The sequence below is a fragment of the Pseudopipra pipra genome, chromosome 19 (genome assembly GCF_036250125.1).
Source record: "Pseudopipra pipra isolate bDixPip1 chromosome 19, bDixPip1.hap1, whole genome shotgun sequence".
Classification (NCBI taxonomy): domain Eukaryota; kingdom Metazoa; phylum Chordata; class Aves; order Passeriformes; family Pipridae; genus Pseudopipra; species Pseudopipra pipra.
Genome location: NC_087567.1, coordinates 5,310,528 through 5,588,362, shown reverse-complemented (window position 1 = coordinate 5,588,362; position 277,835 = coordinate 5,310,528). Strand labels below are relative to the sequence as shown.

The 277,835-nt window shown below is 51.4% G+C and overlaps 14 protein-coding genes across 46 annotated transcripts in view; 5 read left to right on the top strand and 9 right to left on the bottom strand.

The window, feature by feature from the left end:
• The window catches only part of ACOX1 (acyl-CoA oxidase 1), a 20,251-nt gene extending 5,917 nt beyond the window's left edge, over positions 1–14,334 (bottom strand). Inside the window, exons 1-8 of one of the 2 annotated variants that reach the window (XM_064675817.1) lie at positions 14,220–14,334; positions 12,915–13,074; positions 7,564–7,724; positions 2,720–2,827; positions 2,087–2,206; positions 869–984; positions 513–682; positions 49–211 (exon numbers count right to left, since the gene is read on the bottom strand). In XM_064675817.1, coding sequence (XP_064531887.1) covers positions 49–211; positions 513–682; positions 869–984; positions 2,087–2,206; positions 2,720–2,827; positions 7,564–7,724; positions 12,915–13,074; positions 14,220–14,334 — 1,113 coding nt within the window. Of the gene's footprint in view, positions 1–48; positions 212–512; positions 683–868; positions 985–2,086; positions 2,207–2,719; positions 2,828–4,566; positions 4,728–7,563; positions 7,725–12,914; positions 13,075–14,219 lie in introns of both variants that reach the window. The other variant, XM_064675816.1, reaches the window with a different exon arrangement.
• Positions 14,335–14,415: 81 nt separating this feature from the next.
• TEN1 (TEN1 subunit of CST complex) lies at positions 14,416–18,208 on the top strand. Of its 2 annotated transcripts, none has more exons than XM_064675826.1 (4): positions 14,416–14,498; positions 15,816–15,919; positions 16,055–16,212; positions 17,400–18,208. In XM_064675826.1, exons 2-4 carry the CDS (start codon positions 15,834–15,836, stop codon positions 17,537–17,539), a joined length of 384 nt encoding a protein of 127 aa, XP_064531896.1. In that variant the 5' UTR covers positions 14,416–14,498; positions 15,816–15,833; the 3' UTR covers positions 17,540–18,208. The 2 variants fall into 2 exon arrangements, with proteins under 2 accessions (XP_064531896.1, XP_064531895.1); XM_064675825.1 differs by lacking the exon at positions 14,416–14,498 and adding an exon at positions 14,814–14,989.
• Positions 18,209–19,247: 1,039 nt separating this feature from the next.
• CDK3 (cyclin dependent kinase 3) lies at positions 19,248–24,644 on the top strand. Its single transcript, XM_064675821.1, has 7 exons — positions 19,248–20,152; positions 20,899–20,976; positions 21,318–21,438; positions 21,921–22,091; positions 22,347–22,448; positions 23,143–23,346; positions 23,725–24,644. The coding sequence occupies exons 1-7, from the start codon at positions 20,025–20,027 to the stop codon at positions 23,848–23,850; spliced, it is 930 nt and encodes a 309-aa protein (XP_064531891.1). The 5' UTR covers positions 19,248–20,024; the 3' UTR covers positions 23,851–24,644.
• Positions 24,645–26,895: 2,251 nt separating this feature from the next.
• On the bottom strand, positions 26,896–50,983 carry EVPL (envoplakin). The gene is made up of 22 exons (XM_064675815.1): positions 50,797–50,983; positions 44,755–44,854; positions 44,125–44,279; positions 43,316–43,439; positions 42,594–42,719; positions 42,264–42,302; positions 41,361–41,522; positions 40,658–40,765; positions 39,935–40,030; positions 39,584–39,709; positions 38,533–38,679; positions 38,233–38,387; positions 36,788–36,885; positions 36,016–36,197; positions 35,117–35,295; positions 34,552–34,690; positions 33,792–33,985; positions 32,908–33,058; positions 32,350–32,433; positions 32,154–32,264; positions 31,453–31,545; positions 26,896–30,686 (listed from the first exon to the last, which is right to left on the bottom strand). Exons 1-22 carry the CDS (start codon positions 50,868–50,870, stop codon positions 27,237–27,239), a joined length of 6,093 nt encoding a protein of 2,030 aa, XP_064531885.1. The 5' UTR covers positions 50,871–50,983; the 3' UTR covers positions 26,896–27,236.
• A 9,960-nt stretch (positions 50,984–60,943) lies between these two features.
• Positions 60,944–75,082, bottom strand: SRP68 (signal recognition particle 68). Its single transcript, XM_064675812.1, has 16 exons — positions 74,908–75,082; positions 72,862–72,928; positions 72,219–72,332; positions 71,428–71,623; positions 70,597–70,679; positions 70,259–70,368; positions 69,808–69,890; positions 69,425–69,565; positions 66,064–66,162; positions 65,685–65,749; positions 65,218–65,377; positions 64,476–64,570; positions 64,104–64,233; positions 63,611–63,686; positions 62,700–62,752; positions 60,944–62,274 (listed from the first exon to the last, which is right to left on the bottom strand). The coding sequence occupies exons 1-16, from the start codon at positions 75,053–75,055 to the stop codon at positions 62,047–62,049; spliced, it is 1,848 nt and encodes a 615-aa protein (XP_064531882.1). The 5' UTR covers positions 75,056–75,082; the 3' UTR covers positions 60,944–62,046.
• Positions 75,083–78,757: 3,675 nt separating this feature from the next.
• On the top strand, positions 78,758–81,405 carry GALR2 (galanin receptor 2). Its single transcript, XM_064675814.1, has 2 exons — positions 78,758–79,182; positions 80,516–81,405. Exons 1-2 carry the CDS (start codon positions 78,842–78,844, stop codon positions 81,294–81,296), a joined length of 1,122 nt encoding a protein of 373 aa, XP_064531884.1. The 5' UTR covers positions 78,758–78,841; the 3' UTR covers positions 81,297–81,405.
• A 5,194-nt stretch (positions 81,406–86,599) lies between these two features.
• On the bottom strand, positions 86,600–107,183 carry EXOC7 (exocyst complex component 7). Of its 13 annotated transcripts, XM_064675798.1 has the most exons (22): positions 107,015–107,183; positions 106,061–106,126; positions 104,808–104,992; positions 104,043–104,148; positions 103,285–103,507; positions 102,208–102,375; positions 101,181–101,192; positions 96,438–96,530; positions 95,411–95,479; positions 93,988–94,133; positions 93,594–93,746; positions 92,860–92,958; positions 92,190–92,252; positions 91,801–91,867; positions 90,486–90,524; positions 89,374–89,439; positions 88,979–89,099; positions 88,482–88,577; positions 88,127–88,190; positions 87,553–87,594; positions 87,265–87,398; positions 86,600–86,854 (listed from the first exon to the last, which is right to left on the bottom strand). In XM_064675798.1, the coding sequence occupies exons 1-22, from the start codon at positions 107,177–107,179 to the stop codon at positions 86,752–86,754; spliced, it is 2,280 nt and encodes a 759-aa protein (XP_064531868.1). In that variant the 5' UTR covers positions 107,180–107,183; the 3' UTR covers positions 86,600–86,751. The 13 variants fall into 13 exon arrangements, with proteins under 13 accessions (XP_064531868.1, XP_064531870.1, XP_064531872.1 ...); XM_064675800.1 differs by lacking the exon at positions 90,486–90,524; XM_064675802.1 differs by lacking the exon at positions 95,411–95,479.
• A 9,275-nt stretch (positions 107,184–116,458) lies between these two features.
• FOXJ1 (forkhead box J1) lies at positions 116,459–123,279 on the bottom strand. The gene is made up of 3 exons (XM_064675796.1): positions 123,043–123,279; positions 121,660–122,206; positions 116,459–118,893 (listed from the first exon to the last, which is right to left on the bottom strand). Exons 2-3 carry the CDS (start codon positions 122,155–122,157, stop codon positions 118,093–118,095), a joined length of 1,299 nt encoding a protein of 432 aa, XP_064531866.1. The 5' UTR covers positions 122,158–122,206; positions 123,043–123,279; the 3' UTR covers positions 116,459–118,092.
• Positions 123,280–124,723: 1,444 nt separating this feature from the next.
• Positions 124,724–149,310, bottom strand: RNF157 (ring finger protein 157). Of its 10 annotated transcripts, XM_064675789.1 has the most exons (21): positions 149,083–149,310; positions 143,758–143,876; positions 139,681–139,769; positions 139,057–139,203; positions 138,418–138,535; positions 138,235–138,301; positions 138,048–138,091; positions 137,619–137,666; positions 137,327–137,398; positions 136,620–136,779; positions 136,233–136,345; positions 135,714–135,952; positions 135,516–135,624; positions 135,215–135,332; positions 134,592–134,800; positions 134,384–134,449; positions 134,014–134,062; positions 132,437–132,547; positions 131,758–131,853; positions 127,775–127,815; positions 127,201–127,302 (listed from the first exon to the last, which is right to left on the bottom strand). In XM_064675789.1, exons 1-20 carry the CDS (start codon positions 149,168–149,170, stop codon positions 127,775–127,777), a joined length of 2,103 nt encoding a protein of 700 aa, XP_064531859.1. In that variant the 5' UTR covers positions 149,171–149,310; the 3' UTR covers positions 127,201–127,302. The 10 variants fall into 10 exon arrangements, with proteins under 10 accessions (XP_064531861.1, XP_064531862.1, XP_064531859.1 ...); XM_064675787.1 differs by lacking the exon at positions 131,758–131,853 and having other exon boundaries at positions 127,775–127,933; XM_064675793.1 differs by lacking the exon at positions 131,758–131,853.
• A 4,296-nt stretch (positions 149,311–153,606) lies between these two features.
• Positions 153,607–158,815, top strand: UBALD2 (UBA like domain containing 2). The gene is made up of 3 exons (XM_064675784.1): positions 153,607–153,808; positions 154,423–154,485; positions 157,591–158,815. Exons 1-3 carry the CDS (start codon positions 153,689–153,691, stop codon positions 157,909–157,911), a joined length of 504 nt encoding a protein of 167 aa, XP_064531854.1. The 5' UTR covers positions 153,607–153,688; the 3' UTR covers positions 157,912–158,815.
• A 2,028-nt stretch (positions 158,816–160,843) lies between these two features.
• LOC135424499 (uncharacterized) lies at positions 160,844–166,316 on the bottom strand. 3 transcript variants are annotated; one of them, XM_064675773.1, is made up of 12 exons: positions 165,915–166,316; positions 165,540–165,801; positions 165,205–165,309; positions 164,671–164,739; positions 164,153–164,312; positions 163,265–164,001; positions 162,921–163,069; positions 162,703–162,771; positions 162,076–162,147; positions 161,786–161,947; positions 161,151–161,259; positions 160,844–160,975 (listed from the first exon to the last, which is right to left on the bottom strand). In XM_064675773.1, the coding sequence occupies exons 2-12, from the start codon at positions 165,789–165,791 to the stop codon at positions 160,862–160,864; spliced, it is 1,998 nt and encodes a 665-aa protein (XP_064531843.1). In that variant the 5' UTR covers positions 165,792–165,801; positions 165,915–166,316; the 3' UTR covers positions 160,844–160,861. The 3 variants fall into 3 exon arrangements, with proteins under 3 accessions (XP_064531843.1, XP_064531842.1, XP_064531841.1); XM_064675772.1 differs by having other exon boundaries at positions 165,920–166,316; XM_064675771.1 differs by having other exon boundaries at positions 165,924–166,315.
• Positions 166,317–168,918: 2,602 nt separating this feature from the next.
• Positions 168,919–194,648, bottom strand: PRPSAP1 (phosphoribosyl pyrophosphate synthetase associated protein 1). 8 transcript variants are annotated; one of them, XM_064675781.1, is made up of 11 exons: positions 194,480–194,648; positions 193,715–193,826; positions 185,577–185,629; positions 183,975–184,041; positions 179,389–179,561; positions 178,892–179,007; positions 178,149–178,204; positions 177,584–177,729; positions 171,502–171,572; positions 170,632–170,778; positions 168,919–170,006 (listed from the first exon to the last, which is right to left on the bottom strand). In XM_064675781.1, exons 2-11 carry the CDS (start codon positions 193,795–193,797, stop codon positions 169,848–169,850), a joined length of 1,071 nt encoding a protein of 356 aa, XP_064531851.1. In that variant the 5' UTR covers positions 193,798–193,826; positions 194,480–194,648; the 3' UTR covers positions 168,919–169,847. The 8 variants fall into 8 exon arrangements, with proteins under 8 accessions (XP_064531851.1, XP_064531848.1, XP_064531847.1 ...); XM_064675778.1 differs by having other exon boundaries at positions 194,504–194,521; XM_064675777.1 differs by lacking the exon at positions 194,480–194,648 and adding an exon at positions 194,344–194,454.
• Positions 194,649–201,831: 7,183 nt separating this feature from the next.
• SPHK1 (sphingosine kinase 1) lies at positions 201,832–208,898 on the top strand. Its single transcript, XM_064675774.1, has 5 exons — positions 201,832–202,366; positions 206,293–206,442; positions 206,736–206,830; positions 207,078–207,193; positions 207,717–208,898. Exons 1-5 carry the CDS (start codon positions 201,847–201,849, stop codon positions 208,474–208,476), a joined length of 1,641 nt encoding a protein of 546 aa, XP_064531844.1. The 5' UTR covers positions 201,832–201,846; the 3' UTR covers positions 208,477–208,898.
• Positions 208,899–210,386: 1,488 nt separating this feature from the next.
• UBE2O (ubiquitin conjugating enzyme E2 O) lies at positions 210,387–272,386 on the bottom strand. Its single transcript, XM_064675770.1, has 18 exons — positions 271,994–272,386; positions 239,672–239,731; positions 234,524–234,634; positions 233,751–233,848; positions 232,222–232,285; positions 230,361–230,504; positions 229,620–229,729; positions 228,729–228,879; positions 227,442–227,944; positions 224,602–224,756; positions 223,564–223,676; positions 222,352–222,477; positions 221,182–221,271; positions 218,222–218,879; positions 217,202–217,338; positions 216,511–216,714; positions 215,754–215,811; positions 210,387–214,261 (listed from the first exon to the last, which is right to left on the bottom strand). Exons 1-18 carry the CDS (start codon positions 272,369–272,371, stop codon positions 213,501–213,503), a joined length of 3,921 nt encoding a protein of 1,306 aa, XP_064531840.1. The 5' UTR covers positions 272,372–272,386; the 3' UTR covers positions 210,387–213,500.
• Between the last annotated feature and the right edge of the window lie 5,449 nt (positions 272,387–277,835).

Here is a 277,835-nt window from a genome sequence, read left to right as displayed (position 1 = left end):
TCACATGAATTCAACAAATACCCCTCTGGTTCCCAGAGGACACAGTACCTCTGGCAGCTCACTCAGGTCCCCTTCATTGATGTCCCCACTAATACGATGGTAGGTGTCTTTTATGTAGGCTCCCACAAAATGGAAAGCATATGCTGTTGCCAGGAGAGGAAAGAGTTTGTATTGTTGGGTCTGATAATCCAGGATCTGGGGTTCTGGTTCCCTAGAGCAAAACACAGATGAATCAGCATGCCAGTGGCCAGCAATCTGCTGCTGCAGAAATCCCATTCATAGCACAAGCTACACCCATATCAAGCTCGAGTATCTAAGAGTACCTAAGACCAGTAAGAGCCCCTGGCAGGGGAGGACATTTTGGCAGTCAAGAATGAAAGATTTTTTGAAGTTTGAGTGTTTTGAAACAGTATCAAGTGCCAAAACAAATATGAACCACAGTCCCTCTTCCCTCCAGTAATTGAGAATTTCCCCTCAGCACTAAGGCTGCTCCTGGGTGTCCCTGCACTCACCCTGGCTTCAGCTCAGACTGGTGTCTCACGGCGCTGTAGCGGATGGCGATGGTGCAGGCGCGGGACAGCGAGCGAGCGGAGTCACCCACGATGAGGGAGCGGATGAACACCATGGTCCCATAGGTCAGCTTGTCACTGACAGGCTTCACATAGGTACCATCTGGTTCAACCTACCAAAAAAACCCCAAAAACCAGCTTGTTGAAGTTTCCTCCCTTTTACATATCGACACGTCAAGCTCAAAACTCATCAAGCAGCACTTAAGCAACCCACAATCCTTTTGGTGCACTTATTCAGCCACACAAGAGCATTCAGTGTGTCCATGTCTAACAGCAGGTGCTGAAATCCACTGCTTTACCTGAGCATATTTCATCAGCATGTTCTCCCGAGGAATTCGGAAGTTGTCCATTTTCAGGTAGCCGTTATCCATTTCATCATAGCCAAATTTCGGGCCAATGTCACCCACTGTAATACCTGCCACAGACAAAGCCACTTGCATTAAGAAACAGGAACTAAACACCACCTGAGAGGTTCAAGCTTTCTCCAGTAAGATTACTTAGTTTTCTAGCAAGTCCCAGCAGTGTTATGAGTAACAGATTTGATGGAAAAGTGGTGTCCTGGTTTTGGCTGGGATTGAGTTAATTTTCTTCCCAGTAGCTGGTACAGTGCTGTGCCTTGGATTCAGGATGAGAAGTGTTGATTACACACTGATGGTTCAGTTGTTGCTGAGCAGTGCTTGCACCAAATCAAGGACTTTTCAGTTTCCACACTGTGATGCCAGTGAGGAGGCTGGGAGGCACAACAGGCTGAGAGGGGACACAGCCAGGCCAGCTGACCCCAGGCGGCCACAGGGATATTCCACTTCATATGGCATCATGCTGAACAATAAAACTGGGGAATTGGGTGGTGTGGCAGCCCACTGCTCAGGGACTGTCTGGGCATCAGTCAATGGGTGGTGAGCAATCACATTTTGCATCACTTGTTTTGCATATTCTCTTACCATTATTATTATTATTAATTTCCCTTCCTTTTCTGTCCTATTAAATTGTCTTTATCTCAGCCCGTAAGTTTTACCTTTTTCCAATTCTCTTCCCTATTCCACTGTGGGAGGGGAATGGCTGTGTGTTTAGCTGCCTGATGGGTTAAACCACAAGTGGACATCAAAACATGGGAAACTTCCTAACTTCCATACAGTCCTACTATCCACTCACTGCAGGAGCTGCCTCTGAAGTTCACCCAGCTCACTTGCAGCTAAACAATGATGAAAGCTCTTCTTTCCCTTTCAGAAAGCAGGACATGCTGCACTAAGAATGCATAGGAGACACTGGGGAGACACTGGGAGACAGTGGGACAGAATAAAATCCCAAACTGCACTTCACATTGAAGGCATGATAAAGGTGATTTGGTGGTAGTTCAGTCACAAGAAAGCCTCATTTAAGCCCTGTGATCTAATCACTGCAAGCAGCTAGTGAAGTAAGCCATGGACATCAACAAGAGAGCAGCTGTGTACAGTCAGAGAGAAACAGATCTAACTGATTCCATGACATGGATTTTAACCCTTAACATGGATTTTTACCTGGTAGAGGTTCATGGGTGCCCAGCTGCCTGATGGGAACAATGAAGGCGTGCAGCCCTTTGCACTGGCCCTGGGTATAGAGCTGGGCCAGAACGATGGCGTGGTTTGACGTCTTCCCAACTGCAACAGGAGTGGGAGTCAGAAGGAAAAACACAGTCAAACATACTTACACACACAGAGTCTTTCCTTAAAGCAGGATCTGAGATTACCTGAACCACATCATGCAGTAGAAAACCAGATTTACAACACTGGTTATCACCCCAACTGTACAGCTCTAGACAAACAGTGTTGCTCAAGTCAGTGGAAGTTGCACAACACAATTCTCTCGACTACACAACACCAAGTCCTTGGCAAACCTACCAGTGAAGCTGAAAGAAATATAAACTTTGATACAACCAAACATTACACTAAATTTATACAGTGTGACTGGTTGTGAATAACAGTCCAGAACACACAGATGATGTTTTAGCAGGCTCTGGTAAGTCTGTTTCTTGGTGTTCAAGAGTAACTGCTTTTCAGCCAACTTTTTGGGTCAGCTTTCAACCATCACTCTGTAAATGCAACACACATGACATCACCTCCCCAAGTTATTCCATACACCTTCCAGCTTTAGACACACAGTGATGCACTTACGTCCACCTGGCCACCACTTAATGGAGGTGACAGTGGGGCTGTTGAGGATGAACTCCTGCGTGGCAGGGTCGTAAGTGGCTGTAGTCTCTAGACCCCGAAGGTGAGTCCCTGGAAACAAGCAAACACATTGTTTTGGCAGAAAGTCAATCAGAAAAAGAGACAAGGATAGAACTGGACAACGTAAAGTGGAACTCCAGTAGTAATGTTTAAATTTTAACTTTGCTTTTAGGCTACATAAAGAACTGAATTTCAATCAATTAAGGAAGAACAAGTGATAGCCGGACCACAGACTGAGACCTGAAGCCAATTCTCAGAAAACATGTCAATTTTTTTCCCCCAGTGGTCTAAGACTAGTTTTCCAAGCACCTCCAATCTGACACCTTTTTGTTATCACACACCAGAAGCCCTTTCTCAGTTAAGGCATTCCACAAAACCACGCTCACCTCAATTTCACTAAAATGCAATCTGATTAAATTGAAAAATAAAATCATACCCTTCTCAGCCACAAGATGAAATAAGCAGTGCTCACTATCTCTTTATTCCCTCTCAGGCCTACATTCTCCTCACTTGGTGGAGCTGATCTCCCAAATGAGACCATCCATAGCTCCAAGACAGCAAGTAATGGCACGTGAATGCCAGGGGACTGATGCAGGCAGATGAAGAGACTGAAAAAAGATGGAGGTAATTCCAGGAACAGCCTTTGTCTTCTGCCCCCAACTCTTCACACACACCTATCTTAGAGCAGTAGCATTGTCCCTGCATGCCTTAAAAAAATCAAAAATCACCAGGCCTACTTGCTTAAACTAGTCAAGCTGTGAACACTCCTGAGAGTCTGGACTGAGAGAGCAGAACAAGAGCTCCAACATGAAAAAGGGAATCACCTCGATGCAACCACGTTCCCAAAACATGGAGGTAATGGCAGACTTCCACAGGCAGCTCAACACAGACTTACTTTGCTGGTAAAGGATCTTCAAACCTCACTAGTTGCAAGAGATTCTCCTCAGACTTGCAGTTACTTTATGCTTCATACAGTCTCTACATTTCACTTCAGCACAAGCGTGAATCCTGCTCATTCTTAGAAAATAATTCTCATCTGCAACTCTCAGATGTCAAAATTAAAGTTTCCCACGGCACAGTATCCTCCCTTTGAAACTTGGATTAAAAGTGTTGCAATCACAATACTGCTGGAGTTATCAAAATCCATTTCAAAGCTTGAAAGCAAAGGAACAGCAACAAAAACCGAAGTCTAGTTGAGACAGAAAATTAAAGACACACCAAAACATTTCATAGTCCAATTAAAAAGAACACATGGGAGTTAACAAAGGGGGAATAAAACTCCACACAAAACATGAGTATTGGAACAAAGTCATCCACATGTTCTCTGACCCAGGGTGACAAGCAAGTCTTTAAAGTTTTTGGCATCTCTTTCAGTACCTTAAAAGTTCTGTCCTTTTGTCTTCACACTGGACATTAATTACAGCAAAGCAGAAATCAAACTGGAAAGAATGATGAACAGATGCCACCAAACTGACAGCACCAGTCAGAGGCACTAATGACACTGGTTTGAATGGCACAAGGAGCACTCAGGGTGCTCACAAATAGAGCTACAGACACCAAACCCTCCTGTAGGGGGGAAAAGGAGGAAGCAGCACATGGCAATAATGCCCTGTTAAACACCACATGGCAATAATGCCCTGTTAAACACTTCAGAGGCTGCCCACTTCTCCCTGCAGCCACAGCTGCACGTGTGAAGTCTCTGGGATACACATACACCATTCCTCCCAGGCAGGGGAATGCTCTGTACACAAAGCCATTCTTAGAAATAGCATTTAGTGAATGTACTGTACCATGGCCCATTTCAGTCTGGGCATAAGTGCCAATGATCTCCAGGTTCCAGGCAGGCATGAAGAAGCGATCCTGCTGCTCTGGGGTTGCCTGGGTGAGAAGGGTGGGGAGGAACATGCCCAGATGAAGGTCCAGAGGCTCAGGCCGTCCACGGTGAACAAAGCTGTGAAGAATTGTCATGGGATGGGAGCGTGAAGGGAATGTTATGGGAGGGAAGCAAGCATGAGGATTCATGGTGGAGATTCAGGAAGAGACAAAAAGAAAAAAAAATGATTCATGTGTAAATCCGAGTTCATCCAGTGTATTTCAGAAAAGACAGAGCACTGTCCTTTTCTCAGGCCTGAATAATAAGAAATTACACTCACTTTGAAATAAACGTGCTGCAATGCATTTCTTTCTTATCATACATAAAATGCATCTGCAACATTCACCTATTTTTGATACACCATGATTGATTAAAAAAAAAGGGATTAATCCAAAGCAAAGACAGACCAGACCTTCACTCTGGTTCTCAAACCAGAGCATCCCTACGTTAAATGGGCTGAGGCAGAATGTCAGTTTGATGAAGATGTGATCTGGCTGGATGCAGGGAGCCCTTACCCAGACATAGGAAGTCCACTTTTTTATCCTCTTCATTTTTTGAAGGCAGAACCTGGTAGAAATTCTTGTTTATCCAGCTGAACAAGCTAAATTTTAACTAAATTTTGGGTTTTTTAAAGCAAATCATAACTGTCTGCATTACTTACTTAATATTTTTTTTAAATTAAAGATCAGACACTACTAGTGTACATGGCATTCCAAAACAACTCCCTTCAACTTCTGCTATGTTTAAAAAAAAAGGACAGTGCTCTGCATGTGTAAGTCAACGTTGTGAACACGAACAACTCGGCAAGAAAGCCAACATTTTTCAATCTGCAAATCACCAGCACAAATTATCTCCAATTAAACATGTTTCATTAGAATGACTCTTCCTCCAAGTTCTGTCAAGCACCACTGTGAAGTAGTTAAGTGGTCTATTAAGTTGTTCAATATGAAGAATTAAATGCTTATTAAATCTTTAAATATTGACAGATTTGAGTATTAAAATAGTGGGGATAAATTGAGGATCAGTACCTGCACCTGGCCCATTTATGTATGAAATAATGTCTTTAACAGAAATATATATATATATATATTTAAGTTATATGCATTATGGAAAGAGCACTGGTCTGAGCTTGGCTCCAACTCATTTGACATTCTTATCAAAGTGGGAACAATGCACCCTTGTGTTCTCTAAACACACATTAGTATGAACTAGCTCTATCCCTGGGGCTTCCCAAAAACTGCAGTTCTGTTCTTTGATATTCTCAGGCACCTATAAATAAATTCAACCATCTAACAAACCCAGCACAAATATTTTCAAAGCTTTTTGACTGCACAGTGACCGAGCCCAAGAGGGGACTAATGGGTTACCAAGAATACCAGATTATAAGTGAGTTCAGTACTGTGAGAAGTACCCAGCTAACAGTCAGTGAGGGAAAGGAAACCCTTATTTACCAGCAATAGTTATAAACCAGACAGAAACAGCACAGTATTTTCACTGCTCCCTCTCATTTCCTTTTCAGTCCTATTAAGTGCTATTTGTGCTTTTTCTTTCTCTGATTTTTTTTGAGAGACTTCTTCACTATGGAACAGGTTGAAATCAACACAGGCTATCACACAGGTAGTCACTAAGATAAAACTGAGCAACTACCCATCCAGGCTGGAGTTCAACTCAATAATCAATGGTCTATTTCCCCATCACCAGTTTCTAAACATTAGGATTAAATTAAGCAAAGTTCAGTGACAATTACTGCAGCAGCCTTATAGGTGGAGTAGTCAGATGCTCGACATTCACAAAAGATTGCATTTTAATTATTCAGCAGAGAATATAATAGTTCTATTTAGTGTCAAATTACCATCAAACAGCATGAGAACTATCAGCAAACCAGACCATCACCAGGCAAGAAAGTAAAATCATGTAATGTGAAATTGCAAGTAAAAACCAATCACTTCAGTGTGGGTGTGACTGATTGAAAGCAGCTGTTGTAGGAAAGCAAACAAGGACAGCAGGCATTGATTGTTGCCATCCAGTTATCCCTCAGTTTCCGGTGTGGAGCTGGGTTTGCCAACTCCATCTCTCCCAGGCAGGGCAGAGGACAGGATTTCTTTCACTGAATCTTCTACAAACGTTTCAGCAGCTGTAAATGAACAATCAGGCAACCGGCATTGCCATCCAGCTTCTGCAGTGTCCAGACTTGTACACCTCATGCTCTCCCAGTTCAGATGCCAGCACAAGCACTGGAGTCTTTGGTTTGTTAACCATTCTTGCTGGTATTTAACAGCCATAATTCCAGGTTCTGGCCTAAAAGATTGTTTTCTGATGCATAAAATGTTTTTTCCTTTGAAGCAGTGGAAGTTTTCAACAATAGCAGGGGTAAGATGTTTTTTTTCCTTATAACCAAGACCTTTCCATGAAGTTGTACAGCTGCAGTGAAGAAGCATCTGGAAGAAAAGTGCCTGGGGCAAAGCATACCTGACTTTCAAACCAAACTGCAATCTCACCGTGCTCCACTGCACCTAAAGGAATGCTCCTGACCTGTTTCTGCAGGCCAACCTTGCACTGAGAACTCTGAGAGACACGTGCCCCAAATGCAGGCAAAAATAAAACCCACAAGACTGTTGGCTGACACTTTCCAACCAGTTCAAGTGAAATTCAGACTCTGAGGGCTTAGAGTCTCACCGTAAACAACTACAGAGGCAGTGATCAGCTAAGAGGTGCATTCTGGAAAAGACCAAAAAGAACTCTGGGATTGTCAGGATGTAAAAACAGGTGGCTGTCTGGCTACAGGGCAAGAAACATCAACCATTAACCAAGGTATTTTACCTTTCCCCTTTTAGAGTTACCCAGGGAACATCATAAACTTACACACTGGAGTTACAGAAGAGAGGTTACCCATTGATGCCTGAAGGGAACTAACCATGTCCCAACTCGGTTTGGGCGTAGGTGCCAATTATCTTGACTCCACGGGCCAGGGGCAGCCACTTCTCCTTCTGAGCAGCAGTCGTTTGGGTCTCTATGGTTTTTTGAAACATGCTGAAGTGGAGACCCATAGGTTCAGGCACATTGCCAATGCATGTTCTACAGGAGAGAAATAGAGGGATCTGGATCTCAGTCTTACTGTGATTGTGAACCTGAAAGGCTTTTCTCCAACTAAGAAAAATAATCTCTTGGCCTATTTCAACCTTTTTTTTTTTGTCACACAACCAACCTTCAAATATGGAGGCATTAGAAGCAATGCTAATGGGGAAATAAATGTTTCTTCCAGACATTTTCATCTCCCCATGAATCCTGCTGTTGCTATGTAACTGTATAATAAAATATTATTCTACAAAGATCTAGGGGGAACTTAAAACTAAGGACATGAAAACTAAATCAACTCTTTTCTCCCCCATCTCTCAGGCTTGGTGGGAATCAATCCCACTGCTGCTGGTAGCCTACAACTAGGCCTTTATTAGCTACAAGCAGTATGGACTGAAAAAGAAAAGGCTTCTTAGGTGATCGAGTGCTTTTCAGAAGGGCTTTGTATTACCTGTAGCTGCTCCTATCAGTTGTGAGATCAGGAACTCACCTTTAATTAAAATTACCATTACAGTCTAGTGCTGGAGGGAATGGAAGGAAAAATCAGACATTTTAGGTGTCCTTTATCTAAGCAGAAGATATTTCATGAGAGAAAATTCTAATTATTTAGTAGCCATGATGGCAGGCAAAGTGCATTCCCAAGTACAACAAGCTCTGTAACACAAACATGCTAAAGTGTCACTGTGGAGTACATGACTCCACATCATCTTCCCTTCTGATTTTTCCAGGACCAAAACTATTGCAATCAAGTAATCTGATGCTGGTGATTAATGCATGAACTGTGCTTTAAGCTGGTGTGAGTGCAGCTACAGTGGCTCAAGTTCTTGGAATAGAGGCAGATGGTTCTCTTACCAGAAAACACTCGACTACAGCAGCACACGTTTACTAAGCTGATGCTTTCAGGGTGACCAAGGGCCTAAAAATGCTGCAAGGACAGCAAGACAGAATACCTTCAGCATTCTTGTGGTTTCCTAAGTGGGTTATTCTCTTAGCCCAGGACCCATATAGCAACAGCAGCACCCTTTATTTCCTCACTGCCTGCAGCACAGTTATTGTGCATCTGCTCCTCGGGCCCAAAAGGACAAATCTACAGGGAGAAACCGAGTGCTGACTTTGAAATGCACAATTTCTGGGCAGCTTGGGAAGAGCTTGAATGGTTCTTTGGGTATTTTCAGAGGCTACTGAAGGAATTTGTGAAAAAGTTGCAGCACGTGCTTTGCTGTCAGAAAAATCACGTCAGACACTGCTTCTCTGAAGGTAATGCTTCAGAAAAAACAAGAACATTAAAGGCCACAGCTGCAACTTTCACTGCCTACGAGTAAGTTTAATCACAAGTGCCAGGTATCTTGTGCTTAATTAGCACCTTCTCTGACAGGAGTAAGAAAACAGACATTTTGCAAGTGGATGCTTTAACACCCCTGTGTCAGGAGGTCATGGTGTTTCACTAACTAAACATGCAGCATTTTAACAGCTTCTCGCATTAACGAACCTGAAACCTAAATTACAGCAGAAACTGTTCATCTCTGCATACTCCACACTGAATATTTAGGATTTCCTTAACATGCCTTTTAACAACCTGAACCACAAGAAGGCAGAAACCTGTTTTCCTCCAGAAGAGGAGGAACAGCTGTGAAGGGAGGAACAAAAGGCTTTCTTCTCTTCCTTTCTGTGAACTCTTACTGCTTCCCATCAGAATTTCTACATGCCCACTGCCTTTGCTCCCCAGAAGCTGCAGTGTGTGCAGTCATCAAGACTGACTGTGGCACTGGCCATTTGTTCAACGACCAACGATCACCTTGGTGGCCTGAGGTCAGATTTGCTGCGACAACCAGTGTCATGAGGAGGCTGCAGCTCCAAATCCACTGATGGGAGACGGATGTGTAGTAACCCATGCTTTGGCAATACAGATCTTTCCACATTTCACAGCAACCAGTGCCACCCACACAGCAGAAGGCACCTGTATGACAGGTAAGTCATTGTCTCTCAGTGCACAGAGCATGACAGAAGCAGAGTCTGCCTCTTCAGAGGCTCCAAAGCTACATGAACAACTGCAAAGCCACTCTCAGGCTGCAGAGCTGGGTCACAGAACAGGGTTAAAGCAAAGTCTGCATGCAAACTTTTCTGCTTTCTGCAGGAGTCCTTGAAGTAACTCTCTCAAGGAAGAGCACAAAGGGTCATCCCAGTGGAGGAGGAGCAGGAGCTATGTCTGCACTGTGCTTACTGGGCCCTAGAGCTGATAAATCCTATGGGAATAAACTCCTATTCCAGCTGTATCAAAAAAAGCAAGTCAGACTCATCCACTTCAAATTAATTTAGCAGTGGCCAGTAGGGCCTTTAGTACAGTTTTTCTGATTTGATTCCTCAAAGCTACACCAGATTCTAATTTAGTGTCAAAAGGAGACGTAAGGACAAATTCCCACAGGGAAAGTGCACGTTCACACAATGCCCATGAACACAGGGACCGCTTGGTGACCAGCAGCTCTTGGATCTTCTCCTCTTCAGTGACCCATTTTCTCCCAACTGTTTTTCACTTCTTCATTTAATCCCATTTTCCTCACTGAAGGTTAATTAAACTTGAAGGTGGATTAAAACTGGCCAGATTGCTCTCTTCCAAGAGCTCTGTAGCATCACACACCAGAACCACTTCCCACTTCTCATGCTGACTTACATTTTGCTGTAGTTAGGGCTGTCAAAGAAATCTGAAATATTGGCACTGGCCTTCAAAGCTGTATCACAGCAGCAACTGCAGTGTGGACATAGAAGAACTGACTATATGAGAAGCAACTAAAATGGATTCTAGATATATTTAATAGATCCTCTTACGGTTTGGAGTCCAACAAAGCTCTTTGGAAACAGAGGAGGAGCATTCATTCACTTGGGCATGTCACAGCAGCAACAACTGTTTATGTGTATCTTCAGGGCAGCTGAAGGAAGCAGCATTTCTCCTCACCTATTCATAAATCAAGCTATAAAGTCAGTGAGTCATGTGCCAAGCTCCTTAGTGCTGTTCAGGGAATATAGGAAAGCTACAGGAAAACTACTGGCTCAAAATTCTCCAAAAATTGCATATGTAAATCTGTCCCTGCTGTTTGGGGATGATTGAAAGAATTTCTTAGGCTTCCATATGTAAAACTCTGATGGTCCATCACAATAAATACAACTTGACATCTGAATCAAGGACTTCAATCTCTTTCATAAACTTCATTCAAGGCATGTTGCAACACCATATCCACTCAATTTTCCAATTTGGAAAAATGCATGAACACAAATACAGTTCCTCCAGGTCAGCTTTTGCACTCATGGAGTTTCTTCTAGTTAGCACCAATTAGCATGTTTGGATACGTGATAGAAATAAACTTCATTTTGCCAGCTGGGTGGAGTTCACTGAGTTTAAAAAATATTTGACACTCAGCAGGTGAGAAAGTGGAGATAGATGTTAAAATGCAAATGAAATCAAAGGATGAAAAAAATAATCCTTTCATTTCTTCCATTTATTAAGCAGCAGTAAGCCCACATCCTCCCTTGTCAACATCAGACACTACAGTAAAGAAGTCAAATCAGGAATAGTAAGTGTATAGTTCTCAGAGCAAGCACACTGCACTTGTAGGCAAGGAGTTCATGTACTGCTCTTCATTCTGTTACATGTCATTGTATGTTATTCTACATGTTTATGTAGAATAAAAATGGTTAAAAAATGGTAAAAGCAGTCAGTCTAAAGTAATTGCATTTATATTTTAAAATCCTGAATGCCTGCAATAAGAATTGACTCTGAAAAGTCTTCCTCATTGTTTCAGTCGATTTTGGATCATGAATTCTGACTCATTACACCTGACTATTCCTATCACATAAAATACAGAGGTATTATTTGGTGTCTATATGAAATGTTACACTTTCATCCATTTAAAGTTAAGAATTGCTGACTCCCACACAAGTTTATGGAAATACAAAACTAGAATCTCTCACTTGGCTACTTCTGAAAAGTCTGTTTTCATATGATATTGTCAGTAATGCTACCAAAGACAGCATTTACATTGCAAACTCCATTGAAATTTGCCAGCTGGTAGATTGGATAGAGTTCTCTGAATTTTCTCCATACAAATAAATGAAGAAACTTCCCTGTCACTTCCAATAATCCTTGTGGAGGAAAAAAAATTAATCATTAACTTTTACTATGCAGCACTGGAATAATCCAATACTGTCACTGAACTTGTTCTTTTTAAAGTTGGCACTGGTGGACAGTGAGAGCAAAAACATTTACTTTACTTCCACGAGAACTTTCATGACACAGGTCAGTGTGGACCAATTTCTTGGAAATTAAAACCACAGGGATTTCAACTACCTGCTCCCAATATTCATGCCCTAAGGCCCATGCCAGATTTGCTACAAAACCAGTCAGAGGGGGCTTGTGATTCATTAAATACTGTGCCAGAGGATATATCCACGGTGTTACCATAGATTTCTAGGTCTGTGTAATCTGTTAACAGTCTCTGTTTGATTAAATCAGAATGAGTTTAACAGAACTAAGGGGAAAAATACATCAAAATCAGGAACTAAGTTCTGATTCCTCCTGGAAGGGATGAGAACTCAGATGTAAAGACAGTCTTATTTTTATTAACTTAATCCAAGGGTCGTATCAAATAAACCAAAGGTCAGATAGAACAAAAAGCCTCTGGGTCAAAGGGAACCACTGCAGCACCAGGAGCGTGGAGGTGGGAGATAGGACAGGCAGTGATAAACAAGAACTTCTAAGCCATCTTGGAACATTTTCAAGTATGCCTGCAATGTTACTTTATTAGGTCTAAGTGCAAAGTGAAGTAATTGGATTTAAGATATTTCATTAGAAGCTGCAAACTCATCAGATCTATTCAGGCTGAAAATATTTTAGTGTGTTTTTTTACTTCTTTTGTGGAAAAAAACAAATCAAGCTACAAGTCCCATTTTTTACTTTCCACACCACATATAAGAAGCAGGGTGTAATTGTTAATGGTGCATCTCTAGTCAATAATCTAAGAAAACATAATATTCATGAAATCAAGGTCTCATCTGAAATTCACTAAAGCCAAGACTTCAGTGGTCTTTTGCACAGGTTTTGAGCTTCCCCTGGACAGCAAACATAGGGAAAAAGCACAACTCTAATGTCCTTGGTGATGATCACAGTACATACAAAAAGCAAATGCTGGATGTAGGTACCTTTTAAACCAGAAGATCTCTTCAGGATCTGCAATTCCATATTCCCTTAACTTCATCACCATCAAGGAGCTCTTCCTGATGGCTTGCTCATAGCGTTGGCTACGGGACAGGAAGTTCAAATCCTCATGCTGGAAGTCAGGGTCATTAAGAACTAAGGCCTCTGGGGACAGAACAGAAGAGGAAAACAAGCTCAGTTTCCACAAACCTCAACAAACAGTGGGTGAGAAATGACCCAGCTTTTTACCTGCTGTACCTCAAGGCACAGGTACCAGAAAATTAAAAATAAAATTGGAAGTTAATGAAATCAGAAAAAAAGTCAAAGCCCTTTTAGAGAGCAACTCCTGGCACTCTCATTTTACACATAAACCCCATGCTTAGTTCAGAGCACTCTGGACTTGGCAGGAGGGCAACTCACTGACGTAAGACCTGCAGGTCCCCCAGCAACAGCCTCAGAGGCTCAGGCTGCTGTCCCTCAGCCTCTTGAACTCTGATCCCTTCCTAACTCCCTCCCTGCAGAAGGGCACAGCAGCTATTCCCACTGTGCAAACCGGAAAACAAGGTACCCTAAGGCCACAGACCCCCTGTGGCCCCCTCTTTGGCACAGAAGTTACACAACAGCAGCCCCTGACAGTCCCACTCCAGGGAAGAAAATGGAAGCAGTTCATTAATCTCTCATACCACAGTGGTGGCAGGTGACAAACAGGTGACATTTGTACTGTTGGGCAAGTGCGTGGCAGGAAGGAAACAGGAGAGGAGAGGGCCCGAGTGAAATAACCGTGAGAAGCTGCCTCTTACTCTCCAGAGGAAGGAGAAACAAGTAAAAGGACATTGCTCTATCAGGGTCAGCCCAGAGCCTTCCTGGAAAGGGGACGAGAGGGAGACCAGGGACGTAACGCAGCTCCTGTTCCTGTCTAACCCATCAGAGAGCTCCTCTCCTGTCTAGCCCTAAACTTCCTTTAGGCTGTGACCATCTGTCTGCAAATCTTCTCTTTACAGCTCTGCCCTCTCCTTGGAGTTCCCCCTCTCCCCAAAAGCTCCTCCACACATCCTTCCCCCCATGTGTCCCCTCCTCACAACCTCGTCCCTCCTCACCTCCCCCGAGGGTCCCCACCCCGTTTCCCCGTCCCCATATCCCGGTCTCCCTCGCCCTGGGGGTCCCCTCTTGGGTGTCCCTCACTCCACAGCCTCTCCCCTCCCCACTGCCGCGCCTCCTTCTCCTAAAACCTCCTTCCCCAAGCCCTCACCAGGGCTGTCTCTGCCCCTCCTCGCCCTCCCCAGCCCGGTCCCCGCCGGGCCCTCCCTCACCGATCTCCTTGCGGCGGCGGGTGCGCTCGGGGCCGCCGTCCAGGATGTGTGTGAGCAGCAGGGGCTGGAAGGTGGCGGCGGCGCGTTCCCTCCGCAGGTCCGCGTTCATCGTCATCGCGGCGGCTGTTCCGCTGTGTCCCGGTCCCAGTCCCGATCCCAAACCCGGCCCCGATTCCGGCCCCGCTCCGCCGGCGACGCCCCCGCGCGACGTCACTCCCGCGACGACACGTGGGTCCCGACCACGTGGGCGCCGTTCCCACGGGATGCGGTGCTGGAGCGGTGAGCGGCGCGTTAGACCGAGCTTGGAGCGGCGCCTTAGCGCTAAAACGGGCCGCAGCCGGGGCTGGGATGCGGCGTGGTGCGCGTGGGGAACGCGCACATCGCCTGCTGCATCGGCACTGGATAGTTAATTAAATAAACGGCTCGTTAAATGCCTTTGGCGGGGCGCGTTCGGCCACGCGTTAAACGCGGGGTTGGCAGTGCTCTGGATGTGCATGTAAAGTGCTGCGATAAATGTGCCTGCAGCGTGCTGCGGTGGAGGTGGCGCGGGCATTAAATAGCGCATTGGGCGGGCACAGGGGGTGTGGCGGTCGGGGTACGGCTTCTGCAACATAAACGATTCTGTACCCGAAAAACGCACACCGAGCACCTTGCACACCTGGCTAATCCCACCCGCCCGCGCAGCGCCATTCGAGAGCAAAACCTACGCCGTGCAGACCAGCCTTTGCCCTTCTGGAGGTGCAGAATTGGCCCTGCTTGTTCAATTTTAGGTGAGGCGGGGGTGGAGGGAGCTGCGGAGTGCAGGGAGGTGGGTCTGCACCTCCGTGGCCAGGTTGAGACCGTGCCTGGGGGATTTTGCCGCCCGCCGTGTGTGTGCCCAGCCTTGCACGGGGCAGCCAGACAGCGTGAGGCATGTGCAGAGACGGGGTGAGCCAGGACTGCCCTGGTTTCAGCAGCCTCCCACGGAGTCCTCTGTGGGGCATTTTGCAAGCCCCGTGAGCAATGCTTTAGAATGAATCCTTTTCACTCATCGCTGTCTCCTAAACCCTACTAGACTGCTGATGAAACCAGGCTGGCTTGTGTCCAAGTAATTGTTCTCCAGCTACAGGATCAGACACTGCCAGAATTTCTTATCCTGCAGTAAGAGAACAAGTTCAGGATAATTCCTTAAATCTTGCTGCATAGTAACCCATCACCCCAGCAGCTGAGGCTACTCCTGCATCTCAGACCCTCCCACTCTCTGAATTTCTCAATCACCATTTTTCCCACTTCTTAACCTTTCTTAACCCATCCATATTCTGGGCCAGACCTGGAGGATCTGGTGGGCTGCCTGTTGTTCATGCTGGAGTTGGAGTAGACATGCTACTATGTTGGAGTAGCATGTTGGAGTAGACATGCTACTATGTTGGAATAGACAGTGCCTGTTTATGCTGGAATGCCCCGGGCTTGACACTGAGCTGCAAACAGGACTCATCAGGGAAGCTATGAAGCTCCTGCAGCCCCCTGGATGGTGGTACCTGGGGAAAGAAGGGGTTTTGGGGCAGTGTCACTTATAGCTTGGAACAACATGGACTCAGATGTTTTGCTTTCCTGCAGGCCCAGCAGTTGTGTGAGATGCTGCCAAGTGCTGGTGTCTATTACTTCCCATGGGAGATCAACAACTCAGTCCCTGAGGGGGAGGCCCTGAGGACGTTTGGCAGGTGAGAAGGGTACCCTGCTCTCCTTGTGGGCCAGGGGATGCCATAGATGTGCCTTTCCTTCACTGGTTCACTCCCCTCACTTGGTTTGTAATTGTATTTCTGCACCACTGAGCTTCCCAAATCTGTCATTCCCAGGTTGTGCTGCTATGACCTGGCCCGATCCGAAGCCGTTCTCACTGCTCAGCACAGCTCAGCTCAGTACCAGGTCTGTGTCGACACCAAGTTTGTGGAGCCATTCCAAGCCCAGCTGGGATCTTTCTACATCGTCCTGGGAGAGGCTGAATACAGGGAAGGTAAATGCTCCAGGAACCAGTGCCTTTTGCTGCTCGTGGGTCACTGAGGGCAGTGTGGGCCAAGGCAGCTCGTGTCGTGCAGCTGCCTCCGGCTGATCCAAGGAGCAGCCTGTCTGTCCCTGCTGACCATGAGAAGAGCCACCCTTATCTTGGTGAAAATCTGATGCTCTGGCACAGATTTTGTTAGAGACAAGAAGCACCACTGCTGGGCTTGTGAGACCTGTGCTAAAGCCTTCTGGCATCACCAGCAGCCACCACACCGACCGTCTTCGTTCCAAATGTGGCTGATTGCAGCAATACCTCATTGCAAGCTCGCTGGGTTGGTCTTTGCCATCCTTGAAAGGCTCTAATTATCATCCCTGCCCTCAGACATGTGAGGAATTCAGGCAGGCTCTGTCATGCAGTGCACCCTGTTGTCCTTTCCTGGGGTGCCCTGTGCTCCAGCTGCTTTGCGTAGGGAGTTGATCTGAGCTGGGCTGAGACGGTGAAGCAAATCCTTTGTTGTCTTGGCCACACCTGGTAACAAGCATTCACGTTTGTGCCACTGAAATCCTCAGAATCTGGAAAGCCACACTGCACATGGCCTCTAGAGAGCGACCTGCTACACCACTGCCACGAAATTCCTCTAGAAAGATGTTATTTTGGTCATCACAGGCTGGGAGCGAGTTGGGCCCCTTTTGCAGGGATGGAAGGGGAGCAGGCTGAGATGGTGGCTGTGTCACCAAGATTTGGTCCCTCTGTGCAGCTCCATGTTACCATTTGAATGCTACCAATGAACTGTTGGTTATAGTCAGCTTTGAGCCTCTTCTAAGCCCAGCTTTGTTCTGTCCTGTTGTCTGCACAGGAGCATTCAGAAATGAGATTAGACCTGTCCCTGCTGCTTTTTAGACAGGAAAAACCAAACTCCATGCAGCCATGAAGTAGACAGATGCTGCATGGCAGGCACTGGAACCGTTCCCCAGTGCAAGGAGACCGCAGTGTCAGTCACCTGCATTTTGTAGCCATCAGGGCAGAGGGGAAGCATGTCACTGAGTTAACCTGCTCCCAGGCCTGCTGCTCCCTTCAGTGGCCAGTGGCCAATCCAGTCTCCTGGCACTTAGGCTGTGGTTACTTGTCTAGCTGGAGCCATATGCTGCCTCAAGGAACTCTCTGTCTCCAAGCTGCTTTGTCTGTTTTTCTTTCTACAGCAACTTCCAGTCCCGTGGTAAAAGCACGAATCTTGACCTGCGTGGAAGGGATGAACGTGCCCTTGCTGGAACAAGCCATACAGGAGCAGAGGAAGTACTTCAAGGAGAGGCAGGAGCAGAGGGAAAGCAGCACATCCTGACAGCTCCGAGACCAGACATATGCTGGTCCTTGCACTGCCATTTGCAACAAATATGTTAAAAGTAAATTAGGATGTGGGTTTGCTACATGGGTTTTGCTGTGGCAAACAGCAAAGTCACTGAGCAGGGAAGCACTTGAAGGCTGTGAGTCAGTCTGTGACTGGGTTATCCATTCATGCCATGTGTCATCACTGAAAATAGCTCAGGGAAGGTTTGTTGTTTGTTTTTTGAAAGGGTGACTAAGGAAAGGGTTATACTGGTCCTTTTGTAATACAGGGCCTGGAGAAGTCAGGAAAAGGAGAAGTCTCTGAATCTGGAGTTAAGCAGCTCATTGTTGGCAGATTGGAGGAAAGAGGAAAGGGTGCCCTGACTCAGTTGCCACACAGGAACATTCCTGGCAAAACACTCACTTACCTGGATTGACCAACAAAGAAACAAGAAGAACAAAGAGTCCCTATTTTCAGTAGCAGCTGCCTCTTCAGGCTTTCAGTAGCTGGTGTCCAAGGGGAGGATTGATTTTACCTCCAAGATAAATATTCGAAGTGCCCTGATAACCATCACTTGACTTTCTTCCTTGACAATTAAGTTTAAGAGATCTTAAATCCCTTTTGAGAGATTTTTTTTTGATTGATATTTTCCTAAATAAAGATGAAAAGAGAAGGCAGCCTGTCTTTTATTGATTAAAACCCTCTTTCTTGCCAAGTCAAATGCATTAGACCCTGCACAAACCCTGTGGATGATGTAAGAAAATTCAGTGATACACATATTTCCTCCTTCTAAGTACTGGGTGTGTAAGGAATTGGTTTGTTTTGAAAAAGTTGCAAGAAAAGAAGATGAAGTTTACATCAGAGCCACTCTGGTTTAAGAACATGGTGCCAGGTCCACCCAGCAGAATTAAAGCACTGACAAAGGGACAGAAAATCACTAATGTCAAGTGAGAATAAAATGGTTTTTCTGTTGAAATGTGCAGAAAATAAGGACTGAAGCTGTCCAGTGCACAGCAGCAGATAAAATACAACAGGTATTGGCACGATCCCGTTGCAGGCAGGCTTGATTCAAGGGCCTGAGATGGCAATTACAGTACTTGCATTAATCTTTAATCATAATTTAGTCTTATGTTTTTCTTCACCCAGTTACAGAAATAGAAAAGCTGTGACTGAGCACTCTGTTGAGCCCAAATCCAAAACCATGATTTCAAGAGGCAAGATTATAACCTGGTTTTGTGTAAGGCAACAGCGAGTCTGTCATGATGCATTTATGTTTACACCTCATCTCCTATCTGTTCTACCTTCCTCCTCGTGCTTAAATTTTATCCAAATGGCCAAGTTTGCCAGAGTTTGGATTATCCAAGATGCCAGGACTGAGAACATCCAAAATACCAGGTTTCTACAAGTGTTATGATAAAAAATCAACCCACAAATCCTACCAGTAAAGAACAGAGTAAATTTGGCAATGACTTCAGACAGAGATTTCAGTGCAAACTCAACCTTCATAAGCCACCAGAGAAACCACACAAGAGTTTGCCATGGCCGTGTGGATCCCACTTCTGCCACAGAGCAACTAATGCTTTGTTTTTTTCAAATTAGCAAAATCAGGATTAAAAAAAAAAAAGAAAAGAAATTGAGCTGCTGGGTCAGCAATGGGCTAAATCAGCCCTAAAAGTTGGAGTCTTCCCTGTGGATTCACACAGCTGCCATGTCCATGACCACCTAGAGATGTGAAGCCCCCAAGCCCTCCAGACAACATTCCCTTTGGCTTTGCCTTTCTTGGTGCCACAATACCTAAGATTCTTCTAATCATGTCTTCCGTCAGCTGTCAAGTCAATGATTAATCCCTCTTCAAGGGCATCTTCCAAAAGGCTGACCAAGCGGCACAGCCCACGGTGGGGAGGTTAAAGGGACAATTGTGCAAGACACGCATAAAAAAAGGAAATATAAAAAGGAAAAAAAAAACAATAAAAAAGACATCCTGCTGGGTCTTTGACCTCAGCGTGTCCCAGGGAACATTAATCACGAGCCTGATTATCCCCTTGATGCCAAAAACTCTACAAATGGAGTGGGAGAGCTTCCCCTGGCCCTGTGCAGTTCTTGCTGCCTTTCCCCAGGCCCCAAAGCACCTCTGTACATCCATTTTCCTCAATTTTTGGCTTTAGCCAGCACACTGCACAACCCGGGTGGAACAACTAGCCGTGGTAAACCAGGGTGTGATTCTTTGGGTCTGCCAGAAGCCCCTCAGACACCCCCAGACCCCAGAGTGCCCAGGCAGCCCTGTCCACCCACAGCCGCCCCAGGCAGGTCCCTGAGGGGGTCCCTCAAGGCTGAGGGAGCAGCAAGCAGGGACTCAGATACAGCGGCACCTCAGGGGACACCCAGGGAGACCAAACCCCTTCCCCACATTCACCTTTTTGTTTCCCGCCTTGTTTTTTCCCCTCAGAGCACAGCGCCGGCCGGCCACCCCACAGTGCCATCGCCAAGCGGAGGCAGCCCCATGGAGGCCATCCAGGAGTCATTCCAGAAGGTGGAGAAGATCGGGGAGGGCACTTACGGTGTGGTGTACAAGGCTCGCAACAAGCGCACGGGGCAGCTGGTGGCCCTCAAGAAGATCCGCTTGGACGCGTGAGTGGGGCAAAGCCACGGGGCAAAGCCCTGGGCCCACCATGGCGCCAGGCTGGCGTCCAAAATGGTGCAAGGGGTTCAAAAAAGCCTGACATGAGGGGAAAAAGTGTCTCTATCAGCTCGTGGGAGTGGTTAGGGCCTTACCCAGTGACACCAGGCCCTGGGCTCAAGGCACGGGGCAGGGGGAAGCAGCTGCCATTTTGGGAGGTGGTCTCTCCCTCAGGGCTGTGGTGTGGGGGTTTGTTGAGGTTCAGCCTCCCAGCAGGGTCAGCCTCAGCCCCTTCAAGGTGGGACTGAGCAGGTAAAAGCTCATTGCTCTTCCCCTGGATGAGCCCTGGGCTGTCTGCACAGTGAGGGGTGTCTGTGGGCTGGGGGGCAATTGTGGTGGGACTGCAACCCCATGGTGGCCCCTCAGGATTGGGGAGGTGGCTGCCTGAGGGACATAGAGTTTTCATCTCCCACCACCTCCAAAAATCAAGACTTGGGCATTTAAACTGTTATTGCCTCTCTAAATGCACTCTCAGGTGCTTCCAAACAACCTCTGCCCTGGGACTTGAACTGTCTGGGTCACTTCTTCCATCTCCTTGCCCACAACTCCATTGCCCCCTGCCTCACCCCCAGCACTGCTCCATCGCAAACTCAAACGCTCCCCTGGGCAGGTGATGGGGTACAGTGGAAGAGGGAAAGGACACAGGACCCCAAAGGGCTGTGGGATCCCCCTGGGTTACAGGGTGTCTCTGCCACAGGGAGTCAGAGGGTGTCCCCAGCACTGCGATCCGAGAAATCTCACTGCTGAAGGAGCTGAAGCACCCCAACATAGTCAGGTAAGATGAACCCTCCCCACCAGCTCATCGATGAGTTCCTGCTACAGGAGCTCTGGGTACAAGCAGCAAGAGGAATTTTCTGTCCTTTCCCAACTGCACAGACAGGAGAAAAATAAACAGAAAAATGCAGGAATCACTTGCACTTCCCTGACTCTCAGCAATACCTCACTCCAGCAACACATGCTGGTCTAAGCTGTTGCTGCTCCATACTAGCTGCACCTCTGCCTCCCTCTGCTCCAAAGGGCTCACAGAGCAGAGGCATCTGTGGGATGAGGGATGTTTGGATATTCGTAAAGTTCTAGGAGAAGGTACTGAAGGGAGAATCTGCACTTCTTCTGCAGGCTCCTAGATGTGATACACAGCCAGAAGAAGCTCTATATAGTGTTTGAGTATCTGAGTCAGGACCTGAAGAAATACATGGACTCGTGCCAATCCGGAGCTCTCCCTTTAAGCTTGGTCAAGGTACAGTGTGGAAGGAGTGCCAACAGGCAGGGCAGAGAGCATGTATCCCTGCTGCCTTCTGCTGGGCAGACTGCACCTAGAAGAGATTCCTCAGCCTCAGATCTCAAACATTTCAGCTGGGAAACCCTCGTGGCACTATTGCTCAGTACATTTATTTCCCAGCTGTTTCCAGGCTCTCCAGCCCATCTCTGCTGGAGAACAAACTGAGGGATCTATTGCTCCTTGCCTTTGTAGAGAGTAATGGATGAGTGGAAGGGACTGATGTTAGATCCATTGCCTGGATTAGAGTCCTTCTGACCCCATGCAGGGTGGGAGCAGGTTGTGTGTGTCTCTGAGTAGTAGCCCACCAGCCTGATGTTGCATTGTAGCAAGGTCTTTTTTCCCATTCAGATCTATAAGTAATCCAAAGTTTGTTGGTTTGCACAATCCAGCATTCAAAGTGTTTTCATCATAGCCTTATCTGAAATCTTTTCTCTCCTTAGAACTACCTTTTCCAGCTGCTGCAGGGTGTGAGCTTCTGCCACTCTCACAGGGTCATCCACAGGGACTTGAAGCCACAGAACTTGCTCATTAACGAAGCAGGAGCAATCAAGTTGGCTGATTTTGGACTGGCAAGAGCTTTTGGAGTCCCCCTGCGCACATACACTCATGAGGTAGTGTTGTGGCTCCCATAGTGGGGTACACAATCCACGGTGGGTGAACAGTAGCAGCATCACCACAAGTTATTCATCCGTAACAGAGGCACAGCCATAGCCAGGAACACGCTCTTATCCTAACCTGCACCTAAAAAGTTACCTCATGTCCCCACGAAGTCTTCTGTCTCTAGCCTGGCTGCAAGCTGGGTTCCCACCTTCTCTGTACAGGGTATATTTATTTGTTCCAGAGATTGTTTGTTGGTTCCTTTCCAGGTGGTGACTCTGTGGTACCGAGCCCCCGAGATACTGCTGGGATGCAGGTACTACTCAACCCCTGTGGATATCTGGAGCATCGGCTGCATCTTTGCAGAAATGGTAGGATGGGTTTAAATAGTGTCTTTAACGGGCAGGGAGGAGGCAGCTGCAGTGGGAAGATGGGATGAGATGCAGAACATCTGTGATACTGTGTTCCCACCCTGAGGGTTAGGTGATCCTTATCTCAGAGGGAAATCTGCCACCCTCAGGGGCCTGGCAGAAGGCTGCAGTTCCAGATACATGGTGACATGGTGCCTCTCCTCACAGAAGGGGTAAATTCTGTCTTGCTGTTGCAGCATTTTGATCCTGGGAGGAGATGACTCTATGTCTCCACAGTGGGCTCCAGAGAACTAGCACTGTTGTAGCATGGCAGAGTGGATCTCCTAGGGGCCTGTACTCCCCTTGGAAGAGCTCTGTTTATCCCTGTGTAGTAGCACTATCCCTCATTCCCAAAGTCCCTGAGCTGCAGAGTAGGCAAGAGGGAGTGAACCAGGAGTGGGTCTTAGAAACTGGAGACAAAGAGCGATAAGGGACTGGCTGAAAGAGGGACAGCCCCAGGATAGCATGGATCAATAGAGAGGAGCTGGAGACAAGCAGTCAGACACTTGTGACTTTCCCAACCACTGCCTGGCATTGCAAGTGCCCTGTTCTGTGCAGTTGTTTGCACCTGCTGGGACAAAGGGCTGCCTGCAGCAGGAAATAGGGCACACAGCTGATGGAAAGGTGGGAACTGCCGCCTTCTCTTCTCCACCAGATGACCAGGAAGGCCCTGTTTCCAGGGGACTCTGAGATCGACCAGCTCTTCCAGATCTTTCGCACCCTGGGCACTCCCACCGAGGTGACCTGGCCTGGCGTGACCCAGCTGCCTGACTACAAGGGGAGCTTTCCCCGGTGGCCAAAGAAGGAGATGAAGGACATTGTTCCCAACTTGGATCGAGATGGGAGAGACTTACTGACGGTGAGTGAGGGCTCAGAATAAGACCTGGGGACAGACAGGACCTTTTCAAACTGGGCAAAGAATAGGGATATTTGAGACTGATTTACCTGGAAGTGTAAATCTGATCTGGGCCTAAAGCTCACCTCTGCCACTACAGAAGCATCAAATCACGGAATAGGGCTCAGTCCTGCTCTGAAGCAGGACAGTCTCACAGGTTCCTCTAGTAACCACTGCACTGGGAGTCAAGGAACTCTTCTAACATAATCCCCACAGTAATTTGAGTTGTGGGTGACCCCTGAAGCCCAGGACCAACACCTGCAAGTGGGCACAGCTATGTGTGGGTGCAAGTGATCATTTAATTTTTAAAATCCTAACTCTGCTGGGTTTTTCTCCTGGCAGCAATTGCTCCTGTATGATCCCAGCAAGCGCATCTCAGCCAAGGCAGCCCTCAACCACCAGTACTTCCTCAGCAGGAGCTCCGGGACCCCTGAACAGCGACACACACTGCGGAGAGAATGCAGATGAGAGGACACAGCTCTCCCCAAGCTCCTGCACCTCCAGGTAGCACTGCAGGTCTGGTTTGGGGCCCAGCTGGGACTCAGGATCTTGCTTCTCCCGAGGAGCCTGGAAGAGGACATTCTTGGCATTTAGAGACTCTCAGCCTGTTGCTGGGGGAAAGTTTGTGTTGCAGCCAGAGAGTGGTTTGAAGAGGTCATGTGCAAAAGGGTGGGGGTCATTTATCAGCATAAAACACTGAAATGTAGAGAAGAGAGCATCTCTCTGAGGTTTGTCCTTGCATTAGTGAGCTAAAGTGACTCACAGTGAGTTCTGTTTCCAGCACTGGAGCATCCCTAGCTCTGTCAGTGGCAGTTGCTGGCACCAGGGCGTGCTGGAGCTCCACTTTGGGAAAAGGAGCTCAGCCCTTTACTGCTGTTACCACACCAGGCTTGTCAGCACGTTGTTTAGTCTGAGCTGTTTAACAGAGCTCACATCCTGCTCTTCCACAAGCTGAAGAGCACTATCAGGAGTCTTAATTTGTGCGTTAGGTGGGACCAAGAAGCCAAAAGACCCAGTTATCATAAAGCAGATCCAGTTAGGATAAAGCACTTGCTGGATATGACTGGAAACAGGAACAGCTAAACCACTGACTTTCCATCATCTTTCCAGATGTAATGCTGTTTCCTCTGCTTTATTGTATTGGAAATGTTTTTGCAGTTCAAATGTTTGGAGAATTGTCACTGACTCTTGGTGTGGTTTTGTAATTTTCATTTTTTTCTTTCAGTATAGAATAAAATATATACTTGTAGTTTGTTCAGAAACCTTGGTGTTTATTATTTGGAACAGCCCATCGGGCTGCTGACGCAGGACAACCTGGCCGGTCCTTTTTTCCACAGAGCTGCTTTTCCTTCCTCATCTCCTACACTCTTTCTTTTATCCTTTCCAGCCCAAATCCTTGGCAGGTGAAGAGATGTGCTCTCAATTCTGTTGTGGAGCGAGTGGCTGATGGTTCTGCAGCCCAGTGTCTCAGTGGGGTAAGCTGGGCTTGTTTTCCATCACCACAAACTAGATCATAGTTATGTTCTGCTTATTTAAATACTCAAAACACAGATTTAACTCATGGAAGTCAAACTTCTGCACTCCTGTTTTTCATGCACGTGCACACATGTGCCCTCCTAATAACTGTGATCCCAAAAACTGGTTTCAGCACAACCTGACATCTGTGCTCCTGCAGCATCTTGTGGCCTCTGTTTGGTGACAGCCAACAGGGGCACGTTTGTGGATGAATCCATGGAGACATGGATTAATTCTGCTATGGGAATCATTTCCCTGCCTTTGCATACACCTTGTAAAGTCAATTCATTTCATACAATGTTCCACTGTTCACTCTATGCAAACAATGCTCACCTGACAAACCGTTTGCAGGAGAGTTTCATTTTTATCCTGTTTTTAAAAGATCTGCATTAAGAAATAAATACCAAGGACATTCATCCAGACCAGAAGCATAAATAAAAACACTACAGCACATCTAGCCCAACAAAATGAAGCAACAGGCTGAATTTTAAATGTTTGGGACCCAACTCCACTGTCAGCAAAGGGAATCAACAACAGCTGTGTTGAAATAACTGCTCTGGGAGACCATGGTTCATCACCCTGTGCTTGGGAAGAGAGGAGAAGTCCTACCTGGCTTTTCCTGAGCAACTGACAACCCTGCCAGACAGCCAGGCCCTGGGGAAAGCCCCCTGGCTGGCTGGTGCTTCCTACGGACACATTGGGACATGACACGAGCTGCTTTCTGCAGATGAGGGGCTCTTGGTAGCAAAGAAAAGGATTTTTAGTGAGTTTTTTTCAGACTAGACTGCTCAGCCACCTAATCATCTCTTAACACCTTCACCCAGCCCCAGGTAAACAACTCCCACTACACAGTTAGGGAACAGTTTGTCCAAAATGATTAACTGACCGCCTAATTACCAGAACTCCAAAGTCCCTGTAGTTACAGAGCATTCCCCCAAATCATTTCATCACCCCACAGAGCCAAGTGAGGGGAAGCCTGGCAGCAAACTCACCTGTTGGGCAGAGCTGAGCTGCAGGAAAGGCAACAGCCCCATTGCCAATGGATCTTCCCTGCTTTCAGGCAGCTGAGGGGAGCAAAGCCAAGGCACTGCAAGGCTGTTCCCAGCAGCTTTGAAGAGCTGGGACCCGGGGGCTGCTGGGAACTGCACTGGTCCAAGGCTCCTGGGTTGTGCTGGGACATGATCCTTACCTGGCCATGCTCCTGTGCTCTGAGGGCTGATGGACTTGCCCTGGCAGGCCAGAGTTTCTCTCCTGATCCATCACAGCCCAGCTCCAGCCCTTGCTGCTGGTCCAGAGCAGCAGTGCCAGCGGTTCTCTATTGAGAGGAAGGAGGCTGGGAATGGATGCTTCAAATTCCAGTAAGACTATATGGAAATAGAGGCTATGCTGCTGCTCTGGTGAGGAAAGGAGGGGGCAGAAACCTCTGTCCTTATGGATTATTTGGTTTTGTTGGAGTTACCGAACAGCATCATGTAAAAGAGCCCTTGGGAGAGGGAGAAGAGCAGCTGACATCAGTAGAAAGTAATTTTTCTCATCCAACAAAGCCAGGGGGTGCTCCACAATGGGGTAGATAATAAGGGAGAACATTTGGGATATGAGATTTGCTTGTTTCAGCAAGGACTGAGCGATGGAGGTTACACAGAGGAGTAACATCCTTTTAGTTCACCTAAAGAAATAGCAAGTACAGATTTCCCAGTACTGCTGGTGGAACTGCACTCTTTGGCGAACTAGTCCCTCTTTCAGAGGTGTCCAAATGACCAGGGAGCAAAGTCCCACTGGTTTTCAGTTTTAAAGACAAATACAACAAAATCTTTAAAAATATGGACTCACATGCAGAAAGACATTTAGGGGGTTCAGTGCTGTGAGATCACGGGGAGCAAGAGCCTACAAACCCCCTGTAGATTGGGCTGCAGGGCCTGGGATTGCATGGAGGGAAGAGTAGCTGTGCCTTCAGCCACTTGGCAGCCGCAGCCTGCAGAGACAACACAGCCACAGAGACACACTTGCTATGTTTATTGCATGCAGAATGACCCAGCTAGAAAACACTCTGGCTCTCCCCCTTTTCTGAGCATAACCACATTTAACCTACAGTGGAGTTCTCACAATCAACCCCTCTTTGGCGTCACAGCAGCCCCCGGGGGACTGCGGGGACCCTCCGTGTCAGGTTCATGGTCATGCCTTCTGCCGTGCACGGCCGAGCTGTGTGGGGAAGCAGGTAGCTAAGAGAGAAGAGAGTGCAGCCCTAAATGCTCGATGGTCCATTCCTGTGATCGCTGCTGCCTCCGTGGGGAGAGCTGTTTTGAAGGGATGAACTCCTGAAGGAACCAGCCCCAGTACATTCAGTGCCTGAACCGTGAGAGCCTGGGGGAGCGGCTCGCCTGGTGGTACCGCTGATACCCCTCAGATGCGGCCGGGAGCAGCAGGAGGTGGCTCAGTGAATCCTTCTGGCAGAGGGCCATGGCCTCCTTGTAATTTATCTTCTCCTTAGTGACAGGGTCAATGAGATCTTTCTCATAGTTGGACTCATCCTGGAGCCTGTTGGCCAGGTTGCTTGTTATCATCCCAGTCTGGACAGCTTCCAGCACAGGGATGCGACCGGTTTTCTTGGGATCAATGAGCCCTCCAGTTAGATGCTGGACTTGCAGGTAGGGGAAAGCACTGTCCTTGGTCATCCAACCCTTCTGAACTGCTTCCCCCACAGACAGCCTTCGCTTGGTCACCGGGTCCTCAATCCCCGTGAAAGCTTTCTGGGCATTGAGCAGTCTCTGCATGTAGGTCCTGTCAATCAGTCCCCTCTCAATCGCCTTATGGACTGAGAACCGGTCCCGAGAAATGAGGTCTATGATGCCCCCCGTGGCAGCCTGGGCTTCCAGCAGCTTCTGAGCTGTCATGGGATCGAGCAGCTTCTTCGCAAGAGCGGTTTTGACACTGTACTTGGTGTCAGTGGTGGTGTCATACACCCCGGCGATGGGGGATGTGTCATCACCTATGCCCTTCTGTGAGGCTGGGGGGAAGAAGGTTTGGGTTTGGTGGGTGGTGGGTGATGTGAGTGGGGATTTGGAGATGATGGAGCCAATCGAGAGGGACGAGGGAGGCTTGGTTTCCCCAGCCACCAGCAAGGCGAATTCAGAGATGGGAATCTTGCCATCCCGGTACAGCTGGTACTCCTCCTTTGTGATCCTCCTCAGCCTTAGTGCATCATCAATGGAATACTGCTTCCCACTTTTCTTGTCAAGGAGAAGTGAGATTTCCCCATTTGGGCCCAGGGTAGTGACTTCCTCCCAGTCACACTCCAGCTCTTGCAGCTGGATGTACTGACCTCTGTCTATGATACCTCGCTTATAGGCCTCATAAGGGGACATGTCCTTCCCTGTCTCGGGGTCCAAGATAGAGATCTTGGTAGAGAGGTTTGTCTCTCTCATCTGGGTCTCGTGATTGATTTCTTCCCGGTTGACCTTTGACTGGAGATCCCGAATGAACCTCTCCTTGTTGTAGATCTGGTCCTTCTCCCTAAGGATGTCTGCCTCCAGCAGGGAAAACTCATGTTCCCGCTGCTTCTTCTTCTGCCTGTCATTCTCAGTCCGCTGGTTGAGCAGTTTGGACTCCTCCCGAAGGAAAAGGACTTTCTGCTGCTTCTGCCTCTCCAGGTCCCGCAGTTCACTCTCCAAGGTGGCTCTCTCCTGGATGGCCAGGTTCCTGGCTTTCTGCAGCTCCGTCTCTTCGCGAGCCCATGTCCTCTTCATGCCTTCAGCTCTCTCGATCTTATCCCTGAGCCGCCGTACCTCCTCTTCTGCCTTTTGCTTGGCTCCTCTCTCCCTGCTCAGCAGCTCCCAGATTCGTGCACGTTCGCTCTCCAGCGCTCTGTCCTTTTCCACTCGAATCACCTCCTTGTAGATGGTCTTCTCCTGGGATTTTGTTTTCTGCAGGACATCGACTTGCACCTGCAGGTTCTTGCATTCTCTCTGCAAGCTCAGCACCTCCATCTTCTCCCGGTCCAGCTCCAAGCGCAGGTTGCTGGCAGACTGTTCCAGGACTGGATCCTTCTCCAGCTTCACCACTTCTTCCATAATGATCTTCTCTTGCACCGGGGCCGGGCTCTCCTCCAGCTCCTTTATTCTCAGTGTAATTTGTCTCATCTCCTTCTCCAGTGCAAGCCTCTTGCTTCGATCCTCCTGAAAGTTGAGTAACTTCTCTTGCTCCTTCACCAGCGCACGAACCTGCTGCACGTCGCGTTCCAGGCGGCGCCTGTTGCTCACCTCCTCATCCAGACTCCGGCTCAGCCTGGTGTGCTCATCTCGGAGCTTTGGGTCCTTTTGAGTCAGTATCACCTCTTGAACAACTACCTTCTCCTCTGGTTTCCTCCTCTCCAGGAGCATGTATTTGTTCTGCAAGTCATAGATTGCATCCTCTGCAGCTCTCCTCTTCTGAGACATGTTACGCACCTCTTGACGGAGGCGATCGGCTTCCTTTTCCAAGAGTGGATCGTTCTCATATCGGATGACTTCCTTGTTGACCAGCTTGGTTTCCACCTTGGATCTCTCCCTCCTCCATTCATCCCTTTCACCCTGCAGCCTAATGAGCTGCTCTTGGGTCCTGCCATTGGTGTTCACCAGCTCATTGAGCTGCTCTTTCAGCCTGTCAATCTCTCTAAGAATCTCTGGACTCTTTTCATGTTTCACCACCTCCTCTATGACCTCCTTAAACTCCACCACTGGTTTCTGTGACCTGAGGACATTGAGCTCTGCTAAGGCCTCTTCCACTTCACTGTCAATCTTTGTCCTTTTCAGAGTGACTTCCTGCAGCTCCCTTTTCAGGTGTGCAATCTGCCGCTCCGTTTCAGGATCCACAAGGAAAATCTCATTGACCCTCTCTTTCACCTCTATCCTTGGTTTTTGCTTCTCTGCGATGCTGTACTGGCTCTGCAGCTCTCCCAGCTCACCCGTAAGCATCAAGTTTTTGCTCCTCTCTTCTTCAATCAGAGTTTTAAGCTTGGAAGTCTCTTTCAGTAACTCTGGGTCCTGCTCTACCTGCTTCACCTCCTTAACAATAATTTTGGGTTCTGCCATTTCAATTAGTCTTTCTACCTCCTCAATCTTGTTCTTCACTTTCTCTATCGCCTCTTCCACCGACTTCCTCTTGAAGGATTCCTCATCAATTTGTAGCTGCAGGGTCCTAACAGACTTCAGCATTTCTGGGTTTTTCTCCAGTTTGATCAGCTCCTTCACCACCACTTTCTCTCGGACGTTGGGCTGCTTTCGCTCCAGCATGTGCAGCTCCCTTTTGTGCTGCTCAAGTTCGGAAGCAGCAGCCAAGCTTTCCTCCTGGAGACGTTTGATCTCCTGACGAAGACTGGCTGCTTCACCATCCAGGCTTGGATCCTTCTCAATTTTTGTGATCTCTTTGGTGAGGAGCTGGGCAGGAGCAACCTTCTTCTCGCTCTCCACCTGGGCAAGTTTACGGCTCATCACTTCGATGTTTTCTTGAAGGCTCTGCCTTTTTTTGCCTTCCTCTTCAATTTGCTTTACCAACTTAGAGAGGTTACTCTCCACCTGTGGGTCTCTGTAATATTCTATCACCTCCTTTTCTTCCACTCTTTCAACGGGCTTCTGAGTCTTCAACATCAGCAGCTTGTTTCTGTGTTCCTCCAGGTCCTCTTCAATCCTGGAAACTTTCCTCCTTTCCTCCTCCAGCTGTGATTTCAACCCCTCAGATTCCCTGCTTGTTGCAGCTTTGTTTTCAGATTTCTGCATTTGCTCATGTACAGCTTCAATGTCCTCATGCACTTCCTTCTGCGAGGGAGAAACCAAAAAGAATTTAAAAAAAAAAAAGGGCAGGGAAACGGAGTCATTCTTCTTTTTTAGGGTGGCACAGAGACCTTTTAAATGCCATGGCATGGTGGGAGATAGAGCTGGCACACAATCCCCAGGGAGTCTCCAAATATGGCTGTTTGTAAATGGAAAATGAGGACACGCTCCCATCAGTTCAAGCAACTGACTTGGTGTGTTTTCCCCTTGTTTTGGAGGTGCAGCAGCTCACAAAGGTGCTTTGTGCTGCCTTGTACCTGCAGCTGAGGGAGAGTAACACGACCAGGCCCCAGTTTAATCTCTTGTCCTTCCTGAGCACACTGAAAGTCATCCAGACCAGAGGCCTTTCCTACAGATGGTTCAAACCCTAGGAAGGTCTAAAAATCCTATTGCTTTGAAATGTTTTCAGACGGCTGTGAGCACTGAATTCCAGCCACATCCACAAACAAATCTGAAATTCTCAGCCTGTGAATGTTGATTAGATATAGCTGAGGACAGGCCTTAAGAGCCCTAGTCTTTTTTCCTAGCATACACTACAGCTTCAGTAAAGAGCTGAAGGTCCACACAAGTGAGAGAGTCACAGCCCAAGATAAGTGTCAGTAAACTGTGATTACTTGTGGTCTTTTTCTCAGAGGGTTTTCATTCCTTCCTTCCTCACACTTGGATGTGAAGACTCAGGAAGGGGGAACCCCAGGCTGAGCAGATTTGAACCCCCAACCTAGAGTACCCCAATCTTGCTGTGAGCTGGTACCTTCTCAACAATCTTCTTGGCAAACTCCAGCCGGCTGAGCTGCTGTTTATTTTCTGCTGCCAGCTCCATGTAGAGCTTGGTTACATCACTTTCCTAAAAAAGAAACAGCGGTGAGAGCCTTGTCCCCTCACCCTGACACAGCTCTGTTGGGTGGGACACTCTGCCACCCCTCCTTTCACCTGGATGCACTTTGTGTACTGAACAATTTCAGGGATTAGTGTCTTCACGTCTGACTCCATAGAGACACACAGAGTCTAGGGACTCGTGCAGAAGATCCTGTCCCCATTATTTGAGTGCGTGTTAGATGCCTGCAGGTCTACACAAAGTCCAGACTTCCAAATTCACCTTGGGCCACACATGGATGGCAGTCGGTGAACAACCCGAGGTGATGCAGGAGAACTGGGGTGCAACTGGGAGCAGCACAGAGGAGCTCTGGCTCCTTCCTGCCCTCACACAACTACCCTGTAAGTCTTATCTTCACATACAACATGGTAAAGAGGCAGCATCAGCAATCACAAGGCACCAGGCACAACCCTAATTCTGGACCTCATGTGCTGCTTTCCACCATAGACAAAGAGATCCCTGGGGATTTGACTATGATCATCTGTGGCTGTAAGAGCGGATTAAGGCCTTGCAGAGGACATTGGGGCACAGGTAAGGAGATAGACAATGGTTTCTATGCCTTCATCTGAACATTTTACCTGGGCCTGGATGCTTTCCTGCAGGGGGGTCACACGCAGCCTCTTTGCAGCAGAGTCGGTCAGGGAAGGGTCCAGAGAAGAGCTGTATTTGCCTGCTTCAAGTTCATAGTCCTGTCCAGAGCAGAAACAGGAGAATCAGGTGGGATCTCTCATGTGAGACACTAAGGGAGTGATAAATGGGAAAACCCAGCCATACATTGAGCGTGGACTGCACATTCCGGGACAGTCTGACCACAGCGTTCTTCTCGGGCTCCTTGCTTTCAATCTCCTCCACCAGCCTCTGCAGGAGACACATGTGGTGTTAAGGACAGGTTGAAATACAGCAACGCAGTGACACTCTTGCAGCCTAGAGAATTAGCTCAGCTGAGGGAATGATGGGAACAGGAAGATATTTAGGAAGAGTCTCCAAGGCTTTAGAGGATCTCAGCAGCACTATCACTTGCCCAGGACCTGGTACACTGATTTAGCACATATGAGATAAATAGCAGCCAACACAGAGACCTCCACAACTCATCATCTGAACTACTGAGCTTAGGATCTGCTAAAGGAGAGAAAGATGCAGGACCCAGTGCAACATCTCAGCCCAAGGTACAATTTTTCAGGATTGTAGATACACCATCTGTGGGCTGCAATCACAGTTATTCACTGTGACAGTGGGAGCACTCATCCAGGAGCTGATGGTACAATTTTTTATGCAAGCCAATTCCCACATCCCTGTAACGTTACAGGTTATGATGCTTGCCCTGGAACACACCTTCTGTGCCTGCAGCTTGTAGTTGATCTGGCTTGGCCCATCAGTGGTCTTCACTTGGTGCTTGGGTAGGTTGTTCATCCAGAACATCAGGTTCTCATTGGAGTTTTGGAACTGCTGGTAGGTGAGGCTGATGTTTCTGAGGGTCTTCTCTCTGCACAGAACAGAGGTGAACAGGAACATTAAGGGGAAGGGCAAAGATTTATCTGCAAGTTCCTAAAAAGACGCTCTGATGACAATGTCACAACACACACCAAGATAACAAAAAACAAGGGAGTGACAATTGATCCCTGAGTGGGGAGCCTAACTGCGCACATCAGGTTTGCTACTGCAGCATGAACATTACCTGGGAGATGAGAGAAGGAAAAAGGCAGACAACCAGCAGCAATCCCTGGGAGAAGTGTCTAAAAGGGTCTCTATGTGTAAGGTCCCTGTGTCAGGCAGAGGCCAGTAGTCAAAAACTGCCTTATCTCAGGTATCTGGAAGCTCAAAGCCTGTGCTGTGCATAGGAAGGTGGCAACTACAGAGCAGGACAGACCCAGTCCTCAGTATTACAGGATAGTGGTCAGGATCAGGGTCCTGCAGTCAGGGGAGGTTTAGGTTGGGTATCAGAAAAAGGTTCTTCACCCTGAGGGTGGTTGGGCACTGAAAGAGGCTCCCCAGGGCAGTGGTCACAGCACCAAGGCTGACAGAGCTCAAGAAGCATTTGGATGACACTCTCAAGCACACGGTGTGACTCTTGGGGATGGTCCTGTGCAGGGCCAGGAGTTGGACTCGATGATCCTTATGGGTGCCTTCCAACTGGTCATATTCTGTGATTCTGTGCCCCTGACTAACACTGGTCCACGTCAGCCAAGAGGAGCAGAGATGATCCCACAGCCCCTCACCGCTGATCCAGCTGGTCGGCAACGGCGTGGTAGCGATCATTGAGGAGCTGCACCTCCCGCTTCTGCCGCGGCAGGTCGGGACAGAACTCCTGGAAGTTGTTCTGCACAGCACTGCAGCTGTGCTCGGCGTCCTTCAGCCCCCGGTTCAGCTTCAGCACACAGTCCTCTTGGGCCACCAGGTCCCGCCTCATCTTCTGCAGGGGGAGAGAAAAGACACCTCCAGGTTTGTAGCAGTCAGTGCACCAACCAAACACCCTCCTTAGCCTGTCACCACTAACTGTGCAGTACCTGGGGGCTGGTCAGGCTCTCCAAGGGATGTGCAAGGTGGAAGAGGTGGAGCAGTGAGACTTACTCGGTAAGCAATGTGGGAAGCAAGGTGGGCTGGACAGTGGATGGAGCAGCATGCAGAAGTTTGGGAGAAGGTAAAAAAGGGTCCCTGTGAGTGTTAAGGATGGAGCAGGGAGATTGGGAGCAGGAAAGATTAGGGATGCGTGTGAGGCAGAGCAACAGAGATTAGATGCTAAGGTGGTCATCATTTTAAGGACTCAAAGGTAGCCTGAGAGGGACAGAGCTTTTTGCTGGCCAGTGAAGGCGGGTCAGCCTGCAATACCAACATGAAACCTTAAAGGAACAAGTCCTTAAAAAGGCTTCATTGCTGGCACCTCAAGGTGCTCAAATTAGCAAAGTCCAGCTCCTCCCACCATTGCTACCTGAGCTCAGAGATGTCCCTTCCTTAAGGAAGAGCCTGATGTTCCCCTACCTGCAGGTCATTGGCCCGATCCTGCAGGGCATTGGGGGATGCAGGAATGATGCTGTCCTGAGCCAGCTTGGCCTCAAATGTGCTGACAATCTTGTCTGTGTTCTCAATTTGAGTCTCCAGGTTGAGGGCAGCCTTGGCCCTGGGAAAGGGAAAAATGACAGGATGAGGTTAGCTACAGGAGACCCCATTCTTCTCCTCTGCTCTCTGATTTTGCGTGTTTAAGCTTATTTAACATCGGAGTTTCTCCAACATGACAGGGAACAAGCACTGTGCACTCACGACCCTGTAGTGCTGCCCAGAAGTCAGACACATTGCATTTCACAACAACAGAGCTAGGACACACACCCATTGTGGTGGATTTTCCACAGTGGGGGGATCTGAGCACAGAATACACACAGAAGCTCTTTCAGAGGTCGCTCTGGTGATGGATAGGTTTCCAACCTGTGCAGGACCTCAACAAACACCGACATAGACTAAAAGCATTTTCTGTCATGCTTCTGTGTTGACACCTCTGTGCAAGGACTTCCTTCCCTCATCCCCATCAGCCCTTGCCACCATCACTCACTTCTCGTTGTACAGGCTGGAGAGCATATTGACATCATTGTACTTGCTCCTGAGGGCGTTCAGCGTGACAGGGAGCTGGGAAGCCGAGGTGCTGGTGGGTTTCTTGGAAAGGTAGGTCTCACACTCCTTCTGCAAGGCATCCTTGGCTGCCCCCAGGTTCTCCAGCTTCTTTGTTGTTTCCTGGCACATCAGATGGGAGCAGAGTCACCCAACACAGTCATAACAGTGCTGCAGTGGAAACTTGTCTCCCCCAGGGGCGGATTTGGCTGTGGGGCTCAGGGTGTGGTACCCCTCTCATAAGGAGCTGCCCCTTGGGGCACAGCCCCATCCAGACTGTGGCTGTCTGGCAATGGCAGGGTGTGGGAAAGAGATGGAAAAAACCTGCCTGAGCCCATCCTTCTGCCAGGGCTGGATAAATAACCACAGATGAAGACGTAACAAGCTGAGCTGCTACAGGCCCAGACCTTATCCCAGAGGAAAGAGGAGGGCTCCAGGGCACTGCCTCTTTTCCTGTGCCACTGACAGTGTACCAGTCTGTACTTCCCATCAGGTGAGCCAAAGCCAGTCCTTGGATTAATTCCCTCTATCCCTTCATTTTTTTTGCTACAGACTTGAGAGTGCAGGGTGACAGAGTCCCCACGACCAAGCTGAGGACTGAATTCCCAAGACCTGGACCACAGCTCTGAAACAAATGTACAGATTGGTACAGAGCCAAGGGAAGGACCTGCATTTCCTGAGGGTTTGGCTTAGCCTGTCCCATTTTAAGGATTCAAGCCAGCCTGAAACCCTTGCAACTACAGCTTCTTTGAAGCACCAGCTGCCATCTCTCATGTAATTTCTATGTCAACCTGCTTTGGGGCAAGGACACAGAGCTACCAAACTCCTCCTGCTCCAACTCACCTGCTGCTGTTTGATCCTCCTGGCAAGGTCATCCGTGGGGTCATTGTAGTTCACAGGAGACCTCACTCGGTTCAAGACCTCCTTCTCTACCTGAACCAGGTCCTTGCCAACACGATCCAGGCTACTGAGGAGCCGGTCAGCTTGGGGATCATCCTGGACTGCTGGAGGGCTCCTGGGCAGAGCTGCAGCAAGACACAGCTTAGGTTAATCCCCAGCTTTTAGCTCTTCCTTGGCCAGCCAGAGCTCAAGTCCAAAGGAGGGACAAAGACAGCCAAGTCTTTGCAGACACAGCCCTGCTCAGCTTTGCTGGGAGCCTTTGAATTATAGCTGTGGGAATAACACGGCTAGGCAGGGGTTGGGATTTAGCCCTGGCTGCCTGCTTATTCCACAGCCCCCAGGTAGGGAAGAGAACTGCAAGGCACCCAGATTACAAAGCAGGGTTAATTACGGTTTCTGGATAGGCACATCCCTCTGCAACCCTAAATACCCTGCAGCTGTTGATGGAGCTGAAGGTCAATCACAGAGTTTTGAGAAGGGCAACAGATTTTAAGTGAATTGATATCACATAGTGAGTCCTTGGCAGCACCAGGAGTCAGATTATCCAGTGGCTGTTCTTTTCCACAGAGCAGAAAGCAACCTCCCACAGAGACCTGTGTGTGTATTGCAGGTACCTCTCCCCACCCTGGGTGGGTGCTTTGCTTCCAGTCTGCTTTGGGAGCTCTGGGAGGAAGGTGCTGGCTTTGGAGAGGGCTGGACTATCCAGCTGACATACCTTGCTGGCTGGGCTGGACCTGTTCCTTTTGGCTGCGTCTCAGGGTGCTCTGAACTGCCGCTCGCTTCTGCTTCACCGTGTTCAGTTCCCCTTCCAGCCTGTGAGCAGAGAGAAGCATCCTCAGCCAGCAGGATGGGACACAGCCCTGAGCGTGGCCTGACAGAGCCCTGCATGGCAGCAGCTCTGTGGCTCCTGCTGGGAAGGTGTCCCCGAAGGCAGGGGAAGGTGTCCCCAAAGGCAGGGGCAGTCTGGGAGCCTGCAGCCTGTTGTAACTCGGAGACATCCCTCAGGAAAGGGAAGAGCAGCAAAAGCAGCTGGTCGGCTTGAGCAGCTGACTTCTGCCAATGGAGCCAGCGTTTCCAACCCTCAGCAGAAGCTGTCAAAGCTGGAAGTTGATTTCATATGGTGGCAGCGCTTTGCAGCTTCACAGGAAGGGAGTACAAGGAGCTGCTGCTGTGGCTGCTGCAATAGAAATGCCAAGTCTCAATCGAAAGGATGGTTCCTGTCTAATGAAACTAGAGCTGGGATCTGTAAAACTGGAAGGACCAAAATGTATCTCTGGGAGAAAAAAGCCTAATGAAACTAGGAGGAAGGGAACCAGAAAAGACCAGGCCAGTTGTGATCCCTGCTATGGACTGCTCCAACTAAACACTGTGTGCTAAAACCTGCAATTCTCAGCTTGCCTGGCTGCTGTCAGACAAGGGCTGTCTGGGGGGTCCAGGGCACAGCTCCATGCAGAGGAACTAAACTTCTGTTTTAAAGCACACATGAAACCCATAAATCCAAAGGACTCAGTAATCTGGGATGTGTGAAGAGGGGTGGGCACTGAGGAAGAGCAACACAATGCAGCAATCTTGCCTGTTGTGCCTGGGGACCCAAGCTCCCACCACAGACATGCCCACGTAGCTCTGAGTCAGGGCTGTGGCCTTTCCATGGCACTTGAGCTGCACTGATTTATCCAAAGACCCGGGGACATGATTAAAAAGGTAATGCCAACCTCCCTGCACCACCGCCCCGTCCTGTGGGAACGGCAGGAGCTGACGGAGCAGGCAGGCAGCAGAACTACACGGTGGTTCAAGGAGCATTTCTCAGTCTCCAGCTGGGGCTGGCTGAGAGGAGATACCACAGATAACTCTGTCCTGTTTGGCAAGTCCCAAACTCCAGACTGATTCTGCAATGAATTTAGTCAGACCTGTGCGAGTCACATGTTTGGGTGAAGAAATCGAGCCTGACTGCCAGAAAACTCTCTGACAGTGAGGTCCGTGCAGTGTGCAGGGCTGTTGAGGAATGGAAGGAACCGGGATAAGGTACCTCTCCAGGAGAGAGATTTCGTACTAGGGATAGTCGTGAGTCCTGTCCCCAGCTGCAGGTGAGGTGATCAGGCTGGTTATGACCTGAGTGAGTCTAAATGTCTCTCTGGGTCAGGCTCTGTGCTGCAGACTCACCTATTGACCTTGTCTATGGACTCAGGGTCAGGTGGAGGGATGGAGAAGCAAGCAGAAGGTGCCTCCTGGACCACACCAGCGCTGCTCTGCACCACCCACATCTCAGGGTTGCTGTTGTCCTTCAGGGTGTACTTGTCCCCTCTGGTCAGCTGCACCTGGGACAGAGACACAAAACCCGGTGAAAGGCTTGGCTTTCTGGCACTAGGATGGTTCCTCCCACCACAGAGCCAAGATCTGGAGGAACCAAAGAAGAATTCAGCTCCCTGCTTCTTCTGAAGGTGCTGCCAGTCAAGCCCTCACCTCCCCAGCATCCCAGTCACAGAGGGTGTCCAAGGTGAGGGGCTGAGAGGGACGTGTCCTGCGCAGTTTCAGGGGGCTGATCTCTTTGCTCCTTCTCTTCAGGTCAGCGATGTTCTTCTCTGCCTGCTTCAACACCTTCTCCTCGTTCTAGACAAAACAGGGAAGACAGTGGTTGTGACCAGGCTTGCATGAGAAGGAAGGGGAGGGTCACACTACAGTGAGTATGCTGGGACCAGTTGTCCACTCTTGTGGAGCAGAGTCAAGAGGTTCTCCATTCTTGATCCCTCCATGTCCCTTCTTCCCCTTTTCATTATCAACACTCTCCTCGGTTTCCTTTGCTCACAGCAGGTCTTCCTTTGAAGGCACAGCCTGAGTTAACCTTAGGTGAACCCACACTGTTGTATTAAAATCTCCTGAAGAAGTTTTCTTTTTCAGGAATGGGACAGAGGCCTGCCAAGAGGTGGCTGCATTCCAGTGTCAGAAAGTACCAAGATTCAAGCACCTCTTGAGAGTGAAATGTGTTGCATGCTTGGGAAGACACCATGTTGAACGTGTCCCTTCCCTCTCTCCCGGGCAAATGTTCCTTTCTTATCTGCATCTCACCCCTCAGGTCAGATTTCTTTATTCCCTCCCTTGCCTTTGGCTCATGGGAGTTCTGAGGAGATGGGAGGACCTTTCCCTTCTGCTTGAGTGCCAGTGGCTCACACTCTGTGGGCCCTCTAATCCAAGTGTCTCCTATTAAGGACAACACAAGGCTCCTCCCTGCACTTCTCCTTCACTCTGATGGTGACCTGGGGCCTGGCTGTGTGTCACTGATGGGGACAGTGCTGTCCCAGGGGTCACTGCCCTGCAGTCTGGGATGCAGGGACTCAGCACTCAGAGCACAGTATTGCCAGGGGCTTCCCTCTCCCGAGCACAGAGCTGTGGTGAGCTGCCCCCATAGGGTTATTTACCCACCTCTTCCTCTTCCCCACTGTTATTTATTGTGGAGGTTACAACTTTGGATTTGCCCCTTAGGTCTGGCTGGTTCCAGCAGCCCTGAAGATCTCACCTCCAGCTGAAGCAGCAGATCTGACACCACCCCGGGGCTGTCTTTGTTGAACTTGCTGTATTTGGTGTCCAGGTCAGAGCTCATCTTCTTCAGGGAGCGGCTCACAGCCTCAGCATCATCCTGGAACTGGAGGTGTGGGTAGGAAAACAGTCAGGCACGGGGGGACCTTACTACCTCCAAGTCCAGTGGGGTCTCTCAGTTCCCAGCCTCTCTAAAAGATTAGGTTTTGAGGGGTGTTTCCCCTAGGTACCAGCAGAGGATCTCCCATCCTCATTCCTCTACTTTCTCTCTTCCCAGCTTGCCCACTCTGGCCTGACCTGTAGACCCATGGCCCATGAATTTGCTTTTTACCTTCTTGTAGCTCTCCACACTGTTCAGTTGGCTCTCTTGGCAAATGCAGAGATTCAGGAAATTTTGCCACTCGTTCTTCAAGGCTTCCTGGTGAGCCTGTGGTGGGACAGAGCACAGCTCAGTGGGCTCCAGCTGGTCCTACCTCCCCCAGCACTGGTCTCCTTTCCCCAGAAGTCCCAGAGATCAGAGGAAGAGCAGAGACAAAGCTGTGCCCAGGCACTGCCTGACACTGAACCTGGGCGAGGACACTCCTTGAGAAGGACCTGGCTCATAATACAGAGCAGCCACCATTCCCCAAGGGGTCTCAGCTCTGGTGGTGCTGGGGGCTGAGAGCCCACTTCAGCCTGACACTGCATCTGCAGGCTTGGAAATACAACCTGGGCAGCTGGGAACTGGTTTCACTTGGGAGAAATCACACCATGTCATAGCTCCCTGCAGCACCAACATATCTGAGCAGCTGGGCAGGAGCTGGTCCCAGCACACAGATGGTTCCCACCATCTCCTGGAGATTTTGAAAGGGGTGAAGACCCTGCACTGCCCTCAGCTTCCCCATAAGGTTGGAATAGGCAGAAAGGTGCTGCAGTACAGCCAGTGCAGTGTGAGAAGAAAGAGTAACAACTGCAGAAGATGTGAAGGGGTCTCCTCCAACCCTCCCCCTGGTTCTTGATGCACAGGCACTCTGGTTCTCCTACAGTGTTTGGGAAGAGACCCCCCTCTCCCTACCTGGATAGGCTTGATGGCTGGGTGCTTCAGTTCAATCATCCTGTCCCCATCGTCCTGAAGGTGGTTCACAAACTCCTCTTGGCTGAGCAGCTCATTGGACTTGAAATCCTGGAGGGGAAGAGAAACTTCATGACCTTGGGAGCATGCAAGGAGCACAGAGAGCACCAAACCCCAACAAAACAGAGACAAGGCTCCCAAAGCATAGACATCCTTGTTTGTTTGTTTTTTAAAAACAGAAAAGACTAGGCAAAGCTAAAACAAATTAGACACACTTGGGCCTCAGAAGGCATCAGGGCATTCATTCAAAGAGCATTTTCCTAAGCAATTATCCATCTATTCTTCCTGGTCCCAGCACATAGCAGTCACTGGGTTCTGTATGTTGGCCACTGAGGCTGATGTGATACTGAGTCCTTCCCTTCTCTCCTCTCTGCCTCACTGACAGCTCTCTAACATATGATCCCACATTCCAGCTCAGGGGACTGGCAGGGACACACAGAGTGGCTCATCCCTAGTTCCTCAATGGATCCAGAGGATCTCTTCCACCTCTGTTTCAGTGCCCAGCACTATTGGGCTGCCCTGGGAAAGCCCCAGGCTCAGGGCTGGTGGAGGATGTCCAGCAGGCTGGGATCCATCCTGCAAATCTCACATGCCAGGCTTGGCCAGCCTCCCAAGCCAGGACCCGCTGCCACCCCCCAAAGCTCACCTCGTACTCCCGACGCACACTCTGCACATCCATCATTTGGTCACTCCAGTCCTGCTTCAGGATCTTGGTCTGCTGCTCTGTCAGGTAGCCCAGCTCCTTGGTGCAGCCCTGGAGGTGGTGGTAGAGGCTGCCCAGGCTCTGCCCTCGCCAGATGGAGGCTTTCTGCCCACACACACGGGAGAGAGATGGTGTTGGTGCTCAGCCTGGGGAGTCCCTTTCCCCTCCTCCCCAGGACCCTGCTCCTGTTGCACATCCACCAGGAGATTCCCAGAGACCTCAGTGAGAAATCTGCCACCACTGGCTCTTATCTGACGGGGCTGCCATTCCCCTTCCCTCCCCACAGACAGGATATGTTTGTCTAACCAGAATCCCAGGTGTGGGCTGGTGCCTCGGGCACTCTCAGAGCTGGCCCAGCTCTGCTGTGTTTCTTATAAATCCCATTTTCAACATTAAACCTTCATGGGCCCAGCTGGCTAAAACCAGGACCTTCTTCCCAGCCACCTCCTTTGCTCCTGCTGCTCATTTCCTCTCTGGAGCCCTTGATAGGGATCAGGTTGAGCCTCAGCATTTGCAGTCCTGATTAGGAACAGCGTGTGGGCTGGGATGGGTTTCTTGCTGCCTCTGTATCCCTGTGCTCATGGACACACATGGGCAGCTCCAGATCCATGACCCATGAAGAGGAGAGACATGGATCTCACCCACGGCATTGCCCTGAGGGCAGCAAGAGTGCTCTCAATTTACACCCATCCCAAGCTGGGAAGGAAATGAGGAAAGAAGAAGAGGGACAGCACTGAGCAAGCCCAGAGGTAGCTCCTGCTTTGAGCTGGGCATTCCCAGTCCATCAGGGATGGCGTTACTCCGCTGTATGACCCCATCTGCACAGAAAACCACCGAGAAGCTTACCAGCAAGTCCTTGTACTGGCTTTTTAAATCTGCCACATCCTGGGTTACAACACAGCCCAGACCAAGGGGGGCGGGGGGGAAGAAAAAAAGAGAGAAAAAAAAAAGCTGTTATCAAAACATGTGGTAGATACTGATGAGCTGATTTATGGAATGCGCTTTAGAAACCATCCAAGAATCACCTCCCCGGCCCCTGAATGGCTCCATCTGTCCCAGCTCAGGCCCCCCATGCCCTCTGCAAAACAAGGGTGAACGTTCACCGTGCAGAGGAGCAGATGGGACATGGGCCTGAGTGAAGCAACAAGAACAAGGAGGGGACAGAGGATGCCCTACCCCGGAATGGAGGTTCTTGATCTGGAGCCCGTAGGCTTCGATCTCCTTCTGCAGGATGTTGTGCTCAGCTATTTGCTTCTCCAGCTCTGACATGCCAGGCCCGTACTGCCCTGCGTTGACTTGTTTCTGTGCAAAAGGAATTAGGCAGAGATTAAAGCAAAAGGCTTTATTTCAAGGAGAAACCCCAGTGAGTGCTGGCAGGGCATGAAAAGATCTGGAATCTGATAGCGGGCTGGGAGCAAGGGAAGGGATCTTGTTTATTCCTGTGACTGCTGCTGATTGCCTTTTCCCCAGCCATACACAGGGAAAAAGATAACCAGGGCATATAACCCTGATGTAGAAACCTAAGCTGCACCAGCTCCCTGCCTATGGTGACATGCTTTGGATGCACTTAGTTACCATCCAGCTTTCAAGGGAATCCAAACTGACTCCAATCTGGCCACTCCAAATACCCAGACCTCACAGTGAGAAACTCTCAAAGGAAGGGCTGTCAAGTTCTAGGAGACATCACCTTCTGCATCCTTTCATCCCACAGCAGAGCTCTCCACCTGACCCCTTCTGGTAGCTCTTAATCTGAAAGGGTCAATCCAGAGCATTTTAAGAGGTGGGAGGAGAGTCTTTCTTCCACCCAGAGCAACTGAATTATTTCCACCACCCTGCAACATCCCTGCATGATGCTGAGCACACAGTTTGGAGATGCATCCAAACCCAGCTGCTGTTACCATCTTTTGGTCCAGAATCCTGGCCCAGTCCACCCTGGGCCCCACGTCGGGGACGTTCAGCTGCTCGTAGAGGGCCCGGTACTCGGCACACAGCTGGGTCACACGGTCATGGAGCTGCTGGATGCTGCCAAGGGGAAAGGGCACATGTCTCTGTGTCAGCTGGGAAGAGGGACAGCCAAAGTGGGGTTTGTGGAGCCCAGATTTCACTTGCAAGACTCGGGCTACTTTGCTGTCCCTCTGTGGCACTGGCCTCCTTCAGCAGTGGAGGCACTTGTCCTGCTGTTCTCTATCTCCAGGGATGTCTCAGAAATTACAGCCCAGGATGACACTGCAGGGAGATCAAGGCTGTGCCTTCCCAGCTAGAAAACTACCATTCCTTCTTGATTTCCACCTAGTAGTGCTGGAAGTGAAGGGGAACAAAGCACCAGAAGCCAACCGAAGCTCTTCTCCCATTCCAACACCCATGTCTGACTCTGTGCTTGCCTGAACCAAAGGCATTCATTTTAGGAAATGCAGAGGAAAAGGGGATTTGCCCTGAGAGTGGGGCCACATTTTATCTCTGCGTTTTTCTGGTACATTTTACAGGAGCTCCCAAAAGAATGGGGCCTCTTGGGCACTCACCCTGGCAGCCACTCTGTACACTCCTATCTCTATAATATATTGGCAGAAAATCTGATTTTAAGGCTAAACTCTGTGGGAAGAAGAGTTGACACTACCTCTCATGGCAATGACTGGAACTCAGTCTAGATCATAGAGGGGTTCCCAATTGCTCAGTGCCCCCATCACATCAGTCCCCCCACTGCACTCACTCTTTCTCTATCTCAGAAGCCTGTGGGTGTTTCAGCCGCTTGGCACGATCCACATCCAGGAAGAGATCCTTCAGCAGGGTCTCTGCTTCCTTCAGGTTCCTGGCATTCTCTGTCTGGAACTCAAAAGCCTTGTTCTTCTGCTGATTGCTGGAATCCTGAAGACCAAGGGAGACAGAAGAAAACAGCCTGGTTGGACCACCTTGGCCAATGCAGAGGCTCTGGGTCCTCAACATGTCAACCACAGAGGATCCTTGGTAAAAGGGTTGAGCTGGGGAGCCCAGTCCAGCCCAGCTGCTGTTCCAGTGTCCCTCCCACCCAGGGACTGGTGTGGGTCAGACTGGCTGCCTCTGAGCTTGCTGGGAGGCACAGGGCTGTGCTGCCGTAGGTGAGACAGTCTTGGCTGCGGGAAGCATGAGGCACTGAGCAGAAAAGCACAAGGCTGGAATTTGGGAGGCCCTGTGATGCAGCCTCAGGGGCTGGGAGGCTTTGTGGGGTGTCTGTTCCTCCCCAGCCTCCAGTCAGCCCCCAAACCTGCACCAGCACGCAGAGCAGACACCTGACCTGTCATCCCAGACACTGCATTTGGAGGCAAAGACTTTCACCTTCCCACCACCCTCTGCCACAGCTCACCTGCTTGAGCCTTGACTGTGTCTCCAGGATGTCCTTCTCCACCTGGTCGGCGTTTGTCTGCATGCGGGAGATGAGCACGGCCAGCTCATTTGTGGAGGACCTGAGGGAGGGAACAGCAGAGCAGAGGGGTGGGTGAAAGCAACTCCCACCCTCTTCATCACTGCCCAGGACCTGTCCCAGGTGTGGTCCTTCAGGCCTTTCCCCATATCCTCCTGGTCTCCAAGGAGAGGGTTATGAGCCATGGCCAAGGGCACAGACACACACACGTGGTTGATGCCTGGCTGTTGCCTTCAGACAAGAGAAGGTAAGAGCTGGTGTGTTTAGGGTGAGCAGATTTTCACATCTGCACAGCTCCCAGCTGCAGATGCCCAAAAGTTCAGGTGGATTCAAAAAGCACTGGAGGAAAAAAAAATAAAAAAAAAAAAAATAAAAGGAAAAAACACCCAACAACAAACAACAAATCACTGTAGGGCTCCCAAAGGCACTGACACCACATCTGGGCTGGGAAGACCTGAAGCCACAGACGGCTGGAGGCCAGGAGAGCACCCTGCAGAGGCAGCACAACATGCTCACCCTGTTTGGAGACACTTCCTTGAGTGCCTGCCCTCAGCTGCTGGCAGAGGTGGCCCTTCAGCCTGACCCAGAGCTGCCATCCTGCTGTCTTGTTCCATGTGAAGTGCTCCACAGTTGGGCCCATTGAGTCACTGGAGAGCCCAGTGCCACCCCAGGGCCGGGCTGCAGAGGACACAGACTTGCACCCCCTGGGTGCTGCACAGGCTGTTGCATTTGTGCTGTTTTCAGAGCTTGGGGAATAGCACAAAGCTGAGTCAGGGGAGGTTTAGGTTGGATATCAGGAAAAGATTTATCACCCAGAAGGTGGTTGAGCACTGGAACAGGCTCTCCAGGGCAGTGGTCAGGGCACCAAGCCTGTCTGCACTGTAGGAAGTGTTTGGACAATGCTCTCAGGCACATGGTGGGGTTGTCAGGGTGTCCTGTGCATGGTCAGGAGATGGACTCGATGATCCTGATGGGTCCCTTCCAACTCAGGGTACTCTGTGATTCTATAATTCTAATTTCCCAAGGCCATTGCACATCTGCCAGCTCTCCTTGCCCCAGTGAGGCTTCACTGAAGGTTCCCAACAGACCATTCCCTATTGCCTGTCACCCCAGGGCCATCACACAGCCGATGGTGCCATCACAGCCCTTACTCCATCACCGGGATTGGGAATGAGCTGCTGAAACAGCTGGATCCAAAGCCTGCAGCAAGGCATGGGATGGCTCCCAAAGCTCCCTGCGGACAGGGAAGCACAAACCTTGGTGCCACCTTCGTCCTCATTGTCCTGTTGTTTCTAGCAGCATCTGCCCTTGAGGACAGTGCCAGCCCTACCCCGCAGGCAGGGAGAGCACGGTGTGGGCAGAGGCAGGAGGGTGTGGAGCAATAACATCATGCAGAGCCCTCGGAATGCTGCAGATGGGACAAAGTTCAGTGAGGTTACGTGTCAACGCTGGGGTCTGAGACCAGGAGGAAGAGTTTGAGCAGCAGCAATGTGACATTGCATGGGGGCCTGGGTGGGGGACACTTCTTCAGGGCAGGTCGGTACCTCTTTGGTGGAAGAAGGTGGGAGAAAGGTGATGTCCTGCAGCAGAGCCACCACATCTGCCCTAGAGCCATGTGCTTTCCTTCCAGGTCCCTGAATCCAGCAAAGGACAGAGGGAAGTGGTTCCCTTAATGGCTCTGTCATTGCTCCAGCTCCTCAGCGTGGCTCCAGCTGTTCCACCGTTCATTCCAAAGGCTGTAGCAGATACTGGGATGTTCATTTATTACAGCCCCAAGTGACTGTAACGTGCCAGTGAGTGTCATGGTCACCCCAAGCCAAGCATTCAGATGCCACAGTTCCTGTTTCAAGTGAGCCCAGCCCACTCTGACTGTAGCCTGTGTAACTCCAGCAGTGGCACAGCCCCAGCACTCCTGCTCTCAGCATCCTCCTGTCCCCTTTCTCCACTTCCTCCCTTGTTTTTGATTTCCCAAGAGGGCAGCAGCAGCTCTCAGCTGCCCTGGGGGATTTTGGATGGCAGCATCTCCCGGCCATGCCTCTGCTTCCCTGCCTGGAATGCAGTGAGCAAAGTAAACGGGGACTGCTGTGCTCCAGCAGGGCCCCCTCTACAGGGTCTAATTCCAGGGATCACGGAGGCGAAGAGCCCAAGCAGAGCGTTCATCATCATCATCATCCCCATCCAAGCATCACTGTCTGCTACAACCTGTCTTTTATATCCCGTTAATCATCCCTCCCACCCAATCTGTGCCCCATGGATGCCTTTCTGAGATAAGCTCAGGGAGATGAATGCTGGCCCCAAGCCCCAGCACAGAGGGGTGGGTGGGAGCAGCACAGAGCCAGGATTTGGTCCCTGTGAGCCTGAGTGTGCAGCGGGACAGAAGCTCTCAGAGGTCTCCCCTCCCCAGGAGGTTACACAATCTCCCACTCATCCCTGACACGCCTGGAATGAGGTGGTGTCCCATGAGCAAATACTCGAGCACCACCCAAATTTCCTGCCCGGGCTCTCTGTGCAGGGAGGAGAGTGTGAGTCACGGGCTGGGCTGGGCCCTGTCCCAGGGGATGGATGCAGCTGTCCCAGGGGACGGACACCTCTCCCACTGGGCAGGGAGAGCATTGTTCCCCCAAGAAGTCTGACCAAATTCAGCTCCCACTTGGGAAGAGTGGGAATGGGGTGTCCAGTTTGAGCCCATCCCAGTTTGTCTTGTGACTGTGAATACCTCTGTGCCATTCCAAGAGGGGAGAAGTGAGGATCCATCCTTCCCAGGAAGGGTAGATCCCCAGCAAAATCCTGCTTATTCCTGCTGGCACCCCTTTCTGGCTGAAGGAAACACCGGGACATCCCATCTCTTGGTTTACAAGGCTGGACACAGGAATCAGCTTTGTTTAGGCTGAGCCACAAGAAAAGTATGGACTGAAAAGATGTGAGAAACCTCCTGGTCATGGGGACTGAGCCCATCCCAGCCTGTGCTGCACGGGGCACCGGACATTAGAGACCAGGATGCTGCTGCAAAAATGCTTCCTGGAGAGCATCACCTCAGGAGCAGAGGGAGTCTGCCCCATGCTGAGTGTGAGCTTCTCCTGTCAGTGCAAACACCCATCCACACAGGCTGCAGTGACGTGGTGCCTCACCATCCTTCCTCGGGGTGTCCTCTTGCCCCATCCCTGCTGCTCCTGGGCAGGAGCCCTCACTCAACCCCGCTGGGCCCCACATCTCAGGATGAAGATACTGACATTTGGGCTGCAGAGAGGCAGCCCGGCATCAGGTGGGATACAAGGAGCCACGAGGTCATGTTGTGCATCCCTCAGCCTCCCAGAGCTCAGGCCCAGCTCCCTGCACAGCTCATGGTACAGCCACAGCCCCAGGACAGCTGAGGGCAAGGCTCAGCACAGCTCCTCCTGCTCCTCCTCCTCCAGAGCCAGGGCAGCCTCCTCCCTAGGGCTATCTCATGCCTGGGAGAGGCAGAGCACTATTATTATCATTATTAATTGGTTCATTTCTCATACCACTTTCTGCCTCCTGGACAGTCCAGCCACACGCAAGGGACAGTATCACTGAGCACTGTCCCCACTCCTGGTCACTCCTTCCAGGGCACATTTGGGCAGGACCACAGCACCCACATGCTGCAGTCCCTGATCCCTCCATCCCTTCCTCACAGGGGACTTTGTTTTATGGCAGACCCCAAAGCTGGGTCTGTTCTCCCTGACATGTCCTTGTACATTTTGATCTGCCAGCAGATCATAGCACAGCACTTCTGACCCCCTGCCAGTGCTGGGTTAATCCCTGAGCCTGTGTCTCCCAGGGTCCACCCTGCTCTAGACTGATCAAGGAGAAGTAGGAGGGGGCAGTGGCAAAAGCAGCAATCCCAGGAGATGATTAAACCAGGAGGTGACTTCCCCTCCACCTCCAAAACCACCCACAGCCTTTGTTAAAAATCACACCCAGGCAGCCAGTCCAGCCAGATCCAATTCAATTCCACCTTCACATGAGTATTCCCTTTCAGCCCTGCAGTGCCTCCTCCAGAGCAGGGCACATCCAGGATGGTCCCTGGGGACAAACCTCCACTTGCTGCTGCCTCCCTGGGATGCATCCACCAAATGGAGGCAGAAAAGGACCCTGAGAGCTGAGATGCTCAGCACCATCATCCCAAGGACCAAGACAAGGTACCTCTGTAGGGGTCCAATCACTAATTGTGAACCCCAGAGACAGGGAACCTCAGCTGCTGCTGAGCTTTTGGCCTTGGGGCCACCAAGAGCAGCCTTGGGCCACCAACATTTTCTCAGGGCCATCTGCAGAGCATGTGCTGGTGGCTGCTCCCAAGACAACTCATCCACCTTCATTTTCTCAGCTACTTTGGGTGCTGACCAAGCCCCAGGCCATGGCCAAGCGAATTAGGCTGTGTCTGATGGTTGGTGCCTCCTAAAACAAGCACAACTAGCTCAGTAATTGCTGCACTCCTGGCTCCAGCCTCCGTCCTGCACAGGGAAGAGGTGTGAGGTCTTGCTGGGATGCAACTCCAGTTATCCCAAGAGGCTCATGGCAGGGGAGAACCTGGCCCAAACCCTCTGCAGCACGGCAGGGGCTGCAGCGAGCTGACATGAGAAATCCCCAGCCTGCTTTGAAAGCCGGCTGAGGAGGTGGATAGATTGCATTAACAAGGCTAAAAAACCCAGAGCCTGACACAGCTCCAGGGCTGCTGGGGAGGTGGCTCACTGCTGCCAGGCCCCAGCAAATGCTTGGTGTTCAGGGAGCCCCCAGACCTGCCTTCAAGATGAGTCTGTGAGTGCTCAGCTCCACTGAAGCTTCCTGTGGCAGGGGTCCAGATCCTGACACCCACTCAGAGCAGCCCCAGCCTTTGTAGGGGCCACCTTCTCCCCAGGTCCTGTTGCCCTGCCCAGCAGCACCTGTCACCCCCCTCCTCAGTGGCTGTTTGGTGACCTGGGGTTTGGACCCCCAAAACAGAGCAGTTGGGGGCCAGCACCATGTTGTGACCCCACAGGTGTCCACGCACGCCCCCCACTCTGGACTGCTGGGGGTGGTCCCAGGAGAGGGGGCCAGCACCCCCCTCCCCCTGCAGGTCCCCTCCTCTTCAGCACAAACCCCCTTGCAATTTCCTCGGCCTCCAACCCTGGCAGGGCACAGGGATCCCCACAGAATCAGTCCACCAACGCCACGAACTGCAAAATTGCTGGGGAAGGTGGAAAATAACCCTGAGTTAACAACAGCAGCTGCAGGGAGGGATGAGCACTCCCTCTGCAAGAGCACCCCCTCCCAGAAGCATCCCAGTCCCATCACATATCTCACTCCCCACAGCTTAGGGAATCTCCTCACAGAGTGGTTTGGGTTGGAAGGGACCTTAAAGACCTCCCAGTTCCAAGCCCCTGCCATGGGAGGGACACTTTCCACCAGACCAGGTTGCTCCAAGCAGCTCCAAAAGAGGCAAACTCAGCAATTTGACCTGCAGAGACCCGGCCTGTCCCCAGGATGGGTTAGAGCAAACCCACTCCCCACCCCTCTCCTCCACCTCAGCAGCACCAGACTGAGCATCCCTCTCCAGGGATCCCAGGGCAGCATCACACCAACCCCAGGGAACCAATGAATCCCGGGATCTCAGACCCAGGCTGGGATCTGCTTCACCACCGAGCAGATCTCGCTCCACCCAAGCACAGGGGCTGTGTTTATCCTGCCTACACCTTCCTGCCCAAAAGGGGCTTTTTGCACCTCCCTGCTCAATGATCGTGCTCTGAGCACATCGTCAGGCACTGGGGCTGCACAGGGACTTCTGGGAGGGAGCACAAAGCCCTCCAAAGACAAGGACAAAGGCTGGGGCAGCAAGTTTTGGCATCAGCTCCCAGCAAGCCCAAACCTTCTGCTGCTCCACAAAGAGGGATAGTTCTTAAGGGAACTTAGTAAACACGGATCACTCATCCCTCATCTTCCCCCAGGGTCACAGGATGGGGAGAGAGAGAGGAGAGGGGTCACACTTACTTGCTGGGCTTGACAGGGGAGCCTCTGTTGGGGGAACTTCTGCTCGGGGAGCCTTTGCCCACCCCCTTGAACATGTTGGCCAAGTCCCAGCGGGTCTCCCGGAGCCTGCAGAGTCCTCGTGGGTGCCGGCTCTTCCCTCCGGTCTGTCGGGGTGGAACAAGACTCAGCGGGGGAAGGTCGGCGGAGCCCTAAAGAGCAGTTTCTGGGAGGCTCCTCCCCGAACGCAGGTGAGCAGCAGCAGCAGCAGCAGCAGGAGGGATGGAGGAGGCACATATGAAAAAAATGACTCGAAAAACCAGTTTAGGGTGGAAAGAGCAGAGCCCCAGAGGGAGAACGGGAGCCCCCGCCCTGGCTCGGAGAGTGCTTTGGCGCACACAGGCACGGCCGTGCAGCAGCTTCACGGCAGAGGGGCAGAGAGCACGGCCTTTGCAGGGAGGAAAAACCTGCAAATGCAACTTGGAAGGGGTGCACTGCAGCTGCTGAAACATACTTTAAACCATCTTCTTGTAGTAGCTGTTCAAAATACTAGAGAACAGCACAACTTCTACAAAGCCAACCAAGAGTTTTCCAAGGTGGCAGCAGCAGTTTGGGAACCACCAATCTGCAGGACTTGATGTTATTTTGCAGTTCAGTAAACTTTTGGCCCAGGTTTAGCACAAGGTGGCCCTGGCTCCCAGGAAAACAAGGAAGGCTAATGGCAGAGGGAAGATCAGCAGCTCCAGTGCAGCATCACAGGAGCCTCAGCCAGGGGGACTGAGGCTCTGGGACAAACTTGGGTACCAAAGCCCCAAAATCTGGGTCTGAGGCTCTGCCTGGACACCTTGTCTAGGCAAGATCTTCGAGCAGGCTTTGCCTCTGGGCAGCTCTTTCCCTTGTGGAGCAAATGTTCAGAGTCCCATCTGGTTCCCAGTACAGCCCAACAACACCCTGGCACCTCTGTGGCTCCTGGGGATGCCCGTCCAGGCAGTGCTGCTGGCGGGGCTGCCCAGCCCCACAGCTCTCCTGAGCCACAGCAAGGACTGGCTATATGTTGGTTTCAGACAAAGCCAAGCTCAAAGCTCCCCACAAACCAGGAACCCTGTGTTTCAGGCTGATCCGGCTCGGATCCCACAGCAACAGGGGATCCTTAACCCGGGAAGGAACAGAGAGAGAGGGCAGAGGATGGAGGAGGAAGAGGACAGGAGCAGATGGAGGTCACAGCCACCATGTGATGCCAGCACAGATTTGTGGCTGTTCTTCCCCATTCAATGTGGCCCAAGGACAACCCAGGACCAGAGACAAAGGCCTGGGGTCCATCATCCCCTCCTGGGTGACTTCTTTGTCCTCTTTAAGTTGACACAAAACAAATCATGCTCACCTCAGGAGAGAGGGAAAGACACAGACAGGATGGAAAGTGGTTGCTGAGTGATCACCCCTTTGCCATTGACATCCCACTGACCAAGGACAGCAGTGATGCTCTTTGACTGGAGCTGCTGGAGGGCCCCAGGAGGAGGAACCAGCCCAGCACATCACCTGTAGCCCACAGGGCCAGATCCTGCTGCACTGGCATTCAAAAACTTTAAGTAAGCTGAAGCTTTGACAGGGATGAGAGTGGAGAGCATTTGAGGCCAAGTAGACCTCCGTTTGTACCCAGATAAAACAGGAGCACGGGACAACCCCTTCTGTGTGGGGCTGCTCTTTGCATGGGCCAGGAAGAAACTAAATTGAACAAGATCCATTGCCTGTAATCTGCCTGTCATACCCTGGAAAACAGTGTGTTCACACGTGGAGGAAGTCCTAAGAATGAACACAAAAAGCAAACCAGGCACGTACCAACACACCACCCTGGACAACCTGCTTCCCAAGCCATCCATCACCTGCAACCTGGAGCTGAGGGCTGGGGCTCCTCACCTGCAAAGCTCTGAGACAGCACCTTCCTCTCCTGTGTTGAACAAGACAGAGCTGTGATCCTTCCCCCAGCCAAGTCCCTGCCTGGCAAGGATCCCTCGGAAAGACAGAGTGTTCCAAAGCCAGCAGTCTGTGATCTCAGCCCTGTGCACACACAGGCACACGCTCTGGCAGGCAGTGCAGCCTCTGTGCCACACACAGACGGGACAGACAAAAACAGGGATAATCTCTGGGCTATTGGGAGGAGAGCAGTGCTTGGCAGGGGAGCACCTGTAAGGGTGCAGATGGTGTGAGACACAAGCCAGAGAGCCAGGCCAGATCCTGCCTGGTCCTGAGCCCTGCTCCAGGATCTGTGCCGAGCATCCAGCCGAGGTGAAGGGACCTGCCTCCCGCTTGCTCAGCCAGACACTGGGAGGAGAAGAAGCAGAATCCATGCAGGGGGGCAGCTCTTTGCTGCCTGCTCACCCTCGGAAGAGCAGGGCTCACCCAGCCCCCAGCAAAGCCCCGAGGGGTCTGTCACCATCCCAGCCTCTGGAAACAAGAATGGCAGGGGGAGCCATGGGAAGAGCCAAGGATGGCTCCAGGATGACGGGTCTTGCCAGCCCAGAAGTTTGTGCTGCAGCCCAACCCCTGTGCACACAAGGAGTGCTCTGTTGCTGCCAGCCCAGGCTCCCCCACACTGCCATGGCCACCACGACCTGCACAGGTGAAGGGGATGTCACTGCAGGAATCCTCAGGGAGACACTTGTGACAGGCACTGCTGGATTCAGCCCAGGTCACTTCCAGATCCTCAGTGGGATTTGTTCAGACCAGCTCGAGCTGTGCCAGGGCAGAGCACAATGGTTAACCCAGACCTTGCAAGAAGCAACAGGCAAGGAGACCAGTTCAACCAGTTCTCCACCACAGCCACCCCCACAGCTGTGCCTGGCACTTGGACCTGAGCCCAGGATCCCAGGCAGGACTGCCCCCAGACCTACCTGCCCCTCTGCAGCTGGAAACCCACTCCCAGGCCTCCGAGAAGACCATCCAAACAGCATTCCCAGGGGTCTCTCAACTCCTGACCACCCCAGACAGGCAGCCCCCACCCCAGCTCTATCTCCAATGGGATCAGTGCTGCAATAGGGACTAAGCTCCCTCCTGCCAGAGCTGCCCTGCCCAGGGGAGATGGGTCGGGGTGGGAAGCCTTCATTTCATCCCAGGTGGATCAGCCTTAAAATGCTGTTGTTGATCCACAGGCAAAGCCAATCCCAGAGCAGGTTGTGTCTTGCCCAGACTCGTCCCCAGCTGGGCTCATTCTGGGGGCTGAGACGTCCCTCCTGGGGGTATAGACCTGGGGCTGGCTGCTCCAGCAGGGCTCCAGACACAACAGGAGATGGATTGGGAAGTCACATCTTAATAATTTCATTCGTTTTCCAGACCAGGATTTATCCCAGTAGCCGGGAGCTGTGCCAGGATGCAGATACCTGGTTTTACAGGGCAGGCACACAACCAGATGCCTCTTGCTGCTCACACAGCTGAGTAGGTCGCCTGCAGGGACAGATAGCAGAGGCACAGCTGTGTGGAGGACCTTGGTGAGCAGGTAACATTTCAGGGAAGGAAGATTTCAGGAACCATCCTGGGCTAATCCTCAATGAGAGACTGGCAGAGGCGGAGGTTGGAGGATGGCGTGCCTTTGTTATCAGGCTGGTCTCTCTGTTAAGCTTTTACAGAGGAGATGGCAGTTAAATATGACCCATAAATGATTTACTATGACCTATGAAGACCATTTGCCCTTCTGGATGACAACATACCCACCTTCTCTGCACCCCTCCCTTCCCGTCCTGAACACCCTCTGCACACCAGTTCTCCAATTGAGTTTTCTTTCCACTTCACCTCCTTGCTTTTGAAATTCTTCGTTCTTGGAATCATCCTCCTGGGAAGAGATGTAACAAAATCAAAGCACTGCACTCCCATGTCACACCACTTAGAGCTGCTCCTGGTCAGACACTGCAGGGAAGACTCCACTATTACGGTCCTAAATGACTCTCCAGAGTGGTGAGTGCCACAGCAGAGCAATGGAAGGACCTTTAAAACAGACTGAATCATTGGGAGGTAGGAAGAGAAACACAGGAACTGTCAGTGAGCACAGGTGCAGAGGTTGGGGTTTGATCTTCAATGCACCTGGAAACAGCCTGGAGTTGTTCATCAAGCACTCATGGAAGAGCACTTCATGCACTTCCTCACCCCTGTGAAGCCTCTGCTTGTGGTGACTACACAAACTAAACCCAGGTGCCCACCTCACCAACTGCCCTGTCCAGCAACACCCACCAGCACATCCCTGAGGAGCCCTCTGCATCCCTGACAGACACTCTGCTGCGTGGAGATGCTGCTTGTTTGGCAGCAGGACCAGCAGGAACAGCCAGCCCAGACCAAGACTAGCAAAGGATACATGGTCTTTGCAACTGGAGACAGAGGCTGTAGAATTGAGCTGACCTCAGAAACAGGGAAACCCTCCTGAGGGTCTCCAAAGCTGTGGAGAACAGTGGAGCATGAACAGCTGCCATGGGAGTCAGGAGCCAGGGGCCTCCACTCACCACCTTGGGAGGTATCAGAACTTTGTCCCACAACTCACACATCAGCCCCCTTTCACCTTGCAGACACCAGGGACAGCATCTTTTCATACAATTCTTATCCCAGCTCTTTTTCCTCCCTGTGGAGCAGTTTTCATACCGTCCAAAGCGAAACTCCAGAGCCTCGGAACGGCCTGTTTGAAAAAACTGCCCTCCCACTGGGAAAATAGGACACCTGATTTTCTTAAGTCTAAAATTACTCAGTCCTCAAACATTGTTTTGCTTTGCCTTATCTTTATCAACTGATAAGCAGAGGGGAAGAACAAAGGCTCCCAGCACTTCTCCCTGCAGGTCTGATTAAGAGCCATTAAAAAGCTTCCCTGGGTCAGAGCTGGGCTCAACGACCCCGACAGGGTCTGCAGAGGTCAGGGGGCTCTGGATGCAGAGCCAGCTCAGCACCAAGGGACCTTTCCCCAGAAACCACAAGTGGCCAAATCCAGCATGGCACAAATGGGAATTGCTTGTCCTGCTCCTTTGTATCTCTCTAAATACAGAGGACGTTCGCACCACGCCATCTCCTTAACAGCTCAGTCCCAGGGCTGTTATGGACTACTCATCCCTAGACCCTTCAGACATCAAAAGGACCTGCCTGCTTCCCACCCCATGGCCTCTCCAGGCTCATTCCAGCATCCTGCAGCTTCTTCTGAGTTCAAGCCCTAGAGCCACGGAGCAGGACATCACGGCAATTCCCCACAGCAGCTAACGCATTAGCCTCATTTTCCTCTCCCCAGAGGATTAGCAAGGCTGTAATAGCATGAAATAAATTCACTAATGGCAGATTCTCAAGACACTTTGTCTGGAAAACTTGTTTATAACTTACAGGATTCAGCCTGCAAATTTGGCTTTATTATCCAGTGACATGGCTGAAGGGAGCTGCTCCCAAACGGGGCGATTGGATCTGAACAAGATGTGTCCCAGATCATTAAACAGGCAATGAGGTAATTAAACACCTGCCTGGAAAGGCAGCCTTCACACACATGGTGCAGCTGAAGAAGCACCCCATGGAATCAGGGTGGGAAATCAGAGCTTTTGGGGTGTTTCTTTCACGTCTCCTAAAAAAAGCTGTTTTGCCCAAATGGAAGTGCCCTGGAGGAGGGACCATCCCCTGGGAACACTGGGATAAAGCACCAGGCAACCAGCCCGTGTTGGGATGATGGAAAGTTAAACATGAGGACAGGTTTGCTCTCCCCTGTGCCTCCACACTCAGGTGCAACACCAAGTAACATGCAAAAATACCTGCAGGATGGTGAAGTGCAGGTGGTGGCCACCTGAAACACCAACCCTGGAACAGCTCCCGAGTGTACCTGCTTGGGGGGAAAACCCCTGGCCTCGACACAAAGAGCTGACTGAAGGAGCAGGCTTTCAGAAAAGAGGGGTCCAGGCTGGAGCACCACATTTGGCAAGACCTGAAGATCCTCAGGGAGGAGGATGCACACATCAACTAGGAAGGATCACCTTTCAAGGATCAGCTTTCAGATACCCTCCAAACCACATGGAGCCTGTGGAAGGGCTCTGCTTGCACAACAGGGCCATCAGGGAGAGGAGACAAACCTTTCCTGGGTGACCAAGGCAGAGGACAGAGTAGTGACAGCCCCTGCAAGCCACCTCCCAGCCTGTCTGGAAGGACAGAGGGCAACCAGCTGGGACAATTTGAGCTGGTGCAGCTCACAGCCCCAGCCACAGCCTCCCAGCAATCACACATGAGCCTCCTGCAAAGCTCAGTCTTTGAGCTGCTATTGCCTGATTCAGCAGCGAGTGCCTCTGTGTCACAGGCAGAGAACAGGGCAGGATGAATCTGTCTGCCACGGCTAATTCTGCACGGCCAGACCTCACCTTCCCCGACTTAATTTGATGCTCTGAGAAAATTAGACGTTCTCTTGCTTCTGTGGAAAAAGGCAAGCACTGAAGGTAATTCAGAGGCTTTGATGCTGCTCTTTAGTCATTCGGGCACCACAGCCCCGGCATCGCTCCCTGGACTGACCACGGGCTGGGATGAGAGTCACTAATCCTCGTTCACAGCGTGTGAGCCTCGGGCAAAGTGCCGTGTCTGTACCGTGCACGGACAGCGCCGTCCCCCAGCCCGGCAGGGCAGGCACAAGACTATTTCCAGAGCAAGAATTTTAACTTTAATAACCCCAACACCTCGGGTGCCCAGCAGCGGAGGAGTTTGCCAAAGATCCCAGTGTGGCAGTGCCTGGAAATGCCAAATACACGCTCGGACTTGGGTCTGGATTTGAATGCACTGGCAGTGGGGAACATGAAAGCTGCGCCCAGGGCCGCCTGCGCACAGCAGACACCTTTGAAAGTGGTTTTAAACCTCCCCCTCTGAGACACTGCTGCTTTTTAGGCCAGAGGTGGGAAGGTTTTCACCCCGGGTTCCTTGCAGGAGCCCGGGGAAGGGCTGGGCACAGACACAGCCGCCTCCCTCCCACACAGAGTTTGCACTTGTGCTCAGCTCTAACCCGAACGCTGTCATGCGGTGCTCAGCGCTGGGCAAAGCGCTCTCGATCCCTCTGCAGTGCACAAAGTAAATCTCCAATGCAAACAAACACAAACAACTGAGGACCCTCGAGGGATTTGGGCTGGATGCTCCGGAGCAAGGACTCCCGTGCTCTGTCCCCACCCAAATCCCACCATGACCCACTTCCCCAAGACACCCGTGGCAGCAGCAGTCACCCGACCGGCACTTCGGGCGGCTCTGCAGCAGGACAGCAGAGCTCTGAGCCTCTCCTCAGACACAAAGCAGCACAGTCAGGCCCAGGAGACCTCACCCAAAGGGAGAGGGTCAGGGAGGGGCTGCATTTCTCAAACCTGCTCACTCTCGGCACGTTTTGGGTGAGCCCGAGACGCCAGAGCCCTGCACAAACCTTGGCTGTAGGCGCGTCCCTCGGAGCCGCTGCGGGACCAGCTCCCGGTGGAGTCACCCCACACCAAACCCTGCCAATGCCAGGGCTGGAGGGGCAGGTCCCAGGAAGAACAGGGACTCGAGCAGCGACCCTGGTTTCGAGCTGGGCTGAACAGGCAGCTGCAGCCCCAGCACTTCCTCAACCCGGAGCAGAGGAGGGAGGGAAGGTAGCGCAGCCGGGAGAGCTGCTGCTGCTCCTGCCCCAGCCCCGGGACAGCTCGGAGCACACAGCCCACCTCTGCTGAGCGGCTGCTGGGATCACTGTCTGCTTTTTCTACTACATCTTTCCTCTTGGAGCTTCCCTTTATGCACTGGGGGCACCCACCACACGTTCCTCCTGCCCAGAGCAGAAAGGGCTTTTCTTTGGCAGGAAAGCCGACCTGCAGCTGTTCTCGTTTGAAAACAGCAACCCCACCTGAAGAAACAAGGGAGCAGCCGTAGCGAGTCAGTATCACATCAAATCACTCCTCAAGTGAGCAAACCCCATTTACACCCCGGCTGAACCCCACAGGGTCCCTGTGCCAACAGGGCTATGTGGGAGCACAGACATCTCTCAGCAGGTGCATCTTCTCCCAAGAACGAGTTCTACTCCCACTGCAGTTGGACAGGAACTTCCCACAACTAAACTTAGGGAGCTGTAGCCCTGCCAGCTGAACCTACAACCTGCTGCTCAACAGACACAACCACAAAAGCCTCAGAGAACTCCTGGCAATGCCCACCTGGGAAGTGGGCTTGGATTAGGCTGCAACAATTCTCTCTACTAACACAATCCTTCAGTTTAAAATATGCCCAACTTCTTGTTTTAAAGGAGGCAGACACTGTTATTGTGGAGCTCCCAGGCCAGACTGTTACAATCCCATGTGCCAGTTCTCCTTAACTGCCCATTTTGCCTGATGCTCATCACTTTTCCTGTGTTCCATCAAGAAATTAAATTAATTTAGTTTTCCATTAAACACTAAACTGTTCTGTGCAAGTCCCTCAAGAACCATCCACTGTCATCAGACCCCTTGGAATGCACAACCAGAAGTGAACACTGTCCAGGACACAGGTCTGTCTCTGAAGGTGGGACCAAGGGCCACAATGTACCTCTCATTTCTATTTTAATAGATGCAGTGGTACCAGGCATGGCTAGCTCAGCCTGTAATTAAAATTCCAGTGCTAATCCCAAAGATACTCTATAGGAAAACTTGATTGAAAGCAATCCTCTTGACCATTCTGCTGGAGCTTCCTGTTTTGAGGGCAATCATGTGGCCTAGTTGCCAATTAATTCATGGAAAGAGAGCAAACACTTTAAACAAACAGTGATCAAAGAGCAGCACAATAAGGAAGCAGGTTTGCCAGGAAGGTTTCCAAGCCCCAAAAGCCAGTGCTCTGCACCTTGCCCTGGCTGTTCCAGGCACAACACACTCGTGGCAGGTCCAAGGAAATCGGTTTGTTCTGCACAGCACATCAGACACTTCACCTGCCTCAGCCTCACCTTCACCATCCCAACTCCACTGCAGGGCTAAAATCCTCAATATTCTTTGAGAGTCTGGCCTGCCTTATACAGGTGACTTAAATAACAATTTTTTTTCCCTTTTTTACATTTTGAGCTTTTTTCCTAGTGCCTCCCACATGATTTAAGCCACATCACTCCTAACAAATCCCATTCTACTCGCTTTCCATTAACACTACACCAAAACAAACAAGCCAAGTTACCTCTGAGTGGTGTTATCTGAGCCTTGGGGGAGAAGATCCTCCTCCAGAGCTAAGTGGCCATTCTCCAGGGGTTCAGTAGCCCCAGGACCGTGATCCTCTGAGTGCTTGGGAGGCAAAGAGTGCTCGGTGTTCTCAACACAAACTCCACGCCTCGGAGGTCAGGAATAAAACTTTATTGTTTTCAAATTTCTTATCTGCCTCCAACTAATCAGTTACTTGTCAAAAGATGTTTGGCATAAAGAGGCCAAATTGCTCTTCGGTTTTTGTAACAGTAACGATCTAGAAAGTGGCTGCAGTACAAGTTTTCCTGGAGTCAATCCAGGCACCACACGGATCCGTGGTAGGAAAGCAGGAGTTTGGTGTGCAAACCAAACGGGAGTTCTCAGTGATCTGATACAAAAGTTGAGAGGGAAAGAGCAGCTTAGGTGGATTTACACAGGAGGAGATACCCTGAAACAGAGCAGGTGATGCCTGTGCTGGTTATTCCCTGGCCTTTCCTTGCCTCAAAGGAAATGGGCTTTGGAGGGACATCTGTCATTCAAGACCATGTTTTCTAGAAATTGCAATCTGATGAAAAAAGTCCTTTATGTTTCTTTCAGCTCTACACTTTCCCTTTCTCCTGTAAAATTCCCCTGGCATCCAGACACAAAGAGAATTAGCTATAATACCAGAAATTCCAATTTTGTTTCCATGTTGCAAACATTAAACACAAACAAGAAGTTCCTCCTCCTCCTCATCTTACCTCTCTCTGAGCACAGAGTCCTTCTGTACTTCGAGAACTCACAAATCAAATCAACTTGGAACAGAAAAGGCAAACATTTGTATTAAAATAATGGGAATTGTTAATTACCCCCATTCATCTCACAAGCTCCTTGCATGGAAAATTTCCATGGAAAAATTCGACCATTTAAAACAGTTCTTCTGTTTCTGACCCTAATGCCTAAAAATGGAGAAACAACACAAAGTCCAGACAACTGAGTGCAGTTCAGGCAGAACAAGCTGCTGCCTCACCTTCCAGCCACAGGCTGAGTGAAAACCCACACAGTGCTGGTGGAAACTTCCAAATACTTTATTTAGGAACAGTTCTGCTCATGTGCTGTGGGGTTTTTTCCTGTTTAAGTCACCACAATTACGAAATTATCTGCATTTTCAAAGTGCCTGTCACCGTGGCACCTGGGTGCTTTATAAAAAAAGCTGTCTGGCACGACAGAGATGATTTATCACTCACAAACCTCCTGGTCTCCTGTTCCTTATCCCTCATTTCAGGTGTAGCTACTGACCAAGGATGAAGAACAAAGCAACAAATGAACTCCAGAAAAAGATCATCTTGTTTTCAGGCAAGGTTTAGATCAGAGACAAAATGAACAATGAGAGACCCAACTTCCCATGAAGAGCAAGTAGCTATTTCCAAAGCCACCCATGAAGCTAGTTTCCCAGGAAAATCCATGAAGGAATAGGTTCTATACTGTATTCAGGTATTTAACAAAAGGTGTGCATGAATAAAGAAGGATGCTATTGGCCCAGAGTACAAATTCACCCACCACAGCTGGGGTAACCATTAACATTTCGTATCTGCCATCCTTATGGATAAGGAAAGAGGCTCTATTTTGTCAGTTCTGTTACATTTTTAAAAAATACAGAGACTTCTGGGATTCAAAAGGGAAGGAGAAGTAGCCCCCTTGGCTACTGTTCCATAGCCATCATGTGGGAGCCTCATCTTGCTGGTTTAGTTGTCCTGTACTTTTACCTCTGTTTCCCCATCACACCCCAATTTCTAGACCAAAATACCAAATTACAGTGTCAAATAATGGGGCAGAGGAAAGAGTCAAATTATACCTATGCCCTGGTCCATGCTAAGTAGATGTGTGCTGGCCTTGAACAGGCCACTGGTCACAGAACTTCTCCAACCAAAATGGGATTTCTCTGTGCTCCAGATTATTTTCAGCTATTTATAGTGTTTGTTTCTGAATAATTGCTTGTCTTTAATACACTGGGAGAGAATGTGAGTGCACAGACATACACACAGGACACAGGAGAGAAGGTGGTAAAACTTCCCTCTGTTGGTTTCAGGTGCAGGTATTGGTGTCCTAGAACCTCTTGGAGCTTTTCCTTCAATACAGAATAAAACCTCTGTTTCTCTGGGGGTCCTGGTTAACTTTTGAATCCAAAAATGCCCTTTATATATCCTGTGAGGCCACTCTTGGCCTTCTGCTCCACCTTGTCCTCCAGAGGTGGGAAAGCAACATGATTAAGGGCCAGGTCAAAGAACAAGGGTTTGCATGGAATGGGCTGGAATCCCGGTGGGAAGTGCACGAGGTTGACTTGCTTGCTGACAAGAGAAGGATCCAGGCAGAAAGTCTCAAACCGTTCTGAGAGTGGCTGAAAGAGAAGGAGGCAGAAACACAAATTAGACACATCATAGCTGATGGGGTCAAACAAGCAAAGAGGACTGAGCAGCAACTGAGACAGAAGAAGCCAAAGTTCCCTTGTGTGGCATCTTGAGCCCTGTCAAAGGATCTCTGGAAAACCTTCCCATGTGCAGAGAGAAAGCTAAATAAAGAAAGAGGCCACCCTAGAAGCTGCAAGCAGCTGCCCAGCTCCTGCCCAAGGAACTCCACTGTGCCGGGGACCTTCTGCACGTGCAGAAGAAAAACAAGCCTAATAAAATCTCCCAAATAAACCAGTCATGACCAAATCCCGACCAGTGTGACACTTCTTGAGTTATGAGAGTCACTCAGGTAACAGGTTAAAAGTGATGTTCTTTAAGAGCACTACTGGAATCTGCCTGAGCTCTCAGCTCTTACCTTGCCATCCTTGACCTGAGATGGAGACTCAGACTCATGAGGATCATTTGCATCTGCAAAATTGAAGAAGAAGTGGTAAGAATAACAGGCTTGACTCCAGCGTAAAGTAGGATTGTCTCAGGAACCAGCTGCCTCTAAGCTCAGCTATGATCCTTGCTCTCTGTAAGACTATTTTCAGTAGAATCAACTTGCTTTCTAGACTAAGAGGAGCACAAACACTCAGCTATGGCCCACATAGCTCTGCAGTGGTGGAGAGCTGCTCCTTCACATTGTCATGGGAATTTCCGAAAAGCAGCAGAGACTTTGAGTTAAGCACAAAGCAGCAGATGATGAGAACAGCCCCGGGGGGGTCTGTTAAAGCAATACTAAGGCAATAAGAGACCAGGCAATCCATTCCTTATCCTGGGTTTCCAGCAGCAGGCACAGCAAAAGCAGTGGCCCAAGAAATCACAGAATTCACTCAGTTCCCAAAAGTTCCACTGACCAGACTGACACTGACAAAGGGCAGAACATCACTGCTCTCCCCAGCAGTTCTCAGTAGTTCTCCCACCCAGGCAAAACTGGGATGTGTAAGGACATATTGTGTGCAGCAAAAAAAAAAAAAAAAATTAAACACTAAACTGTTCTGTGCAGTTTCTAAAAAGGGTGCCCATCCCCATGAAGGGTTTTCACATCCCTGGGCAGGGAGCAAGATGCCAAGTGTGCAGTCACTGCCTGCCTGCATTACACACAGCTAGAGGCAGCTACAACTGGGGGGGAAAATTAGTTTTCCAGAGCCTGCGTGAATCAGAGTGAAGTGGAAAAACATTTGGAACTTCAGAAATGAAATAAAAGGAATGAAATAGCTGCAGGGGCATTATTCAAGATACATTAGAGCAGAGCTGTAGTATAGTCTGTAGTATATTACTCACCTAATATAGCTGCTGCTTGCAAGGAGTATTTCTCTGCATTAACTTGAGTGATCAGATCCTGAACATCAGGCAGCTCCTAGGGTATTAAAGAAAATCATTTAAGAGCCTGAAATGTGCCAGTCTAAGAGTCAGAGCAAAGGGAAAACCTGACAAAAACTAATTCCTACTGCTGATAAGCTTTCCCAGAAGATAAAAAGCTACAGTGTCATGCTTCAGGCACTACAGAAGTCATATAGGAAAAAATGCACAGGTGAGGAAAAGTGGTAAATTGTTGTGGAGTTGTTACAGGAAGTCTGCCTCTCCTCCAAGGCGAGGGCCTGTTGAAGAGTTCCCACATCACTAGAAAGTCTCTGCTATAATGAGTATTACTCCTCTCCCTACTTAAAGATCAGTCTTGAATTGTAATGGCCTGGCACCTAATTAACAATAAATACTGGGACAGAGCTTCTTCATAAACTTCAGCTCCCTTCTACACACAGGATTGGGTTCCTACCTTCAAGCTGTTCCTATGAGCTCCAGCTCCTGACTGAACTTCCCGGGCGTATTTCAGCACCCTCTCATATAACACGAGAGCTTCACTCCACTTCTTTACCAGGACATAGGACTGGGCAATGAAGAAACACCTGCAACAGTAAAGAGTGGATTCCTGACATGTTTGTTATCCACACCTTTTGCCAACTCAAAGGACTGGTAACAGGGGATATCCTTAGGTAGCACTGGCCAGTTTCCCCTCAGCATCCAGTCTCCATTTCACAAAAGGGTAGAGGGAACTGCATCAAAGGCCTGTACAGCACACAGAGCTTTGGAGTGACAACCTTTGAGGATGTCATGTGTGCTAAAGAAAACCTGGCTGTTTCTCAGTCACCTGTAAGCTTTGTACACGAGTGTCTTCAATCCAATCTCTTTTTGGAAGTTCTTGTCCTCCTCTAGGCCAGGAAGTTGCGTCAGTTCCACAAGGTTCTGTGCAAAGGAGAGCCAGAATAACAAATGCAGGCACTGTTTTCCTCTGGAATCTGCTGCAGTAGGAGAAAGCTGCCCCTTCTGACAAGTCAACAGTACACTCCCATGGAAATATTTTCCATCCAGTTTTCTAATTATCAGTTTTCTAACCTTGTGAAGGACTCTCATTGAAACTTGTGCAAGTTGCCCTCAGGACAGATTTCCTGACACAAACAGGAATTAGGACAAAGACTCCTTAGATTTCACATGAACTAATTCTTTCATAAGGCATTTCCCTTTCCCATTCACAACTGCTTCAGCCACAGGCTCCCACAGTTAATAGAAAAATGATGGGAGAAACTGAAAAACTGCTTATGAAGAACAAGTATTTTTAGCTGCTACTTTCCCTGACCAGCAGAAATTAAGGCAGCTCTGAGGGTGCTGCATAAAAGAGTCAGAAAGACTATTTTAAAACTGTGTTAATGTGCCCAACCAAGGACACCCATTCCAGCAGCACGTTCTGCTCACAACTAGAAAGGGTTTTTTGTGTTTCATGTAAACGTTGAACATCTCCAAGGTACCTGCAGGTTCTTCAGACTTCACAGGCAGTTCAACTGCACTGGTGTATATTCCCCATTAGGTTTTTGTGCCAAAGGACAAAGAATTACCTGCAGAATGATGTCGTAGAGGCGGATGAGGTCCTGTGGCCGGGGCGTGCGCTTGCCGTCCTCGTCCGAGCGCTGCTGCTGCAGCAGGGCCTTCTGCAGGGACTTGGCCATGCTCTCGTTGCGCTTGATGGCCGTGGAGAGCTTGATGTAGGTCAGGTAACTACCAAGAAAACAGAGAAAATACCATCAGAGATTTACTCAAACAGTACTCTTTGTTCCGAAAAACGCCTTCCTCCCCCAGTCTGAGCTGGTACTAGTGGGGGAAAAACACAGGGAAGGTCAACTTGAGAGTCTTGAGGGAAATATTTTCGAAGCTGCACAGATCAGATCCTTATCTGTACAGTCATCCTTCGAGATGAGAGAGGCCCAGAACAAAATCCCCATAAAACAAAAATCAAACAGAAGTAAAATCCTGACATAAGAACACGACTGCTTCACGCCAGCACACAGCAACGTTTGCCTATTACCTGTGTAAGTACTGGATGTTGGACACCTTCCCAGAATCATTTTCCAGAGAGTGCTCTCGCTGTTTCTGTGGACATTGGAGACAAAACACTGCATGATTTACTTAAAACTGGCAGACAAGGGAAGAAAAATACAGAAGCAACTCAAGGTTTGGGTAAACCATAGAAGCTGTAACAGATTTTCAGGCAAAAGAGAGAGGGCTTCTACACTGCTATTTCCTCAGTCCAGTTCTGAAGAGAATAAGTTCAAAGGTAACTCTTATGGAGCTCTTTATTAAAGAAACTTCAGCCCTTTTTTACTGTTAAGCAAGCTTAACACTAACAAATCAGCCCCAAAGAAATACTGTGTTGTTGGAAACAGAAGCTGATGTTTGCTGCTTACCTGGTCTGGTTTCAATTCTTCCCGGACTGCCTGAATGGCATCTCTGCACTCACTGAGTAAAGACTCAAACAAACGTTCCTTTGTCTCCTCATTTTCTGCCTAAGAGCAAAGGAGATTCAAGACAGCTTAGAAATCAGAAATTTCTGTATGATGCACCAATTAACTGGGGAGAGTAAACAAAGCTTTTCCCAAAGTATGGCTTTAACGTTCATGGGTATTTAGAACTCCAACCTGTGCCTGTCTGCAACACATTCCTGGGAGCAAACTGCCAGAAACCATGGGGAATGTGGTCAGTGCTGAGGATTCAGGAGCATGAGGGCCTAGCACACACAGCTCATGGCCTCATCCCTGCACCAGCTACCTTCCTTCCCAGCAACTCCCTTCCCTTCCTGGATGGCACCTGCACTGCTCCCAGAGCAGCTGAGGCCGGACTGCACTGTGGGAAAGGCCCAGCAACTGAAGAGCTGAGCAGCACCAAACTGGCAAACTACCAATGCAGACAGCTCTTGTTATGCTGATTTAATTTTTCTCATGTGGTAAGAACATGTAGATGATTATCTTTTCTCCACTCCCACTCTAGCAATGCTCACTGTGGCAACAACTTGCTGGTTTGACGCATTTTTTACAGTAACCCTGTATTTTAGCAGCAGGAGTGACCGAGTGCTTTTCTGCTGTCGCCACAGGTTTTGTCAAAAAAGTGAAGCAGCTTTTGGCCTTCTGCCCCAACAGCAGAACATGAAAACAACTTTAAAAAAACAAGTTGAAGCCTGATCTCTGCCTAATTTACTGGCATATCATGTACCTAATTAAACAAGCTCCCAAACTCGACTTCATTCGGTAACCAGGTGGGGACTGCAAGACTTACTGATACAGTAAAACTGCCCAAAAACAAACCTCAACCTTAGTAACTGAAGAAGATTAAAGAGTACCAGCACTGTGTTATACCACTTCCAAGTAACAGCATAAAATGAGCAACAAATTTGTTGCAACAAATTTGCAATTGTCCAAATGAATAAAAAACTAAAAAACAGGCTCACTTGTTTATCTTCCACAGAGCTCTACAGTCTCTGCCTCTCCACTTCCCACATTTGCAAACCCAATAAGGAATGTTATTTTTACTCCCTCACAAAGCCTCAGGTATCCTGAGATGAAGGCGGTTTTTTTGGGTTTGGTTTTTTTTTGCTTTTAATTTAAGATTTGCTGCAAGAATTTTTTTAAGGTGGGACTGACTCCTGAGAATAACCAGAGACAAGTCTGACTGCATTCTCAACCTCACCCAGAGCAGCACAGCAATTTCACTGTACGCACAAAAATGAAAACACACGGCCAGATCATCAGTCAGGCACAAACAGGGAAAGGGCTGGGCCCTGCCATGAAACAAAGGCTTTCCTTTCGAAGCAAAAACTCCTTGAGCTGATGATTCCATGCATAAATGCACATATGTTCTGATTTGGGAGAGATCAGATCACAAAACTGTGATCTTGAATCACAGCTGGTGATTCAAGTGCCCTGACAGAACAGCACAGGTTCATCTTAAAGGGCATCACAGGAACTGATCCCACTGAACCCACTTCCAGAAGTGCTCAATCCTCCTATTAAATTTGTTCTAAACCACTGTGTAACACCTCTGACAGTTATTTTTTGCTGCAGTCCAAAGATGAGCACAGAATCCTTGAGGCAATGCCAGTTAGGAGCACACTCCTGTCATGCTGCCCTGCACCCTTCTCACTTCTACCTGGTTACAGCCAATGGGCCCTCGAAGTCACACCTTCAAACCCACAAAAGGGCTGCCATAAGCAACTTCAAACTTCAATTTGTATTTCAGTTTGGCTTATTTGTTCTGTTTCTCCCATCACCAATAGGATATTGAAGGCAACGGTGTAATTGTGCTGAGAAAAACTTCATTTTTATACACAACAGATTGGTTTTACTTCTAATTAAACCTTGCAGAGCACTGATGTTATGTCAGGGTTTTAACTCAGTCAAGATGAGCAGAAAGGTGCCAAAGATCCCAGGAACCACAATGCATTCAGCTAAAGATGGACTGCCTGTCACAACTACAGAACTGCTTCCAAGTTTTAGCCCTCTGGAAATATAAACAGTGCTGCTGCATGCTCAGCTCTCACCAGAACTGATTCTGAACCACAAAACTCCCCTGTTTAGTCAGAGCTCCCAAGGAACACAAAGCAAGATGAAAACCAATTCAGCCCACTGTTCTGCCACTGCTTTAGAGGGCAATTACACCGAAAAAGCTGTCAGCCTGGCAGGATGGAAATTAAAGGAAGGAACTCTGAGCTGCACTTCCACCTGCTGGCCATGTGTATGTGCTTCCTAAAAACAAACACAGTCAGCACCCTTCAGTTCATAATATTTTGACAAGAGTGGGTAACACTCATGTTTCCTACCCAGCCACATCCTGTTTATCCTACTCACACTCCTCTTAACACTATCCCCTGTTCCTGCCTTATCCCTTTGTAGGGTTTTCATTTTACCATTTTTATTTATCATCATTATTCTCCTGGTGACAAAAGGTTTTTTTATGCTGCAACAAGCCCATCTTTAGTCGTAATAGTTGTTACTGAAGATCCTTTCACTGCCTTTTCAAACTGCAAGTGGGTATGCAGCCACTGAAAAGCAGGATACACCATCTGGTCACCATTTCCAAGGAAAAAGCCACATGTGAAAAACTTGACTACGATATTAAAGACCTGCATAGTATGTGCCACTACAAGTTCCAGTGAGCTGGACTTCAATGATCCTTGTGGGTCCCTTCTAACTCAGGGTATTCTATGATTCTATGAAGTGTTTCAGAACCACTGTGTGTGAGATTCATTTATATCCTCACATTTATTAATCCTCTTCCTGCTTTTGAGGATTTCCATAAGTCAGTAAGAGAATGGAATAAAACTCACAGCACCTGCTTCACCTGGCAAATTGCTTTCTGTTGCTGAAAATAATGTGGTTAGTATGTATCCTTTTTCTTTCAGCTGCCCTGAAATTGGAGCATTTGAGCAAGATGCTTAAAGAAATTAAAACTAATTCAAATTATCAGTTGCTCTTAAAAATGCTCTTCACTCCCAAGTGACAAACTAATAATGGCCATCATCCTGCTGCTGAAAGGCAGCACAGTGTTTCAAAGAGCAGGAATACTCAGAACAGATCTCCCAGACTACCACTTAGCAGACTGTGAGAGCTATCCCAAATGCCACTTCAGCTTTGGGTTACAGTCAGTATTCCCACTTGTACTTTTAGCCTTCCAACCCCAACCCTGAAAAAAATAGATTATTCCAAAGCTTTTAGTCCAGGTATCAGGCACTGCTCTGAAGGAAAGAGGATGGTCAGAAGGCCAGTGCTGGGTTACCTGAGCGATCGCTGCCTCGTTGTCAGCCAGGCCCAGCAGGAAGATCCTCACTTTGTCTATTTTCACTGGAACAGTTCTCCCTCTCCACTCCACCTCACTCATCGTGGCTGCCTGCTTTGCTCGAGTCTGGGTGATCAGAGCCTGCACAGAACAGACTCACATTATGAGCTTGAACTTAAAGGGATCCAAAACTTCTTAAATTCACATTACATTTAACTATTTTGAAATCAAAGAGTTTTTTGGGAAAGTGTGGCTTCCCATAGAGCCCAGGCTTGCTTGCTCGCTTCTGTTATATTTTGGCTCTTGAATGGTTTGCTGCAGCAATATTCATGCTCAACAGAGTCTCAATGAATGTTTCAAGTTGAAGTGTGCAAATAAGTTACCTCCAGTTTTTCTGCAAGAAGACCTTCAGTGCCACCAGACCTCAGTCTCATCTGCATCAACTCATTCATGGCAGATTGGTCACCTGAGAGAATCCACAAATCCAGATCACATTTCCATTCCACTTCAAAAACTATTTTCATATACAACAGCTAATCAATAGATTTTATACTGGCAGTCTGGGAACAAAGGAGAGAAACTTGCAATTTCATTCCGGCTTCATAGCAAACCACCACAAACTGTCATTTTGTCTTTCTACACAAAACCACAGGTGCTGTTGCAAAATGAGTCTATTTCTCCACTGCTGAACTGTCCCAGAACGTGTTCAGAATTTGCCCAAAATATTACAGCTTTGCTGCAATGTCACTTAGAGCAGTATTTAACTAAATCAACATCCCTTTCATGTGAGCAAGCCTTGCTCTTTGCTGGAGATCAGGCACCCCCTTCCCTTACCAATGTTATAGGCACAGTAGCGGATGTTGGGCGAGATCTCTTCCACACGCTGGTTATACAGCACAGCTTGTTCTTCTGTGAAAGCATTGGCCAGTTTTTCATAAATGGTCCTACAGCAAAGAACAAATATTAATGCTGCAGTATGTGCCCTTCCTGGGTGTTATCCCAAGGGAGGAGTTTGTGTCTCTGCTCCAGAGGATGCTGTTTCTTCATAGCACCTCCTGGTTAAGTGCACAGTTAACTAAACAACTCAGAGTTGCTGTGCATACTGCACATACACTTACCCCACTGGTTCAATGCTATTTACTAAACGAAGCTGGTGAAGTGGTGGAACTCACTTGCATTTGTTGAAAGCCTCCATTGCTGCCTTCCACTCCTGGTGCTCGAAGCGAAGCATCCCGGTGAGGTAAGCCATGTATGCCTGCAGACAGAGCAGGGGCAAGGGAATTCACCCAAGATCCACGGCCTGATTACTACAACCTTTAGTACAAGGCTGCTGCGACACCTGCAGTGAGTGACTGAGCCCTGCCCTTTTTGTTTGGTCTTCCCACAGAAGGCAACTGATCTGGATGACAGGTTACCACCTACCTACCTTTTCTTCTTTAACTGAGACATTTCTAAGTTTCAGTTTTCTAAGTTTTTTTCACTGCTACATTTCTAAGGAATCAAAGAATCATGGAATGGAATCACAGAATTGATTGCTGGAAGAGACCCTTAAGATCATCTAGCTCCAACCCCCCTGCCATGGACAGGGACACCTTCCACTAGACAGGGCTGCTCAGAGATGAAAGCAAAGATGTTTCTTGCTTGTTATGCAATCAACATGGCCCACTGATGTTACAAAACATTTTTTTTCCAGCAATATGCTATAAAATGGAAGTTTAAGTAACTGAGCATGGTACTAAATCCCCTTGTTCAAAGAGACCAGTGTCACAGCACAGTTGCTTTCTAATTTCCAGGAACTGAAGCTCCAGATCTTGTGTGGCTATCTCAGGGCATTTAACAAAGATAACTCAACAGACAAGCATGGTTTCTTGGGCTGTGTTGCATCGCTTTAGTCTCCCTCAACCATTTTTACTTTTCTTGATTATCCATTGCTAGACAGTTCTTATCTCTTCACCCCAAATCCAAAGGATGCTGTAAAACAAGATCAAAGTACCAGTGATTACCTGTGCTTCCAGCTTTGTCTTGGCATCCACCCTGTTGCTCTCACAGAGCCTCTCCAGCTCCTCGGCGTGTTTCACAGCTTTGCGCAGCCGCGACAGCAGGTGGAAGCGTTTGCGGGGCTCCGTGTTGGCCTCCTGCTTCAGCTGCATGGCATAGCTCCAGGCCCTCTCTGCATCCATCAGGATCAACAGCAAATACCTGCAGGGCACAGGGGGATTAATGAGGAAATAATGGCATCCAAATGAGAATTACATCACCATCAGTTCCTCGCCACGGGATCTGCAAAGCTTGGTAACGGAAGTTCAGCTTGATCGTGTTTTGCGCTTGATCAGCTTGAATGTTTCTTAACATTAACAAAGTCATATCATTCCTAACTGCTTTCTGCTGTGTTTCTCACTCAGAAATGCAATTATCCCACTGAGGAAGAGAATTTGCAACTATTCTATAGCACCACAGACATTGAAAAGACAAAGAATTTATCATTTTGGGTCATTCTTCAAATGGGTTCAATATGTTCTTAACAACTCAGGTGAATGCAGCACAATGTGTTCTTTTCCCACAGAAAAAGAGGCGACAGCAGATGTTTCAAGTGTTCCTTTTCGTTCCTGACACAAAAAGATGGGAAATGAGCCCAAAATCCTGGCTTTTATCTTTTATTAATATCAACAACACACACCCCTGAAAAGAAACGTTTCTGAGCATATTGTATAGAATTCTTCCACCACATCCACATGAAAAGAAATTATTGAAGTGAAACTCACTAATAAACTGAGTGTTCAATTCCATGCTGTACCTGTTGTCTGAGAGAATCTCCTCAGTTACTTTCTTCCCAGTGAACTTGTGCCTGTTGCCCATCTTGAAGTTGAGAGTTTTTCGGAGCCTCCGTAGCCTGCGGGAGCAATAACCCCTAAAAAAAAAGACAGCCACAGTCAGTTTGGCCAAAGAACAACTTTCCTTCTGCTTACTGCTTTATCCAAACAGGGAAAAAAGGACTAAAGGCTGTGCCAGGCCATGTTTAACAACTAAGAACTCTGTGTCTGATATATGGTAAGAGGTAGCTTAGACACTGCCTGTAAAACAGCAGTTAATAGAAAATAAGAAAGGTAAGAAGACATATAATAATCCCTGATCTTGAAAAACCAGAATGATGTTCTCATTACAGATTGGTTTATGTGTGTTTATTGAATACTGACATCACACAGGTGTTAACAAACAAGCTCTTCAGGGCAATGGAGAAAAAAGAGCCTGTGTGAACCCTCCTAAATGGCACAGCCACAGAATGTTGCAGCGAACAGAGATCAGCACACATCGACCAGCTCACATGGAACAACCTGCCAGGGGTATTTACGTGGCAGATGGGTTTTGTTGCCTGCTACAAAGGGTTTACTTTTTAAATTAAGAGAAGCCAAGCTACAGGAGGAAATCCCAGTACTAACCTGTACCTCTGGAAGTCCCCATGTCTCAAACCGTGCTGCTGCTGTGACTCCTTCACGATCTGCAGGACTGCGATTCATGTTAAGGCACATGGACAGCACAGTCTGTCACCAGCCCCTTGTTCCACCCCAAAATAACGGAAGGGAACTCTATAGGTCCCGTTAAACAAATGTGCTGTGAACAGAGGGGCACTCCAAAACCTCCTAAAAACACACAGCTGAGGGAACTGATGGTTCTAAAGCACCTCATGACTCCACTGCTCACTTCAGAGCTCATGAACATCAGCAAGGCCAGGACTCAGACAAACCTCAAGCACCTTCTACAGACATCCACGGGAGTGTTGCTTCACTGGAGCTCATTTTGGGATAAGCTGTGCCAACAAACACATCCAGGCTCATACAACTGACTGCCTCAGCCTGGCTACACAGTCTCCCCAGCCACGCTTGTGATATGGTTTTGTTGGCAAAACCGAGGGAGAGAAGCTTTCCTGCCCTTAAACCTTCCATCTTGCAAAAGGAAAAGGACACAAACACCCTGAACAGAATCACTGCTGCCTTCTCCACACAGCTTCCACAAACAAAGAGCTTTCTGAACAAAGAACCTCCTCAAAAGAGCTTTTGGAAAGAACTCAGGGGCTGATTTTCTGCTCAGTTTTTCAACGCACTTCTAGTCTTGCTGCACGACTGTAACTAACATCTGTGACACAATGCACTGCCCTGTGACCTGGGATACCATCACTCCATCATTCCCATCCAGTCTCTGCATTCTTCAGTGCATTTGCCAATTTCTGTGCATCCTGTAGTTCCTTTATTCCCTTACTGATGCTACCAAGTAAATAATAGACCATATTCTGGTAAATCTGCTGATGCTTTTCACACTGTTTACAAGGCAGATTATTTTGTGAAATACAAGCTCCACCACAAACAGGAAATCCCTGTGCTATATATATTTATATCCTAAAATTTCCCTTTTTTAGCTTTATCAAGAAGCCTTTAAAAAACACCCAAAACCAGACTGTACAACAACCCCTTGAAAAGAAACACTAATACTATACCTAAAGAAATCACCAGATATTTAAAGTTTAAAATGTCAATGTCTATCAAAGTGTTTTCTTGTAACTACATCTAAAATTAAGTCTCTCAAGTATTAAGAACCCGCACCAATAGTTACTACAATGAGTTGTTTCATATTTGTGGAACAAACAATTCAAATTGCAACATCTCAACACAGCGCTCCTCGTCCTTGCTGTGTACCCAAGATTTTTTTCAGACTCTCTTTTATCCTGTGCCGTTACTTGCTGAATTCATACCCCCTGTATTATGCACTTTTTCATTGATTTAGATATTCCTAACGTTAGCAGGGCAATTGCCATGTCTGCATCTTACTCCACAGTTACTGACTACACACCACCTGCAATATGCCACGTGGAAAACTGCCACCTCATTTCACCTGAGTTTTCCTCTGACCCAGAAGATAAATAAACCCCAGCTCTCCCACAGCTGTGCAGCTGGACTAGTTTCACATCTGAAGTTTCACGTACAAAAACCTCCACGAGCTTTACAGGCCACATCAGATTTTGGAAGCACTAAACCCACAAGAGGCGGTTTGCCACCTCAGCGCACCTGTTAAGATTTTATTATCCATTACTGCTTTAAGCTTTAATATTACAACCAGCAGCTCAGAGGTGACCTGCTCCTATCTAAAGCACACATCCCAGCACAGAGCTCCGCCGTGGGGGCTGGCTCCAGCTGCCACGCGGTTCGGAAGGAGAAGCCGCACAGGCAGAGCACAAATCCACACCTCAGGAATGCCGGGCTGGGCCGTTTTACACAAACCAACCCCTCACGCCGGGCCGGGCCAACACCGCCCGCTCCTCCGCGGTGTCCCCGCACGGGGCCCGACCCGGGGAGTCCCCGCCGCCCCCGTCCCTGCCCGCGGGGCCGCATCCTCCGGGCCCCGCGATCCCCGCGCTGCCGCCACGTCCCCCCGCCGCCCACGGGGCCGGGCCTGCCACGTTCCCCCCCGCCCTCCGCCGCGGCGCAGGATGCTCTCCAGGCCCAGGCTGTCGCCGAGGCCGCCGGGCTGCGGCGCGGCGGGCCGCTCGTTCTCCTTGTTGTCCTTGCCGTCCCGGCCGTCCCGGTTCTCCTCCGCCCCGGCCCCGCGGCCGCCGCCGCCGCCCTGACGCTCCGCCGCCATCTTGCGCCAGCGCCGCGGTGCATCACGGGCCGGGCAGCGGCGCGAGGGGCCGCGCGGGGGCCGCCGGGAACGGGGAGGACCGGGCGGGGGGATCCCGGGGGGGGATCGGGGGTTCGGGGACACTCCCGGCGCCGGGGCTCACCCTGCGTTTGGTACATCCACCCCCGGCCCTCCTGCCCTCGTCCCGCTCAGTCACACCCAGTCTGAGCCTCCCAGCCCAGTCAAACTCCTCTGCCCCAGGGTCACCCCCAGCAGGGCTGACCCCAAATTAGCTCCCAGGGTCACATCCTTAACCCTGTCCCACTCACACACCCTGGTACTGATTCCCAAATCATCCCCCAGGGTCACATCCTTAACCCTGTCCCATTCACACACCCTGGTACTGATTCCCAAGTCATCCCCCAGGGTCATAACCCTGTCCCACTCACATACCCTGGTACTGACCCCCAAATTAGCTCCCAGGGTCACATCCTTAACCCTGTCCCACTCACACACCCTGGTATTGACCCCCAAATTAGCTCCCAGGGTCAACCCCCCCTCAGCCCTGTCCCACTCACTCCAAAGAAGATCCACATCAGCCCCCAAAATCTCCCCCCTCCCACTGCCTTTGCCCCCCTTGGGCTGTGTACCTGGTTAAAGAGACTCTGTGTTGTTACTTCAAAGCCCCAAACACACCCAAATCCAGCAGCACTTCGGTGGAGCTATTTAAAGGTATCAAAATGGATTTGCGCCCGCTACCTGGGAGAAGCGCTTAAAACCAGGTCCTCTTGCACATGGGTTTTAAATATTTGAACCAAGCTTGGAGATAACTCGTTAGGGACAAACCCCAAACTCTTTTGAGTACCTGGTGATAAACATTTACACAAACATAGTGGTTATAATAGTGAGTGGTACACAATGCTCTCAGAGCTGCTCTCATCAGGCCCAGACCTATCTTTGCCAGCCTGGGCTCTGCCTGCCTGGCTGCTCTTTGCTGCTGCCACAGCAATTTTGGCTCCTCTCCCCTTCCAAGAGCTCAGCTGTGATCTCTTATTCCTGGTTCCAAAGTTCTCCTTTCTTCTCATGGACAGGAAACTCAAAGGGAAAAAATAAAACAAAAAATCAACCGTGTCCTCAAGCTGCAGCAAATCTCTTAAACTGTGTCTGTCTGCTCCAGGTTCCCAACATCTCCCAGGAATCCATTCCCTCTCTAAACCAAACTGTGCTCCAGGATGATGCTGAACTAAGCAGACATGGCAATTAAAGCCTGTTTTATGAACAACTGCTCTTCTCTGTGGTTCAGATGGACTGATAAAGGCAGCACCCACCTTCAGGTGCCCCACATGCATCTCACCCCCCAAGGGACCCACTCCAATGCCAGAACAGCCATCAGGTGTGGCATGGGCACGTCTCTTCCCCATACACTGACACAAAACTTTGCTGCTCCTCTGGAGCCTGTAAATGGAAGGATAAAGCTGCCAACCACTGGCTCGATGTGTAGATTCCTGCTGCAGGGCAGAGGGAGAGGAGGACCACACAAACCTGCAGCACTGCATCGAGCAGAGCCTTGGTGAGAGCCTTGCAGCAGGGCTGAGCTGCCTTTGGTGTCGCAGGGATAAATCCAGTGAGGGTTACCAGCTCCAAACACTCACACCATGCACAGACCCTCCCCATGCTGCCTGCCCCTGCAGTCTGGGAGGGCTGGTAGCCTTATAATGTGACTTTTCCTTTTGGGGGTTTGGAGGCCAGATCCCCATGCTGCTGCACCCCTGCCCAAATAACCCATCTATGTCTCAGGCCAAGAACTTATTTTGCAGGTTTTGGATGAGGGATTCTGTTACTAATCTTTGTGTACAGAGCTGCAGGTTGTGAGTTGTGCTGGTGTTCGGGAAGAAACTGGGTATTTTCCTTGGTTGTTTTTTTTTTTAATAATCTCACCCTGCAGCACGAGGGTGGACCTGGCCTATCTGAGAGCTGACCACAGCTCAAGGGAGACCAAAGACACCACCAGTGTCATCACCCAAATGCCAGTGCCCTGCAGTGGGTATCTGAGGACACAGGGCAGATCCCATGGGGTGAAACCTCCCTGGAACTAGGGCAATTCCCAAGGGTAAAAACTCCCTGGGGCTGGGCTTTCCCCACGAGCTGGCCCTGCAACCTCCATGGTCATGGCTGGGGATGTGGCTCAGCCCTTGTTGAGGCCAGGAGTGATCCCTGAGGGGAATGTGGCCAGCCTGGGATCAGGAGAGGGAGGCAGAGCTACACCCTGTGTCTCAGCACCTCCTTGAACCCTGTGGGATGGCCAGTTTCCTGCTGTGCTGCTCCTAATTGCCTGCAAGATAATGTCAGGATCATCTCATCCTCACACCAAAGAGGTCTATCCACTTTCCCATATACCTTGTCTGAACAGGAGCTGGCTTTGTGGGGCTTCTTGTGGGCTACTGAGGGTGGAAAAGGGCTCTGTACCCTATACTGGCAATGTCACAGGGCTGTGAGTGTCCCCAGAGCTCCCAGCACTGCCAGCAGGCTCAGCTCTGGACGTCCGTGAAGAGAACTGGGAAGCTGTGGAGTGGGTCAGTTACAGGAGTAACTGATGCATTAAATACTTCTCTCTCTTCATAGGAACAAAGCAAAGCAGCCTGGGGGCCGCATGAAGAGTCCTTGGAGAGCTGATTGCACTGGCCAGTCCCAAGACTTCCATCTGTAAAGGCTCTGAGCAATTTTTGCAGGAAAAGAAGACAAGACGTGACAAAAATCTGTTCTCGCTGCAGTGAATCACCCTGACCCCCCAGCCCTGGGGAGAAACACGGTTTCTCCTGCAAACCTGGGCTCACCTCGGGTGCTTTGGTGCAAGGATTTAGCTGCATGCTGGACACATTTGCAGTCGGAGAGGAACCTCCATTCCTAAAAAAACCAGCCCTGCAGCCCCTAGGGTTGAAAAGCCCTCTCCCAGTGACTGCTGCACGGGGAAGCAATAAGGAAAAAACCCCCAGACTTTGGGTGTCCAGCTCCCTTTGGGGCACCCAGCCCCGGCCCGGGGTGTAACATCACTAACAGATATTTACCTCGCACTGGGGCAAAGCGCCCCCGCCCCGAGCCCCTGTGCCCGGGAGGGCTCCCCACGGGCAGCGGGAGGGCCCGGGATCCCCTCCCCGGGTTCGGGGCGCGATGCGCGGGGCCGGGCGGGAGCGGCCGCCCCGGAGCCGCCCCGGGGCCCCCCCGCTCCGGCGGCGCACGGAGAGCGCTGGATCCGCACCGCCGGAGCCGCACCGAGCGGCCGCGGGCTCCCGCCGACCCCGGAGGAGGTGAAGGGCGCCCGGCTCCCCCCTGCATCCCCCCGCGCCGGCTCTCCCTGCACCCCCTTTCCCGGGCATCTCCCGTGCACTCTCCGTGCGCCCCTTTTCCCCTTCACCCCTTCCCTGCGCGTTCTCGGCGCGCTCCTCGCTGACCTCTCCGTCCACCCCCTTCTCCTTTGCATCCCTTCTGTGCTCCCCACCGCATTCTGCCTGCACCCCCTTTCCCCGTGCATCCCTTCTGTGCTCTCCAGCGTGCTCTCCCTGCACCCCCTTTTCCTTTGCATCCCTGCTGCACTCCCTGCTGCACTCCCTGCACCCCCTTTGCCCCTATATCCCTTCTGCACTCCCCAGGTGCTCTCTGTGCACCCCTTCTTCCGTGTAGTCCCCAATCCACCCCTCACTGACCTCTCCGTGCACCCCTTTCCCCTGCACTCCCACACCCTCTGTGCCTGCCCAGTGCCTTCTCCACGCATTCTCCCCCCATCCATCCCCTCTCCGTGGACTCCCGGCCATGAACAGCTCCACAGCAGGCTCCGAGGGGGGCTGGCATCCCGAGTCCGTGATCATTCCCCTGGTGTACCTCGTCATCTTCCTCGTGGGCACGGTGGGCAACAGCCTGGTCCTGGCCGTGCTGCTGCGCAACGGGCAGGTGCAGAACACCACCAACCTCTTCATCCTCAACCTGGGGGTGGCCGACCTCTGCTTCATCCTCTTCTGCGTCCCCTTCCAAGCCACCATCTACACCCTGGAGGGGTGGGTGTTTGGGCCCTTCATGTGCAAGGCTGTCCACTTCTTCATCTACCTCACCATGTATGCCAGCAGCTTCACCCTGGCCACCGTCTCCCTCGACAGGTAGGAAAAAGGGAATGGGGGGGGCTCCCTGCACCTTGAGGGTTCCCTTTCTCTGGATACCTCCTAGGCAGAGAGAGGACAGAATCCCCTGGAGTTAAGCCCTGATTGCTGCCATCTCCCAGGGCTCCTAGAGGAATCCAGGAGCATTTCCCAGTTGATCTGTGCAAGGAAATAAAACCACCAAGGATGGGGTCTACCAGAGGGTTGGGACTGCGACCCCTGTCCTCAGTGCCCAGCTGGAGGAAGCTTTCAGACCCCAAAGCTGTAGGACTGGGCTCTGGCAGTTGAAGTGGAAATGGAAAACCAGAGAAAAACAAAGCTCAGTCCCTGTGCAGTTGTGGCTCTCCCTGGGATGTATGGAGAGAGCCCTGACCCTCCCAATAGCCCCTGGCAAAGCAGGCAAACCTCGAGGAGGAAAAGCCACTGGGATATTTGAGCTGAGACACTGATTTTCCCACCCTCCCCTTTCATTAGCAAAAAGCCCCTTTTTCTCCCAGTGCTGTCCCTTTGCTCCAGTGGTTGTCCCTTTTCCAGGGTAGTTTTTAGCCAGGAAGGCTGTTATTCCTACCTGAGCTTTACCTCATGCTCACTCAGCCCCTGACTCTGCAAGGGCCAGTGAGTTATGAACCTGCAGTGAGTGAGAGGCAGGGAGCTCCTGGTGCTGCTCTGCTCTGTGCCTGAAACCTGCAAGATGGGATGTGGAAAGTCCATGGGAAGAGCCATGGCAGCCCCAGAGCTGGGCTGGATGTGTTCTGCCATCCCAGCAGGTGCTGGGACAGCATCCCCAGGAGCTAAAACATGGCCAGGGGCTGCCTCTCCCCCCATGTCCCACTGAGCTGGGGGAACAGAGGTGCCAAGCTAGGGAAGTAGCACAGGCCCCCAGTTCTGGGTGTAATTAGGGAACCAGCTAATTACAGAACTGAAAAGGGGTGATGTGCTTTCATGTGTGCCAGTGTGAGGAACACTGTCTGGGGATCCTGGGGACTTGCTCCTGCCTTCGTATCCACAGTGCTGGTATCATTTGTGCTCTGCCAGTCAGAGGGATGATCAAGTGAGGATCTGCTGGATTAGGGAGGGGGACAGAAGGGGACCATACCTCTTGTCCCCACAAGTACTGCTGGGAGCAGAAAGGGTGACGGGACAGGGTTGGGTGAGGATCTTCCTCACTCTGCACTGTACAGGGACCCTGAGAAGCACCAGGGAATCAGTTGTGTAACTAATTGCCCTGGAAAACTCAAATCCATCCCTTGTGCCCTTCCTCCAATCGGTCCCAGAGATGCTCTCTGTGTCCTCCCCAGGACTGCAGCTGTGTCCCTCTCCCTTTCCCACGCAGGTATTTGGCCATACGATACCCCCTGCACTCGAGGGAGCTGAGGACGCCCCGGAACGCCCTCATGGCCATCGGCCTCATCTGGGGGCTTTCCTTCATCTTCTCGGGCCCTTACCTCAGCTACTACCAGGAATTCCAGCTGGCCAACCTGACCGTGTGCCACCCCATCTGGGAGATCTCCCAGCGCAAGGTCATGGACATCTGCACCTTCGTCTTCAGCTACATCATCCCGGTGCTGATCCTGAGCCTCACTTACGTGCGGACTATTCGCTACCTGTGGAAGTCCGTGGACCCTCTCCAAGACATGTCCGAGTCCAAGAAGGCCAAACGGAAGGTGACCAGGATGATCATCATTGTGGCCGTGCTGTTCTGCCTCTGTTGGCTGCCCCACCACCTGGTCATCCTCTGCGTCTGGTTCGGGTACTTCCCCCTCAACCACTCCACGTACGTGCTCCGCATCCTGTCGCACGTCATCTCCTACGCCAACTCCTGCGTCAATCCCATCGTCTATGCCCTGGTCTCCAAACACTTCCGCAAGGGCTTCAAGAAGATCTTCAGCTGCCTCCTGCACAAGAAGGCAGCCCACAGGGTGCACGTGGCCCAGGTGACCAACACCGTCAGCACGCTGGAGGCAGAGCTCAGCGAGGTGACCCAGCTCAGCGAGGCCCTGCCCGGCCGCTCCGCCACACGCTGCAGGGTCCCAGCCCAGCCCTGGGGGGAGGTGGAGCTGGTGGGACAGCAGCACAAAGCAGATGGCTCCTTTGTCACCTTCAGTGTCAGCTAGCAGAGCTTCTCCCCACCCCACGGCTTTGCGGGCTCCTGCAGCAATGGCAGGCCTGGGGACAGGCCACGTTTTGGGTTGAAATGTGGCCAGTCGGACTCCTTCCATTCAAGTGCACCCAGATGTCATAACACTGATCATGCTGCTGATACAGACTCAGCCAAGCAGCTGACTGAGGATCCAAGGTCAGGATTTCCTTCCATCAAGCACTTGCTGAGAGTAGAGATCAAACCCCCCAAATCCACTCTGATGTAATCACCTGTTCCTCTGTCACGGACAGACTTATGCCCTGTTGCAACTACACCTGGAGGTTGTTGAAAGCTCTGGTCCCTCCAACCAACACAGCATCTGGCTGGAGTTAGTGGGGTGCTCTTTTAGGGATATTTGGGAAGTCTTGGTTTGTTTGTGACCTGGTACAGGAGCTGCATCCCAGGGCAGCTCAGGTAGGAAAATCCAGGAGAGAAGCATAGAAGGTCACTAAGGACCAGAAGGGAGGGAGGCTGTTTGCTGAGGGAGCACAGCCATGGCCCTGCAGGAGGGGAACCTGAGTGGGACAGGACCACACTGGGGGAGGATTTGAATGCCTTGGACAGCTCAGGCACGGCTCAGCCTCTCATCAAAGCGAGGTGATTGTGGAGAAGAGCAAAGCAAAGCAGCAGCACTGCTTCCCTGGAGCCACGGTGTGGGACTGGACAGCCAGAGCCGTGTGAGAGCTGGGGGTCACCCCCAGCCAGTCAGGAAAGCCTTAATAAAGCCTCTTCATCTCACCTCCTGCGTTCAGCTCCCTTGAGACACCCCACAGCTGCAGGGGAGGAGAGGAGGGTGCTGGAGGGGTGGTGGGACCTGCTGGATGGAGGGAAGCTGAGGGTGGAAGGGATGGAGGATGTGGATTATGTCCAAGCACATCCATGGAGAGGGGTCACTGCGGCACAGGAATGTCACTGCACCCTCTTCATATAGCTGTACCTGCCCATGAGAGGCTGGTGTGACTCACAACCTCCTGCTCATTACACTGCAAAGGCTGTGTGAGAGCAGAGCCCTGTGACCATCAGCAGCCAAGGGCCTTAAATGAAAGCCCTCCTTTCTGTACCACAAGAGCATCACTAGAATAGGATCAATTAACTCTTTTGAAAACCCTGTGGCAAAGCACAGCCAGAGGTGGCAGTGAAAGTGCACAGGATGAGCTGTCTGCACGGATTTCCCTCTTGTGAATCTCTAAGGCAGAACTCTCCAGGACTGGGCTGCATTGCAGGAGGCTATTTCTGTCCAGGACCCTGGTTCTCCCTGGGTGACTGGTCAGGACACAGCCCTCCTCCACCCCTCCCCAGTGCTTGGCCTTTCTTCCTGAGAAGCTTTTGGCTGTAAATAATTTCTTTTCCCCTGCTGAGTGTTATTATAACCAGATCTTCCTGCCTCAATGCAAAGGGCCATAAATCAGCCACTGCCTCATATCAATAACTGTGATATTTAGTCTCGGCTTGCTTGCAGCATAAGTCACAGGGAGCAGCATATAAACAGCTCCATTAATTATATCTGGATTTATCTCCCCGTTCAACCCTTTACAGCCAGGGAAAACATTGGATCAGCTGCACAAACACAGTTAAAGCCTTATCTTCCTCCTGCGCTCATCTACCTCTGCTCAGAGGGCTGCAGGATCTGGCTGTGATGGATCCCACACACACCAAGGGGTTCAATCCCCTCTCCTGGACAGTTATCAGCTCACCTTGGGGATGGAGATATTGACCCATCACCTCTGCACTGCCCAAGGACATGGGTCCCTGTGCTGGCATGGCTGTCCCCCATCTGCTCATGAGAGCAGAGCATCCCAGAGCAGACACTGACCCTGCTCCCCTCCTTCCCACCCCAGCCTTTCCAAGAGCCCTCCAAGCCCACAGCTGAGACCTGCCCTACCCTGCTAACTGTTCTGGAGCTGCTCAGCCACCCATGACCACTTTGAAGGCACATCCCAGGACACCTCTAACTCAGCTCCCAGGGCACCAAAAGGTTTTTCTGCCACACAAAAACATGTTGGGAAGTGACTTTCCCCCACAAATAACAGAGCATATCAGGAAAAGACAAGAGTATCACGACCTGCTGCTACTCAGCACCCTCCTGAGGGAGGCAGGCTCCTGGTCTGTTCCCTTGGGAGGCCTTGTCTTAAGATCAGTGCAAGTCCCCCTGTTCCAGTTAAAATTTAATAAAAGCATATTTAATAGGGAGTGGAAAATAAATAGGCTAAAGTCAGCTCTCAAGTCCAAGAGTGCACAGGGACATGAGGGACACTTAGCTGAAATCTCAGTTAATGTGAACTTTGCAGCACATGGATTTATCCTGGAGTTAAAGAAGCTGTTTTCGTTTGTGGCTTTGTTTTGTTTTCAAACACTTACTCTGCCAAATTTGCTCCCCGGTATTAGGAGGTAGCAGGTAGGAGACACTCAGATCCTGGCACAGCCCCAGCATGGGCCTCTGTGGAGCTACAAAAATAAACAACAGAGAAGTGGGGCTCCAGCCCCAAAACCTTGGAAATCAGAGAGTCTGTGTCAGGCTGAATGGGAGGTGAGGGGAGAGCATTAAACCTTGCAGGAGCCTTGGAGAAAGCAGAGGGGGAGGCAGAGGGGGTTCAGCCCCATCCGTGGCCCCTTCCCACAGTCTCAGCATCACTTGAGGCTCTGCAGTCAGCTCTTAGCAAGGATGTGAAGGGCTAAAGTGGGAGAGGGCCAGGCTGTGCTGGCTGCCATGATCACTCTTAATTAACATGTTGCAAACACATTCCTTACCATAAAAAGCCAAGGAGCACACAGAGCCGTTCCCTGCACTGTGCAGTGTTGGACAAAGCCAGCCTGGAGGGGGCCAGCAGCTCCTCCTGCTCCCACCCCAAGGGAGGGGTGGCTCAGCCTGAAACGTGCTGCTGATCCCAAAGCAGGTCTGGCTGCTGCAGGGGCTGCTCAGCAAGGCTGAGAGCCTGTCCAGCTCCCCATGTTCATTCCCTGCGCAGGGGAGAAGCAGGTGGTGAGAGAATGGTTAGAGCCAAGGGTGAGTGGGAGGCTGGATTTAAGAAACAGGGACTGGATGGCTGTTTTCCTTTTAACTCAGGGAAAATGAGGCTCTTGATTCCCACCTGCTACCTCCTCCGGCACCTCCTCACTGTATAGCCTGCACAGCCACCAGCAAGCTCAGCTCTCAGTCCCCAGCTGCCTCTTACCTCCATTCCTTACTCCAGATGCAGCCAGGGCATCCCTGGGGTAGAAAACAACCCAACCAGCTACTGGTGCTGGTAATGGAGAGCCCAGGAGGGAGCAGGACATTTTGCATCCCATCTCTGACTGCATCTCCCCACCAGCCCTGGTCTGTACAGCTTTCCTGGGGGAACAGGCTGACAGCAAAACCCAGAAATGCCTCTCTTGGCATGGGTCATGCAGAGGCATTCCCAGAATCTCTGGAGAACAGGATGTGGCCTTGTCCCAAACCCTAAAGGATTTCATGCATTTTCCACAGGCTCTGGTTGGCACAAGAGCATCAGCATAGGAAGGATTCCAGCTCCTGCACACTAAAGCTCAGGTGCTCCAGAAATGCTGCAGGCAAAGCTCCCTCTTCCCTCCCTTGGCTTTGCCTGCGACCGTTCCGGGTGAATTGCCTTGCCCTGGGATCAGGGGCAATAAAACATATTTTACAGCTCAGCCTGAATTCCACACACTCTCCTGGAGAAAGAAACTCCTATCAGACTGCTGCAGTGGCAGAAACACATCCAGAAAGATGGAATCCAGGCCCTTCTGGTGAATGTCAGGGTGTGTATCCAGCAAGCTGGACACTGCACACAACACAAGCCAGCAGCACTTTGCTTATGCTTTCCAACACTGTCTGGCGCCTGCTGGCCTTTGGAGGCTCTTGGAGCTGGCAGAGGTGAAAAACAGCAAGTGCTGAGGTCTCAGGTGTCCTCAGACATCTGAGATCTGAAAGCAGGAGGGAAGGTCCCTGCAGGGAGGGCTCTGGGGTTGGCACTGTGAGCCTGCACAGTCAGACACATAGGAACGGCCAGGTGGGGTGGGTGATCAAGGCTTGAACTCACACCGTGGTCCAGCTCTGGGCTGGACAAGCCTGTCCAGTCTGCTGGTTTTCAGGCATTTGTTACACCAGGTAGTGTTTCAGACCAGGCTGAGGAGGAAGAGGAGGTCAGGGGTTTAGAAAAGCCAGGAGCTCCCTGAAAAACATCTGTCTGAGGAGGCAGCAGCCAAGGCAAGAGGCTGGGTCGGCCACAGCAGGACCTGCACTAACATCCAACAGCTCTGGGCTGGGCTAATCAGACACCAGCAAACACTCCAGCAAACACAGCTCAGGTGAATAATGGATTTGCTCCAAATTACAAAGCAGCAGCTATTGTGAGTGCTCCTCACTCTATGGAAACCCTGTATTTCAAGTGTTACAGACAAACAGTGGAGCAGCAGCAGGAGAGAGGGAGGTGGGAGCAGGAGGTGCCTGGCCAGAGACCACAGATACAACAGAGGTGTTCCTCTGAAAGGCTTTGGTGCAAAGCTGTCAGGCCAGTTCCTGTATCAAAGCCTGCCAGGATTGCTCCAAGGCATGTGGGAGAGCACTTGCTTCACACATGCCTATGGGCTGAACAGAGGAAACAGGCTTGGATCCTTGCAGGGAGGAGATGCATCAGATTTAAGACAGGAGACAAAGGAAAAAGAGGGATGGGAGGAAGATGCTGAGCAGAAATCTGTATGTACACTTCTGCACATGCTCTGCCACAGGTCGAGGGGCAGCACTCAGCCAGGCCACCACAGAGCTCCCTCTGGTTTCCCACTGCTCTGTCATGACTCCAGACTGCCTTCACCCCACCTGCCACTGCCTCATGAAGGACTGAGCACTGATACAGGGGCAGCTTGCCAAGTTTTGGGTAAAACACGCTGGTGCATGACTAGCCTGCACCACCACGGCCACACACCACCACACCCCAGAACTGGCATCACAGCCCATCACTGAACTAAATAACAGTCAAGAGTAACAATGTGAAAATCCTTTGGGATCCTACAGAACTGAGATTCCCAAAACCCATCAGGGAAGCACGTGGCACCACTGGAGCTCACAGCTTCCTGCTCCAAACAGAAGGGCTGTATCCATAAGGTTATGGGGGTTTCTGTGTGTGTGTTTTTCTTTCTTTTTTTTTTTTTTAAACACACTCCCCATGTCTGCTGCACATCAAGGCATTAACACAAACCCAGGTGAGAAGATGCCCAAATGTAAGAGCCCACATGGCAGACTTTGCCTTATCCCGTGGATCCGGAGCAAAGACAGCCAGGAAGGAGTGTTTCCACAGGTTTATAAATCTGATAAATACAAGTATAACACCCTGCCCACCACAATGGGGCAGGGGAGAAGGGAAGGGAGTCCCAAGGGTTGCTGAAAGAGCACTGGCTTGTACTTGGCAGCTGGAGAGTTCACGACAGCTGGAAATTTATGCTGATGTGTCAAACAGCTTCTCGATCATCTCCCCCACCTGGTCAACCTGGTATTTGATGTACTTCTCAGGGTTCTTGGTGAAGGGCACGTTGCCATATCTGAAAAGGAAGACAACCCCCAGGTGACAAATGACTGGAACGCAGCAGAGACCCACTGGCCCCTCCTCTGCCACAAATCAGCTCCACTCCAACACATACCACCTGAACCCGACAGGGTATCCTGTACAGAACAAGTGACCTGGTTCCACTGGTCTCACAAGTTTTACCATGAGCAGCCCAGGGGGGCTCAGAGCTTTGTATTCACAAGAACACTTCTGCTCACCCTGACAGAAGAATCGAGGTGACGGCACGTGTCTGCAACTGGCAGAGATCAGCTTGGGCATGTTTGAGTGTGCAAGGTAGAAAAGCTGAGGCAGGACAGCAAGGAAGTGCCTCAGCTCAGGCTACGCTGGGCCTCAAAGACCTCTGTAAATCCACAGAAGAGAGGACAGTGTCGCAGGAGGCCTCACCTGTTCAAGAAGGCACCATAGGTCTCTTTCACAATGGTTTTCTGTGCCCGGCGGATTTTGTCCCGTTGCTCCATGTCTGGAATTGCCCAGGCCTTCTGGATCTTACACAGCTCCTCCAGCCCATCATTAAAACCCTGTTCAAAGTAAAACTTGGTGAGCATCTCATCTCTACACCGAATCTGATGCTCTTTCCCTCTGCTGCTGATCACCCACAGTTCTCCTCCTCAGGCAGATCTGTCTGTCCCAACCAACCAGGGGATGTTTTTATACCATCCAATACCTCCTTACCTTAAAGCGCTCCTTTATCATCTGCCTCTCCTTGTCCTTGAGCTGCAACAAGGAGGGAAAGGATTTTATTTCATCTCCAGGAATAAATATCCAACATCAGTGTTCACCCACAATTCCCCATCCAACCTAAGCAATATGCAACCTACTTGGTTTGGATTCCCTCTCCTAAAGCAGTGAGGAGAGCTGCAGAGCAGCACACTCTACATTCAGCAAGTGGCTTTCAGCTAAAGTAGTTTTAACAAGAGTAATTTTCATCTAGAACAGACATAAAAATAGACTTCTTTATGCTTTCAGCCCTTTCCAAGGGAAGGTCTCAGGGTTTTGCAAATCCAAAATAGAAGCATGTGAAGATATAAGAATGGAGGCAGAGATTAAAAGACTTGGATGAATCTGGGGCAGGGGAGATCAGAAGGCACTGCTGCTCTCCATCTTGTGTCAGCCACAGCTTTCACTCTGCAGAGCGATACTGGCATGAGATATAAAGAAGGTTTCTGAGAATTTTTTAATATGACAAAGGAGAAGATGTTTCTAGCAATTTCTGTCATCTCAAGCCCATTCTTGCCCATCCTCTCACCTTCACTCCTGGTTGAAAGACAGGCAGGTTTCTCTCCAAAATGTAATCTGTTACCTTCAACCAGCTGCACATGAAATGAGATGGGAAAGAGGCAAAGAGGAGTTACTCATACCTCACCAGAGCTTCTGTGTCTTCACCCATGACCCAAAGGCCAACTCAGACAACACACACTCCAAAACTTTCCACAGTGACCCCTTCCCAAATTAGATTAATTGCTTGAGAACTAGAATAAGTGGCTTTGGTTTTAGACAAGTTTCTGGTTTAGGCTAATCTCTCCCACTGCTCCAGCAGCACTGGCTGCCAAGGAGCTCCCAAACCAACCAAACCAAGGTAAAAGCAGAGGATGTCACCTCACCTGCGCTGGTATGTCTGGATCTGCTGCTCGATGAGCTCTCGGTAGGATCTCTCGGCTGTTTTTTGTGTCACAGCCACCAACTGGATCAGCTCAGACCTGGAAGAGCAGAAATCCTGAGGAAACACCTGAGCCAGCTGCCCTCTGGGCTGCTCTCAGCATGGCACCATTTCAGCCCCCACCACCAAGTCCCTTTTTGCTCTTCACAATAAGAGAGTCCTTGAAACATGCAAAAGAAGCGACTCAAAGTCACTTTCCAGTGTCCTCAGTCCTCCAAAGATCAAAGGATTCTCTACAGCATAAGGCATCTCAAATGCTTTCGTCTCCCACTCTCGTGTAATGTGATGTTTACAATACTGCAAAACTTTCAAAAAGGCAGTTTCAAGAATAGAAGATAAAGCAGATCTGAGACAGGCTGGCAAGTGAATGCTCTTAATGCAGAGCTCTGCTCCAAAACCAAGCCTTGGACTTGAGGGAGATTTACCCAGACACACACTTACTTCTCCAGAGATTTCAGAATGTAGTTGTAGTTGTTGTGCAGAAAAATGGCACTCAAAGCTGGGTCTTCATAAACCTTGGATTTACTAAGAAGGTTAAGCTGCAAGTTGCCCAGCACTTTGCCTTTAAGAGGGAAAAACAGAGAAAAAGTTTTGCATGGAACTTCTCATTACTGACAAAACAAACCAAGCTGTGGGCCCACAGCAAAGTGAACAGCACAGCCCCAACTGCCTGCACAAAGGGTACAATCATGTGTACTTAACAACCCTTACACAGATCTTTCTTCAGCAAGTCACCAAAACCTTTCTGCAAACTATTGCCTTCATTGCACCTGGCAAACAAGCCAAGTGAAGGAGAGTCCACGGGGCAGGAGAGGGAAGGTGAGCAGGGTACTCACAGATGTAGGTGCTGAGCAGCCGCCTGCTGAACTCTGAGCTGTAGCTACTGGCTGAGGAGCTGGTCTCTGAAAAGAAAAGAGTTTTAGGCCAGTTAACATGCCCTGAGAAGGGGGGGTATGTGTGGCCACCCTGCCTCTATTCAAACAAGCCTCATCCCTGTTGCTATGGAATTAGTGCAAAACTCCCATCAACAGTGAAATCAGCTCCTGTTTCAGAGCTGACTGTCAACAGCTCATCCACGGTGAGGGTGGGAGAGCTCTGCACCCCTCAGTCCTTGTATCTGCATCAAGTGCAGAGCACCCCACCAGAAATCTCTCCTTTTCTTCTAGTGCTCAGAGGACACTCCACTGATCAGAAATAAAGTCAAGAAACTCATCCACCCCATCATTTCCCCACCACCTGAAAAGGTCTGTAAGCACTAGAAATCGGCAATCAGAGAACAAAAAAGCTGCAGCTGTTAACAACAAGCACACAATAGTAATTGAAACAAGCAGAAGGGCTCTGGAAAGCTTCAGCCATCCCCATGGTTGCTGACAGGGCCTGCCTGGCTCTGAGGGGGACTGTGCCAGCATGGGAGCCTGCCCTTACAAGCAGTGACTCTGGGCTGGCACATGCTCCTCTGTCTGTGCATAAGGGATGGCTTTTTGCCCTCGAGGGCTTGTGGGCATGGGGCCCAGGGGACACGTGGGGTGGCCACCTCCTCCTGCCCCCACCAGAGAGTTTGGCAGTCGGGCCTAACTCGGGTGGTCCGAGTTCACAAGCACCTCATGGGAAAGGCCTCGAGGCTCCTGTTGCTGGGAGCTGGACAATACGGAGCCGAGTGCACATGGGATAAAGCATGATCCCAGCTGGGCCAATGTGCTACCTGTGCCAAAGAGATTCAGTGCCATGAGAGTGTCTTGAGCCTGTTTCAGCTCATGTGGCATCCCTCATTGTCTGCTGCTGACAAAGCCCTCCCTATTCTCTCCGGCCCACTGGCAAGAATTACCTACCCTCCCCTTCTCCCCCTCTTCAATAATGTGTTAATTTATTTACCACTGCTGGAGGATAAAGAATTAACATACATCACCAGAGTCCGAGGCAATACGAACAGGTGGGTAAGTCTGCTTACCTCTGGGATCTAAAGGAATATTGTATGTGTCCCCAAGAACTACAAAGATTAGGCAGAGCAGAGAGAAAAGGGGAGGGAGGAGAGAAAAGAAATGCAAAGTGCAAAAAGACATGTTAGAGACCACCATCCCTTTGAGAACAAAGCAGATATTAACACAGAGCAGCCACAGAGAGGTACACAGGAGAGCAGGCAGGAGTCCTTCCAAGGCCTCAAATGGAGCGGAGATCACAGAGGAAAGGCAGAGTCCATCCTCCTTCCCCTGCTAGAGACATTGTTTGCTTTGTTACTGGTTGTATTTAGCAGGATACCTCATTCCAAATCTGTTCAAACCCTCTTTCAAGGCAAAGCTACCTCAAGCCTATGCTATCTTTTCAATCAGCTCCTAAGACAGATCCCCACTGCACGACAGTATGTCAAGACTTCCAAATAACAGTGCTGAGGACTACATGGGGAAACAGTTGATTTTTCCAAGAAAAAATTAAGACCACTTCTTTGGCCAAGGAGAGAGAGCCAAGGCCCAGGAGGATCTGAGCACACTGAGCTTGCAGGTAGAGAGGGCACAAGGCAGTGGCTAGAGGAGATGTGGCAAGAAACAGAGACATTGAGTTAATTTAGAACTGGCAGAAATTTCCAAGGAGGAATTTGCAAATAACAGTCTGGAGGCAGCTCTAAGCTTCCCTATATCTCTGCTTCAAAGGGGTTCCCTAACCCTCCCCAGTCCTCCTCAGGGCCCTGGGCCCCCTGAATCTCCATTCCTCCACCTCTCCAGCCTGCTCTGTTTCAAGCTACCTGAAAGCAGGAGCTCTGCCAAGGTCGAGAGCTCACTGGAGAGCTGGGAGCTGCTGCTCTGCACAGAACCAAAATCACACTCCAGCTGATACACAGCAGCATCCTGCTACACAAGGCAGCAGCTCTCGGCTTCTGATCTAGGCATTTATTCCTGGAATGAGTCTCTTCAGCATCCTGGAGAGCAGAGCTAAAGCTTGTCTCTCTGATAGGGCACATGGCACACGAACAGCTCAGGAGACCCAGCTTGCCCATGACTGGATGCTAAGGAGATTCTTGCTGCTGCTGTTGTATTCTGAGTTGAGGAGCAAGTGTGGAGGGCCAGCAAGGAAACTCTGCATCCCTTGGAGCTCTCCAGATAACCAACTATGTGGTCATGGCAGATTGGAGGACAAGACAAACCACAGGGTGAAGGACAGGAGGAGAACAAGCTCACAGTGCACGTTGAAGTTTGATTATTTTAAAGAAGACGTCCAGGCAATTTGAGGAAGGAACTGCATGCCCAGCCAAGCCCCATGCATGTATGTACCTTGTGATGCCAGCATGGCACCTGCTGTCTCCTGGAAATCCAATAATTGCTGTAGGAAAAGGATGGCCTGGAAGCAAGGAAGGGAAGTTAGGAGCAACCAACATTGCATCTCCTATGCTCTGCTATGAAGAATCATGAAGGACCACTTGCTCCTCCACACTTAAAACCTCCAAGAAACAAATCACTACACTTCTTTGAGCTGGTGAGTTTTCTAACACAGTCACCCATGGCTGAGCCAGGGTCACCAGCTCATCTTGCCATGGAAGCCAAGTAATTATTTAACTGTTAATACCACGACAGCTTAACTTGAGAAGTTTCCCTACTGCTCTTTTTAAACACTCTTCAGAAGCTGTTTTTCACAAAGGATGGTTCAAATCATCATTACTTACATTGCTGGTGAGTTCATGAACTGTCCCATCTTTTGGCATGTTATATTCCTTGTCCGGATCATTCTAGGAAAGGAAGAGAGACGTATGATGAGCATGTAAAAAAAGTGAAGACACCTACAATAAAACTGCTGCTACAAGTGAGCTGAAGGCTTGTTTATCCAGCCTCTCTCAACACCCTCAGACTTGGCTCTTGCAGTGCCATCTCCTGGTGCTCAGAAACCACAGCTCCCACACACCAGCAGCTCAGAACCACAGGGGTTTGTTCAGCATGTGACCATCACACCTTCAGCTCACCTGCCCGGCAGTGCATTCCTCAAGCCCACCTTACACAGGGACAGCTTAACTTGTGTCCTCCAAAACTTTTCAAGGCAGCAGTTTTCCTTTCTTTTTAAATAGGATTAAATTCTGAGATTGATATTGATACCTGCAGAGGCCTGGAAGCTTATGTCAAACTATTTGTAGTATGCCTGTTAAGAGTCTTAGGCAGAAGCCTCCTGTAGTTGAAACCAGCACCAAGCATTTGGTATTTGAACATCCACAGTGATTCAACAGGTTCCTGCTTTAGTCAGAATCTGCACAGTCTCATGGAAAGACGAAAGCTAAACTAGGGGTTCTGCTCAGAAAACCCCTCTTCCAAGCCTGCCAGAGACAACACTGAGGAGAATCCTACCTTAATGTTGTCTGCAAACTCTTCCAGTGCCTTTGCACCAGTGGTCTCCATGGAAGTGATCAGCCCTGGCAGCTTGTTCTTAGTGCCTGCTGCAGTTCCCTGGAATGGTTCCACAGATCAGTGAAGGAAAACAAACAGTATCTCAACTTCCATCCAGCACCTACCCTCTCTCATCCCCCATCCCAGCATCTCATTCTCATTTTTCCATGTGCCAGAAGAATATTTACAGCACCATCAACAACACATGAAACCCTGCCAGGCAGAAAGGGAAGATGTTGTGACCCTAACAGTAATTAGGACTTGCTACCTCTCATGTTTTGTCTTACACATTATCTGATACAGGAGATTGGTGCATCACAGCTGGAAGCAGATGGAAAGGAGCCTTGCTAAACCTGGGTGCCATGACTGACACCTAGGGAACCTTGCAGCGTGGTCCAAGCAGGCTTTCCTCAGAGCAGCTCAATAGTATCAGAGTTGAAACACCTCAGAGGCCACGAAAACAGGAGAATGATGTAGGTGGTCCATCATGGGGTCAGAACTTGAACTGCTGCTGAGAGATGCTGAGTTGCTGGTTCACCACCACAGAAAGAAGCAAGGTGCATTTGTGTCACTTCCAGTCCATGCTGGAGGACAGAAGCAGCATGGCTTTGCTAAAAGCCACTGGGATAATCCATTTCAAAAAGTTCTCCAGACAACCCAAGCCACAGGAGCTTTTCCAATCTCACCACACTTACCTGCAAAACCTGGTCAAATTCTGGCTTCATCTGTTTAAGATGCTTCAGGATGGGGAAGATTGTGAGCACAGCTGAGTAGTCGTGTCGGATGATGGCTTTCCGGGCAGCTGAGACAATGTTATCCCCCTCCATGATCAAGTTATCTAATGACTCCTGCAACAAAGCCACAGACTCAGGAGGAAGCAGCACGACTTTTGCCCAGGCAGCACAAGGAGCTCGATGCAGGACACATGTTACAGATGCCCATTTGGCTGATGGGTCATTTGTGGTACTAGTGAGGAACTCTGAGCACGTGTTCTCCAGGGTATGTGCTTGACCCCTTTCCCTGAACAGGTCCTGTAGGACAACACCAGCATCCTTTGCAAGAGAAGCAAAACAGAGAGGCTCAACTGACCTGGATGAGAGAATCAAAGGTCTTCTTCTGGTGGTGCTCTGGGACAATTTCTGTCAGGAGCTGGTACTCGCTCTGGGCCAGTTTGACAAAGGCACTGACACAGTGGATGTAGGCGTCGATCTCGATGTCGAACACGTCGTCCCTCCCTGCAAGGGCAAGAGGGATTTCAGAGAGAACAAAATCCACACCGAGCTTCCAGCAGCTCTGCTCACTCCAAGGCTTTGGTTTACACAAGGCTCTTCTGGAAAAGTAGACTCTGGCTTTGCACCCATCGGTGTGTGAGAACAAGAGCCGTCTTCTCACCACACCTGCCCTGGGTTTGTGCATGGGAAGCTCTGCATATCCTGCAGGAAGCAGGAAAAGTCATCTGCAGTTCAGGAAACACGCATCAGGACACCAGCTCTTTCCAGCCTCATGACAGAAGGGAAGTTTGGAGCTCTTCTGGGATACAGACTAAATTTAATCAAAGGCTTGAACACAGAGTACTAAACTCAGGAAGGTCTGAGGTGAATTATTCAACATCTCTGCTTGTATTTTTAGAATTCCTTATCTCCATCCATCATGCAGATGAAGAACTGCCATTTTGCATCAACGTTTCTGGGAAATAAGGGCTGTCCTGGAAGGCAGCCTCTTCCCACAGGCAGAAAAGGAAGATAAAAACCAGGCAGATGAACATTTACATCCTATGAAGCAGGAATATCAGCACAGATAGGTGAGTTATCTGCCACGCAATGCTGCATACAAATGAGTCCTAGACTACAAGTGTCTTGGACAAAGATCCATCAAAGATCCTACATGGATCTTTGTGCCAGTGTGATACAAAGGCTGGCACCAACTCATCCCAACCACTGCTGGATGTGTCTGCAGGACAGACACAGACAGACACTATCCTGCAAGACAGTAAGATGACACAGAGAGGCCTTCTCTAAGCTATGGGCTGCTGCTTCTCTCCTCACAGCAACTTTTGATGGAGAAAGAACCAATTCTTCCCTACGCTGACAGGTCCCTCAGGTTGATATTTTAAAAGTTCTGGTCAGCAGAGGAAGCACAAATGTGGTATGCTTTTACAGACTGCCTACAGTGCTATGGCCCACTATACTGTAATGCTGCACGTGATCCCTTTCCTGTTCACTTTGCTTCACCACCAAACAGGCCAGTAGCCATCAAAGTGCCCCTCAGCATGGCCTCAGTCAGTCTCTGGTTGGACAAAGTTGGGGCTCCCTGTCTGAGGGCTTGGGGGGTGTGTGATTAGTGGGAGTGAACTCTACTGAGAAGAGCCAGAGCTTCTTAGCCAGAGGAGGCCCATGCTTCAGGACTGCCCACGGAGACAAACAGCCACTGGCTACAGAATACCAGTGCAGCATGCTGGGAAGAAGGGATGGATGTTAGCCAGCTCATTATGGAGTGACAACACGGTACTTACCCGCAGCCGGCCCGTGCTTGTCGCTCAGGGTATCGCAAAGGTGTTTAACTCGTAAATCATGCTCATGACCTAGTGAGATGTCAGCCGGCACAAACAGAAGGCGCAATTTATCCAGGGTGGTTACAGCATGGATGCTCACACTGGGCTGGATGCTGCTTCAAGGCTGGTTTATTGGATCTGATGGACACCATTTTCCCTACACAGTCCCAGGAATGCTTCCTGACCAAATCCCTTTGTTGGGCTATATAGCAGCAGCAACCCTTTGAAACCTGATGAGAAGTGCGAGTTAAGTCGTTTGTTGGGCCACAGAGTCCCTTGAACCTCCTGCCTAAGTTCTGAAGGGGATTGCAGGCACCAAGTCCAATTTGTACCCACAACCATCACAAATCCAAACTCAAAACCCTGTTCAGCATGAGAATTTTCCCCCAAATAAGTGATGTTAGTCACCATCTGGGATTTAGGAGACTACAGCATAGGTGCTGAAGAGAACTGCTTTGGATGCTTACATAGCAGGAGGCAGGAATTTCTTATGGATGCTTTGAAGCAAATGACCTCTTCTCCCTTATCTGGCACAACTTCTATGAGCAGAGGAGGTCAGAACATGGAAGATGGCCATTTAGGGAGGTGTACAGGAACAATACACTAGCTGTGGTCCAACACTTCAGCATCAGGTTTGGAAAGGTCACTAGGAAACTGAATGTCTCGAAGTCCAGGCAAAAAGAAAAGAGAACAGGAACACCACAAGCAGATGTCAGCAGAGCAGAGCTTCCATTACCCAGGTGGCTGTGGTGGGTCAATGTTAAGGTAACACTCCTCTCCACCTCTACTCATGTTTACAGACACCTTGAAATTTGGACACTAAATTCAGAAAAACAATTTGGCTCTCCAGCATCTCCTTGTTTCCCCAAGGATAGCTGTACCTAACCAATGCTGTCCACTGAGCGCTGGACTAATGGAAGCCCCACCTGGAAAAGCAAGACTGATACACAGAGAAAGTCAAGGGTGATGTAGCCAGAGCTGTGATTACCTTCCATAGGAATGAGGTTAGAGGCCCCCTTTTTCCCATCTAGACCATGCTGAGAGTACTGTTTCAGAAGGTTCTGAGCCTTACGGATCGTGCCTGTCACCAGAACCAGAGAGAAGAGACAAGAAGACCTAGAAAATGAGTGAAAGAAAACAAACCCAGAACACCAGCCCTCCACCAGCATCACCTGGGCCCAGCAAGAGGACGCTGGGCACCAATGAGCATGCTCAGTACAGGAATGTGAACCCCAAAATCATGTCCAAGTGTGCAGATACAATGGCATTTCCAGACTGTTTCCCTGCTTTCAGGCTGGAGGCATAAATTCCAGCCAGGTTACAGAACCAGGGAGTGCTCAAATCAGTTTGGAGAGGCGGGTGAGGAACACTGTCACAGAAGGGAAGCAGTGAAGCTCCCTTCCCTCTAATGGGTTTATTTAAGTTGGTACTCTGCATCCAAGCATACAAGGTCTGTTGCTTTTCCTCAGCTGTGGAAGCAGGGCTTTGCATATGGACAATTCCTGTCTGGCAACACACTGCCTGCTCCTCGGAGCCACAACCGCAGCCACTTGGTAAGAGGTGCCTTCCCGAGGGGTATTTTCTGAGCATAATCAATAAAGACCCATCAGGAGCCCCACAGCCAAGTCAAGGAATGGCACAGGAAGCAATAAAAGGGTGACAACCTCTGGGCTCTAGGGAGCAATTGCAGCAGCAATTCCCATCCCAGGAATCACAGAATAATGGATGCTGCCCACCCATGTCTAACTCGCATTAAGCCACCCTAATCCCCAAGACACTTCTCTTCTAAAGAACCGCAAATCAATTAAAACCATGGAAAAAAAATAACACTGGGTTAAAAGATTTATACTTAACACACACAAAAACCAGACAGAACAGAACAAAAGGCAATGCTGGATATACAGCTAGAAAGCACAAAACAAAGCATTAATGTGACAACTGAAGACTAGGCAGTGTTTCCACATTAAAAGGTTAGTCGTCATGCAACAAGCTACAATTACCACAAGCACACGGACACCCTCTCACAGCAGAGCTTTGCTGTTGCCTGCACAACAGGGAACTGGAAGTTTTGGGAAGGCAGAAGGAGCTTCCATAGGAGACCCAAATGAAACAGAACCAGGCTGAGTAAATGAAGAAGCCAAAAAATAAAAATGCGGCTGCCAAAATTAAGAATCGTTCTTCCTCTACAAAGTAATAAATACTTCAAACATGCAGAAAATCCCTACTCCCATCAGCCACTGGAAATGAGTGTTGGCTGCCCAAATGCTGAGGGGAAGCACAAGTACACACAGCTGCAGAACAGCATTCTGGGATGCAGGACAGCTTCATCCCATAAAGGGATATATGGCAGGGGAGAGGAAACTTCAGGTTCCCCTGACAGTGCACCTCTAGTGGGGGAGAACAAGAGAGAGCAGCTCCCATTAAATTACTGCCTTAAACTGGTGCACTTACTAAATAACAGAGCATGGTTCCTAAGGCATACATTTTCACTGGCAACATTTTTCTTCTACCAGTTCAGAGTGTTCTCAACCACTTAGTAAAGAAAAAAAAACTCATATCCATAAAACACATTCTTCTAGCATGAAACTTCTCCCCTCCAGACCCACACCTGGGAGGTGGGCAGACTTACACCCTTGCTGGCTGATGCATTTGCTCCTAAGCTTCTGCCATATGATCAAATGAGCAGGCTATGCCTCTTCTTCCAAGCTTCCCAGTGCTCTTCACACCCCACACTTCCACTTCATTCTTAGCTACTTTCAGAAACCTTAAAAACTTGGGCTCAGTAAGTTCCTCTGAGCAAGGAGGGCTGTGGCAAGCTCTGGAGAGATGCACTAAGCTCTTCCTTACTGCTGTTCCCACAGCCCAACTGATGCAGAGCAGCTCAACCTGGGTACTGTTCTTCTACCAGTTCTTTGATCTTTCCCACTTTCAAGCATCCAGGGGGAGGGGAAAAATAAAAAGGAATAAAAAGAGAGGGTAAATTGGTGTGAAAACCAAGCAGACAGTACAACTGCTGCTGCTGTCAGCAGGGTCTCACTGCACAGGTATACAGGGGATGTCTCCACAGCCCACCCCTGATGGTTTCTTTTCCTTTTTTTTTTCCCTCTTTTTCTCAATTTCAGGGGATGAAATTATGCTGCATTTTGTTTGCATAAACACAATTACCTGTGTTTACTGACACACACTGAGTGTTGGGTGTCCATGGGCATCACTTCAGTGCTGCTGGATCCCTCTGACTTAGCATTGTAATTAGGCTTTAATGGATTCTAGTGGAAGCCAAATGCTTTTGTTCCAAGATTGTTTTCCCCTATTAGGCAGCTCCCTAACCAAAGGGGACTCTGTTGCAGGTACTAATGAAAACATCACATTCAATCTAGGCAGTGATCAGTATGGGAAGCAGGAATGGGCTCTTTATTCTGTCACTCAGCCTGCCTTCAGGTAGCACCTCACTACTAAGCCAAATAGGTAACTAGGTAAACTGGAGCATTCAGGAAACTGGAAAAGGGCTCCCCTACAGCTTGTAAAGAGCCATAAAAGTAAAAAAAAAAATATTAAAAAAAAAACCAACAAAACTTTTGCTTCTGTGGCCTAGTTGTTAAATAAAGTGGCTTTTGGGCACACACGAAGCACAGTTTTCCATCAGGCAGTGTTCCATCCAAGCAGCAGGAAACATCCTCTTTACTTAAGCACCAGCTGCAGGAATCTGTATGAAACCACATAAAGCTCTCTCTGGCTTTTGCTTGTAGGCAATGAGGTCAAGTGGCCCCATCCTTCTCAAAAATGCAGAGCTGCTGAGCTACCTGCTGCTCTCAAGCCAACAAGAGAGCACAGGGTCTACAGGCATCACAAGGAATCTGTATTTTATGTGCATACAGCACAGGATGATTTGCAGCAGGATGATTTGGGAATCTGAACACACCTGCCCTCTGAGACAGACTGCTTGACATTTCAAACAGCAAACTAAAACCAGAAAAAGCCCACGAATTGCTTCATCTGTTCAACTTGACTTGACAAGTTGCATTTAAAGGGAGAAAACTCTGCTTTAGAAGCATCTCCAGCAGTCAGATTTTAAACTGCACGTTGTACCAACAGGAGACAGCACAGGGAACACCAACAGATAAAACAGGAACAGAGAGATGAAGACCCTCTGAAACCACACATGGATATGGAGCATGTTCTCTAGAATCCAACACAGTACCTAGGAGGGTCTCTGCCTTGTTACCTAATACCTCACCTTCCCTTCAGCTTTAGCCTCTCTTGTGCTTTGTTTTGTGGGTAAAAAAAGCTATAGCACATCAGATTTAGTTTGTTATTTACCCCTTGCAATAGGTTAAAGTGTGCATTGGGGTGTGCACTGGGATATTCTTATTTAAGGACAAAGGAAATCAACTCACTTGTTGGAACTGTGAGAAAACCCCCTTGTCTGAAACCCAAATTGGCAGAACTTGACTTTACTTACTGAAATAAAGTAATAGAACAGAAAAAAACTGTCTTTGTCCATAACTGAACAAAGGCTAAACCCAGGGGACTCAAACAACACCAGGTAATATTGCTCTGAAGAGAGCCAGTGCCAGTGTGAAGGGGGTCTGAGACCTCTACCTCAAGAGCTGTCCTTGAAAGCTGATGGAACTGCAGAAAAAAAGGTGAATCTCTGGTCAAAGACGACTTTTTTCTCCATTTTTAACTTCACTTAAGTACAATTCAGTAGCCATAAGAGATGGCTGGTGTACGAGGTGTAACCACCACTGTCCTTCAAGAGCTACAGTTTGGTTCTCTGTCCTTGTTCACGGAAGACTGGAGACAAATTAGCCACTATTTTTTTTTGAGATTAACAATAACCCAATGGATCATTTGAAGTGCTCTTTCCTTCACACACCATCACCTCTGTAAGTGCATTCAGGCCATGCTCTGTGCCTTCTACCTGGCCCATCTCAGAAAATCCAATTAAACTGGGAAAAAGACATGAAAATCTTCTGGTAAATTTACAGTGAGTCATTCACCATGACAAGTAACTCTGGATGCCCAAATGCATCCACGTTGGAGAAGTCCTTCTTGTAGGGAACAAACACTTGTGGCCCTCCAACATGTGGGCTCCTTTCTGCACTCTCTGTGTGATCACTCAAGATCTGAGACTCATTAAAAAGATTTCAGTGATTCTTTTTTTTTAATGTGTCCATGAAAAAAAATCAACTAATCCATTCCTGACTCTTTACCTAGAGCACAGGGGGAGATGTTACCATTTGTCAGGCTGCTCAGAAATGTTTGCTGACCATACTGAATGCACTGCAATCAAAACACAGCAATCTTTTCAGAATCAGGGGATAACTGAGAACTGTGGACCAAATCTGAAGCATCTGCAACCTGAGATCCCCATGGCTCAACTACAGATCCCTACTGGCACCTTTGAAGTGGCTCAGTGTCTCTGAACCCCTTATCAGGGGGTTCTCTGCTGACAGGGGAAAATTCCCTGAAATTCACAGTTGGGCTGCAGTTCACAGATCAGCTTTCAGGAACAGCTCCAGGGCACAGCAGCAATGGCACAGATTGATTTTTAAAAGACCAGAGGGGTGATGTCTGGATGCCACAGCCTTCCCCAGGCAGCCCTCCCTCCTCGAATATCACAGGCACACCCTCTGCTTTAGCAAGAAAAGGCCCAGCAAAGCCTCTCCACACACAGAGCTGAAGAGAGTGAGCACCAGGGCCAGCACACACACACATAGACACACATTACCTGGGATGAGGACTGCATTCACAGCAGGATTATAAAAATAAACACAACACAATTAAAATGGGTATTTCTTCTTCCTCCCTTTCCCCATCCCATCCATTCCCACTCCCTACCCACATTTCTTACTGTTTTCCTGAACCCACTAAGAGTATTTGGACAACACAGGAAATAACAGTAGGGAAGGAGAGTATTGGCCAGGTAAACTCACAGAAATGTGGACTTTTCTGACTTGATTACTCTTACAGATGAGACAAGAGGGTGCTGGGACACATAGGGACAATATCCCTGTGCTGCTGTGGGAGATATGTGCTGGCTTTTGCTGGCTCTCCTGGCCATGCTTCCACTAGATGGCACATTCCAGAGACGGGAATTCCAGCTCTGCACTCCTCTACACCAGAGTGACCAACCTCACCAGCTGCAGAAAATGCAGCAAAACTTCATTATGAGGAGAGGAGGAATAACCCATCAGCCACATCCATAGCTCTTCCAAAGACAGGCCAAGGCAAGAGCTTTAAGAGCCCTTCCAAATTCAGACAATGCTGGATCTCACTTTTGCAGGCACCTACCAAGGCCCCATATCAACTCCTGACTCCTTGCTTACCTAGCACAATAATAATTTAATAATAGCTAATGATTAAAGTGATGTATTTTATCAGATATGAGCTTTCTGTGTGCTGTGACACAGACTACATTCCACATTCCAGTGTTCTCAGATCAAATCCTTTTACAGCCCTCTAGGGTCTCTTTTTACTCATCTCCTTTCTTAAGTCCTTTCCTCTCCCTCTACACAGGGCCCCTCTCCTCCCTTTACAGCACCCAGAGAACAAACCTGATGGCTTGACTGACAGACAGAAAGTGCCTGTAATTCCAGTGCTGAATCCAGGGCAGAGAAGAGGTGTTTATCTCCAAAATCTCAGCCCTGCTCCTGTCCCAAGAGCACATTTTTAGACACAGAGGCTTCCCCAGCAGTGAGAGGGCCTGCAGGTGTGTGTTCAGTGCCCACTACAGTGATCCCTCTTCAGGGACTCACCTGGTCTCTTGATTGGCTTTTTGGTGGGGGTGTCCTTCCTTTTGTTCTGGATGGCAGGGGAATAGGGCACCCCAGAGGAAGAGCTGTTCTTACGGAAATGGTCTTTCAGCCCCTTGATGGAGCGGTCGAGCTGGACAGAGCGGATTTGGAAGTAAACAGTCATGAAATCTAAGGAGACAAGGTAGAAACAAGATTATAATTTAATGAGGTGCTCGTCAGTTGAAAGCAGAATACAAAGTGACCAACAAAATATGCTCTGTGTGCTGGAGTTGCCTTTGATCATGGAAAAATTCTTAAGAAGCTTTTAAGGATGTTCATCGTATTTGGTAGGCACAGTAATCCCCACTCAGGAGTAAACCACTGAGGTGGGGGGAGTTCTACGAGCTACATGTTGCAGGAAACCTGTACTTTCACATGCAGTGATTCACTCCCAAAGGAAAAGTCAATAAAGGAGTATAAGGCTCTAGTCAGATCTTGCTGCAGAACAGGAAAGAAGAGACAGATACAGACTGAAGGAAGTCCGTGCTGTTCTCCCCCTGCCCTTGGTCACATCTCATATGAAAAGTTATGCCCATAAATATTTCCCAAATGGGAATAAATGACCAGTGTCTTGCACATTTATAAAACCTGAGCACTGGATAGCTGCAGCTCCAGCAGAAGGCATTACAAATGCAAGTGCAATGGATTTCTGCTTCACGACAGAATATACATTGAGATAATTTGTGCTTTATTTGCACAGTTCATTCTGAAAAATTCAACTGACAAACCATTGCTTCAGTCTCACTACAAATGCTAAAAACAGCAAGATCTTGAGCTGATGGAAAGACTGAATTACTCACCTAAAAGGTGCCACTAAGGCAGTCACTAGTCCTGCCAGTGCTGCCAGGTGCCCACAGCAGTGACTCACGGACTGGTGGCCACAGCAGAGGCTTCATGGCTGAAGGGGTGTGATGTACAAGCCCAGCTGTGCAGGGCTACACACACAACCCTCAACATCCCCCTTTTGGTCTCAACCACACGTGGGAAGTAGTGGTAAGAGACAGAGCTGCAAGGGAGCACCTGTACAGCACCACCAACCTTGATTCCTGCCGTTCTCCACCAGCCAGCCAGAAATGCGGATGATGTCGTGCAGGACACTCTCCGGGAGGTGCTCCAGGGACATCTCCTCCTGTGTCTCCATTTCATCATCCCCGCTGATCAGGTCCAGGATGAGGATGGGTGGCACTGGCTTGGTGTGCCGTGTCATCAAGCTGCGGAACTCGGACTCCAGGGATTCCTTGCCCCTCTCAAAGAGGGATTTCTGGCACAAAACAGCAGGACAGAAGCTCTAATCAATCATTCACTTCTGTAATCAATCACTCGAATATTTCTGCATAAGAACATACTTTCTGCAGCATTTCTAACCACTGCCAAGTGCTTCATGCTTCAAACTCCAACCACGCCTGTATCTGAGAGACACTTAAAGGGAATTAAATTAAAAAAATGCTTGGGAGTCACTCAGCCTTCGAGTGGGATTTAAACAGATCACCCATTCTGCTCAAGCAGCTGAAGGACTGACAAGAGCTACTCAGGAGGAGGTTCAATCAATTCCTCCACAGGTGTAAGATCTGCTTCCAGAACTCCTCCTGGCACAGTGCACAGAGAGCAAAACACCAGGAGCAGAAATGCTGCCGAGGACAGGCTTAAACAGGAGCCAAAGTGATGGTTCCTTCAGCTGTTCCCAGACACCACCTTCACCAGGCAGCAAACCCACAGCTCCTCACAGCAAGAGGATGAGCAGCAGGGCTGTGTCTGTCCCTCTCCCACCCATGCCAGGTTCCAGACCCACGACCTACCACACGGTTCAGCTCCGGGCTGTCCGGATTGTTGTCCTGGAAGTATTCCACTGCCTTCTGGATTTTGTCCATGCAATTCAAGTATTCCTCCAACCTCCCAGTGGGGCTAAAAATAAAACCAAAAGTAAAAAGCAGTGCCCCACAAGGCAAACAAAGAGGATAACAAGTAAGTACCAGACCAAACTTAGGATAAAAATAATAAGGAAAGTTTCAATTCCCTTATCTTCATCTAGGAGGAGATCATGGAATTCCCTTTTGCCTCCACTCAGTGCCTCAGCAGAGTACCCAATCCATGCAGCAAGTGCAGAAGGACTGCTGAGGGACAGCACATAACTCTCAGCCTTGCCCTCCTCTCTCAGACAGGCCTTGATGGGAAGGTAAAGGAAACTGCACATCCCACCCCAGAGAAGAGCCACAGAGCAGGCTCCAGAACAGCTCTGGTTCATCCTGGATGCAATGACAACCTGGTGGGCGGGAAGAACCTTTGGGAAAAGGGCAGAGGAAAACAGACAAGCCACCAGTGCTCATGAGATTCATATGGCAGCATGTCTGCACATCCTGGAAGGGACACCAGTGCACAGTCTAAGCTGTCTTTATCCTGTGGGGATGGAGGAAGGTCAAGTCAGTGTGGACTGAGGGTGGGGAAGGAGTGTGGGAAGGATACCAAGCACATGAGGATGAGTGTGTGAAGTCAGCTCCCCTACCTCTATCCCAAAAATCCAATAGGATGAAACTCCCCAGCAAGATCCAGCTAGCTCAACTCACCCTTCCTTTATGATCTTCTCCGTGTCTTTGGCCACATGGTAGTAACTGATGACGTGATCCAAGCAGGACAGGGTCTTCTCCACATTCTCCTGCAGGCGCTGCAGGTTCTCTGTCTGTTTGTGGACTGGGATAATTGAGTTCTCCAGCTTCATCAAACGACTTTCAAAGGAGGACAGGATAGAAACCTGCACACCAAGAGAGAAACCAATGGCTGAGGACATCCTTCCTACAGATCCATGCAGTGGGGTAAAAGTTAGAGAAGGTCAGGGACCTTCAGGGCCCAGCTTCACTTTTTGGGCTCTGCTAGCAGTTTTCCATGGCTCCTTAGCAGCTGTTTCCACCCCTCTACGTCCTGATTTCTATTAACAGTCACAAAACAGATCACCTGACACACAGAGATGGGCCAGTCCTGAATTAAATGTTTGTAAAGAGCGAAGATAATGTTCCAACATAGTACTAAGGACAAGCAAAATTTTATTTGACAGGGGAAAATAAATCCACAGGAATTGCTTGGAGGTGCCCCATGTAAAAAGAGCAAAAAAAAAAAGCACAAACCAGCAGCCACTTTACTCCACACCACTGAGACCCAAAACTGAGCTGCACAACATGAAGGTTCAGGATCAATATAGTGAGAACCTACTTTTCCATCACAGACATTTGGTTTTAGAAGAGGACTGTGATATTGCTTCTGAAATGTGGAAAGCCATAGTAAGCTCATAAAAGAGTACCTCAGTGTCATCTTTTCTAGGCCAAAATGTAATTCCTAAAAGATTCCCTCCTATGTTATGTTTTTGACACTTCTCTGGTGCTGCCTCTATGACCTTTTTAAAGCCCTGAGCCCAAAACTGGACACAGTATATAAGCTGAGGGCTTATGAGCAATTACAGAACAATAATTACCTTTGCACAGACAACTCCCAAATAAAACTCCAAACAAAACCTGAATTTATGGAGCAACAACACGATGCTGTCGCACAAACTAATCTGAGGTCTATTAATACCTCTTCCCAAGAGAGAGGACTGACTGTGGTAGAGGTGAGGCCAACAGCTCACCTGAGCCCTCCTCAGAGCAGCAGAGAAGCTCAGGATTGAGGCATTGATCAGGTTTCCCCTTTGTCCAGCCACTGGAGCAAATTCAGAGGAAGTGGTTCATTACTCCACATCCCTCGGATGGGCACAATGACAACCTTGAAAACTAACAAACCTAAGAAATTAAGAAAAGTAAATCCAGCCCCAGCATTAGGACCTCCTTACCATGTTCTTGGTGAGCTGGTCACTCTTCTCAAGGCTCTCTTTGATAAAGGACAGAGTTTCTTCTTCCTGTCAATAGGATGAAAAAAACAACCTTCAATCCTGAACACTAAGTTTTTAAGTCACTAAACATTACACGTAGGTTTTTACAAGTCCTGGTAAACACTGCAGCAAACCATGTTTGGTCTGATGCTGAGGACACATTTTAACAAGCCACCTCTTAGCAGAAATCAGAGCAAGTGACCCCAGGTGGGGACACATCACGTAATGAGTGAGGTTTTTATGGATTATTTATTTCCCTTCAATATCACGAGCACAATATAAAATTAACACCTTCCAGACCACACACTTCCCTGCCACAGCACAACATGGGTGTTGCACTGGCACCTTCCAAAAACCCTACACGGGGCAGAGAACTCAAGTGGCCAAAGCAAAGTAGCAAACAAGGGCTGGTTTTAAGTCATTAAAGCCCAAATATATGGAGAGAATAGCAGCCTGCAAGGGCTGTTTTTATGTCACCTAAACCCAGATATAGAGGTGGAACAGAAGCCAGCAAGGCCTGGTTTTAAGTCACCAAAGCCCAGAGATAAGAGGGAGAACAGCAGCCAATAAGGGTTGATTTTAAGTCACCTAAGCCCAGATATAGGGGTGGAAAAGCAGTCTGCAAGGGCGCGTTTTAAGTCACCAAGGGCTGGTCTCCCAGGCTACATCTGAAGAGAGAGCCCGCAGATGCCCCCGGGACCGAAGAGGGGGCCAGAGGTACCCCCTGCACCTGAAAACCAGGCCTCGAAGAACCGGAGCAGGGTGACGAGGCCCTTGGGGGTCCCGCGTCGCCCCCAGGCCCGGTGGGGACCTCCAGGCCCAGCCTCGTCTCCCCGGCAACGCCATGGGGATGCGGGCCTGGGCTCTGACCGCAGCCCCGGCAGAGCCCCCAGCGGGTCCCGAGGTCAGCCCCACCTGTTTGAGCTTGTCCTCGATCTCCCTCCGGCGGGCCGACACCTCCTCGCTCGGAATCATCGCGCCGGGGCCGCTCGGTGCCACCGCGCCCGGCCCGTCACCGCCCCGCCGCCATGATGGGCGCGGCGAGGCACCCTGCGCATGCGCGGGCAGCCCCACCGCCATCTTGAGAGTGGCGCCGCTTGAGGAGGTGCCAGGCGGTGGCAGAAGTGGGTAAGGCGCATGCGCGCTGCTCTGCGAGCGGCCATGTTGAGAGTGGCGGGAGGGCTGCGCCGCCATCTTGGGAGTGGCGAGGTGGGTTAAACAATCACAGACTTAATTGGGTTGGAAATTGATCTGAGAACATCGCGTGAAACCTGTGACCCAACGCCGCCCCGTCATACAGACCATGGCGCTTCGGGCTGTGTCCAGTCTGTCCTTAAACACCTCCAGGCACCCCACCACTGCCCCATTCCAATGTCTAATCAGCCTTTATGTGAAGAAATTCCTCCTCCTGTCCAACCCAAACCTCCCCTGGCGCAGTTTAAGACTATGTCCTCTCGTCCTGAGCGTGGCACTGTTGCGCAAAATTTTCTTAAGAAAGGATGTTCTTTGATGTTTGATCTTTGTGTACTTTCAAGCCTAATCACCAAGAAGGGAGATTTAATCAGCGAGTAGCTCACAAGCTCTAAGTGATGGCCAGGTGTTAGAAAAACAGATTATTTGTTGGTAGAATTGCCTTGTTAGGGTTTAGGGCTTGACATGCTTCAATAATCTCAGACCTACAGGGAGGTTAACAAAACTTGGGAATAAGGATGTACTGGTGATAGTGAACACAAAAAATGCAGAATTTAAGGGCCTCAAGGACATTTGGCAGAATCCCCAAGATAAGGAAGAATCTAATAAAGCCAACTCAGCAGCTGAATCAGCTCCAACTCAATAAAAGTTAATTCTGGCAGAGGGAGATCTTGACCACCAACCCATGGCCACCAACTCAAAACAAGAGAAAGACTGAGCATGTGGGCTAATTAGCATGAGAAGTGAGAGAATCATTAATCAATAGAAGATAGGATGCTAATTAATGAGAGAACTATATAACTTGTAGCTAATGAACACTAATTCCTTTCTTTGCTCATACATATAAATAGTAAAATAAATAGTAAATTGATAGTTGGTGTGTTTAATTTGTGGAATTCCACCGAGCACCCAGACTTGTGCAACTCTGAAATAAATAAACAATGTCTCAGTATGCAATTACTGGCTTGCTGCACACCAGGTAACAAGTCTGATTTTTGTGCACAACAGATGTGGAAGGAGATTGCAGGGGTCTGAGCCCAGGGAAATGATATTATAGAAATCTGAATATGAATTATGGAATCATAGGCATTTTGCAGGAGTGCAGGTTCACCCAGCCCTGTCCTGCATCCAATTTCTAGGGAGATATGTTATCCCACAGGGAACTGCCACCTGCTCCCTCCTGCAGCACAGGTGGGCAATATGGACAGGTGTATCACACACTGCAGGCTCTGCATCCTCCTAAACAACATCCAGCCTGGAGCAGGGAGCTGGTTCTCCCAGTACCTGCAGTCCCAGCCTCCCACCTTCTTGTGCTGCTCCAAGGAAAGGCTCCTGCCGTGCAGAGGGACCGGCGTGTTCCCATCTGTCTTCCCCTTGTCAAACCACGCCAGGCTCTGGAAAGAAGGTGAAACAACCCAAAGGAGCTCTTTTGTTCGACAGCTTCAATGGATTTCATAACCCACCCTGTCCACAGGTGTGCCCAGGCTCTGGCTCTGTGAGGGGAGACGTGTTTTCTGTGTGTGATATTGCCTGGTTATGTTTTGTGGGGACACCTGATAAAGGGGTTCTTGAGAGTATAAGAGAGAAGATCCCTGTCCAGGCTCAGCCCCCCACTGGGCTGGTATGATTGGAAATTGTTTTTTCTCCCTGTACAGCAGAGCCATCTCTTTCCTTACAGCATTCCATGCTCTTTCTGCCAGCACTCACCCCCTCATTCAAAGGGCAGCCAGAGCCAGAAGGAAAACTCCCCTCACTGATTCTGGGGAACAATTGTGCCTGCTCCCCCCCAGTAATGCTGTTTATCTGCTGAAAAGCCAGAAAAAAAAGCTCCCTCACCCCTCATGGAGTGGCACACCCCTCAGAGCAAAGAGGGTGAGTGGTACAGAGGCAACCACCTCATATCCCAGCTGCTGTGTAGGGTGGTAAAGAGTGAATAAATGTACAGAAAATACATCATATAAAAACTGCTGGACTCTGCAAACGTGAGGTGTAACACTGCATCCAACAGGAAGCAGCAGGGAAAAAAAAATGGCTTTTGGTCAAACGTAAAGAGTCAAAGTTACTTCGGTTAAAAATGAAAAAGAAAGGGTAGAAACGCTGCAGTTTGAACGTGTGTTAAAATAAGGTGCAGAAGGGCGCAAAGATCTCTGGGCTGTAAGTCCCCCCAGCTCATATCTGGCTGTTTTCCCAGCAGCGGGTGCAGCTGGCGGAGCAGCAGCTCCAGGACAATCCCGGTCTGCTTCCCGCCGGAGCTGCCCTGGCCGCGCCACTCTTCCCGCCCCGCGGACCGCGGGGTCCCCGCACGCCCGCCAGGATCCATTCCCGGCGCCAAAGCTGCCGCCCGGGATCAAAGACTGATGTGGTGACACAGCAGTGACCGTGGAGGAATGCTGAGTCACCTCTTGCTTCCCACTCCATGAGGCAGAAGAGGGAGAAAAAGCCTCTTTTTCTCCTCTGGAGAAGGGATTTTTCAGTCTCAGCACGGACACAGAAGGTGGAAAACCTAGACAACGTGGATGAATAAGGATTGCATCTCTGCAATGCTCATTTGAGTGTGGGTGTGCTAATAAAAGATCTAACGAGTCCCTTTTACAGCGTTTGCCAAGCAAAACAGATCCAAATGCTCTGAACCCCAAAACAGAGGATCGGATCAGAGCCCAACCTTTGGGGTGTGGAGACCACAGGGTTCAAACAACATCATGGCCCCGTTGTTCAGCAACGGGAGTTTTCACCACCACAGGCATGAGGAAGTGGCACTCCAGGGACGTGACAGTCGCTGCTCTCTGAGGACAAGGTGTTCAGGGCATTGGTCACCCAAAATGCCACTGAAAAGAGAATCAAACCTGATTTGCAGGTGGGGAAACTGAGGCACGGAGAGGTGTTGCTTTTCCTGCTCAGGGCTTGGCAGCAAGTCGCTGAAAAGACCCAGATATCCCCCGAAACCACATTTCTATTGCCTGCCTTCATGGTGGCGAAGGTCGTAGAGAAGCGTAATCTTGACAAGATTTGGACAAATTCAATTAATAGTAGCTATTGAAGCAGGGACTTTCTGTACCCTGGATTGTGGCTCGGTACTGCTCACCCCAGGAACAGTTCCTGCATTAAAAAATAGTCATCTTATTGCAAAAAAAAAAAAAAAAAAAAAAAAAAAAAAAAAAAAAAGAATTATGCCTGTTCACCTCCCTGCTGGTGGGGCTAATCCACTCCTGCACAGAGGGGATAGTGGGGAGGGGACAGGGCAGCAGCATCCCCGAATCACAGGAGCTGCCTGCAAGGATGCAGCGTGTGGCAGTGAGGGCAAAACAAGATTAATACAACCAGGAGCCTCCAAAAGGATTTTGCATTTGATGTGGGAGAGGAGAAAAATCAGAGTACAGAGGACCCAGGATTAACATAAAATTACAAAATTTTCGTTCTGGGCTGCAGGGCTGTCCCAGGCTGTGTAACCCAGCAGTGCCCCAGGCTGTGGGAACACTTGGGAACACCTTTGCCAATGGCACTGCCCTCACCTTCTCCCCAGAGACATCCTGTTCTGTCTCCCCTCAGGTCAGCTGGATAGAAAAAGTGATTAATCCTCGGCCAAATTAATCTTCAGACAGAAAACCCAGGAGCTCTGAGCTTCCTGACAAGAACCTGATTTTCCCTTCCAGGTGGTGTTATGAGTGGGGAGCCCCTGCAAGAGGGAGTGAGTGTGCACAGACAGGGCACGGGATGCGCCCGGGCATGTGCCCTGGCTGCTACGTGTCCATGAACTTGAACGGATGAGACAGGAACCAAATCCACCACAGGACTTTGCCTCCCTGGTAACGCCCCAAGCCCTGCTGACTTTGCTTTGATCCTGACCTGCGTCCAGACCACTGCAATGCACATCCATAGGGATGTGCAGTGCTCCCAGAAAACCAGGTCCGCGTGGAGCAAGAGTTGGTGCTCAGCCTCCTGCAGCTTCCCAGTCCTTTCCACGTGTCCCTGACCAGCCTTGCTGCTCCAGGGAAAGGATGCAGCATAGCAGGAATTGCCCTGAAACAGCACCCAAACAGTCCCCTAAGAGGGAATCCCTCAGCAAACTCCCCTGCTTCTTGCAGGAAGGAGTTCATGGGGATCAGCCCCTCCAAGGCTGGCCCCAAAAGTCCCCCCCCCCCAAGCCTTCATCTACCGCAGACACAAGCTGTGCTCTCCCTCCTTCCAGCTTTATTTGCAGAGGGAATTAAGGTCCTGCTGGGAAAACCTCCCCTACGCTCTGATAACTGCCTGCAGAGCCAGCTCTAAATGCCTTTTTGTAAATGAAAGACCAGGATTAACGAGGTTCCCCTCATCACTGTTTACTTAGTTCTCTGTGGGATTGGGGGGAACAGGGTAGAGACCCCCCCCTTTGCCAGCCCAGCACATCAGGCCACCAAGGAGCTGCCACATACTTGGGACCAGCAAGGTGCCACCCAGCACATGGCTGAGCCCTTCCTCTCCTCCCTGGAACAGGAGTTTCCCAGAGGGTTTTGGAATGGGTGGGATGTGTCTGCGAACACCAGGAGCATCAGTCCAGAGGACAGGGCAACCACAGGACACTGCATTTTGCGAGCTGGGGGCCAGGCGGGGGGATGATGCTCATTTTCTTTCTATGCCACGTTGCTGGGGAAGGAAGGGGGGTGTTTGCCATGCGGGCTGGTGTTGGGCACACGTCCCCCCACGTGACAGGACCGGGGAGGCCACGCAGGGCTGCAGCTGGCCTCATCCCCTCGGCAGGAATTCACTCAGGGATGGCAAGGAGCTGCTCAGCAAGGACATGGGGTCTGCTGAGGGTGGAGGTCCAACAAGCCCACACAGAGGGGACCCTCCTGCACCATACTGTCTGTCTGCAGTGGGGCACAGGGGTCCTGCCTCTGCCTTCTGCGCTCCCAGGGACTGCAGCCACCGCAGCCGCCTTGCACAGCTCCGACCTTTGGATGTTTGCACATTCCTGCCTGTTAATGTGTCTCGTAACCAAAAGCTGCCAGGAAGGAGCATTACTCCGCTCAGCACTTGCAAGGCTGCTCCCCCACCCCGCTCCCCAGCTGAGAATTGGCACCAACCCCACAACCGGGTGGGAGCATGCGCTCCCCAGAGGAGCAAAACCAAATCCCTGGCACGCTCATCCAGCAGTGCCTCTGCTAGAAGCGATAAGCATCCCACCCGTTGACACCAGCGAGCCCACAGTGCTCACAGAGCTCCTGGGGCAGACAGCAATTGCCTCTCCCACCCAGCTACGGGGGAAAAGGAGCGCCGTTTCGGAGCAGAGCCGCGCTTCCCTCGGCTGCCAGGCTGGCACCCTGCCCACGAGCGCTACGCCAGGCCAAATTCTTTGCGATTTCTAGGTCAACGCCCGCCTCTCCTAATGCCCCTCAGCCCTCCCGCTGCCTGTGCCGGCCCCCAGCCCAGTGGTCTCCATGCACAGGAGCATCCCAAGGGATGCATCCATACCAGACATCGCCATGCTGCTCGTCCTGGCTGGTCCCATTCATAAGCCCCCAGTATTCAGGGCTTATGCCCACATTGTTCCCCAAATGCAGCTGCTCGCCCACGGGCTGCCTTTGCTGCCTGGCTCTGCCCTCAGCAGGTGAGCTGTGTCCAGGGGATCCAGAGCCTGCAGCCTGCCCCTGCTTCCACCTTTTTGAGGGGTTTAAGGCCCATCTCCAGCAATTAGACACCAAAGGAACATGCTTTGGATTTTTAAAGCCATTTTCTCACTGTCATGATGGCAGTAGAAAAACAAAAAAAAAACCCAAAACACAATCGCAGGACGTGGGATGGTCCTAACGCTCCAAACCTGAAAATAAACCACTTGAAAAAACAGCCTTTGTAAAGAAATCCTCGTGGCCACGGCGCTTGTTTGCAAACCGGCCAAGTTTCAACCTTGGCATGACGTGGTTTCTCGAGAAGGAGGCGACTCTGGCACTGCTCCTGCAGCTCAGCCCCACACTGTGGGGGGCTGGATGTGTCCCCCCCATGCCCGCAGGGGTCACTTTCATGGCATGAGCTGGGCTGGCGGAGCAGGAGCGCTGTGAGGCTGCAACCCCCTACCTGGGCACGCATCGAGGGGATGGTGGGGATGAGGAGGAGGAGGAAGGGCAGCGTGCCTGCCGAGCGTCTCCTCGTGACGGCACTTACGCAGGGGCTGTTGCATTGTGGAGCAGCCTCCGGCACTCCCCCCACCGCAGGGCAAGCCCTGGCCTGCCGGCACATTGTGCCAGCCAGGAACAGCCACTGGCAACGGCCCACTGACCCGTCCCGGGGCTCCGGGAGGTGCGACACAGAGAGCTCTTTAGCTGGATGTGCTCCCCCAGTGCCAGAGGGTGCAGCCCCCCCCCCCCCCCACATAGCCCAAAAACATGACTGAAAACAGGGTGCAGGCGTGCTCCAAAAGTGCCTCCTAGATCATCAGGTTCTGAGCCACAGCAGCCCACTGCCTTGCCCTGCCTCAGTTTCCCCATCAGGGTGCTGGGAGCCATCCAGGCTGTGCGAATGCCACAGGTCCCGCTGGGCTCTGCTGGCAGTGCAACATCGCTGCTGAAAAACAGTGGTCAGGGGCTCTTTCCCCCCTCTCTGTTGCCAAAGCCACCTCCCCCAGCACCCCTGCAGAGAGGTGTTTGCATCTAGCCTGATCCCTCCAGGCAAAGCCATTGGAGTCCAGCCGTGGGGGCCCAGCACAGCCTGTCTGGGGTTTGCTGTGGCATCTCCAGACCTGCAAATATAAAATCCTCTAAAAAGAATCACAGGGGCAGGGAGTCACTGAGATGTCCCCAAGCCTCACTCTGCATGAGGGCCAGGCTGCCCCAATGCTGTTCCCATCCCAATCCCACCAGGGACCTGCTGTACCAAGCAGATCTTCCTATCTGAGTGTAGTTCCCAAGAGATTTCACGTCCATGTGAACTCCGTGATGCACGTTTTGGAATCTCGTTTTTCCCAAACTTTGGGTGTTCATTCATTGCTATGCAAGGCAAGTCCATTTCCTACCCTCCTCCATCCTGTTTCCCCCTTCTCCCCCCTCATCACTCCAACCATTCCAGCCTGGGATGTTAAAACGGGCTGAATTTTTCACGAAGAGTGGGGGAAAAATTTTTAGAAATCTGGGGATGGAGAGAGAACCCCTGAGCTGTGACCTCCTCCAAACTCAAGCCACCAAATCCATACAAGGAAAACAAAAGGCAGCGAGATTAGCATTTCCAAACAGAGCAGAGATGGCCCCAATCTTTGAGCTGTTTATTCTAGGCGTTGATTTTCAATATTTAGGATGATTAGCAAGTGAAAGCCGACTGTTGCCAGAATGGCTCCATGCCAGCCCCACACTCAATGGCGGGGAAAGAAAGACACGGCAAGAAAGGGAGAGAAAAGAAGGGCTTATGTGTATATTTTTTCCCCCCTCTGTGAACGAGAGATTGGTTTGAGGTGTCAATGTTTGCCCATCAGGGAAGGATGATGGATGAGGAGACGGCTGGGGAAATAGCAGAAATAAATAATAAAGGAATAATTGCCCTGTGCTTAATAACCAGTCAGGGAAGGACCTGGCTGGGGCCGCAAAGCTGAGTTTCCAGAGAGTTTTTTGGAGCTCGGCTCTTCCCAGACCCGCTTTGGTGGGTGCTGGTGGAAGCCCCAGAACGCAGCCAGCTCTGCAGTGCTCTGGGTTTCATTGCACGATGCTTTGCCCGCTTGTAGCAGGTGGGGACACCGCCAGCGTGGGGGTCCCCACCCCGTCACCGCGAGTGTTCCGGGCGAGCCGGGACAGCCCCAGGGCTGGACCAGCCCCAGCCACAGGCTCCAACCTCGCTGCCACCGGCAAGCCCGGGCAGGTCTGGGGCTGCTGGGTCCTGACGTCCCTCCTGGCACGGTTCTTGGCCCCGAGCACACCCGGGCTTTGCGTGGGCAGGACCGCGGTGTCCCGCCTGCCCCCGCGCCCATGGGAAGCGATGCCACCACCCCGAGCACCCCCCACTCCTGCACCTCCTGGCTGCCGCTTAAAAAACACACCCCCTCCCTCCACAAACCGTCTCATTGAAAGAAAAGAAAATTCACGTCCAACTTGGTTCGGTTGCTTTCAGAAGCCGAACAAAACGAGGTTGTTTCAGGCCTCGCCTGGTGCCTCCTTTATATTCACCCTTTCTCACTTTAAACCCCTCGACTGGCTCCGGCAGGCTGGAATAGTTTTTCCTGGCAAGGTTGTTTTTTTCAGTCCCCTGGCAGGGTGGGGATGCTGGAGGCTCCTCTTTTCCAGGGGGTTTAAAAACAGAAACTACATGTTTGTGCCCAGCAAAACAAAATAAAGAAATGGACCAAGGGACAAGGGGGGGTTGCCAGCTTTTTGCAGCCCTGAAGTGCCACCAGTACCAGGGGGAAGCAGGCAGCAGCTCTCCCAGTCCTATCAACGGGGAGCTGAGAGGAGGAGAAGCCAGGACAGGAAACTCCTTATTGTCTTTTGGTCCTTATTGTTCATGGTCCACAAGCTCAAAGGAGAGACGCAGATCTGCCTCTAAAATTTCCCCCAGGCACACCAAAGCTGTTCCCCACAGGGATAACCCTACCTTATCCCAAGGGCAGCATCTTGCCTTCCCAGCACAAAACACATCCAGACCAAGACCAGCCCCTACAGTGAGCTCAGCCCTTATTTTGGGTTGAGATTGGCTGGATTGAGAGCAGCTGTGGCAGCTCTGGCTGCTGCAGTGCCTGGTGCTGAGGGGATCCAGCAGATCACTGGGAAGGTGGTAGGGTGCTCCTCTTGTGCTGTGGAGACAGCAAGGGCTGTGATAAGCCCCAGGCAGGGTCTGGAGGGGGATCTCTGTGCAGCTTTTCTTGCTGCCCAGTGCCCACAAGGGCTCTGAAGTCATTTGGTCTCCCTGGAGCACCTACAGGGCCAGGAGGAGACATGGCACAAACAGAGGGATAGTCCCAGGCATTCAGCCCATGTCACCCCCAGGAGCTCCCTGCAGGGGCAGGGAAGGCTATTCCCAGGGCTGGGAGCAGCTCCCAGGACTCAGGACACAGCCAGCCTTGTGTCACCCATTTGGTGTGTAACCATTGTCCCACAGGGAATTTCCGTGCTGTCACGAAAGTAGGTGACAGCTCCCGTGTCCTGGGGCTGGATGTACAAGCTGGGCTGGGGAGAGGAAACAAGAAGGCAGAATGGGGCTTTTTTTCTTCTCCATTTTTTTTTCTTTATTATTATTTTTTTTTAATTTGTAAATAACTTTGCATGAAAAAAGTTAAATTGCACAAGTAACTCTGCAGTTGTTCAACATCATCCCCAAAGCAGGAAAAATAGAAGAAAAACAACAAAGAAAAGGAAACTTTGTCAATACAAACAGCTACACCGATCTCAAAGCCCCCTCTAAGTGCTTTTGTAACCAAAACAGAATCTATTTATAATCTTCCTTTTTTTTTTTTTTTTTGGCAAGTCTATGACACACCACTAAAATTCCAGCTTCTACTTGCTCCTACCTAATGGCTGCTCTACCTCTCACAGCCCACAGCAAAGGAGAGGCAAAAAAATCTGGTTTTTGAGAGCTTCAAGTCAGGTTTCAGCAGAGTTTGGCTCTGCTCCCAAAATATTTCCAAGCTACCTTGCACAGACCCTGCCACACTCTCACTGCACATCCCAGTGTCTCTCCTGGCTCCTGAGCTGCTCCTGGCTGGATGGGACTTCATTTCCACTGCTGTCCCCAGAGCCTGTTGCACACACAAGTCTTTGGCCTGAGCTCCTGGATGGAGCCTGGATGTGGATTTCTTTCCTGCTCAGTCCCACCTGGGAGCGTTAGATGTGGAGTGATCCCACCACCACCAGCTGAGGGCCAGGCCGTGGGGTTTTCCTTGCACTTGGAGCCTGATGGAAGAGCTGAAGAAGTGAAGAGCAACAGTCTCAGACCAAAAAAGTGGAGAGAGGCTACGTCAGTGGGTGAACGAGAGGGTTTATGGTGGTCCAGATCCTTTGGCAACTGCGGCAAGGATTTTGGGTACAAAAAAATACAAAAGCCAGTTTTGGGAGCACCCTGGTCCCTGCTGCTCCTCTCCTGTCCGGGCCAGTTCCTGGATTCTTCACGAATCCTGTTGCTGTAGGAGTCCTCCTTTGCGTGGTCTTGTTTTACAGAACAGTGAACACAAAACCTTTAAACTGTGAAAATAGAAAACAACTCCCAAACTGCATTTCCAGTCTACCCCTCCCCCCTTAAGAAATTCTAGTGCTAAAAAATATAGATTTCTTTGAATATATAATATATAATAGATTATATAAAAAAATCTAAAGAGGCACACTTGCTGAATTTATAAACCTTTTCTTCTTCCCTAGGCACAAGTCAGCTGGGATGTTGAACTTGGAGAATCCAGAAGGGACCTGTATTTGCTTACCAGCTAATTATCACACTGCATCTACTAACTGCACTGAGACAGAAAAAGGAAAGACAGAGAGAAACAGAGAGACAAAGAGGTGAGGAAATTGCACTTAAGTCTACCAAGTCCTAAGCCACCAGGAATCTCCTACCTTGGATGGGATTTAGCAGGTACTTTTAGCCCTGATGGAAAAAAAACCCCATTATAATTCACATTTCTTTTTTTAAAAGTAAAATGTAAAAAAATAAGTAGTGTTATTTTCCTTCTCTTGAGAAAACTAGAGACTTCTGAGGTGTCCTTTAAAGACACAGCAGGCAGTTCCTGGGGTGGTGGGTTTTTTTCTCCCCTGGTGTTTCTGGGAGTAACCTTACAACAAAGCTGGTAAGAGTCACCCATGGGCATCTCTAGAAAATCTTGTCCCTTGTAAGTCCAAGCTTGGGGAGAGCATCCTAAAGTCTTATAAGAGGCGTGCCAGACTGCTCAGGTTGATCACATCTGCCAGCAAAGAGGCGTCGATGTCTTCAAACACCTGGTCAATGTTGACGCAGTTGGAGAGGTAATCGCTTGTCCCTTCATCCCAGGGATGCTCCAAGTAAGTAGTGGCCATGAGGGTTTCGTTAAAGTCCAGGTTGTACTGGTTGGATTCGGTGAGGACTTGCTCCTGCCCCTGGGGACAGTCCATGTGCTGCCCTTCTCCTGTCCAGTCCAGGTCGCACGTTATGGGGTTGATGGAAGGTGGGAGCTCCATATCCACAAGGGTGGAGAAGTCTCCATTAAGGTTGGTGTTAAAGACAGTTTCCCAGTCAAAGACACCTTTCAGCGATCCCACCTCGGTCTGCTCCTCCTGGGTCATCAAGGCAGAGCTGGAAAGCCGGGATGCCTTGGCTGTTGGCATGGGCGACGGCTGCTTGCGCTTCTGCCCAGCTTTGTTACCCACTGAATTCCAATTCTGGTTGCTGGTGGTTTCCTCAAACTCTTCGAGCAGCTGCTGTGATGCCATGTTGGCCTCCAGGATGCTGTTGGAGCTGCAGGCTGAAGTGGCAGGGCTGACAACATGCTGTGCTTCCTTCTGGGCTCTTCCGGAGAAGGCCGGGTGGATCTGCACTGGGGACATCCGCCGCTTCTTGTAAGTCCCATACTTGAGCCTGTTGGCATAGTAAGGGTCAAGCTTCCAAAATCCACCTTTCCCTGGCTCGTCTTTCTCCCGGGGCACCTTGATGAAGGACTTGTTCAAGGAGAGGTTGTGCCGGATGGAGTTCTAGATCCAAAAGAGAAAGAAACCGAGGCTGAATGCTCGTCTGCTGCCACAGGACCTACCTGTGTGGGGAGGCTGGTGGACAGTATTTTCAGCAAGGACCTTTAGGAAAACAAAGCAAAACTGGCAATGTCAGGACATCCCAGGCTACATGCTCAGCAGAAAGTCCCCCAAACCCCTGAGTCTCCAGCAGAGTTTTCCTGCCCCCTGTCTCATCCAGCCAGAAACTCCAGGAGCTAATGGGTTCGAGCAAGGACTTGCCAACCAAAGGGAAGCTTTTGGGCAACTCTCCTTGGCTGGAAATTGGGGCCTTGGATCATGCAGAGCACTGGGAGAAACCTTGAGTTGCTCTAGGCTTGGAACTAATCTGGAGGAGGTTGGGTCCTCCCCCACATCTGAGGAGGAAGAGGTGGGTCCTTACACCGATGTGGCCACAGCCCCATTACAAGGTGCAACACATGGCAGCACCATGGGGGATGGCATTATAGGGCCCTCCTTGCATCCCCTGGTTCATCTGCTCCTATTGCTAGTGTTGAAGGGAAAATACTTGCCCAAAAATTAGGCACCATGCCTTCCCATGCCAGCCAGGCTGGCACAAATCAGATGGGAGAACACGGAGAGACACGTGGACTGTTCCACCGTGGCCCTGTGTGTCCCCAGAGGTGCCTCCTGGCCCGGGGAAGCTCCGTGTGAGATCACTGCATCTTCATCAGCCACTGCTCAAATAAGCTGAGGGGGAAGAAAAAAAAAAAAAGGGGGAGAAAAAAAAGAAGAGGCGGAGTTTCTGCTCCCGTCGAGCTGTTCTGAAACCCTGAATGTGCCTGGAGTGATGTGAATAATCAGAAAGGAAACTCAGTTATTGGGTAAATAACCCAGCGTTGGACTCCACAAAGCCAGGACTGTACTAAGAGATTGGATATGGTAGAGGTGGGGGTTTTTTTTAATGTTGCCTGGATATCTTTATGCTTATTCATCCATAATCCGTAGTGCCGAATAGGAAAAACAAGGCTCGATTGCTTAGAGCTGTTGAAAAACATGCACACACTCACTCACACACACACACACACAACAAAACCCTCCTCTGGGCTGAAGCTCCATGGGTTTGTTGGCTCCTCTCCAAAGCACTCAGCCCCCACAGGAATATATCCATCTCCCCCCCCCGGACTATGGGTGGCATGACCTTTCCAGGATGTCTTCACGTACGGGAATCGGGATAGGGGATGAGAACACAGAAAGAAAGAAAAGGAAAAAAAAAAAAAAAGAAAAGAGAGGAAGAAAAAAAAATATAAAGTAAATAGAAACAAAAGAGAAAAAAGAAAAGAGAAAAATAAAAAGCAGAAAACTAAATTAAAAAAAAAATAATAAAAGAAAGAAGAAGCAGGAACACAGACATCCCTCCACACAATCCAGGCTGTGGTAACTTCAATTTTACAGTTTAATGAAATTTTACAAGGATCAGAGACTTGAAAGCTGCATTCTCTGCTCCCCATCTGTCCTTCCCATCCCAAACTTCGCTCAGGCCAGGCTGAGTTATTACCCAGCCAGTTAACATATTTATCATTCCTGCCTGCCCCAGTCCAGTGTACCCCCTGGATCTCTGCAGAGAGGGATTGAAAACCTTCTTTCTTTTTTTAATAAACACATTTAATTAAAAATGTTGTGAATACCCAGCCATGAGTATGCAGGAGAAAGTCAACACTCTGGCACCCAGCTCCTCCTTCCAAATCGCTCCCGTAGGTCCCCTGAGCAAGGAGGAGGCTGGGGGACCAAGGTGACCCTGGAGAGGGACTGGGAGGGGTTCCCTTCCCCATGATGGGGTTCAAGAGCTGCTGGAGGCCGACCTGCCTGGAGAGAATGTGGGCAGTGCCTGGGCAGGGCCTTTGCAGTGGGTTTCTCCAGCCCTGCCTGGGTGGGCACTGCCATCAGGGTTAGTGACGTGCTGCGGGTTTGGGCTGGGAATAACAGAAGGATGAGCCACCCAGGTCCTTCTTGCCCTGCCACATCCTAGAAAGCCTCACGTGCCAGAGGTCCCCTCGTGTGACGAAGGAGGGCAGCGAGCCAAGGTGTCTGAGAAAAGCCCCTGGGCTTCAGGCTGTCCCCAAAGCTGGTGAGCCTGGGGGCTGTCCCCAATTCCACAAGGACATGCTTGAGCTTGCTGGGGATGGCAGCCCTATTTGACCTCTCTTGGGCTTCCTTCTGCCGGTCTGAGCAGCTCATCCCAGTGATGGAGACTCCTTGACCTGTCCGAGGGGCCAGGAGCTCAGCCCTCTGCCCTGCTTGGAAAGCAGCAGCATTTCTGCTCAGAACCTCCCCAACAAGTGACTTGTCCAACAAGTGGCATCTCCATCCCTCTCCTGTGCCTGGTCCTCAGCACTCAGGGACACTTGACCTGCTAACTCCATGTGCGCTCAGTCCCAAGGGACTCAGGAACCAATGAGAGCTGCAGAAGGGTAGGGATTGAGAGGCCTTTGCCCTGGAGCCAAGAGGAGCCTCGAGTGCAAGGAGCCCAACAGGTACCTCCCTGCTCCCAAAATGTCCCCGGGCTCTCCTCCAGAATGGCTCCTTCCCTCTGCCACCCCTGGAGCTGTGGCATTTGTGCCCAGCCAAGTTCTTTCCTGTTCCAGCCCTTCCCCACCGGCTGCCAGTGCCACTCTTCTCCCAGTGGGATCCAGCATCCCTGCAGACCTTCGTGCAGGGTGGAGGCTGTGGAAAGCCCTGCCCAGCCCTGCAGGGAGAGGGGCTAAGGCAAGAGGGCTCCAAATCTCCTACCTGCCAGGTGGGATCGGCGTGCCGGAAGTAGCAGAAGTTGTCCGTAATCCACTTGTAGATGGCAGAGAGGGTGATTTTGGGTTTGTTGCTGGCTTCCATCGCCATGCAGATCAGGGTGGCGTAGGAATAGGGTGGCTTGACGTGTGGGTTGGTCTTGTAGTCGATGTCCCCTGCGAGATGGGGGGGCACAGCCATGTCGTGGTGCGTCGTCGAGGAGGTGGAGGAGGAGACGGGCGTGCAGGGGGTGTGACGGGTGCCCTTGCACGCCGGGTCAGCTGCCAGGGGCGAGCAGGGGGACTCGAAGTCGACCAGACTGAACAGACTCTCACTCATGGTGTAACAGTCCTGGGGGTCCGAGCCGGGGTATAACTGGGGCAGGCCTGTCTGGGCAACTGTGAAGTCGCTCAGCCAGCGGAGGTCTGGCAGGCTGTCATCCAGGTCTTCCTCCACACACTTCAGTTTGCCCTTTGCTTTCAGCGCTTGGCTCGACCACGCCATGCCTCAGGGCTGCACGGGGTGCACGGGGAGGGGAGGGATGGGATGGATCCTGCAAGAGCAACAGGGAGAAGGTTGATGTTCTCTGAGGCGCTCTCTGGCAGCCAGGCAGGGCCAGACCTGGGTGCTCCTGGTGCTGCTGAGTGAGCCCCATCCCTGGGGTGCTGTGCAAGGGAGCTGCAACACCTGCCCCAGGGGGGCTTTAGCAGCCCTGAGCCTTGGGGAAATTCCCTCAAAACCCTACACTCCAATGTCACCCAAACCCGTTGGCTGGCGCTACCCAGCAAGTTTTTGGCTGAACAAAGAATTAAAAAAAAAAACCCAAACAACAAAAAAACCACCCCAAGCAACCAAAACCCCTGCCAGCCCACAAAGTGAGGTTGTTTCTTGGGGACACACAGCTCTGGGTACCTGCTGCTGGCAGGACTAACTCTGGGTCCAACACCTTGACAAAATACTTTAAAGTTTCCCCCCCTCGCAGCCAACTTCCCTCCGTTTGAGGCTATTTCTGCTTCTACCTTCCCCTGGTACCCAGAAATAACTCGGGGAGCTTAGGGGGGTTGCCGGAGTCCCACCCCAGGCACATCCACAGATACAACTCGGAGGGCTTGGGGCGGGGTTGTCAGGGTCCCACCCCAAGCACACCCTCAGTCAGAGCGAGCCGGCAGCTTCAGGCTTTGGGGAGCCCCGGGTAGGGGATGCGGCGCCTGGCTCCGGTGCCAGTCTCTAAACCCGAAATCCCGTGGTTTTGGGCCAGGAGAGAGCGCCCAGGAGGGCACATAACAAGAGCCGCTCCCCCCACGCAGACCTACCGCCCCTTCCAGCGGCTTCGCCCGCGCTGCCCGCCCCATCCCACCGCCCTCCCCGGCCCCCACCGCTCCCCCTTACCCCCGTCCCGCTGTCGTCCCCCAACCGCCAAAGTTCACGACAGAGCAAGAAGCTTCTGGAAAAACAGCAGTGGAGGGGGGGAAAAAAAAAAAAAAAAGAAAAAAAAAGTGGGGGGGCGGGGAGAAGAAAGGGGAAAGAGAAGCCCTGAGGCTGCCGGGGTGCCCGTGCCGGCTCCGTGCGGTGTGCCCGGGCCGGGCCGTGCCCGCCGAGCCGCCGTGAGCCGCGGCCGCCCCGGCGCGGGGTTAAGTAGCGGCTCCGAGAGGCTTCGCGCGTTGCCGCGGCGACGGCCCCGCCCCGTAAACATCCTCCGGCCGCGCCATTGGCCCGCGCGTTGCCATGGGGACGGGGCGGGATTTTGGGGGGGGTGGTACCCAGGGATGCTGCGGGACCCCCCAAGGCCCGGGACGAACCCAGCGGCGGCAGCCCCGGGGAGATGAGGAGGCTCCGGGGTGATCTTATTGCGGGTTTTCAGTACCTGGAGGGGAGCGACGAGGACATGGAGGGGGACTTTTTGCGAGGGCGCCTAGTGATAGGACAAGGGGGAATGGCTTCAAACTGAAAGGGAGTAGGTTTAGATTAGATAATAGTAAGAAATTCTCTACTGTGAGGGTGTTGGAACAGGTTGTCCAGAGAAGCTGTGGCTGCCTCATCCCTGGAAGTGTCTAAGGCCAGGTTGGATGGGGCTCGGAGCAACCTGGTCTAGTTGAAGGTGTCCCTGCCCACGGCAGGGGGGAGTTGGAAGGAGATGGTCTTTAATGTCCTTCTAACCCAAACCATTCTGTGATTCTGTGAAAACCTGTGTCCTGTCTCACAGGGGCAACCTCAGCCCTTTTCCTCCTCCCTGTGCTTCCATCCTGCTTCTGGCTCCCAATGCACCCACAGCGATGAGGGCAAAGCTGAAGGAGGCCTGGCAGACCCCAAAAATAAAAGATGGAGTCTGCCTTTATTTAATTCAAAAAATTACAGCCATAGGCTTCTATAAGAAAACCCTGGCCACCCTCCCTGCCATCCCAAGGGCTTTAACAGAGACCAGAGAGAGAGACCCCTTTGCAGGATATGACCATTTGCAACCTGTCCCTGCAGCTTGATTGGTCACAGGTTGGACTCGATGACCTCAGAGGTCTTTTCCAACCAGATTGATTATAATTTTGATTCTGATTCAGATGCAAGGTGCTTCTCCCCACCATCATCAGCCCCCCTATTAAATTCAAATTATAACCCCTCTTACAGCTCTCCTCTTCTTCAAGACTTCAGCTCCCAGCACAAATTTTCTTCCCCTGCACTGGAGGGATTTCTCTTGCATGAGCTCTTCTTAGTGCTCCTCTTCTCCTCCAGAAGTTCCCTCTGGTGTCCTCATCTGTCCCAGCAGTGCCAGCAGCCACCCACACCCCACACCAGGAAGGTGCCTCTACCCCAAGTCAGACTCTTCCTGCAGAGTTTTTTGCATTTGTCCTGTCTCCATACTGGGCTCAGAGGAGGCACAATTTAGGATGGGTTGGGAATGCAAGTTCAAAGGAACCTTGGGAAGTGTTTTAGGACATTTGAAGCAGCTGGGCTGGTATGGGGGAGGTGCCTGGGTGACATGTAGGTGGACACTTCGAGCCAAAAAGGGTTTCCACCCACCAAGCCCCACAAACCCTGACTGCCCTCAGCCTGCAAACCACAAAACGACTCCGGACACTTTGTCGACATAAGATACCCTTTATTAAACATACTCTTAAAACCCAAAACATGCTCAAAGCAAAGTCATAAGCAGCAATCTGGTTTCCTTCCTTAAATCCAGCGACTGGTGGATCGCTGGAACAAGGGGCTGCCCCGTGAGACAAGGGGCTGTTCCCTTTCACCCCACACTGCGCTGGCAGCTCCTGCCTGTCCCTTGTCCCTTCTGGGGTGTCACCCATGCCCAAATCCCGTCTCTCCTGTGCCACCCAGAGGATGGATTCTTTGCTCACAGCCAGGCAGCAGCACTTTACTGGGCCACAGCATCCTCCTGGCTCCTCCCCATCACCACAGGCTCACTGCCAGCCATGGTCGCTCCGAGTGAGGGGCAGTGCCCACCCACAGTGAGGGGCAGTGCCCACCCACAGCCACCCGGGTCTGCAGCCACCCAATGAGCTTGTTTGGCCACTCCTGCAGCCTTGGGGACACACAGCTCGGAGCAGCCAGAAAACCCTCCCAGTCAGTCCCAGGACCTGCTTGCTCTGCCCTGACCTGCTGGCAGCCACAAGCACCATCACAACCCTGTGCCAGGGTGCCAGGCCAGCTCTCCTTGTCCCCTTGGAAACCATGAGGAAGGCTGGGCTTTGGTAGATGAGCCACTCCTGGAGCATCAGCCTGATTTTCCTGCCCCTGCCTGTGCTGGAAGGTTATGGAAGACGTGGCCTCCCTGGTTTTCCCAGCTCAGCATGATGGTGAACCCCCAAAGCTCTCCTTGTGCCCAGAACAATGCTGGTGGCTCCTTGGGGCTGGGACACCCAAACCCAGGTCCCCACAGGGGGATGCAGCCTGTCCCCAAATGGGACACAGGGCTCATCCCCACCACTGGAGGGACGAGCCCTGTGTCCCATTTGTTTGCAGCTCCCGTCCCACATCCCACAGGATGGCATTTTGGAGATGTCACTTCACGTCAAGTGCCCAGCCCTGAGTTCCCAGGGAGGAATCTGGGAGCTGTTGAGCTTCCAGGAGATATGACAGAGTGCCAGCCCGGAGGAGGGAGCAGAAGGATGGCTGACTCCAAACCCACCTCTGACAGGACCCACACCGGGGCCATGGAGTGAGCAGTTCCCTGGCTGTGAGCCAGGCAGAGAAAACACCTCCCAGCCCCCAAAAGGGCTTCTTTCCCCTTTAGGAGCCACAGCCACCAGCACAGCCCATGGTCTGACGTGGGGATTGGCAGTGGGGACCTGCTTCCCACACACTCCCCACAGGGATATTGCTTTCTGTGGATGAGCATCTCTGTCCTAAGGTGGCTCTGAACTGCAGCGTCCTCCTGCAGAGAGGAGGTGGCCTTTGCTATCACACTTGCATGACAAAACCAAGTGAGGACAAGGGAGCTCAGCCTCCTACCCTGGGCTGCCCCAAACAGATCCAGAGCTTGGGAGATTGGGTCTGATGCCCCTCAAAGTGGCTTCTGACTGTCCCTGGTGCTCCCTGGAGCGAAGTCTGGCCTCTGCCAACGGCCCCATCAGGTCCCCGAGGTCTGTGGCTTCATCCCTATCCCTTTGCTGTCCCGGTGTGTCTGTCCCCTGGAGCAAAATCCACTTATGCTGCTGGCCCAACCCTGGCCAGAGGGATGGGGATGGAGGGATGGGGGGGCAGCTCCCGCATCCTCATCCACCCCGTGCTACAAAGTGCGATGGGAAGGGCAGGACGGGTGGGACGGGGGTGACACTTTTGGCACTTGTTCCAGAGAGAGGGCACAGCCCTGAGCCCTGAGCTCACAGCAGGGCGGAAGACAGTGAGGGTAAGTTAGCAATGTCCCAGGGGCTGGTGACCATGCTGGGGGTGGTACCAGGTGCCCTGCCACCCCTGCCACCCTGCTCCATCTCCTGGGGAAAAGAAACCTCAAGGGCCAGGCCCTGAAGCCCACGTGCTGCTCAGGAGGAGGGTGGAGGGAAGGGGAGCTGGGGGGCACCATCACTGTCAGTGCATTAATGGGGACATCCCATGGCATGGGGACAGCCCACGCCGTGGCAGGGGCATGGGCCAGCAAACTTGGGGGGTGGGGGGCAGCCCTCCATGAAGGTCACCAACTCATGCACTGAGGATACCAATGCCACCACTCATCCTGAACCCACACCCCTGAGCACCATCCTCCCATCATCTCCATCCATCCACACCTCAGGACCCCTTTTGTGGGCTGACCCTGTCCCATCTGCTCCACATGCTGGAGGAGAGGAGCCGGGGGGGTGTGAGATGGCCGGGGGCAGGAGGTGACCCACCCCTGTCAGGGCTGGAGAACAGGAAGGTGCTACTGAGGGGCTCCAAAGTGTCATGGCTTTAGCCCCCAAGGAAAAGTCGAGGTTACCGTCTTTTCTTTTGAAAGTCAGTCCTGGTGCAGCCGAGGGGTGGAGGTGGTGACGCCCTTGGCACCCGGACACCAGGGTCCCTCTGGGTGGGCAGGGGGGTCCATGCCCCCGCCCAGGCTGAGCCCTCACACGGGCAGGGCGGTCGCTGCCTGCTCCAGGTCTCGGGTGCCGGGGGGGCGGCGGGGCCGGGGCGTCTGCTGCAGCCGCACGTTGTTGTTGGCGGCCTCTGGGCCTGGGGGGAGAAAACGGGGGGTCAGGGGCTCCCAAAACCCACCGGCGCTCTCAGCTCATCTTTCCACGGGGGATGTGGTTTAGTCTCCCAAGTAACGCCCACCTCCCCAGATCCCCTTAGGCTTTTGGCTGCAGTGAGGGCTGGCGAGTGCCTGCACTTACCTCTCCAGGCTGGGGGGGCCCCTTGAACCCCCGGTTTCTCGGGAATGCCGAGGGCCAAACAGAAATCACAGCGTGACCGTGGCTGGGTTTGAATAACCCAAACGAAGGGGGCTGCCTCTGCCTGCCCTGCCCAGCCAGAGGGCACATGCAGATGCCCTGTGGGGCTTCAGGTTGGGCACGAAGGGATGTCACCGTGGCCTGGACAGTGAGGGGGTTGCCAGCAATGCCGGAACAAGGGGCGCCAACCCAGCGCCAACCCCCCCCCAGGGTGATGGGGCGCGAGGCGGGCGCAGGCTCTGGGGGTCTCATACCTATTCCTCAATGTTAATGGGGCAGGAGTCCGGCACGGCGGCTGCGTGGCAGGAGAGACCAGAAGGCACATGGTGAAGGCGGGAGAGGCGGCGGCGGCGCGGGGACATGCACGCGAGAGAGCAAACGGGGGGACCGGGGGGGACCGGGGGTCTCGCCGCCTGCGAACGAGGCAGGGAGCTGCCACCGGGCACGGCGGGAGGGGTCCCTCATGCGTGGGGCCTCCTGGGGTTTCGTGCCAAGAAGAACTGAGGGGTGGGCATGCTTATGGTGCGGGGCAGCAGGGTCCCTGCATGACTCCTCTCCGGCTGCAGGCTCCCTCCAGTTCAGGCAGCACCCTGCAGTTGGGACAGGGTGAGGGCAGAGGCTTGTGTCCCACCACAAACAATCAGGGGCTTAGGAAGCGGGTGCGCCCCTAAAGCAGGGGGCTGCACCCACCAGCGAGGTTAAACCCTGTGCCCAGAGCAGCTCTGAGCCAGGGGGACCGTGTGAGGGCATGTTAAGGCCAAGGGCTGAGGCTTTCCCAGAGGGGGAGCAACAAAATCCTGCTGCCTGCTGATTTATGGGAGGTGACAGCTACCATTTCGACTGGCTTTTCATGGCGAGCTCAGGCTGGAGAGCGAGGCATGGTAAGTCTGCAGATCCCGGAGGGAATGGATAATTAAACAGGACCACATGTACATGCACACTGAAATCCCATTAAGAGCTTGATATTGCCTAAGTCACTGCAGAGCTTCAGTGCAGAGACCCAGCTCAGCTCAGTGCACCCTTGGGAGGCTGCTGAGGAGCAGGGTTGGGGCAGCAGGACAGGGTCTGGCCCTGAAGCAGGGTATCAGCCCCATGCCCACCTCTTGGGCTGCAGGAGGGGTTTCCCCTGCCATCAGCAGCCAGCAAACCTGTCCTGGGCAGACCAGCTCCTAAATCCCATCACAGTGAAACCCAACCAGCTCCCTTGGCCTGCTGTGGGATCACTCAGAGCATCTGTGGCTTTAAATCAGCAAAAGCCCTCGGGAGATTTCAGGTCTTCTGCAGCAGCTCCCCAGCCCTCCCACCTTGGTGCCAACCTTTTCAGCAGGAGCCTTCCCCCAGTTTCTCTTTCCAAAGCTGTTTTTGCCACCCTGTCCCCCGACTGTGGCCACAGCCAAAGGATGCTCTGAGTCCTGTGGACAGCCTCTGTAACTCCCTACACACCCCACAGCTCTGCAGGATCCACTCAGGACACAGATCTGTATGTTTTAGTTAAACCTTGTGTCCTAAAATCCCTGGGATGTGGCCTTTCGCCTCCTCCCAAAGCCTTTTCCCACCAGATTGAAATCTGCAGAGATTTCACAACACCTTTGAGGAACCACATCTCCATTACAGAGAAGGCAAAAATATAATTATCAGATCTCAACATCATTCCACTGGCTTGGAAGCTCTCCTAGACGTGGCCTCTCAAACACCAAGGATCTCAAGGGCCAGTGTGTAACTGTCTCCAAAGGTCCCCTAAAATCAGTGAATGGGGTTGTCATGCACTGGGTACAAGTCCTTAGAAATTTTATGAACGATACAGCCAAAACAAAACCACAGGATATGGAACACCCCCAGTCTGTCTCACTGTGAACCTAAAGGATTGTAAATTGAAAGATACAAAACTGGTCTTATCTCCTTATGATATAGAATCTGACTGCGTCCTAGAGGGTTTAAGCACACTCTCCATGATTGCCCCCAAAACTACTCCAAAACCCATAAAATTGCCCCAAATGTTTCACTGGTCAGACCATATGAGGTCAAACTGGTTGGACAACAACAAACATTGTTTCTCCTTGTTCCTTAAAGAAAGCAGAAATGTCCATGCAGACCAATGTTTCTACTATCAGACCAAAATGTTCACCTTTTACAGGTGCCTCCTCTACTGGATGGTTTTTCCCACTAAACCAGAGGTCATCACCTTTCACATCTAACCAGTATATTGGGAACTGGAAGAGGGATATTGAACAATATTGATCTGGAAACTCTGGCTAATAAATTGGGTACAACCATTAATAATTTGAGCACTACAGAGCAACCCTTAAGGTCTTCCTAACCCTCTCTCTGAAACACACAGTGTCACATTCAGCTATCTTTTCTGTCTCAGAAAAATACCGAAATGCTAACAACCAACTGACTGATGCTCTGGGAATTGCTCAAAGCAAAGTGCCTTCAGCACTCAGCTGTATGCCAGCTCAGTTATGGCTACACTCTATCAGTGCTGTGATAATCAGAGAAGGGAAAAATGGACTTTTATTTTGAATTTAAGTGAAATTCCAAAGGTAATTTTGGATAATGCCACTGCATTTGAAAGGGAATTTCAATCCTGGTGGTCTTTAATCAGATTTTCTTACCTCCTCATTGCTAATAAGGCCACAGCTTTTGTCTTAGCAATATGCAATGCTTCAGTCTATACCATACACCCCATCGTTGTGCTTGATCCACCAGAACATCAAGCACAGGCTTTTAAAAACAATCATACACACACAGCAAATCATTGATGTAGATGGTTGTGTGGTGAGACAATGACAGGGGTTTATATGTGAAAGTAATACTTTGAAAGCCCAAGGTGCCTGTTTGGACACAGAGCTGTGTCTGTCATTTTGAAATGTCTCCTGACACTGATCCTGAATACATCCTAGTATCCATAGAACAAGGGTGTGTATGTCTAAGAACCCCTTGTGATAATTAAACAGTGGATGACAAAGATACAGCTTTGTAACCACTCGATTCTACATACTTGTAACTTTAGCTATAGAGCAGGCTGTGACTTCAACTATTCTCTACCAAAAACTGTACCAGAGCACACACGACAACATCGTGTTACATGACACTTTCCCTCCAACCACTCCTGGGATGGACATTACTCTGGTTAAAAACTGTTGGAACATCCTGATCTACACAAACTGGTACAACATCTGAAAAAGGAAAGTTGTAAAACATTAATCACTGTCCATCATGATGTGGAAAAAACACATCATGTCCTACAGTGAGTGTAAAGGGGGGGAGAACATCACTGGTGTTCTTCCCACTGGCCCCTCTGCCATCCTCGGGGGACCAGGGGCAGCCCCAAAGCTCCCGCTCTGCACCTCCTCTGCCCCTGGCCCTGGCACGAGTAGCAATTCCCTGCTTTTCCCCGCAAATGCCGAGGCTGGATCGCCCCTCATGCTGGCAGCAGGGCAGCTCCGTGCCGAGGGCTCCAAGCAGCACAGCCGCCGGACACAGGGACTGGCGTGGTGGCCAAAGGATGGAGAGTCCATCCTTGGCTGGGCTCGTCCCAGGGGCCAGATCCTGCACCCCAGCCCAGGCTGGGGACACGGCCAGTGCACTCCTCACAGCAGAGCAAGAATCTGACCCTGTGCTGGAGCCGTTTGGGCTGCAAAGCTCCCTCATCCTCCCCCCAGCACAACCAAGGGGGATGCAGTCAAGGATGGCTTTGGCTGGTGCCACAGCCAAGGGATGCTTTGCCAGGCTCCCCAGCAAGGCAGAGGTGCTGCTGAGATATCCCCCCCAGCTCCCTCCCCAGCCCTCCTGGGCAGGACTCAGGCAGCTGCTTCCAGAGGGTGATGGAGGGGACACAGGACTGTTGTGGCAGGAGCATGTTCCTCCCCAAGAGCCTCAGCTGTGTTTCTCCTGCACAGAAACCACCAGGAACAGGCAAAGCAGCAGGAGAGGAGGCTTTCCCAAAGGAGTAGTGGGGAAAAAAGGATTTCCCTTCCCTCCAGTGGGTTTCACCCACCCTCTCGGCTCTCCAGCACCTGCTGCAGGTCTCGGACCTGCCACAAAGTTAGGCAAAGGGGCAAGGCAAGGGCAGAGTTGCTTTCAGCTTGTCCACAAATGTATTGATGGAAACCCCTCGGAGGGCTTTGTCTTGGTTTTTTGCCCCATTTCTCCACACACAGGCTGAGGAAGGGTCCCCAGCCCACTGCTCCCTTTGGCCTGTGCAGGGACCAGGGGTCACCAATACATTTGTCACCTTTGTGCAACTCTGGGCAGGGAGGGGACACAAGCGTGGGTGGAGAAAACCGTGTTGGCACAGAGCGAACATGAACTTTCACACGGACGGAGGAGCCTGGGGGGAAGGAAGAAGAGAAAAAGAGATGGAGAGAGGGAGGGAGGAAAAAGAACTGGAAGGAGGGTGGGAGAGAAAGCGTGAAGAAATGGGAAAGAGGGATGAATGTGGGGCTCTGTAGAAAGATGACCCAATCTGACATGCCCCATCTCCCTGGCCTTGGAGGAAGAGGAGGAAGAGGCAGGCAGTAAAGCTGGACTGGCTGTGGATCACATCTCAATGCAAATACTGCTGCTCCCACCACGAGCCGGGACCAGGCTACAGTTGTGCCACCTTCCCAGGTGCCCTCTGGGGTGCCAGCAGCTCCCTGGCCAAGGGACAGAGCATCCCATCAAAGCAGGTCTGCAGCCCCCTGGGGACATTCCAGCAGGGACAGGCCACCCTGACCTATGGGTGGTGACGTGCCTGGTGCTCAGCCCTGCAGTGAGGTGGGTGGTGGGGTGCACTGAGGACAACCTGGTGGGGATGGCGGGAATGATGGTGATGGGAGAGGAGGGATGGACGCAAAGGGCTGGAGGGATGCAGGGAAGAGTGGGACTGTCCCCCCCCACCCCAAGTTCATGTTCAGCAGACGGCCACTCACCAGGTAAGCAGGCCTCAGAGCACAGTTTATTGTCCAGCGCTTTCACGTGTGCGATGCCCATGTCATTGTTATTGTCACACCTCAGACCGAGGAAAGCGCCTGTCCTCGGGCCTGGAAGGGAGTTAAGGCAGTTAACGGTGCTGGGGCTCCACACTGCCTTTTAGCACTGGGGGGTGGGGTTTCTGGGGCTTTTCCTCTCTCCTCCCCAGCCTCTTTCAAAAGTAAAAAAATAGATAAAAACAATGCATCCAGGTCGGAGCGGGTGAAGAGTGGACAATAACTCCTGGGCACAGCCCGAGCTGCTCCCTTCCTCACACGGGAGGGCAGCGGGACAGCGAGGATGTGGTGATGGGCACACGCGTGAACTGCCCAGGGTTCAGCCAAACCTTCCCCCCTGCCCAGCTGAGCGGTCCCTGGTCGGTACAGCCAGGCCATGGTGGCATCAATCACCTCCTGCCAGAGCCTCTCCGGCACCATCGGTGCGTGTGAGAGCCGCGTGGGTGCCAGGAGGAGGGAGCAGCTGGATGCGTGGGGCAAAAGAAGCCGTAGCCAAGCTTTTGCAGGGAAATGGAGGCTTTTGGGGCTGAGGGAGGTTAACTCTGCTTCTTAGCATCACCTGTACGAGAGATCAGCCCCCGGTTCCTTGCCTGCATCCATTAGATGCAGGCGACTGGACCTCAGGAGGGATGTTCCCAAATAAGCCCCGCTGAGAATGGGAGCAGGACCGTGTCCTAAAGAGAAAGGCCATCCTGCTCCCAGAGTTGTTGGGATGCCTGTGGACATCCACCACAGCCCCTAGTTGTCCCTACTTGTCATATTTGAGTCTCCCCATCAGCAGGAGCCTCTCTGCAGGGCAGAGGCCACATTTTGGGGATGGGTGTTCCTGCTTTCCAGCTTGGCTCAGTATCCGGGTTGGATAGGGAAAGTTTTGGCATATTTTTGCTAACAAGAAACTTGCAAATATGCAAAGGAGCACACTATGGGCCTCCTTATTGCCCAAAAGCAATCCAGGGCAGTTGGTGGCTGATGGCACCTCTTTCCTTGGCTATTTGAGCTCAAGGGAGGAGGCAAGAGAAGGCCTTAATGTGCATGTGTTGACTTGTGAAATCACACTGAGGACAGGCCAAAAAACGTGAGGAAAGCATCCCAAGGGGAACAGCTTTGCAGCCTCTTTCCTATCGGAATCAGCCCAGACATTAATCCCTATAGGAGAGGCTTTCAGAGATGCAAGGAAAACCTTGTTGAGGGGGAAAACACAGAGAAGCCTCTTTCTCACTTGGCTCGTTGGAAAAACCACTGGATCCTGCACAACAACCATCACCTGCTCCATGTCCTGCACTGAGCTCATTGGGGTCCCCCATAGCCACCTGGCTCCCCCACCCACTGGTGTTCAACCCACCCATGGGTGGCCCTGTTGTGACTGATGTTTCCCGCCTCTGGTGCCTGTGGAGTCACCCAGGGCTGTCCCTGATGGCAGGGAGGGGAGCTGGGGACAACACAGCACCCGCCACCCATGGCTGCCCACTGGTGACAGCGACCTGAATGTGAAGGGACAACAACAAGCCGGGGCCTTTTACCGTCTTCCTGCGTGGGAGAGGCGTCCTCATCCTCCAGCACATCGTTGCCCTGCAGCACAGGCAAGAGGCAGCATTAGCCAGGGGCTGCTCCCAGGTGCCCCTGGGGGAATGTCCCCAGCCCCAGGGGTTCCATGGACCAGGAGGATGATCATGGCCAGGGGACAGTCCCACTGCCCCATCCATCCCCAGGGCAGCCCGCAGGGACATGGATGTGTCAGTAGCTCCTTCCTCATCCCAGCCCCAGGGGAATGTGGTGCGAGCTGCCCAGCTTCCCCCTCAGTGGGCACCCAGAAACAGATGCAGCTGGGATCCCCCCTCCACACTGGGAGTCACCACAGCTCCCAGTCCCTCATGGGGTAGTTACAGTTACCTCAGCATCGAGCTCCTCGGCAGAGATGCTGACAAAGTTCACATCTGGGGATTCCACAGGCGTTGACTGCGGGAAGAAGGGGGGAAAGATGGAAGGAAAAACAAAAAAAAAGTCTGGTGTCAGTGGGTTTGGAGGAGAAGTTACATCCCATGGGAAAGTTCTCCAACCTGGGGATGATGGGCACCATCAACAACCCCTCAGCCCCTACCTCTCCATCAGAGGCTGTGACACTTGCGGCTGCAGGTGAGGGGAGCATGTCCCCCTCCTCCTCCTCCTCCTCCTCCTCTTCCTCCTCTGTGCCAGGAGCAACGTAGGAGCCAGACATGGAGGACACAGTGTCTGTGCTGAGCTGGGAGTGCTGGCTCTGGGAGGAGGCCATGGACATGACGGACTGAGCCAGGCTGCTGCTGACGGGCTCTGGGGGAGAGCAGGGGCTGAGCGGGGCTGCTGGACCCCCCCAGCCCATCAGTGCAAATCACGGCACAGCACCCGCTAATTAAAGAGGGGGCTAACGAGGAGGAAGGACTGGCTGCATGCCATGGAGACGGGATAGGTGCAAAGCTGCCAGCAGTGGGTCCTGAGCCTCACAGCCCCCCATTTCTATGGGATGACAAAGCAGACATGATTGGTGCCTCCATCTGCCCCATCTCCAGGTCTACGAGTGACAAAGCAGAGGTGACACCCTGGGGCTCCATGCAATGCCCGTGGCAGGGTGGGAAGGGCCATGGCAACCCACTCTGCATCCCCCTGCAGTGGGAGGGTCCCAAGACCACGATGCCACTCTCCTGCCTTGCCAGCACCCCCGAGCCCCACTTCTGAGGGAAGGCCCACCTGTACCTTCCGGGGACGAGATGGTGGAGGAGAGGGGTGTCCCAGTGCATGAGGACTGGTCAATGGCTCCTGATGATGACAGGGTGAAGTTTTCACTCTCCGGTGTCGCACCACATTCCTGGAAGAGGAGCCCATGGGAAGAGTGGGATAGAAGATATTCAGCTTGGATTAACTGCCTCACCAAGGCATCCTTACGGACGGAGGAAGAGCCAGGAGGGGCAAACCGCAGCCACACCCTCTGGTTCCGAGCCTCCCCAAACCGGCTGCCCCTCCAGTGCCTCAACTCACCACCAGCACTCACCTCCTCGCACCGGGCCGGGGATCTCCTCCTGGAGACCCTCGGCTCCGACTCGGTGCACGACTTCTCGTCCTCCTCTTCAGGCAGGATGGAGGAGTTCTGCGAGATGGACCTGGCCAGAGAGGGCAAAGCAGAGGGCTTCACCCCTGCCCACAGACCCCCTGAGCCCTCCCAGCCCCCTGTGCCCACCCTGGTACTCACTTGGAGATGCTCTTCTTCAGCTTGAGCCCCGGGGGGCCGCAGTCAGGCAGGCGCTGGAGGGGCGAGAGGGCCCTCAAGGCAGGCAGGGGGCCGTCACTGCCATAGGAGGGGAGGGTCCCCACGCCCGGGGGGTCCCCCAGGGCCCGCAGTGGCAGAGCAGCCGGCGAGGGTGTCAGTGGCCCGTTGAGGGCCTCCAACAGCGACACCACCTCATAGCCAGGGGGAATGTTCTCTGAGGACTGAGGAGAGGGAAGAGACAGGGTGAGGATCCTCCCTGACCCATTTCTCTGCATTCCCTTGCTCCCAGCAGGATGAAGATGTCCCAGGAAGAAGATAAACCCAAAGAACAGACACCCAGCCAAATGCCCATTCTTTATGCAATACCAGCCCTGCATTTTGGTCAATTTGCATTAAACAAGTAAGCCTTTTCCCTGGAAAGCACATGGATCCCCAGACATTCCCACCCTGATCTCAGCAGGGTGGAAGGGGTGGGGGTCCTGCATTCAGCCAGGCACTGACCGAGTGCTCCTCGGAGTCCGAGGTCTGCGAGGCGATGATGGGGTTGAAGCCGGTGGGCGAGAGGGGACCCAGCTTCTTCCTCATGGCTCGGATTTGAAGCAGGGCTCGGAAAGCTGCGGCAGCAGGGGAGAAGGGTGGGGTGAAAACCGGGTGCTGAGAGGAGGCCCCTCAAAAAAATGCCACCCCGTTTCCCAAGAGGGGCATCCCCAGTCTGCACGGCGTCACCACACATGGGGCTGGAGGGACTGCAGAATGAAGGATGGGAGATGCCAGCCCATCCCCAGAGATACCAGCCCGTCCCCAGAGATGCCAGCCCGTCCCCAGAGATGCCAGCCCGTCCCCAGAGATGCCAGCCATCCCACCAAGGCAGCAGCCCCCGGCCCTTACGCAGCCTGCAGATGGGGCAGTTGTTGGCCTGGTAGCGCAGGGTGTCGGCGCAGGTGTTGCAGAGGCAGAGGTGCCGGCAGGGCAGGATGAGGGTGTCGCGCACGTCCGACAGGCAGACGACGCACTCGGCGCTGTTATCGCTCACCTCGTCCTCGGCCACCTGCCCCAAGGGGAGGATGGGAGCTGCTCAGGGCCCTCAGGGTCCCCAGCCCACATGGCACGAGGGTGGGGTGCTCTGAAATACTGCCTGGGTGCTCAGAGTGCTCGCTGTGAGGTCCTGCCTGTGTCCACGGGCTGCCTGCTCTTGAAATACACCCCTGGACCTTATTCCTCCCCTGCTGGAGGCTGGGAGATGGGGCAAAAGGAACCCCATAGGAGGATACAACCTTCACCCCAACTTTTACACATACAGAGCAGAGCGTGAGGCCCATCCCATGCCTTGAGCCCCACACTCCCTGTCTAAGCCAGCAAGCTCCAGCCATCACCTTCCCACACCACAAAGTTTGAGGGGAAAAGCTCAATCCTTGAGCTTTCTGCCTCCAGCAGCTTGGATGCCAACACAAAGCGTCCCCAAACACCAGCAGCTCTGTGCTGTGCTGCCAACTCTTGCCCTGAGCATGTTTTAGAGACTGGACCTGTGCTAAAGGAGGGGAAGAGGGTATGAGGGAAGACCCACAGGATGCAGGCTGGGGGATGCAGGGACATACCTTGGAATCCTGTGTGTTGTACTTGTTCTCAATGCCATAGATCTCCTGCAGGAGGTAGCTCACACCATCCACCTGCAATCCCACGGGGAAGGGTGAGGAGCAGAGACATGCATCGATTCTCTTTGCATTGACACACTCAAAATTGTATCCAAAAACCTCCCCGGGAGGCAGGGGCAGGGTAAGGGCAGGCTGCTGCCCACCTCAGGGTTTAGGGCTCCCCAAAAGCCCCTCAACACCTCCTTGCAGGGTGTGCAGGGCACCTCCGCTGCCTTGGGGACTTCTGGACACTCACCACTTGCTTCTGCTTGAGGGGCTTCACACAGAAGGTGCCATCACTGTGCTGGAAGGAGGAGAGAACACATGGGTGGGCACCCATGGACTGCTGTGCTGGAGCATCCACCCACCCTGCAGCTGCCACTGCTCCCAGCCAGTCCATCTGGCAGGAATTCTGGCTTTTCCTGACACCCCAGAACCAGGTAGCTGTGGGATGTCACGGGCATTGCAAAGCTGGACACTTGTTGGAGGAAGGAAAATGGAGTTGAGCCCAAATGCCTCTATAGTGGGTGCTTAAAATGAGGGAATAGTGCCAGAATTTGAGGAGCAGCCCCAAAACAGCCCCCGCCAAGCAGCACCATCCCGAGCCCCTCAGGGATTCTCCAGGCTCTCACACCTGGTGGGTGAGGGGGGATGAGGGGGAGGATGGCCCCAGCTTGGCACTTACCTTCTCAAAGGTGGCCAGCAGCACGTGGCAGTGCCCGATGTGCTCTGCAAGACAGAAAGGGACAGGCAGGGCTCAGGGGACAGGCAGAGCCACAGTGGTAGCGAGGAAAAGCAGGAGGCTCTGCCCAGGTGGCATCACAATGCCAGCAACTGGGAAAGCCCATCCCAACAAGGAACCCCCTTCTCACCCTCTCCTTCATCCACCACCGCCTGCACCACCATGGGATACACCTCCCGGTCCAGGTCGAAGCCCAGCTGGAGAGAGACGGGAGAAGAGGATCAGTGAGATGGAGGTGGGATGAAGCCTCTGTCACTGCTTGTTCATCACCATAATCAGGCCCACAGTGGATGCTGGGGCTGGGGGAACCCACCTCCTCCTCGCTCCACTCAGAGGGGTCGATGGTGTGGGAGGGCACACAGAACTGCTGGCACACCCCCCGCTTGTAGTGCACTGTCTCCGACTGCAGGCTGTTGTCCCTGGGGATGTAGCTGTCCCATGGAGAGAGGACAGAGTCAGGGCACCACAGCTGTCCCCACACTCCCCCTGGTCCCCCCAGATCATGGAGACATCAGGAAGATGGGAGTGGGGGGGAGGTCACTCCTCCCCTCCCCTCCCAGATGCTTCTTGGGGCTGAGGGGCTAAAATAATCCTCAGGGCTAAAATAAACACAGGGCAGCCAACACAGCACAGGAGGGGATGCAACCTGGAGAGGACTGGGAGGGACAATGATTTCTCCTGGTCTCCGTTCTGACCTGAAGGTAAAAAGAGGGAGCAGGATGGGATGGGGAAGAAGGTGGCAGGAGCTGGCAGGGACCTGGTGGTGGCACCTGGGGGGGAGATAAGGAGCCCCCTCCATCCTTAGCACCACCAGCAGCTGTCTCGTGCCCTGAAGAGGAGAGACGCTCCAGGAGGGAGAGGCTCCAGGTCCAGCAGCCAGGGGCACACACTGGACTTGAGGGGACACAGGCCAGGCTAGAGGGGAACATGGGCCAGGCTGGTGGCTCCTCACCTGGCCACCCCATTGTGAAACTCCTCGGTTGCCTGGTAGTAGATGGTGATGGCCACGCGGGTGTCCGTGTCGAAGGTGAACTCCACGTTGTAGTGCACCTTGGCTTTGCTGACTTCTTCCCCGGGGGTCTTCACCTCCTCCGAGCACCTGGGGAGCACAGAGGGTCCAGGAGATGGGCACCCCTCAGGAACGGCTCGGGGTGCTCCAGGACTGGCCCCCTCAGCGCTGATGGCCCCAAGAAGGGGCTGCTGCCCTCCCTCAGGGGAAACTGAGGCACACCAGGAGGGCCCAGCACGCCCAAGGTCAAGCCTACAGGCTGGGAAGTGCCGCAGACAGATTTCAGCCTAATCCCGAATCTCGCAGCCCTGCGGCAATCCCCAGCCTCCCTCCAGCAAAGCCTTTGGAAGGTGGGGGAGGAAGAAGCAGCAAAGCACTTCAAAGGCAGCACTAAGCTCCTTTAATCCTGCGGCAGTGCCTGTGCTGGCATGCGGGAACCGAGACAGGCTCATCCCTTCTATCTGCCCGTGCTGAAATGAGAGCAGCCCCGTGCACACCATCCCCTGGGAGCACCCAACCAGACCCTTCCCTCCCCGTGGCTCATGGCCGTGGGGTGCCCGGACTCACTTGACGAGGCGCAGGGTGTCCTTGCGGATATTGATTAAGCTCCTGAGGGTCTTCACGGGTTCCTGAGGAGGTGGAGCAGCGTAAGGGAACTAGGATGAGAGAGACACCGGTGAAGGCAGACGCTCATGGGGGGTTAGAGTGGCTGCGGACCCACCAGTGACCCAGCCCCAACACCCTGTGGAGGGAATTGGGGTGGGCAGGGGTGCTCCTGCTGGCGCAGGCAGCACGGTGACAAGGACATCCCTCGGCAAACAGCAAGCCCAAAACCCTCTGCAGGGACAATTTCACTGGGGAGGGGTCACACAGAGAGGGGCTGTTCCTTGTCCCTTCGGATGGAGGGTGAGGAGGATTTAAGGCACAGGCAGGCGGCTGCTGATGGATGGTCAGGCTGCTGGATGAGGCTGGGCAGGGGGAGGCTGAAGCTCCCTCCCTGCCCACCAACCAAGGAACAGGCACAAATGTCTCTGTGTCCTCCCTGGGATGGATCGGATTTGGGTGGTGGGATCCCTTCCAGCCCCATGCCCGGAGCAGAGAGCCAGTGGGGCAGCTGGGCAGGACCAGGCAGGCAGCAGCATCTGTCCTCCAAGGTGACATTATCCTTCCCAGTCTTTCCTGTCCACCTGCACAGGGGCTATAGAGGAGAGGGGACACAGTGGCACCCAGGGGACACCCTCTCCTTGGCACTACAGCCACCCAAAGGAGACCAAGGGCACTGGGGAAGGGATGTAGGACCCACCTCTCCCCTCTCCATCTCCATCTCCCAGGTGGGTTGAGGTCCAGAAGGGATCAGCCCCAATTAAGGCCCAGCTTGTTGCCCAGCTGTCACTGCTTGCCAGGGGACAGCCAGGAGGGTGTCAGGCGCTATCAGGGAGGGCAGATGCTCAAAGAGCCTCAACTGTTGCCTTAGGAGAGGGAATAGTGTCCCATTGTTCCCCCACACCACCCCCAGCCCAGAGAGGAGGGACAGCAAGGCACCCTACTGCACCCCAATACTGAGGGGACAAGACCAAATTGCAGGTGGCACGTGGGGGTGGCCTGCAGCAATCCAGGCGCCCCTTCCCCATGTCCCTGGTGCCCTCATATGGGAAATCCATAGTCACCTAACCTGTCCCCAAAGCTATCATCTCCTTCCCCGACCCCAAAGCCCTGCAGAACGGGATGGATGGGGCTGAGGGACCTGTGCTGGGCTCAGAAGGACAGGATGGGACAGGCAGCTGGCAGAACTCAGCAGGGCAGGCACAGCTCTGCCCCATCCCTCCTCCACCACCCCAGCATTACAACATCCAACCATCCCACAGCTTCGATCCCACTGGCTTTGATCCCACTGGGGCCATCCGAAGGCAGATTAAAGCCCTGGCTGGATGCAGCGTGGCTGATGGCACCAGAGGCTTTGGAAATGAATTTCCAGCACTGTGGAACTGCGTCCCACTCCTCTGGTCCCCTCCAGGAGGGCAAAAGGGCAGCAGAGCCATTAGCCCGGTGTTAACGAACTTTTTAATGAATCACTAAACGTGCACCTGCAGAACTGTGCACCTGCAGAGTCACCCGTGGCAGCTGGAAAGGAGAAAGTGAGAAAAGGCCTCCGGGCTGGAGCTGAGCCATGTCACGACACTTCGTGCCGTGTTGAGATACATCCCCTGCTGTTCAAATTAACCAACTAATTAAATCTTGCTCGTTGGCACCTCTGCCCAGCCGAGCCATACCCAAACCAGCCCTGGCAGGGAAAGCACCCATGGGTGCAAACCCCCTCCTGCTGCAGCACCCCGGGGGTGGGTGGCAGAGGAGGGAGGGGGCAGCTGAATCCCCTGGGTGCCCCCCGCAGGGGCCGTTGGGCTGGGCAGGATGGGGAAGTGACACAGGCAAATTTTGTGCTGCAGAAACTGCTTTGGGCTCTTTCACACCCACGTGTGAGCAGCTCTTTTTGGGGGGTGGCTGGATTTTTGGTTTTTTTTCCCCCCAAGTTAAATTTTGCAAGCTGGATTTGCACATCAGAAAGGGGCCATTCAGAGGACGTTTTGCATCTCCTCACTTTAAATCAAGCTGAAACACAACAGAAAAAAGTGGGTAACGGTTGTGGTGAAGAACATTATCCACGTGTCTGTAGCAACATTTGTTCCAGGCCAGCTTCTGTTGAAGTGAAAAATAACCAGCCTCAAAAATCTTTCTTGGGGTTTTTCTACAAGCAGACCCTGGCAGGTTTGTGTGGGCAGGGAAAACCAGTGTCATGTTTCAACAGTCTCAGGCTTCCCCTGTGCTCTTGGGGTGCCACCAGCAGTTTCTCTGCTCCTCAGCCCCTGCATGGTGGCAGCTACTTAAACCTGCAACGCCCTTCCCAGCCCCTCTGGAACCTGTTCACAGCTGGAAAATCCAGATTATCATGCATCCATGGAAGGGAGAAGCTGCACAGCCTCCAGGTCCTTTGCACACCCCTGTGGCAGCAGTGCTGTTCATAGCTCAAAGTGCTTTGCTCAGAGAAAACCTGGGACACAATTTTTCCAAGACCTTCTGGCCCCTGATCCTCAAGGAACCCAAAATAAATCCCCACCAAAAAAAGCAATGTCCATCTCCAATGTTTACAGCCCAACCACGGCTCTCACAAGAGTCCAGAACATGAAAGCATCACAAGCCAAGAAGCATCAGGACAGGATGCCCAAGCGTTGCCTGGAGATAGGCTTGGACCAGAACCAACATAAATCCTCCCTAACCCCTCCCTGAGCCCCCAAAACTGGCTGACCCGAAAGCCCAGCCCCAAAGCTCTCCCTGCTCCCCAGGAAGAGGGATCCTGGTCCCAGCTCAGCAGCCCAGGGCCATTGGTAATTAAGCCGGAGCAGTGAAATTTAGCTCGTGACGCCGTATTAATTCTCTCTGCTGCTTCCAAGCTGTTCCTTTACCTTCCCTGCTGCTCTGCTGTCGGGGCCACTGACTCAGGAACTGCTCACTGGGCAGTTTAGAGGCTTTTAGCGTAATCAAGAGGATTTCTCAGCAGTCGCTGCTGCAGAGAGACCCCGAGTGCTGACTTCTCATTTTCCAGGAAAGAAGAGAGGACGGAGAAAAAGGCTCTGCCTTCGCCCACCCAGTGCTCACAGGATTTGGGGGTGCTCCTGCCCTTGGCTCTGCCAGGATCCCTGCTCTGGCATAGCCCAGGGCTGGACACTTCCCCACTGAAGGACTGCACAATCCTGCCAAAATGCTGCTGAAGCCAATTCCAAAGAGGAAACAGGAACCTGGCTGGCAGCAGCCTCGCCAGCCCAACATGGAATATGCAGCACTTGAAAGCCGAGCCAAAGCATCAGGCAAGTTTATCTCAACTCAACAGAAAAGCTTTAGAGCCTTTTAATTCCCCACCTCGAATTTTTTTTAATGCTTGACCCCCCCACAAGTGCTACAGCTGATGCTGGTGAGCTGCTCTGCTGAGATGGAGCTGGGGACATCACTGCCACGGCTGAACCCTGCTCTCATTTCCTCCCTTTCCAAAGGCAGCAAGCTCAAAAAACATCTCCAGGAGTGTGGGTTGCAGGTTCCCCCATGTCCTGAGACCAGCTGGAGCTGGCAGCACCCAGCACTGCAAAACCCATCAGTTCTCCCTCACCAAATCCCCCCCTTCTTCCCCCCCCTCTTCTTCCCCTTTTTCTGTTAGAGCTTGGGAAATACTTTCACCTTTTCCTGTCCAAGACACTCTACCCTGCACCATGACAGCACAGCTCCAGCATGCTCCCCACCTGTGCCCTCTGAGCTGGGATATGGCTCCTGGCTGAGATGGGAAAAGCAAAAGGAAAAGCAGATCTCAGAGAGGGAGTCAGAAAGAAGGAGTTGGATTAAATCAGCCCATTCTCCCTCACCATTGGGAGTTAGTCCCCAGTGGAGGACAGGCTGCAGCAAATACCCAACCCTTATATTACACATCAGAGAGTCCACTCAGGCCACCCCAAGTGTACTTGGCTGGCTCTGCCCTTGGAGGGGGACAGTCAGCAGCCTTATACCATGCACCCCATGACACACACAGCTGCTGCCATTTTGGGAAGGGGTGTGCCTGTGCTCCAGATCCCCCCCCAGCCCCACATCCCCTCCGGTACCCACCACCACGGGCCGGTTCCCCAGGAAGTTGAGGTCGCTGTTCTCCCCGAAGAGATACCCCTCGGGGTGTGTGGAGTCGAACTTCTCGCCTCCCATGATGAAGTGGTTGGCAAAGTAGCTCCCTGGAAACGAAAACACAGCGAGTGCCTCAGCAGAGGGGGAGGAGGGGGCTTCAGCCGGGTGATGGAGCGGCACAAAGCCACAGGATCGATGGCTCTGAGGTGACTTTGTCCCCAGGGTCACCTTGCTGGGAGCCTTTCAGGTTGAGCTCACATGCTGACAGCCCCCAGGCAGGCAGAGGTAAAGAAGGAGCTGGCCAAGACTGCCCTGCACCCCCTCTTCTCCCTGCTCACATCAGCAACCACGGCCAAAATCTGGGCAGACAGAGCCAGGACGGGGAGAGGCTGGTGCAGGGGTCTATTCCCATGGCAGCACAGGACCCGGGGGCTCCTCCACCCTGTGGGATTTAACGGGAGCAGATTCACACCCCAGAGCTTTGGCAGCTGCAGCACCTGCTCCCCTTTTTCTTCCCAGGAAATCCCTGTGAGCCCCAGCGTGGTCTGAGCCACCCAAGGTCATCCCGACCTTCAGCCATCCCTGCACCGGCAGGGGTGGCCAGATTCTGGTCTGTGAGGAGAAAGAGGAGACAGCTCTGGGGTGGCAGAGCAGGAGAGCAGCTTCTCGCTAATCCTTGGCATAAACACCAGCTCATGCCCAGAAGAGGCAGGAGAGGCAGCAGCACAGCCTGACCTGCCAGAGAACCCAGAACCCTGCAAGTCCCAGAGGAGCCAGGCCGGCTCTCACATCCCCAGGGATGCTGCCAGGAAGGGGCAGCATGGACCAGGCACACAGCCCTCAAAACAGGCAGGGTTGATCCTGCCCAGAGCCCGGCAATACGGACCTTGTGTGCCACCCAAGGCAGCATGTCCAGACACAGGCACAAATTTGCTGCAGTTGCCACCAGGAAGGTGGGCAAAGCACAACTGAACCGAATTCCATCAGTTCTCAGCTTGCAGCCTTCCCTAGGAAGGGCTCACCGGCAAAAGGGAGGATTTGGGGGGGGCTGCAGACCCTCCAGGAGCTCAGCAATGCCCTTAAAATGTGCTCCACATTGCCCTGATGAACACTGGGCAATGACCAGTGTCCCTTCTTCCCTCGCAGGGTAAACCCGTTCCCGAAGTTGGGAGTAGTCCCCAGGTCAGGCACTTCTCCACTGGAAGAGATTTTCCTCCCAGCCCAGACAGGAGCTGACTGGTACTTGCTCCTTGTCCATGAGATCTGGGCTGCATGGGGAAAGCATGTTGTGGCACAGGATCCAGCTGGGCAAGAGGGTCAGGAATTGAGATGGGAAAAGAAGGGAAAGGGGGAGATGGACAGGGATGGGGCAGCAGTGAGGGGTGAGCACAAGCACCTGGGAGCCAGGAGAGGCAGCGGATGTAGGCTGGACACAGTGTCCTGCATCCCAACAGCCACGGGAACAGGGTCTGGCTTGTAAAAAACCCCAAACCCACCAGCACAGATCCATCCACAGCCCCACTGGGGACACCCCAAAACTAAACCATTGAGGTCCACAGACAAAGGAGCTCAAGCCTGGGCTGCAGCTCTGCTTGTGGGGACTGCAGTCAGAGGCTTCCAGCAGATGCAGGGACTGTCCAGGACTGGATCAGGCTTTAATACTGCATTTAAAAACCAAAGCCAAGCCCAAAGCCCAAGGGGAGGAGGAGCAGGGATCTAACACCGGGGCAGGAGGGGTGAGTGGGGCCACAGAGCTTCGTCCCAAGGCCCCGTGGCACTGGGATGCCCGGATGCAGTGTGCCCGTTAGCAAACGTCGACCATCAATTATTGATGCCTGCTGCTTTCAGGTCCCATTTTCCATGTACATAATTTATAGGCAGCTCGCCTGGAAGGACGCGGCCACGTGGAAAAAAAACAACCCCGAGAGCAAAGTGCCTTCAGAGCCGCCTGAAACGGCACAGCTGGGGGAGAATGGGGCCATCAGGAGCTTTTCCTGGCACTGACTTGGGGCGAGAGCAGGAGATGGTAAAAAAATAATATTTGAACCTGAAGAAAAGCTGCCCCAGCACCAGGAAAAAGCTGGAAAATGGAGCACAGGCTCTGTGTGATGGCCCCAGCCATAGTTTGGTGGGTGCTGGGGGCTCCTGTAGGATGGGCAGACTGGGCAAGGATCATGCTGCCGTCACCCAGTCTCCCTGCCAGGGATCGGAAGCATCCCTGCAGGTTCCCAGCACAGCCCCAAGAGGCTTCAGCTCCCCCTTCACAGCAAACAGCACCAGCCCTACGCTCCCTCCCAGGGAAGGTCCTCCAAAATCCTTGTCATTTAACAAAAGCCTTGAGTTGTGCCAGGCTCTTCCAGGGAAGCACCAGGGAAAGCCCAGGGCATTGGCACAGGAGCGTGTCGGTGATTCCATGGGCACTGGCAGGTGGCAGAGGAGGGAAGCACCTTCCCAGGCACAGCCACCTTATTATCAGCTAATTGTAAATCCTCACCCAACGCCTACTCCTGGGGAAGGAGAGCCTGTCAAGGACGGTCACATCTCAGGAAGGGCTGCTGGAAAGGAGGAATAAACCCAAACTGCCTGAGGTTCCTGGCAAAAAAAGTGTGTCCTGCACATCTGCCAGCACCAGCACACAGGACACATCTGGCACCAGCTGACAAGCCCTTTTCCCCACAAGTGCCAGGGATGCCACCCTGCTCAGGTGCACAGAGAAGGGCGAGAACCCCACAGGCACAGCCCCTGGTGTGTGCTATGGCTGCGCCCGTGGCTCTGGCACACAGTGACACATGTCTTGCACTGTCCCCTGAGCCACCGCTGCCCTGATGGGGTCTTGCTTAGCTCTGGTACTGCAAACTCTGGCTCTCAAATGTTACAGCCCCACTCTCTGAAGCAGCTAAAATAGAACAGCTCGTTCCCAGCCCATCCACACGCTCCCAGGGAGGGAAGCACCGAGTTTGCACAGCCTGCGGTCAGCCCAGCCGGGTGGCCATGGCACGGTGCTGGCACAGGGATACCCTGCGGCAGTGAGTGCCAGCATAGGGTGCTGTGATGGTTAAAAGGCTCTGGGTGCCCCTGGGCAGCCCATTATTTAATTCAGTGCTCTAAAGCAGGCAAACAGGACCAGCAGCAGCTGGAGGTGATGCCAAACCCTGTCTGCAGCACTGCTGCGTCAGCCCTTGTCCGCCCTGGCAGTGCCACCACTGAGTCCCCCAGGACTGGGGGTGTCACTGCCGGGTTAATCCCTGTGCTCCTGTGCCCAGCCAGCGCCCTACTCATGGTCCCACATGCCCCAGGGGAGCTCAGTGCCAACCACAGCCAGTGACAGGGGCTGCAAGTGGGGGACTTGCCCCACAGCCATCCCACTAGCCAGGCAGTGGGCTCCATAAACAGCCTGTGCTGGCTCTCCCTCCTATTGCCTTTGACAGCCACTGAAGTAAACCCGAGCCTTTGTTTCAAAATTCTGGCTTAATTGATCCCATTTACACCTTGCCTGGAGGGGATGGGACCCCCAGGATGGAGAGATGTTTATCTGGGACGAGACACAGCTGCCCTATTCCCACGGGCTGCACTGGCCCTCCCAAACGAGCCTGCAGCCCGACGGACAAAGCCACATCCACAGAGAGAGGGAAATGCCCCAGGGTCCATGAGATCCCACTCCAGGGCCACGGCTTCCAAAGCCAGCGGCTGTTTCCAGCCGGTGAGAAGCGCTGCCGCCACGGAGGAATCGGCTCCGCCACCCGGCACATCCCCCCTCTTCAGGCTGCCGGCAGCGCTGAAGGCAAATCCCACTCGGATTAAAGGCAAACCAGCCATAATCTCCCACTGCCACCAGCCTGCCCTCGTCCCAGTGCAGATGGCCATGTCACCTGAACACCTCCTGCCCCTGTCCCCAGACAGCACCAGGACCATTCCCCGTCTCTGCCCAAGCCCCACCAGTGGGACCAGCCCATCTGAGCACATCCAGGAGCCCCAGTTTCCCCCTGGAAGCCGGAGTTAAGCATCATCCTGGTGATCTCTGCCAGCTGAGATGAGTTTGGAAGTGCTCAGCTGGGTGCACTTGCTCCCTTCGGAACTGGGCACAGGACTTGCAGCCTCCACCCTTTCCTACCCAGACATTTCAAGGGCCCCTAAATAAGACACGGTCACAAGGAAAAAACCCTTAATTAATGGAGCCACAGCCCCTGCAAAGAGCAAACCAATGGATGGGGTGGTCCAGCTTCACCTGGCATCAAGGTGACAGAGGCCTTGAAACCATGTAAAAGGCAGAACTGGAGAAGCCCACCAGGAGGCCAGGCTGCCAAGGACCAGCCATCTCCAGCCAGCTGTGCAACCTATTTTAGGTTAAAATGAAAAAAAAAAAGACAAGCGCAGCTTTCCAGGACAAGCGCAGGGTTTGTGTTGGCTGTAATTCTTCCTAAGGAGGTCTTTAGTTGTAATTAGCGAGCAATTTGTCACAGCGCTAACGATCCAAGCATTTACCTTATCCTATTAACTACCAAAATAGTTGCCTATTAATAATATTCAGTGCCGCAAGGATCCTGTGGCAATCCCCACACACACACACAGGGAGCTCCGGGGCATCGTTCCCTGATGCCGGTATTTTTGCGGCTCTGAAGCGCTGCCGGACCCCATCGCCTCCCCCCGCCGTGCCCCCCACATGCCCCCCCCCGGACACCAGCTCAGCCCGGCCCTTGCAGGGAAAAGTGAGGCATGGAGGGGAGGGACGGATTCTCCAAGGTCACGCACAAGGTTTGAGACAGGGCCAGATTCGGGAGCAGGAGATGCATCATCACCGAGCCTCCAGGCAGGGAGAGGAGCCGGGAAGGCAGAGGCTGGGGTGCTGCTGTGGGGCAGAGCCCTGGGAAGGAGGGATCCCCTCCAATCCCTCCCACCCCAGCCTCCCTCATCCTCCCGGGAATTTAAACCCAGGATTTTCCCGAGCAGCCAGCAACGGATCGGCAGGCTATAAACACAAAAAGCGCCTTCAGAGCCCGGTGCAGCAGAACACGGGTACAGAAACAATTACAATAATAATGTCTTTAAAGTCGCGTCAACTCAGCCAAGTTTGGGAACCGAGCTGGGCTGGCAAAGGGGCGCCCGGAGTGGAGTGACCCCATCCCTGCTCGCACCCAGGGTGTCCCGCACCAGACCCGGATTTTTAGGGTGTCCCCCCGTGTGTCAGGGTCTGCTTTGGGGTGCGCAGGGACACCCCGGCCCGGAGCAAGGTCGTGCCCGGTGCCCGCCCGGCTCGCTCCCCTCTCCCCCTCCCCATCGGCGGCACCGGCACGCGGGGACCCCCGGGGGGCTCACCGGATTTCGGGGGGTATCTGTAGACGGAATTAGCGGGGATATCCACTTCCTCCACCCCTGCGTTCTGCCGGCTGGTCAGAGCCCCCATGGCCGGGCCGGGGCTCAGCGGGCGGGGGGCGGCGGGGTGTCCTCCCGCCCGGGACCGGGACGGGGGCCGGGACCAGGGCTGGCGACGGCCCCCGCCCGCAGCATCCTCCGCTCCGCTCTGCGCCGCGCCCGGCGCCGCCTCCGCGGCACCGCGGGGCTGCGACACACGGGGCGGGGCCGGGAGCGGCGATACGCCCCGACCCGCCCCGGAGCGGTCCGGCTCGGCCGTGGGGACGAGGGGACAGGGCGCTGCCCCTGCCCCCCCGATCACCCGGTGTCCCCCCCACCCGCCCAGCGGGGTCCCCCCCTCGGGTGCCACTTACCTGTCCCCCGCGGTGGTACACGCGTGCCCACCCGCCTGCCACCCCCTGTGTCACACAGATGCCTCCAGTACTGCTCAGTGGTCCCCCTCGCCATTCCCTGCCGCTCCCAGTCACACCACCCAGTGACCCCTGCCCACCCCAGTATCACCCCCCTCCTTGCCCCCATCCCCACCAGTGACACTGAGCAGCGCCCTCAGCCCAGGGACACCCAGGGACAGTCTGGGCCCCTGAGGCTGGTTCAGGGCATAATCCTTCTGTTCCTGTGCCCCCTGCCGCTGGGGTGGCCCCTGGGAGAAGGACAAGTCCCCCCTTTTCCCAGCAGGTCACAGGAGGAAGTCGGTGCAGCTGTTGGCACAGGGGCTGATCCCCTCCAGCAGCACCCCAGGGCTGCACAGTGCTGGGGGATGGAGTGGGGCAGGTTAAAAGCCCCCCTCCAGTGCACACCTCTGTATTCCCCATCCTTCCCAGCTCTGCTCCGCACCAGGAGCAGCTGCATCTGCCAGGCACAGCCTCTGGAGGCAGGAGCTGCCTGTCCGCTCCAGTGCACCCCAACAGTTCCCCCCAGTTCCCCCAGCATTAAGTTACTGGGAAGCACTGGGCACTACCTCATTTTCCCCTTGGAGCTGAAGGGGAAGGATGGACCCTTCAACCGGTTGCTGAAGCCCACCGGTGATTAATTAGTCCGGCAGCGCAAGTTAGTGGAGCATCACATGATTTTGATTTGAGTTGATAACACGAGTGCTATAAATATCAGACGGGAGATGTGCAGAGAGGCGGATCAGCTGCCTCGATGGCCTCGGCTGCTCAGTGGTGATGAGCAAAGGCTGTCCCCGGGGCTCCCCTCTTCGCCCCCTCCCGCAGAGGGACACACGGATCCCCCTCCCCAACTGCTTCCTACATGCACAGCCCCAAAGGCAGCTGAGAAAAGCCAAAACAAAGAGCAGCCACGCACCACGGGAAGCCAAGGGGTGGCTTTGTATCCCCTTTGTCAGTCTGTCACTGTCACACCAGGAGCCACAGCCCCAGCAGTGACACTGTGTCCGTGCTGTGGGATGTCACACCTGGGCTAGGTGCCAGTGGGAGCATCAGCCAAAGAAAAGGACTTGGACTCCATGATCTTAAAGGTCTTTTCCAACCTAAATAGTTCTATGAGGAGCAAAGGGCAACATCAGCACCGGGAGCCTGCTCCAGCTCTCAGTGCTGGCACCTACCCAGGAATCCCGAGACCCCAGGGGCTGATCCCTGCTCACCCCAACACACATTTTGGGGAGCCTGTTCTGGACATGAATCACAAACGTAGCACATCCCTGCACTGCTGAGCTGCCAGCCCCGCTCCCCTGCCTCGCTCCAGCCAGCACTGACAGCGGGAAACACGAGCCTGGGAGAGGGAGCCAGAACATTTCATTACCGGCACACACCAGACTGCAGGGTTTTAGTGCAGACAATAATTCAAAGTTATCCCCGTGCAGATCCACAGCCCAGCAGTCATTACAGGCAGAGCTGCTGCCTGCACGCAGGGCTCGTGTTTTTTTTCCCAGCGATTACTGCAGCAGAGGATTTTGTAGGACAGTGCCGCAGTGGAGCGCGGGAGCACTGGCAGGAGCTGGGTGGTGATATGGCTTCGAGGGCAGGTTCCCTCCCAGCTCTGCCCAGACGTATTCCCAGATCCCAGCAGACATAAAGCCAGTGCAAACCCCAACAGGGCCAGAGAGGGAACCCAGAAAAAAACACAATGTTTAACCCCAAAATGCACCTGCTGCTGGAAAAGATGCGAGTCTGAAGTTCACGCTGCCCCGCTTTGGGACTTGGGGTGTGTGTTTGCCAGGGAAGGAGGATCCTGCTCCTGCCTCCTTGTGTTGAGAGGGAAACTGAGTTACAGGAGAGCACAGAGGTTAAGGTTGAAGAGAAGAGTGAGCGGCTCACCCACGGCAGCAAACGTCTGTCTGTACACCCAGTCCATTCCCAGTGCACGCCCAGTTCCCCCAGCAGTCACTGGCACATGCTGTGGAGCCACCAAGCCCTCTCCCCCCCCAGGCTGGCTCTGCTCCCAGCCTGTGCAGCCCCACAGGCGGCAATGGCTGTGGGGGAGGTGGCCCTTCATTAGTGGGTGCTGAGCCCACATGAGGGCTGCTGTGTCCTTGGTTCCCCAGCTCCTGGCTGGGAAGGTGCTGGGAGCCTCCCCCCTGCCTGGAGGGGTGACTCCAGACCCCTGGGGATCGCAGCTGGGCAGCTGGGGGGATGGAAGAGCATCTGGGCAGGAAGGGAAGACAGCCAATCCTGCCCCTGCTGCAAGTGCTGCCCCAAAAAGGGGGGTCATTTTTGAGGACTGAAGGTCCTGCTGACTTTTCCAAGTGTCACAAACACTGTTTTGTCACAGCCTCGGATGCCAAGGGCTCACGAGAAGCATTCCCATGGGTTTCCCAGGCAGGCACTACACGAGGCAGGTTCCTCCCAGCTTTGCTAACTCAGCTCAAAGCTGTGCACGAGTGGGTGGTTTTGGCAAGCAGGAGGTTCTGAGAGCTCTCCAGGGCTGCGTGCAGGAGGCAGGTGGGTTTGGGATTCTGGCATCTGGAATTGCTCCTCTCACTCCTCCACCTGCCTCAGGGCTGGCTTTGCCCCAGGAGGATGAAGCCACCTCCAAATTCTCACCTGGGCAAGCAGGGCCCTCTGTAAACATTGCTGGAACCTGATGACTGGGGTCCCCCTGAACATCCTGGGATGGTATCCAGCCTGGGGAAACACACACTGGCATTGCTTCTCCATCACATCCCTGCCTGCTGGACCTCATCTCCATGGGACCACCAGGGCTTTGTAGAAGCCCCACATGGACCCTCACACACCAACTGCTGGGTACAACTGGCTGCAGATGCTGCTTCAAGTTTCCATTCCTCCACCTCCTCAGGTGAGGGAATGGGGGAGCCTTGCTGGGGGGAGCCAAGGCAGGGGGTTCCGAGGAAGCCCCCATGGGAGCAGCCCCCCCTGCCTGGGGTACCCTCAGGGCAGCAGAGCCCCCCTTCAATGAACTCCCACCTCGGTGAACCCCCCCCCTTAATCAACCTCCCCCACAGTGAGCCCCCCTCCCCTCAATGAAGCCCTCCCTCAACGAGCCCTCCCTACAATGAACCTCTCCCTCAATGAACCCCTCTACAATGAGCCCCCCCTCAATGAACCCCCCTACAATGAGCCCCCCCTCAATGAAACCCCTCTCAATGAACTTCCCCTACAATGAACCTCCCCCTCAATAATCCCCCTAACAATGAACCCCCGCTACAATGAGCCCCCTCCCTTGACAAACCCCCCCTCTCAATGAACTTCCCCTACAATGACCCCCTCAATGAACTTCCCCCTCAATAACCACCCTTACAATGAACCCCCCCCACTGTGACCTCCGCCCCACAATGAACCCCCCCACAATGAGCCCCCCTCCCCTCAATGAACTCCCTTCTTAATGAACCTCCCTCTACAATGAGCCCCTCCCTCAATGAACCCCCCTCTCAATGACCCCCTTACAGTAAGTCCCCTTCCCCTCAGTGGGCCCTCCCCTCAATGAACTCCGCTCTCAATGAACCTCCCCCTCAACGAACCCCCCCTACAATGAATCCACCCTACAAAGAACCCCCCTCCCCTCACTGCCCCCCCTCAATGAACCCCCCTCTCAATGAACTTCCCCTACAATGAGACCCCTCTCAGTGAACCTCCCCCTCAAGAACCTCCCCTTTAAGACCCCCCCAACGACCTCCCCTCCCCTCCCTCCCCTCTCAATGAACCTCCCCCTCAATAACCCCCCTACAATGACCACCCCCCCAACGAGCCCGTCCCGCGCCTCTCAATGAACGTCCTCAATGAACGTGACGTCACCAACGCCTCACACTCACACACCCCCCCGCTCCCCACGCAGCCAATCAGCGCCCGCGCCGCTCCTTCTCCGCCTCCCGCCGGCCAATGGCGGCGCCGCCCGCAGCCAAAACACAGGCGGCGGCCAATGGGGGGGCGCCGGCGCAGCTGGAAGGTTCGAGCGGGGCGCTGGGCGGGGCGCGGGGCCCGGGCCCGGCCAATGGGCGCGGGGGGGCGGGGCCGCGGCGCCCCCCGCTGCCCGCGGTGTCGGCGGGCGGGCGCGGCGGGCGCGGGGCGCTCCGGGCGCTGCGGGGCCGGGCCGGGCCGTGCGGGGCTGGGGCCGCGCCGGGGCCGCCCCCGCCATGTCGGTGAACATGGAGGAGCTGCGGCACCAGGTGATGATCAACCAGTTCGTGCTGGCGGCCGGCTGCGCCGCCGACCAGGCCAAGCAGCTGCTGCAGGCGGCACACTGGCAGTTCGAGGTACGGGGATGGGCCCCCCCCCAACGCTGGCACGGATCGAGATACCCCCTGCCCTCTCCCCCTGCACCGGGATACCCCAAATCCCAATCCACACTCCGCCGAGCCGCGGGGCGGAAGGAGGGGGGGCCAGGCCGGCCCGGCCGCGGCCCACGGACACGCGTGGCCGGGTTTTGGGGGGTCCTGCCCCCCCCTCCCCCGCACATACGCGGCGGGGGGGACCGGCTCGGAGCTCCGCCGGTTCTATTTATATCCAGGCCGTAACCCGAGCTGCGGCCCAGCGCCCCGGCCCCTCCCTCCCCCTCGATCAGGGGGTGGGGGGCCCGCTGGGAGGGGGGGGGACGTGTAAACAAGGGGGTTGGGGTGTCCCCCCCGCGCGTGGGGAGCCCCTGTGTGAGTGGGACACGATCCCCAGTGGGTCGGCGAAGGGCAGCCCCAGCCTCCCCCTGCCCTAGGCCTGGAGGGGTTGTGGGTGGGGGGCACCCCTGGATGCCCCCCGGGGGGCAGTCCCACGGGGTTGGGGTCGAGGAGGGGGCTGCGGGGTGGGCGTTGGGGGGCCCGTGTGTTCCTTCCCCCTTTGTCTCGGGTGGGCTGGAGCTGACAGCTTGTCCCCACAGACAGCCCTGAGCGCCTTCTTCCAGGAGACCAACATTCCCAGCAGCCACCACCCCCCCCAGATGGTAAGTGGGACCCCGGCCCCCTTCCTCACCCCTGCACCGCTCCATCCCCTCCCAAACTCCCCCCGTCCCCAAAAAACACCTTTAAACCTTCCCCCAAGGCCAACCAGCCCCCCCGGCCCCCCCACACCTACAAGCACCACGTGGCTCAGGACCCCCCAGAGCAGCAGCCCCCGTCTCGGGGCGGCCCCCGAGGGTCGTGCAGCCCCCCGGCCCGCGGAGCTGTCAGCTCCCCTGCCAGCCATATTGCTCTGCGCCCGCAGGAACACGCAGCCGGAGAATGTAAACACGAGCTAAAATGTCTGCCAGGAAATAGTTTGTCTCCGCGAGCATCGCGCTGGAAGTTCGGCTCCCCCAGCCCGGGGGGGGCCACGTCTGTCCCCCCCTCCGCCTCCTCCTTCCCCCCAAACACCACTTGACCTTGGCCGAGGGCACATCCCCCTTGGCCGAAGGGAGGAAGTTATTCCCCTCCGGGTGTTTTGTGTTGTGTTTCTTGGGGTTTTTGAATTTTTTTTTTTTTTTCTCCCCCAGTGAGGGAACTGAAAGGGCCGTGCGCGGGGGAAGGGGTGGATGTGGGTTAAGCCGAATTTTCCTCCTTTTCTCACGCTGCCAGGGAATCTCCAGCCGGCCAGGCACTGCCGGCAGCGAGAGCTCTCTGCCCCTCAGAGAAAGTCATTTTGCCGGCCGGCTCCCACTGAAACCCCCTTTTATTTTAATTCCCCCTCCCCCTTGCACGTTTTATTTGCCACCTCTGGGCGTTTGCAAAGGGGTCGTTTCATGGAAAACCTCGGTTCCCGGTGGGAAGGGGGACGGGAAAGCTGCCGGCAGATCCAAGGCCTCGCTGTGTTTTCACACCAAAAGCCTGGTGGGGCGATTCCTGGGCGGCTGCCGGAAGCAGAATGCAAAGCAGCGCTGATGAAACCCATCCCAGCCCTATCCCTGAGCTCCCCAGGGCCGAGTGAGACCCACCACCCACCCCAAACATGACACCCTCACCCAGCCCAGCACGGAGAGTCCAGAGCTGGTCAACTCTCCCCCACCCCAGCTGTGTGTTTTCCTAACACCGTGTGCCCCACGTGGTGTAAAAATACCTTTCACCTTCTCCCCAGATACTCCCACTTTTAGGATTTATTTTTTTTTACTGTTTGCTCCCTTCCCAGCACCCTGATTCCTGCAGTCTGAAAGGCCCCACACGGCTCAGGGCAGGGGTGAGATGAGGAGCTTTGTGCTTGCGGTTTCTATTTCTATTTCTTTTTCAAGCGTCAGGGAACAAAGCTGTGAAAGCAGCAGCCACAATTCAGAGTGGGGCAGCTCATCACTATCACCCTTGTGGAGGGGGGAACTTCCCAAACCCTTCCAAACCCCTGCAGATTCCAGGCTGTGGGACTGGGATTCCCCAAAGCTGTTTGGGGTGTCATTGTGGCTGCTTGTGGTGGGATCGACCCTCAGAGCTCCTCCAAAGTGTTGGGGAAAGAAGGCAATAATTACATGACAATTCTTTTTTTTTTTTTTAATTAATGTTTTAAATTAATCTGGCAAACACCACCCCAGAAGCTCAGAGCTGTGTCCCCCCTCCAGCATCACATCCAACCTCAGTCCAGGGCTGGCAGTTGGGGGGTGTGTGTATGGCTCTGGTGGTGGTTGGGTTTTTTTCAAAACAGAGTAAATTACTTTTTTTTTTTTTTTTTTTGCAACAAGTATCTTTTCAGATGCTGCCAAATGTATAGGTTATTTAAAAAAAAAAAAAAAAGCTGGATCAGCACCACTTCAAGCTGAGCTCCGAAATGAGCTCTGTGGAGGAACATCCCTGGTTCACCACAAACCCGTTCAGTGCCAGCCTGGCCATGATTGCATTTTTGGGGTGCCCCAGCTCTGCAGGTTGATGAGAGCTCATCCATCCCACAGCCAGCACAGAGAACCCCAACTTCAAATAGACTGGCAACCAGGGTTTGGCCATTGCTCCTCTGATCCCTGCATCCCTAAGGGTGGCCGGGATGGGGATGAGGGCGAACCTGTAACAGGGATTTAGATGTTGGCCTGTGCTGGGGAGCATCAGGGGGCTGCTGAGCACCAGCCAGGGGCAAATCCCAGGAAAGGGGAGATGGAGGAGCTATTCACCATCAGAAACTCCCCTCAATCCCCCTTGCTAAAGGCAGCAGATGCTGCCCAAGCCCCTTAACTCTGCTCAGTCCCCACAAGCATCTGACAGGAGCTGTGGCTCCCTGAGGGCCACAGGGATTTGGAATGGGTTTAACCCAGAGGGGTGAAGCCCCCACTATGCATGCACCACCCCCATGTCCAAGCATCCTCTGGCAGTGCATCCCCCTGCCCACATATGCCCTCCCTGCCCATACCCCTTCCCTATGTGTGCAGCCTCATGGGAGTTTGCACACACACCCACATCCCCCTTTTATCACCCCCAGTACTCAATTTAACAACTGCTTTGCTGAACTGGGGGTTCCCTGTGCCAGCCCCTGAGCCCCAGTGCTAGGCTGGGTCCCACCTGATGGATTTTCCTCAGCTGGGGAGATTGGCTGGAAAAAGTCCCAAATCCATCACTGTCCAGGTGCTAAATTTAGCTGGATACGCAGAAGGCAGGGGCTGTACCAGGAACTGGGGGGGCCTTGAGGGGTACTGCCTGCCTTTTGCTCTCCCTGCCATAGCAGGGTGCAAAGGGGAAGAAGGGTCAAGGAACTGGGTGAAAGAGGGTCCTGCAGGGCCAAGGGAGACCCCAACACCCTCCCCACCCATCACACTGCATCCTTTTGCATCAGCCCTGTCCCTGCTGCTCCCCAAACCTGCCTCATCCCTGGGCTTTGAGCATTCTGGATGGTCAAAATGTCCTTCCCAGATTCACTGGAGACACTCCCCAGGCAGCTTTGTGGGAGCCACGCAGACCCTCAAGGGCCAGATACCCCAGTCCTGGGCTCTGAGCATCCCTGGGATCTGGGGGGTGCCAGGCGTGGGATACAGGCAGGATCCCTAGTGGTGGTGAAACACCATGGGTGAAAGGCGATGGCTCTGGCTACTGTGGGTGGGCTGGGACACCCCCCCCCCCAAAAGCCTCTCTGACTGACCTGACACCCCCCTTTCTCCCGTGCCCCGCAGATGTGCACCCCCAGCAACACGCCGGCCACGCCGCCCAACTTCCCGGACGCGCTGGCCATGTTCTCCAAGCTGCGGACCTCGGAGAGCCTCCAGAGCAGCAACAGCCCCATCACCTCCATGGCCTGCTCCCCCCCGGGCAGCTTCAGCCCCTTCTGGGCCTCCTCGCCCCCCAGCCACCAGCCCGCCTGGCTGCCCCCGTCCTCGCCCACCACCCACGGCCTCGCCCACCACCTGCACCACCCGCAGCCCTCCTGGCCCCCTGCCCCCCCGCCTGCAGCCCCCCCACAGAAAGCCGTGGCCACCATGGACGGCCAGAGATAAGGCTGGGGTTGGAGGAGGGTTGGGGGGAGGGTTTGAGGGAAGGGGGAGGGGGGTCTGGGCCGGGGCGTTGGGAGCAGGGGCTCGCCAAGAAACGCACTGGAATAATTTTCTAGGTTTTATTATTATTTTTAAGGGGGGGGGGGTTTGGAGCACGTGCTGCTGGGGAGGGCACCAGCCTCTGAATGCCTCTGCAAGAGTTGCTGGCTGGTCTTTTCTCCTCCCCTCCCCCCCTGTTTTTTTTTAAATATATAACTATAATATATAAATATATCTAATGTATATAAATCCAGAGAGAAGGAGTAGCAGTGTGGAGGCAGCTGCTGGGTGTCTGGGGGGACATTTCCCTGTGGCTCTACCCCCACCCGGCATCCCTACATCAGGGCAGGAGAGGGAAGGGGGGGGACAGGAATAACAAAAATAATGGATGGAGGTGGCTGTCAGCACCCCACATCACAGCCATGGGGACACAGAGCACTGAACACCCCTCTCCCCCCAGCTCTGGATTTCCTGGACACTTGTCACAGTGCCCAGAGCAAACCAGCCTCTCCTCTGGCTTCTGAAATTCAGCCCAGCTTCTTGCACAGACCCCCCCTGGACTTCCCCCCAACCCCATCCTTCCTCCCTCCCTCCCTCAGCACCCCCAGGGCCTGGGGAATTATCAAGGTGATGCCCCCTCCATCCCTGCAACTGCCATACATGGCCCTTCCCCAGGGAGAGTTGGGGGGTTGGGGGGGTTTTTTTAGTTTTCAAATCAATCTTGCTTAAAAAAAAAAAAAGAAAAGAAAAAAAAAAGAAAAAAAAAAAAAAGAAGAAAAAACCAGCAAAAAAACAGGTTGAAGGTTTTTTATTAATTTAAAAATAATAAAAAAAATACCAAAACAAAAACAAAATCACTTTTTCAACACCAGCTGTCCCTGCCTTTTCTCTCTCCTGGGAAGGATGTCCCTGGCTGGGCACTGAGAATGGGGGAGACAACCCCCCCCCGTGCTACAGTGTCACCAGTGGGGACTGGCCCCCCCCCCCCAGGAGCTGCCCCAAGTCCCACGCTCTGCCTTCCCAAACCACTGCTGCCATCCCCAAAGAGGGGGGCAGAGGGAAGGGGAGACCCCCAGCACCCCCAAAGCCATGGAGGTGCTCTGCCAGCACAGCGAGGACCCCCCTGTGCCAGGGGGTGCAGCCCAAACCCCATCTTGTCCCCTCACAAAATCTCACAGCCTGCAAACTGCCCCATCCCCACCCATGTGATGAGCCCCCCAGGCCTCAGCACTGTTGGGACACTCAGGGGCTGCCAGGCTTTTGGGGAAACCCTGTGCTGGGGGTGATGCCCTCTGACTGTCCCCCACTGCAGAAGGGCCACCAGCCCAAGGCCACACAAGAAGCAACTAGGGTACCAACCCCCAAAATGGGAACACAGCAGATCTGGAGATGCCAGGAAGAGCTGGGGGCTCAAAGCACAGTAGCAAAGCAACCCCCAGGGACAGAGAGACCCCCAGGATGGCACAACCTCCAAGGAGAAAAGGCTAAAAAAATCCCCCATCTGGGGCTACTCACCTGCTCCAGCAGCACACAGAGCACCCAAGGAGGGATGTGAGGCTGGTGTGTGTTTAGGGGGGGTACAGGAGGGTGGGGGTGTTAACAGAGTGCAACTGGGTCCCAGGGGCTGCAGATGGGGCAGGGGGTGGGAGGTGCTGAGCGGGAGGGATGATGAGTGCCAAAGGGGTCCCCCCAGCTGGGCCATATCCTGAAAATGCAATTAGTCCCCAGGGTGTTTCTCAGCCCCTCAGCCCCACCCAGGGGTGCAGGATGGTTCTTTGATGGCTCTGCTCCGGTGCCTGGTGGTTTGCTCAGAGTGCTCCCAGTTATCCTACTGGAGGTGGCACTGGGGGGACCCCAGATCCTGCTGTATCCACCTCTGCACCCCCGAAGCACGTTTTGAGCATCCAATTTTCCCCCCCTGAAAAAGCAAACTCACCAAGGAAAACATTCTGGGGGGGGCTCCCTACAGACTAAGGTGCCTCTGGAGCACAGTAGGGTGGAAGGGATGGAGTCTGTGTGGCAGAAGGTTTTTGGGCTTCCCCCTGCAGTTTGAGGAGAATATTCACCAGGACAGCAAGGTTTCCATGGGGCAGCCCCCGGGGACACACCACAGGGGTTGAGGGGATGTTCCCCATAAGCTCTGGGTCCCCCCTGGCTGCCTCTGGGGTTCCCCTCGGTGTTTCTCACCCTCCCACTCATCCGAGAGGTGCCACCGGCTTTGTGTCCCCCCCTCCGCCGCGTGTCGTTGCCGGTGTGCTGTGGGGACAACCCCGGCCACGTGTCCCCAGCCGTGACACCCCCCGGCTGGCACGGGAGGGGCTGGGAAAGCAGAGCACTGATCTCTGGGGGTGACATAAGGGAAAGGAGGGGGCGTGTTCCCCCCAAGGGGGCAGGGACAGGTTACGGTGCTCGCGTCTGGAGGTGGGAAGCAGCGGGGCTCGTGCCTTCCTCTTTCCGCTGATGGCAGCGCTGGAGAGGGACGGAGGGGGTGACAAAGGGGAGAGGGACAAGGGGCTTCCTTCGCTTGGAGATAAAGAAAGCAGCCCGGTGATGCTCATCCCATGGGATAGTCGATAGCAAACCAGCGGGCTTGGGGTGGGATTCGCTTCTGATATTAAACCGTGTCCTGCTGCTGCTCTTCCCACTGAGACCCCCCTCCCCTTTCCCACTGCCTCCCTGGAGGCAAAGGAACGTCCTCCTTCTGCGGCACCACTCGGCCCCCCCAGACCTCCTTTGGGGCCAAAGGGTCCCCTGGCAGGGGCCAGGGGGTGCCAGGGGGAGCGCGGGGCTGACACAGACCCTGGGAGGTGCTGTTTTCAGCTCCTCCAGCAGCCCCTCCTTGTTCAAAAAGGAAAGATCCTGATCCAAGGCCACTCCACTCAGGAAGCACAGGTGCTTGGCTGCTTGTAGCTCTTTACTGCAGATTGGAATAGGTTGCTCCTTCCATCCAGGACCCCATAGGAGTCCTCCTGCACTGCCGGCCCCGGTAGACGATTCCATCCCTGCCCACCAGGTCAAACACGCCGGGCTGGGAAAGAGAGAGGGGGATGGCTGGAACTCTGGGCTGCATTCAGCATCCCTAAGCCTGCCTCCCTACTCAGCTCTTCCGGGGGGAACTGAGGCACGGATCCCCCCCGGATGCTCAGCATCACCCTCCCCGCCTCGGCTGCCCCAGCCTATAATCCCATCTTCATCATCCCTACCTTGCTGGGGTCTGGGAGGAGGGGCTCCATCGGCTGCACTGGGCAGATGCTGGTGTGCCGGCCCCCACAGTACATGGGGGATCTGCGGGAATACCCCTCTGCCTGCTCCCTGTGGGGTGGGGCACAGGGATGCTCAGTGCTCAGCACCGTGGCACCCCGTGTTTCACCCTGCTGTGCCAGGGAGGGGGACAGCGGGGGCTCCCTGGGGGGCTCCCGGCTCCCCTCCAGCTGCTGCAGGAGACCCGTGCCCGTCCAGCCCTGCAGGGATCTGCCCTCTCCCCACAGCCCCGGACGGACCCGCGGCCACGGCAGGACCCTGTGCCCTCCGCAGGGGACGCCAGGAGGCAGGAGCTGAGCTGTCCCAGCCGCAGGGCTTGGTTTTGGGAACTCATTCACAGGAGGCACCCGAGCCCCCACCAGGCCTGAGCTCAGGCAGAGACCGGACACAACCCGCCACATGTGGCTTCAGTGCCATCGAGACAGACCCGGGCTAGACAGGGTGGGGCTATAAAACCTTCTGACCCTCCGCAGCCCCTCTCTCCTGCCGGCGCCCCCGGGCCCCTCCGCCCCCACCCAGAGAAGAGCTCTCCTTGCTGGGCAGGGCTCCCCCACACCCCCAGGGCCCACGTCCCGACCTTTGGCCGCACTCCTGGTACTGTTGGACGATGGGGGGCAGGCGGCCCGTGAGGCCGGGGGACGGCGGCGGCGTGTAGGGGATGATATCGGAGCGCCCGGAGCGGACAGGAGATCCGGGTGGAGAGAGCCCAGGGAGGGCAGGAGACACGGGTGGAGAGGGCCTGGAGAGGGCAGGAGACGCGGGTGGGTGACAGGGGCCAAACGAGCCATCCCTGCCACAGCAGGGCACTGCCAGCATCCCCCTGTCCCACCCGCGCACCCCCCGAGGCACCGGTGCCCTGATACTCACGGGCCAGGAAGCTGCATGGTGAAGGGCTGGTCTCTGGGCAAAAAGTCGGGAGAGGACACCTTTAGGACCTTCCTAAAATGCGAAGAAAAGGGCTGGGTGAGCTCCGGGGGTGATGCAGCCCCGCCTGTGCAGGCAGCAGTCAGTGCCAGGCACATCGCTGCAGGGAGTTACGGTGTTCGTAGGGGGAATCGCGGGGTGCTGAGCATGGTTTCTACCCCACCCCAGCACAGCCCAACCCACTGGCTGGTTACAAAATAAAGGGGGGCGATAGGGGAGGTGGGTTATTTTCCGGGGGAGAAGCTCCAGCTCATACCAGGCAACAGTGAATCTCCAGGGAAGTGCCCAAAAGCCTCGGGTCCTGCTAGTGTCTCCAAAACGCTTGGGCTGCTCGTGGCTGCCCAGGCCAGGCAGGGAGGTGAGGTGGCACCACACCTGCCGTCCCAACCAGCCCTCACACCCGTGTCCTCGCTTGGTCAGTGCTCAGGACCCCCCTGAGCCGTGCCAGGAGAGCAGGTCATGCCCAGCTCTGGCACTGTCACAGCCCTGCCTGGGGGGATGACCTGCCATCCCCTGTCCCCTACACTTGTCCTCTGTCCCCTACACTCATCAGGAAAGCTTTGTACTCACATCCCAGAGGGCTCCGTCCTGAAGCTGCCCCTTCCTTGTGCCTCCTTTGCTGTCCGGGACCTGCTACCACTGGGAGGAGACAGCACAGCTCCATCACCAGCATCCCCACGGTTCGATCAGCAGATAAATGGGTCTGATGCCAGGGCCCCACATGGGCCCTGTGGAGGAAACGGGGCCAGTGCTGTCCCCAAAGCCATCGCTGTTCCCGTGGCACTCACCTGTCAGTCCCAGCCACACTCTCAGCTGGGATCCAGTGGCTCTGTGATGCTGGGTGGCCTCGTGCTGCCTTCGTTTGGATGGGGGCGTGGATGCCAGGGGATCCTGGATGCACTCTCAGGGCAGTGACACTGCCATCCAAACTCTTTGTCTGAGCAAGCAGAGCAGTGTTTCAGCCCCAGCTCTTGCCCCCAAAACTCCACCCCCTTCTCTCAGTGAAGCTCCCTGTGCTGCTGTGAGCTTGGGTTTAAACCAGGCCTTGGCCTAAGGGCAGCACAACGGTGGTGCAGACCCCAGGGGAGGGGGCATCCAAGAGGGAGCACCCAGGGGGCTGGGAAGAGTCTACCTTAGAGAAGCTCATCTCAATTTCTTCATCCTTGATCCGCTCCATGTCACTCATCTCAGGGGGAGAACCCAGGGGCCTGGGAAGAGACTCTGCCTTGGAGATTCTCATCTTGATCTCTTCGTCCTTGATATGTTTCACGTCCTTCATCTCAGGGGGAACATCCAGGAGGCTGGGAAGAGCTTCTGCCTTTGAGATGCTTGTCTTGATCTCCTCATCATCCCCTCTCTGATCCACATCATCCCATCCCACGTCACTTTCCACGAAGGACACTCGGGGGCTGCTCGTGACCCCGTGCAGCAAGTTCTTCCCTCTGCTCCATGCCCTTGAGCTTCGAACAGCCGCTCCCTTGGAGATGCCCATCTTGATCTCTTCATCCTGGATCTGTCCCGTGTCATTCCATCCCATATCGCTTTCCATGAAGGACACTCGGGGGCTGCTCACAGCCCCATGTGGCAAGTTCTTCCCTTTGCTCCATGCCTTGGGGCCGGGAAGAGCTGCTCCCTTGGAGATGCCCATCTGGATCTCTTCGTCCTTGATCGGTCCCATGCTGTCCCGTCCCATGTCGTTCCATCCCACATCACTTGTCACGAAGGAGACTCGAGGGCTGCTCGTGACCCCAGGTGGCAAATCCTTCCCTCTGCTCTGTGCCCCGTCTGTGGCTTTTGAGGGCGCGGGGCTGGGGGCCCGGGGATCCCGCTGTCTTGGTGAGGATGCCCTGAACCTGTCCGTGAGGACAACTGGAAGAAGAGAACAGGGGGAACTCTCTGGGGTTGGGGAAGCCCTGGGGAACACAGCTGGGGGAAAACCCAGCAGTCCACAGGCCCCCTGCCTGCCCCGCTGTGCCCCTCCCACCCACTGGATCCCCTCCCCAGGCCTGCCCAGACGTACTTTCATTGCCGATGACAATCAGCCCCTGGTTCTCCCAAGGGTGTGAGCGCATGCCAGGCCCCTGCTGCCAGTCCGGGGGGACCTGCTGCCAGTCTGGGGGGACCTGCTGCCAGTCCGGGGGGACCTGTCCGTCCTCGCCCATAATGTCCTTCATGGAAGACTGGGAAGGAGAGAGTGGGATGGCTGCAACATGGGGCTACATTCAGCATCCCCAAGCCAGCCTCCCCACCCAGCTTTTCCTGGGGAAACTGAGGTACGGATCCCCCTAGATGCTCAGCACCACCCTCCCAGCCTTGGCTCCCTCTCAGCCTTCTCAAGGCTGAAGAGGCCCAGCTCCCTCAGCCTTTCCTCAGGAGACAGATGTTCCAGGTCCCAAATCATCTTTGTCACCCTCCACGGGATCCAGAGGAGCATGGACCCCCCCAGCATTGCTGCCCATCCCCTGATGTGGGGGGACAGGGTGCACTGGGGGTGCAGCCACATCCTGGAGCAGGGCCCGGGTGTGCTCAGGGATGTACCGTGACAGTGTCCATGACAGGGTCTGTCAGCTCGTCGTGGAGGTTCTCTGCCATATCCTCCAAGTTCGCCTGGAGTGGGGCGAGGAGAGGGACAGGAGTCAGAACACAGGAGCAGGATTTAAAAGGAACATCTACACATTAGCTCAAGTACAAGGCAGAGGGACTCTGGGCAGGGCTGTGCCCAGGGGCTGTGGCTGTATTGCACAGGTGGATCTTTATCTTCCCTCCTTCCCAGCACCCACATTACTTTTCTGGTGGCTGTTTAGTTCACAAGTGCTTCAGCATCCCTGGCTGAGGCAGGCAGTGACCTCTACCACTGGTCTGACCTTCAGGCAGAGGTGCCCTTCTGCCCTCCCTGGGGCAGTGCTCTGGGGACGGGGGGCTCTGGGTGGGTTGGCACATTCCACTCTGGGGACACCCTTCCCACTCTTCCCTCCTGGTGCCCTTCACACTGGGAGCCACCAAGGGCTGTAGAGCAGGGTGACAGGGCAACACGGTAAGGGGCAGCTCCCAGGGGCACCACTGGCAGCTCACCATGTCCAGAGTCTCCTGCATCTTCTGCATGTTCTCCTCCATGTGGGACTGCTGCTCCTTCACCTCGTTGATCTCCACACGGAGCTGCTCGCAAAGAGCCCTGACCTAGGAGAGGGGGATGGCAGGGTGAGCCCCAGGGCAGGGTTGCTGGGGAGCAGGTCCTTCCCCCCACTATGATCTGCACAGAGCCAGGGGCAGCGCAGGGCACAGGACAGGCTGGCACAGGACACTGCTGGGCCTCCATCACATCTTCAGCTACCAAGAAGGGGCAGCAGCTGCCCAGCAGCACAACAGTGGTGCAGACCCCAGAGGAGGGGGCTGGGAAGAGCCTCTACCTCAGCAATTTCTCTTTCATTGGCTTCCGTTCTCTGCTTTAACTCCTCAAGGTCAGCAGCCATAGAGGCAGCTGGGGGGATTGTCGGGGCCCCCTCTGGGGGTTCCCCGCTCTCCTGGATGACCAGATCCCGCAGGCCCAGGTTCACAAGCATCCCGTTCAGCAGGTTGCGCAGTTGCTCGAAGTTGATGGGCTCAGTCTTGGGCATCCCGATGGCCGAATCCAGCAGCTGGCCCAGGGTGAGCTCTGCCATGGCTGCTGACCTGTCCAAAAACACAGACCTGCTGTGAGCAACGGCCTTTTGTGCTACTGCTCCAGACAGGAGCAGTGGGACGGCACGTGATAGGAGGTGTGGCAGGAGGTAGAGCAAAGGTACGCAGCTGACAGGCTCCTTCCCCTGCGGTTTCCCCCTCGTTCCTTGCTACATGTGGCTCTGTTTATGGTGTCCCCTGTTTCAAGGTGATGGCCCACCCTGGCACAGGTCACCCATTGTTACACAGCAGCAGCCCAGCCCTCTGTGGAACATCCCCATTGTCCCTCACTGCTGGCATGCCCAGGTCCTGGCAGCCGGTGGAATCCATGTGCCGAGGCACCTCCAGCTTTACCATTTTCAGCCCCAAAATGACCCCGGGGACAGCTCACAGTGGGCAGCCCATGCCACAGGTGCCCCTTGCAGGGTGAGCTGTGCCCGCCCAGGAGAGCTGTGCCCTGTGGAGAGGTGATCCATGTCCTCACACACGCTGGGCCGTTCTGGAACACTCTGGGAGATCAGGCCCAGAGAGGTTGCACTGCCAGCTGTTCACTTTTTTGAGATTTCCCTTCTCCTTTAAATGTGGGAATGGTGGAAGGCTGCTGCTGATGGCATAGACACATGGATCTCCAGCACCTCGCTCCAAAGCAGAGAGCCATACAAGCAGGGAAAAGCAGATAAACACGTGCTTCCAGACAAGCCTAGGAAGTAAAGCACTTGAATGCTGGGAAAAATCTTTTGAACCAGAGTGACCCATCAGACAAGTCCTTACAAAAATCATCAGCAAGAAACTCTCTTATGAACTTGCAGATTCAACCATCAGGCAGTCAGAGTGCTGACATCTCCCTGTTCCAGCAAGGCTCTGGAGCCTTGAGCACAGGAGGGCTGGGTGAGCTCCTGGGGGATCCTGGCTCCTGGGCCAGGCATGTCCTGCAGGGAATTACAGTGTTTGCAGGGGGAATCACAGGGTGCTGAGCCTGGTTTCTCCCCCACCCCATCCCACCCCAGCACAGTCCAACCCACTGGCTGGTTACAAAATAATGGGGGAAATGGGTTACTTGTGGGTTCCCACCTGGGAAAAAGCACCAGCTCATATTAGGCAACAGTGAATCCATAGAGGGAAGTGCCCAAAACTCACCACTGTGGGAATTCCTCCCAGAGGCACCCACAGCAGCCCAGTCCCATGGGAACTGGGACAGGTGGCAAGGCCAACATGGGGCTGGGTGCTGTGGCTGCAGGAGCTGGGGGGTCTCTGTGGGGTGGGCAGCCTTTGCCTTTGGGCTCTCAGGGGGTACTCGAGTTTGGCTCCATGAGCTCAGGGGCTGGGGACAGGCTGAGGGGGCCTGGGTCTGCCCTTGGTGCTGACCAAGGGAGGACACAGGTGTGAGGGCAGGTTGGGATGGCGGGTGTGGGTGTCTGTGTCCTTTACCTCACATCCCTCCCTGCCCTGGGCAGCCACTGCATTTCAGAGGAGCTCCATCCTGAAGCTGCCTCCTTGAGTGTCAGGAACCTGCTACCAGTGGGAGGAGACAGGACAGCTACATGAGCATTCCCAGGGATTGTTTGCTGGCTAAATGGGTCTGGTGCCAGCGCACCACACAGGCCCTGGCTAGGACAGCCAGAGGGAATGGCTCCAGTGCTGTCCCCATGGCACTCACCTGTCAGTCCCACGCTGTTGCCCAGAGGGTCCGTGCTGCTGCGTGGCCTCGTGCTGGCTGCACCCTCGGGACGGAGGTGTGGGTGCTGGGGAATCCTGGATGCAGGACCTGGCACTTGCCTTTGTTGGATTTCAGAAGGTTCCTCCCCAGCCCCAAGGGTTTCGGGTGCCACGCATCCCATGGAGGGGCTGTGGTGGGATGTCAATCCAGGCTGGCCCTCAGGGGGCTCTCAGCTCCTGCTGTTTTTCCCACCACCCTGAACAAGGCCCTTTTCTGAGCAGAGGGCACACACTGGACCAGCCAAGGAGCTGCCCTGGCTCTGCCTATGCCAGGTCCTGCCTCCCTGTGGGACATGCAGGGAAGAGGAGAGCTGAGCAACCTTGGCAAAGGCCCTGGGGTGTGCTGGAGGTGCTGGGGGCTGCCAACAACTTTGTTGAGCTTTCACTTCTGTATTAAACCTGCTTTTACCGGTGATTCTGTAAGTGACCTTAAAACATCCATTCACCCAGGGACAGTAGCACAACCCTCTGCTCACTGGTGCTGTGGTTCCATGGTTTCTTCCCAAATACAGCCCAGTTAAAACAGGTCTGAATGGGCCAACAGCCCTCAATGAGCCCTGGCCTTGCTCCTGGCAGGTCTGACAAGCAGTTTGAAGGGGAGAGAAGAGCAATACCTCTCACATTTTTAACACTGGCTTTCAGGATGGAGATCATGGTCTGGTACTGGCTTGGAACAAGGGGGCACACAAACATCTACAAGGACTTCACACGCTTCAGTTGATCCTTTCAATACTTGCAGCACAGCAGTGTTACCCCACCAGGCTGAGGAGCCACACTGTGGCCACAGAGTACAGCTGGGATTTGTTTGTGGTACTCTGAAAATGCAGGAAACCCATCAACAGCTTTGAGACCTCATCCAGCCCTGCACACCCCTCGTGGGATGTGGCTTGGAGGTTTAATCCACGCTGATCCAACCACTCCGTGCTGAGGTACCTTTGTCTGCCTGGTGTTCAAAGCTTGTCCTGCTCAGTCACTGCCAGCCCCTTGGCCCCATATATATTTTAGATGCTGGAGTGGAAGAGAAAGGTAGAACAAGGATAAGCAAAACTAAACAGTTCTTAGGCTGTTGAAGCAACTGCTTCCAGCAGCTTTTATTTGTTCCTCACATCAGCAGGCTAGAAAGCAGTGTAGGTTTTACTGGAGTGTGTTTGTCTCATCAAGGGGGAAGATCACAGTTTGGGAATTTATCCTTATATCATCCTGGAGACAAAGCCCTCCACCTGCATCTTGTGCTCCTTCCTCAAGTGTCCCCTCCACCCAAAAATTAGTATCACTCAAGACAGGAGTGATCAGCAAGTCCTACTTCTCTGTGGGAGAAGGCTGCAAGCCAAGTGAGCCTGGTTACACCAAGAGCCCCACTGAACACACACAGCAGCTGCTCAGAGGGTACAGCATTCACAGGAAGCACCGAAATTGAAAAACCTCACACTTTTTATTGCAGGTTTGGTGTTAGTGTTTTGGAGAGCACAGCTGCATTAGAAGCAGATATTGTTCCAACTTCCCTTCCCCACGAGACTCCGCCACAAACTCGTCAGCCCCAGGCAATTCCAAAAATTGTGCCTGGCTTTGCAGTGCAGACAAGTGTTCAAGTGAGGACCAAGACCCTCATGTGACTTGTCACTGAAGAACAATAATGATCCAAAAGCTTGCAAAATGAAAAGGCCAACACATTAACTAGCACTCCCTGCTCTGCTGGGAGACACGTGAGCTTGTTCCCAGCTCCCTGACACAAGGATGTGAGTAGCCCTGCGAACGGGTTGCCCTAAGCTGTCCTCTTGGGATGTTCCGCTAACTTAGTTCTGATGAAAGTCCTTGCTCTGCTGTGCAGGAGATGAGAGGCCACTCACTTGGCAAGGAGCTGCTGTGCTGCTCAGCTCTGCCAGCAGAACGTTCCCTTCTGTGCTCTCGGGTGAGCCACAGGCAGAAACAACCCCACAGGCTGCTCTTGCTTGCCCACACAGCAATGAACAGTCTCTATTCCCTTCTCGTAAGCTGACAGCTACTTCTGTTTAGCTTTTCTTTCCACCCCTACAGGGCAAGAGATATAACACACTAAAAAAAAAAGAAAAAAAAAAGAAAAAATCATTAAAGGAACTTAAAAATTCAACACCACCTCTCTTAATTAAGGTGTAACCCTCCCCATTGCCAGTGGCCTCTTCTATTCAACTGTAAAGTGCTGGTCAGGTTGACTTTTTTTCTATTAGATCTCACGGCTCAAAGACCCTGAAAACCTCCACGCTCCTACAAAAATAAACAGTTGTGTTATGCCTATATTTTATGGTATTGCCTTTTCATGCACATTTCCTTCTCCCGTGGAACCCAGGACGGGGGCAGAGCCAGGTCTAGTCATCCACAGTGATGTTGCGGAAGAGATAAGCCATGGACTCGCCGTTGTGGATCCGCCGGATGGCTTCCGAGAGGATCAAACTGATATCCACAGTCTTTATCTTGGGGCACTGCAGCTTCTGCACCTCGTGAGGAACTGTGTTGGTCACCACCACCTATGGATGGAAAGGAAAGAAAGCTGTGCCACTGGAACACTCGCTCTCCCCGAGAAGCCACCCTGGATTAGCTCCAGGAGGGGTGTGCACTTGGTGTTTCACAATTCAGGGAGAGAAATCCTTGTGGGATTGAAATTAATGGTCTCCCCTACATGAGAGTCAATCTGTTGAAGGGACCAGCATAACCAGCACTCTCCAACAGCCACCTCCACACAGGCTGATGGGTCCACTCAGCTCACAGGATCTGACATGTCTGTTACTAAGGGTGAGGTGTGAAATCTTGTCCTCTTGATGTCCCAGCAGCCCTTCAGCAGCTGGGGGAGAGGGGCAGGGAGAAGGGCTGCACAGTGAGATGGCAGCCACACACCACCAGCTGCAGTAAGGGAAGTGTCCATGCAGGGATGACTAATACCTGCATTAGGGAGAAAACATACTCAGGGAAGCAGACCTGATCTGAACAAGTATTAATCACACACACTTTTTTTGTTCCACTGAAGAACCAGCTAACTGAAAGCACCTGATTACACCAGTGATTTCAGAGATGAGCTGTGTGGCATGGGAAGAACATGTTTGTGAGTGTGGATGTCATCAGAGCCAGCCCCTCCTCTGCAGAAGGCAGGCTCACCTCGTCGATGGAGGATTCCTCTATGAGACGGGGGGCATCTGCTGACAGGAGCCCATGAGTTGCCATCACAAAAATCTTGTAGGCTCCACGCTCTTTCAGGATCTCTGCAGCAGCTACAAAGCTTTCCACGTCATCAATGATGTCATCCTGAGGAGAAACAGAAGGAACCTCAAAACCAGAAGTTTACAGTGCCTGCAGGGCAGGAGTGGATCTGCAAGGTATTGCAGCTTTGGCCATGCACACAGATGAAAAATATAATCCCTGTCTACTTCAGCTGCTGGTGAGAAGCAAGGACACCCAGGTGCATGACTTTAATCTGCAAATGCCATTTCCCTATTTTAGGGACCCTTTTTCTAGCGTGGAGAACAAATACTGTGTCTTGGAAACAAATTAGTCCCTGCACATGCACACACACACAGAGCTTATCATCAGCAAGGTGTTTTTTCATGGGGGTAGGAGCTGCATGTTGATTGCTTACACTGCAGCCTGGCACAGCAAGTATGAGAAGCTCAGCAAGTTTTCTTTTTCATTTGTTGGATTTTTTTTTTTTGGTTTTTTTTTTTGGTTTTTTTTTAAACACTTCAGGAGTTTACTCTGCATGTCCTGGATTTATTCAGTATTTGCAGACATCTGACATTTGTAGAATTAAGGGAGCAAGGAGATTTTAGGGCTTAAAGTGCTGAAGTACAAAGGGTTTTCAACAGCAAGTTGAAATAATCGAAGCCACCAGCAAAACTGGAGAAAACAGTGTCTAACAATCATGTTCCCACCCCTACACCAGCAATCCCCCTCCTACTCTCAGGGACAGAGCAGCTCAAGGTAAGATGCTGTGAGGAAGCCACCCCCCAACTGCCCCTGTCACACTCATACCACTATGATGGCAATTCTTCCTCCAACATCTCCAACCACAGTTATTGGCGGTTTCTCCTTGGCCATCATCACTAAAGAAGAAGAGAAAAAAGGACTCCAGGTCAGTGAGGTTTGAATCAAACACCAACAGCTCCACCACACAAGAGGCTGAACCCTTAAACATCTTATATTGGTGCACAGACACAGATGTGCTTTACATGATCCTGACACCCACCTCAGTGGGAAAGCACTGGTTTAACCATCATCTTCCTCCTTAAATGAACAGCACTGCTGCACAATGAGGAGACTCTGTTTCTGTGGGGACCTCATACTGACCTCAGAGACAGCAAGCAAATCCAACAATCTAACAGGTCCCTGTGCAAGGAGAGCTACAAAGCAGCACCTGGTTTATGGGACATGTTGGTGACTTTCTTTTTCCCCCAGAACAAGATTTGAAAACAGGTCACGATTGGATGATCCCACAAATGGGATTCTCTGACCAGCACCTCTCAAAGGGCAGGTGTTTTACAAGCTGCAACTTTTCACCTGCTGGACTCAGCAATCCATTTGCAGGATCAGAGACTTGCACTGCAGCTCTTGCTTTCTCACATCAACAAACACACAAGGCTCTTTCAGAGGGTCTAAGAACATTAATACCACCTGCTCAGGCAAAGAAAGCTTAAGGAAGTTTGCAGAAGCAAATTCGCTGATTTTTTTTTCTTTTTAAGTGGATTAATGGAAAGAGCAGGACAAAATCCAGTGGAAACACAGTTGTACAAGCTCAGTGCAACCAGCAATTGGATCAAAAGGATCTGACAAGGTAGCACTGACAAGCTGTGCTACCTGACACAGTGAAGAGATGTACTAGGAAATAAGGTTCCACTCCCTCCTGACTCTGCTTTTGCACTGACCTGGTTTATGCCAAACTACATCCTGCCAAACTTCCAGCAGCAGTATATACATAAAGAGATATGAACCAGGATGCACTGAGAGTGTCCAGATGTAACACAGCCTTCAGACTTACATCAAAGAGCAACTGGCCTCTGATACAGGCCAGGGACTTGCTGTCCATCAGCCAAACCTGTCACTGCCACAGGGTGCTGGTTTGTACAGAACAAAAACTTCCAGCATGGAAAGGACACTGTGGTGGGCATACAGGTGACAATCTGGACTGATCTAACCACTGAAGCAAAGAGGAACACCCAGCATTTTGTAACACTTACCTGGCCCATCTCCACACACCCCCCTCCCAGATCTGATACTCTCTGTGGGGAGTGCAGCAAAGTGTCCTACCAAGGCACTTGGTACCCCTCCTTTTGTAAGCTCAGGTCTTGCCAGGATTCTGACCACAGAGGCTTCTCAAGTGCTGAGGAGTTTCAGACAACCTACATAGCAAGACTTTTCTGCTTTAAGATAACCTACTTTGATGTAATACCTGAGCAGCAGGAGAACAGAAGCCATTGCCCATCAAAAAGCCTGTCTGAATATTGATTTCTGCCCTCCTGGATCAAAATAGTTCTGCATGAAACTCCACATCCTGCACAGCAGGCTGATCCAGTAGTATTCCCACATCTCATCAGTGCCTGGGAATGCTTAGAGTGCAAGCACAGCTGAGTGAATGAGTCACACTGAGGGATGTGATGAAAGCAATTTTAAGGACCACAGCTTTGAAGATTCATGTGTAGAGCTGTTCTTCACATACACAACCTACTCCACAGACTGGTTCTCCATAAACCTACCAAAACTGTATAAAAGGTGTCCAACAGTTCTGTTTTGACCAAAGTTCCATCACTCATTGCCAGGTTTTGCAGTTAAAGTCACAGCTACCTTGGACAGAAGAGTTAATAGCTCTTCATGGCACAGACTCCCCAGCCTCCCTTGCATGGTTATTTGAGTCTCCTATCAAATGCAAAGTCACCTCTAATCCTGAAGGGAAAACATTCTTATGAGAAGGATGAGTATTTGCAATAAATGCAGATTAAGCATCACAAGAGATAAGCAGATCATAAATTTCAATTACAAGGCGCTACCGACCTGCTTAGATTAGTTATTAGTTTATTATCTAGTTTGGACAGTAATAAAGCTCCTGGTGGGAGCTGGGAAGTATCAAAAGGATTCCACCTGGCTGCCATCCCATCCTCCATGTGTATCCACAGATGAGTGCCATCTCTGGTTACAACAGCCAAGTTAGGGGGAATCTTTCTGCAAAAATGGTGAACAGAACTAGAGAGTTGAAATTCAACACTATTTTACTCACAGAGACATGAAGTTTCAGCAAATCAGTATCCTTCTATTCCATAAAGGAAGCAGACACTTACTATGCTTAAAGGCTAACATGGCAACTAGCAACATTATCAGTGCTTTGCATCTCTGTTTTTAAAAAGCTGTATTTCGATTTTGTTTTATTTTTAAAGAATGGTAGGCAACGTGTCGACCTACCCGGATCTTAAAGAGATGTTCTCCCTTTTTCTTGTTCAATTTTCTCTGCAAAAAAAAAACAGAAACAAAAAATTGCAAGCCAAAGATCCACCCACAACCACATCAAATCTCAAGAGAACTGCTCCGACGTGATGAGAGTTTACACAAAGGTTACTGCAGCCAGTTTCTTCTTCCAAATCTTTGGACATATCAAGATGTGCAAGTCAGAACTGCTACGAGAAGGTGGCTTGAAAAATGATTCAAATAATAAAGGGCATTTTCCTTCCAGACTGAAAACCTCTGTTTATATGTAGACAAAAGAGGGTAACAGAAATAAGCCACAGTGGTACTTTTGCCTGGTGTAACCCCTTGGATCACGTACAAGTTCAGGTTAAAGAGTTGCTGACTTTTCTCTGGAGAGTCAGAAAAGATGCTTGTGGTATCTGTAGCTTCTGGAGGGGGAGGAGAAATAAAAGAGAAAAAACCAGACCACCATTTTTATAAAACAAGAATATCAAAGAACACTTTCATTCTGATGTGTGTAACATATACTTAAGTACCACACGTTAAAGGCAAGATTATTACTGGCACGAGGAAACAGCATTCCCAGGTGTGTAAACCTGTTGCTGTAATTAAGCAGTTAAAAATGGGTTAAGAAACGCTAAAATAAATTCTGTTTGGAGCTGACAGTGTGCATTAAAGTGATAATCACCAAGAACTGTAAAGCTGCATTTACAACAGAGCCTGTGAGCAAAAGGCTGCTCAAAGAATGAACTGTTTTGTGTAGAGATAGCCCTGGAAGGACAGAAAACATCCCTGGGCCCAGCCTAAACACAGGAGAGATGGGGGTAGGGAAGGAGGAATGGACCTATGGTCACTCCAGTTTTCCCCCCCAAACTCTCTTCCTTCATGGCAGTTTGCTGAGCCCCAGGTTTGAACCATCAGCTCTGAATAAAGTACTGAATTCCAGAGCCACTGAAATGATTTAACAGATGGTGTTCCGCTCTTTTTCTCTCCAGGACGAGGAGACATGCAAAGAGTCCACATGCATTTAAGGCACAGCCCTGAGCCAGCTGCAAGCTCTGAGACACAAAAGCCCACAATCAAAGGGAATAACCCCGGAGTGAAGTCCTGTCTCAAAGGCTCTGCTTTCAGGAGTGACGTGGGCTGTTGCTGCTGCTCGAGCACAGCATTTTAAGTGCAATTAGAAGCACTTCTGGCATTTTTCTGTTGTGGCTCCACACGAATCACAATATCACATCAGGCCACACTCACAGGACAATAAATAAGCCATTACACTGCACAGCACTCATTAATTAGAGGCACATGATCTCTCCCAGAATGGGGAGACAAGGTGCATGCCAGGACACAGGAGCCCAGCCAATTCACTAGGAAGCCCATGAGGAATGGCACAAAGCATAAGCCATCGCTGTGGGGCTCTGGGGCTGCTCCCAGACACAGGTTTCACCTCTCTCCTGGCTGTAACACAACTGCCTGGAGCCTGAACTGCCCAGTCTAGGATGCTCCACAATAGTCTGCTTGTGGCCTGGAGCAGGATGCTCCACAGTAAGTCTCAGCCACTCTCCAGGAGTCTCCCCACCTGCCTGATCCAGGCCAGGGTTCTTAAGCCAGGCAGACCCAGACTGGTTCTGTTTTGGCAATTAGAGGGTTTTTGGGACAGTTTTGGTGTAAGGAAGCACCCAGCTCTGGGTGAGCAGCACATGTCTGACCTTTCATACAGGGGCACAGCTTCACTCTGCCCTCAGAGCTCACACTACCAGGAATGCTGGTGATGGCACATGGAAGGAAGAGCTGATGGAGGATTTGGTATGATGTGACATTTGAGGTGGGAAGATGCTTTTCAAATGACTGAATTGGACAAGAAAGAAAGCACAGTAGAGAGGGTAAGTACAGACACTCACAGCACTGCCATCCCTAAACCCCATCTGCATTTTCAGCTCTGTCTGGCAGAGCACAGCTCCCTGTCAGAGGCTGACACACAACCAGGATGCACTAGAAGCTTACAGACTGCCTTCAGACAGGGATTACCTCAGAATTCTGCACCTCCAGTAACAGAGTCTAGCTCCCTCAAACCTGGGTATTCGTCAGGTTAGAAAACTGGACAGAAAATCAACTTCCTACTGAGAGTTTTGGACAAATTTGCCCCACAATCCACCCCACGACTGACAGCTACCAAGCCTCAGCTTGACTGTTTTACATTTGTGCCTTAGGCATGCAGGGAGGTCATTGGTCAAGTGCCCAGTTTGTGCAGGAGATAAAATAAGAAAGTGGTGATACACAGCAAATTAGTTTGTGTTTGGATAGCTGAGGACTGAAAACAATTTTCCCCTGGAATCATAACTAAACTGGACAAGGACACATTTCTGTATGAGCTGCCATTCACAGGGCTCTCCAGCAGCACAAGCTTTCACAGCTGAGCTTCCTTGAAGTGACATATGGTTGGAAATAAAAACACAAAACCATCAATGCCTCAGTAGCAGACAAATGTCAGCTAGTGATATTTTGGAGGACAGCATCCTCTTCAGAGTAGGAGGGGAGGGGAAAAAGGTAAGAGCAACCATGCAAATTCCTGTTCTGCTGGAAGGGCATGAAAAAAAATCCCCTTGTCAGAAGGGGGGGGCAATCAAGATGAAGTCCCACACTTCACTGCCAAACCCCACCTGGCCCCGAAGGCCCAAGAGGAGTTTCACCAGCATCATAAGCACTGTTTAACTGATTGTATTCTAGTGAGCAACGACTGGGGTGATGTGAAATGCCTGCAGTTTTACTTGCCTCCCCTCCACAAGCTGCCCACAAACTGGTTGGATGTTCTCCCCAAACTTCAAAAGAGGAGAGGCTTATCAGTAGCCCCAACCTCTGCTGGTGTAATTAAGTTTGGCTGCATGATGGAGAGCTCCTCACCACACACAGCAGCACACAGCCTTTCCCACGGTCACTGATCCCAACTTCTGTCCTACCACCACATACCTAGAAAGCTTAAATCCTCCAGAGAGAGATAGATGTATTTTAATTCTACTGTTGTTATTGGACTGCTGTAGGAAAACAAGCAATCCTGAAGATGGTATTTCTCAGAACACAGGTTTTGTCCTTTCTCCTTTGCTGTCTGCTCCCAAATCAGCAGCTTATCAATCAGTGGCAGGAGCTCAGGAAACAGCTCAGCAATGCTCTTGGAGAAACTATTCACCACAAACCTCAAAACCTTGTTAAAACAGATGCTGGAACATGATCACCTGGCTGCCAGGATGAAGAGAATTTCCAGTAGTGACAATGGCTGCAGCAGAAGGGGGAGATAAAGGCCAGCCCTCCCCTCCACAATGGAGCAGCAGCTCCCTTATTACCTGCAATTTTGCATTTCTTTTGTTTCATTAGCTCAATGAGTTCTGTTGCTGAGCACTGTAAAAGCACCACCTTTATCAGAGGTTTGTCAGTCTGACACTGTTGAGCAGGCACAGCCAAGGAGAACAATACTGATGCTCTGCATGGCCAGAAGGAGTTAAATAAAAACCTTCCCCTGTGACTTCTCCTACAACTCGCTGATATCAACCTTTCCACGAGAAAAATTCCACTGGTCCCACTGCCACCAGGTTGGTTATAAACCAAGAGAAACTTCCCACCAAACTTCTTTCCCCCCCCGGCAAGGGTAAGCAGAGAAACTTGATCTTACAGGGCAGCTCCAGGCCAGGGTGCACAGTTGCATTTTTGAGCATTGGAGGGGAGTGACGCCCGTCATCCATGTCCTGCTCCGTGCACTGAGCCTCCCCATGGATCACTGCCAGCCCCAGCCGCAGCCTCTCGGCGTAAGACTGAGCCCTGCAAGACAAACAGCCTGTCAGGAAGGAGTTGGGCTGATGCAGCTTCACAGCCCAGCCCACCAAGTCTCTCCCAGAGCCAACAGCAAGCAAAAGCTGCACCTCTGTGGCTGTTCCCCAGCAAGAAACTTCATTGGAAGTGATTCTTCATTTGTCCTTAATATCCTAAAGTTCACTCTACCCCTTGGCTCCACTGTGGGGCCTCCTGTATTCCTCCACATATCTCCGTTCTGAGACAGTCAGGCACTGCTGAAACTCAAGCAGCAAGTCTGATCCTAACCCCAGGTGAACCCCTTTGCTCTGCAGCAGCAGAGACCCCCAGAGTTTACTCCCACCCTCCCATACTTTCCCTGGTGTATTTCCCACCAGCTCAGGTATTTTCCAGTTTAATTTTAACCAGCTAGTAAAGCATCCATTTACCTTTTAGCTGCACCAGGAGATTTGGCTACAATAACTGCGTTTCTGTAATCTGGAATCTGGATGTGATAAAAGGTTATTTAATTAAAGAAAGACCTTCTTGCTAGTAACTGGTTTGATACATGGCTAAATAATCATGCCCACCCTCCTCCCCAGACCCACATCTTCATTCTTCATTTCTCTCTGAAAGAGAGAACGAGGCAGCTGCACTTGCTTTCAACACCAGTATTTGTGTATTCTGTAAAGGTGGGAATGTTCATGGTGTTTAACCCTCCCCATATGGGGAAGCCTTGTTCTCACCATGTGGGAATAAATCATCAGCTTCTGCACATGGAGAATGAAACCTCTGTGCTCTGCCCCCAGCTCAGCATTCCCAAACTCAGCCCAAGACAAAGTCTATCAATAAATTCAGAGCAGTCAGAAATCCACCACTGCCCACGGGGTAAGGGGAGGCAGTGGAACACAATTTTAAATGTGTTTAGTCAGGAGCACAAACAGCATCTCTGCAGTGGCACTAACTCTACAGAGAGCAAGCTCCTCTCCTGATTGTGGTGGAGTTGAATTTCCATCCAGGTACAATCATACAGTGTAGCATCTTCCCACTTTCCCCCCTAAGAAAGAATTCCTTAACAGAAGGATTGACCTAGACTGACAAGACCACCTCTACTTAAGGAGAGGCTCAATGCTGCTGCCATATTAAGATGAGTTAAGACAAGTTGATATATACAGAACTAGAGTAACCTCACTTCTTCCTGTATATACTGAAGCAAGAAAGGGGATGCTCTCAGGTTGTCTACTGGAAAGCTGAAGAAGCCTTGGATTTCCTTTTGATGAAGGTCCATAGTGATAATGTGTGTTAAACCTAAAGGGAAAAAGAAGAGAACAGTTTATGGAAGATATTCCCACGTGGCTGGAGTTCCTTGAATATCTCCATTTTCCAGACTGTTTTAGCTGTTACTCAGACTATTGTGCCATGGCATAAAATAATCATAAACAGATGGATGTAGAAAGTTCCAAGGACATAGAGACAGGCAGGCAGTGTCACAGCACTGGGCTGACATTGTATTTCACTACAACACTTCTAGGCCACTTCCCCAGGTGTGAGTTACAAAGAAACACAAGAAAGCTGAAGAAAATCAATTCCCCTGAAGTGGCTCAAGAGCTCAGCAGCACATCCCCACATCTAATGGGAGAAGAACTGAAGGAGATATGCCCCCTGGATGCCCCTCCCTGTGACACTCACCTGCCTTGGCCAGCATGGAAGCCAGAAGCTTGCAGACTATAGAGCCCCTCTTCCTCATTTTGCTCTGTTTGCTGTAGGGGAAGTAAGGGATGACCCCGATGATGTTCCTGGCACAGGAAGTCTTCAGTGCATACGCCATTATCAGCAGCTCCATGACAGCAGTATTCACATCTCTAGGACATTTGGAAAACAATTCCATGTATTAGCAGGTGTTCTTCCAGTGCAATTCCTTTTCCATTTATACTCAGACCTCTTGTCAAAGTTCCAAGGAAATAACGCTACATCTTAGGCTAATGTATGCAAGACCCAGACTGCAGCCATACAGCTCCTTCCACCACACCACAACACATTACAATCAACTCTTACATGTACAGGACACGACTCCAGCACTCAAGAGCTGGGGGCTGGAATTTGATTTTATATTCTAACACGAGGTACATGATGATTTCCCTCCATCATCACGCAAAAAAAGGATTTCTTTAAAATTTATCTTGGAACAAATATTACCTGATACAGTGTATTTTGAAATAAAATAGTCTTTTAAAGAAGCAGCACACATGCAGCCAACACAACTTCATCCACACTGGATTTATTAGGGTATTTTTCTTTTTTAACAATGTAAGGCAGGTTATTTTTCCTGCCTTAAGAAATACTGCATTTTGGAGCATACAGATTCCACACGTATCACTTCAGTGAAGTCAGCATCTCCACACTCTCCAGCTTATCTAGAGATGGAAGGAACAACAGCACAGGAAATGCTAAAGGACTGTTTCTTGAAAGAAAAAAAAAACCAAAACCAAAAAGCAACATAGACAGAAGAATCATAGAATATGCTGAGTTGGAAGGGACCCACCAGGATCATCCTGTCGAACTCCTGGCCCCAACAACCCCACCATGTGCCTGAGAATGTTGTCCAAATGCTTCTTGAACTGAGACAGGCTTGGTGCTGTGACCACCACCCTGGGGACCCTGTTCCAGTGCTCAACCACCCTCTGGGTGAAAAACCTTTCCCTGATATCCAATCTAAATGTCCCCTGACTCAGCTTCATGCCGTTTCCTCGAGTCCAGTCACTGGTCATGAGACTGAAATATCCCATTTTCAGTTTGTTCCACCATGATTACTGGCATGGCCCAGCAGGAGTGTATTCGTCTGCATTTTAATTCATTTTAGGAAGGGGAAGAAAACCCCAAGCCTCTTTAGTTCCTTAAAACCAACACCAAGAGACACTGTCTGCATGGTCACAGACTGACTCGAGACCATTTGGGAACTGAAGAACACGCACAGACACTTCAGACAGCGGGACAGACAATCCTCCTGCAACACAGACACCCTTGCCTGGGAGTCTGCAGCCTCCAGTGACACACCACATCCCCAGGCTGGTCAGGAGGGCAATGCTGGGGCTGACTGGGCCATCTTTCCACACAGCAGCAGAGGAATAAACAGCACAGAGCAGCCTAAAGCTCTGCAGAGCTTTTTGGACATTGCCCAGACATTGCTCAGGACCTGTTTTCCTCCTGAGCACCAGAGACAGCTTCTCCAACTGCTCAGAGACTTGACCCGTGACAAACCTCTGACCACTTCCACCTCCCCACCGCTCTCCCTTCCTTTGGAAATTAACCTCCACTTGTGCCTCTTCATTTGTGAGGCTCTGGGTCTCTGTTCTCCCGCTGGCCCCACCACAATGCCATGTACACACAGGAAAGCTTTGTTGGCTCTGCAGCACGCAGCCAAGAATTACATAAAACACAGCCCCCTGCCACACAGGACAACGAGCAAACAAAGAACTGTTTCTTCCTTTTGGTGTTTTAGCTGTGCCAGTGGGGCCAGGAGAGAAGAAAGAGATGCTACTATCAGTGTCATACAAAAACAAAGTGGTCAAGTTTAAGCCTATTTAAAGTTCATCCAAGAAATGCATTATTTTTCATCACTATTTTTCAACTTACCCCTTAAAAAAAAAAAATATATATATATCTATTCACATGGAAAGCAGATAAAAGAACAAGACAGGGAGAAAGGTTTTAAAAGGCACCTGCAGTCCTGGTGCTGCTGTGGGACCGTGGCAGCCCTATTGAAGTTACTCAAGGAGGAGCAATTCTCTCAGTATTCCAGCAGGATTCCATGCTGGGCTCTGGAAAGCTCCTGCAGACCAGCTGGCACAGGCACTAGGCAGGGGTGGGTGTGTCTGTCACTCCAGCAGGGCCCGGGGTGGGTGGCCTGGGGAAGTTGTTGAGGTGATGCTTCATGCTGAGCCATCACACTGCTCTGCTCCTCTGCAAGGGGCACTGACCCCAACCAAGGGCAATAACAGGGGGAAATAACATCTGTGGTGGAACCCCAGCCAAAGCATCTCCAAAACAGGGACCAGGAGAGCATCCCAGCCTCCCTGCTGCCCTCCCCACCTCCTGCCTTGCAGCCATGCTCCCATTTAGTTACTGCTGGGAAGGCTGAGCCAAGACCTCACATGGGGACTGTCAGCTCATTACCAGGACATTTAGAGGCAGCTCAGCAATCCCCCTCACCCTACTTACCACCCCCCTCCAGCAGCCTGGAGCCTCCCTTGCTGCTCCCCATCCCTGTCTAGGACATCCCTGGACATTCCTTCTCTGGAGGCTGAGCAAACACCTCATGTGACACTGTCAATGGACTTTGCAACAACCAGCACCAACACTCAGCACTAAAAGGCTCCTTTCACTTTCAGGGTATCACAAAACCGCCAACTTCTTCATTTTTCTACCACCTAAACATAAGCTACTTGAATTTCCCCTCATACAAATGCCAGTCCACACACCAACAGTCTTGCATGATACCTCTTTGTCACCTTTTTGTTGTGCTCTAGGCTTTTAGGACAGGGAGCCTGTATCAAATATTCAGGTCTCTCTGTTCTCTCCTGCATTTAAGATGCAGACTGTGAATTCACACTGCAGCATAACAAGGCTGTTTCCCCTCTCTACTCCTTTCCTACCAAGTCCTAATATTTTGTTTTCTTTTCAAACCACTGCTGAGTGTGGAAGTCCTATTCTTAGATTATTCCACACAGTTGCTGTTTTGATTCTCCTGAAAAGCTCCCTGAAACCTACTGGAAAACTAAAATGCCCTTGAACCTGTCCTCTCAAGCAATGCAGCAAGGCACAGCTGCAGTTTGGGAATAAAAGATGATTTGGCTGCACAACAGTGGCTCCTCACCTGGAGGGCCTTGAACATTTTGGCTAAAAAGGGACCAATTTCTTGGCCCACAATGCCAAATTCAGTTAATGGAAAAACAAGGGGATCGACAAGTTAAAAGCAGGGGAGGTTTTCTCCTCCCAGCACTGTTGCTGTCCCTAATGCTCTGAGTTACCTCCCTGTGAACACTCGACCTGTTTCGTGTTTACACAGCTCTCAGTTACAAGGCATTTCTGAGAACTCCTCAGAAGGGACAACAGAATGGCACCATTCACCAGAAGGGTAATCCTACAGCAGGGCATTTTCGTCCTGTGGAGATTTAGTTGCTCCCTGGGGGAGAAAACACTTGGAGCATCTCTCTGGAAAGAGATGAGCCCTAGGAAAATGTTCCTGCCTGCAAGAGGAATTCCAGGAGTAAGCTGACCTAGTAGTCCTACTGATTTCTTTAACAACAGGCCAAGCATTACAAAGAGGAAATGAACTTAGAATTCTCAGAGGCCTCTATTCCTTCGGCAAGCAAGGAAAAATTCTGTTTCTAGGCTATTTCTGCTACCTACTTGAGCTCTGCTGCTTATTACTTCTTGGGATCTCCAAAATCTGAGCAGGATTTAGTAACCTGGAAAAAGCTGTCAGAGCAGGAATACTCTTGTTTTGCTAATTGTGCAATAGGCATCCTAACAATACCTTACCTCTGAAAACAGTGCTTCCCCTACTCATAGTTGGTTGTTTTGCAGTTATCATTTAATGTGTGGGCTCCTTTCCCACCACACCAGTGCTGTATCATTAGTCTCTTCCTCAGCCAGGGAGCAGCAAGGTTCCTGGGGTTACAGCTGTTTTTCTAGCCCCCTGGTTACTTGCAGCACTTCTCTTACTCCAAGACTAGAATAGCCCAAAATAAAAACAAAAAAGGCCCACCATCATCAAGAACTGTAAAAATACCTGTAAAAAATGCAGGCTTCCACCTGAGCTAAGTTTCACATCACTACAGTGAAAGGGCAAGAATAATCCAGCCTGTAATTAAAGCAATAGCTGCTGTTTGATGCTGGCTCTGCTGCTTGGTAGTTGAGGAAATCAGCCATCCCAGGATGGAAATGCCAGTCAGAAATCACCAAACAACTGAGCCTGAAAGGCCACCACACACAGAGCAGGGATGTTTCACTTGCAGCCATCAGTCACACTTGTTCTTGCCTCAAGTGACACACTGGAGCTATTTGATGGGAAGAGTCTCAGCTTGCTGTGGCACAATCGATCCTCTGGGAATGTCAACAGCTTAACACTATGTGGGGTCTTAGATGTGAGTCAAAGCAATGACAGCACTGGCAGGAGTTCCACTGGTTATCCTGTGAGCAAACCATCCAACCCTCTGCTGACCCAGGTATTCACAGCACATCCCGGGTGTAAAACTGAGCCACGAGTCCCTTACCTGGGGATCGTCTGTATGATGAAGATATCCTGTCCCCGGACAGATTCTTTTATTTCAACTCTTGTTTCTGAAAAGGATTGAAAACAGAGTCAGTTTTGTTTCCAAACATCAGGTTGACAGTGACAACACACCATGTTTTAGCAGCAACCTTGCCCCCTGGTCAGGGTAGATGAGGACTTGCTCCCTTGCCCTTTGTGCACACAGACCCACTAGACACACAGATGAGCCGAGCAGATTTTCCAAAGGCTGGTCCTGGGTAGAGCTGGCACGACATACCAGTGAGTTAGCTGAATTTACAAAGCAAAAGCAGGCTGAATAGCTGTTTCTTATGTTTAGAAGACAATTGCCTAATTCTCAATTAGAGATCCTTTTCACTCCTCCATGGAGTGGTGAAAGCTGTCAACAGAACATTTGTTAGTGAGCAATGAACCACCCAAGGCAGAACAACCTTCAGGACTTACCAAGAAGGTAACTCAGCTCTTTTGCATTTTGCTCTTTCACAGCTGAGCATGGGATCAGCTCCATGCAGGCTGGACAGCCCAAGGCAACACCAGCAGCACACAGAATTCGCCAGTTTCACTACCAAGGTCCAGACATTTCAACACTGACATGAGCTGGAAGTCTGGGTCTCTGCTGAACACCATTCCTACAGTCCCTGACTCAGCTGCAAAAGCTGAGCCCCAAGCAGCTCTGCAAAGCCAAAGCAGTGACTCCAGGTTTCCCAAGCACCTGTCTTAGCCACTCATATCCCACACAGTCGTGAACTAGAGGGCAGGGATAAGCAAAAGGAGAGAAATAGCTGCACAGCTATGGAATTCAAAGTCTAATTGCCTGGGCACTGGCAGTTACCTGAAGGGACTCAGCAGAGAGCAGACTGATGTGCTGTGCAGTGATGAAGAATGACTTCAGACCTTGTAGCAAGCAACCTGATTTAAAACCAACCCCAAAGGGCAGCGAGCTCTCATGAACATGAACACACCAGCCAACCCAACCATAACCACCCACAGTGTGGCCCATTCTGGCTGCAAGAGCAGCAGCACTATCATAAATCCTCCATCCCTTCCTCCCACCTGCATCAGCTCTCTGGTTCTAGTCTCTCTTGCCAGTAAGGTAATGGAGGTCTTGAAACAGTAAATGACTCTCAGCCAAGGTCCAAGAGCTACGTTCCCCAGCACAGCCTTGAATTCTCACTCTTTAAAGCAAGAGCACAAGTCCTTGCTAGGGCAGCTGTAACCTGCCTGTGGCAGGGGAGGGCTGGAGGAAGGGGATAATTTAAAAGTTCACAAGGCAGACACTTAGAAAGCAGGGCATTACTTCTAACCCTGGAGCTGTTCTGCTAAGCATAGGAGTCAGTAAGATTTGGCAGCAGCCAACACCTGAGGTAGGGCTCCAAAGGAGAGTTTGCTGATGGGCAGACAAACAAGATAACAGGGGCAAACAAGGAACACATTTAATTGCTTTGTCCAAGGTCAGACACAAAGGTTTAGCACTGCCAGGAGCAGCTGTAACATCACAGCTGAATCACTGCACTTATTAGACAGGTCTGGCTGATGGAGTTACCCAGTATTTCTAAGATTACCTCAAAGTAAAGATTTCTCTCACCTCCATTGGTTTCCTGGTACACCACAGATTTCCCCAGCTCAGCACCGAGACGCCTGGAGAGAAAAAAAAGGAAATCAAAAATGGAGAAACTCAGCAGTTTGTGACCCAAACCAGGGACTGGACCAGACATTACACACCAGTAAAAACACTGTTGCCCAGAAGGGAGCTGAGTGAGCCAGCCAGGCTGCTCATCTTCCCCAGGAGCCTCCTTCCCTCTGACATCCCTGGGGAGGGCCCTGGCGCACACCACTCTGCAGCAGGTCACTGCTGTACTCAAAGAGCCAGTCCCTGTACTGACCACAGGCTGTTTCTCCTGCAGGAAAAGGACACCCTGCCAGCCTGTGCAAGGCCACCTTGAGCAGGTTTTGATGTGCAACTGAAGTTGAATGATTTACTCAGACTCAATTAATGGCATCTGAGTCACTTTTTTTTGACTCCCACATCTTTCTCTTTCTTACCTCTCCCCAAACCTTCCTTCTGAAATAACTCAGCTGACTGAAGAGATTTTAACTTCAAAAATTTATTTTTTTAAATTACTCCTTCCTCTTCTCAAATGTCAGGTCTACAACACTCATCAAAACAAAGATTAGTCACCCCCCTCTTTTTTTTAAATTTCTTTCTTGCATACTAATGATTCACTTTGAAGAGCATTTTAAAAGGTTCCAGAAGGCAGACTTCTCCCTCAGGTGACACTTCAGTATTTAACTGTGCTGACAAGTAATCCATTAGTAAGTATTTAAAGGCATTTGTGCTTTAACCATGAGCTTCAGCTGCGAGACTCCGCACCAGTGAGATTTTCGGGACAGATGTGCTGCTCAAACTGGGCAGGATGGAGCAGGTAAACCCCTCCTCTCCTGGGATCTGCTCAGTGGCCTTGCTCACACGCTGGATTAGGCAACAGTTTATGCCTGAAAAATACCTTTGCTCACCATGCTGATTACAGCCATAGTTTCCTCTCTGCACACATACTGTATTTACCTGGACACGGGCCAAAATTTGGCATATCAGGACTAACCCTAAATGAAAGTCCACATCTGTTGCTGGCTTTTCCCTGGTTTACAGACTTCTACACTCAGGCCCTCTATATCTCTGTGCCCAGACTCAGCCTTGTACTTCAGTTGTCACCAAGATTGGTTTTCTTTCAGGATTCACTGAGTGAGGCAGCCTGACCCTGGCGTGCTTCTGTCCCACCAGCTACTGCTGGGCTCAGCCAAGAGCCAAAGCTGGAGGTCCCAGCTGGAAGCTGGCCTGGAGAATGTGCCCAGGACAGCTGTGATAACAGACACTCCAATGCTACGGGATGTGTTTGCTTAGCTGGCTCTAAAGCACGTATTTGGCACCATCACACTCCCCATCGTGTGTCTGGCAGCACGTTTTGCAATGGCTGGGGCTGGTGAGTAAACTCCCACAACTGAGAACTGTATGTGTGAGGCTGTACCCAGCCCGGCTCGGGTACCAACTGCAGCATCACCAGGGCAGGGAAGCCTCCCAAATCCCTAATTTGGCTTCTCTCAGCCCACCTGGGTTAAAACTTGCAGCTGCAATGCAAAGGAATCCTCAGTACCTTCAGTATCTTCAAAAAAGAGCTGCTCAAGCAAGGCAATCCTGGGCACCTCGGGGACAGACTCACAGTAAAGGTGAGTTTTGCAGGTGGGAGCTCATGCTGCCAGTTGGGATCCTGCTTCCTTCCAATGATAGTCTGGCATTTACAACCACTAAGCTTAGTGCCTTGCTGCCAAGGCATCCAAGTCCAAACAAGCTCAAGAATCACACACACACACAACACAAGCTGGTGGAGGGGTGAAATGTTTAATGACTCACACTTGCTCCTCCACAACTGCATGGCAAGTCTTGCCTCTGGAGGCACGTGCACCCTGACTTCTCTGCAGACAGCAGGTTCCAACCTCACTACTGGGGGAAAAAATTCCATCAGTGAGACCGTGCAAGTCTCTCAGTCAGCCCTGAATCTCATGGCAGGAAGGAAAGCTTCAAAACCAGTCCAGCCAGATACATTGCAGCAAAACACCCCCTGCAAAGTGGCACTTTCAGTCCTAAGTGGTGGCAAACAAAACCAGCAGATTTGTGGTGCTCAAGGGGAAATGGTCTCAAGTTGCACTAGGGAAGGTTTTAGACAGATATTAGGAAAAACTTCTTCCCTGAAAGGGTTGTCAAGCACTGGCTGCCCAGGGAAGTGGTGGAGTCACCATCCCTGAAGGGATTTAAGAGACATGGAGATGTGGCACTTGGTGACATGGTTCAGTGGTGGCTTTGACAGTCCTGGGCTAACAGTTGGACTCAATTTTAAAGGTTTTTTCCAACTCTATGTTTCCATGATGTATCCAGCAAGAAAAAAACAGAGCCCAGTGCTCCCCTATTCAGGCCATACAGCAGCAATGCAGTTTCTGTTCTGCTGAAACAAGAAATCCTAAAGGCAAGTTTGCTGCTCCACAGCAACAGGGACACTGAACAACTCAGCTCCTCAATCCTGTGTGCAGAGAGCAGCAGAAGGGACAGCAGAGAGCTGCCACCTTAAAGGAATGGGAGGCAGTGCATTGGTCTGGTCAGACAATAAATCCCAACTGTTGCCTAAACAAAAGGGGTGGCAGTGGGAAGGGCAGGAGATAAAACTGCCCATGAAAGTCACAGATCAGCCCCACCTGCAGCTCCACAGTCCCATGAGCCCCAGGCACAGCAGGACCCACAGGCAGCTCCCCCAAAGCAGTTCAGGTATGTGCACCCCAGGGGCACACCTTCCACTAAAGCCCTTCCTGAAGGCTTCGATTAGCTGAGATATCACCGCTGAAGGAGTCTGATAAACACTGATTTGTCCAAGGACAATTAAGAGGGGACTGTTCAGGCAGCTCCTGTTGTAAAGCACTGAATTCCAGAGCACTTTTATCAAAAGGGAGATTTGCTCAGAAGTCAAGGGCAGGGCATGGCCTTACCCACCACATAGGCTGGGAGCAGCCACAAACTTCAAAGATAAACTCCCCCTTCCCACCACCTCTCCCTTTTTTTCCTCTTCCATCCCAACTCTTTTCTCTCTAAATTCTCTCCATCCAGAAGCTCCCCACTGGTCACTGCTTTAGGGGATGGAGGAATTGAGCTGACAGCAAGGACTCTGTTTGCATGTGGCTTCAGGACTAACAGCATAACCACATGAACCTGGGCCACCACAGTTGCTGATCACTGTCTGAAGACAGAGGACAAAAAAGGTGCCACTGCAGGTAACCCAGAGCACACAACCCCTGCAGAGACACAGATGCTCCTGGCAAAAATAACATTTTAGGTCCTGTAGATAAATCACATCTCCAACCAAAACAAGCTCCCATCCTTGCACCACTTCCACCGCTAAAGCAACTCCTCTGGGCATGACAGCATCTAAGAGAAAAACATCTCTTTATGGCTTTAAAAATCCTCCTCAGAGCAATTGGCCACTAAAAATTTATATTGATCTGGAATCTCTCTCTCTGTAAACACTGCTCAGAAAAGATGATCTAACTTTCCGCAGTCTCCACACGTGCCAAGAGGATATTAAGCTGTGGATACAAGAGTGTTTATAAAATCTCACTCAAATTCACATCTAAATGCAAACAGCTCAGAAGTGACCTGTAGTTTAATGAGGAAGTGACACACTGCAGTATTTTAGGAAACACTGTGAGGTGGTATTAGATTGTACTTTAAAATGCTCCTCTAAAGACTGTCAGAAACCACTGTACCAGACTCTGGAGACAAAGGACAGTCAATGAGACTTCACATTCAGCTGAATCAAATTTCAAGAGGCAAATGCACTTGCAGTATTTTGTGCCATCAAAACCTGTTTCAGTGCCACTGAGAAAGGCCCTCAGCCCAGTCTGTGTTTCCTCCTCCCCCTGTGTGACCAGCATCCAAGATATTTGTAAGGTTTTCTCCGAAGGAAGCTTCTGGGGGAAATCTGCATACAAAGCCCTTAATTATGGTATGATTTTATTTTGGCAATATCCTCTTCGTTACAAAACACTTTCACTGGTCTCAGCTCTGCAAACACCCAGCTCTCCCCACACCTAAAGACTCCAAGAACTGCTGCAGACTCCGGAAGGATCTGGAGCAGAGGATCTGTGCCGTGACCAACCGTGGTCAAAGCAAGTCACAGCCTGACTTTGAATTGCTTTTCAAACTTCTGCAAATCTTTATTTAAAGATCAGTCATGGTCCAGCCAGCACAATGGCAGCTCTGGAGTCTATTTCCTAATCTCCCAGTACTTGAACAGCCAGGAAAGGGAATGGCAGCTTCCTGGACACAAGGCAGTCTGTTCAGATATCCTTAAAACGACCTGAGCTCTCCTTCACCACTCTCCATCCACCCAGCACGACTGGATACTTGAAGAACAGTCCCTACTGCTCATCTGCCACTTGGATCACTTGTTCCAGCCATGCCAGAAGCCATGCAGCCCAACTACTGGCAAATACCAGGCAGATTTTCCTCTCCTCCTACCAGCCTGCTCCTCGTGAAGGAAATTCCCCTAAAGCTGGTGCTGGCCAGCACAGAAAGCTCCACACAAGCCAAATCTCCTCAGCTACATTATGTGCTCCCCCTAAGCTGCACAGAGAATCCCAAAGCCCAACTCCTTCATGCTCACCCTACTCCAGCACTGTTCCCCACCTGAACCCTCTCCAACAGTCCTGCTTTTTAGCTGGTTATTCTTTTCCCTTTCCAAAATCCTTTGATGCACCTTCACCCCAATATCTACTAGCCTCCTGCCACATCTTCTGAGATGGAAAAGAGTTGGTGTCACCTCCCCTCCTCACACAGCTCCACACTGGAGCTGTTTCCAGAAGGCAAGAACAGGGTTTGGGGATGAGGGAGGGCAGCATCCCAAGGTCTCTGTGCTCTGGCTCCCCTCTGCCACCCTCTCATACGCTGGCAAGATGACCTAAAGGGAAGGCTGACATTGCTCTTCCTTCATTCTACCAGAAATCCTCCTTCAGCAGAGGGAGGTTGCTGCAAGTCCTCTGGATATTTTGTCTCACCCAAAAGCAGGGCTCACCTCCTGATCACAGGAAACACCACCCTGGGTTTAGCATCACCCAGTTCCCTGAAACCAGAGATCAGAACACAGATCCCTGTATTTTCCTCCCTACTCCACGTTGTTCAGGCTCATGGCATTGCTTTATCTTTAGATCACCGGCATTTTCCATGCTGCAAAGCAAATGAATGTCTGGAATACTCACATCCACAGCTGGCAATGACAGTATCACGTTCCCCACCACGGAGCTGCAGGAGCACTGGGGAGGCATTAGCAGCTTCAATCACCAATCACCTCCAACCCAAACACATAAGCAGTGAGCAGAATGTAAAATTTGTGCCCTCTGAGCCAAGCACTGCAGTCAGAGGGAGATCTAAATGCATCTGTCGGACTCTGGAGATCAAAAAGACTTGTCAGACCTCCCTCCCCCCCAGTAGCACACAGGCCCATTAGGGATCAGCACTGGCCACAGAAATTATCTTTCTGCCCTGCAGCTCATAATCAGGTGCCAAGTGTCCTAATTACAGCAGGAATTCTTTTTCCATCTGGGAAAGAATTTAAAAAAAAAAATCATCCCTCTCAATTTATTAGATACAAATATATGGTTTAATTTATGTTTCAGTGGTGCCAAATCTAAGGAGCATCTTCATTATTTAAAGTTTCACAAGGTATTTGGTTCTTATAATCCAGCACCATCTCCTCTCCCTGGCAGACACTGATATCAACCAAAGCTCTGAAAACCCAAAGTGAAAGTGAGACTGACCATCAGTCACTGTCCCATAACCAGACAAGAATGCTCAATGGGAATTGTAGAGATCAGAACTGTGCCAGAACATGACACTCAGAACCAGAAACGAAAGCAACTTGGGAAGTTCTGCAGTAAACAGAGTGAGGAGACTGACCTGATTTATGTCCCATTGCTCCTCTCCAGGCTCGAGGTTTTAAAAAAGGATAAGCCTACTCATGTATAGATTTTAAGATTATATCTACAGGCAAAGAGCAACAGAGCCCAGATGGACAGGAGTCTCAAGGGGCCCTACTCCTAATATTGCGTGTTGTTTTAAAGTTCTTTTACTGCTTATACTAAAGGTCATAAAAAAACTTTAAAAAGAACGCACAATATTAGAGGACGAACTCACCCTTATAAGATTGCTCCAACTCTACCTCAAGGTGCAACTGACCTCCCCAGCAAAGTACAGGCTGGGATGTGAGACAGGGGGCAAGGCAGCAGCAACCTGGAAAAACAAGGGATGTATTACAGACGTGTTGAAACAGCCCTTGAGCTCCTGGGGGAGGTCAGTGAAAAAGCATCGCAGAAGATGCTGAAAATACCTTTATTTTTGGGACAGTTTTTACTGTGGGCAAATCTGTGCTGTTAATGGTTCCAGATTTTGCACCCACAACGAAGATACATGTCCTTAAGTCTCAGGTAAGCAGCAGCTGTGCTCTTACCACCCGAGCATCCAACATCCTGCTGTTAGAGCCAAGGTAAAGAGCCCACGTCGCCCCTATTAGGAATTTACGTGGTGAAAGACAGCTGGGAGGCCACTCTGGATTTGGATCCTGCTTCATTCCCCCTCAGAGCATCCCTGGGAGCCCACAGAGGGTAACATCAGCCAGCCGTGTGCGCCATGGCCCGGGGAACCTGCTCCGTGTCTCTTCTCATTACATCTTCAAAAAGAAGGGAGTTATTTTTAAGACAAAAAGCAAAGAATAAGGATTGCCCCTTTGCTCTTTCAGTCCCAAGAACTCAGAGCTTGTCCTCAGGGGACTTGTGTTATGCTGTGTTGACGCAACAGGACAAGCCTTGTAAAACTCTCTCCCATCTGTTGCAGCAAAACTTACTTTTTTATATAGAGAGGCTTTAGTTTCAGAGTTGTATCACTGAAGGGAAAGTGATACAGAACTGACCAAACATAGCAAGAATACATGAGCCAAAAAAAAAAAGCTTTCTACTCCCAAACACAAGGATTCCCCTCTCTGCCTCACACCCAAAGAAGTCCATCACTATTATCCAACACACATCCCAGCCAAACAGCCAAGTCATCTCCGTGGAGATAATCTGTGCTAAGGATTCAACACAGTGTTTATTAAGCTAACGGGACGAATAGCAAAGTGTTCTTGCAGTTTAAGGTGGCAGCACACCTGTACTTAGTCATGTTTCCAATGTAAGCACACCTTTGGAGGCAGGAACAGGACAGCAAGGGATAGCAGGGATGTTGTCAGCTGCAGCAGGCAAACAAGCACTGAGCCCCCTCGATTCTGGGGGGCAGCTTCCTATGAGAAACAGCAGCAAAGAAACTCAAATCCTGCTTCAAGATGACAGCCCAATATACAGATGCTCATTTCAGAAGAGCCCCTTTAGCTGGGAGTGCCTCAGTTTGAAACAAACGAATTCAAAACCAAAAAGATCGAGAGGTGGGGAAAACCCAGTGCTCTTCTTGTGCACCAGGAGCCCCGTTTTGGAGCCAGCTGTCACACCCCTCATTCTGCAGGACCCAGCACATCCATCCTGCACCAGACAAGGTCAAACTCTGCCCAAATCGATGGGTTGAAAAAAAAAAGGAAGAGACTTCTACCTTGAGCTAAGCTCCTTTTTGTCAGCACATGCTGCCCACCTCCCCTACCTCCCCAAAATCCACGCTGGTCAGTGCAAGGGCAGGTGATGTGCCCGAGGTGCACATGAACACTCCCCGAGCCCCAGACAGGGAAGCTGTTGGGAAAAACAAGGTCACCAGCCAGAGAAAAGTTTTGAGCGTCTCCCAAACCTGCTAAAAAAACGCTCTCCGAGGTTTGCTCAGCCGAGTTTCGCCTCCTGCCTCCCCAAAAGCAACAGCCTTTGCTGCAACCCGGCCTTTCCAGCACCGAGACGGGTGTCAGAGGCGCAAGAGGCGGAAAGCAGCGGGTCCATCCCCAGCGCTGGGTCGGGCTGGGATAACCGGCGGGGATGAGGAGCAGCAGGAGGTTCAGAGCTGATGGAGATTCCCAGTGCGAATCCTCCGCGGGCAAAGGTGTCGGCAGCAGATGCCCTGGGAAGGCGGGAGGATGCCAGAAGCTTCTCCAGCCGCTCAGGAGGCGCCTGAGGAGCGACGGGGGTGGGGGAGAAAGAAACTTGAAAAGAGAGGGAACTTACTCCGTGATCTTCTTCGCCAGCTCGGTGGAGGCTGCCGTGGAGTTGGCCGAGAAGACCCGGTAGCCACTTCTGGCCGCGTTCATCGCCAGAGAGTCATGCAACCCCCGCGGAGCTCGAAAGTGGGAAAAAACAGATTTATAAGGCAACAACAGCTTCCGTGGCATCCTTTTCTTCCTCTCCGCCGCGATCGCCGCCCCTTAAGGGGTGGGGAGGAGGAGGAGGAAAGGGAGGGGGGGGGAGCCCTTCCCGCTACCTATGGACTTGCTGCTGCGCTCCTATGCCAAGGGAGGGTAGAAATTATGAATATTACAATAAAACGGAGCAGCAGATGCCTTGGTGGGGCGGGGGGCTTGGAGGGGTGGGCAGGCAGCAGGTAACCTCAAACCACCCCCACCCCGTGCCCACCCAGTGTCCCCTCACGCACCGGGGGAGGGACGACCCCCAAAATGAGCAGGGGTGATAAGGCGGAGAGGGGTTGCCTTGGCTGGGGGAGGTGGGGCGAGCTGAGGGGAGACAGGGGGTTTGTGTGTGAGGCAGCAGGGCTGGACAGGGGTCTCTGTGGTGGGATAGGGGGTCACTGGGAGGCGGGGGAATCCTTGGAGCGCACGGTCCCCTCCCGCTCCCCTCACCCAGCGCAGCGAGTTCCGCCACACGGCCAGAGCGCCGCTCCCCTCCGCCGCCATCTTATCGGGGGGAGAGCCCGCCCCCCCGCCATCTTAGGTGAGGGCACCGCAGCCGCACTCCCCCCTTACAGCGTCCACTCACCTACTGCCCCAGCAGCGCCGGTACCTCCGGAGGAGAGCGGCGGGAGCTCCCTCTTCGGGGGACAAATACACCTCCTGCTCCGCGAGGGCGGTTCGCAGCGCGGCCGCCTCGCTCTTCTGCGCGGCGGCGCGGGGCACGGGTTGAAGGCGGGGGTTAAAGTGCCCGTGCCTAAGATGGCGGCGGGGGAAACGGAAGCGCGGCGGCGGCGCTCTGGCCGCGCTCTATGGCGGGCGCGGCGGGAGGACCCGCCCGCCCCGCCGGCTCCAGCCCCCGTCCTGCACCGCTTCCCAAGGGAACACCCGCCATCAGGCGCTCCGATGGCCTCTGGGGAATAGGGACAAAGTCCCTCTCAAGTCCAGGGACTAAACGGCTTAGCTAAGCAGAAAAGTTCAGCTCCAACCCGTCCGGCAGAGCACTGTGCTGACCCTTCCAGGCACTAAGAGCGTGCTTATAAATATAAATATATAAATACAACAATATGTATTATATATAAAAAATATGTATTATATATGTATATAATATGTATATCATATGTTATATATGTATATGTATATAATATATATGTATATCATATTTATGTATAGGAAGGAGGTGAAACTTGGCTGAACAAATATATATATATTATATATTTTATTTATATTTATTTATATTTATATTTATATATATATATGATATGTATCTCAGCCTCAGGAGCTGGGAAAGTGACTGGAAGTAACACCACCATGAGGATCCATCCCCCTATGGTCAGGATGACTCAGAGCACCTGACGAAGCAGCAGAAATGAGGATATCTCACAGAAATTATACATTGCAGGGAAGGCAAACAGCATTAATTTCACCACCAGCACTGCCCCCGTCGCTGGGTTCCCCACGGAGGGGAGAGGTTTTTCCTGGCAGTTTCCTAAGTTGCTGTGCAAAATCATCATCTCTTGGCCTGTGTCCTTATAGCTGGGAGTGGGGAAGGAGGAGGAAGCCTGGTGGGCTTCATTCAGGCCAGGGAGGATGGACATTCCATGACTCAGTGGCTCCTGGGGCTGCTCTGGCTGCGTGGGGCTGGGTGTGTGACGGCAGCAGTGCCTCTGGCAACGACTCCCTGTCACAAACATTTCATGCTCAGCTGGGAGCTGCAGCATTGCCATCGTTCCCCTTCCGCTGAACACTTCATTAAATGTTGTCCCTCTCCAGCGTCCTCCGTGCAAACAAGACGGAATTACCTGTGTCCCCTCCATATGGCACCGCTGCGCTGCCCAAGCACCAGGATGGAAAGTTTCATCTCCCTTCACCACACCTGGTGACATGTCACCTGTCCCTGTGGTGTTTCCATCCCCACATCTCCCTCCTCCCGTGTCCCCTGCGGGTCCTTCATGCCTGGGCAGAGCAGGGGCTATTCCAGCTCGACTCCCACATCCCAGCTTGTCCCCAAGACAAGGCGAGAGCTGACAGCATCAGCTGCCCGAGTTCACTCTGAGGAGGCAGCACAGCCAGGCGTGGGGCTCTGATCAGGCCTTTGGGCTGGAATAATCCTGGGATGAATCTGCAGCATCCATCTGCCAGGCACCCCAGATCTCCCCCCGTGGGCACCCCAGGCCAGGCTCCCCCCCGGCCCCACACACAGAGGTGTGTTATCAGCAGCTGCTCACAACAGTCACAGCACCCTTGCTACAGCCCCAAGCCCCAACCTCCTCATGGGTGGCTGGCTTTGTCCCTCAAAAGGAGCCAAGGAAAAAAATCTGGGGGGAGCCAGACTGTTTCTGTGAGGTAACAGGTTGGCTGCTTCCCTCCTGCACCCACCGGAGAAATGGCAGCTCCCAGGGGAGCAGGGACATTCTCCTGCAGGGACACCCAAACAGGAGGGAACAAGGCTGGGAAGGAACCCTGGCACTGCAGGGGCCATGTTAAAACACCTCTACAGAACACACAACCCCCCAAAGACCTCCTCCCACCCTTCTCTTTTAAAGCCCTTCCCTCCTGGCTGCCTGGAATCAGGTGTGTGGAGAAGGTGCCTGGAATCAGGTGTGTTTAACCCCTTCCCAGCTGGATCCTCGCTTGGCAGCCTCAGTTCAGGGATGATGCTGTGGCCTCTGAGTGCCCTCAGCCTCTGCTTTGCCCTCCAGGTCCCCAAGCACCCTCCTCCTGCCCTCATTCCTGCTGCCCTGTGGGGTGCTCAGAGCCCTCCCGGCCACTGGGGTGGATCCCGCTGGCACTGTCACTTCCCTGTGCTCTTTCCCAGCTGCTGAGGCTGAGATGCAACAAGTTTGTTTGTTCTGCTGCAGGGCAGCCCCCGGCACAGCAAGACACACCTTGGAGGGGCTTGGTGTCCCAAAATCATCCTGCCCTGCGTTCCTGAGATTCCCCCTTGGTGAATCAGCAGCTTCATCCCCGCGGGGGGAAGGCCCACCAGAGCCTGGGGGTCCCACCAGGATGGCTGTTGGAGGTGCAGGGTTGGGATCAGCCCCTGAGGAGCCCAGGCAAGGGTGGCGGGCAGAGATCACACTGTTATCACTGCCACAACCAGCCTTTCTCCTGGAAAAGGGAACGACTCTGATTTCTCTGCGGGCTGAAGGTCACGCTTGGTTTTACAGCCAGGCAAAGGAGAAGAAAGGAGCAATTCTGTTTACTTAGGGAGTAATTAATATCCCAGCTCCTGGCATGTACAGAGGCAGCAGGAACCTCCCCCACAGCGCGGTGGAGAGCGAGGCTGTGCAGCCCTTTATTATTCCATTATGAGCTGGGCAGGATTAGGAGGGCGGGTCAGGGAACAGCGCCGGCTTTGAGCAGGTTTAGCTCCTTTCCAAAGGCTTATCCCGGCTCAGTCTCACTCTCTGGACACCACGCAGTTATTCTCTGCACAAGAGGGGCTTGAGCAATGCTGGAGGGGGAGAGTGGGCAGGGGGTCATGGAGCTTAAATAGCCCAGCAGGGAAAACCTGGGAGGTTCCTTTACCAGGAACTCGGTTTATATGTTGAATTTCAGCAACCAGGGAGGGCAGTTCCTCAGCTCTGCCAAGTCCTGCATTGCTCCCCAGGGAAAGCCAGGCCTCGGTGCTGCTCTGGGGCAGTTCCGTGGGGTGGGACAGCCATTGCAGACAGTTTCCTGCAGAGCCGGATGAGGTTTTGCTCTTTATTCTTAACCAAGTTTCTCCCTGGAGCCCGGGTGGGGTGGCCGGAGCGTGCCTGGCAAGGAAAGAGGAGCCGTGGGAACTGAGGCAGCAAATCCCTCTCCTTCTTTCCCAGGCCAGAAGTTGGGGGCTGCGGTGGGATGCTGTGCCCCTCATAAGTAATTCCACGCTGGGAATGTTGCCCACAGGCATCCAGCCTCGCAGCAGGGATCACCCCTGGATGGGGATCAAGCCTCCCAGGCCAGCCCCAGCCAGGTGGTTCTCATCGACAGCCTCTGACTCACCTCTCAAAAATTCCTGCACTCCCATCATGGCAGGAAACCGCTACAGGGAAGTGGTGAAAGCCCTTCGAGGGCCTGAAATTCGGCTTCCCCCAGCCGAGGGGGAGATCAAACAGCCGACTTTGGCCTCAATCCCTCTGACGCCAGGGCTTGTCATCGGAGGGGGGGGTGTCTCGGCTGAGCAAGCGGGGTGTGTGGTTCCTCCAGACTCAGCAGCTTTTCGCCGGGTGTTTGGGAGTGTTTTCCCCGAGGAGGCCTGAGCTCAGAAATATTTTTGAGCAAATAATCAGCTGGGAGGAATGATCTCAGCTCGTCGGCATTGTTCAGGCTTCCCGGTGAGCCCTGTGGTCCTGGGCTGTGCCGGCAGCTGTGGAGAGCTCGGCAGAGGGTCAGGGCTGGGGAGCAGCCGCCCAGCAGGTTGCAGAGCCTGGCTGAGATTTAGGAGCTGCCAGAAAACCCCCAGCTCCTTGGAGACTGGGAATCCTCCAGGGCCAAGCCTTGGGCCCTGAGTGAAGCTGGATTGTAGGGGATACCTGCTGCTCCTGGGTCATGGAGGCAGGGAGAGGGTGCAGCCGCTTGCCCAAGTTCTACAGCAAATCAGTGGCAGAGCCCAGACCTGTGTCCCAGCTCAGGTGGGATGTGATCCCAGTCACCCTCCTGCAGGAGATACCTCTGTTAGTCCTGTCCCCTCCTGCTCTGTGCTGGCCCCCTGTGTCAGCACCAACCCCAGGGCCAGAGGGGGTGAGCTGCAGTCCCTGGGCTGGCTCTGCACAGAAACGGCTCCGTCTCCACACCGGCCGCTCCTGCAGGAGCTGCCTGGAAAGTTCCCACTGCTGCAGTCGGTGCCTGTCCCCCTGCCAAGCCTGCAGCCCTGCCAGCCGCGATGCAGCCCCGAGCCGCGCTATTTATGGCTCCACCTTGAGACATGTACTTTCAGCGGTGGGAACGATGCTAAAAGGGATGGATCCGGGATGAGTGCATCTCCCTCCCGTTCCCGTCCCTGGGCGGCTGCCGGCGGATGTGGCAGAGCAGGCAGGGATCTGGAGGAGCTGCGTGTCTCGAAGGGAAACGCTGCAGCTCATCTTGCAGCAGAGCCATGTCCTCTGCACAACTCCTCCGGGGCTGCGATGAAGGCAGTGGGATCCCAAAATCCAGGCCTGCCCTGACACCGACTGTTCCAGGTCCGTGCTGCAGCTCCCGGGATCCATCAGCAGGGGCACAAAGGGTTACAGCAGGGCTGGAAAGCCCTCAGCCTCTGTGCTTTCTTCCCCCAGCATAAGCTCCCTGTGGGGTCTAGCTCCTCTAGCAGCTGGGGGCAGAAGCAGAGGAGCCTGGGGAGGGTTAATTGCCATATTTAACCCTTGGCTTCTTGCACAACTCAAGACAAACCTTGTCTGCTGCTTCTGCCTCAGTATCCCCAGACTCAGAGCATCCACCACCTTCTCCAGCAAGCTAGAGGCACAGTGCTTCAAACACACAAGCCTTCTCTCCCAGATGATGTCTCTGGGGCCTGGGATACCCCACAGGCCCTCCCAGTGATCTCGGTGGTCACGGCTGGGCTGGGCACGCTGCTCCGTGGGCGATGAGGAAGGAGGTGGGGGGATTCTCCACTGGCTCCGGCTCCATGCTGCATCCCCACACTCCGTGCTGCATCCCCACGCTCCATGCTGCATCCCCACGCTCCATGCTGCATCCCCACGGCGTATCCCGGCGCTCCCGCCCACGCACACGGCCTGTGCCGCCGCCCGGGCGGGAATGGAGTCGATCAGGACAAACCTGACCGGCAGACACCTGCCCATGGCGCAGGAGCCCTGGCTGCTGAGCACCCCTCGGGCTGACGTTGGGGTTGAGGGAGCTCATTAAGGCTCCCATAATTACGACAGCCCCCAACTGGTTACCAGCACTAAGTGGGGAAGGAGCCGATCCCACTTCCACATTAGACAGCACATCTGAAGGCAAACAAGTGGTGTCCATGTGGGACAGGGTCGGATCAGCCTGTGGCTGCAGGGAGCAAAGGGACCTACCTGGGGCTGATGGTGGCCACAGGGCTGGCCATGGCATGGAGTGGGTGTCCAAAAGTGGCACAGCATCGAGATGGCTTGTCCCCACAGACCAGCACTAAGATGAATAAGCTGTGCCTGGGTGTCCCCTGCCATCACAGAGGCTGACTTTATGCTGGTCCCATGCCCCACTGAGAAAAACCTGGCTGCAGTCCCCTCATTTCCCTGCCCTTGGCATCCCTGCCATGGGCAGCCCTTCCCTAACCCTTCCTGCCCCCTTTGCCATCCTCGACACCTCACGATGAAGCCACTCTCAGCCCCTTTGCCCACAGCATGACCGTGGCCAGCAGAGCCTGGATGGGCATTCCACTCCTATTCCAAGCGCGGGCAGGCAGGGCAAAGGGGGATTCCTGCCACACGGGGCCATGGACGGATGTGTGCAGTGAGGACAGAGCCCAAAGCAGCCTCATCGCCCCGTGGCACCTGCCAGGAGCAGTGTGACAGCTGCTCCCACATCCTCCCAGAGTGACTCGTGCCTTCCTGAGCGGAAATTGGGAGCGGGTTAGTCACCAAGAAGGGTGAGGGGCAGGTCAGGACGCTGCACTCTCCGGCATCCAGCTATTTCCTCCCATGACACCTTGCTGAGGAACCTCAGGGCTGTTTACAAACGCTGGACTGTGTCATGGCAGAGGCCAGGAAAGTGGCCGTGCCTGAATCTCACCCAGAATCAGCTGCGAGTGCTGCGGTTCCAAAGCCAAAAGCATCAGGGCTGGGAGCAGGTTTTGCCCCATCTGCCCCTCTGAGCATCCCTTTGTACCCACAGAACCCAGAGAAGTCTTTCTGGAAAGCGCAGTGCTCCAAAGCATGGCACCTGGACTCTCCTCTTAGGTCACTGTGGGAAAACAAGACTCAACAGCATTATCTGCCCAGCTGATCATCCCATGCCCTCCTTGCAATGTTTTGGCCAGTTCCAGTGGGTATAAGCAAGGACAGAGGGCTGAGGGCTTTCTGCTAATTAAACTGCCCTAAGTGTGAAGAGCGATGCCCCCCTGAGGTGCAAGCTCTAGGTTAAGGCAGAGCTGCATCCACGGGGAATTGGTTGGCAAAAAAATAATCCTTGTTGGGCTGGGCCAGACCCCCTGGAGCCTGACAGTCCCTTGGGAGGGTGAGGTCAGTTCTGTCGCCAGCAAAAGCTGCTGTAAGTGATTTTTGCCAGCTGCCACCGGGCACGGAGCAGCTCACAGCCATGCTGGCACCCTCCAGGCAGGTCCCCTAGGCTCTGTCTCTAGCGCTCTGTGCCCTCAGGTGGGGTTCAAAGCACAGCCCACCTCCCTCCACGGGGCTCCGTGGCCATGGCACCCTCCAACCCTCACGGATACCTGATGGCGAGCCACCAGTCACAGGCAGGACATTGTTCCACTCCGTCCTCCCTCCTGGAGGTGTCCCCCGCCGGCTGCCCGCTGTCCTCAGCCCTTGCCGTGCCTCGACTTCTCCAGGCCCCCACTCTGCTCCTCTCTCCCTGTGCCAGCTGGAGAGATGCAGAAATGGTGTTGAACGCCGTTCGGCCCAGCGTGGGGGCTCGAGGGACCTCCGCCAGCGCCCATCTGTGCCTGGCTAGGAGCGATGTGCAGGAACCGGGGCTGTGGTGGCTGCCCCGTGCCGCTCTGCCGATGCTCTCCCGGCGTGACCGTGGGCCGGTTCCCTGCCCGCCCCAGCACCCGCGGGAGCACCCACGCCAGACACCCGCCCCGGCAGCGCAGAACCACCCGCGGCAAACCCGCGGCGTCGCTTTGCCCCCGCCCGTCTGCAGAGCCGGTTCCCCCCGGAGCCCTGCCCGGAGCGCGGGGCGGCGCTTGGGGAAACTGAGGCAGCTGCCGGGGGGGCGCGGGGGGTGCCGGAGCAGCCCCGGGACGGGCCCCCTCCCCCGGGGGGGAAGGGGTGGCCGGGGGGGTGGGTGGGTTAAATTTTTATGAATGGGGCCGCCCCGCCTGCCATCGCCGGGCGTCAGCAGCGAGCGGCGGCGGGCGGCGCTCCCCGGTGCCTCCCGCTCCGCTCCGCGCCCGCTCCGCCGATGGCCGCCGGCCGCCGCGCTCCCCCGGAGCCCGGCGGGGGCCCGGTGCTCCTCCAAGGCATCTTCGGCGCGGGGCCGGCCCCCGGTGCCGCCGCCTGCTCGCTGTCGCTGACGGCCCGGGAGCTGCAGGTGCGGCGCCCCGGCGGCTCCCCGGGCGGCTCGGCCGGTCCCGACGCCGCGCTCCGCCTGGCCGACTGCGTGGGCTCGGCCGCCTTCCCCGCGGCCGCGGCCGCCGCCTGCTTCTCGCTCGTGTGTTACCCGCTGCGGGGGCCGCGCTGGGGGCCGCCCGCCCGCCAGCGCCTGGAGCAGACCTTCCGCGTCTCCCGGGGGCCCGACGCCGAGGGCAACCTGCGCATCGCCCAGGCCTGGAGCCGCCGCATCCGAGAGCTCGCCGTGCCCGCCGTGCCCACGCAGGACGGTGAGTGCCGAGCCGATCCCCCTGGGGCCCCCTCCCCGCGCCCCCGGGGCTCGCCCCGTCGGGGCTGTGCGGGGGTCGGGGCCGCTCCGCCGCCCGGCCCCACGCGGGACGGCTGCTGCCGAGCCGGGAGCGCTGCGCGGTGTCGGGTTCCACGGGGGGACACACACGGGGTCACCCGGACCCCCCCCGCCCCGAGCTTGGAGGGGACGGGGACATCCCCCCGCGCCGGGGGTGGGGTCTCTCCCCTTTCACCCTCAGTTTCGAGGGGTATCAGGGACGTGGTCGCACCACAGGGGCCCTTTGCACGCAAACACCCCCCCTCCATCGCTCCCGTTCGATAACTCTAAAGCTCCAAAGGGCAGCATGATCCAAGGAAAAAAAGTAATCATTGCTGACGCAGGCAGGACGGGAGCCAGGCACTGTCCCCTGTCCCCAGCAGGTCCCATCCATCACTTGGGATTTGGGGACAGGCAAACGCTCCCCGGGACCCCCCGGGGCCCAGCGGGGTCCCAGGGCAGCCCGGAGGGGTCTGGATTTCTGATCCCTCTCCCCCCGGGAGTTGCCACCGTCTGGAAGGGGAGGGTCCGGCTCGGGGGCCGCATCCCCCAGCTCCCGCAGGCAGGGCAGGGCGCGCTGGCAGATAGTTGAACATCTGAGCAGAGATTCAATTATATGCACTACTTCATTTATTTGGCTGTCCAGTCGCTCTGATCAGACTTGGAAATTAAGAGGCATGCGGTTAGAGGGATCCTGTCAAATCACATTTAGCCCAGCTCTTCCCTGCTTGGATTTTAAAATGCAGCTTTTTTTTTTACGTGACCTGCAGCTACAAAACAACTTTCTGCTCCTCTTCCTTAAGAATAACAACAAAAAAAAAAAAAATCAGGTGGAATGGGGTGAGGGCAAAACCAGTTCCCCAGCTCTGTATCCAGCCTGAACTCTGCAGCTGGAAGTCTCGGAGCGCTTTCCAACCCTCGCCCTGTGAGCAGGCGGTGCGAGGGTGCTGGGGCAGGAGGCAGCTCGTGGCACGGGGGGGCCCCCGGGGAGCCTGAGGAAGGAGGACGGGAGAAGGCGGTGCGGAATTTTGCAGTTATTTTTCTCGCTGAGGGCCGGCAGGATTTGCAAACCTCCTCCCACAGTTTTGGGACAGGGCTAAAAGTGCCCCTTGCCCACACCCTGCGCTCGCACGTGCCGGCGGGGAGGCCTGTGCGGGCAGATAAGGCCGTGCTGGGGAGGCTGCCTGCGAGTCCGTGCGGAGCAATCCTGCCACCCTGTCCCCTCCGGGAGGGGACCTGGGAGCCACTAGTGATCCTGTCCTGGTGTCATCTCAGCTCCGGCATCCTCTGGGATAAAAGCCCTGTGGAATGCTACAGCTTCCCCCTTCTTATTTCACCCCAAAGGATAAACAAAAAGTCTCTCTGCGGTTGATAACCCCAAAGCTGGGGCTGCCCGTGGAGGGCAGGGATGTGTCCCAAACTGCAGCCATCTGGGAGGGAAGAAAACTACCACCAGGCTTGTGTCCTGACAGGGAAATCCAGCCCCAGGGACGCAGTGGAGTGGCTGGGGCTGCAGACGGTGAGGCTGTGGCAGTGTGGTCCCGGCCTGAGTGTGGCCAGGACATGTGACATGGGGGGATGTGGGCAGAGGGACTGGAGCAGAGTTTGTGGACTGCCAGCAGCCAGAGCCCCTTCCTCCTGCTGACTCAGTGTCTGCTCTGCTCAGCATTTGAGGCTGAAAGCGACCGCAGTGTGCCGGGAAGTGGCTCAGCCTTGCTGGGATGCCAGGGACTGGCCGGAGTTGCGCAATGGGAAGGGATGCTCTGAAAGCTGTGTTCCCTCGGAGCATCGCCGCTGCTGGGCTCCAGCTCTGACCCAGCACCTTCCAGTCCCATCGTGGGGCTGAGCCTGGTGCTGCTGGTATCACTGGTCCCTCACTGGGATCTCATCCTGTCACTATTCACACCCTGATACCAGCAGTTTGCCCCTTTTGATGGAGTCATGGCATCCTTCTGTGCCCTCCAGGCAAGGATTGGGTCCTTGTGGTCCCAGCCATACCCCACTGCCCAGAGGTGGCCACAGGGCAACAGCCACAGGTCCAGGCAGGATTTTCAGGCAAGACCTGACCGCAGCTCCATGTGCATGTCAGAAACGATGTGCCTGGTTAACAGTGGGAGGTTAAAAACTGCTTTTATGTTCTTGAAGCGCCTCCTGCTCTTATTCTGCATCTTCCAAGGTTGGAGGGGGAGAAAGAAAGAGAAAAGCCCCCCATCACCTTCCTCCAGCAGCTGGGGTTTGAGCCCAAACCCCTGCCTAGGGGCTCATTCATATTTGCCACAGGGGATTTAGTGGCTGTGAGGGCCAGGGAAACTCCAGAGGGGAGGGAGCAGGGCAAGCCCATCCCCGGGGTTACTGCCTGTTATCCCTGACCCGAGTTGGAGTGGCCTCTGCTCCGGGTGCTTCACTGCTGTCCCCGGGGGAAGCCATTCCCCTCTTGTCTGGCGCCCACTGATAAGGGGCCGGGAGTGGCAGCTGGGAGCCAGCCTGGAGCCAGCACCCAGAGCCAGGCTCAGCCCCACGGATGGGGATTTCACACGCAGATCTTGCCTGTGGACTTGGTGGCAGGTCCCAAACAGGTGGCAAAGGGACAAGGAGCTGTGCTGGAGGGTGACAGCCTCAGCCCCCATCCACGGGGGCAGGAAGTAATCCTGATGGCACTGAAATCAGCAGAGCTCTGTGTGCTCCCAGAGCTGGGATGGGCAAGGAGGTGGGATGCTCCAGTCATATGGAGCTCGTGGCCATGACTGATGTGATACTGGGTGTCACCCAGGGGAGGTGACACGTGGTGACCTCCATCACCCAGGCTCACCTCCCCCCCCACCATCCCCAGAGTGGGCGGCAGGAGGGGTTTTAGCTCTAAAACCCCAGCTGGTGTGTTCAAACAGCTCAGATCACCCCAGATGAGGCAGGGGCAGGCAGACACCCCCAGCCCCCTCGAGTGCCTAGAGGGGGTTCCAAGCCCAGGACAGTGCTGGCAAATGCCTCTGCTGTCCTGACTCAGCAGCTCTTCCTGCTGAGTCAGCAGAAGCAGCCCTCATGCTGTCCCACAGAGCCCGTGTGCTGGGGTGGGCACCCACCACCCCCCTGGGGCCACGGCTTAGGGGGCCCAGAGCTGGTGGGGACACCCCCAAACTCCCCAAAACCGGCTTCACCCTGCAGAGCCAGGGATTTCCAGAGGCACTGAGGGAGCCTGAGTCGCACTGCCCTGCTCACTTCAGGGCTTGGGGTGCCCCAGCAGCACCCGGGGGTCCTGCCCTCCTCGTCCTCCCTGTGCTTCCCTTGCAGGGCAGCTCAGTGGGCTCTCCCTGTCCCCCTGCACAGGGACCACTGGGCTTGGGGAAGGTGATGCTGGAAGCAAGCGGGGCGGGGGGGGGGGGCAGAAGAATGGGGCCCCTGCCAGGCTTGTAATTACAGCCCGACTGAGGCCCTCGCAGGCGAAACCTGAGCCCCGTGGGGAGCAGGGGAGGCAGAAGTGTCCGTCTGCCGGCTCAGCTGGCTGTCCTGGCCCCTCTCCATCTGAGGGGATGTGGGGAATTGGAGCCCTTGTCCTCCTGCTGTGGAATGGCTGGGGTGCTGCGGGGCCCCATCCTGGGTGTAAAACATCCCTGCTGATTGTGGGGGAGCTCAAGGTGAGCCCCTGCAGGCCCCCAGGTCCCACCTCTGCTGCTTCCTCAGCATTCCCAGCAGGGACCCTCCATCCCTGCTCAGCCCCCATTGCCTCTGGGTAGGGATGCCGCCCAGGGAGCTTGTAGGGATCAGGGAGGGGCAGCTCCCCTTCCTGCAGGGTTTTGGCAAACACTGCTCTGGATGGCAAAGCCCTCCCTAGGCAGTGCCGTGACCCAGCAGCCTGAGCCCCCTCTCCCCCTCCAGGTGACAGCTATGGGGTGCTGCCCCGGCCCTGCCGTGCTCTGGTGCTGCTGAACCCGCAGAGCGGCTCCGGCCGCGCCCTCGACGACTTCCAGGCCGTGGTGCAGCCCATGCTGGCCGAGGCTGAGATTGCCACCACCATCTTCATCACCGGTGAGTCTGCCAGCAGCTCCCTCCTCCTCCTCCTCCTCCTCCTCCTCCTCCTCCTCCTCCTCCTCCTCCTCCTCCTCCTCCTCCTCCTCCTCCTCCTCCCTTCCCTGGGATCTTACCTGGGCTCCTCCGATGGCCTCGTTCCTCCTGCATCACCACAGCTCTGGGTCCTGTGGGTTGGTTGTGCTCAAGAGGGGTAAGAGCCTCGCCTCCTGAACCCCTGGCTGGGGTCACCATCTGGGGGGTGGCAGCAGGCAGACAGAGGGTGATCTCGAATCTCTCCACTTTCCCTGCAGAAAGACCCCACCACGCGCACGAGAAGGTGCGGGATGAGGACCTGTCGCAGTGGGACACGCTGGTGGTCATGTCTGGGGACGGGCTGCTGTACGAGGTGAGGGGCACCTTGGGGCGTCTGGGCTGGGCAGAGAGCCAGGAGAAGGGGATGCCTGGGGCAGGAACCAACCTCTGGTACGAGAAAGGCAGGCAGGGAATGGCAAAGGAGAGATGGCACCAGGCTTGGAGCAAAGCAGCCGTGGCCTTCGGCCTGGCCTGGCCTGGGACACTGTGAGCTCTTTCCCCCTTGGCTGGGCAGGGGCTGCTGGATTCCTTGGGTGCCACAAACTCCTTCATCCCTGCAGGTGGTGAACGGGCTCATGGAGCGTCCGGACTGGAAGGACACCATGAAGAAGCCGCTGTGCATCCTGCCAGGAGGCTCTGGGAACGCCCTGGCCGCCTCCATCAACTACTATGCAGGGTGAGTCCTGGCCCCGTGGGGCACCTGCTGTCTGCACTGCACTGGCCAGCACACAGGGCTGTGCTGGCACCAGGTGGGGGAAGAGAAAGGCCATACAGGGCTCTGGCCCAGGGGGAGGGTGCTGGGATGTCCAGGGGTGCCTGTCAGGGTGCTCACCTACCCACAGGGGGGTGTAGAACAGCCATGAGCATGGAATTGCATCCTTGTGTACCCACCTCTCCACATTCCCTTTCTCCTCTCTGGGCTCAGAGTCTGGTAAAGCTTTACCCTAAAGAATCCACCCCAGGCACAGCCAATCCTACTGTGGAGTGGGGGGATCAGGATTGCCATGACTCGGTACCCTCTTTCAGGAACTGGTTTATCCTTTCCACCCCCAGCTAAACCTCTCCCAGCAGCTGTCCCTGAGGGACACTGTCACCCAGCTGGGTTATGTCCCCACCATGACAATAAGGGTTTGCAGGTGGATGTTGGGACAGCAGGAGGGGCCCTGAGCTCCAAACTCACCCTCTCCATCCCCTCGCAGCTACGATCACGTCGCCAAGAAGAAGCTGCTGACGAATTGCACCTTCATCCTGTGCAAGGGGCTGCACACACAGATGGACCTGGTCTCACTGAGCACGGCCTCGGGCAAGCGCTTCTTCTCCTTCCTCGGCTTCGGCTGGGGCTTCATCTCGGACGTGGACATCGACAGCGAGAAGTACCGCTGGCTGGGCAATGCCCGCTTCACCCTGGGCACCCTGCAGTGCCTGGCCAAGCTGCGGGTGTACCAGGGCCGCCTGTCCTACCTGCCCGCCGGCCCCGAGCAGGGCACCTCCCCGGCCCCCAGGGACCCTTCCACGCCTGTCCCCAACGGCCAGGCCGGCCACGCGCCCGGTTCCCTGCCCACCGACTCGCTGCTCGCGCCGCTGGGGCAGCCGGTGCCGGCGCACTGGACTGTGGTCCCCGAGGAGGAGTTCGTCCTGGTCTACGCCATCTACCAGTCCCACCTGGGCACCAACCTGCTGATGGCACCGGCGGCCCGGCTGCACGACGGCTGCATCCACCTCTTCTACATGAAGGCCGGCATCAGCCGCGTGGCGCTGCTGAAGCTCTTCCTGGCCATGTCCAGGGGGACCCACCTGGACTTGAACTGTCCCCACCTGTGCTACGTCCCCGTCCGGGCGTTCCGCCTGGAGCCGCGGGTGGCCGCGGGCATCATGACGGTGGACGGCGAGGCCCTGGCGTGTGAGCCCGTGCAGGGCCAGATCCACGGCCGCCTCTGCCGCGTCGTCAGCGGCTCCTGAGCTCCAGGTTTGCCCTCCCTGCAGCGCTGAGCTGCCGGCACGGCCCAGCACGAGGGTGGCAGAGCCTTCCTCCCACTCAGGAACATCCTCCTCCTCCCATAGCAATAGGTCTTGGGGGCTGCGGGGCTCGTCCCCTCGCTTGCCCCCACGCTTAGCTTTACCCCCTCGGGGACAGCCATCAGCGCTGTCCCAAAAATGAGCCACGAGCCCCATCAGGTACTCGGTGCCGGCGAGACGCCAGCGTGTTTCATCCTGGTACGAGGTCCCGGTCCAGGCGGCTGCGCCGGCACAGCCCCGTCCCCTCCCCGGCTCGGACGCACACGGTGGCATTGCTCGTGTCCCCGCCCGCCGCGGAGCCAGTGCCACCCCCCCAGGGATGGTCAGGACCAATAGATCTAATACAGGAAACCGACTTTTTTTTTTTAAAGAATGTTTCTACCCAAAGCTTCCTGTTAGAAGCAGAGTTTATTCTTGTGATAAATGCAATAAATGTCTAGCGTTTGCAAAAAAAACCGCAAAAAAACCAAACCTCCCCCGGGTTTTAAATCCGAGCTCATGGCTGGTGTCAGGGGCAGGGCTGCGGTGCCGTCACCCTGGGCTGGGCTCACACGCAGATGTCAGGACGGGTTTAGCTCAGCGCCGTGGCCCTTCTCTCCCTGGCACCCTGGGGCCAAGACCAGCATGGAGCGATGGAACCAGGGGATGCTCCCAAGGGAGATGCCGAGGAGGGAGGACATGGGGCATTGCTGCCACCCGCCCCGATTTTTGGGGTGTGTCGATGCCTCCGGGCTCAGCCTCACGCTGTGTCTGATCGAATCCAGGGAGCTCAGCCCTGCAGTGACACTTGGGGACATCTTGGGGAAGGTTCAGTGCCTCCGAGGGAGAGCAGGGAAAGTCTCATGGAAGAGGTTCAGGGAGGGGGTTGTTGGAGCCGAGGGGTTTGGCTTTCTGCCGGGAGCAGGGGCCCTGTGGGGCGCTCTCAAATCCCCTTTCCCGGGCAGTTCGGGGCCAGCTGGAGCCCTGCGACAGGTCCCTGCCCGGGGGCTCGCCTGGGGGGGATTACTCAGCCTGTTTGGTATAAAATTGCAGTAATTAAACCTCATTTACAGCGCTCAAGTACAAAGTAGAAGAGTAAACAGTGGTGGCTGTTTGCATTTATTCATCTGCAAACTATGCAATTAGGATGGCAGATCCGGGAAAGAAGAGCACGATTGTCCTCCCCCCCGGCCCCACTCGCTCATGGAGAGCCGAGTTCCTGTCCCTGAGCCAGCAGGGCAGGCGGCAGCTGGGAACTACCTCCCAAAATAAAGTTATTTCCCCCGTGGCTTTGGGCCAGGTGTAAAAACAGGCTGAGCAGTAACTCTCTAGCCCTCTTGAGCTGCTGGAGGGAGAGCCCAGGGCAGGGGACACACTCTGAGCTCTTGGCTGTGTCTGCCAAGTGACACAGCTCAGCAGAGCGGAGCCGTTCAGGCTCACAGCACCTGAAAGGCTCCCTGGAGTCTCCACCGGGAATGGCTGTGTGCCTCACAGCAGCAGGTCGCCTTCGATCACCCTTGCCCTCCCCTTTCCCAGGTTTTGCTGCGCATCTTTTCCATCACCCATCTGCTTCCAAAACCTGTTAGACAGCAGCAACGGGCTGATCCTCCCATACAGCCCCTCGCTCCCGGCACCCGAGGGAGGTGGCAGAGCTGCCGCCCACCCCTCGAGAGGTCTGAACAACTGCAAAGCCGTGAGTCTCAGCACACCAAGACACTGCTCCTGCAGCCAGAGGGGGTGAGGGAGGGCACCCACAGGGGGCAAACACGGCATCCCCCCCATCCAGCCCAGAGCCTGGCACAAGGGGTGCGCCGGAGAAGTGCCAGAAACGCGGCAGGGGGTGGGAAGGGAAAGAAAGAGACAGCAGTCAGAACTACTCACAGAGGCAAAATTTAATGGCAAGTCATCTTCCCTCCTTTATTACACCTTGGTTAGCCAAACAAAAAAAATCTGCAGGTAAAAAAAGTTTTAATGGTCACACAGCACTTTATACATATATCGTAAGCAACCAAGCATCCACATCTGCACGTGAACGACACACCTCTAAGCATGGCCTCAATAGTCAGGTCTGGGTTTTTTTTAATTCATTAAATACTGTACAGAATCAAGGCTACAAACTGATTTTGTAATGCTTCTTCCCCAACCCCAGCACTTAAAACAGTTACAGGCTGCTCTCATTTGTACATCACACAGTCGTGTAGCCAGTTTTAAGGCTAACAATATGCATCATGCTTTGGCTTTTTTTGTGTGTTTTTAAATTTTTTTTTTTTAAGGTTTTAGCCTTTTAAATTTTGTTACCCTTAAATATTACATACATACACAAAAAAATTACATAGCTGCAGTGTGCTCACCACCAACCTCATCACCCAGGAGCTTCACATTATCAAAAGCTTTAGAAAATTTGTAAACCTCTGTGCACGCTTGGGTTTGGGACAGCTGCAGAGAGCGAGCGATGCCGGGGGGAGCAGCATCCCAGTCCAGAAGGCCTCACACACCTCCTCGGAGGGAGCCCCAGCAGCCTGTGCAAAAGCTCTTGACAAGGATCAGAGACTTTTCGGGCGAGGGGGAGGACACGCTGCCTGCCCAGCCCCTGCCCTGTGAGATGAGAGGTGCAGAGAGTAAAGGGGGGGCACAGTGGAACCCTACAGCTCCTTCACCCCCAGAGGGTTTCTCCCTCCCTCCCTGTCCGGTGGGGGCTCAGGGCAGCCACAGCCTGGCACTGGGGACAGAGGAGGTAGTGTCTGTGGATCACCAACCGTGGTTTTGCCTGGAAGAGGTTTAATCATTTGTGGAACCAGCCTCTCTGCCTGCCCTTCCCCTGCCCTGGAGCAGCAGCCTCACCCCTCGGCCCCGACACTCTGGAGATGCTCCCGTGCTCTGCTCAAAGGGATCCATTCATTGCAGAACGTGGCCGTGGCTGCAGCTCACACTGCCCTGCCCAGGGCTCTCAGCACCTCTGCACCCCAAAGCTGGGTCTGCCAGACCTCCCACCTGCCAGGCAGGGAGAGCTCCCAGTGCCAGAGCAGGGCCAGAGCCTGCCCACAGGCGATCCACCCACAGACGGGACCTGGAGAGAGCTCAGCCCAGGTCTGCACTCACAGCCAAGCCCTGTGTCCTCCAGAGCACCGGGAGCAGCCTGTGCCTTCCAAAATCCCAGCAGTGTGGATGGGGACACTGGAAGGGCTTTCTGCAGCCACCCCTGGGGCATCGGGGGGCAGCTGGAAAGAGCAGAGAGCTGGGTGGGGGGATTTGGGCTGGTGGGTGCAGCCCTTGGTGTTTGAGGGAGCAGAAAGCACCATGCCAGCATGCGGCATTCTCCTGCTGTTCCTTGTTTCTAACTGAGGCCAGACCCTGGCCTGGGGTGAGGGGAGGAGGCAACAGCCATACTGAGCAAGAGCAAAGGAGAGCTTTGGCTCCATCCTTACTTCTGGCAGAGCCATCTGCTCAGCCCGACTGGTCCCCAGGAAGCCTGGCACCACTGTCTCCCTGTGCAGCTGGAAGGACCAACGGACTCTCCCTGACAGATTGTGCTCCACATGGATGCTAAATGGGTGCCTCTCCAATGCCTGAACACTGGGCAAAGGCAGTAGTGTTGGAGTGTGACCTCAGCTCTAGAAGCGAAGGTAAGTGTGTGCAGACAGGACCAGAGGCCTCGGGAAGGTGTCTTGACCATGGGACTCTGGCAAGTCACTGCTTCAAAAAGTGCTCACGGTCACCAGCTCAGGCTGCTGAGGCACTGCCTGCCCTCACCAGCTGTTTCCCAGAGCTTCCAGCAGTGCTGTGGTTGGGATTAGGGACAGGAGGTGCTGTGCCCACAACACTGCTGAGCAGAGCTGACCCACCACAGGAAACAGCTGGCGAGGGAAGGAGCTGATAACAGCCCACACCAGTGTCTGATGTAACAGCACAGGAACCGCCACAAACTGCTGCTGCTGCAACAGGGCCTCACCACGACACGGCAGCTCCTTCCCTTGGCTCAAACCGCTCCAGAACACCCCTGCACAGCTGGATGAGGGAGCAGCAGCCATGCCAGGTCCATCCAGACTCCTGCCAGATCTACAACAGGATCGCTTGCTGCTGCCTGCCCGGATGAGGCTGGGATCCAGGGTGGGTGTAGTGCTGTGTGACAGCCGGGATGGCTGGGAACGTAAGATGTGGATACCTAAGCAAGAAACGAGGGCAGAACCCTGAATCCCATGTATTTCTAGAAGACAGGCATGCATGGTGGGGAAAAGGGAAGTTTGCCTTACTCTGGAGAAAAAGAAGTGGGGATGGCTAGACTTGCTTCCAGAAGAACGACTGGAAGTTGCAGAACTGGATGGAAACCCCGCAGCACTACCAGGGCAGCATGAGAGCCAGTGCAGAGCTCTGGCCCTCCCTACCAATCCCAACTGGAAGAACCTTGTAGCTATCAGTGAACAACTAAGACTAGAGCAACTCTGTATGGTGTAGACAACGCCAATGCAACACAATCCAATGTCTAAGTACAGATAAGCTGGGGTAGACTTCATAGAACCCATGGGAACGCCGAGAAAAATGAAAGACTGGGAGGGCATTGCCCTTAATTTCCAGAAACTACAGCAATCCCTTCTTCTGGCTGGAACCCCACCAGAAAAAACTGCTGGGTGTAGCACTGGGTGGGAAGAGTCCTTGTGTGGAAAGGTGCCCCAAGATGAAAGTGCAGAGGGAATGTGGCTGCAAGACTGCTTCTGTGCAGGTCTCAAATCTTACCATTGCAGGGTCAAACTTGCAAGAAGAGCACGTACATGGGACAGGGGGAAGGAAAAGGGGCTGGGGGCAAAGAGTTATTCATGCTTAGACAAACCTTTCCTCAGAGGAGCAATCAGGCCTACCACCTTCTTTGGAACAAACCAAGCTGAGGAAGAAAAGCTGGAAGGAGAAGCCAGTTGATTGGTAACAGCATTTGCCAATTTACTTTCTGCTGCTTTCCCTTCTCCCCTGCACCTGCCTGTCCCTATCCTGATGGTTTATTTGTCCTCTGTCCACTCTGGGATGTTGGCCCCTGCTAAGGCAGCCCGGTACTGCTGCAAGACACCGCGGATGCTTTTAATGAACCCCTTGGACAAAGGGAAGAGGGGGAACCCAATATCAGGGTAACCGCTCTTCTCCGGCAGGAAACTCCTGTAGCTCTTTCTCCGTTTCTTTGGTTTCACGCTGGGCTGCGCAGCAGAGTCCTGGGCAGCCTTCCCCTCGTCCGTTCGGTCTCTGGCCAGGTCCCCCCTGGCTTGGCCTGTGCTCTCCGAGTCTGAGTACTGTTGGAGGTCACCGGCGTTGGGCGTCGGGGTCGTGAACTCCAACTCGTCCAGCTCCTCCTTCCCATCGAGCGCCGAGTCGGACAGTTCAGCGGCCGCCCCCTGCTCCGAGCTGCTGCCGTACCCCGCCAGCGATCCCGCAGCGTCTCCGGGGCTCTCGGCCAGGGCGGCACCGGCGGGGAGCGGGGAGGCAGAATACGCCCCGTTGGCCTGTTCGTGGCTGCGCTCCACCAGCTCGTTTGTCTCCAGCCAGGACTCGATGCGGGACACCAGGCGCCAGCCGTGGCAGCGGAAGTGCTCCCGGATCTCGTGCTCAAAGACCTCCACGGGCCGGCGCAGCAGCTGCATCATGGACTGCACCACCCGGATCAGCGTCATCTCGTTGTAGCAGCGGCTGTTCTCGTAGCCCTCCTGCAGCCCCCGGTCGCTGTCAAAGCCCGCCTCGTTGTAGTAGGGCTCGTTCACCAGGATGAGACCTGCCGGGACAAAGGGACACCGAGGCATTAAGGGAGGAACACCACTGGGAATCGCCATCCCAGGCAGGCACTGCTGGGCCACGACTGCTGCCAAGGCAGCAGAGAGCAAGGGTCGAGCAGGCAGCAGAGGCCAGGCTGAACAACTAGAACCTGCAGGATGCAAAGGACTGGTGTCGCAAGAGGAGCATCATGTGATGTGGTGGGGACCTGGGACACTACAGGGAGTGGCATCCAAGATCCTTGGCTGGCAAGAACAGTCCTCCACCAGCATGATGCAGAGGGCACACAACAGCAGAGGTCAAAAGGGCAGCAGGGGAGAGGTTTCACAGCTCCTTTTCCTTCCCTCCCACTCCCCTCCTTTAAAAAAAACCTCACAAACACACCCAAAGCTTTTTTTTCCTCCTCCTCTTAATCAGAACCAAGGCCAATCTTCAGTAACAGGCTTTGAGCTGGCCAGGTCCTCCCCTGTCCAGCACAGTCCCTTCAGACAGTGGAGTTCTGAGACAGAGATTACTGTGACAAGTCACCCATACCAAGATTTCTCTTGCTTGTTTCTGGTCTAATGAAATTACATGTATGTAGCAACGGCACCGGTGCTGCCAGGCTGCTGGCAGCCTGCCACAAACTGCATTAGAGCTGGAGGAGGTGAGATCATAAGTCTCCCAAAGCCCAGGCAGCAGGAGAGCAGGTCTTTCTCTAGCACCAAGTTGCTCCAGTAAAACATTTAGTATTTAATTTTCTAAATTTGGATCCTTGGCTTTGTAAATGAGAAAAGGCTTTTCTTGTGGTGTGCTTCCCCCACAGGAGGATACAGGTGGACTGTGGGGGTTCAGGGAGCAGGAGCTGCCTGCTGACTCGAGGCAGAAACCCTTGCTCTGTGTCAAAGGTTTCACATCACAGGGCTCCCCTGAACAGAAAGTTGTCCGTGAGGAAGCTCTGTGATTTAGTCTGTCTGCTCTCAAATTGGATAGGGCAGAGCAAAGGCCCATGGCAGGAAGCCCTGGGGCTCGTCTAGGCACACCCCTGATTATTCTCTGCTTTGGAAGGAGCATAAACACCAGCATCATGTGCAAAACATGCCCCATGTAGGATGGGCGGGTGACTCAGTGGGGATAAAAAAAAGTCCTGCAAACGAGGCCCAGTTTAGCAACTTCAACTAACTTTGGTAACTGGCTGAGGACACAGTGGTTCACCTTTGTCAGCTCAGAGCAACAAGCAGATCAGCTCTGTGCTTGGCTGCTGCAGTGAGAAGAAGGGAAGGCATTGTGTCAGAGCCCTGGGATGCAGCCAAAACTCTGGGCATGAGAAAAGCTGGCACCTGCTTCCACTGCTCAAGTGGAGAGATAAGGACACTGCTTTGTCCACCAAGGTGAGAGCAGAAGGCAGCACTAATCTGACTGGGGTGGCAGATCTCAACTGTGTGCCCCCCACAGCCAACATCCCCTCCTCCCACCACCTCTTCCTGTCCCACAGGCTCAGCAGGAGCATTTACCTTGGATGGAGATGAGTACTTGAAGGAGACTGGATTTACTGGTCCACCTTTCTGTCCCCTGAAATGCACACACAAATGTGTTAAAGGGCTGAAGCACCACCAGTTTGCCCTGTGACAATGGTCAGATGGAAGTGAGGCCCCAGTTCCTCTGCATTCCTGTTGCTGACAGCCTGTGGCTCACAGCAGGAACAAGGAACTGACTCCACAAGCACGTGATGTACTGGTGTCCCATCTCAACAACCCATCTCTCCGTTATTTTTTTTACCAGCACCACACCCCATCAGGCCAGTTCTGCCTGGAACAGTGTAACCCTACACACCAGGCATCAGCTCCAACCCCTCCCCAGCTGCCCTGTCCATCTACCTGCTCCTAACACATAATGTCCCTGGCTCCCTGTTTATTCCAAGTTTTCAGCTGGACTTTGTACCATGCTACAGGATTTGTCTACAGTGTGGGAGACAGGGACCTAAGCAACAGGATACACCCCATGCTGGTGTTGGCACCTCTGCTATGGCACAGCCTGGCTTCTGACCACAGGCTTCTCATTGAGGAAGAACAGACAAGCCAAATACAGATCCAGAAAAAGCCAAACTATACCAGTTACCTGCTCCAGGCACCTAAAACAGAGCCCAAAACCACCCCCAGCTCAAGCATCACCCGAGACCAGAAGTCACCCAGGTCTGGTAGGAAGTGACTTGTTCCAAAAGCAGCTCAGCACAATCCCTGCTTCCCACAGACAGGTAGATGACAGCATTACCTTGCCTATCCACGTCCCCAGGAGGCTGACACACACTTTGCCATTGTCATACAGGTTGGGATTCAGTCTCCCACTGCACTGGGAGAGGTAGCGGAAGAGAGGTGGGACCGCAGGGTAAATGTTGGGGAGCTGGATGTCAAAGAGAAAGAGTCCATCTTCATAGGGCGTGCGTGTGGGCCCTTTGATAAGTGCTGAGAAGAGATCCTGTGGGGAGAGGCAGCAGGTCAGACACTGGGAAACATCCTCTTACCTTGCAAGGGCCGTATTTATGCACAGGGAGAGAAGGGATGTGATTAACTCAGCCCTCGTAAGAGTCAGCTCAAGCAACACATCTCAGGGCACCTTCCCCCTAGAAACTGCACTCAAGCCTTTGGATCTGCAGCAGGGCTTCAGGGATGGCCAAAATCCCCAAGCTGCTCACTGCTGACACTATCCCCTTGCTGGCTGCCTGCCTGTCTTCCTGCTCAGCACCCGGAACCGGCTCCCTGCAACCAGGAGCTCCTTGTTTGGCCACCCTGACTCGGGGAATGCAAAAGCAGCCGTTTTGGGTAATTACAGCCCTGTTTCACATGCTGCACACATTCCTGCAGCTCTAATGCACTGGATTAAGGCTAAGCAGGGAATTCCAAAGAAAGTGATCCGGATGCTGAGCCCAGCACTAACACAGAGGCATTTGAGAGCAGGCACTTGCCATTCGATCCTCGAAGGTTTTAACCATGATGCCATCGGGCAGGGAGGTGGCCAGGAGAGCCATCTCCTTCCGCACGGTGCTGAAGAACTTCTTTGCTTCTGGGGGCTGGAACTCCATTTTCTTGAAGGCATGGGAATCTGTGGGGCAAGGAAGAGAACAGGATTACAGCCTGCCTTTGGAAACTGCCACAGGTTCCTCGTGAAGGTAGATCTGGTCATGTGTAATATGCATCGTGAGGAAGAGGAGTTAACTTGCTTTGGTGCTGAGCCAGGAGAGATTATTTGATGTTTCCCACACGGTACAGCAGCCACAACCTGCATCTCCTGTTCTCAGAGTCCTAACACAATGCTGTCACTATGCCCACAGCCAGGATAATCCCACAAAGAGATGGCTTTTTCTCTGCCAAACCGAAGCACAGCTCTCCTTTTTCCTTTATACACACCTGCAGGTTCAGAACAGTTTGTCCACCTTTCTCTCTCAAGTCTGGTCTGGCTGTACCGTGAGCACCTTGGGCTCTGCTGTCACCAATGTTCCACACAACCAGATGCTATTTGTTATTTCTGGCCATTAACATTGGCACCACTCACCCACCAAGGACATCCAGCCCAAGAACACCAGCTGTCCCTGCTCTGCTTCTCAGACAACTCAACCAAAAAAAGCCTGAACAAACCCTGCAACTTTCAAGGAAGTCTCTGCAATGGGAAGTGACTGATCTCTGCAGCCCTCCTACATTAGTTACCAGTGTGGAAAAGAGGGAAGCACACTTCTGAGGTTTGAGGAGGTGCAACAGAGCCTAGAGACACCATGACACAAGAGACAGACACCTAGGGACACTAAAAGCCAGGTTTGGGTCCCAGAGCACACTGTGCTACAGAAGTTGTGGTAATTTCTCATCCCTGGTTAATGAGCTGTGGAAACAACCAGGAAGAAGAAAATACACAATCCAAAAGGCCTTGAAGCAAAGGTTTTGGAGAAAAACACTGCAGGACAGCAACAAAGGACAGAGCATCCCACACTCACCTGGAGCATACTCCAACACAGAGAACACTTCTCCCTTGGCACTGGTGAAGGTGACTCCAGGCTTGCCTCCACTCTGCTGGCAGAGCACTGGTGTCTCACTGGGCCACTCTGACCTCACCGGTGTCTGTGCCTCTGCTTTTTCTTCCTTCTTCTCTGTCTCCACCATGGCTTCCATCTTTTCCTCCTCAGCAATAGCCACATTATCCAAGGTCTTCTTGAGATTTTCCTGCAGCTTTTTAATATCATCCAAGAACTTCTTCTCCCGAGTGGGTTTTTCCAGCTCCACAGTTGGGGAGGTGGGAGAGCCAGTCAGCAGCTGCTCCACAGTCATATTTTTCAGGCTTTCCAAGATCTTGATGGCCTCCTTTAGCTCCCGGAAGCTCTTTGGGGTTCCGTCCTTGCCACCTTTCTCTGTAGCAAGATCTGCAACTGCCATAGCCACAGCTCCCTGGACTTGCTCCTCTACTTTTTTCACCTCCTCTGCTGCTGGCTCCTCAGGCTCAAAGTCCTCAATTTTCGGGTGGTCATCATCCATGAGGCCATTGTCTGTCTCCCAGCTGTCACTCTCATCCTCCCACTCCGAGGATGCCCCGCTGGTGCTGCCGTCCACAGAATCGTAGTCTGACTCCTCAATTTCTGATTCGATGTTGTACAAGTGCTAAAGGAGAGCAGAGTTACGTGAGACTAAGGGTGAGGCACAGAGTTTTAGCTGTTTTTAAAAGCAAGCCATGAAAAAGGAGCTTCCATCTGGGATTGGCTGGGTTGTTTCAAACCCTTCCATCTATAAAGGGCTGACTTGCACAGATTATGAAACCACACAGCCCCACTGTTCAAAGTATTGGGGGGTTACTAGGGCAAGTTTTCAGTGGGCTGTAGCCATCCTAGTGTCTGGGATCCAGTCAGGGACAACAAACAGGTGCCAAAAAACTATCTGGATGCCCCAGGGTTTCTGAACACAGAGCTAGTTCAGAAGGTATTTGGTATCATATAAGGAGTTAGTATTTCTGGTCCTGCTTTTGCACCAGGAACTGTGTTGGCACAGAGCCCTAGTTTGGCTGCCACTCCATCCTTCCACAGAGACAATGCTGGAACTAGGAACACATTCCCATACCAGCTTTCCTTTTCTGTGGCACACACTGCTTGCTGTCAGAGCCTTGCTACGCTGCTTTAGCTGTTATATGTGGCTACTGCTTAAAATTCAGCTGGGACAATGAAGCCTCACCCAAGCTGCTGAATAAGCTCTTACATAAAATGTTCTCTTCCCCTTCACTACTGGAAGCTGAACCCATCCCCACTCTATCCAGCCTCACCTTCTACAACCTGCTTTTGCACGTGCTACGTCTCTCACAAGGTCCTGCTGCAGAGGTTTTCAGGTAAGAGCACCAACACAGAACCAGGGGAGCAAGAGCACCTTTACAGGGCTGTGTTTGGAGTTACAAGATGGGAGCATTTTATCCACACACTTTTAACACTTGAGTGACAGCCCAAAAATCCTCTTAATGTGGCAAGATATGACCCCAGAGGCTAAGGCACATGGACACTCAGTCATCTTGTCAAAGCCTTCAACTGAACCAGCACTGTTGAGCCAGTCCTGTGCCAGTCAGAGACAGGCAGCCAGTAGAGGTTAGTTGGGTTCAACACAAGTGACTGCAGGCAGGAAAAGCCATCAAAACTCACTGCCCTCAAAGCTAATCCAAATCTGAATTGGAAAGTTAATTAGCCAGTTATGCCATCTTTATTTTTAGAGCTGAGAAAAAGCACCCAGACAGCTTGTCTCTGGGCACATGGTCAGGCATTGATAAATCACGGTTTTACCAACTGATAATTCCTGCTCCTGACATTTCCCCGACTCCCATAATTACGCAGACGAGCAGAATCGAAGGGACTGGCGTGACACAGCAGGAGCTGCTGCAGAGCCCCGGCACCGCAGTGTGAGAACAGCCCTTTGTGGAGCACACATCAGACCTCTGATTGTGCCTGTGATCCAAGCACATGTGACAACAGGGGGAAGGGAGACAGCAGCCTGCTTTGTATGGCTCCAGTCCACTGCCATAGTGCGGGCATTGACTATTCTACTGTAATTAATGCAGAGCTGCTTGGTTTAAAAAGAAATCTTGATCAAGTGCTTTGTACTCGCAGAAGGCATCTCTGCAGCGGAGGCAGTGGTGTCACTGCCACAGTGATGGAGATGGGACCCTACAGATACAGGTCGGCTCCTATCTTTAGGCTGTCTGCCTTAATCCAAGGAAACAAGGAGACAAGACAAGGGATGAAACTGTATGGGGAATAGTGAGCACAATTACAAGACAGTACAACAAAAAACTCAGAGCAATGCAGAAACCATGGGGGTGCAGTGGATTAGCAGTGTGGCTGTATCTGTATTTTTAAGCTTGCACTCAACCCTTTTCCCTCCCTGCCCTGGGATAGGATTCGGGTCTGATCCCTAGGTTAGCTAAGGTGACAACTTGTGGCTCTAGCCCAACCCCCGGAGGAGCTTCTTTAGCCAAAAAACCCCACTATGGTGCCATTTCACAAGCAAGACAGAACATGCAACAGTCTTTCAGCAGTGCCTTGGTTGGGCAATGCACCAACCCAGGCTCCAGTCAGAACGGATGATCCCTGAGCTCTGCAGAGCAGCAGGTGCTGGAGGCTAAGGACAGGGCTGTGGGCAGAGCTGTGAGCATGCAGTGCATGTGTGAAGGCAAAAACAGTCTGCCCAGGCTTTCCTATTCTCTAAGTTCAAGAGCAGTGATGACCAATTAGTTGCCCAGACCTCCTGACAGCAGATGGGTTTTCCTGTGCTAACAGAACTGGGAAGCCGCCCTCCCCTATGGGAACGCAGCAATCAATAGAGCAAGATTCCCTTACCCAATAAGGCTCTCTACATCCAGGATTTAAATCCAAGAGTCGTCACTCAGCTAAAAATTACAGGGATATTGTGAGCTGGAACAGGACCTCACCTGAGGCAGAATGATAGTCTTGGAGTTATCTGCCCACACCACTTCCACCTTACTGCTGACATCCACACGAGCCACCTGTCCAACGGAAGGCTGTGGAGACAAGAGTGGTTTGTCAGTCCCTTTTCTTTCCCAGGCACTTCATGCACAAGCAGGAAGGTTTTGACCAACACACGCTCCCTAGCTGGAGAGCCACTTAAAGTAACACTTGCATCCTACACATAGAAACCACACAACACTGCCACGGAGATGAGGAAAGCTCCCCTCAAGGAGCAGGGCACCAGCAGGGCTGGTCTGGCAGGAGATCCTGATCTGTGATCAGGACCAGTGGCCTTTCTGCAGGCAGCAGGGCTGGGGCTGTGCCAGCAAGGGACAGGAATTTCATGGAATGGGGGTGCCCTCTAGTGGGATGCCCTCAGCTCCCCCCTCCCCAGCACCGGGGGCTCCCCACAGAGCACAGGCATGAACAGACAAGTTGCAGCTGCTCAGGGTGTGCACAGTAAGGAGCACCTTGCCCTGGCAGCAGGTTATTTAGGTCAGCTGAGCAGGCTGGGATGTTGTTTCACGCTGCTGAAACTAGAACTGCAGTAAGGGCTGCACTATACCTTTTAACCCTTTCTTAGGGCAGCAGGCTCAAAAGCTGGAGGTCTCCCTCCACAGTAAGGGTGTTTCCTAGCAAAGGGTGTATCCTCTACAATATAAACTGTTCCCTCTTCCTCCCCAGGAGATCACTCAGCTCAACAAAATTAACATGTACATAACTCAGGTGAAACCCAGAACTCCAGTCTTCTGTTGCCAAGTGAAACTGGTTTCATGACAAATCCACCTTCACTATTGCTCAGGAGCCCATTGAATATCCTTTTATTACAAGTTACTCTGAAATCCTAAGCAAGAGTTTGATTAAAAGCCCTCAGGCTTATGTTCAGTTCTTGTCTCAACTTCACTCTTGCTCTGCTGTAGACTGTCATCAAGGTCAAAGGATTTCAAGGTTACATCTCCACCAGACAGAGATCTGATGTGTTACTCATGACAGCAGGGGACACTGATATGAAATTAGCAAGCTAGGGAGTTTAGGATGCCCCTGTGGGGCCTAAAGCCCTCCTATTGACTCTTTTAAGTGTCTCCACCAATACTTGGTGACAATGTGGTCAGCTAACTGTGCCCAGGACCCACCTCGTCCTCCTTAGCCGTGGCCCCATCCGAATTGCCGATCCGGATCACGATGTCAGTCGTGCGGAAGCGAAAGTCCGGATGATCAGCAATGTCATACACGCTCACATCCTCCTCCTCCCCGATCAGCTGCACCAGAGACAGAATGATGTGTCAGCCCCAGGATGCTGCACTGACCCCCACAGCACACCTTCAGCACTTCAAAGTACTTTGTGTTATATTTTGTCCATTTTCAGCTGCTCCAACAGCCTGCAAGGAGCTGCTCCTGTCCCTTCCTGTCACCTCATCCCTGTAGCACGTCAGTCAAGGCACAACAATGAAAGGAAACAGATATTCTGTCTCATCTGCTCACCTCACCTTTACTTCAGGTTCCACATCACCATGAGGATGAGACATGCAAGCACAGTGTTTTATTCCCTTCCAAACACCCAGATTTCTCAAAGCAGTTCGCTGGGGCCCAAAGGGTCAGAGTTTACTTTTGAAATGATCCAAGGCAACAGGAAGTATATGACAAAAAACTTGTCACTTAATGGGAAACATCTTTCCTTTGATTTCTCCTGGAGGAAGAGAGCTACAAGCTCACAAATAATGAGAAATGGGTAAAGAGGAGCACAACCCCAGGCCAGACTGATGTTCTGCTTCTGGATGTGAAGGGCCCTGCTCAGCTATGACAATAGGGTCCTAGCCTAAGGCAGAAAGCAGAACACCAGTTTTGTTCAAGCCCCCCTCTCATCTCCAGCTAGGCTGAAGTCTGTCAAGACTCTGGAAAACAGTGTTCCTACAAACCCCAAGAAAAAGGCATTAGGCTGACTATGGGCAATGGCACTTGGCAGAGGCAAGCATAACAACATGCAATAGATTAATCCCCTTTCAGTGAACTAGCAAGGACATGGGGAGGAAAAATTCTTAGAGTGAACTCAAGAAATCAACTGCCCGTGAAAGCTTCAGGAAAAAAAAAAATCTTCATCCATACCAGAGCCTGATGGTTACCACTGGATGTAAACTCTGCTTGCTCTTCATTGCCTTGCAGGCATCTATGAATATGAAGTGACATCACTCTAGCTAAGCCTCTCAGTCCCAAAAGCACATTGCTGTTCCCATCCTCAAGGACACACTCCAGTACAGAACCGATTCCCACACTTATCTGTGTTTATCTGTGAAGCTTGTGCTTTTTTGTGGCTGCTTTTCTCTTAGCTGGTTCCTGCAGGCACTCACCTCCACATCATCTCCACTGGATTTCAGCTTGAACCACTTCACCACACAGGTACGGCCGATATGGTCCCCAGACTGCACCACTCCATATAACCCGGGGTCCTGGGAGCTCTGACCTTTGGGTCACAAGGGTGGAGAAGAAAACAGACAAATCAGGCAAAGGAGCATGGGCTTTGCTCAGTGACTGAGGCTGTCAGCTCCCAGGCTCTCATGGCTGATGCCTTCCATTTGTGAATGGCATGAGGAAAAACAGTTCTTCCTACACAGTCAAAATTGTTGCCAAACTAGATTGGTAGAGCTGGAGCTGATGGGTAACTTCAGTTTCCTCAGACTACGTCCAACCCAGAAGACCAGTCAGAGTATTACTCATGGGAAATGGCCATGAAAAACAGCCTCTGTTTTTGCTAAGCCAGCTTTCCTTCTCCCCAACCTGACAGTATCTTTTACTCCCCCACTGTTGAGGGTCTACCCCCACTAGAAAAGGAGTTGAGAGCCAGAATACGTCACCAGTATTTAATCCAAAAGTTCCAAGTCTCCTTGAACTTGTGACCTTCACTAGCGTCAACAATTTGTTTGGTGAAGAGAAGGGATTCAAGAAGATGCCTCTGGATCCCAAAACTCCTCATGAAAAAAATGGGGGAGTCATGATAAACCAGCCACACAGAGAAAGCAGCCTGAGGTGAGCTGTTCATTTCTCCCCTCATTCTGTGAGAGAGCTCAGAGCTATTGGCACTTTCAAGGAGAAGGTGGGCCACCCCTGCTCTGCAGAAATACTGAAAATCCTAGCTTGGCTCCTTGGCATTTATTCTTTCCACATCTTGCCTATTGTCACAGTTCAACTTTGGTATGTAAATAAAGGCTCTCTGCTGCCATTCATGTTAAGTCAGCTGAATCACTGCCACCCCTGGTAGGTGCCCACCTCAAGTGAGCACTAACAACTACTTAAAAAGAGTGACTGTACACGAGGAGATCCAGACTGAACAATACTTTGCAATTAAAAGCACGTTTGTTCCCTGGGAGCATTGTTTGGACACCCAATACCTCTTTTGTCCACCACGAAATCGCCGGGGCAGAACTCGTTGTTGTCCAGATGATGGACCGGGATGAGCTCGTTGGAGCGGATGTTTGTCTCCACGGTGCCATCCTGCCACATCACGTCAGCTGAAGTCATCGTGGTCACCACTTCCACAGCAACCCTGGGAACACAGAAAGGCAGCGAGTTACCAAAGGGAACGTGATCCTGCCAACATCAGGAACCAAGATGGATCTCAGCAACGCAAAGGTACACGGATCAGCAAGTCAGGAAAACCCATCTAGGCCCCGTGGAAGCAGCTACACAGTAGGCTTTGTTTTGATGGGTTCTCAACCCCTGCAGATGTTACACTGCTGCAAGTCTATACTGAAGGAGGACTGACTTTCCAGGGAGCTGATGCTGAGCTCTCTTTTGTTCCTTATGGAGCTCATTAATATCTACCAGCACCCACTTTCTAGCCCTGGCAGAGGCACAAAAGAACATTCAAATACTTTGAGAGTTAAGATCTTCTCCACTGGAGCACCTTCCAGCCTGGCAGCTCTGAGGAGTCTTTGAAACTAGAAGAGCATGGGACTGGAAAAATAAAGCATCACAGCCCTTCCAGAGAGAACAAACAAAACAAAAAGAAAATAGGCAACACATTGAATATGGGTAAAGCAGAAGGATTTTGTTTAAAAAGAGAAAAGTGTCCTTCCCAGCTGTTCAAACACATACATATGTCTCTGCAGCTCAGAAATTAAACCCAAACATGCCACAATGGACCACATGCTGGTTTTCTGCTGTGGGGCTTCACAGGGATTCTTGAGGAGGCAAAGTGCTTGGGGCAGGAGGGACAGAGCTGCAGCCTAGCTGGACAGACTCTTCTCATGAGCCCTCTGCTATTTTCATCTCTCCTACAGCAGAGAACAAACCAAATCCCATGCTGACTTTAAATCTCGCCTTTATTTTGTTGGCCAGGCCTCCCAGAATAACACAAGTGCTGGATTTATGTTGGTTTCAAGTCAAACCGTAAAGACGACACAATAGGCACACAGCTGTTTGCTCCCAGCTCTGCTTTTATGAATGTCAGAGAAATATTTTTAAATGGAAATATGAAATTTCTAGTAGGGCCAGCACTCAGCAGCAGAAATTATCAGAGAAGGGTCTGTAACAGGCCAAGTGTGGTGGGTGATATGCCAGCAACATGGTTCCTTGGGGGACATTGCAGCTGAGAATGGGAGTGGAAAGGCAGGCTAAGCAAGGAAATGACACAGTCCTGTCTGCAGCACAAAAAAATCACAGCTTGACATTAATAAAAACCCCTGTATGTCCTCACTAAAAGATATCCAGTGGTCTGTGTGCTGCCCGGAGAGCTGCAGCAGGTCACTCAATGATGGCAAAGCCACATGCTGAGCTGGCCCCTGCAGTCAGAGCTCCAGGAGCTGACACATCAGATCTGGTGACTAACTGCAGGCAGCCCATCCACCCTGCATTTCTCAGCAGTGCCTGGCAGCACATCTCCGATGGCCTCACCAGCCTCATCAGAATATTCAAACAGCAACGACCCCTCACACTGAGCTGTGACCAGCTGCCACATATGCCCTTGAAAGTGTCAGCTGGAGGCTCACTGTGTTGAAAAAGCTTCTGTTTCTTTCTCTGTGACATGGTCATCTCTGCATTTCCTTGTAGGGAGCTGCCCAGATCCAGCACAGGAATCTCTTGGTGGTGCCACAGGGATTTCTCCCCACTGCCTGAACAGGTTCTCTAGCTAAGATCTCCTTAGCAAAACCTTCAGTAAAACAGAGACACTCTGTGGGGGAGTGAGATGTGAAAAGTGAACCAAGAATCCTTTCCCAGGAACTCTGTCACACACTCCAGTTTTTTAATTTCACTGGAATACTGCTCTGCTGAGCTTTGCGACCTTCACACCTAATTTCTCCAAAACCCACAAGGACTCAAGGAACAGCTCTCCTTACATATAGGCAAAGCTAAAATACCTGCACAAAATGTCAATGAAGTTCATGGCATTCTCAAACTACTGGATCCCTTCAATACTCAAAGTCACTTTCCTGGGAGAATTCTCACATGTTCTCTCGCACCAGCTCATTTCTGATGCAGGATCTGTACACAACTAAGTAGCCCAGGGGAGCAGCAGACAGGCAGGCCAGTTGTCAGATGTCTTTGCATCCCATGAAAACACTTCAAACATTCTCAATTTAGGCAAAAGGCAAAAGCTGCTGAGATCCAGTTTTATCTAGAAATGGGCATATATATGCAATGCTCCCTCCTGCAAGCTACTGAAATTCCTCCAAGGCTCTCGAGGAGTAAGTGCACTTAGTTCACTAAAAAACAGCTAATATTTAAAAGTATACTGTTGGCAAAAGCTGCAGATCTCAGTGCAGAGGAGGTAAGGATAACAGAGACCACCACAGCACACCCCTCAGCCAGCCCAGACCTCCGTGCTGCTCTGGAGACAGCTCTCTAGGATAAGCTGTCCATTCCTAGCACAGTCTATCCTCAGTCTCTCTGCAGAAGCTGCCAATAAGGTAACCAATTAGTGTCATGTTTAAGCTGTATGATCTTTATTCACCTCTTGCCCAGCACAGATATGCTGTCAATGCCCTGAGGCACAGCTGAAGTAGAATAGCATCAGTGTCACGTCACGTGGCCCCCGTTTCATCAGGAGCTGGACTGAGCCCAAGCTGATTCCACACAGGCCACTGCACAGTCATCACAAGATAATTGCTGGTGGTTACTACCAAGTGCTGTCCTAACTCATCCTCCACCTCCACGAGGTGGTGTTTTACATCCGAGAACTTTGATAAGGGAGATTCTGGCAATTATATGTGCGTTTGGAAATCCAACTCACCTGTCTCCTGGCTTAAACTCTCGTGAAACCTTGGTCTTCTTCTTCTTGTGCTTCCTCTTCAAGTTTTTGATGGAAAGGGGGATGCTTTTCTTGCGGCAAGTGCCGCTGCCGCTCTGGGACGAGGCGGTGGAACTCGCAGAGGAGGTGACAGAGCTCGTGTCGTCAGTGTCATCGGCTGCCTCATCGTCAGCATCCTGCTCCATGGACTGCAGCCGGTAGTCAGACAATCCTTCATCCTTCAGCAGAAAGGGAGGCTGCTGCTGTCGTGCTGCTGCTCCCCCTTTCTCCTTCCCTGTTTCTTCAGGCTGCTCCTCCTTTCCCTCCCCAGGACTCGGTGCATTGTTGGAAGAGTCATCCAGCTCACATTTTGATTCAGGCTTAAGCTCTTCTGATTTTTGGTCAGCAGCTGCAGCAGATTCTTTGTCAGGGGCTTCAGTCGTGCCCTGAGACTCCGGGGAGCAAGACATGATCTTCACTATCTGCTTCTTCAGCAGCCGCCTCACCTGGAGAAAGCAGATGTGGGTCAGAGCTGTGCCTGGACACTCAGCAAACTGCCAGCCAGCCTGGGGAATACTCAGCTTTGTGCAAAGCAGCACCCATGGGCCTCTGCACATTTCACCTGCACCACAGTACTCTGCAAACCAGCATCTCACCACTGCTCTGCTCTGCAGTAGCACTCACTAGTCCAAGGAAAGTGAGCTTTGCTCCTTAAGGTTATTTTAAGCATGTTTTGAACTGTTTTGTTATGGAAGGTCACAAGAGGATGCATAAGTTAATCTGTGTAACAGACACAGCTGTGCAGGGAGGTCACCATCCACACTGGTGATATCCTGTTATTCTAGAACACCGTGGCTCTGCAGCCAGCAAGTACAAACCATAGCATGACTCACTTGGCCTAGCAAGCAAAGACAACTTTCTTGTCTCACTGTAGCAAGGATTTAACTGAACAGTTCAGCTCCATGAGAAACCTGAGGTCATGCTAAATGAAAAGAATATGTTTTTAAGTCCAGGCTGTCAGAGCACACCTTGACCCCTTCAAGGTGACACCTCTGTGCACAAGGTCCTGTTCATGTTCCCTCACTGTGTTAGCTGCATGCTTCACCCAGTGCAGTCAGACTGCTCTACAAGGTGACTTCTCTGCTGGCAACAACAGGCCATTACTCTTTACAACCATTTCAGGAGTCACATTTCAGACCACATGACTACCAGGAAGATCTCTGCTTTAAAAGCCACAGTGACCAGAAATGCTCAGAGAAGTCAACGCCTCCCCTCCACCCCTCAACTCACCTTTTTGGCAACTGATCCTTCACCCAGCACACAGTTCCTCTCAGGGCATTCACAGGTGATTTTTGCAGGTTCCACTTTGTCCGGGAACACATAGAGGCACCTTTCCCCAAGCTGCCTTTGGGCATGGTCAAAGCACCCCAGACGCTTTACCCTGTCAAAACAGAAGAACAGCCATGAACACAGAGCAAAACAGAACAGAAGCTAGCAGTGATCAGGGCCTTCACAAGGCTGGTGTGACCTCAGGCTGCCAGCACGTCTTCTGGGGTGGCAGAACACCACACCAAATCATTTCCAGACACACAATTCTAAAGCAGGAGTGGGAATCTCACCAGGGACTGGGTGGGACACTAGTCACTCCCCTCCCTCCAGCTCCCCATCCCAGAGAGAGCTGCCAAGAGACATTTGGGGTTTTTCTGCTGTCATTTGAGAGCTGCTCTCCTCCAGCACATGAGCTCCAGGCAGGACCCACTGCACTGTGCTACTGCTCATCTGACCTTTCTTTTGAGCTTGTGCAGCTTATTCTGGCAGCTGCAGCCTGCAGAGGGCACTAGTTGCTGCCTCAGCACCAGCGTGGCCAGAGCTCCACACCTGAGCTCCACACCTGAAACCCTGGGTTAGGAGATGCAGTCTGCTCCAGGCAGGAGAGAAAGGACAGACACCACTTTCCTCTATGGACTTCTCAGCTGGAGAGTACTTGGAGGGGATTGGTAGGACACCAACCCTTGTGCTAGTAACTCAAAGTGTCTGCTAAACTAGTTTGGAAGTTATTCTCTCAGTTTTGAAGCTCTGGAAACAGCAGCATTGTGTCTAATCAGTTGGTAGGCATATCACCCTTAGTCTGTGCAGGTCCTGGGTGCTGGGAGTGGAAAGGGGTTTTCAAGGGAATCTCACCTGGACAGCTTATCCTGGCTGATTATGGAAGGAGGAGGGCTCACACTGTCAGTACCTCCAGGACAGAAGCTTTTAGTGATCCAAGTGACCTTTAGCTCTACCACCTGTACCTACAGTGCAAAGACAGAAATGGCAATTTCAAATTTCAGAGGCCTTCCTAGACCAGTGTCTCAGATCTGAATGCTTACACACAGGAAAGCTGCAAACCTGCTTTTATCATTTAAGATGGCCAAGTGCAGTTTCACCACATCCAGGACCTCTACAGTGCTCCCATAGCATGACTGTTGGCCACACGAGAGCTTCTACAGCTTTTAGCTCCAAGAAAAGGCTTGGGAAAGAAGCTACAGTACATACAAATCAGCAGTCCAATGTCACAAAGAGACATGCTAATGGACTTGGAGCTGCTCCCTCTTTCAGCAGAGAGTCAGCAATATTTCTCCCTTTTTGGACATGCAACACTAAGTTTCAATAGAAGATGTGCCTCTACTACCCTAATGATCAGCAGTACTGGTCTCCAAGTGCACTGGCATACTGTCACCTTACAGGGACCCTTGGTAGGAAAAGCCAAACCACACTCAGAAGTCTTGTCAGTCCACAATGAGAAATTTGTCACCTCAGGACACCACAGCCACAGTGCACTTGTTCTTGGGAGGTTACCATGGCAAGCTGACTCTGCTCCAAACAGCCAGCCAGGACCATGCTGTGCAGAAGGTGGACATGTGTCAGGCTGTCAGTCCTTACCTCTTCCACCACCACTCTGAACTTGCTCTTTGTGCTCAGAACAGGCTTCACACCCGAGAGCCACTGCACGCTGGAGAAGACTTTGGAAGGCCCGATGAGGACTTGCCCAGGATAAAAGCCATATGAATCATCAAAGAAGAGACCCTGTGGGGGAAAGGGAGGAGGAAAAAACAACATAAAGGACTCAAGATTCCAGCATTTCTCTCCTTTGTGATCAGTAAGATTAATCATAAAGGTAAAGTCTGCAAGATGCCCATCTCCTAAAGCTCGTTCTCTCCTGAAGTCAGCCCAGCAGTTCCTATAGCAACTCACTCTGTCACACATCCAAATGGGACTATGACTTCCTGGGGGAGAAGCAAAGGTACTTGCAAGGAACAAAAGATGCATATTTCCACACAAAGGTTCTCAGTAATAAGGTAGCCAAGGTAGGTTGAGTCCTGGGCAAGGACATCCATCTCTTTTCCATGCTCTAATTCAAGCACCTACAGCTTTCAGAGCCAGAGGATGTTTGCCTTCACTCCTCTGCTTGTGAAATTAAGTGTGTAAGTATTATTCCTGTCTTAGGTGGATTAGTTAATATGACAAGTTCTTTGAAAACAAAACAGGACAGTAAACACAACAATTGCTTTTCTAGAGCTCCTTCCCACTGCTATTCAGATTCAGAGTGTGGGGGCGGACAGAGCAGTTTATGGTAGATAAAATACTGAGCACAAAACTGTATCAAGTCTTGTAATTTGTCAGAAAGGATAAGAGCAGTGTGACAAGATCTAAGTCAGGGAAGTATCTAACACAAAGCAATTCTGAGCACGGGATCAAGAGTAACACTGGAGACAACCCACATTTCAGACCAAACCACAAGTCCCCAGAGGACTATGTACATTTTAAAGGCAGCCTGACTCGAAACAAGCCATCTCAAAATTGGCTAACCAGAAGCTGAATGTTGCCACAACATCTATTTAGCAAGCAGAAGACATACTGCACAACTCAAAGTAGCAGAGATGAAGGTACCGGAGAATATCGAGCGACAGACCACTCCTTTTCTGTACAGAACAAGAAAACCACAACAGCACATCCTATTGAACTGATATTCCATTTACTGTTCAAGAAACAGGCATCAAATTTTAGCAGAAGTGCAGTTTTAGATCAAAGGGATCTTTGCTTTGAAGGCTGGGAAGGATAAGAGCTGACTGCACTGTTAGTTCCTAAGAATTATACACCATCCTCTGTCAACTCCCACTGCTGCTCCCAACACAGCCAGGCCCTACTGATGTCCTTTGGAAGAACAAGTTAGCTGTCATCAGCCTTAGAAGGTGAGAGAGGTTAGATCCCATCACACAGCAAAGTGTGTTTTACCCAAAAGCCAGCAAAACCTTCCCTGCCATGTGATTTGGAAAATGCCAGTATGGTGGCAGGTCTCCATTCAGAGAATGCCATGGACTACAACAGACAGTATTTTATGTGACCTGGGAACACACCTGTTAAACAAAATGCCTTTTTCCAGAAGAACAGTTTTGAAAGCAGTAAATGGAGTAAGAGTCTTTTGAAGTATGTGCTGGTAGAACAGTGACTGAACTGCCTTGACACCAACAATCTGACAGCATGTTATACAAGTTGTTTACAAAGAAAGCAGCTGGATATATTAATTGTAATACCCCTTCAAAACCTGCTCATTACTAACATTACCTTTAAACTATATCCTGTTACTCTTACTTCAAGTGAAGATTAAGTGAAGCTTTTTTGAGCTGTTTAATTCTTAGGATTAATAAATGCCTATGAATTTTACCTCCTCCCTCCCTCCTGCAACAAAAAGTTTAGAAGACAAAGTTGATCAAGAAGACTCTCAGGAGAGCCAGGAGCTCACCGAGTCACTGACGTGAGGACAGACGTCATACAGCTTGGCTCCATCTTCTGTGCTCATGGAACACCTGGAAAGCAGACAAGAGACACAGTCACATTTCCAGAGCCATCCTCCTCAAAAGCAAAAAGCACCCAAGGATCTGCCACTGCCTGAGCAAGTCTGCCCATTCAGCCAGTGGTGTATCACTAAGCTTTTATGGTCCAGAGCAAAAACTGGTTATAGACAAACTATAAAAGCACTAAAGGTACCTAAAGGTCCCATTTGGCATGTAAAAAAACCCCAAACTAATGACAGGCAGGGTGCTGGCAAGATCTGTCTGCTGCAGATTTGTTAGTCACACCACGCTGGAACCTAAAGGCAATTTGGGTATACTTATTTCAGTAATAGCTTCATTTCCAGAGTGAGTTCTGGTGGGATTTCAAAGGATTCATTAGGAAGAGATTTTGCAAACAGTTACCTCATTTTACACAGCTATGCAGGAGCTGGTAACAGATTCAAAGCAAGGTTTTAAACTGCACCAATAACTGCAGGCATTACAGAGAGAGAAGTGTGGCTATTTTTCACTCCCAGTTTAACGCACACGTAAGAGCCTTCCAGCCTGTGTTAACTGAACACTAAAACAACCAAACTCACAGATGCATCCACCAATCATCTGCTACAGCTCTTGCATTACTCACTTCTCTTAGAGCTGGCTGCAGGACTGTGGATTTGATTGCTGTTTTTTAAACATCAATGTCAACACTCAATTTACAAGACAGATGGGCTATTCCCCAGCTGCCAGGCCCATATGCCTCTTGGCCCTCCACTGGTTCCTTCCTTCCCTTGCATCAATAAAAAAGTTTGTTGGACAAAACAGGCCTCACTAACAGAGTGAATTCCTAAGGGTTAGCACACAAGGAACTGTCCAACATGCACAAGGAGGAGAATTTGGATCCTTCTGCTGGCTATGCAGAAATAAGTTCACCAGATATTTCTTTCAACATCTCTGGTTAAATCTCTCTCTAGAGATATGAATTTGGATTATGTCTTCATTGGAAAAAAATCCTAATACAGTTGCAAATAACAGGGAAAAAGCAAAGCTGTTGGGCTGGTTTTTCATTTTTGATTAAAAACCACCAGCCTGCAAGTTTCCACACTTTCACAGACTCTTTTTTAAGGTAAGAATTCTCTCTGTATCTCAGTGAAATTATGCTCTCCCACTGAGAGAAGGTCTGGAATAACCACTCATCTTAAATGGTTACTTCTGCAGAGGAGAAGCACAGTTTAAAGACCAATGTGCTTTAGTTCTGGAGCAGTGATCTGCTGGAATTGAACAAAACTGTCACCTCTCAGAGAACACTGTTTATAGAGGGTGACCAACGAATCTCAATGTTTTCAGAGAAAGATGTATTCTGTTACTCTGCATCCAATGATTATGCAAACAGATAAGTTATCAGCATGTGAATAAAGCCCAAGCTGCTTCTAGATCTCATAAAATAGATCAGGATTGTGAAAGCCAGGGGGACAGTCTTCCACAGAAATGAGAGAAGTACCTGGCTCCATTGGACAGCTTGAGGATGACCTGGTTCTTCAAATCATACACCTTGCCCAGCCAGCAGTCATAGGCTATGTAGTCACCATACATGAAAGGCTGGGATGAAAACAGGAAACAAAACCCTATAAATATCAACCCTTGTACTTAGAGTTAATTTTTATCACTGAGACTAATTTTCCATCCCAGAGGAGCTCATATCCCACTGTCTTCCCACAGGCTATGAATTCAGAAGGGTTGTGACACTCCTGCTCTTCACTCCCAAATTACCTTTATTTCAGAGGAAAAAGAATGATGAAATCCTATTCCACCTGGTCTCTGGAAATCACCTACCCACTCAAGAGAGAACCAGATATGTTTGAGACTGTTCCAGCTTAACAGAAGGATGCTGGACTCATCTCAGCATTTTTATAGCCTGTTTAAGCAGTAATGATACTGCAGCTCAGCAGCTCTGGGCCACTGCCACGGGGTGCCCCAGTCAGGTTGCCACACCAGCCCATCTCAGCACAGGAGTTCTCACACAATTTAATGCCAGTCTAGCCCTTCAACACAATTTGGTCTCAGCAATGTGATCAGAAACACAGAACAGATGGGGACATGAGGAGATGCTGCACCATCTTCTTCCAGGGAGGATGCTTGCAGCAAATTTAAAATAAAACCAAACTGCAGATGCCCAATATGGATGCTTTGCCTTCAAGAGTGACTTCAAGTACAGCAGCATCCCTCCAAATCACCCAGACCTGGCTCCCACATGTACTTTGGCTGTGTTCTCACCCAGATATGTTGCAGGTCTTTGCTGTTGACAGGGTAAAGGATGCAGTTGGTTCCTACCAGCTTCACAGCACACTCTATATTGACATCAATTACAGTTCCACATTGACTGTCCTGAAAACACAAAAGAGAAAAAAGGTTTATCATCAAGGGGAGGTCCTACATACACAGGTACAAGTCATAAATGCAGAGACAAGTAAATTTTAAGGCTAAACCCTCTCTTTACCCTTCAGACCTTGTTCTGCAGAGGCATTTCACATGACACTGAGACAGTTCTGAAAGTGAGTTCACTATTACAGACCTGTACTGTTTTATTCCCAGTTAGAATCTGCAATGGCTGTCAAAGCAGGAGTACAGACACTCCTGTATCTGGTCAAATAAGACCACGCTATGTCAGGTGATGAGTATTTACTGCCTTTAAAATCTGCCTGGCTCCTTGGTTTGTTCAACTGAGTGGATCTCTGCAGCTCCACAGGACCATCCTTGAGTCAGCAAAGGCAGTGGTAGATCAGGAACAAAAAAAATTCTTGAAAGCTACTGTGACTTTATCTCATATAATTTTGCAGGAGGTTATAAACGGTCTTCATTTTCTGCCCTACTGAAAAAATATAAATCTGGCACCTTTAGTGAGATTTCAAGGTTTCCAGGCAGATCATTTACAGTTGGCCCAATTAAGAGGTGGTCTGTCATTATCTCCCTCTCTTTTTAAAAAAGTTTTAATCTTTTCTGTCCCCAGGAAAATAATGCATGCTGTCAGGAGCCTTCTGGGGATAGCTTGGCAGGGAGCACACGATGTGAACATTGCCCACATATGGTGGGGGCCTGCAAGGAAGGGCTGTTAACCCAAACACTCACACACAGCAGCTGCCCTGGCCTCCTGACAGCTGGGACAATCAATATTCTTATTTATTAAAGACCACAAGTCCATTATAAAAGCTGACTGAGGGCCAGCATGACAAATGCTCTGAGATCAGCAACTTCTGAAGCTGTCCTTATCCCAAACATCAAGGTCTCTGCTCCAGCAGGACTTGAGCACAACACCCAAAGGGCTTATACCCTGTGAGAAGTGGATTTGTTTGCTCAGCCCGCTTATAAACATGCTGCTCTTTGTAGCACGTGAAATGTTTACTGAAGGCTTTCACTCAGAGCCCTGGGCAGCCCTTGTGGGACTTCAGGAGTTTGCTGGTGCTCAACTCATTCAGTCTCATCTTGAGGACTGGTAGAGCAAAGATACCCCACGGTCCAGGATAATTCCTGGACAGATTGTTCAGCCCTTTTGGCTGCCTTGCTTTCCACCTGCCTGCTGCGAGTCCTCTCCTCACACCACACGAGCCCTGTGCTCCACAGCCCCTGCTCCCGAGGCAGCAGTGATGAGGAGAGTGGGAACTGCCCCACACAGAGCCCATCCAGAGCTGTGCCAGCACAGCCAGGAGGGCTGGGAGAGCCAGGCTGGCAGACCCCAAAGCAGCAGGGGCTCATTCCTTCCAGCTGCTCCGCATTTCTTTCCAGAAAGGTTGGGAAGTAAAGGGAGCCTTTCTCAGCTACAGCTCCACAATGACAGGCCATAGCTGAGCCTAAGGCAGCCTCCTGCCACCACAGGCTGCCAGGGAAGGGCCCTGCAGAGCTGTACCATAACTTTCACCTGAAAAGGGTTGGCCACAACTACCTCAGGTTCACAACAACTGCTGCCAGCATGATTTGAGCTATAGGATGAGTGAAGCCTGCTCAGGAGTGGCACATGCTCAACAAACCCACAGCTTCTGCAGGCTACAGCACAGCTACCTGCCCTGCCTTTCCTCCAGATTAAGCTAAATTAAGTATGCCCAGTCCACCCTCCGCTGGTGCTTTTACAGTTCAGGTCCTGTGTTTTAGATTGCTTAGTAATCAGAACTAAAAAAACCCCAAGAAACAATTTTTTTACCCTAACACTGCACATTTCAGAATTATTTTTTCCTTTATCAGCAGCCAACATGACAGCAGCTCTGAGACATGGTACAATCCAACACCTGTGCTGCTTGTGGATCATCTTCTCTCTCAGCCTAAACTCCCTCTTTTATGGATGGTGAAAGAATAACAAGCAATAAAACCAGGACTGATGTACACCAACACCCCTTGCCCATTCTCTGAGTGAGTTTCCCCATGGAGAAGGCATCTGTACCACCCTAAAGTTGGCCTCCCACCTAACACACTTGGGTGTTATTAATCATGGGCAACAGCACCAGGTTTAGCTCAGCTTGCTTCTCCTTCCAGTTGTAAAATGCTTGAGCAAGGGTAGAGCCCTGTCTGTGGTTAAGAAAGCAGAGATCAATGTATGAGCAGGCCCTGGAGCTACAGGGCTGTTGAGTTACAGCTCTCCTCCCTCACCTACCACTGAATCTGCCTTTATTATGAGTTTATTTATTTCACTGTCACATGAAACCTTAGCCTGTGACAGGGGAGGCAGATTTGCAGGCTGAGGGGTTCTGCTGAATCACTCTGGGATTATAGCAGTGCTCAGCAATGCAGTCCCAGAGAGACACCGCCAACTCATCTCATCCTCTGCTCTACAGCCGGGGCACAGCTCTGCACCAGCCTGCTCAAATACACCCACCCTTTCACTTGATGATCCCATCGAAGGAAGGGCCAAATGAAACAAGATGACATTTCACAATTCTGTTACAAAAACCAATTTCTATCAACCCCGAGAGCAGAACTGGAAAGGGAGGTGACTGAACTGCATTATGAGAGCTGATGGGTTCAAGCCCCACTCACTCCAGAATGAAATGCATTCCCTAGACCTTCCTCCTGCTTCTCCTGGTACCCCAGCAGTATGTACCACACTGGAGATAGTGAGTATTTAAGCAGTGGATGGATTCCTTCCCCATCAGAGACAAGGCCTTAAGGCAGACTAGCAAAATCTCATCTAAGAGCAGCATCTCTACAACCACAGGCTTCAGTCTCACATCTTCTACCTCCCATCCTTCTACTCTTTCCCTCACTACTCTCTTTTCTAATAAGAGGATCTTCACCCTTATTCCTTCATTTAAAAGGGACAGCATAGCCCAGCACCCTTTGAGGCAACAAAATCCAGGTATCTGACAGATTACAGACCTACTTCTAATCTGTCCCCCAAATTAGCTATCACCTGGAAAAATGAACACCACCACTTTTACTGCTTCTCATTCAGCTGGATTAGACTTAGAGGCCCAAGTGCATTCAGTGAAAATGATCCTGTTTTATGCATTTCCCCCTGAAGCAGTCTTTCCCCAAACTCAGTGCACATGAATTTGAGTCAGCTCTCCTCTCTTGAGGAACAGGGGATTTTGAGTCCTTCCTGCTCAAGGTTAAAAACGAGCCCTAAGAGAGTGTGGTGAATACAGAATAAGTTCCACATTGTGCATTTGCCAGGCCAACTGGTGCAGGGCAACCATCCCACATCCTGAATTTGGCACGCTGACACTTGCAGGTTTTCTATTTTAAACGCTGCTGTAATTTTTGGAATACATCTGGTTAGCAAGTGAAGGTTTTCTTTGGGATAAAAGGGGTTTACTGTTTAATTTACCACTGACATTTAAAACATTTGAGATGATGAAGTATAAAGCATCTTCAGACTTGTTATGCTTTTTCATAGAGGGAAGAAGTTGAGTTATAATCTCGCCATTCCATCAATTAAAAAAAAAAAAGTTATGGGCCACTGGTACAAATGGTCAAGCAAATGCCACTATTTAAACATGCAAACAGACAATAAATGAGTGTGCAAGACAACTGCTGGGTATGTATCTACCAAAACACATGCAGCAAGCCTGGGGAGCCAATTTCTGCTCAAATGAGTATGGAAATTGCAAACAAAAGCAGCACATCCATGTTTGCCAAGAGGAGAACAACCTGCTGTCCTGAAAGCTTAAAATGACTTTAAAAAGCACAAAAAATAGTTGAGAGACAGGACTCAAAGGATCCCTCTGAGCAAGAAGAATATACTGCAGACTCCAGCTGTGCCAGTTACAACAGTGTGAACACCTGATATTTCCATTTTCTACCTGTTCATTGTTTTGGATTGAAAAACTGCAGTTTTAGTAAGGTATGTAGACTCCAATTCTCCATTTCAAACAACCATTAAGTTTCCTAAGGAAATATTTTGTTTCAGAAAGTTTCAAATTACCCTTCAAATTCTTCCTTTCCTCTTTTCACTCTCTGAAATATTCTGCGAAAAAGGGGTGGGTTTATTTTTATTAACTGAGAAAAAAAGACTTTAATAAAGAAAAAACCCAAGCCACCCAAGTTCAGAAAATGGCCTTCCCCACCCCTGCACCAGGCTGCACACCATGTGGTGCCACTGCAGCAGTTAGTGGCCAGCTGCCTCCTTCATCACAGCCTTGGTAGCCACATTGCTGGAAGTAAGTCAAGAGGAGAGAGGCAAGCACATGGCAGCCCATATGGCTCGGGGTTATAGGTTAGCTGGGAGCCACAGCAAGAAACTGCCAACCCAGCTCAGCCCCTAAAGAGAGCACATCCCATCTGATAATCCATACTCAACAATCTCCCCAGCATTCCCTACTCAAAACCCAAATCCACCCATCTCTGATAAGCACAACTAGAATAGAGTGACTGGGACATAGAATGATATCCATAAAGAGGAAAAGGAACGATTATCAGCTGCTGATTAAGAACCAGCTTGCTTTCTAGCTGTGTTGGATGCTCCAGCAGTGTTGGGATTTGCTGTATTTCTGGGAGAAACTGGACAAGATGCTGCTCACTGTAAGTTGAGAGGTTTCTCTGAAAATATTCCCTCCAAATTCTCTACCAGAGCACACCAAAAGGCAAAGGCAAGCAGTGGTACTGGGATTTGCCTCCACTCCAGCCTGTTAGTCAGGGAGAGCAGGTCCACAGAACCGACATCTCAAAATAGACTAATTCAAAACTTTAAGGATGGCAGGATAATCAGGCTTCTTGTCTCATTCCCTGACCATTACCAGGCTTGCTTGCCCAGGAGACCTCTGCAGCAGCCTTAGCAGCACTTCATTTTCACTGGATGCAGCTAGGTCTATCCAGCACTCTAAAAATAGAACATGCTCAAAGCATTACTGTTCAGCTCCATTCAGGCAATTTGGCAAGTCCTAGAAATCCATGCAACAGTATCACAATCAAAAAGGGGCAAAGTTAAAAAGCACTTACGCTGGAGCTCATGTGTCTGACCACATCTCGAGGGACCACAGAGCGATCTTCAAGCTTCAGCTAAGGGGAGAGAGAGAGAGAGAGACTGACTTCAGTGACCCCAGATGATTCTTAGTCAGAAATAACATGACAATATACAAATAACATGACAAATATAAATGCACAGTGTCCCAACCCTCTGGACTGAGGAGGTTTTCAGCAGAGGATGCCAAGGCACTTCCATACACAGAGTAAACTCCCTTGGCACATTCACAAAATCCAGCTGACAGATCTGAAATACAGCAACCAGGTGATCCATCCACGACTGTGCTCTAAGTCAGCAGATACCTAAAAAGGGTGCAGACGTTGACTCATTCTTCACCTCAAGTCTCCCTCTCCCCCCTTCCTCCATCTGCACGACGCATTATTTCCTACCCACATCCAGTCTATGCACTAGAGAAGACAGAAGACACACGAAGGAGCACAGCACACCACAGTTCTGTCTCACCCCACACGCTTTTCACCCAAGATACCCCCAAATATCTGTGGAAATCCTGTCTGGCCTGGAACATTTTAAGCAAGGTAAGTTACTGTACAGTGAGAAGTCTTAGCTGGCAGAGGAATAGGTGACAAATTCACTGCAGCAAGCACTTGCCTTGAAAAAAATAAGGAAAAGAAATGGCTGCTGCTGCACTTAAAAGCTCTCGGGTCCATGCAGGTAACACAAAACATCAATAAGAGCATGGATAAAGTCAAAGCACTGCTCATTCCAGCTCCTGCTAAAGCACTTGTTGGCAAAGAGCTCATGCTGGCAATAAAAGATGTGGCTGGACCATCCTTATATACTCCACATCAGCTCACGCAGAGCTGTGGGCACCAGGAGTCGTTACTGGAAAGGGAAGTATCACTTGATGAATCTCTAGTGATTAACCAAGTGATGTCCTTCCAAAAGTGGCCCTTCATCCAGCTATTTCAGCTATCTCAATGACTACTTGAAAGCTATTTCATTACTGTTTTCAACAAGCTCAAACCTACAAACTGCAGTTGCAATCCAATACACTAAAACACTACAAGAGGTGTAACGTCCTCAGGGTACTAACAGGGAGGCCACAAGACCAAACTCCAATTTCAGGCTTGCTCAGCCTCCCAGTAACTCAGCTAAAATTTCCTGCTGTTGAACAGGGAGAAATCTCATCTGCATTTCAGTGGTCAAGATGATATTTGCGTTGGTCCCTCACTCTGAGGGAGCCCTGCAAACACACTGATTACACACCACGTGCTTTGGGAAGCGCCACGTGAACTCAGCATTAGGGACAGAGGCTCTTCCACATCTCACTTTCAGAGCCCACCTCATCACTACTGCTGCATTTGTGGCTTTGCCTTGTTCATCCCCAGCCCTAAATCCACTGTGCTTTGTCAGCATTTCATCCTACCCCACTCCCTGGCTTACAGCCTGCTTTACTAAATAAGCCATAAATCCAGAATCCAAGGACAGGATCCGCAATCAAACCAAAGTACCTGAATATTTATCATCTTCTTGATTGTGTGTTTCAGTAAGAGGGGAAGAAAGCCAGCCAGGCTTTTAGACCCAACTTCTGGAGTCAGAACCACACTGGAGTGGGAAAACCAGAAGCCCACAGCCCATTTCCAGACTGCTGAAGTGATTTCATTGCCTCCCACATCCCATGGGGTATATAGACAGACATCAATTTTTATACAGCTTTCTAAAATTATTTGTTAAAGTAAGTACTCCACAGGTAGCCTCTTAACATCCAGAGTTAGGCTGCAACATTCACATTCCAGTAAGTATTCAAGCATGAGCAGCAGTTTGGGTGTTGTAACTGAAGTTCTCTCACTGCAGAGCTCCAAATGTATGATGATACTTTCATTTCAACACGCATTAGGGCTTAAATTGATGAATTATGTTTCAACATATCACTGAGCCACAGTGCTCCATTCCCTATCATATAGCATCTGAAAAACCCAGACTATCAAGATGATCTGATGCTGCCCAGCAGCAGCAATATCTGTGTTTTAGTCAACACTGGTAAATCAGAAGTTGTAAATGAGTAGCATTCCCATTTTGTGATCCTTCCTCAAGAATATAATCACACAAATACTTCCCAAGGCAAGACATAAAACCTCCTCAGTATAGAGTATATTTAAACTATTTCCAGGTCTCTCTTAAGGCAGCACAACTATTTTCAGCTTTATGTGCCAGACCCACCTGCCTCAGTTACTAAGATAAGCAAGCCAAGGAGTAGGCAGAATGCCAGCATAAACAATAAATACTTCACAGGTCTGTCACTGAACAAAGACTGTGAAAACCCCCAAGAAACCCAACTAGAGGAAGCTGGAATGAACAACAGTTCAGTCATTACTCCTCTCTTCTGTTATACCCAGAGCAATTCAATCATTGATGGACAGACAACCCCCTCCCTCAGCAGTGAGGGAATTCTGTTGGAAAAGCACTTTTAAAACAGGTCCTCACAGCTCAGTTGCTGTATTTACCTCTGTGGAAGTCAGGACTAACATGACTGGTTTTATGCTCCACATGTGCCGCAGGAACAGCCCGAAAACTGAGAAATACAAGTTTCCCAGAGATGCCCTCAGGACTCCTACACTCCTGTATGCCAAGCTGGGCTCAGTACCCTCCTCAAATGCAGGATGTGTTTTGTGTTGCCTTTTTAAAAACTAAGTTCACTGTTATCTACGTTAAATCAGATAAACCGAAGACATTCATTCCTGCACACACATGTCACGCAGGTGAAAAGGGATGACACCCACCCACCCAAGCTGGGGTCAGTGCTGTTCCTTAGTGCCTCAACTGCAGAAAGAAGTGGCAGAATAGCTCTGGGCCCTGATTATTTCCTTCCTAATTCAGATGTTCTCTTGGTGCTCAGCACTGAATCAGTGCCTGAGCTCCGCAGCAAATCTACTCATCAAAAGCTGCAATCTGGAAAACATCTGATACTTCACCAGGGTTGATGATGCTCTCAAACCACACACAGCAGGAGGGCTACACAAATTCTGATTTTTTGCATAGAGAACAAGCACCAACAGGAGCACGTCCCCTTCTAAGCTGAGTCATCTCACCTCAAATTCATAAGGGAGCCATCACAGCTCGCACCTGGAACTGGGCAGACTGGGAGAGGACAGACATTTCTGCTGAGCATCAACTCAGGAAGTCTTGGGAACTTTCTGCTTCAAATCCTTTGCCTAATTTCTTATCGCCAACTTGTCATTTGAAGCAAAATCTTTGTGGGTTTTTTGTTTCTTTAAATTAACAGCAGAGGTTGGGAGGTATGTCTGTGACAGAAAACTGGATCCTCGCTTTAACAAACAATTTGGCAGTGAGGTGTAAACATCCCTGGGCAGGGGTGGGCTAAACTCCCCCTGTAACTCTGTGGGTTTAACCTCTGAACTCTATAAAACAACTAGAAGACACAAGACAAATTTTCCTCTCCAGCAACCAGTGTCACCATCCACCCAGATGTTTTATCCAACAAAGGACAACACACTCATGCCTATTGCCAGCACACCCCTTCCTTTCCTATTCCCACATAGTTTCTTTTCTGCACAGGGCTGAAGTCTTGACATTTTACATTAGGAGAAATAAAAGGTAATTCTGCCTGCAAACAGCATTTTGCTTTTGCTCCAAGTAGGCAATGTTGTCACAGGAGGTAATTATGGATATCCCCTGCTCCAAACATCCCAAGAAAAGAAGCCGGGGACAAGTTTAAACACAGAAGGGAACCCGAATGCATCGACACACAGTCCTTGGTTGTTCAGTGTCAAACATGGACACACTTTTTGCACAGGTTCCCTCACCTGCCTTCAGAGGAGCTGACTACTCTGTGTTGCATATTCAACCCACACCTGGACATCAGGAAGGACAGGAGACCTTGGCACTGGGACTCATCACCACCCAAGGCTGAGCTTCAGATCACAGGTCCTTATCTTCAACTCCCAGCTACACATGGATTTGGGAGCACACCTTTCACCTGGATCAGCCATGGTTTTACAGCTGCATTTCTGCTCAGCTGCCCATCAATACAGTCCACCTTGGCTCTGGAACAGGACACCTGATCCAGTACAAAACTTGCCAATGGCAACTCAAATTGTTAAAGTTCACGCTCAGTCAGTGCTGTCTCAGATGTCTGGGGCACAAGTGCTCTGAGGAGCAGCTGAGGAGGCTCAGGGGGGATATTATCCCTCTCAACTATCTGAAAGGAGTTTGTAACAAGTGGGGGCCAGTCTCTTCTCCCCAGCAACAACTGGCAGGACAAGAGGAAACGGCCTCACATTATGCCAGAGGGTTAGATTGGGTATTAGGAAAAAATTCTTCACCAAAAGGGCTGTCAAGCATTGGAACAGGCTGCTCAGGGCAGTGATGGAGTCACCATCCCTGCAGGGATTTAAAAGGTGTGCAGATGTGGCACTGCACTCGACTTTGACCAGCACAGAGCTGACACCACTACTCAGTTTGGGCTATTTGTTCATCCTGCACCTCCCACCACTCCCCTCATACTTATCTTGTGTAACTGATCTAATTTAAACCACTTTTCCCAGACTTTGTTCCTACATTTAGTAAGCAAAAAAGTAAAAAAGAAATTACTTGCAATTTTATAAATGTTGTTTTGTAATAGGGATGGTGAGTCCTCATCCAAAATGCCTTTTGGATGTATTACTATTCTGTGGCCTCCTTTTTAGTCAAGCCAAGTCAAGTCCTTTTTATATACAGAAAACATATCACACTTGTCTTTTTGTGACAATGGACAAATGTTGTGATGGAGGAGAGATGAACTACATATTCCTTTTCTGTCCAACATTAACAGTTAGGATTTTAGACTCACACATATTGAGGTTTTTTTAAACTACACTGGAAAGTGCTCCTGGCAAGTCAATGTCCAAATCTGCTCTGGAGTTAAAAATTGATATCCTCCCTGGGACATCCCTCCAGATCATCAACTCTGACTGCCAGTGTCCTACAACCCCCATATTAGTGTTTTTGTTTTGAAGGGACAGCACCTACGTGGTAGCTTGGAAGTTGCCATGGAAACTTGTAACATCAGTGCCCACAAGATAAAGAAAAAACACAGTGAAGAGCAAACCACAGGGAAAGCAGCTACTGCAGCAACAGGTAACAAGGCATTGAAGAGCTCTCCAAACCCCAGGACACACCTCAGAACCAGTTAAAATTAAATCCAAGGGCCTGGTGCTGGGAAAAAATACCACCTTGCTTAATTCAGCTGCCAGACAGGCTCCTCATGGGCATTTTGAATGACCTGGCCAGCATCTCAGCACCTCAGGTGCCACCTGAAGCAGGACATGAGGTGCCATATTTCCCATCCTGGTTTCTAAACCCGACAGCAATTGGGTCCTTCTCTGCAATGGTGAAGCTGTGACTTGGAAAACTACACCAGACAGCACTGGTTTGTGACTGGGATCACTGCAGGGCTCCTACTGGAGGTTGAGGGAAACTTCCTCACTACCTGCAGCAGCTCCTGGACACCACCAGCTCCAGTCCCAGGCACGAAGAGAAGACAAAGCAGCTCCACAGCAGCTGTGGGACGGATCTCTTGGAATTGGACAGGAGGGAGTACAGCTGGCAGCAGCCAACCCAACCCAGCATCCCCCAATTATTATTATTTTACACTCCCAAATTTACTTCAGCTAAAGCAGTAGTGTAGCAATCAACACAAGCTGTTTTTATTTTAAATCTAAATGCAGTATCTAAAAAAGCAAGTCAGTAGTCCAAATATAGCATGGATACACTGAGTTAGATGACAAAGGTTCAGAAATTCAAAGACCCAGAAGATCTGAAGCCAAGATATTTTTAATATCATTTCAGTATCAACACATTACCAGTGGCATCACATACTACTCTTGGAAAAATATGTTCCACATCCAGAGTTCACTTCCCATGAAAGACTTGTGTAACATTGATCATATTGCATTGCACATTAACAGCCTAAAAAGCAGGAGGAGGATAAAGCAAAAGTACAGAATCCCATGGAAGCTCAGATTTAACTCACACTGTGACATTTGAAGTGGCACATGTTGCTTCACTTCTAACAACTGGAAGTTTCCAATCATGCTGGGTTTTTATGGGGAAGAAAGATGGGAGAATGGGGCAGGAAAAGACTACTAGAAACTTAAGACTCCTGAGAACCAAAGCTCTACTACCCAAAAGAGCTGAACAATGAGCTACACAATACAGAGGGTTTTAAAAACAACCCTTGAGGGATGCAGCTGCAAAACTATGAAAATAAATTTTCTGCACCCACTGGCACACAAGTTCTGCCCGTGACAGCTCCTGGCTACTCCTACATGGCAAGCACAAGGAGTCTGTGGCTCCTCCAGACAAAAAGTTCAAAATCTGTTTGAGACAGGAGGTTGTAGAGACTCCTGCATTACTTACAGAAGAATTAGACCCTTCCAGGGTAAGGTCTAGGCTTCTGCCTGCTCACGTAGTAGATGTCAGAGTGGCACGTGGCTTCCAACATCACTGTAAAACAGAACTAGTCACTGCTCTGCCACGTAACTAATGCCTTTAGATCACTGAATTATCATCATAGAATAGTCTGGGTTGGAAACAACCTTAAGAGATCATCCAGGCCAACCCCCCTGCCATGGGCAGGGACACCTTCCACTAGACCAGGTTGCTCCAAGCCCTGTCCAACCTGGACTTGAACACTTCCAGGGATGGGGCAGCCACAGCTTCTCTGGGCAACCTGTAGATGCCTTTAGGTTTTTAGCTCTTTTGCTTTAAGATCATTCTGCATTTTCATAATATCATGATATTGCTTGTCATCTCAAAGCACTCAAAGAACCACGGAAGGAGAAAATTAGAGTTACTTGGAAATTGCATCAGATTAAAACAAATTGTTCCACATAACTTGTATCGAACAAATTCTCAAAAATCTTGAGTGATTCAGGAACATGCAGCTGCCATTTGGATTGGTCAAAGCAGGGGAAGGACAGCAAGCAGGATCTTTGTTTCCTATATTCAGTGCAAGAGTCCAAAAGCTTGTTCATGAGGCTGCTCTGGGCAGTGCAAAACACCTTTCTGTGAAAGGTCAGGTTGATGATTAACTGCAGGAGCAGGAAGAACAGAACAGAGGTAGGCAGGGGTGGGCTAAAATGCTCCTCCAAACTGAAATAAATGCTTTAAAACACTTCACAGGGGCTAAGATGAAACCAAGACAGCTTTGCATCACAGCAGCACTACCTGCAGGTAGTCACCTGATCACATATTACAATTCTTTTGTTCATACAACCAGCAGCTCTGAATCTGCCAATCATCCAACATTCAGCACATTCACATCAGTACAAACTAAGATCCACCACTAAGCCAAGCCCAAGTAGCTCCTGCTACCTGCAAACTGCTGTGGATTGATTGTACAGTTTGGACACGACATTTTTTCAGAAAACAAGAAAAAGGCACGACCTAAAGTAGAATTTCCTGATTAGCTCACGAGGATCTCACCAGTGGTAGGGATGAACACAGCAGTTTCCAGCCCCAGGCCACCACACACTGCTCTAAAATACACTTCCCTGTCAACAGCTGAATGTCTATAAAGCTCTAAAAACCCTGTACTAAGGGGATGTGACTTTTTATCAAATTACACAGCAGCTGTACACAGGACTGGCAGAGTTAGGCAGCACCTGTGATCATGTAGAGTCACTGAGGAAACACCAGGCAGATGAGTGTGTGGAAGGCAGCAGAGAAGCCTCTACAACACCCACAGGAGACCAGGCAATCTGCAAACCCCAGAACCAAATCACCAGCTCCACGTCGCTGTTCCCTTTGAACGCTGCTAACACCGAGGGAAGGCTTGTAACACAGGCAGCTCCACAATCCAGCTGTGTCATTAGTTCTGATAATCTCCCAAGGCTGCAAAGCCTCCATGGGGACCTGCAGCTCTCTTAAGACAAACTCACAGCTCTGCAATTTGTCTTTATGACATATTATGGAGACACAGAAACCTGAAGTTGGGCCGCTCAGTTGCGTTCCTCCAAACTTCAGCCTGAAGCTCCCTTGAGCCTCCCCTATTTTCACATCTATCTGCAATGGACTCGTAGATACTTTTGTCTCTGTCCATATTTCTGACCACCCAACCTACTGGGTTTTTTTCTATTTTTATCCTCCACATAATTTTTGGGTAATAAAGTCTTTTTGGTGGCAGTACAAAACTCCTTCTACAGCACAGTTCAGGTGCTTTAGTCACAGCCAAATGATACAGAATCTTGCCCTCCTCCCAACAAATATCACCTTTGTGCCTCCTGGCAAGAAGGCTCTGAAAGGCTCTACTTTCCCTTTTCAAGAAGTGGATTTTTAGCTAAAGTCTGAACGAACCATTGGATGAAACAAAAATTCAGTTTAATAATAACACAGGTAAATGCTGTGCTTTGGAGCAGCGGGATCTGGCTTTAACAGAAATCTTTTGCTCAGCCAAAGTAAATTTTTTACTGGGACCTCCCTCGTCCAAGACTGTCAAATATTATTTATTATACTGGCAACAGATCACTTCTGTGGCTCTGCAAATTTACATGACATTTTGGAAAACACTACAAAGATTCCCTGGCCTGGTGAATGCACCACTCTGAAAACAAAGTACAAGGCAATCATTCAAGGGAAGAAAGATAAGACAACAGGAAAGTTACTGGGTTATTATTTAAAGGAAAAGAAGTATGTTTGGAAGCATTTCCCAGAAGAGGCAGCAACGTGGTTGGGAGAGAAGAGGATCCTAGAAGTAGAACAAGGAGAGCTGCACACACAACAGCAACTGTCAGCTTTTCAGCATCCTCAGTATCACATCTCTACCTCGTGTGTAAATGCTGAGCACCACCACACACTACTAAGGAGAACCCACATGTGAGTCTGGGTTAGATGTCTGAAGAAGGGGTAAAGCAGCAAAGACAACCTGGTACCTAAAGAAAAGTTACAGAGGAGTTTGACTTTGTCCAACCTTGTCATCAAGTGATGTTTTTCAAACAAGTTTACATTCCATATACTCACTCCCTTAAACCAATAACCAGGACTTTCATCTGGGAATGCAACGTGAACCCTGTGCATGCGCAAAAGGGTTTACAAAACCTTAGAGGAAATAAAAATGATAAAATAATAAAATAAAAAATAAAAAAAAATCAGGAAGCATGAACATAATCCTTAGTATAAAGATATGGAAGGGTAAAGTTAAAAGTATGTGGCTATGACTATAAAATATGGAAAGATCTTGTAAGAGAAGATTTAGTGACTCAGAAGTCACTTAGAGTCCTGTGAGGAATCTTTCAAAGATGTCCCCAGTTACAGGATTTAATCTAAATGTTGGATTTTAATCCTTAGCAGCAGTTTATAGCAAAAGATATGATCTCCCTTCTCAGTGTCTATAGTTCTTGCCTCGTGTACCCACTCTTCTGGGTATAGCAGTTCTGGGAATGTGAGTTGTTAAATACAAAAGACAAGCTGGGCCTAAAGGATCTCCTCCAGCTGCAATGTCCCAACAGCATGGATTATTACAGGACACCCCCACTCCCACCTCCTTACAGCAAGATGGCTGATTCACAGTCATACTGCCCTACTATCTCTGCCCAAGAATTTGAGAAAAGCTTGACCAAGAGCAGTGCTCCAGCACCAGATGGCACTGTTACCTGAGAAACCCACAGGAGACCGCAGCTACAGGCTCAGGAGAAGCTGGCGGGAAGCAGTAAGCAGAAAAATGGACAACACTTTGCCTGTACGTCAGCCAGCACTTCTCACAGACAGGCTGCCTCAAGACCTGTCAGTAAAGTTTCACCTGAAGCACAGGTCAGAGCCAGCAATCCCAGAGAAAACCGCTGTGAGGAGCAGAGCAGCCCCACAGACCCCCCAGCCCAGAGATGCCCAGTTCCAACAGGACCTAAGGGAATGGCTGCAGAGACCCTGGTGAACGCCTGACCCTCCAGGGTGAAAGCAGTGGTCGTGCTGGTTTTTGGCAGGATCTGATAAGGTCTAAGGGAAACACATTTGACTGCTAGAAGTGACTGCCCTAAGGAAAAACTCACCTGGATGCTGACACCATACAGCGTGACAGGAAGAGTAGAAGCCCATTTCAGCCACCAGTCTGGATTCCTGGGATTCCCAACAGCCCACTGTTTCAGCGTGCCCATTAATAGTTGTTCCTCCTTGTGTGCAAAAATAGTCTGTCCAGTAGCTCTTTCATTTGCCTGGAGCAAAAGAATTCCTCAAACTGTTGCCTTGGGACTTAATTACGCAACAGGTTTTCCAGGTTCTTGCTGGACCGCGCTGGGGATGCCATCTGGACAGTACCAGTGCCATAAAAATTAGTCACTCGCCACTCTGAACAGCATTTGGGGCACACTGCCAGGTCTGGAGGGAAGAGTGGGGCTGCTCAGACCTCCATCTGCCTTTCCAGAAGATAAAAAGGATGCTGTGAGGAAATCTGTGTGACTGCTGCTGACCATTTCACTCCTGAAGCACAATAAGTGCACCTCGCCTTTCTACGTCTTTGGGAGTAGGAGTAAAGAGTGTATCCATGAGAAATATTCCTTTGCTCCATTTGTGGAGCAAGTCAGGATGGGCTTTTTTGCTGAGCCCAACTGGACTCTGCTGGGTTGGTGGTGACTGTGCTGGGGCACAAAGCACCCTCCCTCCCCTTGCAATCAGGTCAACAGCGTGCAGGAGGAACTCCTCATTAGCCCACAGCAAAAATCCACCTTGCAAAAACTGCCAGGGAACAACAAGAGGGAGTCATATCAACAGAAAATCACCGTGTCTGCTTTCCAGCTGGTTAGCTCATTTGCTGCTGCTGTGAATACAAACCAGCTATTTAAATTAGCTTCTAATTGTTCACAATTATTCAGACACAGCATAACCTGCAAGCAGTAAGACGTCAGGCAAGTAGGAGAGAAAGAATGGTTTAAGATGCCTTAACAAGATTCACGTATTCATGCCTTGCAAGTCTCACAGCCACTGCCTCTCTAACAGACCCCCCAGATGTATGTTTGGCATTGCAGAGGAAGAAGATAATCCACGGGTGTTTCTACACTTCAGGTTTCTACTCTTTCTTGCTCCCATTTTTGGGCTGGTTCAAAAATTACATCAATAATATTTTGGTCTACCCCAGTCGTTCACAGTCTCTGCACACACAGGCAGTTTGAGCAACACTATTTATAAAGCTGCTTAAAATTCTGGACACAGCCGGAGCTCTTTGATAGGATGTCAGCCATGCGACACCCGAACGTAGGAGGTTGACACAGGATGGTTAGTGTAATACAGCCCCCTCTTCTTTCCCTTTCTTTCACCCAGAGCCTCCAATACCACCCTCACAGGAGTCCCTTCCCCCACAGACAGTAATGTTTCACAATTGCTCCTAGGAAAGAGGGAAGATATTAGCCTGTTATCCTTAAATTCCTACTGTGCCCATTTTAGTTCACATATGAGATTCAATGCAAATCCAGTCTGCAGGTCAAATTACTTTAGGGGACTGAATCCAGACATACCTTAAAGAAAAAATTCCCTTGCATTCAGCCATGTTTGGACCCAGAGGTAGAGTTACCACAGAGACAAAATACTCATCAAGGTCTGGGAACTTTAGCAAATCTAATAAATTTGAGTAAGATTATTTTATCGAGTAAAGAATCTCCTAGAGGAGACAAAATAACCCTGAAAAGCAACGTATAAACAGCTGTAGCTGAAAGCACAGCAAATGCTGTGTCATGCCACACTCCTAAGTCAGTCCTGAGCAGTGAGTGCATGGAGCTGCCTGGCCCCTGTTCTACCTTCTCCGAGTTTCCTGCCTGCTCTGAAATGAGAGCATCTCCCTGGAGAAATATTCCTGGTTGATCTCACATGCAGAACACACTCCCCAAACACGCTGCAGTGCTTTAGTGCTCTGCTACATAGGAGGAATGCTGCACGGACAGACAGGCTGCCTGGAGCCCAAGCAGAAGAGGCAGAGCAGTGGATTCCACAGGCAGATCAGGACCTGGCTGGCTTAGCTGAGAAATACAGGATGCTCAGGCTGGCTATGGGAGTAGTTTCCACAGCTAGTGATTAAGAGCACTCTGGGGACACTCTAATTTAGCTGACATGGAAACCAGTAGCACTGTCTCCTCGTTGGGACAGAGCCAGGGCAGAGGTCGGGGTCACATCTCGGTCCCTCCTGGCACAGAGTGAAGGTGCTGCTTTAAGAGGCACATTGGCCAAGGCTTGTTGCTTCAAGGCAGAGCAAACATTCTGCAAAGGCTTCCTGTTAAATAACACGCCTTCTGAGCCAGCTGTATCCACAGTTATCTCACATATTGGTTAAAAAAAAATAATCAAAGCCTTTACACCAGTTCAAGCAACCTCTGGAATGCTAGAGAGAATCCACCTAAAATTCAGTGGCAGTGTGGGGACCCTGTACATGCATTTATTTCTGATAAACAGCAAAGCCACTCCCCCAGCTCACACTGCAGAAGAGTGTGTGAATGCTACTGGGACAATGCAGCACAGTTGCATCATTGCCCAAAAAACCTCAGCTGCATTTTCTATTCACTGAAAGAGTTTCAATTATCCTCCCCATACATAAATGCTGTATTGGCCATTACAAAAAGAAGGAGCAGCCCCTACTTAATCCATACACCAGGCTACAGAAGCCCAGTTATTTAATGACTGGATTTCTGCAACCCCTGCACTGTGAACACCCCTTTTTGTGAGGGGTGAATCCACCACCTGCAGAACAGCTGGGGGAAGACTAAAACATCTCCCAGCCACAGCAGGTTTAATTCATTGTCTCCTGTTAGTGCACACTATAATACAAAAGCAACCAACCTTCAACTCCCTTCAATAAATGGGAGAAATCTCACCAGGATGGGTGACAGTTATGCTACAACAGGGACAGAAGTATAAAAGCCCTGCAGAGCCTGTCTTAATACCCCTAGAGCTAAGCCTTGGTTCAACCCCACTGCACAGGTAAGTCTAGTGGACTGAATTTTCCTTCCCATCTCAGCCAGAGCACAAAGCTTTCAACAGGATACTTAAAACTCATCAATGCCACCATAACAACACTGCTGTATCATTTTGCCTTTGGGTGTTTTCTAGGCTGACTTCTAAACCATTTACCATAAGCTCTCCAGATTTATGCCAGTGAACTGAGGCAACACAGCATTTGCCCATCCAAAATCCACATGGAAACACTGCCCTCCTCCCCATGTTACTCTGCAGGTATCCATTCAGTTACTCAGCAGCATATTTGATGTGACAGTAATTCAAGGTTACAGCTCAGGGATCTTCTTTTCTCCCCATCTCCTCCTTGGGAGCTGAACTACCAAACAGCACATCTAGAGATGGCTCATGAACTCACTGAGCCACTGGTGTGAGTAAACACTTACAGCAATGGCACAGGAACCAGAGGAGTGATAAAGCCAGACGTTCCCTGTTTTTGTGTGATGTACACACAGTTCCCATTCTAAACTTGCTTAAAGGCAGATTACTAAGTGTCTCTCTACACAGGTTTTAAGGGCAAAATCCTGTCCACCTTCATTAATCCTTCCTAGCATGGTTTTCTTCTAGACATAGCACACAGACAACAGTAAACTTGCTGCAGGAGAACATCTTTATGCTCCTCTGCTCTGCACAGGCTCTACAGCCCAAGAGCTGTACAGCAATCACAGATTACTGGGAAAAATATATTTCCCAAGATGCTCGAATCCAGTTTTCAAGGAAGGCTTAGGTGTTTAGGAGACTCAGCATCAGAAGAGTCCCCAGGGGAGTAACATACTTCTAGGCGAACCAGGAAACTGTGAAATCTTCCATTTTTAACAAGATGAGCATCTCAGAGAAACCTGGAATGGCCCCTTCACTAAAACATTTCTAAAAGGTCATCTCTTGTAGGCAAGCAAGGGGAGACTGACTGTTAACAGAACTCATCTCAGAGCTGAATATTTTCCCACAAATGTCAAACACTAAAGCCTCAGAATTTTCCAAACTGGAATTTAAAACTGTTTTAAGGGATGCACTACTGCATCCTTCACCTCTGCACACAGATCAGGAAGCTGCTCCTAGCAGGTCCTTTAAAAAGCCTTCTCTGAATTTGTACCCTTTCAGCAGGAACACAGGAACACGTATTTAGTCTCTTCTTGGCCCAGTGTGAGAAACATCACATAGTAAGATTATCTGTAAGGTATGTCAATGCAGAGTTGTTTAGGGAAGATGCTAAAATAGCATTGGGGGATGTCACGTTTGACTCAGCATCTCTGTCAAATGTTGCACACTCATAAAAATGCATTTGTTCCCCTCCTGTCCTTCCCACCCCTCCTTCGGACGTGCTAGCTCAGCCTAAGGTCTGAGATGAGCTGAGGTCTTTCATCTTAAGCACCTTCACTGCCTCTGTGGACTCTCTCAGGTGTAACCTGACTGGATACAAGCAGCTCTGCTGAGGATGCCCTCAGAGGAATAAATGCTCACTCGAGACAGCATGAGCAAAAAGCAGTAAAAGCCTGTTTGCCCCAAGTCAGCAGTTCTGCCTCCAAATGAACACATGGCCAGGCAGTGAGAGGCATTTTTTTTCCCCTGTAAAGAAAATATTCACCTTTCAGAGCAGAAACACACTAGATCCTAGCACAGGTGCAAGTCTTGCACTGCACCTGTACTAACAGCAAATATCTTAACCAAGAAGAAAAAAATGTTAAGGACAAATGATGCAGCTAATCCATTACAAAGCCACTGATCCCTGTCCCTGCAGTGGCATGACTCCAAGTGTGTGCTTTGTGTATCTGGATGTCTTTGCATCTGCATACCAAAGAATAAACAGTCTGGTGAACAACTAATCAATAGTGCTGTCTGCAAAATAAATTTTACCTTCTTAAACCCAGTCAGTTATCCTTGTCAGGGAGCCTCATATTTCCTGGAACTGCAATTCACTTCATGTCTACTTCCTAAAATGAGGATATATTGCTATATTTTTGAGGATCTATTGCTATGCACGTATGCAGCAGGTAAGTGGGTATTTTGCTTTAACATCAGGCTCTGTTATGTGCCACATACATAACACGTTCTTTGCTTTAATGACTTCAGCTATAATAGAGGGATTTCAGTCCATCACAACCCCAGTGAAACACTGAGCCATAAACACGATTACAGCAGGTTTGCAAACACTATAAAAATACTTTCCCAAGATGATTGACAGCACTCTGCTCCCCATAGTTGAAGCAGTGCTCTGGCTTCTTCCTCCTCCTCTTCCCTGATTCCAGCAAAATGAAGGTTAACTGAACTCTGCCTCTGAGCAGCATTGCCAAAATGCCATGGTGAGGACTGTCCTGAAAAAACCCTTGAAAGGGGGACAGAGCTGCAGGCCTCTGACTGAGGAAAGGAATGACTGGACAGCAGATTTCAGAGTTGCTGAAAAGCCACATGGCATGAACTGAACAGCATTAGCACAAACAACATTAGCAGAACTGCTCTGAGGTGCTGAGCCCCACATTCTGGGAAGGATCCATGGGTTGATAAGCCTTAGGCTGCATTACATGGCCTGTCATTCCTAATTAAACACAAACTAAGTTCTTCCTTAAAACTGCCCCTACTCATTAACTGCCAGTGTACACTCCTCAGATCTGGCAGACTCCTGAATAGGGTGTGCAAACTCCAGCAGCAGCACAAAGCAAGTCAGGCGAGGCACTACCAGGACACTCCTATGCTTACAACAGCGATTTCCACTTGAAAAGGTTCCCCAGCTTTGCAGGCTGTTCATATGCTAAGGTACTGTGCCATCAGCCACTGAAATGCAGCAGTGCTGGGGTTGAACATGGTACCTATGAGAAACCAGGTGCATTAAATTGGGGACAACTATATGCCAAGAACATAGCACTTCTCCATGGGAAGGTGAACACTATATATACTCAAGTATGTACTCAAGATACTGTCAAGATTAAAAACTCTGTTAAAAATACAGAAAATGTCACAGAAATGGTACTTTTGCTAGGAATATGAAATGACCACTGTGTTCTTAAACTCAAAAATCCAGAAAGCACCTGATGCAGTAGAATCCTCGGTGAAAGGTCCTCAGCCATGAACATCTGCATACCATAACCACCAGCCTTAGGTTCGCTGTTGACAGGCATTCCTTGTCTTCCTGTCAGATTGTTTTTGGGATACACCCCTCATCAGGTGTGCATTAGGTGGTCTGCATAATACAACACATGCCTTTGCAACAGAGTCAGGCAGTGAACACAGAGCTCCTCCCTCCCCACACAGAGCCAGCTTCCATCCCACTTAATTCATCCATTCGGATTCATTCCTCATTACCCCGGAGCACTGTGCCAGCTCAGAGAGCCACGGATGCAGCATTACCTTTATCCTATCAGGTACTTAATGGTGCCTCACACCTCGCTGCTCTCCTTCTTTACCCTTGCCTTGGGCACTGAAGCCTGACAATTATGATTTGGAGAGGGAAAACGTGGCACAAAGGAGGATGCACTGGTCAGGATGCCAACCCTAAAGCCTTAAGGATCACCATGTGCCATGGTATTTAGCAGGGCTGAAGCTGCCATTTAATTAGGCTTGTTTAATGAGTCATATTAAACAGCATATATGTAAGAACAGGTTTCTATTAGTGCAAGGACCTCACTGGATTATGTAGGTGAAACGCTGCCACTACAATAGAGTCTTTTTTCATTTTATATACTTAACCATGACCTACATTCTTTTGCTCAAAGGAGCCCCATCTTCAGAGGGAATGTGCCTCTTTAATCAGCTCCAGGATTTTTTCAGGGTTCAGCAGGGATGGATGGAGCAGCCTCATGCCTCTTCAGCTAACCCAGAGCTTGCAGAAGCTTCAGGAGAGAGTGGTAGAAAAGCCACCACGTTCAAACGAGGGCAGGCAGTACTCACAGCCTGATCCAATGGGCCCCTCTGCTCCAGAGACCACTGGGATTGATGCACAGCAAAGCTTCCATGTGCCCCCTGTGAGCCTGGCTGGCTGCTTTACCTTGCTGGACAATGAGCTGTCTCCTGGAGAAACTGCAGTCAAGATTGGATTTGAGGAGGAACACAAATTCGGGAGAGGTCTTTGGGGTAGTCATCAACCTCAACTCTTGTCTCCACAGGAAAGGAGTCTGTGAGCCATTAGTGAAGAGAACAGAGACAAGCAGACTCATGGGCTGCATTAAAATACAAAAAGGGAGCAGCAATTCACATGTAAGGATTACACCTAACCCTTGTTTCCCAAAAGTTTTGGGAGATTCAAGCTGGTTCCAAGATACAGCTCTTTTTGCAGAGCTAGCAAAAAACAACCCCCACACACACCCCCAACACACCCTAAGAAAGCCCCAAAGAAACTAAAAAGGAGCCACAGAAAGCTCAAAAGAGAAGGAATTTGTGTAAAGTTGCTCTGGGGCAGCATATCCAGGGAGCCAGGCCAATCCCTCAGGGCTACAGCCTGAGCTGCTCAGAGCTTCCCCTGGGCACACCAGGGACATGGACACAGTCTGTAAGCAGGGCATTAGGGACAACAGCTCACACTGAGGGTATCAAGGATGCAATAGGAACTGAGAACAGCTGGAAAAAGCAGTGACAGAGTAACACACACCTCACTGCCAGAGCCTTTGGAAAACACTCATTTGATCAACGCATTCTCCTCATCAGATGTGTTGCAGCTTTACAGTTTTTCAATCCTGTATCAGTACTTAAAAGCTCAACAGTTTTTACAAGCTGAACCACATCATTTTCCTGCCCTCTCCATCACCACCAGCAGCACAGATCCCTGATCCCTCCCAAGGCTGTTTGCTTTGTTGATGTGCCATGCAGAACAGGATACGCCCAGTGCTGCAAAGCTCAACACCACTGACAGCAGTAAAAATAACTCCTGCTTTGGTACACACTAAGCAGTTAAGATCAGGAGATGCACAGAGAATGTGCATACAATAAGCTGTCAAAAAACAATGAGGATTATGTTGCACAGAAATAGGCCTGAGATATAAAGAGATATGAGATCAGCATGGGCGGGGTAAGAAAGCCACAGACGAAGAAAATCCCATGATTTTTCCTTTTGTTCATATCACCCCAAACAGAACAAAGTAAGGAGAGATCAGGCTTCAAGTTCCCTCTAACTGGAAGGAAACAAGCACATTCTTTCTGTTATTTGAACTCTTTTCCTCCTCAAGGCAACTCTGCTGAGACACGGCTGGTGGGTGTCAGTGAAAAGGACTTTGCACCAAGGCAGTGGTCAGACAGCTCTGGCAGCCAGACCACATCCAGATCCAGGTTCCCTGTGGCAGGCCCAAGCCTCGCACTGCAGCAGGACCCACCACCACAGAACCATTTCTACTGTGCCCTACCCTCTCACTGCAGCACTGGCACCTCTCAAGCTCCTGGTACTGTTCAGCATTGCACCTTCTCCTGAACTTCTCCATCCCAGGTACCAGACTTGGGGAAATGAAACAAATCTCAAACCAAGATGTGTGCAAGCAGGCACTCTCTGTACAACATACATGCTGTTTCAGCCCCAAATTCAGAGTTCTCCCTAGCTTTCAGTCTGGCCAACAACCCAAGCTGAGATGGTAACACAAAAACGGGAATTATTGAAAATTATTTATACAGAGGTGTGGTACACACTTGTTCATCAAGCTTGAGTCTTCCACCACAGCTGTGCTCCAGATCCTCTTCAGGATTATATTGTCCCAATACCACCATCACTCACAAGCACCTGCACTAAAAGCCTCCTTAACAGAGGAGCAGGGCAGTGCACAGATAACTTCCATGGGCTTCGGGTATCCAAATTCTCCAGCCAGGTGCTCAGAAGCCTCAAGTACCTCAGTGCTGAAGCATTTAAGAGTCATGCACCTTTTGAACAGGAACAGCCCAAAGATCTGGTGTCGGCTTAAAAGTCAAAGCCCATAATTCAAAAGTCACAAATCTATTTCATCTAGGAAAGATGGTTTTGACACAGTAGCTTTATAAAAATATGTCAGTGAAGTTTAAAAAGAAGCTGCTGCTCTCATCTCAAGAGTAAGTGATGATTGGTAGAGTTCATCTCAGAAAGTGATCGTAATAATGGCAATTTGCAATTGAACCCTACTTTTCTTCTGCCACATGCACCGATCTCAGACCTCCCCACAAAGCTCAAGTAATACTCCAGGGTTGAATGGATCAAGACAAACTGCAATTTTCGTCTTGCAGAAAGCCTCAGTGTCAGAAGGCAAGTCCCACAGCAGCACTGCAATGGATAAATATTTCAATGGGAAGTAACCATGGCTCACTCTCTTAGAGGACAATTATAAAAAGAGAATTGTGAAGATACTTGAACACTGCACCAAAAAGCGTATTGCCAGATGTTACAAAGAGTCTGGGCACTCAAACAACACTTCTATTCATAATAATTGGGGAAAAAAAATAACCTCTTGTGATGTGCACAAAAATAGGAACTGAAAAAGTGTAGTTTCCTGAAAATCACTTATGGTGGGGGAATAAGGTGGGCTAAAAACAATACATATAAGTGTGACATTTTAACAACAGCAGCAGCTTTTCTGAATGGAGCAGGGAGATGATTCAAGGAAATATTAGAGTTTCAAAACACTTCAAAGAGGAGCTCTGATCGATATCTGTCTCACCATTACAACATCTCTTGGCAGAGACACACAGATCTCAATACATCTGATGAAGACAATGCTTCTCCCTGCTCCGTGACACACACAACACATCACTCAGATTTCACCCAAGTGACATTTCAGTAGCACCTGCCCCCAGTGAAAACAGCTATTTATAGCAAGGTGGGTGTTGAGAAGGGTGATTTCACCCATCACTTAAGGCCTGGGTGCAAATCACACACTGTATGTTGTCATTTCTGATTAAAAGCTCTTCCTGGTCTCTCATGGAGATTTGCCACTTTGCTAAATCACAGTGTAGCTGAATGTGGCAGGTGCCTTGTTTTCCTGAAAGCACAAGATAAACTCAAAGGCACTGTTTGGATGAGGCCAAGCTGAAGCAGCAGCACTAGTTACTCACACAGCACATACTAACCTTGCAATGTTCCTACCAGGGCCTCATTTCCATCTGGGAACACAAGAAACATCCTTTGTTTTACTCTTCTTCAGAACACAGATCGTCCTGCTTCATTTTCAATATCCTAAAGCAACTCAGTGGTTAAAAAAAAAAGTCCTTTTGGCTCCCACAGCAGCATCATTCACTATCAGGAAAACCTAAAAGCCCAGCTCAACATCACTCCTCAGTTCAGATGCAACACTCCCAGGTTAGGTCATACTTAACTAATTAAGCATTTTGGAAACATCCCAGGGATTTTTTTCTGATGAACCTGGAAAACTGAGATGTAAACAGATGACCTGCCAGACAGGGAGGCAAAGCATTGGACAGATCTGCCACCATGCACAGCAGGATAGGGACCACTCTCAACAGCAGTGAACATGCTACTGCCCTGAATAACAACTCCCAGAAAACAATGAAAACAGCAAAGATAGGGATGTGAGGATAAATGGGCGGGGGAAAAAGGGTCATTGAGGCACCAGAGATCCAAGTGTGAGGAGAAAACTAAACCTAACCAAAGGGCATGAATACTTCAGGGCCTCTGAAGCAGCAAAATGGTATAAAAATGAAAGAAAGAGCTATGAAAAACCAACCTGCTACCACAACAAACTTTTGTGTGCAGCAGGAATACCCGATCCTCTACATCACAGCAGGAAGCAGCTGAGCTAAGAGCCCAGCTTGCAAATACTTAAGAAGTGCAATTTGGAGTATTTTCTACCACGCTCAGTAGCACACACAGGTTGGAAAATGATGCTCTGAATGTCATTCTGCATCTAATCCTTGATCTTTTGTTTTAAGGCTTCATTCAAGCGTTGCCAGCACTGCAGATCAGAGGCAGGCAATCCGAACTGGGCTAAGTAAGCAGCACTAACAAAAACAATCAGCATTTTTATAAAGATTCCTTAGGCTGCCTTCCAGAACAAGTATCATAGACTCCCCAGCTCCTGGGGTGTTCGGTTCACTGCCACCAACAATTCCTCCAGCAGCAAGGAGAAGCAGAAAGGAGCCACACAGCAGATTTTCAGGATTGCTCACAAATGCTTCTACAAAATGGCTTGCTAGCCCAAACAGTATCAAGAAGTCATAAAAATCCCAGTTCTGGAAAGGAAGAACTCTCCACCCTGAGTTTGTTCCCCCCCTCCACATGCTCCCCCTCAGCAGCACAAGAGCACGATACTCATTCAGAGAAGCCGGCACAGGAGCACAGAGATGGGAATCTGCCCTAAAAACACCACCTTTAAAAGCCGATTTTTCAGTCCCTTCATTTCTCATCGCAGCTCTCCTGACAGCAAGCATTTATAACTGCCAGATTAGAAGAGATTATCACGAGAGAAAGTTAAGGTTCATGTCAGTCACCAGGACACTAAAATGCACTCCATGGTAACTTATCAGAGGTAGGGTGGGTGATGAGACCGCTCCACCCAACTATGGCCAAGGTCAAACAGTTTGTCAGACCCAACAGGGAGGGTTTCTAACACCATCAGTTTCGAACCATTTCCACAACCACTAAAGGGAATGAAAATAGCTTTTGCAGCTCCCTGTTTGCAGGGCTCACTTTACAGCGAGTATGGCAGCTTTGGGAGTTCTCAGATAAGAGTATTTCCTCCCCAGAGCTGCCTCGCCGGCATGGCTGTACTTATGCTAATCAGAGACTGCTGTAAGCTGAAGAGAAAGCAACTGCGTGGGGCAGGAACAAAAGAAACCAAAGCATCCCTGTGAGAGAGACATTAGGTGTGAATACACATGGTGTGTTTGTACCTGAATGCCAGTCAGAGAGCAGAATACACAGAATTACTTCGACACACACTCAGGCATTCACTAAGCTAAGGTAAAATGAAATTCAAATCACAATTATTTTGACCATTGTGCATGAGCAGGTAGATTCCAAATGGTAACCAGTATCTATGGATGGCAATTTGGTACTAAATTATGTTACTGCGAATAGAAAAGAAAAAAAAAATACAAGACAGCATGATTAAGAGGAAGCCAGGAACTTAGCCTGGATTTCTTCCAAAGCTCCAAGTGTCAACACTGAAAAAAACCAGAAAGACTCTTCTAACTAAAGAGTTTACGCAGTGACCACAGCAATTACCATATCGGTGATATTTATTTTCTATAAATTAATCTCTTTCTAAGATCCCCAACAAAACAAGAAATACGAGTGGATCACATCATACTCCTACGAAATACAAAGAGTGTTTGATATGGGAAGTGTGAAGTTTTCATCTAACACTTGGGCTCTGATAAAGGCAGGCTCGGGAAAGAAACATTAACAGCATTCAACAAGGTACTCGAGGCTGATCAGGGCAGCCAGAGCTAATTCTGATCAAGAAAGTGTGGTGTGAGCTGGAATAGGTGCAGACAAGGGCTGCAGGAATAGTGGGGAAAGAGCCTATCTGGGAGGAGTGATCCACAAACTGAGGGTGAAAAGGGAGAAAATAATTGTGCTTCACCACATAATAGCACATTTATAAAGACAAGCAGCTATTTAGGAGCCAGATTTGTTTTTAACAATAAGAGATGGGTGTAAACTGTTTGCATGTTTATGCTGGAAATTACAACTTTTATCATCAAGACTGGGACAGGTTCCTAATTCAAGGAATCAAAGCAAAGATTTAACTCTTTTAAGGACAGACTTTCCCTGAGGGACACACAAGCAGGCTGCTGCTGCAGTGATGCCCTCACCAGCACCAGCCTGGAGGGCTCAGAGGGAGCTCCTGCCCAGCACACATGTTGTTACAGCACAGTCACCCCGCACTTTGCTTTATCATTACAGGGCAGATTTCGTTTTGTGAACCAAATGACATTTCTCTGTCATGTACCAGCACAATCCCCAACACCACACACAACTAAACAGAGGAAGTTTCTAGTCCCAGAGTCAAAAGGGCCAATGAGCCTATTCAGCTACGTGGGTCAGATGTCCCGGGTGAAAAAATAGTTACTGAGCCAATGACACACTCGGAATCTAATTGTCCAATTTTAACACAAAGTGAGATCCCACAACATTGATAAAAATATCAATTAACGAATTAAAAAAAAATAATCCTGAAGTTTCTTCCTAGTCTAAGCAGCCAGCCAGGAATCCTGGTGTTTCCTGTACAGTGTCACCTTACCTGCTGTGTCATTCCACAGGGTGCTCTCTTCTTTCATGTATTTCAGGAATGTACTGAGATGCATAGTTGAGGAAGTTCTATGATTACATACTACTACACCTCCTTAGGAAGAGCCTCCCAACCTCTTTGGAATACACCCAAAATGTTGGCCAGCCCAACTCTAAGAGGAAGTGAATGAATCACCCACATTTGCAGACTTCAGAAAAACCAAAAAACACAAACCCACAAGTTTTCCAGGAAGGATGGAGATTCCTCCCTCTTCCCTGCTCCCACTTTCTGGTTTAAACTGAACCCACAGACAATACACTAAGACAAGGTTGTACCCCAGTGTGGGAAACCAGAGCAACTTCAACAACCTGTAGCACAAGGACAGAGAAAAGGCTTCTGACAGAAGTCATATGTGGTGAGGACAAAACAAACACAAAGAGGCTGTTCATGATGTATCATTTCCAGCCTGTTATCCAACTGCCTAGTAACTCTAAATTTAGAAAATGTGGCTATTTTGTCTCAAAACTAATGTTGTTTCAAGGAACTTGGACTCAGAGGCTGAACAGAAGCACGAATATTACTTGCAACAGTCATGAGAATTATTCACTTGGATTAGATACGTAACCCAGCTTCCAAGAGGAAAAACACCCCACAACTTTTATCTTCAAAAGCAGAAAGAAGGGCAAAACCAAAAGACAAACAGGGCCTTGCTGGAAATCTGATGAACTCTCAACAAAAATATTAAGCAGTGCTCCACGGACACCTCAAATAGTGAAAAGTAAAGGTGTGAGGGCACTTGGGATGGGCAGAAGCCCCCAGTGCTGTAGGGCTGACACCTCAGACCCCTCTCCAGCAGCAGGTTAAGATATAATGACCATTTTAGTGGCATGTGGAGTAGGGCTGGATGAAGGAAAATACAAAGGCTCCTTGGTGATCAGAGTGCTACTCAAGCTCCAACTGTGCTTCAGTACAGCTGCTGCCAACAATTTCACTGAGGACTGAGATCTAGGACCAGTTCTTTAACAACAGATCATGAGCCAAGAGGCTTGAAACACCCACTTGATTCTAGAAACGCCACCACAGACTAAATTAACAGCCTGGGCTGCTCTTCACTGACTACATTTCTAATCCAGCCTTGCAAAATCTCCAGCTCACGAGATTTACACCTAAACTAACTTCTAAAAACGCTGGGTTATTCAGACCAGCTCCTCACACGAGTATAACCAACTCAAACTCGAGTTTCACAATACCAAGTGATACAGTAAGTCATCAAATTCCCAAGCATCCCATTTCACACATATGCCAAATAACCCATGCACTGTGGTTCTGGGGGAGAATAATTTACCCAGACAGAAATCCGTAGCTGTAACTGAACTGAGGAACATCAGAAGTTTTTCCACCAAGCAGACAACTCACTTTCTCCAGCCCTGGAAAGGGTGAAAGAGAAGGCACTGAGCACACACCAGGAAAACACCACCTGGCAGTACTAACTCCGGCTGTCTTACCCAAAGTCACCTGAGGGGAAAGTTTTTGTCACCTTTCCAACACTGCACTGCCACATCAGAGCCCAGAAAATGCTTTGAAGATGAAAAGGGCTACTTATTTGCTAAGTATCCTTATCAGCAGAAAAGCAGGACCGTTTCTTACAACCAAAATAATTCACATGCAAAATTCGTTTATTCTCAAAGAAGTTATATCCTTTCAAAAGCAGGTAAAAATATAAATCAGCCATGATGGAACTAATTCCAGCTCACAGTATTAGTGTATTTCACTAAGCAGAAGGTTCATCATTCACTGACAAATGAAAACTACCCAGTCACTTCCACAGGAATGAGGCACCAGGAACTCCCAGCTTTGGGCTAAAAAAACCCAGTTAAAAGTCTTAAGCTCCTGATCTTTTCAGCTGGTGATTAAATAGCCCTCTTCACTTGTCAGTCTCCAAACCCCTCCCTCACAAGCAGAAAAGCTGAAGGCTTCACAGGCAGTGGTAAGAACAAACCACAGAGGCTGTGTCTGATGTGTGCAGAATACAGAACCACATGTTACCACTGCTGCAATTTTATTGTACAAAAATGCCCCTGCCTAATGGACCAGGGGCATGGCTGTGCAGCTTCTCTTCAACTCAAGAGGCTGTAACCAGAGGCTGTGAAGTGATACCACTGCAAATGCAGGCTGAGCAGGGTTTCCTTGTTCCTAATGTGCTCCTGTGAATTTAATTTTTTCCTAGCCTGGAAGCTACAGTAAGATACCAAGTGCTCCTGTCCTCTCCTGCAAGTCCTTGGTCTCACCTCCCACCAACAGCCTCCACAGTGACCATCCTTTCACATAGAGAGCTGCAGCACCAGCTGTTGAGGAAAGAAACAGAGGTCACAATTTTAAAGGAAATGGCAAAAGCGTGGAAAAAAACTCAGCTTTGTAATCCCAAACAAGCACCTACCTAGAGCATCCAACATACATCAGTAGGTTGTTCAAACCCTTTGAAAAACTGGACAGACTATTTAAAGGTGTAGCTTGATATGTCCCACTTCCAAGATCTCAGCATATGTGCACAAAAAGCATTTTCTGTCTTGGCTTCCACCTGCTCCCCCTGCATACTCAAGCAACTCCTACCCCATGCCAGCAGCTAACAGAGGGAGCAAGTCCAAAAAAGCCACCAAAACTAGAGGGGCTCATCAAGACACTGCTCTAGACACCACTTCCACACATTACCTATTCATTTGTTAAATTTTAGACCAGCAGGTACATGGTGTACATTTTAAGCTTACAACATACAGGCATCAATGCTATTTAGTTTAAGTCTTGCCTGTAACCTGAACTGAACTGCCACCTGCACCTGACCATTGGAGAAGGCTGAACAAAGCATGAAAGTGGTGTAATTTCTTTTCAAAACAATCCAAACCGTCTGGTGTACAGAGGCACAGATTTCTTAGTCTGAAAATCTGATTACTCTCAACCCACGATTTCGGCCTTGATCTACAGGTCATGTTCTGTAAGAGGGAGGAATTCCATCTGCAGGTGGTTTATTGGATCTGTCTCTCCATTCAGTCACTTTAAACCCTAACATCAGCAACAGAAAACAAAGGTAACACGACCTGTACTTCCCCTCACCTCTCCTGCACAGGTACACATCCAACATACAGTTATCAAGTCCACATCCACCACCAATAATGTTTGTTCCCATCTACAGCAGACTCTGAAGATTTCAGCCCAGTAAACGTTCACCATTCCCACCTGGGTCACTTCCACAGCCCAGTCCAGGCTCTCCCAAGGGCTGGGGTAGAAAGCACAGCAGACACACAACTCCATACCTTTCTTTTCGCCAGATGTGCACTCCAATGCCTGAGGCTGGTAAGACTAACCCTGAAATGCACAGTAAGAGATGCTGTCTATCCAACAACACATCTGAGCCCATAACACACCAAACTGCACGAAATTGGGCTGTGTGTGCTCTGCAGGCACAGGATTCTCTCTGAAATTCAGTCTGCACAGACTGCAAACAGCATTAAAGCTAAAAAGACACCTGTCAACTTGAAACTCAGGCACATCTGCCCATGTTGCAGCTATTACAGTAATCAGCAATTTTCACCACCTCTACTGTGAAAACCACACATTTTTCATAGTATTTGATGTTTGTAATCACCTCTTACAATCATTACCGCTCTACCCCCCACGTAGTCTGCTCCCTTCACAGGAACATTTAACATTCAGAAAGAAAAAATCCTATCAGTATCTGTCAAAGAGAAACCTCTGCAAAGTTCCAGGGCACTGCCATCAAGAGAAACTTGCTTTAGCTTAAGTTAACTTCATAAATTCCAGTTAGCAGAATATTTTGGTTTCAGTCACAAACATGTACACTTATATTTAGCTGCAAGGGCAAATGGAAAAAAGCTCAAATATTACCATACAGTCTCCCTAGGGTTTTTTTTTTGTTCCAGGAGTTAGCATTCTCCTACCTTGCCACAGATCTAAAGATCTCAGGAGTGGAACACACCAGCTACACAAGGTAGAGCCTGATCTGAGTTACAGGTCAAGTGCTCTGGAGCACTACACAAAAAGCAGAAAGCCAAGCCATCATCTCACATCTCTCAATTCCAGGAAAATCAGGATTGACAACCTCAAAAGCAAGTGCAAAGGCTTCATCTTAAAGTATCAGCTCCTGTGATTAGGACTACCCAAGCAGAGGTGTGCTGGGCAAAGACCCTGCACATGGTGGGAGGTAACAGTGGAGTGGAAACAATGAGGCAGGTTTTTCCTAAGTAGCATTTAGGAAGGTGTCATCACCTTCTGAGCCTTTGAAATCCCCCAAGTAATTAAACAGTCAAAGGAGAAGAGGCTTTTAGCTTTGCAAACACCAATTATTTCCCAGCACCAACACAGATATTGAACATTAAAAATAATGTCCTTTCTCTGAAGACAGGGGAGGAGCTGAGGACAGCTGCCATGGGCAAGCAAGACCTTGCCCTGAAAACTATCTGTCAAACCTTCTGTCATTTAACTCCAATGAAGAATTTTCAGCCAAATAAGAAACTTTTTTAAATTGCTTAAAGTCACTTTTTTTGCAGAAGTCTGCACTGGAGCTGCATCACATCAGCAAAGAAAGAACTTGTATGTGAAAGCTGCAGCAAAATGTCTCACTCACACAGGTATTTCAAAGCCTGTCACAGGCATTGATTGATTTCTTCTAAAGCTTTTAGTGCACATTAGTTTGTTTACTAGTCCTAAAAGCATTACTAATTTAGTTAGGGTTTTTTAAGCTATGCCAGCATGTTGGAAGGGAGTGCATCTTGGAAGAAAGTGTGTCACAAAAACTACCTGCTGGGGGACAGGCTCCATCCATTTTAAAAATAACACTCCTGTCTACATTTGGAATAATTATAATAAATGGCTTAGCCCAGATGGCCACTTGCAACTCCTGAAATACCAATTCACTGTGCAAACTCTACACAAAGCAGTAACAGTGTACACTATTTAGTACTCCTGAGACTTCCACACTGCGAGTTGTGCCGGATTCCACTTCTGCAGTAAAATATTAATGATGATCCCCAAGTCTACATCACAAGAGCCAAACAAATCAAAGTGAAATGGAGAATTGACTCAAGGGTACCTAACCTTGCAATGGATACTCACAGGATGGAAAGGTCATGCATTAATCAGTTCTATTTTACGCAGAACTGTAAAAATTCCCGTAAGCCTTTTCTGTCTCTAACAGCTACAAACATCAGGTGGTTTCAAAGAACCCCCCTGGGAGACTAACTGAAATGTCAGATGCATGAGGAGGGTTAGATACAGCTTCCTCACACAGTAAAACCCACTATTAATAGATTTATGGGCATGGAATTTGTTTGCTGCAACAAAACTAGAGTTCTGCACTGTGGCAGCATTTCCTCACAGCCCCTGAGCAGGATCCTGCTGTCCCTCTTCACCTGCTGCAATGTACCCACGCTGCATCACAGCACTTCCAGACAGCCAATGTTTTACCAGGTTTGAAGATGGAAGATTTTTAAGGCTGCTTTCATCCCTCAGTTGCAAGTAGGTTCCATGGAGTCACTAGCTAGGATTAACATCTGAAGAGCACACACTGGAGGGCTGGGATCCCAGCAGTGAGGGCTGGGTGGCTGTGAAGGGACAAAGGGAAAACCTAGACCTTCAGGATCTTCAGAAACTTCTTCTGCAGCCTTATATTCATGATTGAATATCTGAGGTCAAGAAATTATAGCAGCGAAGGGTGGAAAGGAACAGAAGGTCTGTGTGGGATGAAGCAGAGCTGAATTCATAGAGAGTCCTTTGGAGATAACATCAAAATAATTTCCAGGCAATGAGTTTATGAGCCACTGGGTCTGAGGAGTCCTGAGAGTTTGAATCTGTTTGTGAAGCAAAGATGAATGTGGTAAGAAAGTCATCCAAACCCAGCTGTATTCCAGATCTTAAAAAAAGGCTTCTAAGAACTGTAAAAAGAATTGCACCTTGACTCTCAAGGCAAACCTCCACGATCCCTACATGTCCATCAATCAGCACTGCCTGTGTACCACAGCATCACACCAAGCCCTGGCTCCCAGAAGCAGGCACAGAGCTGGAGGCAGGGAACTGGGAACTGAAGGCCTTCAGATAAGGTGCTGAAACACAACACCTGCACTTTCCATTTCCCCCAGCTGCCTCACCCAGGCTTTGTGAAAATGAAAGGTGGCAGAGAGCTCTGGGGTTCTCAGGTGAGAGGCAGGAGGAAGGGCAGCAGCGTTTCAAAGTCCCCAAAGCTGACTAATACCTAATATGTTTGAGCACTTCCGTGAAGTTCCCAAAGGCAGCTCAAGTGTGCAGCAGGAATGCTAAACTACAGCTGAGAAACCCTGAAATTAAAATTCAGCTGGGTCTCAAGTACTCCTGCTGATTTGTCACAAAAAATCATCAGGGGTTAACACCAGTTCACAGTACTTTTACAATCTGCATTCCAAATTACATTTGAGCATTCAAACAGTACCATGAGAGAAGAGATATGGCTTTAGCCAGCCAGAGAAACTGCTCTGCAGGTTTGTTGGGTCAGGCAAGACATGGATGGCAAATATATTTGGAAAGGGAAGCTTTCTCCTTCCAGGTCTGCTTGGGTTTTACAATATTCAGCAACAGTGTTTTAAACGGTCATGGAAAGCAGGAAAGGAGCATGAGGAGCCAGAGGGTAAGAAATCCTGACTCTTCTGTTATTCACATCACTGTTGTGATACTGCTAATGACCATCAACAGGGGAACCAAAGGCAGGAATGTGCTCAGATATACAATTATTGCAGGAGCTGGTGGGGCTTTGTACCAACTGCTAAGCTCTGTTTCAAGAGAAAGTTTCTATTACTGATTAACATCAGTGATTGTGTGCCTGGGTTTAAGTGGCATCCTGCCTACCATTCCCAACAGGAAAGAGCAACAGCAAGTGTTGAACTTCTAGAAGCAACAGCAAAAGAGACTGGCCAATCTATTACCTGGCCAGAAAAAAAAAATTAACTGTCCATAGTTTAAAGAAAAAACAGGAAAGCTCGAGGATTATAACTGGGTACAGAAAGCTGCTTTTCACCTTTGCACTGGGAGCTGAAGGTGCAATTTCACCAGCCTCAAAATTTGCAACAACTTTTATTTGTCCCTCAGTTACAACACTCACTCTATCCAATGTGTGCACCAGGGTTTGTAGATCTTGAAGCACCTGACAAACGAGGTGGAAAGGCACCTTCCACACAGAAGCAGGACCTAATACACAAAATAGGCACATGAAAGCCCTGCCCCCATGAGCACTTCTACCCTCTGCCCATTTCAGAATTAAGAGTTCAGGGAAATAAAAGGGTACAACAAGCAACCTCTGGAGCCCATGGTTTAGCCGTGACCAGGACAGGTTAATATTTAAGGACATCAAAGAAGAATCTCACAGCCAAAGATGCCAGAGAGTCAGTCACAGCCAAAAGATGTATCTTCAGGCAACAGCACCCAAAAGCCAAGAAACTTTAGACCCAGGACAACCACAGCCTATGGTTTTCACCCCTCCCAGCATGGACAGTGTCAAGCATAGCAGGCTTACCTGGCTGGCTCTCACACACTGGTGTAACCCCAAAAGGGCTGGGTCAGTGGACAGCTAAAAAACCCGATTGTAACGACGAAACCACGATTGGTCCAACTGCATGTTCCAAATGGTGTCAGGTTTGTTTTTAGCAACCCCAAGCTGCAGTGCAGACTGTACACAATGCCTCTCGATTTTGTTAGTGGGCAGCTTTTCAAATGAAAAAATCAATAGCAGCACACCTAAATTTCTCAAGCACTCAGGAAACTTCTCCCCGGGGTCCATTACCTGAGCGGTAAAAGCAACTACACCAGAGCAGGATCACAAAAAGGAAAGATAGACAGTTTATTTACATAACTGTCTTTGATTTCTGATCCTCCCCAGTCCAGCTTTTTCTATCACTGGAAAGGGTACAGTTACCAAGTGACTGAAGTCAGAGCTAATGCTTCTGGATTTGGGAACCCCACAGCAACAACTAAATCTGTGTTTACTCACCCAAATCGAGGCAGCTTTGTTTAGATGCTGAAAACCACACTCAACTTGGGACAAATTTTTGCTGCAACAGCACACAGAGATTTTACTGGAAGGGAGCAGTGACTGAATCGTGGGATCTTTTAGAGAAAATAAGCTTTTTTTATTGTTGTAAGGTAGAAATAAGTCACGTAGCAGTATCTTTTCTGAATACCTGTTTTCATTTTCCTTATCTCCAACTGGTCACGTGTCTAATGACACTACCACCTAAATTTAGCTCATTCTGCCAGCACTGGCAATCCTAGCGATGCCTGTAGGACTGCAACACACCTTTCTTCCTCTCAGTCTCTCCTCTCTCCTGTGGTGTACGGGGCCACTTCTGAAACAGCAAAGCAGACGGATCTCTAGAAGGCTCCTGCCTCCCTCTGCCACCCCAGAGGGGCAGAGGGACCCTGCAGGGACAGTGCAGGCGCCTGGTTCTGCTCGATGCAACGCCCATCCCTGGCAGCCCCTTTGTGCTCCATTACAGTGCCCCCCTCGCCCGCTTTTGTCTCCAAACTGTCAGTCAGCCCGTGCTAAAACCCCACGCCAGACCAACTTTGGGAAGTGGGAATAGTCCAACGCAGACCTACACCCTGTGGCTCGTCAGATATAATTAAGAGGTCACAGATTTACATATGCCTCATCAGCAAGGGGTGAGGGCTCACGTAAACAAGGGCAGATCCAAACCATGGTCGCTTCCTGCCGAAATCCTTATCCAGTGGAGGTTTCCCCTGCTCGGCTGCTGACTCCCCTAGAACAGGCGATGACGACACCGTGCAATAAAGGCAGACACCGGCCAACATCCCCCAGCAAGTAAGACGGGTCTGGAAGCTCGCTCAAATCACCTTCACAGCCAGGCTTCTCCTTATGCCATGAAGCCCCAGTAAAGCACCAGCACACATAGCAGCAGCAGCATCCATGCCGGGCTGCCAGAAGGAGGGTGACGAAGGGAGCGAACAGGATTTCACCCTCCGGAGGACAGCGGGCAAGGACGGGGGTCACGGGGAGGAGAAAAGGGGGAGCAACCACCCCCTTTCCTCGGGAGCCCCCGGAGCACCCGACACCGCACCCGGCCCCGCACCCGCAGGCCGCGCAGGCCCTGCCCCGGGAGGCCTCCGAGGCGGCGCCCCCGGGGACGGACCCAGGGCCGCGGGGGCCGCCCCCCCCCCGGTTACCTTGGTCTCCTTGACGTGCTGCTTGATGCCCTCCGGGTACCACTGCACCCGCACGTAGCCCCGCCGCAGCGGGCTGGCTCGGCCCTCCTCGCCGCCGCCGCCGCCGGGGCCCCCCGACTCGGAGCCGCCCGAGCTGGCGGCCCCGCCGGCCGCGGCCCCGCGCCCGCCCTCCTCCGAGTCCTCCTCCGAGTCCTCGCCGTGGATGAGCCGCACCAGGCCGAACCGCACCGAGCCGCGGTAGCGGCCCGACACAAGGTCGTGCGAGAAGAGCAGGCGCTGGGAGCCGCCGGGCGCGGCCGAGAGGGGCAGGGCGGCGGGGGGAGCGGCGGCCGGCGGGGCCGGGGCCGGCGGGGCCCCCTCGTCGGGCTGTTCCGCCATGGCGCCGGGGAGCGGGGAGCGCGCGGCCGGCAGAGGGGAGGGCGGGGGAGGGGCCGCAAGTAACGGCCCGGGGGCGGGGCCACTGCGAGGGGCACGCCCACCGCGGGACAGGGGACACGCCCACCGCGGGACAGGGGACACGCCCACCACCGGGCAAGGACACGCCCACGGGGAGGGAGGGGCGGGAGGGGAGGGGTGATCCATTCGGGGGGGGGTGATCCTGCCGACCCCAGGGATGGGAGGGGGAGCGACATCACCGACCATCGACCCCAGGGGTGGGGGGCTGAGCTGTATCACCGTCCATCGACCCCAGGGGTGGGGGGCTGAGCTGTATCACCGACCCCAAGGATGAGGGAGCTGGGGGGGTGCTGTGCTATATCACCGGCCCCAGGAATTGGGGGCTGAGCTGCGTCGTCCTCTGATCCCCAGGAATGGGGAGGCTGCGCTGCATCACCGACCATCATCCCCAGGGATGGGGGGGCTCCACTGTATCGTCCTCTGATCCCCAGGGATGGGGGGCTGCATCATCCCCAGGGGTGGGGGGGCTGCATCATCCTGGGATCCTGCATCATCCTGGGATCCTGGGATCCCAAGGGATAGGGGAGCTCTACTGCATCGTGCCCTGATCCCCAAGGATGGGGAGGCTGCACTGTATCATCCCTGATGATGGGGGGAATCTGCTCTGCATCGTTCCCAGGGATAGGGGGGCTGTGCTGCATCACCCCACAGACCCCAGTGGTGGGGGAGCCTCTGCACTGCATCATTCCCTGATCCCCGGGGATTGGAGTGCTGAACTGCATCAACCCCTGGCCCAAATGATGAGGGGGCTGCACTGTATCATCTCCCACTCCCCAGGGATGGGGGGCTGCACTGCTTTATCCATCTCCCTAAGCACAGGTGGGGGCCCATCCTGGCACTGGGCACTGCTCTTTGCTGGGAGCTGCTCTCCAGCTGACATCAAAGCTTGGTCTTGCTTTTTATGGCTCCTAGAAGCCCTCATTAGGGTGTGCAAATGAGCTGAATATTTGGCTTCACTGACTCTAAAGGTTTTTCTGCCCTGTCTGCAAAGATTTTGTAAATAGAAAAGTTTTTTGAGCAGGTCCTGCTGCTCTGACAAGTGAATAACTAAAGGAATCTGAAGTAGCCTTCACTGCCTGTCCTCTATCCCAACATGTCCTGCTTCTTCGCTCTCTAGATCTCCCTGCTGGTGCAGTGCTGGCTGGAGTATCAAGGAAATGACTGAAATCCTCAGCCTGACTTGTGCTGTTGCAGGAAAACTCCCAGGAAGAGCAGAGCAGTTATTTCCCTCTTGCCCTCTCCCTTCCTCCAAAGCCAGACTGCTCTACCCCAGCTGGATCAACCCCTTCCAAGGTCTCTCCTTTATCCAGCCAGGATAAAGGTCTGCCCATGCTCACCTCTGAAATTCTGGAACCCTCTCCTCAGGCCTGCTGGGATTTTCCAACCTTGCAAATGGCCCTAAACCCCTGGGAAGCAGCTGGAAAGAGGCTGGGGAAGAGGCTGTGTGTTGATGTGGGATGCAGTGGGAGCTCTGCCCGGCTCCTTGGCTGTCTGGAGCTGTGGGTGGTAGGGCAGCAGGATGCTCCAAGTGAGGTGAACTACAGACTATCCCTGTCCTGCCTCCAAATCAGGGAGCTGCAGGCAGTGAGGCACTCCAGCACCTGCCTTCCCACGGGCCAGCCCGACCACACCAGCATTTAGTCACTCCCTACACCATCACTTTAACCAGAAGGGCAGTGTGTTCATGGGATTCCTTGCTGGAGTATTTCTCGGCTTCAACCCCAGGGATAAGGAATAGAATAGAGCTAAAAGGGACCATTGGGTAGGAAAATAGTGGCATACCCTTGGGAAAAGGCAGTTTAAATATCCATTCAGTGGTTTTACAGCAGTTTCCAGGGATGTGCTTCTGGGAATCCAGACCTGTGTCCACAAGCCCTGACCTCTGTGAAGTGGACAAGGTGGAGGGTTGAAAGGCAGCACTCAGCACTTGCTGAGCACATAAGTGCCTCTGGCACAGGATTTCACCCTCTGACCACTGCTGTGCTGTAGGGGAGAGTGTGGCACATCTCCCCAGGGCCGTGGAACTGTGGGTAAGGTATCCAGGCCACCTGGAGCTGTGGATAAGATACCAACCCCTCTCCCTCTGTAGCCAGGGAGAATTGTGCGTTTGTGGGAGCAGAATCAGGCCTTTGGAGGGGGAGACGGTGCCCTTTGGCTCCATTTGAACTGGCGCCCTGTTCTTCTCGAGGTTTCAAAGCAGAGCTTTCTCCAGCACGGTGATGCTCCTCATCGTCTCCTTAATGTGCATTGCAACAGCCGCTAATAAAATATAGATACACGTAATGGGCACGACCGTGTGTGGAAATGGAAACTGTCCCTCTGCAGGGCAATTACGTGCTGCAGAGCAGTGCTGGGGGGTTCAGGTAGCCACAAACAGCCACGCAAACAATCACATTATACAACTGGCTGGGCTCACGGCAGGGGGATTATAACAGGGACAAGTCAGGGCTGTTTGCTCGTTAGCGGGAGTTGAGCCGGGTGTGTTTTTGCGCTGTGATCCCAGCTGGAGCTCTGATGTGCTTCTCTCGGGAAGTGGCACTGAAGGAGGACTCGGTGCTTCTTCAGGGAACAACAGCCCAGGGCCTGGGCTGCCACAGCACTGACGGGCTTCGGGTTTTGCAGTCCCTGGGTGTCAAAAAGAGCATCTCTCGCTCGACCTCTGCAAGTCCCACCCAGCCGGGGGACCTCTGCGAGTCCCACCCAGCAAAACACTCAGGATGCCTGTGAAGTGACACATGTCAAGCAGCCCCATGCCCAGTTTAGGGACAATTCTTGCTATTTAGTCCGTCTTGGAAAGTGATGGCCTTCACTCTGCAGGAGAACATCCTCCCTGGAAGCAAAATGCCCGTGTGATCTAACCACCTTATGGCAGTTAGGTTAGATCACCAGTGTCTCCCTGTTGAGATACTGGTGCCCAGAGGGTGTCAGGATGCCAGGAGGGTGCCAGAATACCCAGAGGGTGCCAAGATGCCCAGCAGGTACTGGGATGCCCGTAGAATGCTGGGATACCCTGGATACCCATTATCTCCCTGTAGAGATACTGGTGAAAGGCAAGCCCTGTCCTTCCTCCTTGGGACCCCGCTGGCACTGGATGCATCTCTCACAGGGCATCTCGGCACAGGCCTTTCAGGCCTTAAGGGGCAGATGTTGGGATGCCAGCAGAGTACCTAGATGCCCGCAGGGTGCTGGGTTGCCTGCCAGGTACTGGAGATACCCACAGGATAGCAGGATGCGTGGCAGTTGGGTGGCCAGCAGGGTACCAGGATGTCTGCTGGGTGTCTGGGTACTGGATGCAGGGTACCTGGGTGTCTGCCAGGTTCTGGGGTGCCCACAGGGTACTGGAATGGCCACTAGGTTGCCGTACTGTCCACTGGGGATTCCCAGAGGGTGCCAGGATGCCCCGAGGGTACCGGGATGCCCTCCCTGTGCCGGTCGCGGGCTGTGGCGGGGCTCTGGTGCCACCTCGTGGGCTTTCGCCTCCCGGCGGCTCCGGTGTGGCGGGGGGAGCGGGCGGCACCGGCCCGTGGGTCCCCAGGGGCAGCAGCTCCGCTCGGAGCCCCGGGGCTGCAGCCGGGCTCTGTCCGCCGGGCTGGGGGGCTCCGAGCTCAGGGGCAGGTGAGCCCTCAACCCTCCTTTGCTCTGCTCCACAACCCCTCCTTGGCCAACCCTCCCAATATTTTCCTCTTTTGCTGCTTCCCTGATGCACAGAGTCCCTGTCCATTCCCTGCTGGGAAGAGCTGATGCCTTCGGGAAAGGCAATTCAGTGCAAAGCTCGCTGCTCGGGTCACAGGGAATGCCTCCAGACCCTCCCACAGGGATAGCTGGGAGTTTATTACCATCAGGCAGACAAACAGCTCAGCAGGAATCCCTGAGTCCTGATCACATCAGGGAAAAGAAATACTAGCAAATGATGCAGCATATGGCAATCCTTCATCCTGTGTTAGTGAGCCCAGTAAACCTCCGGGGGCTGGGTGGGCAGGGAATGCTGCTCCCCTGGGAAAGGGGACACTGTCAGTGCCTGGTACTCCATTTGAGGCCAGGCTGGATGGGGCTTGGAGCAACCTTGTCTAGTGGAAGGTGTCCCTGCCCATGGTAATAGGGTTGGAACAAGATGCTCTTTCAGGTTCCTTCCAACACAAGCCACTCTGTGATTCCATGATTCTATGATCCTGCATGGGATTACCCGGCCCTTCCCTCCTTGCTCGTGCTGCCCTGACCAAACACCACTGGCTCTCCCCACAAATGGCTCAGAGCAGTGTCACCTTGTACATGTACAGCTCGATGTGACCATGATCCTCCTCTGCTCCCTCCTCTCATCCTCTTCACTGAAACCAAGACCTTACAAATCCCCTCAAGGGGCTGGTCCAGGCTCAGCCTTCCTCTCCAGGGTTTTTCTTCCCCGTAGGTGGCATCTGGTCTCCAGTCATCTCCAGGGCTCCCAGCAGCAGTGTGCCAGGGCTGGAGCTGCACCAAGGGCAGGAGAGCTCCTGTGAGAAGCAGGAAAAATAATAATCACCAGGCTGCCTCTTCCTAAAGTCAGAACTGGATCTAAACTGCTTGGAGGTCTGGGACTGGAGGGTAGGGGCTCTCTGCAAAGCCCCTTCCCACCTGCCCAGCCCTCTCCTCCCAGAGTGGCTCCTGCAGACCCTGGTGAACCCCATCCTCCTTCCTCCCAGGGAGTGTGACATGAGTGGCCCTGACCTAGTTATAAACCCCAGCCCTGCAGAGAGGAGGAGAGGAGGTTAATCACCACCAGTGCTGTGCCCCAGGGAGGGGATAAAAGATATCCTGGCTCGGTCCTCAGCCCTGGCTCCTACCTTTGGCTGAGATTGCCATGGCTGAGCAGACATGGTGAAACTGTCCCTCAAACTTGTTTGTTCTCTTTCCTCAAAGGGCCATGGAGAGGAGTAACGAGATACACCAGCCCTGAGAAGGCAGGTGTTTAAGTACTGCAGGTCTAAGCCAAAGTCTACAGCCTGTTTCCCCTGAATCCAAATAAGCTGTGAAGCAGCATCCTTTCATCCCTTCATCCCTTCCCCAGCTCCCTGTGACTGACTGGAGGGAACCAGCCCTGCACCCTCACAGAAGGACATCAGCTGCACTGATGGGCCAAAAGGAATATGCCAGAGGAAAAGCACATACATATGTATTTGCATGTTATGTATATAATATATATATATATTAACATTTCAGAGCACAGAGCACAACCAGCTTCTCTAGGGCCTATTTAGAGCCTGGGGCTGGGGGCTGGCCACCCTCCAGAGGAGCTTTGTATTGCTATTTTGGAAGAGCAGCACCTTCCAGGTTCCTAAGCCACATGTCCTGCTCCAGCAGAGGCTGGAGGCACACTGGCTTCTCAGGACCTGCTGGTGAACTAAAACCACTC

Coding starts and splice junctions, on each gene's coding strand:
- TEN1 (XM_064675826.1), top strand. CDS start 15,834: ATGCTGCCAAGTGCTGGTGTCTATTACTTCCCATGGGAGATCAACAAC. Junction 15,920..16,054: donor GCCCTGAGGACGTTTGGCAG/GTGAGAAGGGTA, acceptor TGTCATTCCCAG/GTTGTGCTGCTATGACCTGG. Junction 16,213..17,399: donor AGAGGCTGAATACAGGGAAG/GTAAATGCTCCA, acceptor TTCTTTCTACAG/CAACTTCCAGTCCCGTGGTA.
- CDK3 (XM_064675821.1), top strand. CDS start 20,025: ATGGAGGCCATCCAGGAGTCATTCCAGAAGGTGGAGAAGATCGGGGAG. Junction 21,439..21,920: donor TCCCTTTAAGCTTGGTCAAG/GTACAGTGTGGA, acceptor TTCTCTCCTTAG/AACTACCTTTTCCAGCTGCT. Junction 22,449..23,142: donor GCTGCATCTTTGCAGAAATG/GTAGGATGGGTT, acceptor CTTCTCCACCAG/ATGACCAGGAAGGCCCTGTT.
- EVPL (XM_064675815.1), bottom strand. CDS start 50,870: ATGTTCAAGGGGGTGGGCAAAGGCTCCCCGAGCAGAAGTTCCCCCAAC. Junction 40,031..40,657: donor CAGCCATCAAGCCTATCCAG/GTAGGGAGAGGG, acceptor GTCCCACCACAG/GCTCACCAGGAAGCCTTGAA. Junction 38,680..39,583: donor ATCTGCTGCTTCAGCTGGAG/GTGAGATCTTCA, acceptor TGTTTTGTCTAG/AACGAGGAGAAGGTGTTGAA.
- SRP68 (XM_064675812.1), bottom strand. CDS start 75,055: ATGGCGGCGGAGCGTCAGGGCGGCGGCGGCGGCCGCGGGGCCGGGGCG. Junction 72,333..72,861: donor GGGGACTTCCAGAGGTACAG/GTTAGTACTGGG, acceptor CTTTTTTTTTAG/GGGTTATTGCTCCCGCAGGC. Junction 65,750..66,063: donor AAGAATTGAAACCAGACCAG/GTAAGCAGCAAA, acceptor CAATGTCCACAG/AAACAGCGAGAGCACTCTCT.
- GALR2 (XM_064675814.1), top strand. CDS start 78,842: ATGAACAGCTCCACAGCAGGCTCCGAGGGGGGCTGGCATCCCGAGTCC. Junction 79,183..80,515: donor GCCACCGTCTCCCTCGACAG/GTAGGAAAAAGG, acceptor TTTCCCACGCAG/GTATTTGGCCATACGATACC.
- EXOC7 (XM_064675798.1), bottom strand. CDS start 107,179: ATGGCGGTGGGGCTGCCCGCGCATGCGCAGGGTGCCTCGCCGCGCCCA. Junction 92,253..92,859: donor AGTTTGCAGACAACATTAAG/GTAGGATTCTCC, acceptor TTCCTTTCCTAG/AATGATCCGGACAAGGAATA. Junction 87,399..87,552: donor TGATAAAGGAGCGCTTTAAG/GTAAGGAGGTAT, acceptor TACTTTGAACAG/GGTTTTAATGATGGGCTGGA.
- FOXJ1 (XM_064675796.1), bottom strand. CDS start 122,157: ATGGCGTGGTCGAGCCAAGCGCTGAAAGCAAAGGGCAAACTGAAGTGT. Junction 118,894..121,659: donor ACGCCGATCCCACCTGGCAG/GTAGGAGATTTG, acceptor TTTTGGATCTAG/AACTCCATCCGGCACAACCT.
- RNF157 (XM_064675785.1), bottom strand. CDS start 149,170: ATGGGGGCTCTGACCAGCCGGCAGAACGCAGGGGTGGAGGAAGTGGAT. Junction 138,536..139,056: donor TTTCACAATGGGGTGGCCAG/GTGAGGAGCCAC, acceptor TCCATGGGACAG/CTACATCCCCAGGGACAACA. Junction 134,063..134,383: donor CCGAGGAGCTCGATGCTGAG/GTAACTGTAACT, acceptor CCTGTGCTGCAG/GGCAACGATGTGCTGGAGGA.
- UBALD2 (XM_064675784.1), top strand. CDS start 153,689: ATGTCGGTGAACATGGAGGAGCTGCGGCACCAGGTGATGATCAACCAG. Junction 153,809..154,422: donor CGGCACACTGGCAGTTCGAG/GTACGGGGATGG, acceptor TTGTCCCCACAG/ACAGCCCTGAGCGCCTTCTT. Junction 154,486..157,590: donor GCCACCACCCCCCCCAGATG/GTAAGTGGGACC, acceptor CGTGCCCCGCAG/ATGTGCACCCCCAGCAACAC.
- LOC135424499 (XM_064675773.1), bottom strand. CDS start 165,791: ATGGCAGAGCTCACCCTGGGCCAGCTGCTGGATTCGGCCATCGGGATG. Junction 164,740..165,204: donor TGCAGGAGACTCTGGACATG/GTGAGCTGCCAG, acceptor GCCCCACTCCAG/GCGAACTTGGAGGATATGGC. Junction 164,002..164,152: donor GATTGTCATCGGCAATGAAA/GTACGTCTGGGC, acceptor CTCTTCTTCCAG/TTGTCCTCACGGACAGGTTC.
- PRPSAP1 (XM_064675783.1), bottom strand. CDS start 190,852: ATGCCTCCCCAGTGCTCCTGCAGCTCCGTGGTGGGGAACGTGATACTG. Junction 185,630..185,713: donor GGGCAACAGTGTTTTTACTG/GTGTGTAATGTC, acceptor TTTTCTCTCCAG/GCGTCTCGGTGCTGAGCTGG. Junction 179,008..179,388: donor TTCCATGCTGGCCAAGGCAG/GTGAGTGTCACA, acceptor TTTTCCCTTTAG/GTTTAACACACATTATCACT.
- SPHK1 (XM_064675774.1), top strand. CDS start 201,847: ATGAATGGGGCCGCCCCGCCTGCCATCGCCGGGCGTCAGCAGCGAGCG. Junction 202,367..206,292: donor CGCCGTGCCCACGCAGGACG/GTGAGTGCCGAG, acceptor CTCCCCCTCCAG/GTGACAGCTATGGGGTGCTG. Junction 206,443..206,735: donor CACCACCATCTTCATCACCG/GTGAGTCTGCCA, acceptor CTTTCCCTGCAG/AAAGACCCCACCACGCGCAC.
- UBE2O (XM_064675770.1), bottom strand. CDS start 272,371: ATGGCGGAACAGCCCGACGAGGGGGCCCCGCCGGCCCCGGCCCCGCCG. Junction 217,339..218,221: donor TGTGTTGGAGTATGCTCCAG/GTGAGTGTGGGA, acceptor CTTGCCCCACAG/ATTCCCATGCCTTCAAGAAA. Junction 214,262..215,753: donor AGTACTCATCTCCATCCAAG/GTAAATGCTCCT, acceptor TTGTCCCGGCAG/GTCTCATCCTGGTGAACGAG.